Consider the following 247,040-nt stretch of genomic DNA (forward strand, 5'->3'; position numbering starts at 1 on the left):
CTCTAGAGTAGATCTGCATGGGGGAATGGGCCAAAATACCAGCAACAGTGTGTGAAAACCTTGTGAAGACTTACAGAAAATGTTTGACCTCTGTCATTGCCAACAAAGGGTATATAACAAAGTATTGAGAAACTTTTGTTATTGACCAAATACTTATTTTCCACCATAATTTGCAAATAAATTCATTAAAAAATCCTACAATGTGATTGTCTGGATTTTTTTTTCTCATTTTGTCTGTCATAGTTGAAGTGTACCTATGATGAAAATTACAGGCCTCTCTCATCTTTTTAAGTGGGAGAACTTGCACAATTGGTGGCTGACTAAATACTTTTTTGCCCCACTGTAATATGTTACCTTTCCTATTTCGGTAATTATTTAGAATTCCAGTGTGGCCTTATAGCATGTTACACACAGTCTAAACCTTGTTTCTGTGGGAAGAAAAAATATAAACACAACATGCAAAAACGTAAAAGATTTGACTGAGTTACAGTTCATATAAGGATATTAGGCCCTAATTTATGGATTTCACATGACTGGGAATATACAGTTGAAGTCGGAAGTTTACATACACCTTAGCCAAATACATTTTAAACTCAGTTTTTCACAATTCCTGACATTTAATCCTGGTAAAAATTTCCTGTCTTAGGTCAGTAAGGATCACCACAATTTTAAGAATGTGAAATGTCAGAATAATAGTAGAGAATTATTTATTTCATCATTCCCAGTGGGTCAGAAGTTTACATACTAATTGAGTGTATTTGGTAGCATTGCCTTTAAATTGTTCAACTTGGGTCAAATGTTTTGGGTAGCCTTCCACAAGCTTCCCACAATAAATTGGGTGCATTTTGGCCCATTCCTCTTAACAGAGCTGGTGTAACTGAGTCAGGTTTGTAGGCCTCCTTGCACACACACAATTTTTAATTCCTGCCCACATATTTTCTATAGGATTGAGGTCAGGGCTTGTGATGGACACTCCAATACCTTAACTTTGTTGTCCTTAAGCCATTTTGCCACAACTTTGGAAGTATACTTGGGGTCATTGTCCATTTTGGAAGACCCATTTGCGACCAAGCTGTAACTGATGTCTTGAGGTGTTGCTTCAATATATCCACGTAATTTTCCTGCCTCATTATGCCATCTATTTTGTGAAGTGCACCAGTGTCTCCTGCGGCAAAGCACCCCCACAACATGATGCTGCCACCACCATGCCTCACAGTTGGGATGGTGTTCTTCGGCTCGCAAGCCTCCCCCTTTTTGCTCCAAACATAACGATGATTATTATGGCCAAACAGTTCTATTTTTGTTTCATCAGACAAGAGGACATTTCTCCAAAAAGTATGATCTTTGTCCCCATGTGCAGTTGCAAACTGTAGTCTGGCTTTTTTATGGCAGTTTTGGAGCAGTGGCTTCTTCCTTGCTGAGCTGCCTTTCAGGTTATGTTGTTCTGGGATTGATTTGCACTTTTTGCACCAAAGCACCTTCAACTCTAGGAGACAGAACTCCTGGTATGATGGCTGCGTGGTCCCATGATGTTTATACTTGCGTACTATTGTTTGTACAGATGAACGTGGTACCTTCAGGTGTTTGGAAATTGCTCCCAAGGATGAAACAGACTTGTGGAGGTCTACAATTTTTTTTCCTGAGTTCTTGGCTGATTTCTTTTGATTTTCCTATGATGTCAAGCAAAGAGGCACTGAGTTTGAAGGTAGGCCTTGAAATTCATCCACAGGTACACCTCCAATTGACTCAAATGATGTCAGTTAGCCTATCAGAAGCTACTAAAGCCATGACATTGTTTTCTGGAATTGTCCAAGTTGTTTAAAGGCAGTCAACTTAGTGTATATAAACTTCTGACCCACTGGAATTGTGATACAGTGAAATAATATGTCTTTAAATATTTTTTGGAAAGATTACTTGTGTCATGCACAACGTAGATGTCCGAACCGACTTGCCAAAACTCTAGTTTGTTAACAAGAAATTAATGGAGTTTTAATGGCTCCAACATATGTGTATGTAAACTTCTGACAACTATGTGTATCTCTTTAAAAAAATTGGGGTGTGGATCAGAAAGCCAGTCAGTATCTGGTGTGACCATTTGCCTCATGCAGCGTGACACATCTCCTTTGCATAGAGTTGATCAGGTTGTTGATTTTGTCCTGGGAATGTTGTCCCACTCCTTCTCAATCGCTGTGCGACATTGTTGGATATTGGCGGGAACTGGAACACGCTGTCATACACGTCGATCCAGATCATCCCAAACATGAGGTGATGGCGGTGGATGAATGGCACTGTCCTCAGGACAATGGCCCTCAGGATCTCTTCACAGTATCTGTGCATTCAAATTGCAATCGATTTAAAACTTCAATTGTGTTTGATGTCCGTAGCTGATGCCTGCCCACACCATAACCCCACCGCCACCATGGGGCACTCTGCTCACAACGATGACATCAACAAATTGCTCACCCAAATTGCTCACCCACACAACGCCATACACATGGTCTGCGGGTGTGAGGCCGGTTGGACGTACTGCCAAATTCTCTAAAATTACGTTGGAGGTGGCTTATGGTAGAGAAAGGAGCATTCAATTCTCTGGCAACCGCTTATTGGACATTCCTGCAGTCAACATGCCAGTTGCACGCTCCCTCAACTTGGGACATCAGTGGCATTGTGTTGTGTGACAAAACTGCACATTTTAGAGTGGCCTGTTATTGTCCCCTGCACAAGGTGAGCCTGTGTAATGATCATGCTGTTTAATCATCTTCTTAATATGCCACACCTGTCAGGTGGATGGATTATCTTGGCAACGGAGAAATGGTCACTAACAGGGATGTAAACAAATTTGTGCACAACATTTGAGAGAAGCTTTTTGTGCATTTGGAAAAATCATTTATTTTTGATCAGTGTCGTTTGTTAACCAATTCAGTGGGAAAAGGTTATACGGACACTCCTGACCGGCAAACCAATATTTCATTTCAGAATTTGTTAAAATTAGGTTATGGTAAGGGTGAAGGATTGGTTAGGGTCAGTTTTAGATTTTGGTTAGTCGTTTTGCAGGTCCGCAGTGTCTATCCCAATTCAGTGTCTTAGAAGTGAAGAGGCCTTGATGAAAGAAGAGATGGGTAAAAAGAGTGATGTAAGCGAAATTAACACCGGGGGGAGCGTGGTATGTTCTTTAGCTCTGTCTCAATCTCCATGATCTGTCCTCTACTGTAGATTAATTTAAAGATTGCGGAGCACCGTGCATTTGCACGAAACAGGGGAGCTGCACAGCGAGAGAAATCAGGATATTCTGAGCAAGCTTTTTCAAAACAAATGGTGTCCTATACCACTCAGGGTCCATTGGTATACTGAATATTTGCTTTCTGTGATCTGTCTAATTGTAGGGACATATTCGTTTCTCAGAGAATCGTATTGACAGGTAGTAATCTACTGTGACAATGTAGCGATCATATGCGTTTTCAATAATTCCCATGGTTTTTCCATAAGTGGATCACACCTGTGAACAAGCGTAGATATCCTGATATCACCTATCTACTGAGGAAATAAAAAAAATATATATTTTCCTGCCAGCACAGATCTTTCTGCACAGATCCCTCTGTGAACATACTTTGGATGGTGTGTCAATACACACAGTCACTACAAAGATACAGGCGCCCTTCCTAACTCAGTTGCTGGAGAGGAAGGAAACCGCTCAGGAATTTCAACATGAAGCCAACAGTGATTTTAAAACAGTTAGTTTAATGGCTGTGATAACTGAGGATGGATCAACAACATTGTAGTTACTGCACAATACTAACTTACCTGTAAATTACAGTGAAAAAAGGAAGCCTGTGCAGAATAAAAAAAATATTCCAAAACATGCATCCTGTTTAATAAATCCTCTTAAGTCGACCCTCTACTTTTTCGAACATTCTGTTAAAAATCGCGCAACATTTCGGCGTCCTGCTACTCATGCCAGGAATATAGTATATGCATATGATTAGTATGTGTGGATAGAAAACACTCTCACGTTTCTAAAACTGGTTAAATCACCGCTGTGACTATAACAGAGCGTCTGTTTCATCGAAAAGCGCAAGAAAAACTGATCACTGAAAACTGAAAAAAAAATATCCATGCGCCACTTGCATGTATTGTTCAAGGGGCACGAAATTAAATAGGGCCAAGATTGCAAGTCCTACAGCTTCCACACGATGTCACCACTCTTGTCAATTGCCTTCTCGTTGTTTCTTGGTCAAACGAGGAAGAGAGACCACTTTCCATCCGGTCTCCGACAGGATGTTTTGGAAGAGAGATTTTGGAAGATGATTTGAAAGCGTGGAGCTATTGAATACACATCGCCTCGTGATCAATTTGATAGATTATTAACGTTTACTAATACCTAAAGTTGGATTACAAAAGTATTTCGAAGTGTTTTGTGAAAGTTTATCGTCGACTTTTTTAATTTTAAAAAATGACGTTTTGAAACGGTCTTTTTTTCTGAATCACACAGTTTCCATAGATGGATATTTTGGGTATATATGGACCGATTTAATCGAAAAAAAGACCCAATAGTGATGTTTACGGGACATATAGGAGTGCCAACAAAGAAGCTCGTCCAAGGTAATGAAAGTTTTATATTTTATTTCTGCTATTTGTGTAGCGCCGGCTACGCTAATTCTTTTGTTTACGTCGCCTTCAGGTATTTCGGGGTGTTGCATGCTATCAGATAATAGCTTCTCATGCTTCTCATGCTTTCGCCGAAAAGCATTTTAATAATCTGACTTGTTGGCTAGATTCACAACGAGTGTAGCTTTAATTCAGTGCCCTACATGTGTGTTTTGATGAACGTTTGAGTTTTAACGAGTGCTATTAGCATTTGGCGTAGCGCATTTGCATTTCCAGATGCCTAGATGGGACGTCTGCGTCTCAGGTCGACGCAAGAGGTTTTAAGGCACTAAAGGAATACTGCTACATATGTGGCAAAGACATAAACTTTTTGTCCTGAATACACGCAGGTAGCATCGTGGTTAGAGTGTTGGGCCAGTAACCAAAACGTTGCTGGATCGAATCCCCAAGCTGACAAGGGAAAAAGTTAACCCACTGTTCCCCAGTAGGCCATCATTGTAAATAAGAATTTCTGACTGACTTACCTTGTTAAATAAAGGCTACATTTAAAATGTAAATTTATTTTGGGGGAAAATCCAACAACACATCACTGAGTACCACTCTTCATATTTTCAAGCATGGCGGTAGCTGCATCATATTATGCGTATGCTTGTCATCGGCAATGACAAGGGAGTTTTTAGGATAAAAAGAAACAGAATAGAGCTAAGCACAAAAAAAATCCTAGAGGAAAACTTGGTTCAGTCTGCTTTCCAACAGACTCTGGGAGACACTCACCTTTCAGCAGGACAATTATCTAAAACACAAGGCCAAATATACACTGGAGTTGCTTACCAAGACGACAGCGAATGCTCCCGAGTGGCCTAGTTACAGATTTGACTTATATCGGCTTGAAAATCTGTGGCAAGACTTGAATGTCTGTCTAGCAATGATCAACAACCAACTTGAGAGCTTAAAGATATTTTTAAAGAATGTACAAATATTGTACAATCCAGGTGTGCAAAGCTCTTAGACTTTACCCAGAAAGACCCAAGAGCTGTAATCGCTGCCAAAGGTGATTCTAACATCTATTGACTCAGCGGTGTGTATACTTATCTAATCAAAACATATTACTGTTTTCCATTAATAAAAGTTAGATTTTTTTTCTACTTTGACAGTATTTTGTGTAGATCATTGACAAGGAATGACAAAAAAAAGTCAAGAGGTGTGAAAACTTTCTGAAGACACTGTAGCCTGTATCTCAGGCCTAACACAGTGGTTCATACGTATATATGTGTGTGTGTGTGTGTGTATATATATATATACCATATCACAGAAAAGGCTGGCAAGTGACTGTCAGATGGCATGATTGAATTGTTCCATCTCACTGTCACCAGAGAGGCTATTACTTCAAATTAGCATACACATTCAAACCAGAACAGATGGATTTGTCACATTCCAGTCGCCATCTTCCTGTGAGATTGGCTGCTCTTGTGCTGCGTGATGGAGATAAGACACCTGTCTGGGTTTGTATCGGGAGGAAAGGCTAGTGGAAAATACCCCTCTCCCAGCCCCGCCCGCCGCCCACCGCCCAACGCCCGACCTGATGAGGCCTCCATCCAGCGCCCCATGGGAGGTCCAGAAAAGCAGTCGTTCCAATACAAAGTGGTGATTTGTGTGCCGATTGGCTAGTGGGGAACAAAGCCATTCCATCAGTATGTTTGTCTCAGAGTTTGTGATTTTGGGAAGTTATGTTTGAAGACAGCTCTTGAACGGTGCCTGTCCTCTGTCACATTCAAAAGGGGGCACATCAGCAAAGGCTGAGAATGACTGTGTCAGCAGGTGAGGGTTGGGTGAACAGTGATGCCCAGGCAATCTCTTTCCTCTACATAATAATGCATCCATGGCTTCTTATCACCCAAGACTCAAGGTTAAGCCTCTAAAAAATGCATTTGCTGAAATTATACAACTCCTTTTCTATTGAAACATGAGATTACTGAACTTCGATCATGCATAAATGCCTAGGCATAAATTTGTGATAAAAAAAAAAAAGATTTTTAAAAAGTGAAAATATAAGCTAGTACGTGGACCGGCCGTGTTGTCATGCAATTACAATTCAGACACAATCAAAGAAAACACCTGTGTTTACCTAAAACATATTTCACCATTGGAATGAACTGTACACACCATTGTCTTCCGATTTGATGGCGTCACTCTAGCGCAACAAACGTCTGACTGACGTAAGACAATGCTGTACACACTAGAAAAAGGAGATACGGTGGATGGGTCTAAAAAGGAAATTGGTTAAATATATACGTTTTGCTTTCACTGTGATTCATTAGCCACTCACTAATAAAATGATTTTTTCGATTTTTCTTTTGTAATTATGTATGACAGAATGGATCAATTGGAAATATTGAGAATGAAAAATGCTCTTTGCTACCCGAGGATCAATACCATATAATTTCCAGATCAGCTTAAACTAATGGGTTTTCTATTGGCTTCAGTTAAGGGTGATAATCTCCCTGGCACCATTTTTTCATGGTTACATTTACATTCCTTTGCAAAAAGCAGTCAATTTAAAAACTGAACCGCTTGCCTCCTAACAGTCTGAAAATAACAAAATAAACATGCTAATCTCCTGCCTTGCATATTGCGCAAGCCATAGCAACTCCTCCCTCAGTCGTACATAGGAAGCCATATTCCTCTCCTCCTGCTAATAAAGACAGCTCAGAGAACACTTCAATTGCTCCTCCCCACTTAGTTGATTTCGCTTTGAAATGTCAAATCGGGGCAAATGTTAAGGGCCGCTTATGAAGTTCCCATGTCGTCAGTCATGCCTCATCGTACAAGACTCATCCCTTCTCGGGCACGCATGGCCGAGATATATATTATGCCATAGGTGGTCCTCATCTACGATTAATGGATCAACACAGAGTTAAAACAAAAAGACCCCCAGGGTGCCCTGGAAAATCGTGTTCTCTTACAGTCCGCTGCATAAACATCAACTGTGACTCTGCAAACGCTTATGTTTTGGCCCAGCAACAAGACACAAAGGCAGACTTTTTTTTCTTTTTTTTAAACAAATGGACAAAGTAACTGAAATGGCAGAGGTGAGCCTGTGGAAACTAGACCACCTACGCAGACCAACTGAGAATATGCAATGAGGGACAGGAAGATAAATGTCACAAGCGAAATGTCCCGCAACGGCCAGAGTGCATAAAGCACCATATTTGGAAATAAGCACTAAGTTTCAAAGACCAAATCCACAACCATTGACATTTTTCTTAAAGCATAATCCACCATGGGGAGACAAAAACGCTAAAGTTCATATAACTGTCAGGAGGCTTTAACTCTGAATAATACTGAGATTTTATGGAAGTCAACGAGCTCAGACAGAGCCAGTCGAAGCTGCCTTGAACACACGCTGTGAAACGTCCCTAACCCAAAGCAACCATGAGGGAGCCTTCAGGGGTGAAAGGACCCAAGATGCTCTCCCAGTTGGGCTAGCCTTATTTGGGACTTGGGCTGACCTCAGCCTGTGGGACAGCCCCGGCTTCATGGCTGTCTTCTTTGAGGAGTCCTCCTGACGCCCAATTCCTTGTGGCTTTATGCTCTGCCTCACACTGCAGTGTGCTTTATTTAGGCTCCTGACCCATAGGATGACAGGGGAGCTCTCGAAGAAACTTCTCCAGGGCTCATCCAACTTCCTTGGATAGGGAAGTAAAGAAATGTTTGGTTCATTTCTGTTCAAAGTTTGATCATAAGAACTAGTTGTCCAATCCTGATGACAAATCCTGAAGAATGTTTAGGGAATGTTTATGGGTCATACTACAGCTCGCGGCTGGGTTTCCCTTTGTAGTCTGTAATAGTTTGCAAGCCCTGCCACATCTGACGAGCGTCAGAGCCGGTGTAGGATGATTCAATCTTAGCCCTGTATTGACGCTTTTCTGTTCAAAGTTTGATCATAAGAACTAGTTGTACAATCCTGATGACAAATCCTGACGAATGTTTAGGGAATGTTTATGGGTCCTGTTTTTAATGATTATGCAGCCTCGTCAGTGGCTTGCCAAAAACGTGAAAAATGTTATGCATCCTATGATCCTACCACTCCGAGAGAGAAATACATTTTCATATCAATTTTGCTTTCAAACATTTTTAATTAACCCGTCTCTGATTACTTTCAAACTAACAACGATCAAATCAAAGTTTGTCACGTGCGCCGAATACAACAGCTGTCAACCTTACAGTGAAATGCTTACTTACAGGCTCTAACCAATGGTGCCAAAAAAAAGTGTGTGTGTGTGTGTGTGTGTGTGTGTGTGTGTGTGTGTCGGTAAGTAAATGAAACAACAGTGAAAAGACATTTGAAAAAAGAGTAGCAAGGCTATATACAGACACCTGTTAGTCAGGCTTATTGAGGTAGTATGAACATGTAGGTATTGTTAAAGTGACTGTGCATATATGATGAACAGAGAGTAGCAGAAACGTAAAAAGAGGGGTTGCTGGTGGTGGGACACAATGCAGATATCCCAGTTAGCCAATGTGCGGGAGCACTGGTTGGTCGGGCCAATTTAGGTAGTATGAAAATGAATGTATAGTTAAAGTGACTAAGCATATAAGATAAACAGAGAGTAGCAGAACTGTTGAAGCCTTTTTGTCCTAGACTTGGCACTCCGGTACCGCTTGCCATGCGGTAGTAGAGAGACCAGGTCTATGGTTGGGGTCTTTGACAATTTTTAGGGCCTTCCTCTGACACCGCCTGGTGTAGAGGTCCTGGATGGCAGGCAGCTTTGCCCCCGTGATGTACTGGGCCGTACGCACTATCCTCTGAAGTGCCTTGTGGTCGGAGGCCGAGCAATTGCCATACCAGGCAGTGATGCAACCGGTCAGGATGCTCTCGATGTTGCAGCTGTAGGACCTTATGAGGATCTCAGGACCCATGCCAAATCTTTTTAGTTTCCTGAGGGGGAACAGGCTTTGTTGTGCCCTCTTCACGACTGTCTTGGTGTGTTTGGACCAATCTAGTTGATGTGGACACCAAGGAATTTGATGCTCTCAAACTGCTCCACTACAGCCCCATCGATGAGAATGGGGACGTGCTCGGTGCTCCTCAGGATCCAGTTGCAGAGGGAGGTGTTTAGTCCCAGGATCCTTAGCTTGGTGATGAGCTTTGAGGGTACTATGTTGTTGAAAGCTGAGCTGTAGTCAATGAACAGCATTCTCACATAGGTGTTCCTTTTGTCCAGTTGTCCAAAGGGCAGTGTGGAGTGCAATAGAGATTGCATCATCTGTGGATCTATTTGGGCGGTATGCAAATTAGAGTGGGTCTAGGTTTTCTGGGATAATGGTGTGGATGTGAGCCATTACCAACCTTTCAAAGCACTTCATGGCTATGGACATGAGTGCTACGGGTCTGTAGTCATTTAGGCAGGTTGCCTTTGTGGCCTTGGGCACAGGGACTATGGTGGTCTGCTTGAAGCATGTTGGTGTTACAGACTCAATCAGGGACATGTTGAAAATATCAGTGAAGACACCTGCCAGTTGGTCAGCACATGCCCGGAGCACACGTCCTGGTAATCCATCTGGCCCCGCAGCCTTGTGTATGTTGACCTGTTTAAAGGTCTTACTCACGTCGGCTACGGAGAGCATGATCACACAGTAGTCCGGAACAGCTGATGCTCTCATGCATGCCTCAGTGTTGCTTGCCTCGGAGCGAGCATAGAAGTGATTTAGCTCGTCTGGTAGGCTCGTGTCACTGGGAATCTCGCGGCTGGGCTTCCCTTTGTAGTCTGTAATAGTTTGCAAGCCCTGCCACATCCGACGAGCGTCAGAGCCGGTGTAGTATGATTTAATCTTAGCCCTGTATTGACGCTTTGCCTGTTTGATGGTTCGTCGCAGGGCATAGTGGGATTTCTTGTCAGCTTCCGGGTTAGAGTCCCGCACCTTGAAAGTGGCAGCTCTACCCTTTAGCTCAGTGCAAATGTTGCCTGTAATCCATGGCTTCTGGTTGGGGTATGTACGTTCAGTCACTGTGGGGACGATGTCCTCAATGCACTTATTGATAAAGCCAGTGACTGATGTGGTGTATTCCTCAATGTCATCGGAAGAATCCCGGAACATGTTCCAGTCTGTGATAGCAAAGCAGTCCTGTAGTTTTGCATCTGCTTCATCTGCCCATTTTTTAAATTGACTTTCACTGGTGCTTCATGCTTTAATTAGTGGTCGAAATGGAGGGCGAGGGAGAGCTTTGTACGCGTCTCTGTGTGTGGAGTACAGGTGATCTAGAATTTTTTTCTCTCTGGTTGCACATTTAACATGTTAATAGAGATTTGGTAGAACTGATTTAAGTTTCCCTGCATTAAAGTCTCCGGCCACTAGGAGCGCCACCTCTGGGTGAGTGGATTCCTGTTTGCTTATTTCCTTATACAGCTGGCTGAGTGCGGTCTTAGTGCCAGCATCTGTCTGTGGTGGTAAATAAAACAGCCACGAAAAGTATAGCTGAGAACTCTCAAGGCAAGTAGTGTGGCCTGCAGTTTATCACAATATACTCTACTTCAGGCGAGCAAAATCTAGAGACTTCATTAGATTTCGTGCACCAGCTGCTGTTTACAAATATGCACAGACCGCCCCTCCTCGTCTTACCGGAGTGTGCTGTTCTATCCTGCCCGTGCAGCGTGTATCCCGCTAGCTGAATATCCATGTTGTCATTCAGCCACGATTCCGTGAAGCATAGGATATTACATTTTTTTATGTCCCGTTGGTAGGATATTCGTGAAAAAATCTTTGTCTGATCCGAGGTGAGTGATTGCTGTCCTGATGTCCAGAAGCTCTTTTCTGCCGGAAGATACGGTTGCAGAAACATTATATACAAAATCATTTACAAGTATTGTGAAAAAAAAACACATAATAGCACAATTGGTTAGGAGACCGTAAAACGGCGGCCATCTTCTCCGGCGCCATCTTGTGTGTGATATCTGGAATTATCTGAAAAAATCTCATAATTATATTCTTGTTATTCATTAGGGATAATGTCTTAGCCAGATAATTAAATTAAAACAAAAATGTGTAATTTTGGTATATCATTCTGGAAGTTTTGTTTGTACAAATCCAGGGATATGCATGTTCTTGGAACCATTTGAAAGGAAAAACTTAAGTTTGTGGAACTGTGAAAGGAATGTAGGAGAATAACACAATAGATCTGGTAAAAAGATAATAATTACCATCTTTGAAATGTAAGAGAAAGGCCATAATGTATTATTCCAGCCCAGGTGCAATATACATTTCGGTGGCAGCAATGTATGTGGAAAGTTTTAGACTGATCCAATGGACTATTGCATTTCTGTTCAAAGTTTCGTATCAAGACTGCCCAAACAGGCCTAATTTGTTTATTAATAACTTATGTTCAAAATTGTGCACTCTCCTCAAACAATAGCATGGTATTATTTCACTGTAATAGCTACTGTAAATTAGACAGTGCAGTTAGATTAACAAGAATTTAAGCTTTATGCCAAAATCAGATACAGTTGATGTTGAAAGTTTACATACACCTTAGCCAAATACATTTAAACTCAGTTTTTCACAATTCCTGACATTTAATCCGAGTAAAAATTCCCTGTCTTAGGTCAGTTAGGATCACCACTATTTCAAGAATGTGAAATGTCAGAATAATAGTAGAGAATGATTTATTGCAGCTATAATTTCTTTCATCACAGTGGGTCAGAAGTTTACATACACACGATTAGTATTTGGTAGCATTGCCTTTTAAATTGTTTTAACTTGAGTGAAACATTTTGGGTAGCCTTCCACAAGCTTCCCACAATAAGTTGGGTGAATTTTGGCCCATTCCTCCTGACAGAGCTGGTGTAACGCTGTCAGGTTTGTAGGCCTCCTTGCTCGCACACACCTTTTCAGTTCTGCCCACAAATTTTCTATAGGATTGAGGTCAGGGCTTTGTGATGGCCACTCCAATACCTTGACTTGTTGTCCTTAAGCCATTTTGCCACAACTTTGGAAGTATGCTTGGGGTCATTGTGCATTTGGAAGACCCATTTGCAACCAAGCTTTAACCTCCTGATGTTTTGAGAGGTTGCTTCAATATATCCACATCATTTTCCATCCTCATGACGCCATCTATTTTGTGAAGTGCACCAATCCCTCCTGCAGCAAAGCACCCCCACAACATGATGCTGCCACCCCATGCTTCATGGTTGGGATGGTGTTCTTCGGCTTGCAAGCCTCCCCCTTTTTCCTCCAAACATAACGATGGTCATAACAGTTCTATTTTTGTTTCATCAGACCAGAGGACATTTTTCCAAAAAGTACAATCTTTGTCCCCATATGCAGTTGCAAACCGTAGTCTGGCAGAGGCACTGAGTTTGAAGGTAGGCCTTGAAATACATCCACAGGTACACCTCCAATTGACTCAAATGATGTCAATTAGCCTATCAGAAGCTTCTAAAGCCATGACATCATTTTCTGGAATTGTCCAAGCTGTTTAAAGGCACAGTCAACTTAGTCTATGTAAACGTCTGACCCACTGGAATTGTGATACAGTGAATAAGTGAAATGATCTGTCTATAAACAATTGTTGGAAAACTCACTTGTGTTATGCACAAAGTAGCTGTCCTAACCTGACTTGCCAAAACTCTAGTTTGTTAACAAGACATTTGTGGAGTGGTTGAAAAACGAGTTTTAATGACTCCAACCTAACTGTATGTAAACCTCCGACTTCAACTGTATCTCTATGTCCTGGGAAATTTCCCATGGAAGGGACACTGTGCAATTTTAAACTGCACTTCCTTAAATTAGTTTGATATACAATATTTGTAAGGCCTTAACCAAGCTTTTTTCCAGACAATGTCAGGAATAAGCATGTTCCCGAAAATGTTTCCTCGAGGCGTAAGCTGGTTCCGTGAATGGAGAATTTGTTTTATATATTACAACAAGATTTCTCAACTAAGCCCACGCCTTCCAAACGAAGTTCTGGTTAAGCTTTGTGATCATCACCAAAGCTAAGATGAGTTTTCATTAGTGTAGTTAGACCACTGGGAATGGCTTTGATCACAGAAATAAACTCTCTGAAAGGTATTGGAAACTCATTAAATGTTATAAATTGTTCATATGTACGAATTTCACCCCTGTTGTCAAAAACATCAAGAACAAAGTCAAAATTCCTCTCAAGATAGATTGGGTAGAACAATGACTTATTCCTTAGAGTTATGTCTGAATTATTCCACAAAAGAGCTTTCATTTTCCAGGCCATTAAAGCTTGTTGGTGAAACCTAGCCAATTTAGCAGGTAATCTTTCAGGAATATAATTACATTACAGTACAAATCTAAGACCTCCCAATTTACTAAACACGTTATTTGGAATGAAATACCATATTGATCAAACATCTTTTCAACCAGTTGATCTTGAAAGTGTTATTTATGTCAACAAAATCCAACACTTCCAGGCCGAGTCTTGTTGATCTCTTTACAAGTAGAATGATTTACACATAAAGATAATGAGGGGTACACAAAGCGAGACAGTCCCTCTGCCTTGGACAGAAGTACTCTTCCAAGTATAGAAAGATCCCGTTGTAGCCAATTATTATTAAATATATTTTTGGTTTTCTTAATTTTAGGAGAGAAATTCATATGTTGTCTAAGTGTTTTTTTGACAGAAGTATTCCTAAATATTTAACACAGTCCTTTATATGTATATATTCTATTTCATCAGGCTCAAACTCAGCAAAAAAAGAAACGTCCTCTGTCAACTGCGTTTATTTTCAGCAAACTTAACATGTGTAAATATCTGTATGAACATAAGATTCAACAACTAAGATATAAACTGAACAAGTTCCAGAGACATGTGACTAACAGAAATTGAAAAATGTGTCCCTGAACAAAGGAGGGGGGTCTAAATCAAAAGTAACAGTCAGTATCTAGTGTGGCCACCAGTTGCATTAAGTACTGCAGTGCATCTCCTCCTCATGGACTGCACCAGATTTGCCAGTTCTTGCTGTGAGACGTTACTCCACTCTTCTAGCACCTGCAAGTTCCCGGACATTTCTGGGGGGAATGGCCCTAGCCCTCACCCTCCGATCCAACAGGTCCCAGACGTGCTCAATGGGATTGAGATCTGGGCTCTTCGCTGGCCATGGCAGAACTTTGACATTCCTGTCTTGCAGGAAATCATGCACAGAACGATCAGTATGGCTGGTGGGATTGTCACACTGGAGGGTCATGTTAGGATGAGCCTGCAGGAGGATGTCTTCCCTGTAACAGACAGCATTAAGATTGCCTGCAAACAAGCTCAGTCCGATGATGCTGTGACACACCGCCCCAGACCATGATGGACCCTCCACCTCCAAATCGATCCCACTAACTCTCATTCCTTTGACGATAAACGCGAATCCAACCATCACCCCTGGTTAGACGAAACTGCGTCAGTGAAGCGCACTTTCTGTCAGTCCTGTCTGGTCCAGTGACGGTGGGTTTGTGCCCATAGGTGACGTTGTTGCCAGTGATGTCTGGTGAGGACCTGCCTTACAACAGGCCTACAAGCCCTCAGTCCAGCCTCTCTCAGCCGATTGCAGACAGTCTGAGATGGAGGGATTGTGCGTTCCTGGTGTAACTCGGGCAGTTGTTGTTGCTATCCTGTACCTGCACCGCAGGTGTGATGTTCTGATGTACCAATTCTATGCAGGTGTTGTTACACGTGGTCTGCCACTGCGAGGATGATCAGCTGTCCTTCCTGTCTCCCTGTAGCACTGTCTTAGGCGTCTCACAGTACGGACATTGAAATGTATTGCCCTGGCCACATCTGCAGTCCTCATGCCTCCTTGCAGCATGCCTAAGGCACATCCATGCAGATGAGCAGGGACCCTGGGCATCTTTCTTTTGGTGTTTTCAGAGACAGTAGAAAGGACTCTTTAGTGTCCTAAGTTTTCATAACTGTGACCTTAATTGCCTACCTTCTGTAAGCTGTTAGTGTCTTAAGGACACTAACAAGTGCATGTTCATTAATTATGGTTCTTTGAACAAGCATGGGAAATGGTGTTTAAACCCTTTACAATGAAGATCTGTGTAGTTATTTGGATTTTCAAATTATCTTTGAAAGACGGTCCTGAAAAGGGGACGTTTCTTTTTTCCCCTGAGTTTATAAACATAAGATTTCACATATAGAAGCATTCATATCATTAAGGGCATGGGCGACCTGGTCTTTGTCTATTTAAAAAAAAGAGCAGTATCAGGCAGTTGGGAAATGTTGATTTCTTTGTTAAAAATGGTTATGCCATGCAGATTTGCATTATTCAGAATATCTAGAGATTGAAGTTCCACAACCAAAATGAATAAAAATGGCGAAATTGGGCATCCCTGTCGTACACTTCTGTTGATAGTGAATCTTTTGGATGTATTAAGGTTTAGTAACACAAAACTATTTATATCTTTGTAAAACATGCAAATTACTTTGATAAACCTTTTGGTTTCGGTGAATTATAAGTGACCTAAAGAGAAATTTGTGTTCAATTGTGTCAGGCTTTACAGAAGTCCAAAAATAAGACAACCACATCTGAATCAATTGCATCTGAATAATCTAGAAGGTCCAAAACTAAATGAATGTTAAAGGTTATGTGATGGCCCTTCATAAATCCCGTTTGAGTCTAATTTATAATGGTATCTATTCCATTCTTTAATCTTTTGGCATAAACAAGAGAAGTCGATTTGTAGTCAGTATTTAATCAAGTAATTGGTCTCCAATTGTCAGAGAAGGGGCTTTATTGGGCTTTGGAATCACTGCAATAATAAGGCCCTGTTTCATAGTGGAGACCATTTCCCCATTTTTTTTAAAGCAATCTTGAAACATCTAAATTCAGTGTCTCTTTCTTCAATTGACACAGGTGAATGGCAAACTGAGTGGAAATCATCAATTACAGGGACATAATTCTGAATGTGGCAAATGTAGCTTTCACAACCATCTTCCTGAAATTGTGAGTTGTAAAGGTTTTCATAAAAGGAATTGAAAAATGTTGATTGTAATGGGGTCTTTGCATTACGCATCCTTCATTTTGAGTGCAGTTAGACTTTCTTTTGTAGCTTCTCTTTTCAAGTACAAAAAAGTAACTAGTGTTTCTTCCCTCTTCAATCCATTTTGTTCTTGATCTGACAAAGGCATCCTTTGCCTGATCTGTGTAAAGCTGTTCTAATTCTAGTTGTAAAGATTTAAATACAGACTCTTCTTCTTGAGATAGATTGTCTTGCTTTAGAAAACTGGCAAGTGTGCTCATCAACTCTGTTTCTCAAAGTTTCTTTAAGTGCATCAGCTCTTTGGCACATTTAATGGCTACAACTCAGACTTTATATTTGAAAAATTCCCAAGTCTTTTCTTGCAACAATATCTTTGGCTAACGATGTGATGTTTCCAATAAGAATAGAATCTTTAAGAAGTGTGTTGTTTAATTTCCAATATCCTCAAGTACCTTTTTAAAAATAAAAAAAAATGTAGTAGCTTATAAATTCAGGCAAATCAAGTGATGATCAGAAAAGGGAGCCAACTGGTGATCTATAACTGAAGCAGTTCATCCCCTAAAGTCTCACTGCGCGACTTACGTCATAAATTTTGGTCACCAGGTGTGTCCGTGTAGCCTCTCCCTTGCGGAAACGAGCAAGATGTTGTAGCAAACAAGTCTTTGGTTGCCTAGGCAACACCTCCCACAATGCAGCAGTAGCATACATTGAAATAGAATGGCTTGGAACCTCTAACCCTAACAATTTGACTGGTAAACTCATGGGTACACTCGCAATCATTTCCATGGTAATGTAGAAGGTTCATTTAAAATATGCTAACTGCTGCCGCTCATGCAATGGACGGTGCGGTTGTAAATTCACTCTGGCTATCTACTCCGATTTCAGAGCACTCTCGCCTGAGTGTAGAATAACTGATTAATGAATTTACGAACGCTCAACACCGGTTGAATATGGCCAGTGTCAGTAAACATTGACAAAAAAGTGTAAATAAATTGTTGCCAGCAGCAGTTAGTCACCAAGGATCTGGATAACATAAAAACAGCCTAACCAGCTCTGCTAGGGCAGGTAAAATGGTCAGTCAGCTGTTCTCTAATTTGTGTCTGGGAGTAGCTAGCCAACATTAGCCAGTTAGCGCTAGTCAAGCACTCAAGCTGAGGTCAGAACACTCGGATCAACCCTACTCCTCGCCCAGAGTGTCCAGTGTGCGTTCTGAATTTACCAACGGGCAATCTGCAAAGCTCTGAATTTAAGAACGCCCAGAGCGCACTCTCTGGCACTCCAGATTAAATTTACAAACACACCTGGAATGTATTTTTTGTAATGTCATTTGAGTTGAATCATACGATCACAGCCGATATTGATGGGTACACTTCCTTCTTTTACTTCCTGCTTTGCTGCTATTAAAATACATTTAATATTTCAACCTTCTGAGCTCACCCCCCCACCCAATACCAAAGTTTGGTAGCTGTCTGAACAAGCAAGACGGTAGGTTCTAAACCGTCAAAGCTGAGATGTATTTTTTTCCATTAAATTGAAGTCAAAGTTTGTTCAATGAATTAGCATGGACATTCTGTAAGTACATTTTGGTAAGAGTTGACACGTTCTAAAGAGGAAAGTCAACATCTACATAAATGGTTATGCTTTAACATGGTCAATGACGGTAATGGTGTTGACCGCTCACTCCCAACCCGGATCAACCACAATGCCAACCACCTGTTAATCACAATGACCACAGGTGGTAAAAAATAAACAAAATTCAAGGCTCAGATTGAGTTAGTTAGAGAGTTGGTTAGTGTTGGTGGTGATGGTATTGTTCTCGTGCACACTACAGTGTTAGTACAGAGTATTCCTTGGTTGAGAGTTTAGCGACGATGCGCTACAACTGTCTCTTGGCTTCACAGTTGGGGAAGTTATCCATCTCTTAGTACTGCGGGGCGATTTTCACCAGCCTGGGAAAGGAGACAAGTAAACATATTAGTCATGACGTGTGTGTGTGTGTGTGTGTGTGAGTGAGTGAGAGAAGGCTTTCTCTCCCGCATTCGCACACAGAGATTGCCGCAGACACTTCATCCGACACATAAATGTGCAAGCACACACAGACAGATGAACAAACACCCACGTAATCCAACAATGTGCACACGGTCTCTCTCACACGCGCGCACACACACACACACACACACACACACACACACACACACAAGGAGTAAGCTGACTGCTTGTCTAGAGGAATATCGGAGCAGGCGGGTTGACTGCAGGCAAGCACATAGACATACACCTAGCAGAATGTAGGAGAGGACTGACTATAGGCCTGCACACTCACTAGACAAGATGGATATAGGGCTAGGCAGCCAGTAAGCTGCTGACAGCTTTCCAAATCTAATTTTATTGGTCACGTACACATATTTTACAGAAAGGTGCAGTGAAATGCTTGTTTCCAACAATGCAGTATACCTAACAATGCAAACAATACACATATGTTTTCTAAATACCACTCTGGTTTGATGTCGGTGCAGGTGCAGATGTAGTTCTTGGTGGTCAGCACAAATTCATTGTATATCAGGTACTGGCCTGTGTGCTCCAAATGGGCTACCTGGTAGACACACAGACAGACAAGAAAAAGTAGGCTAGATATTAGCCAGACAGGGCACACAAGACAAACTACAGTACATGTCAAAATCAATTCCACAGACCTGTATTATCAAAATCCAACCCATACAGTATCATAAAGTCCATACGCATTTAACACGTTTCCTGACCCAGTGCTCCTCTTATGTAGGTTTGTTTTCTAGCCTGGAGTGATGCAACAATCGAACAGTTATTACCATGTAGGATACTTGATGCCAAATGGGACTAGTATGGTTGAACAACACTGACCTCATGGAATGTAGTGCCTACCTTAATGTACAATGAACACAATCAATTCCACAGAAAAGGGGTGGGGAAGCGGCAGCTCTGGGCATTGGCGATTTAAACTTCGCCAAGTTAAGAGGGCGGTGACTTTTCTTGTTTCCTTTCGTGGTACTTTAATATGCAGACGACGGCTGTTGCGATTAACCAGGGCAATCAGTCTCAATAAAGACCTCTCCGAACAAAGAGGTGCGTTCAAACGCCCCTAAACTGCAACATGAGCTACAAATTTGTCTTTGTGATAAAGGTTAATGTTGACAAATATTTAAATATTAATGTCGTAATTCAACTTGTCAGGTCGCATGTTTTCAGGTTCCCTCCGGAAATGGACTTTCAACAAAATGTCATTTATTTTCCCTGAGTGGGCAGCAAATTGACTTGATTTCTTATTATGTGTTTAACTGGTAGCGCCTGTGTGTGCACACCTAGGGGAGGCTATCCATTACAATAAGTATCTTGACTTGTTGTGTTTCAACGACTGACATGCATTTTTTTTGCAGGCTGATACCGATTTTAAAATAAAGAAATTGGGGGGGTCAAGGAGGCCGATGTCGGTCTGATATTTTATGCCGATATTCAATATCATTACATTAGAACATTTTGATAAGTTGGTCCAGAGATTAATAAATAATAAACCAAATGTAACTTTGTCTTACCTAATCTAACAACATAATGGTAATAATTAGATTAATGGTAAATCTCTATTGATAGACACTGTACATCCTGATTTACCAAGTTTAAGGAAAGTATTCAGACCCCCTTAACTTTTTCCACATTTTTTTACGTTACAAAATAGCTTTTTCCCTCAATCTACACACAATACCCCATAATGACATAGCAAAAACAGGTTTTAAAATGTTTTGCTAATTTATTAAAAATAAAACTCATGTCACATTTACATAAGCATTTAGACCCTTTATTCAGTACTTTGTTGAAGCACCTTTGGCAGCGATTACAGCCTCGAGTCTTCTTGGGAATGTGGCTACAAGCTTGGCACACCTGTGTTTGGGGAGTTTCTCCAATTCTTCTCTGCAGATCCTCTCAAGCTCTGTCAGGTTGTTTGGGGAGCGTTGCGGCACAGCTATTTTCAGGGCTCTCCAGAGATGTTTGATCGTGTTCAAGTCCGGGCTCTGGCTGGGCCACTCATTGGACATTCGGACACTTGTCCCATAGGCCACTCCTGCATAGTCTTGGCTGTGTGCTCAGGGTCATTGTGCTGTTGGAAGGTGAACCTTCGCCCCGGTCTGAGGTCCTGAGCGCTCTGGAGCTCTCTGTACTTTGCTCCGTTCATCTTCCCCTCGATCTTGACTAGTCTCCCGGTCCCTACTGCTGAAGAACATCCCCACAGCATTATGCTACCACCACCATACTTCACCATAGGTGTAACTGATGTGAAATGGCTAGCTAGTTAGCGGTGGTGCGCGCTAATAGCGTTTTAAATCGGTGACGTCACTCGCTCTGAGACCTTGAAGTAGTTGTTCCCCTTGCTCTGCAAGGGGCGTGGCTTTTGTGGCGCAATGGTTAACGATGCTTCGTGGGTGTCAGTTGTTGATGTGTGCAGAGGGTCCCTGGTTCGAGCCCAGGTAGGGGCGAGGAGAGGGACGGAAGCTATACTGTTACATAGGGATAGAGCCAGGTTTCCTCCAGACGTGATACTTGGCTTCCAGGCCAAGGAGTTCAATCTTGATTTCATCAGACCAGATAATCTACACTAAGTTTCTCATGGTTTGAGTGTCTTTAGGTGCCTTTTGGCAAACTCCAATTGGGTGGTCATGTGCCTTACTGAGGAGTGGCATCTGTCTGGCCACTACCATAAAGGCCTGATTGGTGGGATGCTGCAGAGATGGTTGTCCTTCTGGAAGGTTCTCATCTCCACATATTAACTCTAGAGCTTTGTCAGAGTGACCATCAGGCACTTGGTCACCTCCCTGACTAAGGCTCTTCTCCCCCGATTGCTCAGTTTGGCCGGGCGGCCAGCTCTAGGAAGAGTCTTGGTGGTTCCAAACTTCTTCCATTTAAGAATGATGCAGGCCACTGTTTTCTTGGACCCTCAATGCTGCAGAAATGTTTTGGCACCCTTTCCCAGATCTGTGCCTCGGCACAATCCTGTCTCGGAACTCGACGAACAATTCCTTCGACCTTATGGCTTGGTTTTTGCTCTGACATTCACTGTCAACTGTGGGACCTTTATAGACAGGTGTGTGACTTAACAAATCATGTCCAATCATTCACCATAGTCACCATAGGTGGACTCCAATCAAGGTGTAGATACAGCTTGTCTCATAGCAAAGGACCTGAATACTTATGTAAATAAGATTTCATTTTTAATAGATTTGCAGAAATTTCTAAACCTGTTTTCGATTTGTCAATATGGGATATTGTGTGTATATTGCTTTAAGACTGTGTCATGAAGTTGCCCTCTTTGGGTGTGGCGAGCCCCATCCCCCCCCCCCCTCTGCCTCCCCCTTTCCTCCTTCAACTAGACTGCTGTGGTCAGAGAGACGTCGTACATTCCTGATGATCTCCTCATGGACACACAGTATAGAGAGAGTAAATTTTCATAGAGCACAAAGGAATTTCTTCCACCTCACAGAACTTGAGGTACGAACAAATTTCATGTTCCGGAGAAAGTATAAAAGATAGGTGAAGAATCCAGCTACGAAATGGTCCGTTTGTTACAACTTGGGGAAGCTCATAGGAGACGGTGTGGCCACATTACCATAACGCTGTTTATATAATAGCCTCAGATATGAGGTTTACATCTAATTGTTGTATAAGATGAATGAGTGAGTATGATACTGTTTACACAATTTTACAATGTGATTTTGGATTGTTTAACGAAGGAAAACTCAAAAAGGGAATTGGAGTTAACTAAATCAGAGGACCGCCCTTGAGCCCAGTTAGGGTCAGGCACCCTGGGACAGCCCCTTTTCTGTAATTCCGAATAAAACCCAACTTTGAGAAATGATCACCAGACCATGTTTTTCTCCATTAGGAGAGTACAAAGGTTGTAGACCATTGCTGAATCTTTTAACCATACCACGTGGTTAAACTCTTAGACTATCGATACCGACAGAATAAGAACAAGTCTTTGATATTAATTACTAGTCTGCAGCTAGGAATTCGGTATCATTGAACACGAAGAACAACAACCGCCGACACATCTATTCCAAAACGAAAATTATGAATTGTCACTCTGACACAATTCTACAAAAGAAACAAACTTTTCACCAGCGATCAAGACAAGACACACTGAGCGTAAATATATATATTGATTGCAATTGTTCCCGAATGAGTGAGCGTTCATGTGCAAATGATTAGCATTTCAATTGTTATAATTGTCACTTTGTAGTGACTTCTTAGTCGACCCCCACTTCCCCTTTTGTCTAACAAGCCGCCATGCCGGTTTAGCCCACTAGGGCACATTCTCCTATCATTTCTTGTAACCATATTTACTGTTTGTTTATACATTTCTGTGAATTACTTAGTTAGTAATAAATAAATGATTTAAGACAATTGATGTATGGATGACTCATAGTGAAGACTGGGTTTGTGCAGATAACCAACAATTTACGAAGTTTGGAATGAGACTAACGTAAGGTAAATAATTCATTAATTCGAATACTATTTGATCAGATAAAATATCTGAATATTTTTCCTTGGTGCCCGACTTCCTAGTTAATTACAGTTACATGATTAATCAGTTGATTGCGTAATACTAATTACAGAGAATCTTTGATAACTATAAGTCTTCAATTTAATGATAGTAAAGACACGACAACTGGTTGCAGACATCACTCTCAAGACACTCCTTCACACGCAACGGTTTGTCAAGAAAGTGAGATACCAGTCATGGAACCCAGTTAACGTTTTTGCAGCCAATCAGCATACTTTGCATTATGGTTTGCATTAAACAAAAGGTTTTAGGGTGACGTGATAAGCCAGCTAGCAAAGTTAGCTTTCTGTGACTGAATGTAACCTATTTAACTTACTTCATACTAGATGCAAATACATAAAAATGGTATCCATGAGTTCATCTGACTCTGGGGAAGTAGATAAAGGGCTTTATTGCCAAAATTCCAAAGTATCCGGTATCTTGTTTTGTTAAGTGCTATAGCCTGTATATGGGCATTTTTGTTTTTCACCAAACAGTACAGTTAATAAAAACTGTCTATTTCTACATGGTGTGTTATTATTCAGCTGTTCATAAGCTTAACTAGACGCACCGGCTAGTTTATTAGATTCAGTACACCGTTCACGAAAATGGATCACTTATACAGTCAGTGAGTCATGTGGACATGGCTTGCTATATAAAGCTGGCAGACAGGCATCGAGGCATTCAGTTACAGTTCGATTGAACATTAAACTGGACAAAAAGAGTGACCTAAGTGACTTTGAGCGTGGTTTGATCGTCGGGACAATTTGAGGAGTGGAAAAATATCGCCTGACATCGAGGTCAGTTTACTTGGGTGGCCTGCGCAGTCCCCAGACCTCAACCCAATAGAGCATCTTTGGGATGAGATGGAACAGGCTGTTCACAGCATGAATGTACCGCCGTCCAATCTGCAGCAACTGCATGATGCCATCCCGTCAGCATGGACCAACATCCCTGTGGAACGTTTCCGACACCTTGTTAAATGCCCTGAAGAACTCCAGCTGTACTGGAGGCAAAGGGGGGACTGACCCGGTACCTAGACAGGTGTACCCAATAAACTGAGTGCGTATCTAACAGGATGCAGTCTCCAGCCAGAGGTTCCTCATCAGCTTGCAACAGTTTGTGACAAGAGGCAAGGGCACTCGTACTACAAGTTGTCGAAAGCATTCCACAGGGATATTGGCCCATGTTGACTCCAATGCTTCCCACAGTTGTCAAGTTGGCTGGATGTCTTTTGGGGTGTGGACCATTCTTGATACAAAGGAAACTGTTGAACGTGAAAAACCCAGCAGCTTTGCAGTTCTCGAAACACTCAAACCAGTGTGCCTAGCACCTATTATAACCATTCAAAGGAACTTCAATCTTTTGTCTTGTCCATTCACCCTCTGAATGGCACACATAAACAATCCATGTCTCAATTGTCTCAAGGCTTAAAAATGCTTATTTACAGACAGGTGTCTCCTCCCCTTCATCTACACTGATTTGAAGTGGATTTAACTAGTGACATCAACAACGGAGTAGCTTTCGTAGCTTTCACCTGGATTCACTTGGTCAGTCTGCAATGGAAATCACGTGTTTTGCACACTCATTGACTAGGGCTGTGTTCGAATACCCAGACTAACATACTACATACTTAATGAGTTTATACAGTATCTACTATATACTATTAGTTAATTTTAGTATATTGTAAACAAACTATCAATTCAGTTGAGCATACTAGCGCTATGCTTGCCTACCGGAACTTGATTATGTTGCTATGCAACCTCTTGCGAGCATAACAAATTTGTCAGATTGTCCATTCGTAAATTCTGAGCGTTTCCCCTTTCAGAGCGTTCAGTGCGCACACTGGCCGAGGAGTAGGGTTGAGCCGAGCGTTCTGACCATCACAACTGCATTGAAGTCAAGCACACAAGCTAACTGGCTAGCTACTTTCAGACACAAATCAGAAAATACCTCACTTTGACCATTTTACTCACCATAGCAGATCTGGTTAGGCTGTTTCCACATTATCCAGAGCGTTGGTCACTGTAACTGTGCTGCTGGCAACAATTTAATTACTTTTTTTTTTTGCTGACATTTACTGACACCGGCCATATTAAACGGGTGTTTGTAATAACCGACGAGCGTTTGTTCGGAGTAGATAGCCATAGCAAATTTATGTCCATTGAACGCACAACGACTATACCACTGAGCTAAGAATGACATGAATATTCAAGTCAATAAAAGTTGGATAGATAGTTAGATAATATACTGGCAAGTTCAATGTATTAGTAGCCAACTAACGAGGTAGCTAGCTAACATACCAGTAGTACCTACTGCTGTAATGATATGCTATACGGTTTGTAAGGATAGCGTAGCCAACACATTGTCAGCCAACATAACGTGAAGCGTAACTTATTTGAAAAGTAATTACTTTATTACATTTCTTAACATTTGTCATAATTAGTTAAAGCAATTAATTTATATTAATTTTTATTTTATTTTACTAGGCAAGTCAGTTAACTTCTTGCGTCGAGCCATCCCGGATCCGGGATCGTGAATACAGCCTCAAGCTCATTACCATAACGCAACGTTAACTATTCATGAAAATCGCAAATGAAATGAAATTAATATGCTAGCTCTCAAGCTTAGCCTTTTGTTAACAACACTGTCATCTTAGATTTTCAAAATATGCTTCTCAACCATAGCAAAACAAGCATTTGTGTAACAGCTAGCGCAGGTAGCGTAGCATTTAGCGTTAGCATCAGCAGGCAACATTTTCACAAAAACCAGAAAATCATTCAAATAAAATCATTTACCTTTGAAGAACTTCAGATGTTTTCAATGAGGAGACTCAGTTAGATAGCAAATGCTCAGTTTTTCCTGAAAGATTATTTGTTTAGGAGAAATCGCTCCGTTTGGTGCGTCACGTTTAGCTACGAAAAAAACCTGTATCCAGGAGTGTAATTATCCCCGCAGCTCATTAGCATAACACAACGTTAACTATTCATGAAAATCGCAAATGAAATGAAATTAATATGCTAGCTCTCAAGCTTAGCCTTTTGTTAACAACACTGTCATCTTAGATTTTCAAAATATGCTTCTCAACCATATCAAAACAAGCATTTGTGTAACAGCTAGCACAGCTAGCATAGCATTTAGCGTTAGCTTCAGCAGGCAACATTTTCACAAAAACCAGAAAATCATTCAAATAAAATCATTACCTTTGAAGAACTTCAGATGTTTTCAATTAGGAGACTCTCAGTTAGATAGCAAATGCTCAGTGTTTCCTGAAAGATTATTTGTTTAGGAGAAATTGCTCCGTTTGGTGCGTCACGTTTGGCTACCAAAAAAACCCGAAAATTCAGTCTTCAAAACGCCAAACTTTTTTCCAAATTAACTCCATAATATCGACTGAAACATGGTAAACGTTGTTTAGAATCAATCCTCAAGGTGTTTTTCACATATCTCTTCATGATATATCGTTCGTTGAAAGCCTCCTCTCTCCTCTCAATCACTGGATGACTGCATGGAGCTTGTAGATTACGCACCAATTTAGACAAAGGACACCGGGCGGACCCCTGGTAAATGGCCAATCTTCCAATGATATGCCTACAAATACGTCACAATGCTGCAGACACCTTGGAGAAACGATAGAAAGGGCAGGCTCATTCCCGGCGCATTCACAGCCATATAAGGAGACAATGGAAAACAGAGCTTCAAAAATTCTGCCCATTTCCTGGTTGAAGTTTCATCTTGGTTTCGCCTGTAGCATGAGTTCTGTGGCACTCACAGATAATATCTTTGCCGTTTTGGAAACCTTAGAGTGTTTTCTTTCCAAAGCTGCCAATTATATGCATAGTCGAGCATCTTTTCGTGACAAAATATTGCGCTTAAAACGGGCACGTTTTTTTATCCATAAATTAAAAGAGCGCCCCCTATATCCAAGAAGTTAAGAACAAATTCTTATTTTCAATGACTGCCTAGGAACAGTGGGTTAACTGCCTGTTCAGAGGCAGAACGACAGATTTGTACCTTGTCAGCTCGGGGATTCGAACTTGCAACCTTTCGGTTACTAGTCCAACGCTCTAACCACTAGGCTAGCCTGCTACACCATATCTCTTCGTCTTTGGCTGCATATTTCTTCAAATCTGGAAATATTGTGAAGCTGTGCCCATTTCTTGAAGAATTGCATTATGGGCCCTAAAAGTACAGAAATAGTGTCCACTGCGTGTATACTTCATATTTTGGTGAATTTAATACGACATCCGGGAACTTTTGGCATACAAAATCGATCCATACTATGACCAATAAGCATACTCAATTTAAGTCACAAATAGTATGGCTAGTATGGTTAGTATGAGTATTTGAACACAGCTATGGTGTAGCTGACTAATCTACATACTCCACTCTGGTCTGTGATGTTTTAGGAACAAGGGATGTCTGCCTAAAGGTCAAAACCAAGTGCTGTGTTGTTTGGGAACATAATGGCACCGTCGAGCATGATGACACATACTGAGACAGAACCCTCTGGGCACTTTCTCTGTTTGACCGGTGAGCACTGACCTGCATGAAGAATCCGGCGGGGCAGGTTGAAGAGGTCCATGATCCGGGACAGCTGCTGGTGCACGTTGTCAGCGACCGGTAGTTCAAAGTTGTCGTAGCACCACTGCGCCAACTCGTGGTCTGTGAGAGTCGAGAGATTTATGTTAGGTGACATTAAGGTTGGTTTACCGGAGACAGATTTAGTCTAGTCCTGGGTTACAAAGCATGCTTGATGGACATTTTAGTGAAGGACACATACTCTGTTTGAAGGTGTGATAGACGTTGAGGAGGGTCAGGTGATTTCCATCAATGTGGGTGAACCTTATCTTGGACTTCTCAGCCTCCTTCCTTGCCTCCGTGGGTCACACGAAACACTGTGGGACTAAAACAGGTTGGTATGTACTCCAACACAGCCACCCATAGGTATGATTTAGTCAATTCCCATAGAGAGGAACAAGGTCAGAGAGCACTTCACAGGGCATACAGGTGCATATTGGAACAGGAGGTGAAGGGAGGTGGGAGAGTGTGAAGGAGGGATGGCTTTCTCCTGCTTTGCGCAGGACTGAGGTTGGCTATTTGATGAGCTGTGTACTGCATAACCGAACCCCCAAAAAAAAAAAAGTATATTTACTCAGTTGTTGGCAAAAGGACATCTATGAAACTAGCCTGCATCTGACTCAAACTCTTTAAGCGGTGGTGCAGAAAGAGACCAAAGGCAAAGTGTCCTCCTACCACTCAATCTGCGCCTGAGCAGTTAAGAGAGGGAAAACCCTGATCTTGCACCCAAGCGGAAAAGCACTCGTACATCAAGATTGCATCAAACACCTCCCGCCTCACGTCAAAGCATGCTCCGTCATGGACTTAACCGGTGAAAGCTGAGTGTTTAACGAACCCCTGCACTTGGTTGCCTGTGCGACGCTAGGCCTAGGTTACACTGCTGACTCAGTAGTGAACTCAGCAGAAAACTGGGTTCCCTGACACACCCGTTATAAATCTGTGGTGTGTCTAAACAGCTAGCTAGTTATATTCCCTTTCCCCCCATTCAAAAGTATCGGATTAATCTCAATGAGGAGCATTCTGCTTTGGCAAGCCTAAAGTGCAATTACTGCCAGAGCACATTGGTCCTGCTGAGACTAGCCTATAAACTCATTAATTTACTGTAGACACAAATGTTTCCTGCCTGACAAATATTAACTGACTGACACCTCTAGCTCCTTTTGCTATCCCTCTTTTCAATATAGTGCCTTGCAAAAGTTTTCACCCCCCTTGGCGTTTTTCCTATTTTGTTGCATTACAGCCTGTAATTTAAATGGATTTTTATTTTGATTTAATGTATTGGACATACACAAAATAGTCCAAATTGGTGAAATTAAATGGAAAAAAATAACATGATTTCAAAAAATAAATTAAAAAACAGAAAAGTGGTGCGTGCATATGTATTCACCCCCTTTGCTATGAAGCCCCTAAATAAGATCTGGTGGAACCAATTACCTTCAGAAGTCCCATAATTAGTTAAAGTCCACCTGTGTGTAATCTAAGTGTCACATGATCTCAGTGTATATATACACATGTTCTGAAAGGTCCCAGAGTCTGCAACACCACTAAGCAAGCGGCACCACCAAGCAAGCCGCACCATGAAGACCAAGGAGCTCTCCAAACAGGTCAGGGACAAAGTTATGGAGAAGTACAGATCAGGGTGGGTTATAAAAAATATCCAAAACTTTGAACATCCCATGGAGCACCATTAAATCTGTTATTAAAAATGGAAAGAATTTGGCACCACAACAAACCTGCCAAGAGAGGGCCGCCCACCAAAACTCACAGACCAGGCAAGGGGGGCATTTAATCAGAGATGCAACAAAGAGACCAAAGATAACCCTGAAGGAGCTGCAGTGATCCAAAGGACCACTTTAAGCTTGTACACGCCACAGAGCTGGGCTTTACGGAGGAGTGGACAGAAAAAAGCCATTGCTTAAAGAAACAAATAAGCAAACACGTTTGGTGTTCGCCAAAAGGCATGTGGGAGACTCCCCAAACATATGGAAGAAGGTACTGAGATGAGAGTAAAATGTAGCTTTTTGGCCATCAAGGAAAACGCTATGTCTGGCACAAACCCAACACATCACCCCGAGAATACCATCCGTACAGTGAACCATGGTGGTGGCAGCATCATGCTGTGGGGATGTTTTTCATTGGCAGGGACTGGGAAACTGGTCAGAATTGATGGATGGTGCTAAATACAGGGAAATCCTTGAGGGAAACCTGTTTCAGTCTTCCAGAGATTTGAGACTGGGACGGAGGTTCTCCTTCCAGCAGGACAATGACCCTAAGCATGCTGCTAAAGCAACACTTGAGTGGTTTAAGGGGAAACATTTAAATGTCTTGGAATGGCCTAATCAAAGCCCAGACCTCAATCCAATTGAGAATCTGTGATATGACTTAAATATTGCAGTGCACCAGCAGGAACGCATCCAACTTGAAGGAGCTGGAGCAGTTTTGCCTTGAATGGGCAAAAATCCCAGTGGCTTGATGTGCCAAGATTATAGAGACATATCACAAGAGACTTGCAGCTGTAATTGCTGCAAAAGGTGGCTCTACAAAGTATTGTTTTGTCTAGTTTATTTCACAAATATTTAGCATCTTCAAAGTGTTAGGCATGTTATGTAAATCAAATGATACAAACCCCCAAACTATTTTAATTCCAGGTTGATAGGCAACAAAATAGGAAAAATGCCAAAGGGGGTGAATACTTTCGCAAGGCACTGTACATCACTGCGCCCAGTGGGGCCGTGGGCGAACCTTCATGCCCTCTCCCATCTACATGCAGGGAGCAAAGACTAGTCTGTCTGTAGTAGGCAGATCTAAAGCACCATGAGATTACATTTGCTATCAGCCGCAGTCAAATCACATTCATCAACATCGTTACTGAGATTACACCTCCTTTAAACCGCTCTTGTTGGAGCTCATTGTAGTCTCAGTGCTAGAGAGATGGTATTGCTACACTGACAAAGAGGCATGGTTTTCCGATCTTTCCCGGACAAATATATGTTTTTCTAACGAAACAGCTGGTGTGAAATGGACCAGCTCTAGACACCATACAAACAAATTGAGTGTCAACAAATGTTGTTTGCAAACCTAAGCACATCAAAATATTAGGTTTCAGGAGAAGTTCATTACTTGAACATATCTAATTATCTCCAAAAACTGTCTGGTCAAATAGACTAAACAAGAAAGGGGTCAAGGTTGAAAGGGAGCATCATCTGGATAACTAAGGGGAAAAGTAGCAACAGGTGCAGTTCACTGAATCTATTTTTTTGTGGGGGATGGAGGGCAAATTTGCCATGAATATACAACTTTTCACAAGACAGCGTATTGCTTACAATAGTGACGGACGGAGGCTTGTGATTGGCATAGCGCACTTTTCTCCCTGACCATTACCTGACAGCATGGCTGTGATGGACAGGATCTCGTTGGAGCAGTTGAATACATTTTGAAATTGGAGAGAAAACAAGGAAGAATAAGGGATGGCAGAGAAGGTAAAGAAGAACAGAAGGAAAGGACCCCTGTGTGTGTATATGATGGCCATTACCCTGGATGCCAATTTTGTAACCGTGGCGGGGAGGCTCATTTTTAATCCTCCGCTCCCCCGATTCAAAACAACTAATGCAATTACAGGGGAACCCTTAACTTAATGCATCAACACAAGGCTCCCAATGTTTGCTTAAAAGATTTTTCCCCAAGATGCAATTATTGACCTTTGGCTCGGGAGAATTGAAGACTAATGACCAGTTGCATGTTAACTGAAAATTAGCTTCAGCTGAGGGCTGTGTTGTTCCCTTTCATCTCTCTCAAATAAGGAAGAAAAAAGCCTCTTTCAAAATGCAAGGGGGTATATTCTTATGATGAACAAATATCGATTTGGGGCATCAACCCTACTTTTTATACTAAAGGTGAGAGCTAGCTGCATCACTGGGCACAGACGTCAATTCAACGTTGGTTCAATTTAATTGCTTTTGTCAGTTATGAACAAATTCTTATTTACAATAATGGCCTACCGGCCAGACCCGGACAACGCTGGGCCAATTGTGCGCCGCCCTATGGGACTCCCAATCACAGCCTGATGTAATGCAGCCTGGATTCGAACCAGGCCTCTTGCAGTGAGATGCAGTGTCTTAGACCACTGCGCCGCTCGGGAGCCAATGTGAGTTTAATGATGTTGATTCAACCATGTTGATGCCAGTGTGTTACTACACCAATGGCTTGTGGCTCACCCACTCCTTGTCGACGAAAATCAGATTTTACAGATTGTGTGGAAATGCAATCTATGGCTCACCTCATCAGAAAGAAACTATTGACCGCCTCAATACACAAGAATCCAATATATTAACCAAGGGCCAAATCAATGGGACTAAAGGCTAAAAGGTACATTAAACTCACATAGGCTTTGAAATGTACTACTCTGCAAATGTCACGAAGCAAATGAAACCCACCCAGGGCTGGTCCTTCCTGTAAATCGCTACTGATTTCTCTTAGATTTTCCATATGGGTTCACGCCACGGTACTTATTGAGTGTGGCGCGAGGCAGGTCAACAGAGAAATAGACAGGCCGTTCATGTGCTCCCTGGTTACAACGAAGATACTAAATTCCACCCTAAGATTCAGGCCGAACTCCAATCTAGCCTAACACAGACTAAAGGCCAATGGCCTTCATGCCTGGGTTCTTTGATAACCCTTGATAATCCTAGCCCACTCCTAGGTATCAGCCTGCCTGTTCCGTTTCATGAAATACAGCCACAATGGACAGCAGCTCCATGACAATATTCCCACTTTGTCTTAATAACAGTAGCACAAACCCAAGTCATGATTAAATCCTTTTAATGTGCCCAAATGAATGACAAATTAAAACAAAAGGCTAATGTGAAGCATCCCCCACACCATTATCGAGCAACCAAGGTTTTCAATTGTCTCAAGGAAGCATTTCTTCTCTCAAGCCCTTTGTTGAGCAGACGCTTTGTTTTGTGTGTGTGTGTGTGTGTTCCCATTCCCATCCTAATGAAGCGAACACCTGGACAATCAAACAGGCTAAGGAGAAAAACATGTTCCAATCGTGCCCCTCTACCTGGAGATCCAATTCCATGGCTCTCTTTAACCAGGTCCAGAGATTCACTTGGCTGAACCCACAACTCCGGCGTAGCCTTTCAGGGAGTGGTTCTTCTGCACCGCATGTCAAATTGACCTGTGTGCCAGCGAGATACAAAGGCTTTTCTTGGAGGAGAAGCTTTGCAGTGCGTTGGAGCGATGGCACAGCCTCCTCCGGCTCTTTATCTTTCTATTCCAATCAGCTTGTGTACCCGGGGCGCTGAGCAGCTAGTTAGACAGACCCAGCGCCTCCACTGACAGCGTGTACAACTTCCATATATTCCATAATATAAACGCAACGTGGAAAGTGTTGGTTTCATGAGCTGAAATAAAAAAATCCCAGACATTATCCATATGCACAAAAAGGCTTATTTCTGAGGACTATGTGTGTCTGTAAAAAATCACTGATTGGCTGGGCCTGGTTCCCCAGTGGGTGGGCCTAAGCCCTCCAATAGCAAGTCATGTGAAATCAATAGATTAGGGCCTATTGAATTTATTTCAATTGACTGATTTGCTTTCATGAACTGTAAAGAGTTTTATGAACTCTGTAAAAAAATAAAAATAAATTGTTGTGTTTTATATATATTTTTCAGTATAGATGAATAAGGTCATCATTCCTTCCCCTCATTTCCAATTAGACTTAATGGACAGGGCTTGAGTGGGCCGGCGGGGGGCTAAAGCTTGCGTGCTGGGAGACGTATAGCGGTGGGTGAGGGGGGTGGGTGGCGGAGGTTGGGGGAATAGGTCAGTCACATTTCATTGGCGGAATATAAAGAGAAGGCAATAGCCAAGGTGATACCGGGGCTATTGATGTAACCAATTTCATTCTCAAAATGGCGTTTGCCGCAGCGGATGGGGAGAGATGGGTTTAATCTCGGAGGGGAGATGAAAACTGTATTAAGGTGGAGAGAGAGGGGGAGTGTGTGTGGGCTTAAGGCTAGGTAGAGAGAGACAGAGGGAAGGTGGGTTCTCCTTGGGGAGAGTAAGAGAACACACGGCGCATTGGCTCTAGGGCTGCTGGGAAGGGAAGGAAGTTAGTGGCCTGGCTTAGTGTCTCTCGAGTGTGACATTGGGATGAGACAAAGTGCCTCTGTGTGTTCTGTCCAGGCTCCGGCCCAGTACGGATGAACTGGGGGAGCGCTTGGAGAAGCGGTAGCCCAAACACACTGACCGACCAGCAACAAACTACACCATGTACCCACAAAGAGGATAGAAACAGACTTCTTTTGACAGTGGAGTTTAACCACCTATTCTGACAAAAGAGCAAAGAACCACAAGGTCCAATCCCACCATTCTGCTCAACTTTCAAGACTTCTAAATTATTATTTATTTATTATTATCTTCTCCAGAATGTGATTTTTTTTTTTTTGTAAGATTTAAGCTCTCAAGTGACCTAGCTGATCCAGATTGGGTGTCATACATCAAACATCTACAGCTAAACAAAAGGTTCTGTGGACTTCAGAGCAACAGTTTCTACCGGTCTATGTCTGTTCATTGGACCTTAACAGATGGTTCTGTGATCAGTGAGACAAATTCACCATGATGTTATTTATCAAAGCCCACAATATACAACTTTGGGCCCAATTCAATCAATCTCCGTAACAGGGTTTCCAGGATGAGTCAAGAACATTCACCTTTTTTTCTGTGAAAGAAATGCATGTTTGGCTTTGTGATTTCCACTGTGAAACAAACTGTCAGCAACGTATACAATCACACTGTATACATGCAATGCACAGCAAGAATGTTAATTTAGCGTCGACTGAGATTGACTGGATAGGGCCCCTAGTATCAAAAACAAAATGGATCCCTTTAGTCTAAATGCAATATAAGACCTCTTACCTGGTGGGTCCATGAAGTCGAAATGTACCAAGTCGTCGGTACCTAGCTTCTTGAGCTGCAGCACGACCGAATCCAGGTTGGACCTCAAAATATCTGGATACGTTTTGTCCTGTCATAGAGTAAGAAGCGGGGAAACCGGAGGGGAGGGGTTCAAATCAAAACGAATTAGTCAGGGTGCCGATTATCTCGTACGTCAAAGTGAACAGAAAATGGAAGTCTGGGGCTGTTTTGAAGGGCTATTTAACTTGTTTTCAAATCCCTCTGCCAGTCGGTGTGACGTGAAAGAATTACCCTGTTAAAGTGGAGGACTGGGTCTTTCACGTGTTCATTTGTCACAGGGGGGGGGTCCGTGTCACTGGCGCAGGTTATTAAAAAAGGCTGTGGGTGATTGGTGGGGAAACCAGTTCTCAAGAGTGAAAAGGGCTGAAAAAAGAAAAAGGCGACTTTTAGTTCTGGATGGAAATACTGGATAACTGGGAATGGAGATATTTCTATGTACATAGGCTTTTTCTCTGTATAGCCTAGAGGTACAAGTGCACTACGCTTATATGAATCACGGATGTGAGTCAGCGATAAATTAAAACTCTGGAAATAATGTATGATGTAGGTATGGCTAAACCACCGGATATTAGCATTCCTATGCCCTAAGCTTTGAAGAATCAATCGGTTGTAGACATCAATTCATCTGGGAACAATGTGATTATTCTAGCCGTGCCACGACGAACCTGCATCTCAGTCTTGTAGGCCTTCTCTGTGTTGGGCCGATGCTTTGCTGATGGCCGTCACCAGGAGGACTCCACTCCGATATGAGGATTATACACCTGGCAGAAACAGCAAGGCAGACAGGTACGGCATAGACTGAATTCAAATCACTCTTTCATAAACAAACACAGGTAGGGAGGGTAGCAGAAATCTGGGAACTTTTAAAAAGTTCCCTGGTTTAACAGAAATCCTGGTTGGATAATTCCGGATTTTCTGCTTATTCCCTCCTGATTCGAGGAATTCTCCAACAGGGATTTTGGGGAAAACCAGGGATTCTTTTTGTAACCCAAAACACAGGTACACTAACATCTAGAAACGGGATGCGGGATAGGGAGCATCAAGGTTACGAGGTGGAGAAATAGACCAGCGTTTATGTGCAGGATACAGGGGGATTTGAGTTTCACACACAAACACACATTCCCAAATCACATACGCACAAACACGTGCACACACACACACACAATCCGCCGGGTGCATATATCAACTCTGATTGAGCCACATGTATGACTTGGCTCCGTGCTGGAGAAATGTCAGCGGAATTAATAACTGGCTTCTCTATCTCTGCCGCTGTCAGGTGCAGCGCTGCTCTGTTTATCTGGGGATTTTCAGGCAACAGAGGCAGACGATCGGAGGAGATTAGGCTGGGGAGGGTGGATTGAGAGGGGGGGGGCAAATCCGAGATCAATAACAAACACCACGCCGTCGATGGTCAGGGAAGTCTCTGTGATGTTTGTCGACACCACGTCCTGCGGAAATGAGCACAGCTGGGTGTAGTCAGTCGTTAGGGGAGGGGTTGTGGAAGAGAGAGTGTAACATGGGTTGAGGCCCTGCAATGAAATGGCACTATTCACTCATACAGTATCTTATGAGATGGAGAGAGCAAAAACATTTTTTAATAAAAGGAAGAAGGATCATTTGTGGCCCTATACATCCTTTAGTGGATAGGTGACTTGAAGCACTGCTCAACACTCACTAGACACTACACTTCCGTAACGAGCAAGCTGCAACATCCGAATGAATTAAGTCCTGCAGATACAGCTGTGGTCTATCGCAGGCTCACTGTTTAATAGATCCAACAGGAGAGTACCGTAACAGTTGCTGCAATCAAGTCGAATCTGCAAACTGCGGCAGGCTGCCTCGCCGCGGAGTGTCCCTTCCTCATGCATTAGCGCTGCCCGTTTTTGAGGGGGTGCCGCTGTCGACTCGCAGCATGCTACCCGTCTCCACGAGATGTCATCCTCTCTCTTCTAAAAAGCCCTTCCCACAGGTCTTCGAAATTAGAACAAATAATTTATGTAATAGTTCCTTTTCCAGCAGGTGGTCTGCATTTAAAGTGCAGTCCTTTCAGAATCACTGTGTGCATTCATCCTCCGTGATGATAGTTTGACAAGACTGGAGGAATTTGTTTTAGGTGAAAAAAATGAAAGGAAATTCAATTCTGCTTCGCTTGTGAGTAACCGTGCCTGTCGACTTCGACAAACAAAGCAAAACACGCGGATGATTCATGCGCCCCAAGGTGCAGGCATCGTGTGTCAGCGCGAGAGCGCCCACCAAATTAAAATCCCTGACAGAGGAGTGCTCCAAACCCACCTCGAAATAGGAGTTAAGTTGCATTAAAATTAATAAGCTTGGAGGATTGCTGCAATTATGTTTTGAGTCACAATAAAATGAGTCACGACAAATGAGGCTCTAAACTAGAGCGGATGATGCGAGCAGAGGGTTTGTTTTCAACTGCCTCAAAGACAAGGAGGAGACTTGTTTCCTACATCTTTTTCTATGAATCACCATTTCCGAGTATAATTTTGGAAACATTACAACTGGGTTTGCCAGTAGTTCTGAAAGTAGCACTCACAAGCCAAAAGTGGTCCCTGTACCACGTCAAATAATGTGCAGATGTGTGTACCACGTTCTCTCGGTCTGTCTCTCTCTTGGTCTCTCTCACTCGGTCTCTCTCTTTCTTGCCCTGCCCTGCAACCTCATTGGATAATACTGGGCAGGCCTCTTGCTAGCTGTCACTCAAATGCGAGGGGCTGAAGCTCATTGGCTAGAACTCTAATTGCTAAGGGGCTGGCCCACGTCGGGGGAAATGTCAGGAAAATGGCCCGGCACAGCTTCAAGAAAACAGTCGCTTTCAAACTAGGGATTTCGTGGCTAATTTAGGCACTTCTGCTCATAGATTATACATGTATGAACTACACATTGACACATTGTGGGAGGTGGGAGGTTTAAAAAAAGACTTTCTTAGTTGCCAAAGTACCAGAGCATGTCTTTAAGAGAGATTCACCAGAGGCAGCACATAGTAATACAGAGCTGAGAAGAAGAAAAAAAGCCACTCCTCAGCTGTCAGAAAGGTGCGTCGGTCGATCAAAGCATCATGGCCGGCTGCAACATTCATTCTTTCTCAAATGTAATAGGGCCTAGACAAATACTGCATATGGGATGAGAGAGGGGGAAAAAAATTAAATTAAAAGCTGTTTGGGTTGTGGGAGCGACGTGAGCCGCGAAGCTGCTGTGGAGTCGCGCGTCTCCCAGTCCCATATCTTTTTCTATTACAATTATCCCCTGTAGCAAGGCTGTCTATGAGAAATGACAGCTGAATCAGAGCACCCGAAATAATAAAATGAGTCATATCACCCTATGGGTCTCTGTCAGCGTTTACACAAACGGAGGAGAGGGAGGAAGACAGATCTGCAGCTGCTCTCAAGCGAGCCTTGACCGCCGCGGGGGGGTTCTCGTTATGTAACGGCGGAGCCTGATTGGCCCCAGAAAGCATCAGAGTATGTTGTGCACCATGACACTGTCGGACAGTCTGAATCCTACTGTAGTGGGAACTTCCACTCCAATGTCTCAGCATAATGTTAAGGGGTGTTAATAAAACTGCCTCGTCACTGTCCCTTACATATATAGAAAAGCAAGACCAATACAACTGCAAGCACAGGAAAAATGCAAATGAAGGTAGGTATTTGTATTATATCTGCAAAAGCGTTGAACAGACACACTTCCTTGCAAAGGAAGGATAGGCGTGAAAAACTTTCTCCAAAGAACAAAAAAAAAAGAGTATCCCTTTTCTCTAACAAAAGTGATCACAAAAGTGATAGTATTTTTCCTTGGGAAAAATATGCAAAATTCACACACACAAAATTCACATCTCTTGATCAAAACACTTCTCTGTGAGTCGTCATCCATCGATACATGTCCAGAACAGATTCATAGCTTGGTTTCTATTGGCTGTCTAAAGCTGTGAGCCTCAAAGGCTTTTTAAAATCCTACCTTTTTAAGTGTGGATTTCTCTCCAGCCAGAAAATACCTGACTGTTTTTTAGTTATTAATGCCTTGGGAGTTTTATTTCTGCTCAGCCCTTGGCCTTGTGTAATTCTGCCGTCAGATGTAGAACCATTCTGTTTTGTATTCACGCTGAGGAGCGAGGCAGCAGTCAAAGACGGCCCATTTCAAACCTGTCAACAGGCAGCCTGCTCAAGCCAATGGTCGCTTTGATTATAGGGCCGGGACGACACCAGTATCGCAGTATATATTTTTTTTCCATAGCAAAAATTAAAACACAAAGCAGACCAAACTCTTTGTTCCTTTGAAAACCTACTGTATGTAAAATATTGTGTGCTATAGCTTGTATCGCGGTACTGGTAACGTCCCGGACCTAATTGATTTGGTTACACCTCCCCCACAGGAGGGATGTACATCTTGATCTGAGTGAACACTAGAGGTGTCATCCAATAATATGTTTGAGTGGATCTCTTTGAACTAAGAGAATCAATCACCTATTACAAATGTACAAATGTAAACGCTGAAGACCAAAGCCAATTGCTTGGCAAAGTGTTCAAGACATTAAGAATGCTCAGCCACACTCAGTGTCCCGTAGGTGTTTCTGGAACAAAGACGGCTAGCCTAGCAGATACAGGCAGCTTGGGCCATCCCTCAGAAAATGTCTGCCAACATTTTCCCCAAGAGGAACGGTTGGCAAGGAGCAGCTCATGTCCTGTTCAAAGGGAGCTGGGAAAGGTTCAATGGGGTGAGTCTTAGTGATGGGGCAATATTATTTTTGGACCCAATATTATATCAATACTTTGACTCCAAGTAAAACATTTGTTTTTGCTAGGTAGCGTTAGCATGCGCCAGTCGGATATACCCGATGCTAAAATGCAGGTATTTGTCATCCTATAGCTTGTTTTCCATCTTTTTAAATAGCAGAGCCAACGTGTTTTCAGCACTTTTTTATTTTATTTCCATGACTGATCAAAGCAAATGTTCTCATTCTCTCTCGCCTCTCTGTAGCAGACATGGTGATCAATATGTTTGGAACATTATCACAATAAAATCACAGTATCGAATCCTAATACATATAGAATCGTGAGAATCACAATACATATCGTGAGGTCCCTGGCGATTCCCAGGCAATAACCTGTATGTCAGGATTCAGCCAGTGTCCTAGCAGCTGCCAGAGTAGCTAGCCTGCCTCCTCACACGTCATAACCATATAGGAGGGCCTCTCATTGACTGCATTGATTCAGAATGTGTCTGGAGGCTGGGACCCGTTACACAGCTGAGCGCAGGCCCGGCTCCTTCCTGTCTGTCTGCCGGCTGTATAGAGCTTTCCAGACTTTTCATCAGAGATATCATTAGAGCATCATCTCTGCACATTATTTCTGGGTTATTAACCTGCAGGGGGTGAGCACTGTGGCTAACACAGGCCATAATTCACGCCAACCCTCTGGGAGGAGCTGCCTGTTGACAAATAAAGCATTCCTCTGATTGGTAGAAATGGAGGGCACCTCGAACAATTTGGGCCCGGCCACATCAGCGGCTCACTGCTATGTTCAAGACCCTTGGCCAATCGAGCTTAGCGAGGGACCAGAATTGATGGTATTCATGAACCTGGCCATTGAGTGAAGGCAAGTCATATGGGGTTCAAGGATCGTTGTGACCAACAGGGTCATTCTAGCCTCAACTCCCTGTTTGTAATGTAGGGTTGAGACACTGACACCTCAAGCTCACCTCCTGAGACAACTGGGTTAAATGCAAAAGACACATTTCAGTTGAATGCATTCAGTTGTACAACTGACTAGGTATCCCCCTTTCCCTTCTCTCTTTTCAGGCCAGGCAGACGGACAAGAAAAACAGGCTACATGAGAGGTAGCATGGCATTCAGACACAGTCTGCAATCACCAGATAGGAGAGAGCTAGCACGTTGGGGAGAGGTCCAGTGTTAGGACTTCAGAGAATTGTTGGATGCAAATTTATAGCCGCTTACCGGTCCTCTCAACCACGCAAAACACCCTGTCACAATCTATCAAGATGTGGAGGTGACATCTGCTGGGCCAGGCGGTGTCCAAACAGCTCCCTGTGATACCCGTGCCCCTCTTTCATGTCAACATCCCTTTGAACAGCGAGAGCAAACATGGGGATCATGTTTGAACTTTGGGAAAGATCCCCGGCTCGGCTTAGGCTAATCAAACTGTTGAGAATGTTGAGCCTCCTTTAAACACTCACTCACACACCACACACAGCGTTGGAGGAGAGAGATGAAATGCTGCCAGACTGGGAGAGAGAGGGAGGGAGGGAGGGAGGCCGGAGTGAGCAGTTCACCCGCCTCGTCACGTACCACAGGAAAAGAGGGGCCTGTCAAAACGCTGTGGATCAAACCACAGTGGTAAAAAGAAGGGTGAGGCAGCAGCCTGGCTTGACTAGGCATTAAACATTGTGAAAAAATATATATATTTAAAAAAAATAACTCTCGGGCTGTGACTTCATTATTCCAAATAAGTCATCAATAATCTTTCTGGGCTCCATAGAGGCAGCACACGATGAGTCATTCATCAAATCCCTGTCAGATGTTGAGGCAAATGTTTGCAAATTTACTGGCGGTGTGACGGGGTTTTGATATTCCGTCAGATTCCTTGCCAACGCCGTGGCCATCCAGGTGGTTCCACTGCTGTGATTATAGTGCGCCTGTTTGAACGCCGAGCTATAAACAAAACGCTGGACGCGTTTGCGGTCCGCATTAATAACAGAAACAGTACATTGCTGTGTGGGACCAGTTCAGGACAAGGGAACAAGAGGAGAGGAATGTTCACACATTCTATAGACAGGTTGGTTGTTTAGCAATAAAATCCGACGCTTGTGCAACTACGGAGCAGAACCGACCAGGTTGGCTTAAATCAGTGTTTCCCAACTCCGATCCTCAAGTACCCCCAACAGTAAATATTTTTATTGTGGCACCAGGTAAGCACACCTGATTCTACTTGTCAACTAATCATCAGGCCCTTGACAAGTTGAATCATGTTTTTTTTTTCTCCGTGGCTACAACAAAAATGTGTTCTGTTGGGGATACTAGCTGACCGGAGTTGGGAAACGCTGGCTTACATTGTTGACATGTCAACTATATTTAGTCTCTAAATGTTTATTGAAAACAAATACAGTTGAAGTCAGAAGTTTACATACACTTAGGTTGCAGTCATTAAAACTCGTTTTTCAACCACTCCACAAATTTCTTGTTAACAAGCTATAGTTTTGGCAAGTCGGTTAGGACAAATCTGACTTTGTTACACCAGCTTTGTCAGGAGTTATTGTGGGAAGGTTGTGGAAGGCTACCCGAAACGTTTGACCCAAGTTAAACAATTTAAAGGCAATGCTACCAAATACTAATTGAGTGTAAGTAAACGTCTGACCCACTGGGAATGTGATGAAAGAAATAAAAGCTGGAATAAATAATTATCTCCTATTATTCTGACATTTCACATTCTTACAATAAAGTGGTGATCCTACCTGACCTAAGACAGGGAATTTTACTAGGATTAAATGTCAGGAATTGTGAAAAACTGAGTTTAAATGTATTTGGCTAAGGTGTATGTACACTTCCGACTTCAACTGTAAATTGGTAGATATTTTTGCCATATTAGCATAGACGTGACGGTCAAAACATCTCAAAACAGACATGGTATGAAGAAGATTTTGAAAAACTAGCTGAAACGAGTCACCTATGATTCCCCACATGGCAGCTTCTTGTCATTATTGCTAGCTAGCTATCTGGCCATCCAGAATCACAACAACAAGTAAAGGATACACATCGTTTTCATGACGTTGTCCGCTTCTATTGTAGCTGAGCAATGTTCCCCCTGCTCTGGTAGAGCATGCTGCCTTACCCTGGCAATGAGAAGACCAGATGACTAAGCGCGAGAGAGGCTGTGCCAACCAATAGAGGGGAAGAGGTGAAAAGACAGTGGTGCCGGTGCCTTATGCGCGAAGGGCATGAGTAATATCCACACCAGTTATAATTTAGAGCAGGGAATCTTATGCTGACAAAAGCAGCATATGGTGTGTGAGTCAGTCCTGCACCAAAGCTGGGAAAACAACAACTTTTTCTAACCCCCCCCAACCCTCTCCATATCCATCCACCCCTCCCAATCCTCTCCATATCCACCCCCAACCCTCTCCATATCCACCCCCAACCCTCTCCATATCCACCCCTCAACCCTCTCCATATCCACCCCTCAACCCTCTCCATATCCACCCCCAACCCTCTCCATATCCACCCCTCAACCCTCTCCATATCCACACCCCCAACCCTCTCCATATCCATCCACCCCTCCCAATCCTCTCCATATCCACCCCCAACCCTCTCCATATCCACCCCTCAACCCTCTCCATATCCACCCCCAACCCTCTCCATATCCATCCACCCCTCCCAATCCTCTCCATATCCACCCCCAACCCTCTCCATATCCACCCCTCAATCCTCTCCATATCCACCCCCAACCCTCTCCATATCCACCCCTCAACCCTCTCCATATCCACCCCCAACCCTCTCCATATCCACCCCCAACCCTCTCCATACCCACCCCCTCCATACCCACCCCCAACCCTCTCCATACCCACCCCCAACCCTCTCCATATCCAACCCCCAACCCTCTCCATACCCTGTCAAGTCTCTCTGCATCTCTCCATTTCTCGCTTTCTTTAGCCCTCTTGCTTTCTAACTCTCACTCTCTCCTTCTCTGAAAGGGAGCTATTGAGTTGCTGAGATGCTCTGTGCTTCTGAGGAGTGATTTGAGCAGTGGCGGCATTTACCTTCCTCCCAATAGCTCCGTTGGGCTTGTGTGGGTGGGGGCGGCTCAAAGAACCTCTGCTGATGCTGGGGCAGCAGCGTCGAGTACAGCGGGATGATTTTGATGTCCCCCACATCGGGTCCCAGGTCGTCGATTTCCTGAAAGATGAAGCGGAACCATTCAAAAGGGGCAGGCAGGTGATGGAAGGCTGCCGAGCAGCAGCGTTTGGGCGCACAGTCAGTCACCTGGGGCTTGGTCTGAATAACACCAGGAGAGAATGGGGAGAAGAACGTCTGAAGAGTAGAGTAGAGGGGAGGGGTAGAAAGGAGAAAGGGCCAGGGAGATGGTGGTTCCCGCCACAGTACATTTGTTCTGCCTATCACTCCATCTGACTGAGGAAATTAAACCTGGACTGCCGCGTGCTTGGGTGAGCTCCCCATGGCTCCGTTGTCAAATGCAGCAATCAGGAAAACACACACACACACACGGTTCATTATTCCATACTGCAATATTGTAGGAGAAATGTGAAATGAGGATGCTGCACTGATGCATAAACCAGAGGCAAATCATGGCAGATCAGTTTAGTGGAGCTGAACATTATAGAGCCAGTGGGCTCTCAGACAGAGGAGAGGAGGACCTGAGCAGCAAGGGAAATATGAAAACATGACAGTAGACAAGGCTAGGTCTCCGACTGAACTAGCCAGCCTGAACATAACGGACTACCATAATGTGACATTTGCAAATGCTACATATCAACTCGGTAAACGGCCCATGTATATTTAAGACAATTACATTGCTATCAACCATGTCCACGGGACCCCTAAGTGACTAGTCTACATTCTAGCCTGATAATAGTCTCGAATTCCTGGAATCTCTACACTAAATGACCACGCTTGACTTTTTTCCATCTCCAGACATTGGACAATGTTAGCTATGACAAGACCAGAAAAGGTACTGAAGCGATAACCGCTGCCTGATTAATTCCATGTTTATGTCCTACTTAAACAAGTAGCCTAAGCCAACCTATAAAAGGCCACAGCCTATGTTGTTGCACCACCTTCAGGCCCAAGTGAGCAATGCAGCTCCTTCGATAGATTGGCTGGGAGTGTCACGTGACACATACATGTACACTCAAACTCATTCCATGGAGGGCTGAGTGTCTGAGTTTTTGGTTTTTCCTTTCAATTTCAAGACCTAGACCAAGAGAGCACTTTACTAATGAGTGACCTTAATTCAATCAATCAAGGAAGGAGCAAAAACCCAGACACGTGACTTACAGCTTAAAATCATGTTTTATTGGAGTGCGAAGGGGGCTGGGACAGAAAGGGGTATTGGCTTGGCCTATTCTGAAATGAAGGGAACCATTTTATATATGGTCATGTCAAGGGCACAATGTGACACCGACTGCAACCTACAGCTCCCCAGCAGAACGACTGCCCTCCTTTGTCCCGGAGCGTTTCCTCTTGACGTGGTATTTACTTTACTCAGGGTAAGAATTGGCAAGGCTTTGCCTTAGTTGAATACAGCACAAAAACAATGGCAACCTCTGTGTGTGTTTGCAGACAGTAATGTATTCCCAGACCAATATTTTTCCTGCTGTGTTCACTCAGTGCACATGTCAAATCCATTCCACCGATGGCTATGTACCTCATAATCAACACGTTGACAAGTTAGAGTGGAAAATAGTAAATATGAATGGATTGATAAAATTAGCCTGGTTATTAATAGACCATCAACCCTCTGGATACAGCAGCTGTCATGAAAAATGGACGTCGTTGCCAAGGTGAGCTGGTGCGCCTGCGTCTGAAGGGAAATGGAGCACGTGCACAGGGGGGCAGGCGGCCAATGGGGGGAACCTGTCCACCAGCCGGTCCCCGCGACCCCAGGAGTGATGCGGTTGGGCGCCAGGCACCTAACCAGATGCAATGAGGCACTCGCCTCGGTCCACTTAATTAGCTGAGGCCTGGGCGTATCTTTACGTTTTGAAGTGAACCGCTGAAGGGCAGCTTAAATGGTAAGGCTTATCAGGGCGAGGCAGCGGTGATAAGCCTTGCCTCTCTTTTATGGGGAGTTTGTGTCTGTTTGTTTTTAATGGTTTGTGGCAGGAAAATATCCCCCAAATACTTGAGGGAGGGAGGGAAAGAATCCCACCCCCTTCGCTTTACATTTGTCATGAATTAAAAACGGCTTAATCTCAAAGCCATATAAAAATGGGCCGCGCTTCGCAGCAGATCTGCGTCCCCGATCATTAGTCGACATTCAAAGTTGCGGGGACACTAGAGAGGTTAAGATACGCTCCTTTGAACGCTCATCTCCTCCAGACCAACCTCACATTAACTTCTTTAAACCAATTAGGAGTGTTAATGAAGTCGCCCTGGGAGTGTTCTCTGACTGTACTGTTTTGCCTCGGCAGCTTGACATTCAGAATTATCGAACTGGGAGGTGAGAAGGGAGGGGCATGCTCATCAAAAGACGTCCACCTCCAAACAATGTTTAACACAAGCTTCTCATCTCCTCAGCACATTCAAATAAAAGAGGTGAACGTTGTTCCCTGGCCGTCAGTGACTGGAAAGAGACCACTTCAAATACAATGCTCCTCTGGGACTTCATCCCTTCCCGAACCAGCCGGGCATCAGCGAATGAAAACAGATGTAAGTGTGCAGTAGCGCCGTCCCACCCGGCCGCTGAATGACCACCGTTAATGAATAGGCTAATTGGGTGGGTGTTTGACGGATCTGATTTTGAAGATGGCTATGCTGCATGGCGACGCGAGGGAGAAGCGCGTTGACCCTGTGAAATAAAAAAATCTGGACCAAAATCCATACATTCAAAATGAAAAGCTCCAGGCACATTAACAGTCAAGCTCGGTCTTAAACTCAGTCTGGGGTTTGCGTTCATAGTTCCCATGGCACAACCGTAAACTACACAAACTGTTACATTACATAGGGAGAGAATGGTGAGAATAGTAGTGTGGCGCTGCAGCAGTGCTGAGTCAGGAGACCGGCTGCCTCTCCCACTCATGATCTGAGGCCGACAGACGTTTCTGGGGGAAGGCAGGCAGAAGTGTGCCGCCCAGCTGTGATTAACCTAAGGTTGATGTCCGTGCCCCTGCGTATTCTAATTAGCATAATACAAAAATCCCCATCTATATCATTCAGATTAAGCGAGCGAGATCTTTTGCATTGTATAGGTCTCAATACACTGCATCCATCGATGTCGCACTTCCGCGTCTGCAGTGAAAGGTGCCAGCTAGAGCGGAGCTTGTCAGATCAGTAGACATCCCAAATACCAGTCTTATCACCTGTCGTGTCTGAACGGTTTGGCCTACAAACTATTGTTTGTGGAAAGATGAGACGAAAAGAAGGTGTTCTCCGTTGTGCTCTACGACCTCCACAAGTAAAGTTGATCTGCCAAATTCTGTCTGTAGTGTCCAAACCGTTTGGACTACACACTAATACCCCTCTGTACAAAAGTGAGACTCTCACGAACATGTACAGTACCCGTCAAAAGTTTGGACACACCTACTCATTCCTCATTTATTTGTACTATTTTCTACATTGTAGAATAATAGTGAAGACATAAAAACTATGAAATAACATATGGAATCATGTAGTAACCAACCATGTGTTAAACAAATCAAAATAGATTTTATATTTGAGATTCTTTCAATTAACAAGGTACACCTTGTTAATTGAAGTGAATTCCAGGTGACTTCCTCATGAAGCTGGTTGAGAGAATGCCAAGAGTGTGCAAAGCTGTCATCAATGCAAAGGGTGGCTACTTTGAAGAATCTCAAATATATAAAATAAATTTGGATTTGTTTAACACTTTTTAGTTACTACATGATTCCTTATGTGTTATTTCATAGTTTTGATGTCTTCATTATTCTTTTACAATGTAGAAAACCCTTGAATGAGTAGGTGTGTCCAAACTTTTGACTGGTACTGTACATGTCGGATGTTTTGCTCAAGGACGCTCACAGGTCTCACAAGAATCGTCTGAAGGTCTCTCGGTACCAGTTAAAAATATTTATGGAAGTATATATGGAGACTGTTTAATGCCAAAAATATGGGGTTAAATACATGTTTTAAAATAATACAAAAATCCTGATCTTTCTTATATCTCTCAGATATAGGATGGACACTTCAGAACAAACTTCGTTTTTTTATATATTTTGGGGACTATCTGTTCCATGTAGTGAATCTGTTATTTAATGTGTTTGTATGGGTTAATTGCAGGCCCAAAATAGTTGATCAAATATTTATTTTATAAAAAAATTTATTCAAATAGGTCATACCAAGGATAATTTAGCTTTCTTAAAACAATTCCAGATAGCTTAGTAGAACCCCTCCCCTCGCTTAGACAGGGTTTAGACCCTGATGGGTTAAATTAATCATTTTGAGCATGAACCTCGCCCTTCATTACACATCAGTGGACAATATTTGCAGGATCGAAACAAATAATAAATTACTTAATTTCAGGGATTCATGAGGGCAGAATCTGGGTCACTGTCTTTTTTCCCCTCCAACCTGGTAGGTTCCAAAAAGGCAAGCCCACATGCATGAAATATCTATTAATCTAAGCATTGATCGTCTTGGTCGTGTGTGTGTGTGTGTGTGTCTCTTTGGAAATCTGGAATAGTGACAATGAGTACAATGTGTCAGTACAACACAATGGGACAAGATGGGTGAGTGTGTGTGTGAGAGACGGTGTCTGGGTGTGCACGTCATTAGCTCTACACACGTTTATGTGCATTTGTATAGTACTGCTACCCAACGGTATTCCGTATATCAGCATTCCGTACACTTGACCTAATTTTAGCACCAAAAAAAATGTAATACTTCCAGGTCAACTGTAATATTAATACCATTGTAAAGCACAAGGGGAAACATCTTTTATCACCTCAAATGTCAATAAAACACTATAAAGAGTTTATATTATGTCTCATTACATACCTATTTGAAGGTGTGTGTCAAATATGAATATGGGAGTTAGGGAGGTGCTAAAGTTACCTGCGGCTGTCACGGCTTTTGAGAGTCATGACGACTCGCAGTGACGACGAGAAAAATGAACTATTGGTTAACTCACAAGTAATTCACTTTACACTCACCATTGATAATGTCTTAATAAATAAATATTGTTCAATATATGAGTTCCACAAAGTAGGGAACTTTTTATTTTCAGAGTCGAAGGATGTGATTCTGTTCAAAGTGAGAGATGAAGGACAATGTTAATGAACAAAGCATGAGATTGATTAGGGTTAATATTATAACTTCCAAAAGCACAAGATGAATACTTAACATTACTATATAAAGCAACAATGTTAATATAAAAAAAATTATCTAACAGTTGGCACAACAACTCACCTCTTGTCCTCTCACTCTATCATATACAGTGTGTGTACAGTGCCTTGCGAAAGTATTCGGCCCCCTTGAACTTAGCGACCTTTTGCCACATTTCAGGCTTCAAACATAAAGATATAAAACTGTATTTTTTTGTGACGAATCAACAACAAGTGGGACACAATCATGAAGTGGAACGACATTTATTGGATATTTCAAACTTTTTTAACAAATCAAAAACTGAAAAATTGGGCATGCAAAATTATTCAGCCCCTTTACTTTCAGTGCAGCAAACTCTCTCCAGAAGTTCAGTGAGGATCTCTGAATGATCCAATGTTGACCTAAATGACTAATGATGATAAATACAATCCACCTGTGTGTAATCAAGTCTCCGTATAAATGCACCTGCACTGTGATAGTCTCAGAGGTCCGTTAAAAGCGCAGAGAGCATCATGAAGAACAAGGAACACACCAGGCAGGTCCGAGATACTGTTGTGAAGAAGTTTAAAGCCGGATTTGGATACAAAAAGATTTCCCAAGCTTTAAACATCCCAAGGAGCACTGTGCAAGCGATAATATTGAAATGGAAGGAGTATCAGACCACTGCAAATCTACCAAGACCTGGCCGTCCCTCTAAACTTTCAGCTCATACAAGGAGAAGACTGATCAGAGATGCAGACAAGAGGCCCATGATCACTCTGGATGAACTGCAGAGATCTACAGCTGAGGTGGGAGACTCTGTCCATAGGACAACAATCAGTCGTATATTGCACAAATCTGGCCTTTATGGAAGAGTGGCAAGAAGAAAGCCATTTCTTAAAGATATCCATAAAAAGTGTTGTTTAAAGTTTGCCACCAGCCACCTGGGAGACACACTAAACATGTGGAAGAAGGTGCTCTGGTCAGATGAAACCAAAATTGAACTTTTTGGCAACAATGCAAAACGTTATGTTTGGCGTAAAAGCAACACAGCTCATCACCCTGAACACACCATCCCCACTGTCAAACATGGTGGTGGCAGCATCATGGTTTGGGCCTGCTTTTCTTCAGCAGGGACAGGGAAGATGGTTAAAATTGATGGGAAGATGGATGGAGCCAAATACAGGACCATTCTGGAAGAAAACCTGATGGAGTCTGCAAAAGACCTGAGACTGGGACGGAGATTTGTCTTCCAACAAGACAATGATCCAAAACATAAAGCAAAATCTACAATGGAATGGTTCAAAAATAAACATATCCAGGTGTTAGAATGTTCAAGTCAAAGTCCAGACCTGAATCCAATCGAGAATCTGTGGAAAGAACTGAAAACTGCTGTTCACAAATGCTCTCCATCTAACCTCACTGAGCTCGAGCTGTTTTGCAAGGAGGAATGGGAAAGAATTTCAGTCTCTCGATGTGCAAAACTGATAGAGACATACCGCAAGCGACTTACAGCTGTAATCGCAGCAAAAGGTGGCGCTACAAAGTATTAACTTAAGGAGGCTGAATAATTTTGCACGCCCAATTTTTCAGTTTTTGATTTGTTCAAAAAGTTTGAAATATCCAATAAATGTCGTTCCACTTCATGATTGTGTCCCACTTGTTGTTGATTCTTCACAAAAAAATAGTTTTATATCTTTATGTTTGAAGACTGAAATGTGGCAAAAGGTCGCAAAGTTCAAGGGGGCCGAATACTTTCGCAAGGCACTGTACATGAACACCTGCTCTTTCCATGAAATATACAATAATGTCATGTTGAATTACACAGAAATCATATCCACATTGGTGAGTGCATTTCCTGGGAACTATCTTAAAATGTTACATACTTTAAAAAAAATGTAATATAATAATTGAATTATGACAGGAAAATGTCTGGGAAGGGAAAGACCCAACGAGAGCCCAAGAAACGGCGCCTCCACACCTGTGAACAGCTGCAGGCTGCTAACGAGGAGTTGAATGCAGGGAGGAGCCTGAGGGAGGTGGCTCGTGCATCCTGTCAGTACTTGTTTACAGGGAAACCAAAATGGTCCAAAAACATTCCACATAGTTCCTAACTATTGCAGTTTGGTTACAAGCTGTCTTTTGGGGAGTCCTGTTCATTTTCTTCACCTGGGCACAATCAAGAGCAGTAAGAGAGGCACGCAGGAATGTTGCGTCTCAGTTTGCGTTAGAGCATATATTTTGCAAACAAGTTGAATAGATATCCTACATTTCTTACGTGTGCTATACGTTATTGGCATATGTTATTGTAACACACCGATGTATTATTCACAGAGCTCTCGTGAATCGGTTGGCACGGCAAAACAAAAGCTCTGTCAGCAGGTGACGGGTTTGCTTGTTTAAATGCAGATCAGAGGATGGTGCAGTGGTTTTCTTTTTAAGATTCTGCACATCAAAGTCTTATGCAATTCATTATTGATTGATTCAGTGTTATTGATGACCACATTGCTATTAGCACCCAACTCATGAAAAATGTGTTTAATATTAGCCATAATAATACTAATACTAATGCTCGTTTAAATGAAAATCATGAATAATTAAGGTTTCTTACAAGTGTATTTGGTTAAGTATGTTTTTTTATCTGCGAGAGAAGCACTACCCCTGATGGGAAGACGCTGTACGGCCACAATGAGTTGCATAATGCTTGCCGTATGGTACGTCGTGACACGCCACGGTGTAACGTACAGTGTCGGAGGGGTGCGTTTTTTCATATTTTCTCGAATACTATTGGTCCATTAAATCCATTTTTATTTGTCACATGCGCCGAATACAACAGGTGAAATGCTTACTTACTTAAATGCTTACAGTGAAATGCTTACTTACAAGCCCTTAACCAACAATGCAGTTTTAAGAAAATGCCTAATAAAAGTAATAGATTAATAGAAGAGTAATAGAAGAGAATAACAAATAATTCAACAGCAGCAGTAAATAACAAAAGCGGGGCTATATACGGGGGGTACCGGTACAGAGTCAATGTGGAGGCTATATACAGGGGGTACCGGTACAGAGTCAATGTGGAGGCTATATACAGGGGGTACCGGTACAGAGTCAATGTACATGGGCACCGGTGTTGAGGTATTCGTGGAAATATGTACATGTAGGTAGAGTTATTAAAGTGACTATGCATAGATAATGAACAGGGAGTAGCAGCAGCGTAGAGGTGGGGGGGGCAATGCAAATAGTCTGGGTAGCCTTTTGATTAGATGCTCAGGACTTTTATGGCTTGAGGGTAGAAACTGTTTAGAAGCCTCTTGGACCTAGACTTGGCGCTCCGGTACCGCTTGCCGTGCGGTAGCAGAGAGAACAGTCTGTGACTGGGGTGACTGGAGTCTTTGACAATTTTTAGGGCCTTCCTCTAACACCGCCTGGTATAGAGGTCCTGGATGGCAGGAAGTTTGGCCCCAGTGATGTATTGGGCCGTACGCACTACCCTCTGTAGTGCCTTGCGGTCGGAGGCTGAGCAGTTGCCATACCAGGCAGTGATGCAACCTGCCAGGACGCTCTCGATGGTGCAGCTATACCATGTCAACGTTGCTAACACCCCGGATTTTGATGCCAACACAGTCGCTACATTCCCATTCGTTTTCATTGCAGCTTCGTTTAAATGCTCCAGTTACGCAAAATGTGTACGAACACCGTTAGGTAGCAGTAGAAACACACTTACTTTTCATCATGATTCCTGCTAATTACAAACTAATTGTGAAAAGTGTCAAATCGGCCTACCCCGTTTGTTGAGGAAGAGATCTGGATGACCGTGCTGATGGCTGCCTCCAGGTAGTCCCTCTCAGGTTGGTCAGCAGCAGACAGCTGTCTAAGTACACCTAGAACTTGCCGGCGCCCGTGTGACGCTCATGACGATGACCTGACCAGACGAGACGAGGGAACAAAGAGAGAAGACAGTGAGACGTGGACTGGGAAGAGAAAATGACTGCCGATGGGGTTATAGGATAAAGTCGCCCCTGAACACTGATCTGAGTTCTAGATTGTAGTTCGCTCCTATTGGTTCAGGTAAGGATTAGCTTAATCTTAGATCGGTGCCTAAGGGCCAATCAGAAACAGAAGCTCAGAGCAGGAGGGAAGAGCTGACAGACAGGCATGGGAGAGTGACGTTAGTATAGTGCAGGTAGAAGTGCAAGTAGATAAGAGGTATTTAGAAGTTGGAGAATGGTATGGTCTGGTGTACTCTCACCACAGGGTTGTTCAGAGTGACAGCCAATGCAGGTGACAGATGAAATAAATCATTATAAACTAGGTGGTTCGAGCCCTGAATGCTGATTTGGCTGACAGCCATGGTATATCATAAATATATCATGTGTTTTTACTGCTCTAATGACGTTGGTAACCAGTTTATAACAGCAATAAGGCACCTTGGGGGTTCGTGGTATATGGCCAATATACCACGGCTAAGGGCTGTATCCAGGCACTCCACGTTGCGTCGTGCGTAAGAACAGCCCTTAGCCGTGGTATATTGGTCACATACCACACCTCCTCGGGCCTTATTGCTATTATAAACTGGTTAGCAACGTAATTAGAGCAGTAAAAATACATGTTTTGTCATACCCGTGGAACAGATCATAGACCGCATGAGCCAGAAAGAGGGTGTAGATTGGACACAGGGCACAGAGCCAAGATGGTGGATATATCACAGGAGGACAGAACCCCTGACACATGAGGATCATGGCGCTCAACGTCCAAATAAGTCTGGGCACACCATGTTCTCCCCAGGGCCCATTAGATCAGAAGCACATTAGGATTCTGATGGGAGGCGGCACGCCTCTCTGCTCTTCCATTTTCGCTCAAATAGTTCGGCCCAGCGTCTCGCCACCATTTCGCTTTATGCACTGCGAGACATAATTGCTCTTAATCAAGGCAAATTAAACTTCAAATTTGGGAGGGGGGGGGCAGGGGGACGTGAGCGGGGTCGGGCCAGGAGGATGGTTGCCAGTAACCTAGACCTTATTTAACAGTCCCTTATCTCTTGTATAACCTTCGATGCCATTCCTGACAACAACTAGTCATTACCCATCTGCTTTATGAGAATTGTGTCCGGCACATTCGGCCTATAAAAAACTGCATGCCTCTGGTCTCCTCCCACTCCCAACCCCCTCCCATCCTTGGCTGATTACCTCAGAATGGGCTGACCCTGGGAGCAATCTCGGTGCTGCTGCAGAGGGGACTCGCTGTGCATTTCTGAGCTGAATGGCTGCCGTTTGTCTTTTCCTCAATAGACACTCCGCTGTCAGCCCGTGGAGAGACTGTCAGCAAAAGGTGAAAAGATGAGAGGAGGAAAAAAATGAGGAGGGAAACAAACACTGGCTGCCACCAAAGATTTTTTTAGAGGGGAGTGGGAGTGTGTGTGTGTACGCACGCAAGTAGGAATGTGCACGCAGAGAAGCAGGCTCTCATATAGGATAGAGCAGGAGTACCTAGTAGAAGGTAGTAATTGAGTCTAGGAGAGTGGACAAAGGAAAGATGCGCTGGTATGGGAACATGTAGCAAAGGCAGGAGAGAAGCCAGTAGGATCAGACAGTACAGACAGAAGCAGTAAAGAACACCGTGTGACTCTATGAGATGATGTGGAATGTAGACTGGCGAGTGGGAACTGTTGGCAAGGCCAGGGTTCCATTCAGCAAGCACGCGCGTGAAAGCCCAGATCGCTTTCAGTGGGGCACAAAGTTAATGAAACGTTCAGATAGAAATACCACATAGAACTGACATGTTCCTCTGACAATTAGAAATCAGGTCTGCTCTATTCAGGACATTTGTACCCACACCGCTCAGTACATTGCACCCGGGGGTATGGAGGTTTGACATGTACCTTGAGGTCGGACTTCTGCCGGACCCACCTCTTTGAGGACGCCCATGAGGGTGTCTGTGGCCCGTGTTCATGAGGGTGTCTGTGGCCCGTGTTCATGAGGGTGTCTGTGGCCCGTGTTCATGAGGGTGTCTGTGGCCCGTGTTCATGAGGGTGTCTGTGGCCCGTGTTCATGAGGGTGTCTGTGGCCCGTGTTCATGAGGATGTCTGTGGCCCGTGTTCATGAGGATGTCTGTGGCCCGTGTTCATGAGGATGTCTGTGGCCCGTGTTCATGAGGGTGTCTGTGGCCCGTGTTCATGAGGGTGTCTGTGGCCCGTGTTCATGAGGATGTCTGTGGCCCGTGTTCTCTCGTGGGCCTCGTTCAGGATGACGCCGTAGCGCGCCAGAAGGGGGTAGTTCACGGCCTCCCGCAGCAACATACCGTCTGTCATGTGCTTGCACCGAGGGAGAAAACACAACACAAAGTGGACATTTTAATCAAACAACTGAAATACTGTGTCCTGCTATGTTAACCAGGTCTATCTTGTTAAGGATATTTAGAATTTAACTTTTTGGCTAACAGAGAGACAAGACAGGGAGGTGCTTTCTGAACTTCTCCAATAAGAATGCTCATTTTGGTTTTCCGTTGAAAATTGTTATTGCTACGATGTGCCCCCACTGAACAATCCCAGTTTTTGGCTTCAGTAGACTAGCCCTTACTTGAGGAAGGTCTTGGCCGAGCTGCAGTCCTTAAATCTAATTGAGTAACCCACCTCCTTGCCCAGCATGACGTGCATCTCGTCTGCCACCCCCTGGGCCACGTTCATGGCTTCCTCCCTAATGGGCTGGGTACAGGTCACTGCCTTCTTAGGGCCGCCCAAGAACTTCACCTTCTGAGGAGGGGGGAGAGGGACAAAAGGAGATGGAGAGAGGAAGAGGTCATTCAAGCACCCTCATTTGTACTCTTTACCTTCCCCACCTTCCACAAATCAGGAGCCAAACCAATACCATTCAAAAGCACTTTACAAAATGATACTGACGATAACTTTGAGTAAGAAACACAGACGTTTTGATAGCACAGATGTTTTGAAGAGCAAAGCATTAATAAACTACCATTTACTGTCTGTAAACCCCATGGCAGCATCCCCGATTGCCCCCCCTCTCCTATAAAATAGACAGCGAGCTCCAGAGATGCTGCGATGATAGCATGTATTAGACAGAGTCTGACAGCTCTCTACTGATGTGCACGCCCGGTGGGGATCCCCCTACTTGCTGTTCAAAACACAAGGAGACCTAAAGTTAGAAACTGTTCCTTCCGCTGGATTAGCCTTGGGCTCGGATGAGTTCCCGTTAGTAGCAACCAACCTCTTTGCCACGGTTAGGGAAAACACACACTCTGCATTTAACATGTCAACAAATCAAGATGGGGGGGGAGATGGGTTTCAGCAGCAGGATGAGTCTGCAGTAAATAAAGAGTGGGAGAGTGAGGACACCCAGGCATCTCATTATTGAGTTATCAGTTGGCTTTTCTTAGCTGTGGACACGATTTGGAAAGGCACACACCTGTCTATATAAAAGGTCCCACAGTTGACAGTGCATGTCAGAGCAAAAGTGAAGCCATTAGGTTGAAGGAATTGTCCGTAGAGCTCCGAGACAGGATTGTGTCGAGGCACAGATCTGGGGAAGGGTACCAAAACATATCTGCAGCATTGAGGTCCCGAAGAACACAGTAGCCTCCATCATTCTCTAATGGAAAAAGTTTGGAACCACCAAGACTCTTCCTAGAGCTGGCCACCCGGCCAAACTGAGCAATCGGGGGAGAAGGGCCTTTGTCAGTGTCACACTGTATAATGATAGGAGACAGGCGCAGTAATATGTTTTTTATTTCTCCACCCAAAATAAAGTACATCATGAAAACGATGGGGACGAAGACCAAAACAAACACTTATAAACACTACCATTCAAAAGTTTGGGGTCACTTAGAAATGTCCTTGTTTTTGAAACACTACCATTCAAAAGTTTGGGGTCACTTAGAAATGTCCTTGTTTTTGAAAGAAAATCACTTTTTTTGTCCATTAAAATAACATCAAATTGATCATAAATACAGTGTAGACATTGTTAATGTTGTAAATGACTCTCGTAGCTGGAAATGGCAGATTTTTTATGGAATATCTACATAGGTGTACAGAGGCCCATTATCAGCAACCATCACTGTGTTCCAATTGCACTGTGTTAGCTAATCCAAGTTTATAATTTTAATAGACTAATTGATCATTAGAAAACCCTTTTGCAATTATGTTAGCACAGCTTAAAACTGTTGTCCTGACTAAAGAAGCAATAAAACTGGCATTCTTTAGACTAGTTGAGTATTTGGAGCATCAGCATTTGTGTGTTCGATTACAGGCTCAAAATGGCCAGAAACAAAGAACTTTCTTCTGAAACTCATCAGTCTATTCTTGTTCTGAGAAATGGTACCTGCAAAACACCAGTCTCAACATCAACAGTGAAGAGGGCGACTCGGGGGATGCTGGCCTTCTAGGCACCAAATACAAAAACTAAAGATCTAAAGATCAATGACAAGGGATTGAATTTGAAATATTTTTTTATTAATAGCAAGGCAAGATTACAGAATTGTACATTAAATTTAGCTAGCTTTAGCTAGCTAGCTGGCTAGGTTCTTCACATCCACTGGGTTTCACAAGATGACAGCCTGGTTTGCTCAGGAGTCCCTAAAACATTAAACAACACGAATTGAAATTTATACAAATGTCAAATGCCAAGATAAATGTATAGCTAGTTGGCTAATTTTAGCTAATCAGCTGGCTTGTTAAAGATGCACTGTGTAGAAATCGTTTCGCCATTTCCTGGTTGCTAAAATTCTAATAGTTTGCCTAATTTCAGTTTATGTGACAAAACAAGCAATTATAGTGTAGAGACACAGGCAACTTAATTGGGGATTACGGGCTCATAGTAATAGCTGGAGCGGAATCAGTGGAATGGTATCAAATACATGGTTTCCATGTATTTGATGCATTCTATTCGCGCCGTTCTAGCCATTATTATGAACCATCCTCCCCTCAGCAGCCTCCACTGGTAGAGAATCATTGTACCATGTAAACCACTGAAATATATTTTCCATAACCAAAGATATGGTATTTTCAGCTGTTTGAAGCTGGTGGACAAAACCGAAAGTAGAAGATGCAAAAACAAAACTTAACGGGAAACATAGAAATAGTGATCTACTGCTTCTTAAGACTTGCTTTCATTGAGAATGACAGATCTATAACTCACATTTCTATGTGAATTTGGTCAGGTCGCCCAAAAAGTTACATATTGCAGCTTTTAAATTGCAACTTTCGTAAATTAACATTTTGACCCAAAAATATGCAGAATATTTTTTTTCTCTAGCTACAATAACTAACATATTCCTCTTAACTGTACTTTTTTTGCATGATTCATTATGAAGTTCTAATTACTTACAATTGCTTACATCCTAGTATTTTTGGCAGAAATCTTTCTGAAGCAATTTGGGTCGCCAAGCTTTATGGGAGTTTTGATAACCACTCGATAGGAAGTCTGCATGTCTAGGGCCAACTAGAGGGCTGAAAATGAACTACCCCACGTTCAGAGTTGAATTGGAACACCACTTCTGATGCAGGATCGTGCAAAATGGAGGGTGAGGGCTACAACTCATTTCATTTTATTTGAAGGGGGGGGTATTAGGATTGAGCCTTAGTAAGTAACTAAGTAAAAGACTGTGTGTGTACCCCCATGCACGACTCTACCCTTTCCCTGCTTACCTGTGTGGTCTTGCCAGAGCCCGTTTCTCTGATGAAAATGTAGCTCTGGTGGCATGCCAGGACTTGTTTGAATTGCTCCTTGTACTCCCACATGGGCAGCTGCAGACTCTTCTTCAGGATCTCATAGTAGCATGCCGTGTGGGCCAGGTTGGTGAACGAGTTGATCTGCTGCTGTATGGCTGTCTGCTTGATGGAGAGAAGGCCCGCACTGCTGCCGCAGACAGCTGGGTTCAGGGCCATGCCAAAGTGCTTGACGTCCCGGTCTCAGTCCCTGTCCTTCGACAGCTAGTCTCGGTCCCTGTCACGGTCTCACCTGTGGTGGAGGTTACATGTTACTAGTGTATCAGACAAGCTTTTTTACATCAGCCAGTCCCCATTCCTATCTCCCACGTCTTACATGCTAAGGGCTAGAGTAAGGGGTATGGAACAAAATAGAATGACGCCAACACAGAAATAGAACTCCGATCCGAGAGGGTAAAAGTGCACCGCGGTTCGGCTATGACGTGTCCTTTTCCTCAAATAACATGAAAAGGTTACTGCGCATTTCCCTTTCACGCTACAGAAGAACGTAATCAAGTGTAGCATTCAAAGGTCACATTAATGAAGAAATTAAGTCTAAAATATCATAAGTCAAATGGTTAACACATTCCTTTCACAAATGGGCGACATCTTTATTTCCTTTTTATCATGCTACAATGCATGTCTGGCCCCAAGAACCCAAGTCTTGAATTTCCTTCTTTGACAAAACCAATGTTGAAAACAGAGTGATGCTGACACTCAGATGTGTTCCTTTAGAATGTCTGCCAAAAAAAAAAAAAGACTGCAAACCATACAAATTTGTTCAAAAACACATTTATTGAAGAACAGTGCAAATGCAGTTTGGTAACAGAATGATGGGTTGAGCTGTTTGTTCCCATTTTGTTACCAAAATTTGCATCTGCACTGTTCTTCAAGCAAATACGTTTTTGTAAAAACACGTTCAGTGTAAATTGTTAAAAGTAGTCCTTGTTCAGAGTGAAATGGTTTGTTAACTTGGCAATCATTGGTTTTTGCTTGAAATACATTTTAAAGGGGAAACATCTGGGTCACGCTGTTAAAATGGAATTGCCCCCAATGTAGCCTATGTCATGTCTCTTGAGCAATGCACTATTTCCTATAGCTACTGAATTGTAAAGGGAAATATGATGCTCCAATACAGTTTAGCTAGTGTAAAGCCTCAGAAGAGATTTCTGAACTAACTTGTTCTTGGCTGACCTTCTTCGTTCTCGATTTGGAAGAAAAGTGTATCTTAGAAAATGTCCGTCTCCAGTTGCAGGTGGTTCTCCAAAAACCAGAGAATAAATTAAATTAAATTTGGGGGGGGGGGGTTGATAACTTTCTGAATATTCTCTGGTTTTCGGTGAACCACCTGCAACTGGACAATTATAAGATACACTTATTCCGAATCGAGAACAAAGAACGTATCACGAAGAACAGGTTAGTTGAAATATTCCTTCTAAGGCTTTACACTAACATAGCTCAACTGTAACGGATAATGGAGCATCACATATCCCGTTACTGCAGCTAACTAGTTATATTTCCTATGAACATCAGCAGACCATCGTGTTGTCTTGGGTACACCACCTCAGAACTCATGTCCTTATGGGCCTGGAATGTTGGCATGACACTCGGTACCCAATTCCATGGAAGGATTTCAAGAATGTCTGTTCTGCCAACAAAGTTGGCCATGTAGTTTTGACGTCCACTGACTGAATCATTGGGTGACATGCAAATGAGACATCTTGGTTATTGGTTTGGTTATTTTCCTTTTCAGTTGCAGAACGTTAATGACAACGCTGTGATTTAGCTAGCTATCGGGCCAATTAGTTCGCTAACTAGCTCGTAGTATCTACAGAACAGAGCCAGCTTCAGATAGTTTCAATGAACTAGTAATGATCTAGCTAGCTAGCATGCTAACGTTAGTTGCAGCTAAAAATCTCCTGCGCTGTAGTGCCGACAAAACACAAATACAAAGGATCCTCTCTCCATATTATTCCATATACATAACCATTAGAAGACATTATCGTTTAACTCGATGAATCATCATCTCCCAAATCCAACCAATATCGTTTAGACATCTTCTTTTTTTTACACGTACATAACTATCCAAAATAAGGAACAAAAGTAGGTTGATTATGATTTATGCCTTGCAAATGTCTGCACAGTGCTGCTAAGCACCACAAATATGGCAACCGGAAGCACATACCTCAATCATTGTTATCTCTGCGAAAATGACAGAAAAACAGCAATTTAACGTGAGTTTTGTCGAGCAAGATATATTCAATATTTGTGCCACCTGAAACTGTAAAGGACAGCTGCTGCCGTGGAGTCGGTGGTTGCCTGTCTTGGGGATGTTCTGGCTGACCAAATGCAGCCTCCCCCTAATAAAAAAAGAGGGTCCGTGTGTAATACCAAATTGGCCTATGGTGATAACATAGAAAAGATAAACAGAGTTGTAGAATCCATTCCAAAGCCAAAAATGTGAGAACTCACATTTGTTTATAAATAACATGTATATGATAAATATGTATTTGTAGAGGGCTGTCCTTTTTTTTGTTATGCCAAAATGTGGATGTCAGTGATTATTTCAAACCATGTCAATCTTTCAAGAACATGTGAAAAACCCCATCCACATGAGACATTTTCAGTGCTTAGATCTCTTCCAAGAGATTTCTTGAATGTTTCAACCTATAAGATTATGTAGTGATGAATCAGCTGACACTGGAAACAATAATTTTCATCGACAGAGGTAATTACACAGCCTGGGCATTGCTAACAAGCATCATAATGGCAAATGGCTCATTGCTTGTAACCAGGGATTGATGGTGATGGGGAAGGAGAGGTCAACGTTACAACAAAGCCTCGCTAATGCTCTATATCCAAGGCGAATTTAAAATACCAGGCTGTTTTCTCCCTTTCTTTCACAGGCAATTAAATAACAGTCCAATTGTGTGTGAAATAGGCCTGCCAAGCAGAGCTGCTGACAGACATAGAGAAGACCAATACCACACTGACACAGGAGAGGAATAGCCCTTTTATCTAACTGTGAAAAGGGACAATAGCCTGCTACCTGAATGGAAAATCCTCTCGATAATATCAAGATGTCAGGATTGCAGGGCTGCACTCTAAACATCAAGTAACTGTATAACAATTGACAATAAAATTGGTATTGTTCAAAATAGTTATTTCAACAGATTTGCAAGATCTAGAGTGTATTTTAATTTATTTTGCACCTCAGCTGTTCAAGTCACCAAAATGAACATTGACATCTTAGAGTAGAATCAATAGAACGTAAGTGGACGAGGTATTGAATGCATGTTTATCTGGTTCTAAATATAGATTATTATTGTTGTTGTTATTATCATTGTGTCTGTAAAAATGACAGAAGATAGCATCAAGCCAGTTACAGAAATCTATTTACAAACTATTCCTTAATCTAATGCTGGTCTCGGGAGACAACTGGTCTCCTGCTGGTCTCGTGTTTGCCTGCTGTGTCATCGGAGTGAGCAGTCCTACTCTTTGGGATAAGACAGTCGAGCCGGAATGGGAAAAGCCCATTAACTGCAATCGATCCCTAACAGAGAGTCAACTAGAGACAATGAGAAGTGTTGGATCATGATACGGCATGAACGTTTGAATGATGTAGTAGGGAATCACTTAACTCATTCTTACCTTACACAATTGATGTGATTTCATGACAAAAGTTGCTGCTTTTAAGGAAATTGATGTCTATTGATATTTTGAAATAGATTCTACAAACACTGAGATCTGTGAAAATGTAAAAGCTGCAAATAAATGATTGAAATAAACATGTATTTAATGTAAACATATAGTATTTTTTGATGTATAGTCCTGATATGTTTGTTTAGTATCTGAATGCATTCATACACTCTTAAGAAACAACAAAATATCAGCATAATACACAATTAAATAACAAGAACATTATCACAATATCACAGTACCACTGAAGGAGACAGACATCTTTGGGAAACAACTCACAGATCACAGTTTAAACTGCATGCCTTGTGAGCTACTCACTTTACAATAAATGGATGTATTGTACCTAGGGTTAGTTAAAGCACTTCTTTAGCCAATCATAAGTTATAAACATTTAATAAGGCCAATCACTGTGGAAAATAAGTCACCGTTTGCCCATACACGAAATACACCATTATTTGACAAAGTGGCAGCGATATTTAGAGCCATGGTTTAATCACAAAGTTAGACACATGTGGAATGTTAAAGGTCAGTGCTGATGACCATCTTAGATGGGGAAAGCACAGAAATATCCAAACTGTAAATTAGCATTTTTCACCCCTTATCCTTTCAGATCTAGATAGAACAGGTTTTTATATGCTGGTGTCCCGACTCCCCTCATTATAATTATAGACACACACGTTGTTGATGCTATAAGTGAGCTAAAGCTGGTTGACTCATATACATTCACTGTTTCTCTCTCGGCAACTGTGTGGTCTGGAATGATGTGGTCGCTCAATGTGTCGCCCCCTAACCTGCTTTTAAAGGCTTAATGCTCATGCAGGTGTGTCATTTCAATCAACAGAAATAGCTCAACCATTACCCACGGTTGAAAAATAATATTTTCCCGGTAACATTTAGCTTAAGCGTTAGTTATCCAAGTCTTTTTTTCCCCTATGGGATAACAAAGCGAGTGACTAACCAGGTTGTTGGATGGCTCATTTTGCCTGAGTGAGACAGCAGTGCATTGATCAAGAGGGAGTGTGTGGGAGTTTGAGATGACAAAGCTGGCAGTTTCTAAAGATGGTTGTCACACACTGGAGTAATGGGGGCCCTACAGGTAGTGATGCCCTGAGGTGATGCACTGGAGCAGCCAACTCCAACTTGAAACGCTCTTGACGACAATTTGCATGATGGGGCTTCTCCCAGCAAGGAGAGGCACACAAACAAGCACAATTCACCATTTCAATAGTTACGCCCAAGATTGAGTAGGAGTGTTGGAGGATGCTCCATCTAACAACACGTCAATTGACTATCATGTAAACACTCCAAACATTTGAGTAAATGCTTTTAACTGAAGACGACCTCATTACTATCCAGACCTGGGTCGAATGCACATTGTGTGCTTGATTTAGCTTGTCAGGCACAATGGAACCAATAGAATAGTCCCAAAACTACATACTCCAGGAGAGCATAATCACCATGCCAGGTGAGCTAAATCAAGAGCACTTTAAGTATTTGAAAGAAAATAAAATACGTATTTGACCCAAGTCTGTTACCATCCAGGAGAGGACAACTTTACCCAAGGTACAAGCCTGTCCAGAACAGTGATGTCTATCCCCTTTACTGCATATATCAGTGGCTCCTGTCTCTTCTTATCTCTCCGGCCCACCCTGTTATCTTAATAGAGATCACACTGTACACCTCGACAGTGTGCTGACCCCCGGCGTGGCCTCTCTGCTTATCGGCCCACCACAACTCTCCATCCCTCCCTCCACAACATCATCTGACGCCGGCCTCACAAGGGGGCCTCGGGAGCCATTTTGGTGCAGCGGTAGATTGTTTCCTCAAAGGAAAAGCGGAAACTGTGAGATACACTCTTAGGGAAAAAAAGGTGCTGTCTTGAACCTAAAAGGGTTCTTCAGCTGTCTCCATAGGAGAACCCTTTGAAGAACCATTTTGAGTTCCATGTAGAACCCTTTACACAGAGGGAGCCTAAAGTGTTCTACCTGTAACCAAAAAGGGTCCTCCTATGGAGACAGCCGAATAACCTTTTTGGAATCCTTTTTTCTAAGAGTGTAGGTCACAACGGACAAAGAACCATCAACAAAGTGGAATAGTGACGCGGATGTAGGTGTCTGAACTCGACTCGACGCGAGTAGCTACTCAACTTGGGTGATTTTACACAAAGTATTTGCATGACTGCCCACGGATTCTCCACCTCAATTCCCTGTGCATAAACAAATCAAATGGAATATAAATAAGGCCATAAAAAGCAACAACCCGAGTGGTTCCGCATGTTGTTTCTCCCGGGACTTTGCCCTTGTGGGGAAGCACAACACGTAATAGGACGTAGTAAATAACAGTGAAGAGATGTAACTTTACCATATATCTAGGACCTTTGTGGAGAGGAGAGGTTGTTTGATGTTTGCTGTTGGGTTCGGGTGATTGATACTAATGCTAATGCTAGCGGGCGGCAGCTTGATTTGCTTCTTTAATCAAAGATAGCATCATCAAAAACATTGCACTGACATATGGGGATCTGAACGTATAGACACAATGCAATAATCACAGCATCATTCAATAAGCAGACGCTCGCACAAGGGTGGGAACGAGTTGAATGGCTCATCCATGCGTGGGTGTCAAACAAACAGGAAACACGAAATCCGACAAGACATTTCACACTGTTTTTTTTACCCTCCCCATCAGAGATAATGACAGGCCTGTCACCCACTGAACAGAAAGTTACACTTTCAAATCACAACACCAGGCAACGACCCCGTGGGCTCGCTCTGTGCACTCTGATTGGCTCCCTCGCCCAGGGATTGCTGATAGAAGTCAGGTAACGTAAAGAAGAGAGAACTGAATGAGACGTGGGACACAGACACACTGCCATTGGCCATCGGTGGCCAGGACACCTGGCTGGTAAAGTAATTAACCCCGCCGAGTGGTTGGCATGGAAACCGCTGACTCCAAGTGTCCCCCATCCTCTGCTCTCCCCCTAGTTCCCTGGCGATGATGGAGTGTCAAATCCCACCACATCCAGCTGCCTCCTGCCTCCTCCAATCACACCTATTAGAGCTGGCAGGCTCCGTGGTGACCCGGCTGGGCCACTGTGTCTGTTTTTCCAGGGTAGTGTGTGTGACGGTGTGTGTGTGTCTGTCCAGGGTAGGAGATGAGGGGGGGCTAGGCTGAAGTGTTTGGAGCAAAGCATCTCACTGCCGCTCCCTATGTGAGAATGTGATTAGATTGTAGTGCTGCCAAAATCCCCACACTTGATCTCAAAACAAATTTACTGGCAGGTACATATAATAAGGCACAACTGTACACACACACACACGCACAATTTTTAACAAATAGTATTTTAAACAAAACTACGTAACTATTCTAAACAAATTCATACTTACTAAAGAACCCAGGCAGACTCACAAACTGACACCCACACATGAACACACACATCCATACACACTCCCTTTCACACTCTCTTGCACACACACACACACAGGGTGGGGTAGTGGAGGGTATACGCAGGTTTACGCCATATACCCACATGTTTTTCAGTGGGCATTGCCTATACTCACTTCTTAATCCCCAGGATGCGTATCAAAGTAGTGTAATGGAGGTATCCTCCGTATCAATTAATAAGGCTGATGGAACAGATCAGAATGCTTAAAATAAGCTATTGATAAGCTATTATTTCTTCACATTCTAGGCACAGCAATGTGCCCATGGCGGTAGGCCTACGTGTGAATGTTCAAAAATGCAATTAGCTGGAAAACACCTTTCTAAAATGCATATCGCACATGCAAGCGGTTTTATGGACAGAGATGGAAATATCTGTTTGAAATGTGGAAAGAAATTAGCTCTAAAGATGCAACAACTATCATGGGTTGCTAATATAATTAGTATAATGTCTTTGGCTGCTGGACCATGAAAGAAAGAAAATCAATCGAACAGGAGAACGCACATGAGGAAGTCTTTGTAAAACAACTGCCTCCACGTTTCTATGGTGAGATTTTGGCTATAGGCTACTTTGAAGCAAGGTAAGATATGGTTATAATATGAAGTAAAATGTCCAGATTTCAAACATTTAAGGAACAGGAAAAATATAGCCATGCTAATGACTGGCCTAACCATACTCTGGTAGATGGAAAGGCTTTCCCAAAAACCTTCTCAATTAAATGTTAACTAGCTACAAAGTAGACTATGCCTGCCTGGCAGAATGATATCATGATTATTTGCATCAATCCAGTGGCCATCTGTTAAGCAAACTCCATCTCATGTGCTCCAGAAACACCCTTAACCAATCAACAGTACTAGGTGCCTGTACTACAGAAACACCCCTAACCAATCAACAGTACTAGGTGTCTGTACTACAGAAACACCCCTAACCAATCAACAGTACTAGGTGTCTGTACTACAGAAACACCCTTAACCAATCAACAGTACTAGGTGTCTGTACTACAGAAACACCCTTAACCAATCAACAGTACTAGGTGTCTGTACTACAGAAACACCCCTAACCAATCAACAGTACTAGGTGTCTGTACTACAGAAACACCCCTAACCAATCAACAGTACTAGGTGTCTGTACTACAGAAACACCCCTAACCAATCAACAGTACTAGGTGTCTGTACTACAGAAACACCCCTAACCAATCAACAGTACTAGGTGTCTGTACTACAGAAACACTAACCAATCAACAGTAACCAGAAATCTAACCAAACAGTACTAGGTGTCTGTACTACAGAAACACCCCTAACCAATCAACAGTACTAGGTGTCTGTACTACAGAAACAACCCTAACCAATCAACAGTACTAGGTGCCTGTACTACAGAAACACCCCTAACCAATCAACAGTACTAGGTGCCTGTGCACTTGAATTAAAGGGTAACTACATTTCTGAGATTTTTCCCAGACCTCAAAGTTGTCTCCTGATGTGGTTCAAGAGTTGTTATGGACTTAGAACATCCAATGTTATTTTTCTATTAAAAAAGCAAAAACCTGAAAAATATTGGGAAAATTAGAAACCTGTGAATTTCTGACTCAGTTGACAGCATAATTTATCTGTTTCAATAGTAAGCCTACTATTAGACTAGTTGCACAGTACAGCTTGGGTTGGTCTGACTGAAAGACCAATATGGGATTTAAAATTTTAGGTCATTCAGAGTGTGTCACTGTTTCTCATAGACTTTTTCCCACAGGGAGCCTTTTCCTTAGCCGGGGCGGGCCGCTTGGAAAATTCTTGGCAACATTAGAGTATACCCACTTCTCCAGGCACCACTACACCACTAAAGCGCACCGCACCACTACACCGCTGCACCACTACACCACTACACCGCTGCACCACTACACCACTACACCGCTGCACCACTACACCGCACCGCACCACTACACCACTACACCACTGCACCGCACCGCATCGCACCACTACACTACACCACTAAACCACTACACCGCACCACTATACCACTGCACCACTGAACCACTACACCACTACACTGCACCGCACTGCACCACACCATTGCACCACTGCACCACTACACCACTGCGCCACTACACCCACTGCACCACTACACCACCGCACTGCACCACTACACCACTGCACCACTACACCACTGCACCACTACACTGCACCACTACACTGCACCACTACACCGCACCACTACACCACTGAACCACTACACACGCACCACTACACCGCACCACTACACTGCACCACTGAACCACTACACCTCACCACTACACCACTGAACCACTACACCGCACCACTACACCACTGCACCACTACACTGCACCACTACACCACTGAACCACTACACTGAACCACTACACCACTGAACCACTACACTGCACCACTACACCACTACACCACTGAACCACTACACTGCACCACTGCACCACTGCACCACTGCACCACCACTACACACCACTACACCACTGCACCACTACACCACACCATTGCACCACTGTACTACTACACCACTGCACCACTACACCGCACCACTACACTGCACTGCACCACACACCACTGCACCACTGCACCACTACACCACTGCACCACTACACCACTGCACCTCTACACTGCACCACTACACCACTGCACCACTACACCGCACCACTACACTGCACCACTGCACCACTACACCACACCACTGAACCACTACACTGCACCACTACACCACTACACCACTGCACCACTACACCACTACACCACTGCACCGCACCACTACACCACTGAACCACTACACCACTACACCACTGAACCACTACACCGCACCACTGCACCACTGAACCACTACACCACTACGCACCGCACTGCACCACTACACCACTGCACCACTACACCACTGCACCACTACACCGCACCACTACCACTGCACCACTACACCGCACTGCACCACTACACCACTGCACCACTGCACACCACACCACTACACCACTGCACCACTACACCACTGCACCACTACACCACTGCACCACTACACTGCACCACTACACCACTGAACCACTACACCGCACCACTACACCACTGAACCACTACACTGCACCACTACACCGCACCACTGACACCACTGACCCACTACACTGCACCACTACACCACTGAACCACTACACCGCACCACTACACTACACCACTGCACCACTACACCACTACACCGCTGCACCACTACACCACTACACCACTGAACCACTACACCGCACCACTACACCACTGCACCACTACACACTGCACCACTACACCACTGAACCACTACACTGAACCACTACACCACTGAACCACTACCACTGCACCACTGAACCACTACACTGCACCACTACACCACTACACCACTACACTACACCGCACCACTACACCACTGCACCACTACACCACTACACTGCACCGCACCACTACACCACACCATTGCACCACTGCACCACTACACCACTGCACCACTACACCACACCACTACACCGCACTGCACCACTACACCACTACACCGCACCTCTACACTGCACCACTACACCACTGAACCACTACACCGCACCACTACACTGCACCACTGAACCACTACACCGCACCACCACTGCACCACTACACCACTGAACCACTACACCGCACCACTACACCACTGCACCACTACACTGCACCACTGCACCACTACACCACTACACCACTACACCACTGAACCACTACACTGCACCACTACACCACTAACCACTACACTGCACCACTACACCATTGCACCACTACACTGCACCACTACACCACTGCACCACTACACCACTACACTACACCGCACCACTACACTGCACCACTGCACCACTACACCACTGAACCACTACACCACTACACCACTGAACCACACACCACTACACCACACCACTACACTACACCACTGCACCACTACACTGCACCACTACACCACTGCACCACTACACGCACCACTACACCACTGAACCACTACACTACACCACTGCACCACTACACTGCACCACTACACCACTGAACCACTACACCGCACCACTACACTGCACCACTGAACCACTACACCGCACCACTGCACCACTACACCACTGAACCACTACACCGCACCACTACACCACTGCACCACTACACTGCACCACTGAACCACTACACTGCACCACTACACCACTGAACCACTACACCGCACCACTACACCACTACACTGCACCACTACACCACTGCACCACTACACCACTCGCACCACTACACTACACCACTACACTGCACCACTGACACCACTACACCACTGAACCACTACACCACTGCACCACTACACCACTGAACCACTGCACACTACACCACTGCACCACTACACACTGCACCACTACACCACTGAACCACTACACCGCACCACTACACTACACCACCACCGCACTGAACCACTGAACCACTACACTGCACCACTACACTGCACCACTACACCGCACCACTACACCACTGAACCACTACACTGCACCACTACACCACTACACCACTGAACCACTACACCACACCACTACACCACTGCACCACTACACCACTGCACCACTACACCACTGCACCACTGCACACACACACATTTTTTTTTGCTGGCTGGCTGGCGATTGGGTGGATGTCTCTGTCAGAGATGTGGGGCTGAGATTAGTTTTGGCAGTGGTGACCATGGCCTCATTTTACGACATGCCCATTCACAGGGGGCAATATCAAACTAGCCTGGTAGCTCTCTGCTCTGAGACCACCACCTGGCAACCACCTGACAACTAATGGGAGTCTCCTAGGTAATTCTGTCACAGAGAGTGGAGGAAGAGGAACATGTCATTGGCCAGCAGGTTTTTGCTCTAACATACCTGATTTAGCTGCAGAACATTGATTAGCTAAATCAGGTGTGTAAAAGCAGGGCTGGAGCAAAAGCCTGCATACCGGTTAGCTTATTTACATTAACGTATCTGTCAGAAGGGGGAATGGGGGGGCAAAGAAAGTGAAATGTCACCAATCCATGTCACAACTCAAGCCGGCTGGGCACAGACACCAATTCAACATCTATTCCACGTTGGGTCAATGTCATTTCATTTAATTACGTGGAAACAACGTTTATTCAACAAGTGTGTGCCCAGATGGAGGTCTCTCTGAGCGGCAGTCAGTTTGGTTGACTACCAAAGGGCAGGATTCACATTGTAGGCTCCCATCTCACTTCTAGAACAAGACAACAATCAACTCTACGCCACTGCCCTGAATTGAACAAAAATGCTAGTTTAAACTTTTTTTCTGTCCATTTGTTCATTTCAAACATAGAAAAAGTCCAAATAGGCGAGACACCTGAGGATGTCATTAATACACCCCCTTATCGTGGTGAACTGGCACGCTGTTCGGGCGTTTTGCTAAAGCCCAAGGCGCCACGTCGCTTCACAATTTCATTAGCGACAAATCCCATCTGCTTTATAAAGTCATCAGACTCCTCGAAACACCTCGCCAATATTCCAAATCAGCTGGCTGGCAGCGGGCCTACACTCTGTGTGTGTGTGTGTGTGTGTGTGTGTGTGTGTGTGTGTGTGTGTGTGTGTGTGTGTGTGTGTGTGTACGTGTGTGTGTGTACACGCCAATGCTTCTATTTTGTGTCAAAGATTTAAAAATAGCAAGCAGCCTTCTGCAGAATAAGCACTTCATGGATTCTGGCTTTGATGGTATGCTTGCATGGAGAGGCCAGCTGCCACCTGAATGTGGAGAGAACTGAATCAGAATACCGTAGCAGGGTCTGGACTTTTGTTTTAAGACAAGCGAGTGTGTGTGTGTGTGTGTGTGTGTGTGGTTATGCAGCCAGTATACAAAGCTTGTATAAGAATAGACAACTATGATAATCAGTTAATTGTGAAAACAAGGACTTAGACATTCCTCGTGCAGGACTGATGCCCATTTTAATCACAAGTCTATGCTCCTACGCAACAAGTTGCACACGTGACATTGAAAGATAGTCATGCAGGTTCATTCCATCAACTTTCGCAAAAAGAAAATACAGCATATCACGTGTTGGTGTGTAAGGTACATGCAGTCACAGGTCATTTTCTATTTGTCGATTAGACAAAATGATACGTAAATGGCACAAAAGCTGATCTGTGACTGGAACCATCATCTATATACAGTGCCTTGCGAAAGTATTCGGCCCCCTTGAACTTTGCGACCTTTTGCCACATTTCAGGCTTCAAACATAAAGATATAAAACTGTATTTTTTTGTGAAGAATCAACAACAAGTGGGACACAATCATGAAGTGGAACGACATTTATTGGATATTTCAAACTTTTTTAACAAATCAAAAACTGAAAAATTGGGCGTGCAAAATTATTCAGCCCCTTTACTTTCAGTGCAGCAAACTCTCTCCAGAAGTTCAGTGAGGATCTCTGAATGATCCAATGTTGACCTAAATGACTAATGATGATAAATACAATCCACCTGTGTGTAATCAAGTCTCCGTATAAATGCACCTGCACTGTGATAGTCTCAGAGGTCCGTTAAAAGCGCAGAGAGCATCATGAAGAACAAGGAACACACCAGGCAGGTCCGAGATACTGTTGTGAAGAAGTTTAAAGCCGGATTTGGATACAAAAAGATTTCCCAAGCTTTAAACATCCCAAGGAGCACTGTGCAAGCGATAATATTGAAATGGAAGGAGTATCAGACCACTGCAAATCTACCAAGACCTGGCCGTCCCTCTAAACTTTCAGCTCATACAAGGAGAAGACTGATCAGAGATGCAGCCAAGAGGCCCATGATCACTCTGGATGAACTGCAGAGATCTACAGCTGAGGTGGGAGACTCTGTCCATAGGACATCAATCAGTCGTATATTGCACAAATCTGGCCTTTATGGAAGAGTGGCAAGAAGAAAGCCATTTCTTAAAGATATCCATAAAAAGTGTAGTTTAAAGTTTGCCACAAGCCACCTGGGAGACACACCAAACATGTGGAAGAAGGTGCTCTGGTCAGATGAAACCAAAATTGAACTTTTTGGCAACAATGCAAAACTTTATGTTTGGCGTAAAAGCAACACAGCTCATCACCCTGAACATACCATCCCCACTGTCAAACATGGTGGTGGCAGCATCATGGTTTGGGCCTGCTTTTCTTCAGCAGGGACAGGGAAGATGGTTAAAATTGATGGGAAGATGGATGGAGCCAAATACAGGACCATTCTGGAAGAAAACCTGATGGAGTCTGCAAAAGACCTGAGACTGGGACGGAGATTTGTCTTCCAACAAGACAATGATCCAAAACATAAAGCAAAATCTACAATGGAATGGTTCAAAAATAAACATATCCAGGTGTTAGAATGGCCAAGTCAAAGTCCAGACCTGAATCCAATCGAGAATCTGTGGAAAGAACTGAAAACTGCTGTTCACAAATGCTCTCCATCCAACCTCACTGAGCTCGAGCTGTTTTGCAAGGAGGAATGGGAAAAATGTCAGTCTCTCGATGTGCAAAACTGATAGAGACATACCCCAAGCGACTTACAGCTGTAATCGCAGCAAAAGGTGGCGCAGTTTTTGATTTGTTACAAAGAAATATTAACTTAATTGGGGGCTGAATAATTTTTCTTTATGTTTGAAGCCTGAAATGTGGCAAAAGGTCGCAAAGTTCAAGGGGGCCGAATACTTTCGCAAGGCACTGTACATAGACATATATCAGTACAGAACAAATGCATTCTTCTGTGTTTCCAAACTCTGGAACAATATCTTTCGCAGATTTCCGTACAAATCTAATATATTCATCGCATTGGGGCTCCTCTATGTGGGGAACGGTAAAAACAACCAGCTCTCATTTTACTAGCAACCCTTAGGAACAAGCAGGACGCAAACAAATGGGATTATCGTATGATGGGAGATGGTTTGGGGGCTTTGTTATCTTTATTATTTTCTGTAGGGCATTAGGCTTGCAACTGGATTGATTTCAAGATTGTCTGCTCTTTTCAGAGCAACAGCACTGTTTAGATGCTCTGACTGTGAATGGGAGGCTGAGGGAGAGTTCTCTCTATCCGTTCTATAGACTCACGCAGATAACGGTTGGGAACACAAACGGGGTGTGGTCTACGTTGCGTACATCCTACTCCACCACTTCCACCTCATGCCCCTCATCCTCCACAACCCCCCCCAGACGCAGTTAGGCCCCGCCTCTTTGTTGAACCCGGGGCGCCCTCCCCGCTGCTGCCATCTGCACCAAAGGTTGCCGCCAGCTGTGGCCCGTTCCCACGACGACGCTCCTGAACTTCCCGTTCTGTCATCTGGTCACATTGGGAGAAGAGGTCATGGTGGGAGTGCACTTATAATTAAGTTGTAACTCCCTCTAAACCTCTGGAGTGGTCAACCGTCCTTCTGAAGAGCTACTTGGTGTGCAGGTTTTTACTCAAATACATTTGTATTCATACTCCTGCTCTGCTCTAACACAGCTGATTCAGCTAATCAAGGTTCTGATGAGCAGCCGAGGAATAGTCTAATCATAAGAATAATTGAATCAGGTGTGTTCGAGCAGGGCTGTAACAAAAGTTCCCCAAAGCCCATTGGTGAACTAGGTTGAGCTGTTCCTACTGCAGTGCCTATACCTGAACAGTCTCAGGCAGCTAGTGGTTACTTTTGTACAGGGTAAATGTCCAACTGATATTTGTATGTCGCAGGCAGCAATGCTTGATAGTGGTCAAAGACTCTGGCTCTTTCTCAATTTATCTTTCTGCAATCTCCTCACCTCCTTTCAATCGTATTGGAGGAGAAAGTCCAAGGTCCCTCCCCTCAGACCTTCTCATCCAATGCCTTTTGAGAAGGAGGTGAGGGTAAAGGATGGGAGGAATCAGGGAAAAATGACTTGAGAAAGAGCCTATGAGTCATGACCCAACCAAACTCCTGTTGATCATTAAGCCACATGCTACATCCAAAACAGCCTCGGTGCATGTAGTGCTGTGTAAACAGATAACGTATCAGTGTAAGCTTTGAAAATCACTCAAGAAAAGTGAGTGAGTCAATTTGAACGTTACAGACATTCAAAACACAACTCCACATCATATCATTCTCTCTGAGCGTCTGTAACAGTTCCTTGCTTAAATCCTCACTTTCAATTGAGAGAATGAAGATGATATTACAGCTTTGTGTAACTAACTATTTCTCTTTGGAGTTGGGGGCGGTGTCAATCGACAAAGTTATTTTGATTACTTATGTGACTGAAGCACTTCCATGGCAACAGGCAAAAAATAGTGTGGCGGTGATGAGCGCCCAGACAGGGGACAGGGAAGCGTGACGCCCCACTATCCCAGCGATGGCAACAGCTTAGTTCTGCCACCTCTCCAAAATATGCTCCCATTCCGCGGATTACTGACCCATATTTGTGAATGTTCATCTAAAAAGGTTAGAGACAGCACACAGAGTACACCTGCCCCACCCAAAATAGGAAAATAAAATTCACACTGGCTGGCATCCATATTTATGGGGCCCCTCCTTCCAAAAACACGCCCCAACTTTTTGAATGTCAGCAGGCGAGAATCGTGCACGCATTTCCAAAATGCCATGGCATTTGAGGAGCATTGGGTTCTTATTTGTCAGCACCAATGAGAGGCCAGGGCTGAGGGAGAGGCGGGAAAGGGGTCAAAATAGAGGGGTGTGTGGGGGGAGGGGGAGGAGCTAATTACAGCATTTTAGCTGCTGGCCAAGGGAGCTGTTTAACAAACAGTGAAACCCAGTTACATGATTACATACTTCCCTTTGGGTGGCTGTGTTGTGGCGTGAACGTGGGGCTGAGGCGGGCACGATGTGGCAGTGGGCGAAAGGAGCTCGGGTCGCTGGCTCTCGCTCAGCATAATGGGGTCTCTTTCTTCTTAACCAACAACTCCATTGGGAAGAAGAGTTACCTTCCACTAAGTTTTCCCCACAAAGTCACAAAATACAAAATACCCAACAGACACAGAAGCTAAAAACAGAATGACACGAGGGGGTTTTCAGGTGCAAGCAGGTAAGGACGGAGTGTTCTCCTACACACAGATAAAGTCATATTTATCCAAATGCGTGCGCACACACACGGAGAACTGTGCTCACAGGAAGCGGCTGCAGTTCCCTGTCATCCGTCTTCATTAGTGATGGCTGCACGCCTCCTGGGCTGACGCCATATGCTACTCATAGGGGACCGTGCACCGTATACCAGACATCACACACGCACACACATTGATGCGCAGACAAACACACACAATCACTGGACGCAAGACAAAAACCACGTCTAGGTGCACTGAAGTGTGAAACACAAACAAAAACAGAAGAATGGAAAAAGGATGATGACACGTTTCAATATCATGTTTCAATATCATGTTTCAGTGGCACGTTTCAACATCAAGTTTCAGTGGCACGTTTCAATATCATGTTTCAATATCATGTTTCAGTGGCACGTTTCAACATCAAGTTTCAGTGGCACGTTTCAATATCATGTTTCAGTGGCACGTTTCAATATCATGTTTCAGCATCAAGTTTCAGTGGCACGTTTCAATATCATGTTTCAATATCAAGTTTCAATATTATGTTTCATGAAGGGCAACCAAACAGTTATGTTATGAATGCAGGGCACTGCTCATCTTTATCAGGGGTTGGAGTCAATTCCACTTCAAATCAATCTGCTGTATGGCAATGGTTGCAGACAGTCCCTCGAATTTCTTGTACAGTTTACCCTTTTTCTTTCCTCTAAAGATGTTTATAGACGAAGACTCACCGCAATCCCTTTTCTGTACTCATTTCTTATGTTAGCATATTGAAACACCCATTGGGATCCTTGCAATGGCAAGGCATATATCCTACATTTGACATTTAAAAAGAAAAGGAATTTAGCAGACGTGCTTATCATTAGCGACAGAGTAGAGAGTTCATACATTTTCAGACTTTTTCATACGGGTCCCCTGTGGGAATTGAACCCACAACCCTGGTGTTGCAAGCACCATGCTCTACCAACTGAACCACGTGCTAAAAGCACCTCAGCATTACTTCAAACTTTTCTTGTGACTATATTCATTATACTGGCTGAGAGATTTGCTCTCTCTGAGTTGAGAGGGCCTTTGGTGACTTGTAAGTTGTTCAGGATGCTTTTTAAATCAGTAATAAGGTGGTTATTATGTATGCAGAGCAGAGCCCGGGCTGAGCACAGCAGGTCTTCAGCACATGCCGTGCTCAGGAGGAGGTGTGGAGGATTGGCTTTATACCCTCCTGACAGCTGCCCATCCATCCGTCCATTCCTCCTCCTCACACACACACACACACACACACACACACACACACACACACACACACACACACACACACACACACACACACACACACACACACACACACACACACACACACACACACAGGCAGGCAGGCAGGCAGGCAGGCAGGCAGATACCCACACACTCTCGCATCTCATAAACACACACACAGGCACACACTCGCATACAATCATATACACAAACACACCGGGCATGCAGGGACACACTGAGACAGATATCCTACTAGTACGCACTATGCATCCAGATATGAATGTACACGCTCACAAAGTCGAGTGTCTACACTGACACCGCATCCTGCTTCTGCCCAAACATATCCTACAGCTCAAACAGGGATCTGTAAACACCCAGAGGCACCTTCTCCTGATACTGTATACAAACACATTCTAAAACAAAGACAGCAGAGAGGTAAGTACCACCTCCACAAATAGCCATGTATCCACCTTTGAACTGACAACCAAATGATAAAACCCCATACTGTACGCCTATATCCCTCTTATTTTGACAAGGTGGCAGGTCTGTCACAACCGAGACACCGTCTTCACGAGACGCCGGCCCGCACCATCTCTGACGTTGATCCGCGGAGAGGTCGGCAGCAGCGACAGGGCAGAGAGAGGGAGCTCGGTTCAAATAGACCCTGGTAATGATATGTCTATCTATCAGGGCATTGGACCCTGTATCTTCTTCTCCAGTGTGGTGGCTATGAGTCTCGCCCCGTTTTGCCGTCGAGTCTGGCTGATGCGCCCTGACAGGCTTTCAGTGTGTATTCCAGCGCTCCTTCAACAGGGGATCGCTCCCAGGGGGTTTTGGGTAGTCGAGTCAATCACGAGTCTATTTGAGTGAGTCGCAGTGTTTTTTCCTCCCTTTTTAGTTGTCGTTCGGGAACAACGCACTGCACCTCTAATGTTTTGACTCAGGGCGTGGCCCCAATCGGCACCTCTAATGTTTTGACTCAGGGCATGCCCCCAATCGGCATCTCTTTCGGTTTTTATTTTCTCCCCGTCGTCTGTCCATCTTGACACGGCCACTCTCTCTTTTCCTCTCTCTCACTCGCTCTCTTTATCTCTCTCGCCATCTCTCCCTCCCTCTGCCCCACGCCGACTGTGGTGGTGGACAGAGTCATGTGGCACTTTGGGCCTCGTCTCCAAATTCCCTAATAACAGCACATTCCCTAAATGTGTTTGTAATGTGGGCAATCATTTTCAGTAATGGATGCTTGTCAGTTTTATGGCGGGAAGAATGACAGTCTCATGACAGGCGAGCCTCATCGAGCCGCTGCTCGCCACCTAAATCTTGCCAGTGGCACTTTAAATACAGACCAACACCCCCTCTGGTGCATGCTGGACGTACTGTCTCATAATCTCAGGTCTGGCTGCCTTATCTCTTCATGGCACTATGTATTCCTGACTTGAGAACAGTTGTGTTAAACTAGTTCAGGTAGTAATCATGTTATTAAGAATTAATGTTATTAAGAATTAAGCCGTTGGTATTTGAAATATTTAATGAGCAGCGGAACGACCCCTTCGACAGCCCTGACTTGATGCTGTTATGGGACGCGTCCTACGGGGGGAAATATCTCCCCAAATTACCTTTGCAATTCATCACAGGTAGTTTTGGGAACGCATCCCAAAGTTACCCTAATGCATGAGACACGGACAAATGCAGAGTTCCACAGACCATCCATCCTTCCCATATAAGTGAATGGATCTAGAAATATCCTGTGTAAATCCTAACACACATGAAACACCTGTTGCTAGAGGCTAATCTGACATTCAATGATCATCGACACTGCTCTGGCCAGGCGGCAGGTAGCATAGCGGTTAGGAGCATTGGATCAGTAACTGAAAGGCCACTGGTTCAAATCTCAGAGTCGACTCGTTGAAACATCTGCCGATGTGCCCTTGAGCAAAGCACTTAACCCTAACTGTTCTAGGGTCGCCATCAATAATGGCTGATCCCTGGCTCTGACCCAACTCTCAGGGGGAGTGGGATATGCAAAAAATGTACAATTCCAATTAGCACGTGTGATATAGATAATTAGGTGGGTGCTTCCATTTGTCCTATCTCAGCATATGGATCTGACTCATCCCAGTATTGGAGACTGTATTTGTACTAACATTGAAATATATATAGAGGATTCCCCCTCTAATTTTGATAAAAGGGAGCAGTAAGTAGACTCTCTCGACAAACTGTTAACACAAATGTTATGTATTGAGTAGGTGGACAGTGGGCATGATGTTGTTGCTCTGGGTTCAGAAGTTAAGCAAGTGACTACATACAGCTGGTGAGAAGATCCCAACACTTGACGTGAATACACAAGGTGTGAGCTGGCATCAGGACGGTGGGTGTGAGCTGGCATCAGGACGGTGGGTGTGAGCTGGCATCAGGACGGTGGGTGTGAGCTGGCATCAGGACGGTGGGTGTGAGCTGGCATCAGGACGGTGGGTATGAGCTAGCATCAGGACGGTGGGTGTGAGCTGGCATCAGGGCGGTGGGTGTGAGCTGGCATCAGGACGGTGGGTGTGAGCAGGCATCAGGACGGTGGGTGTGAGCTGGCATCAGGGCGGTGGGTATGAGCTGGCATCAGGACGGTGGGTGTGAGCTGGCATCAGGGCGGCGGGTATGAGCTGGCATCAGGACGGTGGGTGTGAGCTGGCATCAGGACGGCGGGTGTGAGCTGGCATCAGGACGGCGGGTGTGAGCTGGCATCAGGACGGCGGGTGTCAGCTGGCATCAGGACGGTGGGTGTGAGCTGGCATCAGGACTTTGGGTGTGAGCTGGCATCAGGACGGTGGGTGTGAGCTGGCATCAGGGCGGTGGGTGTGAGCTGGCATCAGGGCGGTGGGTGTGAGCTGGCATCAGGGCGGTGGGTATGAGCTGGCATCAGGACGGTGGGTGTGAGCTGGCATCAGGGCGGTGGGTATGAGCTGGCATCAGGGCGGTGGGTATGAGCTGGTATCAGGTCGGTGGGTGTGAGCTGGCATCAGGGCGGTGGATATGAGCTGGTATCAGGACAGTGGGTGTGAGCTGGCATCAGGACGGTGGGTATGAACTGGCATCAGGACGGTGGGTATGAGCTGGCATCAGGACTGTGGGTATGAGCTGGCATCAGGACGGTGGGTGTGAGCTGGCATCAGGACGGTGGGTGTGAGCTGGCATCAGGACGGTGGGTGTGAGCTGGCATCAGGACGGTGGGTGTGAGCTGGCATCAGGACGGTGGGTATGAGCTGGCATCAGGACGGTGGGTGTGAGCTGGCATCAGGACGGTGGGTATGAGCTGGCATCAAGACGGTGGGTATTAATTAAATTAAATAAATATGTATTTGTCACATGCGCCGAATATAACAGGTGTAGACTTTGCAGAACAATGCAGAATTAAAAAGCAAGAAAAGATCAAACCAAATCAAATTTGATTTGTCACATGCTCTGAATACAACAGGTGTAGACTTTCCCGTGAAATGCTTGCTTAAAAGCCCTTAAGTAACAATGCAGTTCAAGAAAGAGAGTTAAGAGAATATTTACTAAATCAAATTAAAATAGTAAAATAAAAAGTAACATGATTAAAATAACAATAACAAGGCAGGCATGTCAATGTAAATAGTCTTGGTGGTCATTTGATTAATTGTTCAGCAGTTAATGATTTGGGGGTAGACGCTGTTAAGGAACCTTTTGGTTCTAGACTTGGCGCTCCGGTACTACTTGCCGTGCGGTAGCAGAGAGAACAGTCTATGTTAATGGGGCCTGTCGATCCGCCTTTTCCTGTAGATGAGCAAATCAGAAAGAAAAGGACATAGTAACACAATAAAATAACAATAAGACTATATACAAGGAGTACCGGTACCAAGTCAATATGCAGAGGTATGAGGTAACTGAGGTAATTTAGGTAATATGTACATGTAGGTAGGGGTAAAAGTGACCAGGCAATCAGGATAGGTAATAAACAGTAGCAGCAGCGTATGTGAAAGTGTGAGTGTGTGTGTGGCGTCAATATGCATGTGTGTGTGTTTGTGTGAGCGTATGTAGAGTGTGTGTGTGTGTGTGTTTGGATAGAGTCCAGTGAGTGTGTGTGTGGCGTCAATATGCATGTGTGTGTGTTTGTGTGAGCGTATGTAGAGTGTGTGTGTGTGTTTGGGCAGAGTCCAGTGAGTGTGTGTGTGGCGTCAATATGCATGTGTGTGTGTTTGTGGAGCAGAGTCCAGTGAGTGTGTGTGTGGCGTCAATATGCATGTGTGTGTGTTTGTGTGCGTATGTAGAGTGTGTGTGTGTGTTTGGATAGAGTCCAGTGAGTGTGTGTGTGGCGTCAATATGCATGTGTGTGTGTTTGTGTGAGCGTATGTAGAGTGTGTGTGTGTGTGTGTGTGTTTGGGTAGAGTCCAGTGAGTGTGCATAGAACCAGTGCAAGAACATCAGTGCAAAAAAACTCAAATGGGGTCAATGCAAATAGTCAGGGTGGCCATTTGATTAACTGTTCAAAAGTCTTATGGCTAGGGGGTAGAAAGAAGCTGTTCAGGAGCCTTTTGGTACCAGATCAGCTCCTTTGTCTTACTCACATTGAGGGAGAGGTTATTGTCCTGGCACCACATTTCCAGGTCTCTGACCTCCTCCCTGTAGGCTGTCTCATCATCGTTGGTTATCAAGCCTACCACCTTCGTGTCGTCAGCAAACTGAGTGATGTGTTGGAGTCGTGCGCAGCCACACAGTCGTGAGTGAACAGGGATTACAGGAGGGGACTAAGAGCACACCCCTGTGGGGCCCCCGTGTTGAGGGTCATCGAGGCGGATGTGTAGTTATACTCTCACCACCTGGGGTGGCCAGTCAGGAAGTCCAGGATCCAGTTGCAGAGGGAGGTGTTTAATCCCATGGTCCTTAGTTTATAGTGATGATTGGAGGGCACTATGGTGTTGAATGCTGAGCTGTAGTCAATGAACAGCATTCTCACGTAGGTGTTCCTTTTGTCCAAGTGGGAAAGGGCAGTGTGGAGTGCAATAGAGATTGCGTCGTCTGTGGATCTGGTGGGGAGTTATGCAAATTGGAGTTTAAAAAGGGCTTTGTAAATGAATTTGATTGATTAAGTGGGTCCAGAGTGTCTGGGATGATGGTGTTGACGTGAGCCATGCCCAGCCTTTCAAAGCATTTCATGGTTACAGATGTGAGTGCTACGGGGCAATAGTCATTTAGGCAGATTACCTTTGCATTCTTGGGCACAGGGATTATGGTGATCTGCTTGAAACATGTAGGTATTACAGACTGGGTCAGGGAGAGGATGAAAATGTCAGTGAGTCCAGCTGGTCAGCGCCAGGACAGTGGATATGAGGTGGCATCAGGATGGTGGGTATGAGGTGGCATCAGGGTGGTGGGTATGAGCTGGCAGTTTTGAGAGAATGCTCAGGTTTGTACTAGCATGACACAATGGTGGGTATGGGTTAAGGGCGCAATACACAACACATACTCCATATTCCCAGAGACCAGCGGTAGGTCAAGCATCCGCAGCCAGGGAGGGGATACACCAAGTTAATAAAACTGCATTTCATTGGTCAGTTCATTGGTTAGTTGAAGTGTAAGTAACGCTGGGTAACATTTAATCATACAGTCCTATTGTCGCTGGCATTACAGTTTTTTGACATGCACAGCAAAATTATTTAAACTGACACACAGAGAGCAAAACCTCTTCTCAAGTCTCCAAAAGTCTAAACACATTTTCTGCTTTACACACATTTTGCAATTCAAAATGGCACGTTTTAAATGCACTGCACACGGTTCTCTGCATAAGACACAACAATCTGACATAAAGTCACATGTTTGCCATTTCAAAACACTGCCATTCAAAATGACACTACATGAGCTAATTGGCCAATACATGTGCCACCTGGCCAAACACCTCAATGGTTATTTGTTACTACTTCAATCAGGAAGTAAGCACTATGAAAAGACCACAGGTGAGCACCTTTTGTTTTACAACAAGAATGGAAGCTGTTGCAGAGAGAGGAAGAGGAAGAGGGAGGGTGAGAATGAGAGGGGAGGAAGAGTGAGAGGTATGGGTAGAGCTGGTAGAAGAGTTCATGGCTAAAGAAGACAACAACTTTCAAATGAAATCAGAGCAACCTTAGTTCATCATGTCATCAACCATGGGCTGACAATGCGAGAGGCTGGACAGAGAGCGCAGCCCAACTTGAGCCGTTTTACTGTCGCCTGTGTCATCCGGACATTGAGACTGGAGTACAGGTATGTAACCAACATTTCTTTCACACTATGTAGTACACCCCATGTCATCGTGTATCAGTTGGGTGACACCTGTTTACTTAATGAATGGCTAATGTCATACACTAACTGCACACATTTCCTGTAGAATTTACTCTACTGTGGGGGAAATATCTTTAGGCTGCATTGTCCAAGCCCTATATTTGAGTTTTTCTAAAGGACTGAGAGACGCAACCATGATAGAGGAAAGGGCCAAATGTTCACCGGGGTACAGGAAGCTGCCATTGTAAACTTGGTTTTGGAAAATAATGAAATCAGATTACGAGAAATTCAAAGCCACATCATCCAAGACAACACCATATTCAACAACATTCAACGAGTCCGTCTGTCCACATTGGCTCGCATTCTCAAGCGAAACCAAATCAGAATGAAACAACTTTATAAGGTGCCGTTTGAGAGAAACTCTCAAAGAAACAAAGAGGTCAGACGAGCATATGTGGATGTAAGTACAATATTGACTGCAGTACACTACACACAACATTGTTTCCCAGTGTACTGGATAACACCATATTGACTGCTTTTGTTCTTTGTTTTCAGGGAGTACTGGAAATGGATGCTCAATCCCACATGAGTTCATCTTTAAAGATGAGGCTGGGTTCAACCTAGCAAAGACCAGAAGAAGGGGAGAAACGTCATTGGCCACAGAGCCATTATAGATGTTCCTGGCCAACGTGGTGTGAACATCACAATGTCAAATCAAATCAAATCAAATTTTATTTGTCACATACACATGGTTAGCAGATGTTAATGTGAGTGTAGCGAAATGCTTGTGCTTCTAGTTCCGACAATGCAGTAATAACGAACAAGTAATCTAACTAACAATTCCAAAAAAACTACTGTCTTATACACAGTGTAAGGGAATAAGGAATATGTACATAAGGATATATGAATGAGTGATGGTACAGAGCAGCATAGGCAAGATACAGTAGATGATATCGAGTACAGTATATACATATGAGATGAGTATGTAAACCAAGTGGCATAGTTAAAGTGGCTAGTGATACATGTGTTACATAAGGATGCAGTCGATGATATAGAGTACAGTATCTACGTATGCATATGAGATGAATAATGTAGGGTAAGTAACATTATATAAGGTAGCATTGTTTAAAGTGGCTAGTGATATATTTACATCATTTCCCATCAATTCCCATTATTAAAGTGGCTGGAGTAGAGTCAGTGTCATTGACAGTGTGTTGGCAGTAGCCACTCAATGTTAGTGGTGGCTGTTTAACAGTCTGATGGCCTTGAGATAGAAGCTGTGCACCTGTACTGACCTCGCCTTCTGGATGACAGCGGGGTGAACAGGCAGTGGCTCGGGTGGTTGATGTCCTTGATGATCTTTATGGCCTTCCTGTAGCATCGGGTGGTGTAGGTGTCCTGGAGGGCAGGTAGTTTGCCCCCGGTGATGCGTTGTGCAGACCTCACTACCCTCTGGAGAAAAGAAAAGCCTTACGGTTGAGGGCGGTGCAGTTGCCATACCAGGCGGTGATACAGCCCGCCAGGATGCTCTCGATTGTGCATCTGTAGAAGTTTGTGAGTGCTTTTGGTGACACCGTCATGCCAACCTTGGACCATACAACACAGCCCATATTCTCACATTTCTGGACAGACTCCACAACATTCTCATACCACCAGAGCGTATGAATGATGCAGACCATCAAAGAACCCGGTATGTTGTAGTATGGGACAGCGTGAGCTTTCATCGTGCAGCCCCAGTCCAAAACTGGTTTGCTGACCACCCACCATTTCTCGTGCAATACCTCCCATCATACTCACCGTTTCTGAACCCCATAGAAGAGTTATTTTCGGCACGGCGGTGGAAGGTATACGACCGGCAGCCCTTTGTGCTCAGGCCTCTTGTGCAGGCTATGGAAGAGGCATGTGATGAGATGGATGTGGGTGCGATTCAGGGATGGATAAGGCACTCAAGGCGCTTCTTCCCTCAATGTCTGGCAAGGGAAGATATTGCCTGTGATGTGGACGAGGCGTTGTGGCCAGACCCAGCTGTGATGTGGACGAGGCGTTGTGGCCAGACCCAGCTGTGATGTGGACGAGGCGTTGTGGCCAGACCCAGCTGTGATGTGGATGAGGCGTTGTGGCCAGACCCAGCTGTGATGTGGATGAGGCGTTGTGGCCAGACCCAGCTGTGATGTGGATGAGGCGTTGTGGCCAGACCCAGCTGTGATGTGGACGAGGCGTTGTGGCCAGACCCAGCTGTGATGTGGATGAGGCGTTGTGGCCAGACCCAGCTGTGATGTGGATGAGGCATTGTGGCCAGACCCAGCTGTGATGTGGACGAGGCGTTGTGGCCAGACCCAGCTGTGATGTGGACGAGGCGTTGTGGCCAGACCCAGCTGTGATGTGGATGAGGCGTTGTGGCCAGACCCAGCTGTGATGTGGATGTGGATGAGACCCAGCTGTGATGTGGATGGCCAGACCCAGCTGTGATGTGGATGATGAGACCCAGCGTTGTGGCCAGACCCAGCTGTGATGTGGACGAGGCGTTGTGGCCAGAACCAGCTGGATGATGTGGCCAGACCCAGCTGTGCGGCAAGATGCTGCCTAATTATTTTTCTTGACTCTTTTTTTCTATATATTTTTTCTGCACATTTTTTCTGCAATTTTCTTTTTCAGTTTACTGTTTTTTTGTGAGCATATTTTTGTTCAGTCTAATGTAAATATATCTGCTGTGCATATGTTGCACTGACTTGTTTGGTGAAAAATAAAATGTTTCAACAGCATGTGTGTGTGTCTGCAAATATTTCTGTGCATCTGAAGAATTTTCTACAATTTGAACTATTTTAGTATTATGGCAAAAGCATACTAAAGATGAGAGTGCTTTTCATTATTTATTTAACCTTTATTTAACCAGGCAAGTCAGTTAAGAACAAATTCTTATTTTCAATGACAGCCTAGGAACAGTGGGTTAACTGCCTGTTCAGGGGCAGAACGACAGATTTGTACCTTGTCAGCTCAGGGATTTGAACTTGCAACCTTCCGGTTACTAGTCCAACGCTCTAGGCTACCCTGTCTACCCTGCCACCCCAACAGTGTTGTAGTTGGTTAGACAAAAATCTGGTAATATGAATGAAGTTTGTGCCATTTCGTGCAAACGTTTGATTTTGATAATGCTATATGTAGTTTTGGTTGCAGTGCTTCATTTTGCAGGATATATGAGGTATTTTGCAGTTTGGGTGTGTGGTTTTGTGAATTGTGTTAAGTATTTTGATAAAACCAGCCAGAATTGTGTTTTAGCATTTGGGAAAAACTGTAACTAGGCATTTGCATATAAATGTTGGTAGACACAGTGCGTTTGCTCATGGTGTGGTGCTGTGTTCTCTGTAGAGTTAGCTAGCTGCTAGATCTAGTACTATCAAACCAGGCAGAAGCCCAATGTCATGATTTAAACTCATTGTATCCAACTAGGAGGAGGGGAGGACATTGTGTGGCGTGGTATATGAACTTGTGTGTGGACTGTGGTGGAGTGTGTGTCTAGGCCGGTGTGTACTATAGACGTGTGTGTGCCTGTCGTTGCGACTTGAGGTCAGAAATGGACTGGGGCGTGGCCAGGAGACTGCAGGCCTGATCCTCAGACAACCACTCCTGCACTGCAGACAGAGAGAATGACAGACACAGAGAAACAAAGAGAGAGAGAGAGAGAGAGAGAGAGAGAGAGAGAAGAGAGAGAGAGAGAAACAGAGCGACAGAGATAAACTAAAGAAGGGGGATAGGAACATAGAGAGAGAGACAAGGGGTAAAGAAACCAAGGTAGAGAGAGGGAGGAAAGGAGTGAATGGGAGAAAGTCGCCAGGGCAAAGATACAAGAGGAAGGAGGTCAAATAGAGGAGAGGGGTGAATAAGAGGGAGATAAAGAGACAGAAGTGTAAAAGAGTGAGGAGGAAGAGGTATAGAACGAGGGAGACCAAACAGATCGCAAGAAAGCAACAAATATTATAGGAGAAACAGTATATAGACAGGAGTGACACACAGGTCTGAAAAAGCAAAAGCGAGAGAGTGAGTGAGTGAGTGAAAGAGTGACAGAGAGATAGAAACAGCTGTCTGTACAATATACTACCTCACTGCTCCCTCTAGCTTTAACTGCTGCCCTATTCTGCTGGCTCCCCCGACACCTGTCAATCAAGACCTCTGATTTGTCTCACTGCCAGAACTCAGAATACAAATTAGGACGAGGATCAGGTGTTATTTTTTTTCGAAAGTTAGGCACCGGAGTCTTAACATAACTCTAATGAAGAATGTCTGCTTAATTAAGACAGAATAGGGATTACAGGTGCTTTCATGTATGAAACTGGAATCCTGGTCTGGTTGAAAAAATAGGATTTGCCTTCACAAGAGCTGAAAATAAATTGAGGGTGCCCTTTGAATGGTACGACATCTACACAACATCAGCATGCTATTGTAGACTGTAATGCAACCTGCACTACCACACTACAATACCTCCTATACAGGTCCTCGAATAGATCCTTCAGGTGTCAGGGAAGGTGACATCATCGCAACTCAGTAGCGGTGTTTATACTCACTGTTATATGCATCACCTAGCTGCAATGAAAGACGGACAGAGGAGATCACTTAGATAACTCCTCATTTCTGTTCTGGGATCCGTTGCTCTGACCAGCCTCCTTATCTTATTCACCGCAGAGCAAGCTGCCAGTCTGAATTGGGACCTGCCATGTGGTCGCTGGATGTATCTGTATGTGAGGGTGGTGTACCTTGTCTGGCAGAGATGACTCCTGTTAGAGCACTGCTGTTGGACTTCACAGAGACTTTGGATTTCTTCCTCGTCTCCGACACAGTCTGCAAAACAAACCCCCCTTATCAGCTGTCACCTCTATCAACTCTAACTCTTTTGGGACTGTCAAGAGACACTGGCTAGAATTCAATGTAATTGCAATGCAATGTTGACACAGCGCCATTGTTTACTGCCTACACACGCGCACACACACACACACACACACAAACAAACAAACAACGTATTGAACCATGAGGGGAGTCTACCTGATGGTTAAAAAAAAGTTACTTGTTACTGCAATGCGGGTTGGATCGAATTGAGTCCACTGTCACAGACAGGATGACAGACAGGATGACAGACAGGATGACACCTCTACCTTGTATTTCATGATATTGGACTTGGACAAACAGTTTCATACACTGCGAGGTTGGCACTACTTCAGTGTCATTCTATTCCAGCTAGGGTGTTCTGTGTGTGTTTGAAGTTGAAGAATTGTTTCTTGTTGCTGTTAGCTGAAAAGATGAAGGCTATTTTAGCCCTTTGTCAGGTATTTACATGAGAGGTTCAACCAAGTCCAAAAGGAGGTCACACACAACACCCTATGGCTAGCTGGAATAGTATGATATTGAAGCAGTGCCAACCTCGCAGTGTATGAAAATGTCTCATTTTATAATGTACAGTAGTTACATTGTTTGTCTGCTGGGGCTCATTTCATTCTGTTTAATACTGTGTTGTGACGTTGTATTAGTTAATGTGACTGTTGTTCATCGAATGATTAAAATGTCTAATTGCGTGATTAACTGAATCAAGCCATTATTAACTCATTAACCTGGGTCACCATGGGGAAACTAGTTTTTATTGAGTTTCTAATTCCCAAATTAACTCAAAAAATATCAGAATATCGATTTTACAACAGCCGCTAATTAACCAGTTACCTCTACAATCTCGTTCTGAAAGTCGTATAGTCCGTGAATCTGCACGGACCCGGGTCTCACCAATGAGTTCGTACCACACCAATCTTAGTTGAATATTTATTTACTAAAAAGCTAAAATGATGATAAAAGATACACGTAGACAAAACACATTATACGCTATTGATTAGAACTTAGTATAACGGGCCAACACACTATGGTGCGTGTTACCCAAAATGGGGATTTCAAAGAGAGAGAGAAAAAGAAAGTACACGAGAGAAATATACATTTCGGTGAGTTTGTCAGCTATGCTTATTCTAACCCTAGCCTTACCCCATACTGCCGCTCTTATGGGTCAGAATATAATGATGTAATTACGTGGGGTAGACCTCAGAGGATTCTCTGCGTGGACCGTTCAGGGGACTGTTCAGGGGACTGTTCAGGGGACTGTTCAGGGGTCCGTTCAGGGGACTGTTCAGGGGACCGTTCAGGGGACCGTTCAGGCTGCTTGATGACGCACTTCTCCGGCGCACCTTTCTGGTCGTCCTCACGATGTCAGTGTCCTTTTGGCTTAGGAGTCTGTTCCCTCACCCTTTGCTCTGGAAGGGGTCTTCTGAGGACAGACAGCTCTGTAGCTCAGAGCTCACAGCATAGGAATGAAATGTTTTAGATACCACGATTCGCTGAGATTGGATGCTATGGGGTCTGGCTTGAATTCACCCGCTTAGACACAGCTACTCATCTGTAGTTTGGGTAGAAAAAGATTTCTTTGTCTTCAAACTTGTGTTGCGTTCTGAGTTCGTTTACTTTTTAGACCTTGGCTGCAGCTCGGGTCACATCGTCTAATCTGTAAATTCTTTACTCACAGGTTTTATACCCTTGGGTCAGAAGTGGGCGTAACCGCCTTTAGGGCAATTCTCTGGGCGTACCAAGTTAAGAGCAAGGTCTAGGTTTTTCTCAAATCCAATTTTAGACAACTAACTTAAAATTTCATCTTTACCAAAACATTCCCTTTGATTTGGACATTTTCCACACAACGTACAATGTATAAACATCAAACATATACTAGGAAAACTCTTCACGTTACAATGTTTTTGTAATAACGTCCTCTATTAACCTTTAATAACAAAAAAAAAATGACATACATTTTCATATTCCATCTATCGTCATGACCACCATTGTGGCTGACGGAAACCATTGTTCCAAAGTCCCTTTATTTCATGTTTAATGTTCTGAGACTGGTTCTCCATAGTAACAGGACAAAGGAATTTGTATGTGGCCAGAGATTTACCAGGGGCGTGAAGGATCATAAAACCCCCATATTTTCAGACCCCTAGATCTCTCCTCCTCTGTTGGGGTTGAGAGATAATCTGTAGGGTTGTGGTCTCCTGTAACCTGACCTGATCATGACAGTCATGACAACTGTGTGATATGTGGCATGCTGTTGTTTTTACCTACCTTAGTTGAATGCACTGACTGTAAGTCACTCTGAACAGGAGTGTCTGCTAAATGAATCAACTGTAATGTCAAATGTAATAATAGCAGAGAAGAGTCCACCACCTTTGACCCCCTCACCTGTTCTCCATACAGAGGGCGTCCACGGCAATGATGCGTGTCTCGTGGCCACCCAGGATGTGGTTCAGCTCCAGGTTGAGCCGTTCGGCCTCTGCTGTGCTCCGCCTTAACGTCCTGCAGCTCGTCAGTCAGCGCCGTAACACTGTACTCCAGCTCCTCCATCTGAACACACAGACAGAAAGAGAGAGACAGAAAGAGAGAGAGAGAGAGACAGGAAGACAAGAGGAGAGAGAGAGACAGACGAGGTTACAGTACATGCAGCGGAGGCCTCTCCTTATCAGCCTTCTCAAAGTGCTGATGAAGGAGAGGCACTGGGTCGTGTTCATCAGGGCACGATTTAGCTTAAAGTTTTGAAAACGGAATATGAAAAAGAGCAATCTCATTGGACAAGGTCCCACCCCCTGTAACCTTGCCTTCTCCAGTTGATGGACCAGGTTCTCTCTCTCATAGGCTGGGAAGTGGTGTGCCCCCACCTCCGCATCCCCCAGCCTCTGTCTGGTGATGGTCATCCTCAGCAGCTGTGGACCAGGGAGAGACGGGTGAAACAGAGGAAGGAACAAGGGACAGATTCACTTACAAATTTGAGTTCGCCTGAGAGAGAGATGCATGTTTGTGTGAGAGTGTGTATATGTATGTATGTGTGTATATGTATGTGTGTGTATGTATGTATGTGTATGTATGTATGTATGTATGTGTGTGTATGTATGTATGTGTGTGTATGTATGTATGTGTGTGTATGTATGTATGTGTATGTATGTATGTGTGTGTATGTATGTATGTGTGTGTATGTATGTATGTGTGTATGTATGTATGTGTGTGTATGTATGTATGTGTGTGTGTGTGTGTGTGTGTGTGTGTGTATGTATGTGTGTGTGTATGTATGTGTGTGTATGTATGTGTGTGTATGTATGTATGTGTGTATGTATATGTATGTATGTGTCAAATCAAATCAAATTTTATTTGTTGCATACACATGGTTAGCAGATGTTAATGCGAGTGTAGCGAAATGCTTGTGCTTCTAGTTCCGACAATGCAGTAATAACCAACAAGTAATCTAACTAACAATTCCAAAATTACTGTCTTATACACAGTGTAAGGGGATAAAGAATATGTACATAAGGATATATGAATGAGTGATGGTACAGAGCAGCATAGGCAAGATACAGTAGCTGATATCGAGTACAGTATATACATATGAGATGAGTATGTAAACAAAGTGGCATAGTTAAAGTGGCTAGTGATACATGTATTACATAAGGATGCAGTCGATGATATAGAGTACAGTATATACAGTGCCTTGCGAAAGTATTCGGCCCCCTTGAACTTTGCAACCTTTTGCCACATTTCAGGCTTCAAACATAAAGATATAAAACTGTATTTTTTTGTGAAGAATCAACAACAAGTGGGACACAATCATGAAGTGGAACGACATTTATTGGATATTTCAAACTTTTTAACAAATCAAAAACTGAAAAATTGGGCGTGCAAAATTATTCAGCCCCTTTACTTTCAGTGCAGCAAACTCTCTCCAGAAGTTCAGTGAGGATCTCTGAATGATCCAATGTTGACCTAAATGACTAATGATGATAAATACAATCCACCTGTGTGTAATCAAGTCTCCGTATAAATGCACCTGCACTGTGATAGTCTCAGAGGTCCGTTAAAAGCGCAGAGAGCATCATGAAGAACAAGGAACACACCAGGCAGGTCCGAGATACTGTTGTGAAGAAGTTTAAAGCCGGATTTGGATACAAAAAGATTTCCCAAGCTTTAAACATCCCAAGGAGCACTGTGCAAGCGATAATATTGAAATGGAAGGAGTATCAGACCACTGCAAATCTACCAAGACCTGGCCGTCCCTCTAAACTTTCAGCTCATACAAGGAGAAGACTGATCAGAGATGCAGCCAAGAGGCCCATGATCACTCTGGATGAACTGCAGAGATCTACAGCTGAGGTGGGAGACTCTGTCCATAGGACAACAATCAGTCGTATATTGCACAAATCTGGCCTTTATGGAAGAGTGGCAAGAAGAAAGCCATTTCTTAAAGATATCCATAAAAAGTGTTGTTTAAAGTTTGCCACAAGCCACCTGGGAGACACACCAAACATGTGGAAGAAGGTGCTCTGGTCAGATGAAACCAAAATTGAACTTTTTGGCAACAATGCAAAACGTTATGTTTGGCGTAAAAGCAACACAGCTCATCACCCTGAACACACTATCCCCACTGTCAAACATGGTGGTGGCAGCATCATGGTTTGGGCCTGCTTTTCTTCAGCAGGGACAGGGAAGATGGTTAAAATTGATGGGAAGATGGATGGAGCCAAATACAGGACCATTCTGGAAGAACCTGATGGAGTCTGCAAAAGACCTGAGACTGGGACGGAGATTTGTCTTCCAACAAGACAATGATCCAAAACATAAAGCAAAATCTACAATGGAATGGTTCAAAAAGAAACATATCCAGGTGTTAGAATGGCCAAGTCAAAGTCCAGACCTGAATCCAATCGAGAATCTGTGGAAAGAACTGAAAACTGCTGTTCACAAATGCTCTACATCCAACCTCACTGAGCTCGAGCTGTTTTGCAAGGAGGAATGGGAAACAATTTCAGTCTCTCGATATGCAAAACTGATAGAGCCATACCCCAAGCGACTTACAGCTGTAATCGCAGAAAAAGGTGGCGCTTACAAAGTATTAATTTAAGGGGGCTGAATAATCTTGCACGCCCAATTTTTCAGTTTTTGATTTGTTAAAAAAGTTTGAAATATCCAATAAATGTCGTTCCACTTCATGATTGTGTCCCACTTGTTGTTGATTCTTCACAAAAAAATACAGTTTTACATCTTTATGTTTGAAGCCTGAAATGTGGCAAAAGGTCGCAAAGTTCAAGGGGGCCGAATACTTTCGCAAGGCACTGTACGTATGCATATGAGATGAATAATGTAGGGTAAGTAACATTATATAAGGTAGCATTGTTTCTATATTTACATCATTTCCCATCAATTCCCATTATTAAAGTGGCTGGAGTTGAGTCAGTGTCATTGTCAGTGTGTTGGCAGCAGCCACTCAATGTTAGTGGTGGCTGTTTAACAGTCTGATGGCCTTGAGATAGACTTTTAAAAAAGTTTGAAATATCCAATAAATGTTGTTCCACTTCATGATTGTGTCCCACTTGTTGTTGATTCTTCACAAAAAAATACAGTTTTATATCTTTATGTTTGAAGCCTGACATGTGGCAAAAGGTCGCAAAGTTCAAGGGGGCCGAATACTTTCACAAGGCACTGTAAGTATTCAGACCATTTGCTAAGAAACTTGAAATTCGGGGGAGAAGGGCCTTGGTCAGGACGATGACCAAGAACCTCTGTGGAAATGGGAGAACCTTCCAGAAGGACAACCATCTCTGCAGTACTTCACCAATCAGGCCTTTATGTTAGAGTGGCCAGACGGAAGCCACTCCTCAGTAAAAGGCACATGACAGCATGCTTGTATTTGGCCAAATGGCACCTAAAGGACTCTAAGACCATGAGAAACCAGATCCTCTGGTCTGAAGAAACCAAGATTGAACTCTTTGGCCTGAATGACAAGTGTCACATCTGGAGGAAACATGGCACTCTCCCTACGGTGAAGCATGTTGGTGGCAGCATCATGCTGTGGGGATGGTTTACAGCGGCAGGGACTGGGAGACTAGTCACGATCAAGGAAAAGATGAACGGCGCAAAGTACAGAGCGATCCTTGATGAAAACCTGCTCCAGAGCGCTCAGGACCTCAGACTGGGGTGAAGGTTCACCTTCAAACAGGACAAAGACCCTAAGTACACAGCCAAGACAACACAGGAGTGGCTTTGGGACAAGTCTCTGAATGTCCTTGAGTGGCCCAGCCAGAGTCCAGACTTGAACCCTTCTAACATCTCTGGAGAGACCTGAAAATAGCTGTGGAGCTACGCTCCCCATCCCTGACAGAGCTTGAGAGGATCTGTAAAGAAGAATGGGAGAAACTCCCCAAATACAGGTGTGCCAAGCTTGTAGCGTCATACTCAAGAAGACTCAAGGCTGTAATCGCTGCCTAGGTGCTTCAACAAAGTAGTTAGTAAAGGGCCTGAATACTTATGTAAATGTGATATTAGATTTTTATTTTGTATTATAAATTTCCTAAAATTTCTAACAATCTGTTTGTGCTTTGTCATTGTGGGGTATTGTGTGTAGATTGATGAGGGGGAAAAAAACAATTTCATCCATTTTAGAATAAGGTTTTAACGTAACAAATGTGGAAAAAGTCAAGGGGTCTGAATGCACTGTACATACAAAAGTATGTGGACACCCCTTAAAATTTGTGGATTCGGCTATTTCAACCACACCCGTTGCTGAAAGGTGTATAAAATCGAGCGCACATCCATGCAATCTCCATAGACAAACATTGGCAGTAGAATGGCTTTACTGAAGAGCTCAGTGACTTTCAACGTGGCTCCTATCATAGGATGCCACCTTTCCAACAAGTCAGTTCGTCAAATTTCTGCTCTGCTAGAGCTGCCCCGGGACACTTTAAGGGCTGTTATTGTGAAGTGGAAACGTCTAGGAGCAAAAACGGCCACACAAGTTCACAGAACTGGACCACCAGGTGCTGAGGTGCGTAACACGTAAAAATCATCTGTCCTCGGTTGCAACACTCACTACAGAATTCCTAACTACCTCTGGACGCAACGTCAGCACAAGAACTGTTTCAACATGACAATGCCCCCATGCACAAAGTGAAGTCCATACAGAAATGGTTTGTCGAGATTGGTATGGAAGAAATTGACTGGCCTGCACAGAGCCCTGACCTCAACCCTATCGAACACCTTTGGGATGAATTGGAACGCCGACTGCGAGCCAGGCCTAACCGCCCAACATCAGTGCCCGACCTCACTAATGGTCTTGTGGCTAAATGGAAGCAAGTCCCCACAGCAATGTTCCAACATCTAGTGGAAAGCCTTCCCAGAAGAGTGGAGGCTGTTGTAGCAGCAAAGGGGGGACCAATTCCATATTAATGCACATGATTTTGGAATGAGATGTTCGACAAGCCGGTGTCCACATACTTTTGGTCATGTTGTGTAGTTCACCTGGGGAGAGGAGGAAGAGAGAGGGAGAGAAATAGGGAGAGATGGAGAACAAAAAGGGATGGAAGTGAAAGAGTGGGAGAGTCACAGATGAAAAAAAAAAGCCTGGCTTTAAGGCTGAACTGGCAAAACTTCAGATGAGCCTTGTCCATCATCATTGTGATAAAGTGACAAGAGTTTTAAGAATATGAATTTAATGGCCAACAGCAGCACAATTTACCTGATTGCGTTTTCTGGTGGTAAAGACAGATCTCCATCCCAAAACAGAACACACATTTAAGAACTAATAGAAATAACAAAAATGCAAAGATTTACTGCAAGGTGATTTAGGCTTGCAATTGAAATCATGCTAACAGGGGTCCCATTGTTTTGCACTCAATAATACTAATGCTAAGCTCTAGCAAATCAAATAAAAAACATTCATGGGTCACTGACATTCTAGGTCCTTAGACCCTTTTCATATATCCATAAAACCAAGTCAAGTTCGTCATTTGGACGAACTATCACTTTAAGGCAAAACGTGGCAGAAAAGGAGTACTAAATTCAAATATAAATCCTTTAGGCAGACTCACAATGAACTCTCTGTATTTCTTCTTGAGTCCCTGGTGGTGTTCTCGCAGCTGGTTGGCCATCAGCTTGTACTGGTCTCTCTCCTCTTGACCGGTGTCCAGCTCTTTGGACAGGATCAGGAGGGCCTCCTTACTCTCCAGCTTATGCTTCAACACCAGGAACAATGGAACAACAAATAGGATGGTACAGAAAGGGACATAACACCGGTTACACTTACACACCAGGAACTACAGTGCCTATAGAAAACCTACACCCCCTTGAACTTTTTTTTCACATTTTGCTGCCTTGAAAAAAAAAATCTAAAGAGGGATTAAATTCAAATAAATCCTACAGATCTAGATCAAATAATCCACATTTTCAAAGTGAAAGAAAGATATTTTCCAAATTGAGAAAAAACAACAACCGAAATAATTGGATATGTCTCCACCCCCCAGAGTTAATACTTGATGGAAGCACCTTTGGCAGCCATTACAGCTGTAAATCATTCTCATTAAGATTCTACCTACTTTTCACAACATACTGTCTATTGTTTTGGATGGACCAGGCGGTAGACTACCAATCGCTTTGTGTTAAAATACGTTGTGTGGGGTATATGCACACAAACAACCCTAGAATCCATAGACTTGGCTTCATAATCGTAACAAAAGGTATATTGAGACTTTAATTTGTCCTTCCATATGGCAACCGTATTTCTATTCGCTAATCATCACTGATGGCTCACGCAACCGATTGTCACAGGGTTTTTTCAGCGCACTCACCTCGCTGACCAGGCCTTGCCAATCACTTTCACTCCTTTTCAAACTATTCATATTTTCTTGGCGTCTTCCCTACACGCAGATGTCACGGTTTTTCCTGCGTTAATCGGTTAAGGCTACAATTGTGTTTGCCCCATTTGCCCCAAAATAACCATACAATTTCAATAGGCGGGAATTATGCAACAATTTAACAGTCATTTTTGAAGAAAGTATTTAATGGCTCCAGCATCAAACATTTTCTTACATGAACAATCATACATGACTACATACCCTAGTAGGCAACAGTTAAAAGTGTTCCTCCATAAAATCTCCCACTCAGAATGCATGACAATCACTGGGCCTGCTTACAACTGCAGGCTAAAATAGAATAATGAGTAGCAAACCCTTTTTCTACACTGCTGGCCTATGTACCATATAATATATTTTTTGTGACAATCTAATAGAAAGTATTCCTGAAAATATTATACTGAAATCAACCATTTTCCTTCAAAACATAGTGTCAAATTTGCTCTAATCTATTTACTCTGAAGAATGGTTGATATATATAAACATAAATATATTGAATTTCAACAGCATCTTCCAAATGAAAAAAAGTCTGTGTTTACACAGCCCAATTCTGATATTTTTGGTCTTTTGACCAATCAGATCAGCTCTATTGCCAATAATTGCCAATAATTGGGCAAAAAAAAAAACAGAATTGGACTGTAAACACATACTGTGGGGCAAAAAAGTATTTAGTCAGCCACCAATTGTGCAAGTTCTCCCACTTAAAAAGATGAGAGAGGCCTATAATTTTCATCATAGGTACACTTCAACTATGACAGACAAAATGAGAAAGAAAATCCAGAAAATTACATTGTAGGATTTTTTATGAATTTATTTGCAAATTATGGTGGGAAAAAAGTATTTGGTCACCTACAAACAAGCAAGATTTCTGGCTCTCACAGACCTGTAACTTCTTCTTTAAGAGGCTCCTCTGTCTTCCACTCGTTACCTGTATTAATGGCACCTGTTTGAACTTGTTATCAGTATAAAAGTATATCAGTATAAAAGACACCTGTCCACAACCTCAAACAGTCACACTCCAAACTCCACTATAGAGCTATCAAAGGACACCAGAAACAAAATTGTAGACCTGCACCAGGCTGGGAAGACTGAATCTGCAATAGGTAAGCAGTTTGGTTTGAAGAAATCAACTGTGGGAGTAATTATTAGGAAATGGAAGACATACAAGACCACTGATAATCTCCCTCGATCTGGGGCTCCATGCAAGATCTCACCCCGTGGGGTCAAAATGATCACAAGAACGATGAGCAAAAATCCCAGAACCACACGGGGGGACCTAGTGAATGACCTGCAGAGAGCTGGGACCAAAGTAACAAAGCCTACCATCAGTAACACACTACGCCGCCAGGGACTCAAATCCTGCAGTGCCAGACGTGTCCCCCTGCTTAAGCCAGTACATGTCCAGGCCCGTCTGAAGTTTGCTAGAGAGCATTTGGATGATCCAGAAGAAGATTGGGAGAATGTCATATGGTCAGATGAAACCAAAATAAAACTTTTTGGTAAAAACTCAACTCGTCGTGTTTGGAGGACAAAGAATGCTGAGTTGCATCCAAAGAACACCATACCTACTGTGAAGCATGGGGGTGGAAACATCATGCTTTGGGGCTGTTTTTCTGCAAAGGGACCAGGACGACTAATCCGTGTAAAGGAAAGAATGAATGGGGCCATGTATCGTGAGATTTTGAGTGAAAACTTCCTTCCATCAGCAAGGGCATTGAAGATGAAACGTGGCTGGGTCTTTCAGCATGACAATGATCCCAAACACACCGCCCGGGCAATGAAGGAGTGGCTTCGTAAGAAGCATTTCAAGGTCCTGGAGTGGCCTAGCCAGTCTCCAGATCTCAACCCCATAGAAAATCTTTGGAGAGAGTTGAAAGTCCGTGTTGCCCAGCAACAGCCCCAAAACATCACTGCTCTAGAGGAGATCTGCATGGAGGAATGGGCCAAAATACCAGCAACAGTGTGTGAAAACCTTGTGAAGACTTACAGAAAACGTTTGACCTCTGTCATTGCCAACAAAGGGTATATAACAAAGTATTGAGATGAACTTTTGTTATTGACCAAATACTTGTTTTCCACCATAATTTGCAAATACATTCATTAAAAATCCTACAATGTGATTTTCTGAAAAAAAATTCTTCTCATTTTTTCTGTCATAGTTGAAGTGTACCTATGATGATAATTACAGGCCTCTCTCATCTTTTTAAGTGGGAATACTTGCACAATTAGTGGCTGACTAAATACTTTTTTGCCCCACTGTATATGTCAGCATCATGAGCTTAGTTCCTCTGCATTAAAAAAAATGCAGAGATCAGGTCGACTTGTATTCCAGTTCTGTTCCTTAGCAAACTTGTAAACGCATCCAAAGAGATCAGGAAACGTTGTCACCAGATCTTTGCAAACACAGCAGGCCGCATCTGCATCCTTATCCGCAACCTTAGTGCTACAGAAAGACAGAAAACACAAAAGCCATTTTTCTATGATGTCAGTGAAGATGCTCAGTGTTGGGCAGTTTCAACATACTGTAATGTCAATTACAGCGGCAGATTTGATTAACAGAAATCAGAGGAAATCATATTATCTAACTTGATATCTGGTATGTCATGTTAGGATTTGAAATAAGTACAGTATCTATTCAATTCCCCAATTGATTGAAATGTAAAGCAATTTGAAATTTAGATCAGTGCCACTAACACTAATTGTTGTTTTTTGACTTACTAGTGTGCATCATGGTTGCGTATGAAGCGCAGTAACCCCAATGTGTTCTCAGCGTAGGCCTTCCTTTTACCTTCCACCTTCTGGATCAACAAAGGGGGCAGCTGTGAAGACAAAGAATTGCTGTATGCGTTAACATTGCTTTACACTCTCATAAATGGCTTGTGGTGAATAAAACGTCGTCTGGCTAACCTTGGATTTCCACTGATAGAAGGATCTCGTCTCAACACCTTGGTCTAGCGCTTGAACGAGCTCTGGGTCAGCATTACGATGGTTCTCTGCCTCCTCCTGATTCCCAATTTTTATCAAGTAATCCAATCTCCTGATCAAACGGTGAACATCAATACATTTGAAACAAATTATAGGGGAAGTTATGTCCATGTTGTAATTTCCCTCTCAGTCTCATGCTAATCAGTTTAAGAATTGCACTGCCTCATATTTCGTCCCATCACTTGTTGTGATGGGAAGCCTCAAGTGATGCAAATAGGTGTAAGTCTCTGGCAAAGGTGTCCATGTAAGGTAAGAATTTCATGCCATGGATAATGCAAATCTTGCATAATGATAAAACCTAAGGCGTCTACAAACTTTATCGAAAGCTAACTACCTTTACACTTGGCTTATAATTTGTTTAACAGATTACATTTGCTTGAATGCATTAATAGAATTTGAATAATATGAATTATTCTAATTATGCACATAGAGTAATATAATTGTGTCACCGTGTCAATCATGTAATTGTAACTAGAATTGAGTTGTATCTCCATGTTTATTATTATTTTCACTATTACCTATTATACACAAAGACATACTAATAAAACAACTTTTCAAGTGACAAATAAGGATTTTCACCTCTGTGGTTTCCAGAAGAGGGGATGATTCAGGGTCTCCTCCACTGTAGGTCTCCCAGCAGGGTCTTCATTGATCATCCACTCAATGAGGTCCTTTGCCACCTCGTCTGCCACATGTTCTAGTGTGTAAGTCCCCTTGATTATGTTTCGATTCTGTTCAAGTTCATCACCAAGTGGACCTTCAAAGGGGTGGTGTCCACCAGAAAGGATGTAGTATACCAACATCCCAGCCACCTGAAATTACAACAATCATTCAGTCCATCGCTCTACAAACAGGAAATAATCTTTATTCCATCTTCACGTTGCTCAACCTGTATATCAGAGCTCCTCTTATATCCAGAGCCTTGTTTGTCTAATGTCTCCTTGGCCATCCAGCATTTTGTTCCCGCAGGGACTGTGTGTAGAGTTGTTTGTTCCACTGTCAGTCTGCGACTTATGCCAAAATCTGCCAATTTTGCATTTCCTTTGATACCTGTAAAGGATAAATAATATCACAATATCATGCTTTTCATAAGTATAGATACTAGAAAATGACTTTATGATAGTGCATATGGATTTTTAACACAATGATGAAAGCCATGTATTAGATTTAGTGGGAGTGAAAGGCTTAACTGTGCAATGCTATAGTATCTCTCACCTATCAAAACATTCTGAGGTTTGATATCCCGATGAAGGACTTTGGTAGTTGGACCATGAAGGACACTTAAACTGCGGAGCACCTCTTCAGTGATTTTAATCAGGGCAGGAGTGTCGTCCTTGGACAGGTGTGTATTAATGTACTCATCCAGAGTGTATTCACAGAGCTGAAGAGCAAGATAACCAAAGAAATTGTCTTCTGCAAAGTCCATGTATCTCACAATACCGCTACAGTCAAGCTCTGGAAGACGTAAAAATCCTTCCTCATTCTTGAGAAACTGATAGTTTGACCTGATCATTCTCTTTATGGCTACTTCAGTGCCGTCATCCCTCAGGCCCAAGAAGACCTCAGTTCCATCACTTCCCTTTGCTATGCGAAAGTAATCATCATTTATAAGAGTGAGGTTTCCTACTTTATAAACTTTACATTCATCCACGTTGGCAAGCTTCTCTAACTGTGTCTCCCACCGCTTGCTGACTTTGAGCCATTTGCTCTGTAATGGTGATGTGTCAGTGGTGGGGTGGAACGGCTTGACACTAGAAGACTCATCAAGGCCAGATTCCTCAACAGGAGTAGATGAAGTATTGAAGGCTAAACATGCATTATTTTCTTGTCTGTCTGTCTCTTCACTTGTTGACTTGGAGACAGAACGTTGTCTGTCTAAGGACATGTTTAGATCTCTCAGCTTTACTTTCAGGTTTTCATCCCTTCCACAGTTAAGTAGTCCTTCAGGTACCAGAGTCAGTCCCAGAGAGCTGATGTAACCAGGAACACAACTAAATGTGTAAAGATCTGCTAGCAAGGCATAGGCATACATCTTAAATTCAGAGGGATAACCCTTCCTCTGTGTGCATCGGACAATGTGCTTGCATATTTCCTCAAGGTCAGAGTTGCTCCAACGATCCTTGTCTTTTGTCTTCTGTGTGATGCCATAGAGTATAACAATGATCAATGGAACAAGATCACCTTCTGTTTTACAGGAAAGCAGTTTCACTAACTCAGGAATTAGGGTAAGTGACACCTCATTAGGTATTTCCTTCATGGCGCAAACAACTCTATCTAAGGATTTCAATGCACCTGCTCTAAATTTCAGAGGAACTGTGGACAGACGTTTGCTTACATCTTCAACATAGGAAACTAGTTTATTGGAGTCGTTCAACCATTTAATGGCTTTCTGGAAGTATTCGTCTTCATTTGCACCTTCAATGTTAAAGCACATGTCAATCATAGTGAGGTGGGTTTGTGGGTTCTGCTCTAGTAAGTGAAGATCATAGTGCTTGAAAACATCTGTTGGGGATGACTTCTATTGCTTGTGCAAAATTGAAAAAAAGCTTGATTTTGAAAAAGAACCCACTCTCTTCAGCAAAGTTTCCAATTATTGTGGCCAATTTCTGATCAATTGCAGGATGGACGCCATGATTTAGCCACATTAAAGCTCCAGATTTGAGAAGCTCCTTCACAATATCCTCTCTGTCATGTGCTAATTGAATTGGAAAGAATGGTTGTTCTGCTAGACCATTTGGATCTGCCTTTGCTTCCAGTAATGTTGTCACTATATTCACTGGAACTTTACTCAGTCCAGCATAATGCAGTGGTGCTAAATATCTCTTTGATGGTTTGTTGGGGTCAGCACCTTTTCCCAGAAGAAATGTACAAATCTCCTGACTTGCAAATGCAACAGCGGCAATTAAAGGGGTTACTTCATCTTGTAACTCAACACAAGGGTACAATGCATTGATGTCCTTGCCTCTAATCAATTTCTTCAGCCTCTCCAGATTATTATTAATAATGCACTTTATTATAGGATCTGTTGGCCCTGAGATTTTGGCCAGATGTTCAAAAAAGTATTCCATAATTCCTATCAATTTTTTCTACGCAGGGATATCTGAGGGAGAAAAAGTCATGAGTATATTTTTCAATTAAATCCAATTGAAATGGGATTCATAGTAACTTAACATGATATTTTCAGTATGCTCTTGTATGTTAAATAACAGTGTATAATATCCTCTTATAATGTATATGTTATTGGTGTCTAAATAGATACAGTGAATATACTGTACAGTACAATTGGTTTAGTTCATTAGGAGAATAATAACTCAAATAAATCTTGCAGTTTTACATCTCTGGTGCATACCTGTGTGGTGCCTTTACCTGACTGAAATACTATTAAAGCTGTTTTATATGATGTCAAATGCAGAGTTAGGATTTGTTATAACTTGGAAAGAGCAGCATTCATTGGACTGTGCCAATACTCTCAAAAATAGACTTTAAAAGTACGTACCCCCTTAGAGTTCTTGGAGCAGAAACGTCCTCTCTCAGCCCGAAGCTCACAGTGCCCACTCTACTGATGCGGAAGAGACACAATTTAAAGTTCTTCCTGAAACCCAACCTAGACTGGTACAACAGGTATATTTAGTGCTTTAGACAACTCTTCTTACATTTGTTTTCACAATCTTTATCATGGAAACAGCAACATTTCCGGCACTGTACCAAAAACTCATCAGTACTAAACACAAGGAAACCCAAAAAGATGCAAATCAACTTTAGGAAAAAAAGTAAACCAAGCCTATCCCCACTATCAATACATGTAGTGGATATTGAGATTATGTCAGTACTTGAGGACAACCACTGATTACAAGCTGAATTGGAACATCAAATCCATCACCAGTGTTAGGGAGTAACGGATTACATGTAGCGGATTACACAAAGAAAATCCATTACATTACCAGCAAAAATATTGTAATCAGATTACAGATCCTTAAAAAACGAAATGATTACTTCGAGGATTAATTTGAAATTCGGAAAGGATGCTTGCAAGAAAAAAATATATTTGACACTTCTCTGTTTTCTCAATGACATTCGAATCAGCATTGAAAAAAGGCTCAAGTTTAAGTTTGTTCCACCTGAGTGAGTCTGACCACAAGTCAGAGACCACTATGATGACACACAAAATGTGTTTGATGGATCGCGGGAAAAAAACAGGAATAGGCTTTTGTAGGCTACAGTCCAAGCTATGTCTTCCAATGGTACGACAGCTGTCGGCATCCAAAGATTATCCAATTTAAATAAACGCTTGGAGGTAAGGATGACAGCAGTGGTGTAGTCTACATATCTACATAGCGCATTGATGTGAATCACACTGCTGCTCTCTCATTTAGTGATTTACGTCTTACGGATTGTGGTTGTTGTGGATGGCTTTTCACAAATCTAAATTAGTATTTATACAATAATAGTTGAATTCAAGAAGTTTAAGCTGCCTATCAATCATTGTTTTTGAAACCAGTGGACAGCCAGTGAAAAATGCGCTCTTTCAACAGCTGCAGAGTGCGGATCCCAGCCTATGGAATAAAAGTGGGCCTTTTATTGCTCAATCTAATTCATGATGATAAAAAATAAATCCATAGGCCGAATGGACACATGCTTAAACTCGCACACTTTTGATAGACTTATAGGGGCAATCTGTAGTTGCTACATCCCTTGATATACTGTATATATATATATTGTGGAAGGACCACCAGAGGGCAGGCTGGGCTCACGGATAGTAGACCAACAAGGCATGGGAGACAAGGTAACCAGAGGCAATTAAGCACAGCTGACGGTACTAATGACATGTTCTCCTTCCCCTATACGAGAGAGTATGGAACCAGCAGAGAGGGAGGAAACTATCTCTGAAAGATGGCCACCAAGACAGAGGAGCTATCCATGAAGAACCACTAAGACGGTGACAATCTCGTGACTTTTGTTATAGTTTAAAGATAATCGTATTGTGTTCCTGTTTCATCTGGAGAAGATGTATGTTTTTCCTTGGGAGATTTTCATTGATTATGTTGGAGTGTTTGTGTTGACCAAATGCCCTCAATAGAAAACTGTGTTCAATCAAGAAAACCTACTCCTGACTCGTTTATTCCACCTTTCCGCTTTAGAGTGACGGCCAATTACTTGGTCAGCTCACATTGGCGGAGAATGCGGGCATTAGGTGGACGAGTGACACAAGGATAAGTGAGTACATCAAGATTCTTCCAGTAGACCCGGAGGAACCATTCAAGAACGATGGATAACGCCCTACTACAACAATTGATCACGGCACAGCAGACAACCATAGAACTCCTGCAACAACAGCTGAGCCGGCGAGAAGAACCTAGAATTAAGCCAAGAGAGGCTGCTCACGCCATCTTACCTCGTCTCTCCAAGGAGGATGATATTGAGGCCTTCCTCATGGAAGAGTGGCCGCCCACAGAATGGGCGAGTGCATTAGCCCCTCTTTTGACCGGGGTGGCTCAGGAAGCCTATTTTGACCTGGATTCCCGCGAAGCTGCGGATTATGGGCGACTAAAAACCGAGATCCTGTCCCGGTACCAGCTGACTGCCAGAGATAGGGCCGTAAAGTTCCATCAATGGATCTATACAGCTGACCAACCCGTCCGTGCCCAGATCTTCGCATTAATACGACTGACGACTGGCTAGAACCTGGAAAGGGAGTAGGACGTGATAGAGACCCTCGTAGTGGACAAGATATTGAGGGAATTACCCAGTGACTTAAAAATGGTTGTGGGGCAAGCCAACCCATTGTCAGCCGACGACATAGCCCAGGCAGTGGAAACATATCGGTCTACAGGGGAGTTGTTAAAAAGTGACAAGGAGGAACGGAAGGATTCTTCCAATCAATGACTGATGTGGTGTATTCCTCAAATGCCATTGGAAGAATCCCGGAACATTTTCCAGTCTGTGCTAGCAAAACAGTCCTGTAGCTTAGCATCTGCTTCCTCTGACCACTTCCTTATTGAGCGAGTCATTGGTACTATATGCTTTAGATTTAGCTTGTAAGCAGGAATCAGGAGGATAGAATTATGGTCAGATTTACCAAATGGAGGGTGAGGGAGAGCTTTGTACGCATCTGTGTTTATTTTTTTATTTCACCTTTATTTAACCAGGTAGGCTAGTTGAGAACAAGTTCTCATTTGCAACTGCGACCTGGCCAAGATAAAGCGTAGCAATTCGACACATACAACAAATAGGAGTTACACATGGAATAAATAAAACATACAGTCAATAATACAGTAGAACAAAAGAAAACAAAAAGTCTATATACAGTGAGTCCAAATGAGGTAAGATTAGGGAGTTAAGGCAATAAATAGGCCATGGTGGCGAAGTAATTACAATATAGCAATTAAACACTAGAATGGTAGATCGGCAGAAGATGAATGTGCAGGTAGAGATACTGGGGTGCAAAGGAGCAAAATAAATAAATAAATGCCAGTATGGGGATGAGGTAGGTAGATAGATTGGCTGTTTACAGATAGGGTAAGTACAGGTGCAGTGATCTGTAAACTGCTCTGACAGCTGGTGCTTAAAGCTAGTGAGGGAGATGTGAGTCTCCAGCTTCAGAGATTTTTTGCAATTCATTCCAGTCATGGGCAGCAGAGAACTGGAAGGAAAGACGACCAAAGGAGGAATAGGCTTTGGGGGTGACCGGTGAGATATACCTGCTGGAGCGCGTGCTGCTATGGTGACCAGTGAGCTGAGATAAGGCGGGGCTTTACCTAGCAGAGACTTGTAGATAACCTGTAGCCAGTGGGTTTGGCGACGAGTATGAAGCGAGGGCCAACCAACGAGAGTGTACAGGTCGCAATGGTGGGTAGTATATGGGGCTTTGGTGACAAAACGGATGGCACTGTGATAGACTGCATCCAGTTTGTTGAGTAGAGTGTTGGAGGCTATTTTATAGATGACATCACTGAAGTCGAGGATCGGTAGGATGGTCAGTTTTACGAGGGTATGTTTGACAGCATGAGTGAAGGATGCTTTGTTGCGATATAGGAAGCCGATTCTAGATTTAATTTCGGATTGGAGATGCTTAATGTGAGTCTGGAAGGAGAGTTTACAGTCTAACCAGACACCCAGGTATTTGTAGTTGTCCACGTATTCTAAGTCAGAGCCGTCCAGAGTAGTGATGCTGGACGGGCGAGCAGGTGCGGGCAGCGATCGATTGAAAAGCATGCATTTAGTTTTACTTGCGCTTAAGAGCAGATGGAGGCCACGGAAGGAGAGTTGTATGGCATTGAAGCTCGTCTGGAGGTTAGATAACAGTGTCCAAGGAGGGGCCAGAAGTATACAGAATGGTGTCGTCTGCGTAGAGGTGGATCAGAGAATCACCAGCAGCAAGAGCAACATCATTGATGTATACAGAAAAGAGAGTCGGCCCAAGAATTGAACCCTGTGGCACACCCATAGAGACTGTCAGAGGTCCAGACAACAGTCCCTCCGATTTGACACACTGAACTCTATCAGAGAAGTAGTTGGTAAACCAGGCGAGGCAATCATTTGAGAAACCAAGGCTGTCGAGTCTGCCAAGAAGAATGTTGTGATTGACAGAGTCGAAAGCCTTGGCCAGGTTGATGAATACGGCTGCACAGTAATGTCTCTTATCGATGGCGGTTATGATGTCGTTTAGAACCTTGAGCGTGGCTGAGGTGCATCCATGACCAGCTCTGAAACCAGATTGCATAGCGGAGAAGGTATGGTGGGATTCGAAATGGTCAGTAATCTGTTTGTTAACTTGGCTTTCGAAGACCTTAGAAAGACAGTGTAGGATAGATATAGGTCTGTAGCAGTTTGGGTCTAGAGTGTCAAGGGGATGACCGCGGCAGCTTTCCAATCTTTGCAAATCTCAGACGATACGAAAGAGAGGTTGAACATTCTAGTAATAGGGGTTGCAACAATTTCGGCAGATCATATTAGAAAGAGAGGGTCCAGATTGTCTAGCCCGGCGGAGTTTGTGGAGTAAAGGTGGCCAATATGTTTTTTTTTAACCTCTGGTTGCACATTTAACATGCTGGTAGAAATGAGTTAAAACTGATTTAATTTTCCCTGCATTAAAGTCCCCTGCCACTAGGAGCGCTCTGCCTCTGGATGAGCATTTTCATGTTTGCTTATGGCCCTATGCAGCTCGTTGAGTGCCATCTTAGTGCCAGCATCGGTTTGTGGTGGTAAATAGACAACTACAAAAAATAGATGAAAACTCTCTTGGTAAATAGTGTGGTCTTACAGCTTATCATGAGATATTCTACCTCAGGCAAGCAAAACCTTGAGACTTCCTTAATATTACATTTCGTGCACCAGCTGTTATTTACAAATAGAAACAGACCGCCACGCCTTGTCTTAATGGAGGAAGCTGTTCTATCTTGCCGATGGACCGAAAACCCCGCCAGCTGTATGTTATCCATGTCGTCGTTCAGCCACGACTCTGTGAAGTATAAGATATTACAGTTTTTTATGTCCCGATGGTAAGATATCCTTGATCAGAGCTCATCCATTTTGTTATCCATTGATTGCAAGTTGGCTAATAGGACTGATGGTAGCCTCCTTTTTCTCTGTCTTTTCTTCACACATATGACAGGGATTTGGGGCTGTTCCCGAGAAAGCAATATATATTTTGCGTCAGAGTCAATAAAGAAAAAATCTTTGTCCAGTTTGAGGGGAGTAATCGCTGTTCTGATGTCCATACGCTATTTTTGGTCATAAGTGACGGTAGCAGCAACATTATGTACAAAATTAGTAAAAACACTAGTTAAAACCAACGTGAAAAAACTAACAAAATAGCACAGTTGGTTAGGAGCACATAAAATGGCAGCCATCCCCCTCAGGCTCCATTCTACCTATGATTTTGTTATCTGATAAACTATTTTTCTTTCGCTGTATAAAAACATTGAGTTCATGAATGATGGTTTATATGCATACACCTCTACTTAGGCTATAGACTACATCCGATGAGGTAGTGGTGCCTGGAGAAGTGAGTATTACTCAGATGTTGCCAAAACATTTCCTACAGCCCACCCGGAGAAAGAAAGGCTCCCTGTGTGAAACATTCTATGAGAAACAGTAACATACACTCTGAATTGCCTAACATGCTAAATCTCATCCTGGTCTTTCACAGTCAGGTCAACCCAAGCTGTACTGTGCAAGTCAGCTAATAGTAGGCTTACTATTGAAACAGATAACCGAGGCTGTCAACTGAGTCAGAAATTCACAGGTTTCAAATTTTTTTCAGGTTTTAGTTGGTTGTTGCATCTTTGAATTCCCTCCCTTTCTAACACATTGACAGAGATGGAACAATGAAACCGCTTGCATGTTTTCCTGCATGCTTTGACCTACCGCCATGTGTTTTCTGCGCAGCATGGATCACCACTGGTGTTGAATGTATCATTGCTGTATGGTGAACTCAAAATGTAGCCCTTATAGTTGGGTAGCCAATCTAGACTACTGCTCAAATGTTGCTGTAATGGGCCTACATGTTTCTGTTTTACATGCTGTTTTGTTTTTTGGTTATTAATTGTCAGGCTTTAAAAACCGAAGCCGGATTGCAACATTTTAGTAGCCTAGCTCAGACTGTGGCATGTGTCTGTACACTTTCTCTCCACTGTAAAGGGGACACGTGAAAGCTGTATTTTCATAAAGCAGATGACTTAACTGTTGACTCATTTATACTCACTTGTGTGTCCTATTCAGCCCATGGGCCTTGTGTTTGACATGTGCGCCAGCCTATTAGCCACGTTATGACTGACTTGTGATCATTGCCGTTGCTAGTTTGATTGTATTGACATTCCCAGCCTTAGTTTCAGTCGTTCGTTTTTGTTCAAAATATTGAGTCATTGAAACTGAAACAGTGCCTCCCGAATGGGTGGAGACAGAAAACAACATACCAGGCCAGCTATGGTTTACAACCTGATAGCAATATTTTTTTGGGACTACCAAGAAATGTATTGGTGAATTATATTAATCATGCATTGAACTGCATCCATCTATTCTGCCAACGATGCCTTATTGTATGTTATGAAATAAAAAATGTAACTATTTTTAAAACATCTTATAAAGTCGGTATTGAAGCATAAGCTGGGAATTTGATCTTTTTGACTGATATGATTGTCTGTTTCATATCGGCAAAGTAGTTGAAACGCTGTCAGTTCTGCTTGAACTCTGACACAACTGAAGTAATTATCACAACAGAACTACTAGTAGGTGTCACACCCTGATCTGTTTCACCTGTCCTTGTGATTGTCTCCTCTCCCTCCAGGTGTCGCTTATTTTCCCTGCTGTATTTATCCCTGTGTTTGATGTCTCTCTGTGCCAGTTTGTCTTGTATGTTCAAGTCAACCAGTGTGGTTTTCACCGTGCGCCTGATTTTTCTATTCTCGTCTACTTGTCCTACCGGTTTGCCTGTTTTTTTGGACTCTATTCCCGCCTGCCTGACCATTCTGCCTGCCCTGACTTCGAGCCTGCTGTTCTGTACCTCTGGAACGCTGAACTGGTTTTGACTTTTTGCCTGTCCATGACCATTCTCTTGTCTACCCCTTTAGGATTGTTAATAAACATCTTGTACTCTTAATCATCTGCCTCCTGTGTCTGCATCTGGGTCTCGCCTTGTGCCCTTATAGTAGGTCTAGCTAACGTTAGCAAACTTTAAAGAAATGCATAAAATTACTTAAATTGACTTCAAATAATTTACTCTAGCAAGTTTCACACTGGCGCGCTGCAATAAGTAAATTGAAAGTTGAATCCAACACTTCCGTTGTTTGGCTGTGCATATAGCAAAGTCTGAACATTTGGTGGATTCTTAATGAGAACTGAGACCCTACAATGTTGGCAACACTGTCTTTACTATGTCCTATCAAAGTATCCTAACCTTCTGCATTATGGGGAGGATCACTGTCAGTTCAAAATAATCGACTTATCAAACAATATTACCTCTGCTTAATTTCCCTAGCATCACCATGCTTAGTGACAGATGCCCACAACATATTGCTGATGACCCTACCCATATTCTAAACAGAACAGTCTTAAATACAAACCTTATTCTTAAAATGTACTTACCTCATTAGAGGAGAAACCTCCTCTCACCTCGACGCTTACAGTGCCCACTGTACTGAGGAAGAGAAGGCAATAAAAGTACTTCCCGAAAGCCAACCTAGAATGATATCTGGTACATGTAGTGCTTTAGCCATATGCAAATTGGATGGGGTGGACTGAGTCCCAGGAACAATAGACATCCCAATGATGAGGTCATGATGGGGAAACAATTGCGCCAGCACTTTTCTATGGGATACCAGTAATTTGCCATAATCTTTCTGTACAGCCTAAAGAAAATCAACCTTATTCCTCAAAGTAAGTACCTCTTGGAGTTCTAGAGGAGAAATCTCTTTAAGCCTTTAGCTCACAGTACCTGCTCTACTAACGAGGAAGAGACCATATAAGATCTTCCTGTATATCTTTATCTGGGCGGACATCCGTTACACAAGTGGGGTTATTCAGGGCAGGCATACATACTGGGTGATGGAACCCACATCCTCCATCACTCATTTACCTCCTGCTGTCAGGAAGGTATGAATTTGAATTGATTTGACTAAAATCAAGTCCTATACTTTCAGAGTACTCCCTGTTTAGACCTAATGCTTAAGGACACTTTCCTTCATTTGAAACTTCTCAAACAAAACAAAACTAGAACTCCCATTCAAAGTACTTCAAGATTTAAAGTTGTATCAGACTTGAATCTGAAGAACGGTCAGTCTTTTATGTGAAACTGCTGTGATAGAAGTCATGTTGTGCTGCAAAGAGCTGAGACCTGAGAAACCATCAGAGGCAAATGAGGTCAAAACCTAGTTTTCACTGCAGCACTGTGGGTAAGTGCTGAAAGCAGAAGTAGTTGTCAACACAGAATTACTGCAGCAGGGACTTCAGTGCAGTGCCGAGCCACGTCCGTCCCATTGTCTCAGACTGGTGCCAAAGGAAAGTCTTCCTTTTCATAGAACCCAGCAGCAGGTCTGGTGGAAAGCAGAGATTAGATGTGCACCTCAGCAGCCAGGAGATGACACTAAAGAACAGGGCTGCGATCTCACTTTCTATGATGGCTTGAATATGTCTAAATAGAATCTTAGGGATGACGCAAGCAATAAACAGTAATATCTCTCAATATAGTTCCTGTGGTGTTGGGCCCCTCCACTGCAGTCGGGGCCATTGAAGCAATCTGCCAAGAAGTTCATGATGCGGTCCAGGATCTTTAGAACTTATTTGTAAAATATTGTACAATTTGGAATTCGTAACATATCCTCCTAATTGCACAAACAACATTGCAGGACCATCCATTTCGTATGGTGTAGTACACAATTGTTGAATTGAACACAACTTTCAAAACAAATGGCTGAAATTGAATATTTAGAAAAAAAACATTTATAAAGTGCTAGAACAAAGGGGGATTAGAATGGAAGGGTGTGTATTCTTAAAACAGACTAGACCTCTTGGTTCCAAAGAGGAACAGAAGACAAATGTTGTCTGTGCTTCCGTACTGAAGAGCTATAGCAAGCACAAAGGTGTGGCATTTAGGTTTACAGACAACCCAGTGTCACCTAACCTGTGTCAGAATTCCTGACGACTCTCTGAGTTCTGTTTTCTTATGGTTGATCTGGTACTGGATATGTGGCTGATTGTGGCTTTATACCAGGAAGGAGGTCTGTTTATGTGGGGCTGCTGGTGTTTCTGCTGCTGAGATTTGTTATATATGCCAGCTGTTGCAGGTGGGTGGGGTTGTACGGGAGGGTTGAAAAAAAGTACAGTTCTATTTAGCTATTTTATACCTTTTATTATATTGAGACTTGCTGGATTCTTTTGGTGTTCAATTCATAGAAAACGGATGATTCTCAGTTCTATCCACAAAAGGACGTCAGAGCTCCTTGATTGAATCACTGAATAGAGAACAATACAGTTGTTTCAATGCACACTTGGTAGGCTTCATGTTCATACCAAGCAATACACAGATATAAAGAAACGATAGTATGTAAACATTTTGATCCAGACATCTCTAGAAAATCTCATCCAGATAATTCATATTATTACAAATCCCGTAAACCTCCAAATAAAAACAACCATGAATGTTTGAGTTGTTAGAGTAGAAGTGTCACTGAGGCATATTTTATGTTGTCTACCAGCTGTGTTACAATGAAAAAAAAAACAAGTGGACAACACTGGACAAAACCTACTAGATTCCTTTAAAAAAAACGACTGTATGAACAATAAGGTTGACAAGTCATTGCTATCATATCAATGCTTTGTGTAAATGTAAACTGAAACAAGCAAACACATAGCCTTATTAAGATTTCACAAGGTTATAATTTACATTCAAATCCCCCATGATAAGTATGCTACAACCATGTAATCTTGGTTTGTATAAATCATATGTATATTAGGTCTATCAGTGAAAATGTAGAATATAAAATGTCCTTAACACAGATCACTGGCTCTACTTACAAAGAGTCTATGACATTAGTTCATATTTCATCAGTTTAAAATGACATACAGTTTACATTTCAGAATCATGAGCTTAAATTTCTCGGACACATTTTTTTCAGACCAGGCCTTGAATTCCAGTCCTGTTTCTTGGCCAACATGTAGACGCATCCAAAGAGATCAGGGAACATTTTCATCGGGTCAACAGACTCAAAATCCTCAGCACTGCAGAAGGAGAAACAAAACACTCAGCCACCTTCAATTTATTTGACCTTTAACTAGGCAAGTCCGTTATGATGAACAAATTCTTATTTTCAATGACGGCCTAGGAACAGTGGGTTAACTGCCTTGTTCAAGGGCAGAACGACAGATTTGGTAAGAGAGTGAAAACAGCTAGTACTGGGAAAAACATTAGTCTTACTTACTAGTGCTCATGGAGGTTGCGTATGAAGCGTAGTAACCCCAATATGTTCTCAGGGTAGGGCTTTCTGCCATCCATCTTCTCGATCAAATCAGGCGGCAGCTGTGAACACAAAACAACAAGATGAGGAAAGGGAAATATTGACTCCAAAGCTTCCCACAAAGTCAAGTTTGGTTGGATGTCCTTTGAGTGGTAGACCATTCTTGATACACATAGGAAACTGTTGAGTGTGAAAAACCCAGCAGCGTTGCAGTTCTTGACACAAACCGGTGCGCCTGGCACCTACTAAAATACTCTGTTTAAAGGCACTTATGTACTACCGTTCTAAAGTTTGCAGTCACTTAGAAATGTCTTTGTTTTTGAAAGAAAAGCACATTTTTTTTGTCCATTAAAATAACGTCAAATTGATCAGAAACACAGTGTAGACATTGTTAATGTTGTAAATGACTATTGTAGCTGGAAACGGCTGATTTTTTATGGAATATCTACATAGGCGTACAGAGGCCCATTATCAGCAACCATCACTCCTGTTTTCCAATGGCATGTTGTGCTAGCTAATCCAAGTGTATCATTTTAAAAGGCTAATTGATCATTAGAAAACCCTTTGGCAATTATGTTAGCACAGCTGAAAACTGTTGTCCTGATTAAAGAAGCAATAAAACTGTCCTTCTTTAGACTAGTTGAGTATCTGGAGCATCAGCATTTGTTGATTTGATTACAGTCTCAAAATGACCAGAAACAAAGACCTTTCTTCTGAAACTCATCAGTCTATTCTTGTTCTGAGAAATGAAGGCTATTCCATGAGAGAAATTGCCAAGAAACTGAAGATCAACGATGTGTACTACTCCCCTCACAGAACAGCGCAAACTGACTAACTGAACAGAAAGAGGATTGGGAGGCCCCGGTGCACAACTGAGCAAGAGGACAAGTACATCAGTGTTTAGTTTGAGAAACAGATGCCTCAAAAGTCCTCAACTTGCAGCTTCATTAAATAGTACCCGCAAAACACCAGTCTCAACGTCAATGGTGAAGAGGCGACTCCGGGATGCTGGCCTTCTAGGCAGAGTTCCTCTGTCCAGTGTCTGTGTTCTTTTGTCCATCTTCATCTTTTATTTTTATTGGCCAGTCTGAGATATGGCTTTTTCTTTGCAACTCTGCTTAGAAGGCCAGCATCCCGGGTCTCCTGTTCCCTGTTCAAATCAAATCAAATGTATTTATATAGCCCTTCGTACATCAGCTGATATCTCAAAGTGCTGTACAGAAACCCAGCCTAAAACCCCAAACAGCAAGCAATGCAGGTGTAGAAGCACGGTGGCTAGGAAAAACTCCCTAGAAAGGCCAAAACCTAGGAAGAAACCTAGAGAGGAACCAGGCTATGTAGGGTGGCCAGTCCTCTTCTGGCTGTGCCGGGTGGAGATTATAACAGAACATGGCCAAGATGTTCAAATGTTCATAAATGACCAGCATGGTCCAATAATAATAAGGAAGAACAGTTGAAACTGGAGCAGCAGCACGGCCAGGTGGACTGGGGACAGCAAGGACTGGTGTTTTGCAGATACTTTCAAAAACAAGGACACTTCAGAGTGACCCCAAACTTTTGAAAGGTAGTGTATATTTTGTCACACATACACAATCCATGTCTCAATTATCTCAAGGCATAAAAATCCTTCTTTAACCTGTCTCCTCCCCTTCATCTACACTGATTGAAGTGGATTTAACAAGATACATCAGTAAGGGATCATAGACTGACCAGGTGAAAGCTATGTCATGGAAAGAGCAGGTGTTCATAATGTTTTGTACACTCAGTGTACAGGTAAGTACACTGAACAGAAATATAAACACAGCATGTAAAGCTTTGGTCCCATGTTTCATGAGCTGAAATAAAAGATCCCAGAAATGTTCGATACGCACAAAAACCTTATTTCTCTCAGATTTTGGGCGCAAATGTATTTATATGCCTGTTAGTGAGCATTTCTCCTTTGCCAAGATAATCCATCCACCTGACATGTGTGGCATATCAAGAAACTGATTAAAACAGCATGGTCATTACACAGGTGCACCTTGTGCTGGGGAAAATAAGAGGTCACTAAAATCTGCAGTTTTGTCACACAACACAATGCCACAGATGTCTCAAGATTTCAGGAAGAGTGCAATTGATATTCTGACTGCAGGAATGTCCACCAGAGCCGTTACCGGAGAATTGAATGTTAATTTCTCTACCATAAGCCGCCTCCAACACAATTTAAGAAAATGACACATGGCCCACCTTGGATTTCCACTGGCAGAAGGTTCTCTCCATGGCACTTTGTTTCAGAGCTTCTAGAAGTTCTGGGTCAGCATCACTATACTTCCCGACCTCCTTCTCATTCCCAATTCTTCTCAAGTACTCAACTTTCCTGAAAGACAACAGGGTGCAGTACAAAATGTCTAGTCAATACATACATATTGCATATTTTATATACTTGGGCATTGGCTCTTCTTGTGCTCAAGCATCCTAGCATCATCTTTAACAAGTTATCCATTTTTATCTGTGTGATAAGTTATCATGGATGGTCAGTATTTGCAGACATACAATAGTTCCATCTAGAAATTTAAGAGTGTTTACATTTCTCCAGCTGCATCCCTCAGCAGTTTACAAAAAACAGCCAGATGAACTCTTCATTTTTGTTTTAATCCCAGATTGCCCATTTTTAACCAAACCTTTTGATTGACTAGTATTAGCAGTTCTTCTTACCTCTTCTCATCCCAGAAGTAGGGGTGATCCAAGGTCTCCTCCACAGTAGGTCTCTTTTTTGGGTCTTCGTTGATCATCCACTCAATGAGGTCATTTGTAACCTCATCTACAACGTGATCCAGATTGTACTTCCCATCCAGAATGTTGCTCTCACATCGAGGACCTCTGCCAAAGGCGCGGTGTCCACCAGACAGGATGTAATATATCAACATTCCAACCACCTGGAAATGACAGTAAGCATTTGAACAATTAGAAAAACATTATGGAAACCAAGATAACGTTACCTATTTTCATTACACAAACCTAAATATCAGTGCTCCGCTTATATCTGATATCGTCGTCTTCATCGAAAGTTTCCCTGGCCATCCAGCATTTTGTTCCAGCACTTCTTGTTTTTACAGTTGTTTGTCCCGTGGTCAATTGTCGACTTATACCAAAATCAGCTAATCTTGCCCTGCCGGTAACATCTGATGAGAAAACCATGCTAACAGTTTAATAATGACATGTGTGGTTTAACAATATCATAATTATCATTATTGTTAAATTATAGAATGACATTGTTGTATCATATTATATTTTATTCCAATGATCAGTGCTGTTTAAAACAGACATTGAATGTCTGGTCAAAATAAAGTACATATGACAACATATTCTTCTCAATGCTTTTCACATTACTCCCTGACTGATGCTCATTGGTTTGTGTCTTCTGCGGTCTCTGCAAACAGGAGGTTAAGTCAAGACATAATAAAATGTGGTCTTACCTATCAAAACATTCTGGGGTTTGATATCCCTGTGGAGTATGTTGGTGTCTTTACTGTGAAGCACTCCTAGTCTAGAGAGAACATCATGTACAATTTCCTTCAGAACATGAGGGTTGTCCTTTGGTAAGTGGTCTTTGATGTATTCATCCAAGGTGTATTCGCACAGCTGAAGAACAAGGTAGCCAAAGATTGTATCCTCGGCAAAGTCAACATATCTTACAATGTAGGGATTATCAAGTTTAGGAAGATGTAGGAATTCCTCCTCATTCTTGAGAACTTGATAGTTTAATCTGGTCATTCTCTTTATGGCTACTTCAGTGCCATCATCCCTGAGGCCCAAGAAGACCTCAGTTCCATCACTTCCCTTTGCTATGTAGAATTCTGCATCATCTACAATAGTGAGGTTTCCTACCCTATAAACTTTACATTCATCCATGTTGGCAAGCTTCTCTAACTGTGTCTCCCACCGCTTGCTGACTTTGAGCCATTTGCGCTGTAATGGTGATGTGTCAGTGGTGGGGTGGAACGGATTGACACTAGAAGACTCATCAAGGCCAGATTCCTCAACAGGAGTAGATGAAGTATTGAAGGCTAAACATGCATTATTTTCTTGTGTGTCTGTCTCTTCTTTTGGTATGTCTTGTTTTTCTGCCGTTCTCCTCTTCTTCTTCTTCTTCTTGTTGGTTTCTGATAAATAACTATCTTTTGAATCTTCACTTGCTGACTTGGAGACAGAAAGTTGTCCGTTTAAGGATTTGTTTAAATCTCTCATCTTTACTTTCAGGTTTTCATCCCTTCCCCAGATAAGTAGTTCTTCAGGTACCAGAGTCAGTCCCAGAGAGCTGATGTAACCAGGAACACAACTAAATGTGTAAAGATCTGCTAGCAAGGCATAGGCATACATCTTCAATTCAGAGGGATAACCCTCCCTCTGTGTGCATGGGACAATGTGCTTGCATATTTTCTCAAGGTCAGAGTTGCTCCAACGATCCTTGTCTTTTGTCTTCTGTGTGATGCCATAAAGTATAACAATGATCAATGGAACAAGAAAATCATCTGTTTTACAGGAAAACAGTTTCACTAACTCAGGAATTAGGGTAAGTGACACCTCATTAGGTATTTCCTTCATGGAGCAAACAACTCTATCTAAGGATTTCAATGCACCTGCCCTAAAAAGCTGAGGAATTGTAGACAGACGTTTGCTTACATCTTTAACATAGTAATCTAGTTTATTGGAGTCGTTCAACCATGTAATGGCTGTCTGGGGGTATTTTTCTGCATATGCACCTTCAATGTTAAAGCACATGTCAACCATAGTAAGGTGGGTTTGGGGGTTCACCTGTAGAAGGTTCTGGGCAAAGCTGCTGAACACTTCTGTTGGGGATGTTTGTTTTACTGCTTTCACAAAATTTTTAAAAATCTTGATTTTGGAAAAGAACTCACTCTCTTTCGCAAAGTTTTCAATTATTGTGGCCAATTTCAGATCAATTGCAGGATGGATGCCATGATTTAGCCACATTAAAGCTCCAGATTCGAGCAACTTCTTCACAACATCCTCTCTGTCATGTGCTAATTGAATTGGAGAGAACTTTGGTTTTACAGGTAGGCCTGTTTCTACTAGACCATTTGGATCTGCCTTTGCTTCCAGTAATGTTGTTACTATATTCACTGGAACTTTACGCAGTCCAGCATAATGCAATGGTGCTAAAAATCTCTTTGATGGTTTGTTGGGGTCAGCACCTTTTCCCAGAAGAAATGTACAAATCTCCTGATTTGCAAATGCAACAGCAGCAATTAAAGGGGTTACTTCATCTTGTAACTCAACACAAGGGTACAATGCATTGATGTCCTTGCCTCTAATCAATTTCTTCAGCCTCTTCAGATTATTATTAATAATGCACTTGATAATAGGATCTGTTGGCTCTGAGATAACCAGTCTGGCCAGAAGTTCTTGAAAATCAATCTTGTGTTCCATAATTCCTGACGATGTCATCTACACAGGGACATCTGAGGAAGAAAAGCAAGGAGGTGAGTATAGTTGAACTTTTTAATTAAATAAAACAAATAATTATGGGACTTATAGTAGGCCTAACTTTATATCTAATCTACACTTATACTGAACAAAAATATAAACACAACGATTTTAAATGGGCCTCAGGATCTTGTCACAGTATCTCTGTGCATTCAAATTGGCATCAATAAAATGCAATTGTGTTTGTTGTCCGTAGCTTATGCCTGCCGATACCATAACCCCACCGCCACCATGGGGCACTCTGTTCAAAGTTGACATCAGTAAACCACTCGGCCACAAGACGGCATACACGTGGTCTGCGGTTGTGAGACCTTATGGTAGAGAAATTAACATTAAATTCTCTGGCAACAGCTGTGGTGGACATTCCTGCAGTCACCATATCAATTGCACGCACCCTCAAAACTTGAGACATCTGTGGCATTGTGTTGTTTGACAAAACTGCACATTTTATTGTCCCCAGCACAAAATGCACGTGTAATGATCATGCTGTTTAATCAGCTCCTTGATATACCCCACCATACCCCTGTCTGCGCATTATGCCCTGAATATATTCTACCATGCCCAGAAATCTGCTCCTTTTAATCTCTGTCCCCAACGCTCTAGGCGACCAGTTTTGATAGCCTTTAGCCGCACCCTCATTCTACTCCTCCTCTGTTCTGCGGGTGATGTGGAGGTAAACCCAGGCCCTGCATGTCCCCAGGCACCCTCATTTGTTGACTTCTGTGATTGAAAAAGCCTTGGTTTCATGCATGTCAACATCAGAAGCCTCCTCCCTAAGTTTGTTTTACTCACTGCTTTAGCACACTCTGCTAACCCTGATGTCCTTGCCGTGTCTGAATCCTGGCTCAGGAAGGCCACCAAAAATTCTGAGATTTCCATACCCAACTATAACATTTTCCGTCAAGATAGAACTGCCAAAGGGGGAGGAGTTGCAGTTTACTGCAGAGAGAGCCTGCAAAGTAATGTCATACTTTCCAGGTCCATACCCAAACAGTTTGAACTACTAATTTTGAAAATTACTCTCTCCAGAAATAAGTCTCTCACTGTTGCCGCCTGCTACCGACCCCCCCTCAGCTCCCAGCTGTGCCCTGGACACCATTTGTGAATTAATCGCCCCCCCATCTAGCTTCAGAGTTTGTTCTGTTAGGTGACCTAAACTGGGATATGCTTAACACCTCGGCAGTCCTACAATCTAAGCTAGATGCCCTCAATCTCACACAAATCATCAAGGAACCCACCAGGTACAACCTTAAATCTGTAAACAAGGGCACCCTCATAGACGTCATCCTGACCAACTGGCCCTCCAAATACACCTCTGCTGTCTTCAACCAGGATCTCAGCGATCACTGCCTCATTGCCTGTATCCGCTACGGAGCCGCTGTCAAACGACCACCCCTCATCACTGTCAAACGCTCCCTAAAACACTTCTGTGAGCAGGCCTTTCTAATCGACCTGGCCCGGGTATCCTGGAAGGACATTGACCTCATCCCGTCAATTGAGGATGCCTAGTCATTCTTTAAAAGTAACTTCCTCACCATTTTAGATAAGCATGCTCCGTTCAAAAAATGCAGAACTAAGAACAGATACAGCCCTTGGTTCACTCCAGACCTGACTGCCCTTGACCAGCACAAAAATATCCTGTGGCGGACTGCAATAGCATTGAATAGTCCCCACGATATGCAACTGTTCAGGGAAGTCAGGAACCAATACACGCAGTCAGTAAGGAAAGCTAAGGCCAGCTTCTTCAGGCAGATGTTTGCATCCTGTAGCTCCAACTCCAAAAAGTTCTGGGACACTGTGAAGTCCATGGAGAACAAGAGCACCTCCTCCCAGCTGCCCACTGCACTGAGGCTAGGTAACACGGTCACCACCGATAAATCCATAATTATCGAAAACTTCAACAAGCATTTCTCAACAGCTGGCCATGCCTTCCGCCTGGCTACTCCAACCTCAGCCAACAGCTCCGCCCCCCCCGCAGCTACTCGCCCAAGCCTCTCCAGGTTCTCCTTTACCCAAATCCAGATAGCAGATGTTCTGAAAGAGCTGCAAAACCTGGACCCGTACAAATCAGCTGGGCTTGACAATCTGGACCCTCTATTTCTGAAACTATCCGCCGCCATTGTCGCAACCCCTATTACCAGCCTGTTCAACCTCTCTTTCATATCGTCTGAGATCCCCAAGGATTGAAAGCTGCCGCAGTCATCCCCCTCTTCAAAGGGGAGACACCCTGGACCCAAACTGTTACAGACCTATATCCATCCTGCCCTGCCTATCTAAGGTCTTCGAAAGCCAAGTCAACAAACAGGTCACTGACCATCTCGAATCCCACCGTACCTTCTCCGCTGTGCAATCGGGTTTCCGAGCCGGTCACGGGTGCACCTCAGCCACGCTCAAGGTACTAAACGATATCATAACCGCCATCGATAAAAGACAGTACTGTGCAGCCGTCTTCATCGACCTTGCCAAGGCTTTCGACTCTGTCAATCACCATATTCTTATCGGCAGACTCAGTAGCCTCGGTTTTTCGGATGACTGCCTTGCCTGGTTCACCAAATACTTTGCAGACAGAGTTCAGTGTGTCAAATCGGAGGACACGCTGTCCGGTCCTCTGGCGGTCTCTATGGGGGTGCCACAGGGTTCAATCCTCGGGCCGACTCTTTTCTCTGTATATATCAATGATGTTGCTCTTGCTGCGGGCGATTCCCTGATCCACCTCTACGCAGACGACACCATTCTATATACTTCCGGCCCGTCCACTGTGCTATCTAACCTCCAAACGAGCTTCAATGCCATACAACACTCCTTCCGTGGCCTCCAACTGCTCTTAAACGCTAGTAAAACCAAATGCATGCTTTTCAACCGTTCGCTGCCTGCACCCGCACGCCTGACCAGCATCACCACCCTGGATGGTTCCGACCTTGAATATGTGGACATCTATAAGTACCTAGGTGTCTGGCTAGACTGTAAACTCTCCTTCCAGACTCATATCAAACATCTCTAATCGAAAATCAAATCAAGAATCGGCTTTCTATTCCGCAACAAAGCCTCCTTCACTCACGCCGCCAAACTTACCCTAGTAAAACTGACTATCCTACCGATCCTCGACTTCGGCGATGTCATCTACAAAATTGCTTCCAACACTCTACTCAGCAAACTGGATGCAGTTTATCACAGTGCCATCCGTTTTGTCACTAAAGCACCTTATACCACCCACCACTGCGACTTGTATGCTCTAGTCGGCTGGCCCTCGCTACATATTCGTCGCCAGACCCACTGGCTCCAGGTCATCTACAAGTCCATGCTAGGTAAAGCTCCGCCTTATCTCAGTTCACTGGTCACGATGGCAACACCTATCCGTAGCACGCGCTCCAGCAGGTGTATCTCACTGATCATCCCTAAAGCCAACACCTCATTTGGCCGCCTTTCGTTCCAGTTCTCTGCTGCCTGTGACTGGAAGGAATTGCAAAAATCGCTGAAGTTGGAGACTTTTATCTCCCTCACCAACTTCAAACATCTGCTGTCTGAGCAGTTAACCGATCGCTGCAGCTGTACATAGTCTATCGGTAAATAGCCCACCCATTTTTACCTACCTCATCCCCATACTGTTTTTATTTATTTACTTTTCTGCTCTTTTGCACACCAATATCTCTACCTGTACATGACCATCTGATCATTTATCACTCCAGTGTTATTAATCTGCAAAATTGTAATTATTCGCCTACCTCCTCATGCCTTTTGCACACAATGTTTATAGACTCCCCTTTTTTTCTACTGTGTTATTGACTTGTTAATTGTTTACTCCATGTGTAACTCTGTGTTGTCTGTTCACACTGCTATGCTTTATCTTGGCCAGGTCGCAGTTGCAAATGAGAACTTGTTCTCAACTAGCCTACCTGGTTAAATAAAGGTGAAATAAAATAAATAAATAAATAAAAAAACTGTCAGGTGGATGGATTGTCTTGGCAAAGGAAAAATATTCACTGACAGGGATGTAAAACATTGAGAGAAATAAGCTTTTTGTGTGTATGGAACATTTCTGGGGTATTTTATTTCAGCTCATGAAACCAACACCTTATATGTTGGTTTTCTACAACCCAAAGGGGCTTTATAGCTTGATTCATATGGCATCCTAAAAGGTTCTTAATAAATTGAGTGGTTTGAGCCATATACCAGTTTATAAATATCGACCCTGGGACTCACGAGAATACTTTTGAGGCACAGTCGATAGCGCGTTGGATTTCAGGCTAGAAGGTCGAAGGTTCGAGACCTGCTTTCTGCCTGTTTCATTTCAGTACCATTGCGAGACTTTTGGAAAAGCTCATTTTTATAGTTTCAAATGCGGAGGATTTGTAGTCCCCACTATAACATAACTCGGAAAGAGAAACATTCACTGGACTGTGCCAATAGCCTTAAATCTATTTAAAATGTGCATACCTCTAAGAGTTCTTAAGAGGAGAAAGGCTGAAGTTACAGTGCCCGCTCTACTGATGCGGAAGAAACATCGGCCGCGTTCGAGAGCATCAAAACAACTGCAGGCGACTGTCTACTGACTGATCTACAAATCACCTTGCATCATAAGTAACGACTCATTATTATTTACTAAAAAGTCAGTCAGTCACAATTTACCCATTATACATTGCGCTTTTGACTCTTGAACACATACATGGCTAGAAGGCTTATTTGACAAAAGCTGTATCCCTTCTAGCCATTAACCTCGAACACGGCCATTAACTGTTCTTCCTGAAATCAGAGAGGAAGAACCGATAGAACAATGAGACAGATATTTCACCGGATGTAAAAATGTGAAGCAACCGCTTGGCGTTTCCACTCACTACCAAATATTGTAGTAAGAAGAAGCCGGCAGTGGGAGAAGATGGATTTTGGCCAACATTCTGCACATTTTCTCATCGATTATTTATTTTTTATTTCAGTACAGTTTTCTGTAACCAAAACTATAATATGTTATGAACAAGGTGGACAACGTTTTGTAGAATTTAACCTTTGCTAAGGTTGTAAAAACATCGCTTTGTTTAGAAGGAATGCAAAGGCAAATTGAGTTATTGCACATGCGAACTCTGAGTAGGCGTTCCCTAACGGAAATATGCAGATGCATGCCAAAACGGGCTAATAGGATCCCGCTAGCTCGTGCTTGACTCTTTATTTATTTTTTATTTAACTAGGCAAGTCAGTTAAGAACACATTCTTATTTACAATGACAGCCTAGGAACGGTGGGTTAAATGCCTTGTTCAGGGGTAGAACTACAGATTTTTACCTTGTCAGCTCGGGGATTCGATCTCCTTTTTTGTTCTGGCCACTGTTACTAATTTGTTCCCATAGGAAACAGGCTGTGGTCTATCTTGGTTTAGTTATAAAAAAGTATTTGTAGGAAGAGGCGAAGCCCGAAAGAAGAGACTTTCTGGGACGCTTGTGAAGGCGGCTAGAAGGGCCCTCTTTTGATCTGTGTGCAATGTGGGGGGGAGCCGGTTTTTGGCGGGGCAGCAGACTCTTTTTGTTGCGTTCCACCCAGAGAGGAATTCCACCTTGTGTCGTGGATACCCACTAGGGGGCCATGGGGTGGGTCGAGGCACTCTTTTTGACTCTAGCTTCAAACTCTAGACGACGTTTGAACTTCCGGATCCGGTGTAAATATGTATTTTTATATGCTAGGAAAATGTCAGGTTGTCTGATCTTCTATGCTTTACGACAGTACTTCTTTTTTTTTGTAACAGAAGCAAACATGTATTTAATTGCAATTGCTAGAGCTTGAACTAATATTACTACTCGGGAGAAGAATTTAAAAAAGACTGAGACAATGCCAAATTCATCCACTGAGGACGACAAAACCATACAGTACACGTCTCGTCCAACCTATGCGAAACGCCATTGACGAGAAAATACATTTTCATTTTTTACTTTGGTGTGTCGGTTGCCAGATTTGACAACTTGCTTCAGCGACTTGCCCCTCACATGTCACACGATAGAACTCACACCATGCCCGTAAATCATGCAGAAAGGCTGTCTGTGACCCTTCGGTTTCTGGCGAGTGGAAGCACAAAGCAAAGTATCGCTGCAAATTATAAAACAGGAATCTCGCCAGTTTATGGCGACGTTAAGGAAGTACAGGGTTGTTCGATTTTGAGGTGTTAGTGGCAAGATAGGATTGGGGCGACAAATTGATTTAGTGGAGAGTGGGGGAATAAATAAGCTGCATTCAGAAGTGTTTACACTTTCATTTCACCTCATACATTTAAAAGCATTGGGTTGGTGCAAGCATAATGGGGAGACATTCCACCACAGCACACGACCGCTGGACGACCCCAGCCAGGCCGTGTTTTCTTTCCTAACCCTCCGTATTATTTGAATATTGTGAAAAAAATAATGAACAATTCACCACCTAAAACACTGGATGAGACAGAATCAGGCAACAGTGTAAAATCATGTTAAATTACAGTGCTATAACGTCATTTTATCAACACAGAAGTTAAACAGTGTTATGGTTGAATGTTTTTCGTTACATCTAATGACAATGATTTCCTTTCAAATTACAGAACTGGATTGGTAACTATGGGTGTTTTACTTAAAGCCAACTGCAACACCCGGGTGCGGGCAAAGCTGCTGGTTATAAGCGCAATGTGACTGTCTATAACTTGTTTTGTGCAGAGGTGCTGAAGGGGAAAGGTATGTATTCTCAGATGACTGTGTATAAAACAATGTAGTCCTGCATTCTGATCTGAAATGTTGAGAATTACTCTACTACTTTCTCCTCTTCATTCCATAATGCATCTTCCCACAGTAATACATTTTTAGTCTGAAAAATAGGATATAATCCTCATTTAAAATATGACTGTTTCCTGCTTTATATTTTTTTAAAGGGGTTTTAAAGTAAGAGTATTATTATTTTTTAAATTATATTAACTGGCCAACAACATCCTTTTCCCCCGATACACTAATAATGAATTTTCATTTGGCGGACGCCTTACCGGACATCTTACATTAAAAGTAGGCCTACATAAAATGAAGTGTCGTACATAAAGTCCTAAAATCAAGTGCATCAATTAAGAGTGCAGTATAAAATCTAAACCATTTCAAACTAAAGGACCAGACAAAAAGACAGATAAAATGGGGTTGGGGTAAGGGTTTGGAATAGGAGCTAAAGGCCAGGGCACCCATGGTGGAATGGGGTGGAGACAAGACCACCAGCAGAGGAGGGAGTGGGAGGGGGCATAGACTGGGAGAAGATCAGAGAGGTAGGTGGGTGCCTGGTTATGGATGGCTTTGTTGGAAGAGCTGGAGTGTTTTAAGGTGAATACAGGATTGCACATGGAGCCAGTGTAGATTGAGGAGGATTGGTTTGATGTGTTCAGTTGATCTGGTGCGGGTGGAGATTCTGGCAGCAGAGTTCAGAAACAGTTGGAGTCTATTGATGGGTTTGGTGGGGATCTGGTGAGTAGCGTGTTACAGTCCAGTCGGGACGTAACGAAGGCATGGATGAGGGTTTCGGTGCTGGAGTGTGACAGTGAGGGGCGGAGCCTGGAGATATTTTGGACGTGGAAGAATGCTGTCCGGATGTTGGTTTTTATGTGGGGTTCGAAAGAGAGGGAACTGCCCAGGGAGACACAGGCTTTTGACTTGTGTTTAGAGGGACCAGGAAGTCATCTATGGTAATGCTTGGAGAGGGTGGATTTGGAGCCAATGAGCATAACCTCAGTCTTCTTGTTGAATTTGAGGAGGTTCATGCTCATCCAGCTCTGGGTGTCGTGAAGGCAGCTGATGAGGGAGGGGAGTGGTGGGTTTGGTAGAGTGGTAGAGCTGGCTTCTCATCAGAATAGCAGTGGAAGTCAACTTTGATGTGACATTCATTGTTGAGCAAGGTCTTTGCACATGAGTGATTTACAGGAATGAGGTCCACAGTTTGAATCATAAGTGAAATATATTCAGAAATCTATTACTTAAAATTATGCGGTTCACTACAAATCCCTTATCAATCCATAATCATTCAGCAGCTGTGAGATGGATGTCTATGTAATTAGTAATGAGTGTATCTAGTCACACATCAAGCTGCCCTCAATCCTATATAACTAGTACACAGTAATACATGCAGTATCAACACTGTTCTGAAACATGTTGGCTGGAGTTGTGCTGTTATCTAACAACCAATACTTCTAGACTAAGTACATAGCAGTTATGGAAGTACGAAATGATACCGTGTTTCCTAATTAGTTTCCTAGTGAACATTTTTATCTAGCCCGGCACGATCACACCTGAATTGACTGGCAAACGAATCACAAAGCCCTTGATATTTTTTTACCTTTATTTTACTAGGAAAGTCAGTTAAGAACAAATTCTTATTTTCAATGACGGCCTAATGCAATCAGTTGTATCTGATGTGCCTGAGATATATTTCAAATACAGATTTATTCTGAAGCACCAATATCTTTCATCATCAATATTAGAGTCACATCTCTATAATCACTATTGCAGCGCTCCACAATAATCAAAAAATATTTTCAGCTCTAATGATCATACAATGATCCTATCACCAATATATACTTATTAGCTTTCACTTTAAAAAAATATAAGGTCATAGGTTTAGGGAGATGTGCCCAGGGAGAAGGAGAGCTGGTCCTGGCTTGGGGTCATACTTAAGATTCAACTACCAGGCTGCCATTACTGGAAATGTAGTTTAAGGCACCTTCACATCTTGTCCTCTCAAGGCACACTGACTTCTACAAATAATCAGAATCTTCTGGCCACTGGGAAAAACTGGGAATTCATAAGGAAAATCCCACCCAACCAATAACGAGATGGACCTGGGCGCAATCACAGGTGACGCGTGTCACCCCCCCCCCCAAAAAAAAACTGTCAACTTGGGTATTCTGTAATGTTAGAGAACAATTTAAAAGTGAATTGTTTCATTACGCATGTACTCTTCATTGCGTAAAACAATTAGTATTCCAACATATTTAGAAAGTATCACATTTTAGGGAAAACCCAGATGCAGACAGTGTCGAAGCAACAAAAGTCTATTACTAGAACAGCGGGCAGGCAAAACGACAGGTCAAGCCCAGGCAGTAGTCAGTAATCCAGATCAGAGTCCAGAAGGTAGCGAATGGCAGGCAGACTCAGGTGGAGGTCAGTAATCCAGATCAGAGCCCAGAAGGTAGCGAATGGCAGGCAGACTCAGGTGGAGGTCAGTAATCCAGATCAGAGTCCAGAAGGTAGCGAATGGCAGGCAGACTCAGGTGGAGGTCAGTAATCCAGATCAGAGCCCAGAAGGTAGCGAATGGCAGGCAGACTCAGGCAGAGGTCAATAATCCAGATCAGAGTCCAGAAGGTAGCGAATGGCAGGCAGAGGTCAGTAATCCAATGTGGTGGGGCAAGGTACAGAACGGCAGGCAGGCTTGGAGTCAGGGCAGGCAGGCTTGGAGTCAGGGCAGGCAGGCTTGGAGTCAGGGCAGGCAGGCAGGCTTGGAGTCAGGGCAGGCAGGCAGGCTTGGAGTCAGGGCAGGCAGAATGGTCGGAACCAGGAACTATAGAAAATACAGGCGCAAGGGGGAAACCACTGGTTGCCTTGACAAACAACACAAACTGACACAGAGAACACAGGTATAAATACATGGGATAATGAGGGGAGATGGGACACACCTGGTGGGGGGTGGAGACAAGCACAAAGACAGGTGAAACAGATCAGGGTGTGACAGAAAGAGGTTAAGCTACGCATGACTAAGTCACTGAAAAGTGTCTGCTTAATGGCGTATATTATCATACAGTATATTATTAGAGAATATTATATGTGGACTATGTCTTTATAATATTGATACAGTCATGGGTCACGTGCATGATTGTGTTTATAACTGACTTTATCTGGCTTGTTGGTCAGTTGAATATCTGGTTAAATAGTGAAACAACATGGTGTGCTCGCCTTGGCTCTGTCACGGTAGAACTGTATCCCGCAGCGCTGGAGCAACAGTGCCCACTGCGTTGTGCCATCACATCTGTACAATAAACTGGAGATTCGTGCCAGTTTTGATCTGTTTTTGTGTGCTTCTTTGGGGTACTGCACTGCTAAAAGCATCGTCCCTTATGGAGCGGAGCCTGGTGCAAGGGAGGATGAGGAGGCCATTGTTAGAGGAGTGCAGTGAGCAGGTCGGGAATCTAGGGGTGCAGATGGTCAGTAAGGTATGTTTAGCGCCGGCGCATTCAGTGCTTCGTAGGTGAGCATGAACAGTTTGAAGGTGATCCTGTATGGTTCAAATACGCCAATAGCTCACGATACTTTCACCACGACAATATCTTCTGTTATAGTTGACATCAGTATACAATATTGTCATCTCAGGTGACCTGACAACCCTCAGTGGCAGGTTGGGGAGTTTAGAGGAGGAAATTCCAGACGATGACTGAGGAGTTCAGGGAGTCAAGGGATAAAGGACAGGTGGCTGAAGACATTAGGGCTAGGAGAGTGGATGACCATATAAAGCAATTTATAGCGCAGCTCAGAGAAACAGACGTTAGGATGGCAGCCTAACACTATATTTTAGCCCACACTTTTTAGCCTCTAATTTGTAGTTTCAAAGTGTTTCATATGTTGTTTATTGGATCCTTATTAGGTATCACTTAAATTAGATTTCAGCAACCCTCCAGTCGTTTGAACCAGCAACCCTCCAGTCGTTTGAACCAGCAACCCTGCAGCTATTGGCTCTTACTTAAAAGCTGCAAATAAGTGCCTGATAAGTGTGGGTTAAATGTGTTTCTGTTTTAGAACCTCACATAGGGTAAGATAAGAAGTTTGAAGAAGAGAAGAGGTTAATATGGGTTCAGAGATGACTTAAACAGAACGATTGTGTTACAGAAAATATAATCAGTCATTTGTTTTCAGTAGAAAAAGTGTCAAATTGACTTTCTTATAAATGTAATGTTTGGTTCCTCGTGTAGTTTAATAAATGTTCTTATTATTAAGTTGTCTGATTTGGAGGATGTGCTGGTGGAGGCTGTTGTCCTCATCTTGAATAAACATTGAGGACAAAAGGAGGTGCAGCACTTGGCCTAAAGTATTATTGTAAAAGCCAGACATTGTGGTTGCTGCATTTCTTGTTTTCCTCAGCATATTTTTCATAAATAATAATAATCATAATAATTAGGTGGGTGCTTGTACTTGTCCTAAATTATGTAAAGTGTCATTCTGCATCATGTTATTTTAATTGTTCATAGGTGTAAACACAACTGGACCACAGGAGGGTGGGAGGAGCCCAGCAGATCTAGTTCAGGACGTTAAAGACCTCTTCAATTCTAAATGTAGTATGTTTAAAGTGTTTCCGTTTTAATAAAAGCAAACAGCAGATACATTTAGTCACATCAATAGATTACAGATGAAATGTACATTTTTTGTTAAATGTTACCTGTAATGTAGTATGTAACATTTTGTTTATTTATACAGTATGTACTGTATGTACAGGGCCTTCGGAAAGAATTCAGACGCCTTGACGTTTTCTACATTTTGTTACTTTACAGCCTTATTCTAAAATTGATTCAATTGTCCCCCCCCTCCCTCATCAATCTACACACAGTACCCCATAATTACAAAGCAAAAACAGGTTTTTTGAAAAAGTTGCTCATTTATAAAAATAATAAAAACATTTACATAAGTATTCAGACCTTTTATTAGTACTTTGTGGAAGCACCTTCAGCAGCAATTATACATGAAGAAGAGTATGATGTTTTCGCCTCTCATCCCCTCCACCTCTCAGCAGGCACACTACATTTGACAAATCAATCAAATGAAATCAAATTTTATTTGTCACATACACATGGTTAGCAGATATTAATGCGAGTGTAGCGAAATGCTTGTGCTTCTAGTTCCGACCATGCAGTGATATCTAACAATTTCACAACAACTACATTTTCACACAAGTGTAAAGGAATGAAGAAGAATATGTACATATAAATATATAGATGATCGATGGCCGAACGGCATAGACAAGATGCAGTAGATGGTATAGAGTACAGTATATACATATGAGATGAGTAATGTAGGGTATGTAAACATTATATAAAGTGGCATTGTTTAAAGTGACTAGTGATACATTTATTACATCCAATTTTTAATTATTAAAGTGGCTAGAGATTTGAGTCAGTGTGTTGGCAGCAGCCACTCAATGTTAGTGATTAGTCAAACTACTAATCAAACACTGAAAAAAATACTAAAAAAGAAAATGAGGCAGAATAATGCGTAGAGCCTATTCAAATAATGATAGATTTCGTTCACGTTGTGCATAAGGTAACAATGGAAGTTATACTTAAAATGCAGTGCATATTACATGCAGGCATAATGTTATCACTTCACCCTTGTGATTGTGGACAACAGGAAAAAGAGGACCGAGCACACCTCCATTCTCATCGACGGGCCTGCAGTGGAGCAGGTTGAGAGCTTCAAGTTCCTTGGTGTCCACATTACCAACAAACTAACATGGTCCAAGCACACCATGACCATCGTGAAGCGGGCACAACAAAACATATTCCCCCTCAGGAGACTGAAAAGATTTGGCATGGGTCCTCAGATCCTCAAAAGGTTCTACAGCTGCACCATCGAGAGCATCCTGACTGGTTGCATCACTGCCTGGTATGGCAACTGCTCGGCCTCCGACCGCAAGGCACTACAGAGGGTAGTGTCAGGACCTCTATACTAGGCGGTGTCAGAGGAAGGCCCTAAAAATTGTCAAAGACTCCAGCCACAATAATCATAGACTGTTCTCTCTGCTACCACACGGCAAGCGGTACCGGAGCGCCAAGTCTTGGTACAAGAGGCTTCTAAGCAGCTTCTACCCCCAAGCCATAAGACTCCTGAATATCTGGTCAAATGGCTACCCAGACTATTCACATTGCCCCCCCCTCCCCACCACTGTTTTCATCTATGCATAGTCACTTTAATTAACTCTACATAAATGTACATACTACCTCAACTAACCGGCACCCCCCTGTATATAGCCTCCACATTGACTCTGTACTGGCACCCCCTGTATATAGCCTCCACATTGACTCTGTACTGGTACCCCCCTGTATATATTGTTATTTTTTTTACTGCTCCTCTTTAATTACTTGTTACTTTTATCTCTTATCCATATTTTTTTAAACTGCACTGTCGGTTAGGGGCTCATAAGCATTTCACTGTAAGGTAATACCTGTTGTATTCGGCGCATGTGACTAATACAATTTGATTTGATTCTATCACCTGAATTGATCCACATTAGCTTGGTTTGCAAAGTACTTTTCCTCATGTTTTGGTGGATCATAACTTGATCCAGACGAACCTAAAAGCCCTACTGCTACCACCACTGTTTCATTGTTCTGTAAAGAGATCTCAAATATACTTGCATACATAATAGTTTAGACCCCAGATCATGGGGATCCCAATAAACAAATAAAATTAAAGTCTGTTAGTCTGTACAATTGTTTGATAAAAATAACATGTTTCGAATATATAATTTGTGTTTATTAAAGAGGGACACATCACAATTGATATCTTATGCTTTGATGCGTTTCTTGGGGGTGATAAATCATTTAATAGGTCAAAACAATATCGTCTGTGTCTGGGGCCAGACAGCGCAACACATTAAGTTCCGACATAGCATGTCGACCACATTCACCTGAATGGTGCGATTTCCACCTTTTACTGAGGTGATTGTCATCTAATCGGGTGGAATAAGGGACCACCTGGCGTCACAGGTGACAGGTCTACTACCCTCTGTCAGAATTCCTGATGACTCGGAGGTCCGTTTTTCTTTGTGGTTGATCTGGTGCTGGATGTGTGGCTTTATACCAAAAAGAGGACAATGTTTTGTTCCTACTGCATACTAGTTTGTTTACTCTACACCAGCAGCTGTTGCAGGTGGGTGGGAATGTCTGGGTGTGTCAAAAAAATGGCAGTTTTATATTGCTCTTTGATAGCCTTTATTATAGAGAGAGGTGCATTAACATTTTACTGTGGTGTTCCATTAATATTTAAAAAAAGAAAAAAAAGTGACCACTACATTTGTAACCGTCACAGTTCTATCCACAAGAGGGCGTCACAGCTCCTCCATTGATAGATCACGGATTTAAGAAATACAATCATGTTTCAATGCACTCTTGGGCAGACTTCATTTTCATATCAAGCAAAACACAGATAGAAAAAAAAACATGTCAATACTTTGATCCAGGCATCCCTGAAATCTCATACAGATCATTTATATTAATACAAATCCCGTATACCTTAAGTGAAGACAGTTAAAAAAAAAGTAATCAGTACATTTCACCAAAGCTTTGTGACTACTGTATTTTTGTATGAACTCCCATAATATGTAGGCTATAACCATGTAAGATCATTATTTGTAAAAATCATGGATATTAGATCTATCAGTGAAAATATAAAATGTCCTTGACAGTTAAAATCATTGCCTCTACCAACAAAAAGTATTACAATAGTTTATATTTCATCAGTTCTAATGACAGTTTACATTTCAGAATCATGAGCTTAGATCTCTCTGAAATACATTTTTCAGACCAGGCCTTGAATTCCAGCTCTGTTTCTTGGCCAACATGTAGACACATCCAAAGAGATCAGGGAACATATTCATCAGGTCAATAGATTCTAAATCCTCAGCACTGCAGAAGGAGAAACAAAGTCAGCCACCTTCAAATGGTAAGAGAGTGAAACGTTTTAGTACGGGGGAAAACAGTCTTACTTACTTGTGCTCATGGAGGTTACGTATGAAGCGTAGTAACCCCAACATGTTCTCAGGGTAGGGCTGTTTGCCATCCATCTTATTCATCAATTCAGAGGGCAGCTGTGATCACAAAACAATCTGTAAATTGTGTAGCCTCTGAGCTTTCAAAACGCTCTGCCAGGGGAGAGGGCACTCCCACACTTTTGCATTAGTGTATACATGTTTTAATATACATGTATATACAGTGGGGCAAAAAAAGTATTTAGTCAGCCACCAATTGTGCAAGTTCTCCCACTTAAAAAGAGGAGACCTGTAATTCTCATCATAGGTACACTTCAACTATGACAGACAAAATGAGAATCTGACTGAATCTGCAATAGGTAAGCAGCTTGGTTTGAAGAAATCAACTGTGGGACTAATTATTAGGAAATAGAAGACATACAAGACCACTGATAATCTCCCTCGATCTGGGGCTCCACGCAAGATCTCACCCAGTGGGGTCAAAATGACCACAAGAACAGTGAGCAAAAATCCCAGAACCACATGGGGGGACCTAGTGAATGACCTGCAGAGAGCTGGGACCAAAGTAACAAAGCCTACCATCAGTAACACACTGTGCCGCCAGGGACTCAAATCCTGCAGTGCCTGCTTAAGCCAGTACATGTCCAGGCCCGTCTGAAGTTTGCTAGAGAGCGTTTGGATGATCCAGAAGAAGATTAGGAGAATGTCATATGGTCAGATGAAACCAAAATATAACTTTTTGGTAAAAACTCAACTCGTCGTGTTTGGAGGACAAAGAATGCTGAGTTGCATCCAAAGAACACCATACCCACTGTGAAGCATGAAAGTGTAAACATCATGTTTTGGGGCTGTTTTTCTGCAAAGGGACCAGGACGACTAATCCGTGTAAAGGAAAGAATGGGGCCATGTATCGTGAGATTTTGAGTGAAAACTTCCTTTCATCAGCAAGGGCATTGGAAGATGAAACGTGGCTGGGTCTTTCAGCATGACAATGATCCCAAACACACCGCCCGGGCAACGAAGGAGTGGCTTCGTAAGAAGCATTTCAAGGTCCTGGAGTGGCCTAGCCAGTCTCCAGATCTCAACCCCATAGAAAATCTTTGGAGGTAGTTGAAAGTCCGTGTTGCCCAGCAACAGCCCCAAAACATCACTGCTCTAGAGGAGATCTGCATGGAGGAATGGGCCAAAATACCAGCAACAGTGTGTGAAAACCTTGTGAAGACTTACAGAAAACGTTTGACCTCTGTCATTGCCAACAAAGGGTATATAACAAAGTATTGAGATGAACTTTTGTTATTGACCAAATACTTGTTTTCCACCATAATTTGCAAATAAATGCATTAAAAATCCTACAATGTGATTTTCTAAAAAAACTTTTAAAAAACTAATTTTGTCTGTCATAGTTGAAGTGTATCTATCATGAAAATTACAGGCCTCTCATCTTTTTAAGTGGGAGAACTTGCACAATTGGTGGCTGACTAAATATTTTTTTTGCCCCACTGTACATTTTATAAAATGACATCTGGTTCACCTTGGATCTCCACTGACAGAAGGTTCTCTCCGTAGCACTTTGTTTCAGAGCTTCTAGAAGTTTTTGGTCAGCGTCGATATACTTCCCGACCTCCTTCTCATTCCCAATTCTTCTCAGGTACTCAACTCTCCTGAAAGACAACAATATACAATAAAAAATGTCTAGTCATACATTAATGTACTCATAGTTTAATGCATATACTTTAGCATCGTCTCTTACTTTGCCCAAGCTAAAGCATCCTATGCGTCGGAATAATATTAACTCATTATTTTCATTATGCACGTACAGTATTATCATTGTGTCAATCATTCTGTCACTATTACTGGAATCCTGATCCATAAATGTTTTGTCCTTATCTCCTTATGTTTAGCTTTAGTTTGTGTTTTAAATGCAAGGTATGAAATGTGGTGTGATATCCCTACTAAATAGCTCGAGCTAATGTTCCTATCGACCCAGTAAGGCCAGCAGGCTACTCTCTTCATTGGTTGTAACTTATGAAAGTTGTATGGTCAATTTGCTTTGTTATTTAAACATGTACATGACACTGCAACAAAATTTTCCCATGGAGACAATAAAGTCGGTAAAGTTCATCATTATTATTATTCTTCATTATACAGGGTGCCATACTGACAAATAAGGATTTTCACCTCTGTGGTTTCCAGAAGAGGGGATGATTCAGGGTCTCCTCCACTGTAGGTCTCCCAGCAGGGTCTTCATTGATCATCCACTCAATGAGGTCCTTTGCAACCTCGTCTGCCACATGTTCTAGTGTGTAAGTCCCCTTGATTATGTTTTGATTCTGTTCAAGTTCATCACCAAGTGGACCTTCAAAGGGGTGGTGTCCACCAGAAAGGATGTAGTATACCAACATCCCAGCCACCTGAAATTTCAACAATCATTCAGTCCATCGCTCTACAAACAGGAAATCATCTTTATTCTATCTTCACGTTGCTCAACCTGTATATCAGAGCTCCTCTTATATCCAGAGCCTTGTTTGTCTAATGTCTCCTTGGCCATCCAGCATTTTGTTCCTGCAGGGACTGTGTGTAGAGTTGTTTGTTCCACTGTCAGTCTGCGACTTATGCCAAAATCTGCCAATTTTGCATTTCCATTGATATCTGTTAAGGATAAATAATATCACAATATCATGCTTTTCATAAGTATAGATACTAGAAAATGACTTTATGATAGTGCATATGGATTTTAAATCCATAATGATGAAAGCCATGTTTTATATTTAGTGGGAGTGAAAGGCTTAACTGTGCAATGCTATAGTATACCTCACCTATCAAAACATTCTGAGGTTTGATATCCCGATGAAGGACTTTGGTAGTTGGACCATGAAGGACACTTAAACTGCAGAGCACCTCTTCAATGATTTTAATCAGGGCATGAGTGTCGTCCTTGGACAGGTGTGTATTAATGTACTCATCCAGAGTGTATTCACAGAGCTGAAGAGCAAGATAACCAAAGAAACTGTCTTCTGCAAAGTCCATGTATCTTACAATACCGCTACTGTCAAGCTCTGGAAGACGTAAAAATCCTTCCTCCCTCTTGAGAAACTGATAGTTTGACCTGATCATTCTCTTTATGGCTACTTCAGTGCCATCATCCCTCAGGCCCAAGAAGACCTCAGATCCATCACTTCCCTTTGCTATGCGAAAGTAATCATCATTTATAAGAGTGAGGTTTCCTACCCTATAAACTTTACATTCATCCACGTTGGCAAGCTTCTCTAACTGTGTCTCCCACCGCTTGCTGACTTTGAGCCATTTGCGCTGTAATGGTGATGTGTCAGTGGTGGGGTGGAACGGCTTGACACTAGAAGACTCATCAAGGCCAGATTCCTCAACAGGAGTAGATGAAGTATTGAAGGCTAAACATGCATTATTTTCTTGTGTGTCTGTCTCTTCTTTTGGTATGTCTTGTTTTTCTGCCGTTCTCTTCATCTTCTTAATCTTCTTCTTCCTCTTCCTCTTGGTTTCTGACAAATGACTGTCTTTTGAATCTTCACTTGTTGACTTGGAGACAGAACGTTGTCTGTCTAAGGACATGTTTAGATCTCTCAGCTTTGCTTTCAGGTTTTCATCGCTTCCCCAGATAAGTAGTCCTTCAGGTACCAGAGTCAGTCCCAGAGAGCTGATGTAACCAGGAACACAACTAAATGTGTAAAGATCTGCTAGCAAGGCATAGGCATACATCTTCAATTCATAGGGATAACCCTTCCTCTGTGTGCATGGGACAATGTGCTTGCATATTTCCTCAAGGTCAGAGTTGCTCCAACGATCCTTGTCTTTTGTCTTCTGTGTGATGCCATAGAGCGTAACAATGATCAATGGCACAAGATAATCTTCTGTTTTAGAGGAAAGCAGTTTCACTAACTCAGGAATTAGGGTAAGTGACACCTCATTAGGTATTTCCTTCATTGCGCAAACAACTCTATATAAGGATTTCAATGCACCTGCCCTAAATTTCAGAGGAACTGTGGACAGACGTTTGCTTACATCTTCAACATAGGAAACTAGTTTCTTGGAGTCGTTCAACCATTTAATGGCTTTCTGGAAGTATTCATCTTCATTTGCACCTTCAATGTTAAAGCACATGTCAATCATTGTGAGGTGGGTTTGTGGGTTCTCCTCTAGTAAGTGAAGATCATAGTGCTTGAAAACATCTGTTGGGGATGTTTGTCTTATTGCTTGTGCAAAATGTAAAAAAAGCTTGATTTTGGAAAAGAACTCACTCTCTTTCGCAAAGTTTCCAATTATTCTTGCCAATTTCTGATCAATTGCAGGATGGACGCCATGATTTAGCCACATTAAAGCTCCAGATTTGAGAAGCTCCTTCACAATATCGTCTCTGTCATGTGCCAATTGAATTGGAAAGAATGGTTGTTCTGCTAGACCATTTGGATCTGCCTTTGCTTCCAGTAATGTTGTCACTATATTCACTGGAACTTTACGCAGTCCAGCATAATGCAATGGTGCTAAAAATCTCTTTGATGGTTTGTTGGGGTCAGCACCTTTTCCCAGAAGAAATGTACAAATCTCCTGATTTGAAAATGCAACAGCAGCCATTAATGGGGTTACTTCATCTTGTAACTCAACACAAGGGTACAATGCATTGATGTCCTTGCCTCTGATCAATTTCTTCAGCCTCTCCAGATTATTATTAATAATGCACTTGATAATAGGATCTGTTGGCTCCGAGATAACCAGTCTGGCCAGAAGTTCTTGAAAATCAATCTTGTGTTCCATAACTCCTGACGATTTTATCTACGCAGGGATCTCTGAGGAAGAAAAGCAATGTGGTGAGTACAGTGAACTGTTCAATTAAATAATACAAATAATTCTGGGACATAAAGTAGGCCTGACCTTTTATTATTTTATATATATTCTACACTTATACTGAACAAAAATATAAAAGCAACCATTTTAAATGTGCATCAGGATCTCGTCACAGTATCTCTGTGCATTCAAATTGCCATCGATAAAATGCAATTGTTTGTTGTCCATAGCTTATGCTTGCCCATTCCATATCCACACCGCCAACATGGGGGACTCTGTTCAAAGTGACATCAGCAAACCGTGATATATGGGTCTGATATAGCACGGCTGTCAGCCAATCAGCATTCAGGTTAACCACACAGTTTATAAGAATCTTCATAAACTGGGTGATTCGAGCCCTGAATGCTAACTGGCTGACAGCCGTGGTATATCAGACAGTATACCACGGGTATGACAAAACATTTATTTTTACTGCTCTAATTATGCGGGTAACCAGTTTATAATAACAATAAGGGACCTCGTGGGTTTGTGATATATGGCCAATATACCACAGACAAGGGCTGTGTCCAGGCACTAGAACAGCCCTTAGCCGTGTTATATTGGTCATATACCACACCTCCTCAAGCCGTATTGCTTAAATATAGAACTCTTTTTTTAGGCTATATAAGAACCCTTTTCTAGGCTCTTTTTTTCTTCTTCTAAGTGTACTTACTGTACATTACAATTGGGTGGAGTTCATTAGAAGAATACATAAATAATACAATTCCTGTACGGTTTTCTCAAATAGTCTGCCACAGTGGAAGCGTCATAATACCCTTAAAATCCCACAAATGGTTCCAACAGTTTTTCGGCCATTCATTTTCACATTGCTTGCGCTCCAAACACTTAAAAGACACACCCTATCCCCTCAGCCCACAAATGAAGTGGACACTTCTGATGACGTGTCATGACGTCTTACGAGTATACACTTGCAGGGCAAGAGAGGAAGGAATTTATTTTCTTTTCTATCGTAGGTAAAAACACCACATTTTCTAACCGTACAAAAAATAATTTGAACTGTATTTTAAGACAATTAAATGCTCTACTAACAAAAAAGCTGTAAGAATAATAAGTGTATGCATGTCCCTTAAGGTCCTTGTGTAATGTGAAATTCTACCCCCTAGCCCAATTATCCTTTGTATATTATTTATATATACACACACTTGTGTTCCCACATTTACTTTCTGTATTGATTTGTTGTTAATAGAAACATTTTTTTAAAGATGGAATCATTTTGGACTGCACTTGCCCAGAAATTCATCACTTGTTCATCCCGCGATGATTGTTTTCAGCCACAGGTAGCTTGTGGGTGCTTCATATGCGCTACAGTCAGTAATGATTGCATGTCTACTTATATTAACTATATAACGTAAACTTGTACATCGCCTTGGTCCGTACAATTGCCCTTATTTTAGCGTCCCAAAAACGTAATACTTCCAGATCAACTGTAATGTCAATACCATTGTAAAGCACAATTTCTCCCCTTTCCAACAAAATCAATTACATTACTTAAAACACTGCCCGTTTCTGCATAATTGAAGCAGGCAATGAGCCTCGTTGGTTCTTTTTAAAAATGGCGAGTGGGGAAGCGAAACTAATGCGTGATAGTGAGAAGGAGAGATGTCGTGTGGGAAAATAGCTTTTTTTCCACTCGATCTGTCCAACTTATCACCTCTAAAATGTAAATAAAACACTTTAAAGAGTTTATATAATTTCTAAATTACATACCTATGTGAAGGTTTGTGTCGAATTTGAATCGGGATTTTAGGGCGGTGCTAAAGTGATCTTAGAAGTAAACAGCGGCTTTGAGTATGATGAGCGCATGCAATGATGACGAAAAAAATGACTAGGTATCCCCCTTACCCCCATCACTGTCCATTTCTAGTTTTTAAAGGATGAGAGAAGTGCTACACCTGGTGGAGGGAGATTGTAAGACAGAAATAGTTGCTTCATGCATGCTGTAACGGAGGGTCCGTTTTTTTCCAACATTTCTCCAATACTATAGAGCCATTACCATGTCGATCAACGTTTGAAAAGAAACTTAGTTCACACCCCCGATTTTGAAGTCAACACAGTCCCATTAGTTATCTTTGTAGCCTCGTTTGAATGTTGCGGTTGCGCACATCTGTACGGAATGGGGTGAGTTTACGTTCATTCTGAATATACGCCTACTGTATGATAGCTAGCAAATTAATGACCTAATTAACGTTAGCCTGCCCATCTACTTCTGAAGGAAATGTTTATTTCCACAATTTCCAAAAGATAACCAAACAAACAATGCATTACTTTTATGAGACGTGTTTGTGCATTAGTAGCACCATTTCTAACTTATTTACATTCGTTTTTACTTACACTTGAATGTTGACTTCATATCGACGTAGAGTTTTAAGTTTTGGCGATACTTTTCTTCGCGGATATACAATCATCGCGAATTGAATTACTGGGCGTTTCAAGCCCGGATATGAACATAATTGGACACTCGCAAACAAAACAAAAAAATAGGGCATACGTTGCAAACGTCCTTGCTTTGGCTAATCATTTGAACCGACGACAAATATGGCCGAGGGACTTTCTCCTCCCCTCCAAGGACTGAAGGTTTAGGGCTGTCTACTTTGAGTTTGAAACACAACCATTTGAATTTTACAAAAAAAATCGAATTAATTGTGTGTTTGTTGTAGGCTTACCTTGGCGTGACGTTCTGATAAGCCGTGTATTCCCTTCAATTTACTCCAAAAAAAAGTGCTATGCTAAATATTTATAAAAGTTAATACGTCCGAGAGAGATTTGCACGGTTATCAATGTGCCACCCCAGGGTAAGCCTACACGAAACACAGATCTTATATGAAATAGTTTTAAACACCCAGATGGAAAAATGGCGAAATAACAAATGGAACGATTTCCGGGTTTTACGATTCATACTGTGGCACTAATAAAACATGCAGTTTGACAGCTCTGGTGCATACCAACTAAATGTGTGGTGGTTTACCTGACTAAAGTACGGTTGACAGACTTTTGGAAAAAACAAACATTTTAATAGTTTCAAATACGGAGGATGTGTTGTTTCCACTAACATAACTTGGAAAGAGCAACATTCACTGGACTGTGCCAATAGCTTCAAAAATCTATTAAAGTAAAAGTACATACCCCTTAGTTCTTTAGATGAAAAAGGCTGAAGTTACAGTGCCCGCACTACTGATGCGGAAATAACATCGGCCGCGTTCGAGAGCACCAAAGCGACTGTTGACTGACTGATCGACAAATCACCCAAACATTAACGGTGCTTCCTTAAATCAGAGCGGAAGAGGCGTAGCCCAAAAGCAGAGTTTGTAAACCCTGTTGCGCAACATCGCGAGACTTTCGGGAACCCTTGACGCACAATCGGCCCAGCGTCGTCCGGGTTAGGGGTTTAGCCGGACTTAATGTACTTTTAATTATTTAAATTTTATATATATGTTTTTATTAACAACAAATCAATACAGGAAGTACATGTGGGAACACAAGTATATATAAATAATATACAAAGGACATTTTTTTCATTTATATTTTTTTATGTTTTATTAACAACAAATCAATACAGGAAGTACCTGTGGGAACAAAAGTACATATAAATAATATACAAAGGACAATTGGGCTACGGGGTACAATATCACATTACACAAGGACCTTAAGGGACATACATACACTTATTATTCTAAGAGCTTTTTTGTTAGTAGAGTATTTAATTGTCTTAAAATACAGTTCTATTTATTTTTGTAAGGTAAGAAAATGTGGTGTTTTGTTTGTAAATTTACATTTGTGAATATGACATTTTGTCAAAAGAATTATGACATTAATTACATAAATGTTTCAGCTTATTTCTATCGTAGGTAAAGAATCCAAGCACTACAACTCTCCACAATAGTGTAAAATCTTCATAAATATGTTCAATTATAAATCTACTGATGTCTTTCCACAGTTTTCTTACATGAATACAATGCCAAAAAATATGCAACACTGTTTCTGGGTGGTCATTACAAAAGGAACAATTTAAGTTGATGTTTTCCTTAAACTTCTTCATATAGTGGTTGGCAGGATAATATTTATGAATAATTTTAAAGGAAACTTCCTTAATTTTGTTAACAAGTAGGTATGTGTGTGGCAACATCCAAACTTTTTCCCAACAGACATTATCAATAAATCCATTCCAATAAGTCATGACATAAGGTATAGATACAACATCCTGCTGAAACAAGGTTTGTATTGCTCTGTTGTTGAATGGACCAAAATAAATGAGTCAACAGGGTCAATAGAAGGTAGGCTCTGAGGGTCAGGTCTTGACACGTTCCTGAATAATAAAGCAACACACGAGGGAATGGCATCTAAAACAATTGCAAAATCTTTAGATGTTACCTTGTAAAGTGATAAGAATTCCTTATAACTAAGTAAAGGACCCTCTGTATTTACCAGTTGGCTCTCCAATAGGATATTATTTCGGGAACCAATATTCTAAAAACAAAGAAGTATTTTTATACAATATATCCCGATTATTCCATATATAATACCTGTGTGGAGGAAAATTATGCTTATAAATTAAGGATCATGACAAGAAAACCTGCCGATGAAAAGCAGAAAGCTTCACTGGGACTTTGTCAATATTACATTTGCAAACCAACATGAAGTTAAGGCCACCAAAAGTAGAGAAGACATGATAAGGAATACAATTATTAAAGGAGGAATTATGAGGAATAAAATGATCACATAGAAGTGGGTTTTCTTTGGAATTGTTTTATCCAATTAATCTTAAAAGTATTATTTAAGGTAGTAAAGTCCAGAAAAGTCAGCCCACCATTCTCATAAGTGTTCAGTTTTCCTAATGTAATGGGTACGGTTTTTCCACAGAAAGTTGAAAAGCATCTGGTCTATCTCCATGCTTATTTTACTGTCAAGATATAAAGATAGAGCGCCTTATGTTAGTCTAGAGATATCTTCAGCCTTGGTTATTAGCACTCTTCCTTTTAAAGATAAGTCCCTCTGTAGCCATTGATTTAGCTTCTTCATCGTTTTTTTAACAAGAGGGTTAAAATTTAGTAAGCCTCTTGACTTCTGATCCTTTGTAATGGTTATGCCTAAATATGGAAATTCTTCTTTTACTGGAATACCATAATATGAAGGTGTCACACAATCTTTGACAGCCATGAGTTCACATTTATTAATGTTAAGATATAGACCAGACGCTTTGGAAAAGGATTGTATCACATTAATCGATATGGGAATTTGGTTAGCGTCTTTCAGAAAATGTGTCGTATCGTCAACCAGCTGGCTTATAATAATTTCTTTACCAGCTATGGAAATACCTTGTACAGGACTATTATTTAAAGAATTTGTAAGAAGTTGGCTGGTTAATAAAAACATGTATGGAGAGATAGGACAACCTTGCCTAAATCCTCGCTTTAACTGAAATCGAGGTGAGGTGCCATATTTCAATTTGATAGAGCTGTTACCATGTGTATAGAGAGTCTTAATAGCCTAACAGAAAAAATCCCCAAAGCCAAGTCTCTGTGTCAAATGCTTGATAAAAATATAAAAATAATATGAAGCTATCCTCGGTTTTTAGGTCTGAGTAGTGAAGTATGTCTAATACTAGTCTGACATTGTTAGAAATATGTCTGTTCCTCATAAAGCCAGACTGTGTTTCATCAATGATTGCATCCAGGACTTCTTTCATTCTTTTTGCAAGTAGTAAGGCTAATATCTTATAGTCATTATTAAGAAGACAAATTGGACACCAGTTATCGATGAGCAGCACTTCTTTTTTAGACTTAGGTATCAGTGTTATTAATCCCTGACTCATTGTAGGTTGGAGAACATTGTATTTAATACTCTCTAAAAAGACTTCAAATAGGGAGGGAGCTACTTGTTCAGAAAATAATTTGCAAAATTCTGATGTAATTCCATCAACACCTGGTGATTTATTGTTCTTTAGATGTTTGATAGACTCTATAATCTCTTCAACTTGATGGGTTCGTCACACTGTTTAGATTCTATATCACTGATAGAGTGAACATTATTCAGTGAGTCAAAAAACATATCTATGGATTCATGACAGTATACAATTTTCTGTAAAAATTGATAGAGTATTTAGTGATTAATTTTTGGTCATCTGTAATAACACCATCAATGTTTAACTTATGGATAGTGTTATTTGTAGAGTGAAATTTCTCAAGTCTAAAGAAATAGGATGAATTCTGTTCTCCCTCCTCGATCCATTTTTTCCTAGATCTAATAAAGGCTCCTCTGCTTTTAATCTATATATATTATCCAGTTTATTATTTTGTAACTCAATCAGTTCCATCTTCTCCTCCGCCGAGAGGCTGGCCGGGGACCTCTGAGAAAGGGAAGTTATCTTAATGATCACCTTTTCCTCCTCAGCTCTTCTGGTCTTAGCAAGATTACTACCATATTTTCTAAGGTATTTGGACACCTCAAATTTAAAGAGCTCCCAGTTATTGCAATAAGATTTTTCTTCACAAGCCCTTTCCCAAAAGTGTGAAAGCAGATCTTTAACCTCAAACTTAACTATATCATTATTTAATAACGAGCTATTTAGCTTCCAGTAGGATGCTCTACCAAGGTTAGTATCAGGGGTAAATATTTTGATATCAATGTAAATGGCCCTATGGTCTGTGAGTGGAGGAGTACAAATATTTGTAGTAGCACACTCACTGTCAATACATTTGGATATAAGCCAAAAATCTGTTAGAAATTGATAAGCAAATAAAAATAAGGCCTTGCGCTTCACATTGTTTTTCGCAACCCCCTAGCATTAAGAGAAACTATCGACAAAGACAAAACAACAAAGATGATATAAAAGTATAAACTGTAGTAGGATGAGTCAAAAGCGTAGGAACAGTAAACGTAAGCGATAAGGAACCGAGATCTGCACCATTTAAGTCAATTTAAAGTGAAAATAGCTTATTCCATAATCTCTGAGCTAGATGTTATTCGGGTTTTGAAATTCAACTCAACAGAAAATTATGTTCAAGACCAAACCAAGGGTTCTTTGTAGTAAGAGAGACTAAAAACCCTCTTTAGTGTAATCAGGAACTATTCTGAGAAATACAATACAAAATAATAATTTAAATTAAAGGGTACCTACTATTTTAAGTGCATATGAAAACTGATCATAAAAAAATGGAATAAAAAATGTTTTACATACACATGTTCCTACGACCTTTTTCACTTGGTATTAATAACTAAATAGAACAATAACCGTGTAAAGTCAGAGCAGACCTGTATGCCCTTTAAAACAGTATCTTGGTTACTGTATACATAAAAAATAAATACAACGTTCAGTCTTCTTCGTAAGTTTGTAAAGAAAATAGGCCTTCTGGTCATACAAGAACAAACTAATAAATTGAGGTACCTGAGTATTCCAAAAAATAGTCACCTGATGCTTGTTAGGTAACGTTAATCAATACAAGGAAAATTAGAATAAAATGGCCGAAACCATAAATCTGTTCCTTCTGGTGAGATTTTGGGGAGGAATATGGATTTCTGAACCATTGATGAAGCCTCGTCCTCTGACGAAGTAAGCAGCCTTTCCCTCATTTCGTGCTATCTTGATCGTTGGCCACAACTTGTTCCTTCTTTCTATGTCCTCTGGGCTGAGATGCTCAGCGAAACGCATACCATGGCTCTGAAGGAAGGCGTTCTTCCTAGCAGCTTTCCAGACAGCATCCCTGTAGAATCTGGCAGTGAAGAGGATGATGATACCGCTAGGTCTTGAATCGTTTTGCTGTTGCTTCTTGCCGAGGCGATGCACAACGTCGATGGTATCACCAACTTTGTTCTACTCTGCAGGCATAACCTCTTGGCAGATGTGGATAGCATCTCCTCGCACATCCTCATTCTCCACCTCTGGCACACCGTAGAGTCTCAGGTTCCATCTTCTTGTGTATTGCTCCAGGTCAGTGAGATGTCTATGGTAGACATTGTTATTCTTTTCCACACTTTTTTCAACTTTTGCCACTCTCATTTTCACATTCTTGATTTCACCACATGCAAACTCCAGTCTTTATCAAGTCTTTGATAACCATGGTGTTTCCGCCTACCATTTACTAGTAGGCAAGTCAGTTTTACAGTTCTTATTTACAATGATGGCCTACCAAAAGGCAAAATACCTCCTGCGGGGACGGGGGCTAGGATTAAACATTTTAAATGAATAACATAAATATAGGACAAAGCACATCACGAGACAACACAACACTTGTTGTGAGAGACCTAAGACCACATAGCAAGGCAGCAACACATAACACAGCATGGTAGCAACAGAACATAACATGGTTGCAAAACATGGTGCAAACATTGTTGGGCACAGACAACAGCACAAAGGGCAAGAAGGTAGAGACAATACATTTAAGGGGTGCTTCATGATTGTGATTCCAGAACAAAAACGTTTAAATGTCAGTGCTTAGGAACTACAATGGTTCAAATTAAACTAGGCTTTCTGTGAAGAACTACAACTCCCTGTTTCACATTGCATCGGGTCCAGCGGCAGTGACCGGAAATAACTCCGAAATTGTAACCCCTTCTTTGGTTTGTTTTAGACAATGTACACTAATGGATACAATTATTTTTAGCCACAGCTTTTTAAACCAAACTGTAGATGGAAATGCATGCTATTCATTTTGTACTATGCCCTTCCATCTAAGATGTAAGCCTAACTTAGCGCTTCTTGCATGTTGAATGTAGGCCCTAAATCCTTTGTTGCTAAATCTATTTTTGGACGGTTAAATGTTGCAGGAGGCAGGCAGGATCACGTGCAGAAGTTGTTTATTTTTAAAAATGACAATTTAGATGTTCAAATGACAATATTTACAAAATAATCTAAATTTATATTTACAAACACCCTAACAGGTCAATGATAATACAATACTTGAAGCAAACCTGTCGATTCCATTACTCAGGTTGGGGTATACCAGGCTCACGTCAGGTTCTCCTCACAGTCACATAAATGGTAAATGACATGCAAGAATGGCCTATATATTACATCTAACAATTCAACAGAAATGTACAGAGTGCTTCCTTTAACCCAAAGATGACAATAAAACATGCAGTTACGTTTTCAACACAGCATGTCAACCACAGTCCCCTGAATGGTGTGATTTCCATCTAACCGGGTGGGCTAAGCGACCACCTGGCGTCAGAGGTGACAGTAGTTCTACTACCCTCTGTCAGAATTCCTGATGACTCGGAGGTCTGTTTTTCATTGTGGTTGATCTGGTGCTGGATGTGTGGCTTTATACCAGAAAGAGGACAATGTTTTGTTCCTACTGCATACTAGTTTGTTTACTCTACACCAGCAGCTGTTGCAGGTGGGTGGGAATGTCTGGGTGTGTCAAAAAAAAGTTCCTCTTTGATACCATTTATTATGTTGAGAGGTGCATTAACATTTTAGGGTGGTTAATAGAAAACTGTTGCTGATCAACACTACATTTGTAACCGTCACAGTTCTATCCACGAGAGCATCACAGCTCCTCCATTGATAGATCACAGATTTAAGAAATACAATCATGTTTCAATGCACTCTTGGGCAGACTTCATATCAAGGAAAACAGATTTTTTTTTAAAAGGATGTCAATACTTTGATCGAGACATCCCTGAAATCTCATACAGAATTTATATTAATACAAATCCTGTATGCCTTACCTGACGTAAAAAAGTAACTACTTTTATCAAAGCTTTGTGTGTACTGTATTTTCATATGAACTCCCATAATATGTAGGCTATAACTATGTAAGATTAGTAAAAATCATATGGTTTAGATCTGTGAAGATAAGAACATTTTATATTCTAAGTTAAGATCAGTGCCTCTACCTACAAAAGTCAAAAGTACTACAATAGGTCATATTTCATCACTTCACATGACAATTTACATTTCACAACCATGAGCTTATATCTTTCTGAAATAAGTTTCAGACCAGGCCTTAAATTCCAGCCCTTTTTCTTGGCCAACATGTAGACACATCCAAAGAGATCAGGGAGCATCTTCATTAGGTCAACCAATTCTAAATCCTCAGCACTGCAGAAGGAGAAACAAAACACTTAGCCACCTGCAATGGTAAGACAGTTAAATGTTTTAGTACGGGGGGGAAAAAAAAACCCACAGTCTTAGGTACTAGTGCTCATGGAGCGTAGTAACCAACATGTTCAGGGTAGGGCTTTCTGCCATCCATCTTTATCATCAAGTCAGACGGCAGCTGTAACAAAGGGGAGAGGGTATTCACGCTTTTAATATACATGTACAGGTACACACATTTAATAAAATGACAACTGGTTCACCTTGGATCTCCACTGACAGGTTGTCTCCATAGCACTTCTAGAAGCTCTTGGGCAGCATTACGACACTTCCCATCCTCTCATTCCCAACTTTCCTGGAAGACAACAATGTACAGTAGAAGTGTCTAGTCATACATTCATGTACTCAGTTTAATGCATACACTTCAGCATTGTCTCTCATTTTGCCCAAGCATCCTATGCATCTGAATATTATAAACAAATTATTTTCATTATGCACGTTACAGTATTATCATTGTGTTATAATTGTCACTGTTAATCATTGTGTCAACCTTACTGGAATCCTGATCCATAAATGTTTTGTCCTTATCTCCTTATGTTTAGCTTTAGTTTGTGTGTTGAATGCAATGTGGTTAATTGTTATTTTCATTACACAGTGCCATACTAATAAAACAACTTTTCAATTGACAAGGATTTTCACCTGTGGTTTCCAGAAGGAGGGATGATTCAGGGTCTCCACTGTAGTCTTAATTTTTCATCCACGCAAAGTGATCCTCCAGTGACCAGATATTGTGCTAAAAGCTGTCTTCCAGTCATCCTCCTCCCTGATGCAGATGAGATTGTATGCACTCCGCAGGGCCAATTTGGTTAAAAAAATAAAAAAGTTAAACTGAGCCCCGCAGAGCTCTTTAATGGCTGCCGGCAACAATGGGAGAGGGTAACGGTACTTGGTGATGTCATCGAGTCCTCTAATCAATACATAAGCGTAAACCTCCATCCTTGGCCACGAAGAATTAACCTGCGGACACGGGAGAAGTGGACGTGCGGATGAAACCTTGTTGGAGCGCCTCATGAATGTACTCTTCGGTGGCCTGGGTTTCAGCCACCGACAGAGGGTAGATGCATCTGCATGGGGGCGCAGTGAGTAGTTTGATGTGTCTGATGGTCCCGGAACCTAAATACTGATTATCGAGGGCTTGAACCAGGAAAGGCGAGGAGAGCGGGTATTAGTTGAAGTTGAGGCAAGGGTCTGGTCAATAAAGTTCCCCGCAGCACAGGAATCCACTATTGCTGTAGAAACAGTACATGAGGGACAGTCAAATAGTACAATCACCACCAAAAAGAGTTTTGCAGAAAGGGATGAGGGGATACTCACATTCACAGGAAGTAAAAGATGTAGTGACCATCCCTCTACACTTGTGGATCCCGAGTTGGGCCGTATTGGACACTGCTGGAGCAGGTGCCCACAATAGAGACAGAGCCTCAGCTATCGCCGCCTGCATTGCTCCACTGCGGGGAGGCAAGTGACCCCTACCCCCATGGTTTCAGGCTCTGATCCAAAGTGTTCACTGAGGGAGGGAGAGAAGTGATGAGTGCCGATGCTCCCGAAAAAAGGTTATCCAACTGGATGGCCATCACAATGAGTGATATCAAGCAGAGGTTGTCCTCGATAGGCCAGTCCCGTCTGAACCTCTTCGCACAGTCAGGCCACTGGATGTTGCTACTGTCCAGATGGTGAGTACGTACTCAGCAGCTGTCTGGTCCTCCGTAGTTGGAGTAGGCACTCACCCGTCTCTGCCCTCCAGTGGATGATCGAAGATGCCATGAACCCTGCATACAAATCCAGCTCCTCTCCCAGACATCTATGGCCCGTTCCAATGCCCACCCAGTCAAAGAAATAACCGTGGCAACCTTGGACCTCTCGGCAGTAGGAGTTCCCATCTGGTGCGAAAAGTAGAATACTGTAGTCAGAAGCTACAGCATTTACATGGGGTGCTGTCATATTTATCCAGGAGGGACATCGCTGACCTGCGCAGTTAGCTGAATGGGCTGGTGGTAGAGTATCCTCCACTAGTTGAAGGCAACTCCTCTCGGGTATGTTCAAGACGTTGAACACTGCGAAGAGCCTCTTCCATAGCCGTCCCCAGTTGTGCCCGCTGGTCATGGTGATTACAAAGTAGGTATCCCTGCTTGTCGACCATCTGCTACTTCCATTTTGTGAAGCAGTATTCTGTAACCTAGATGCTGGGAGTCAAGACATAGGGGGTAAGTTGAATAGCGCAAGTACCATAGACCAATACGGCATAGCGTCTACACATGAACAAAATAATACAATACTGCCCAGGGAAAGAACCTAAGGGAGTGCCAGATAAAGGGGAGGTAATACGTGAGGTAATGGAGTACAGGTGTGCTTAATGAAGCACAGGTGAGCGTAGTGATGAATGCCAGGTGCGTGTAATGATGGTTCCCAGGACCGGTGGTTAGTAAACCAGCGACGTCGAACACAGGAGGGGAGGAGCAGGAGTAGACGTGAGAAAGGTAAAGGAGATGAGACAGAATCAAATGCTCTTTGTGGTAAACAGTAGCAGTGGTTTATGAAGCCAAAGTGGCTATAAGTTCTAAGTAAAAGACGCAAAAACAAACCTTAAGAACGGGAAGCATATAACAGTACACATAGAACAAATCTACTGCTTTTAGACTGGCGTTCAACAAGAATGACAGATCTATAACTCACAGTTGTATGTGAAATTGGTGAGGTTGCCCAAAACATTACATATTGCAACCAGTGGCGATTTTAGCATGTAAATCTTGGTGGGGCAAACAAAACCCCCAAAAACGTGGGATGCATGCCAGCAACGCCAGTACAGAGCACAACAGTAAACAAAACATGAATTGCACTATAACAGTGACAAACTGTGCCCAGAAACGGTACATAAAGCTGTCCCAACAACAGAGTCCCAACAGCAGTCCCAACACTTTACCACTGATACACCAGGGTATCAGTGGAGCCTTGTCTGGCAGTGAAACAGTTCATTCAGCCTCATTTACTTATTTAAAAAACAAACATAGCTGATATGACTGACTCGTTTAAACAAATGTGGTTTCTACTGACAATTGAGATGTACAAACTATGGCATAAGGGGACAACAAGCAGATGAGGCAATCCGTGATTTCAATTAAGACATTAATGAGCGAGCTAAGATGGGCATAGCCAGTATAACTATTTGTTCAGCGCTTTTAAAATGTATGTCGTGGAAATATTTGGTCAATCATATTTCACAAATACCGGACGGAGCATGTGAGTTCAAATATACATTTATTACGTCATAATAAAAGCCGAGCTGGATCATGAATACAACTGCCTTCCAGTCTTGGCACAGACTTCTTATGCATTTGTCTCTCATCAGGGTCTTCATTGATCATCCACTCAATGAGGTCTTTTGTCACCTCATCTGCCACATGTTCTAGTGTGTAAGTCCCCTTGATTATGTTTCGATTCTGTTCAAGTTCCTCACCAAGTGGACCTTCAAAGGGGTGGTGTCCACCAGAAAGGATGTAGTATACCAACATCCCAGCCACCTGAAATTTCAACAATCATTCAGTCCATCGCTCTACAAACAGGAAATAATCTTTATTCTATCTCCACGTTGCTCAACCTGTATGTCAGAGCTCCTCTTATATCCAGAGCCTTGTTTGTCTAACGTCTCCTTGGCCATCCAGCATTTTGTTCCTGCAGGGACTGTGTGTAGAGTTGTTTGTTCCACTGTCAGTCTGCGACTTATGCCAAAATCTGCCAATTTTGCATTTCCATTGATATCTGTTAAGGATAAATAATATCACAATATCATGCTTTTCATAATTATATGTACTAGAAAACGAGTTTAAAATACTGCATATGCAATTTTTTAACACATAATGGTGAAAAACATGTATTAGATTTAGAGTGAAAGGCTTAACTGTGCAATGCTATAGTATCTCTCACCTATCAAAACAGAGGTTTGATATCCCGATGAAGGACTTGGTAGTTGGACAATGAAGGACACTTAAACTGCGGAGCACCTCTTGAGTGATTTTAATCAGGGCATGAGTGTCGTCCTTGGACAGGTGTGTATTAATGTACTCATCCAGAGTGTATTCACAGAGCTGAAGAGCAAGATAACCAAAGAAACTGTCTTCTGCAAAGTCCATGTATCTCACAATACAGCTACTGTCAAGCTCTGGAAGACGTAAAAATCCTTCCGCCCACTTGAGAAACTGATAGTTTGACCTGATCATTCTCTTTATGGCTACTTCAGTGCCATCATCCCTCAGACCCAAGAAGACCTCAGATCCATCACTTCCCTTTGCTATGCAAAAGTAATCATCATCATTTATAAGAGTGAGGTTTCCTACTTTATAAACTTTACTTTCATCCATGTTGGCAAGCTTCTCTAACTGTGTCTCCCACCGCTTGCTGACTTTGTGCCATTTGCGCTGTAATGGTGATGTGTCAGTGGTGGGGTGGAACGGCTTGACACTAGAAGACTCATCAAGGCCAGATTCCTCAACAGCAGTAGATGAAGTATTACAGGTTCCAGTACTTTCTTTGTCTTTTGACATGTCTTGCTTCTCTTTCTTCTTCTTCTTCTTGACTTCTGAGAAAATGCCATCTTTGTAATCTTCACTTGCTGAGTTGGAAACAATAAATTGTCTCTTTAAAGACATGTTTAGATTACTCAGTTTTTGTTTCAGGTTTTTGTCCATCCCCATTCTTACTGAATTAAGCAATTCCTCAGACGCCCAGTGATGTAATGATATTAGGGACACAATGAAATGAAAGCAGATCTGCAAGCAGCCCATAGGTGTAGACCTTGATGTTTAAGGTGTGCTCTTTCTACAAAAAAGGGACAATACCTTTGCATAATGTTGTAAGGAAGGACTTGCTCCAGCCATCTTTGTCTTTTGTCTTCTGTATGATTACATACAGTGTTGTAACAATTAACAGCAACTGTTGTACATCAGCATTTAGTTTCTCACTAGAAAGCAGCTCCACTAGTTTAGGAATTATGGTAAGTGATACCTTGTTGGGTATTTCTGTCATTGTGCACACTACTGAATGCAAGTTTCTTGACTTCAGGATTCCCTGAGAAATTCTAGACAGACGTGTGCTTGCATCTTTGTCAAGAGAATTATGTTCTCAGTGTTCATAAACCCAATTGAATGGATTACTCAGCCTGATACCCAGAATTTGTAGGAAACTTGTTGGAATGAATCTGACGGAGGCCCAGCTACAATGGTCAGGAATGTTTATTTAGAGAGCTCTCCCTATCATTTCCGGTACATTGGTTTATATACCTCACATTTCGTCATAAATGTCCCTCCTCCTCTCAGATACAATGTCAACATAGTTAACAAGTCTTCTCCTACTCATATGTTGTCTGCCACCTGTTAAACAATCTACTACAAGCCCAAGGTCTCTCCCCTCCCTGGGTGGGGACAGAATGTCCTGTAAGCAACACAGTGTTCCAGCTTGTCTGATGATAGCTTCATTTGTTTCTCCCTTACACCCTGCTTACATACTAAAAAAGAAACAGAAAGTCCTTGTTCTAATTCTTGACTAAAACTACACACATCAGATTTAGTTTTATGATTCTAATACGTTTCATACAATCATACAGTGACAGGGTAGTATTCTGTTAGTTATAGTTCTACGTTAAATGTATACATCATTTAGTCATTATTCATAAAATTCATAACAATCTTCAAGACAGATATCTAGTTTATTAGAGTCCCTCAGCCATTTAATGCTTCTCTGGCGTTATTCCTCATTGTCAAAACACAAATCAATCATAGTAAATGCTTTTTGAGGATTCTCCTCTAGTAGGTGTTTGTCAAAGCAGACAAACATCTCAGTTGGGGATTTCTGCTGTACTATACTGAGTTGAAAATCTACAAAAGGTAGAATTATGGAAAACAACGTATCTTTTGGTGCCACGTGATGAATTATTTTGATTAGATTTGTTTTAATATGCTCATCATTAGGCTGTATAACAGGTCTTATTTGCGCAAGAGCACCAGCATGAATAAGTATCCTCACAATATCCTCTCTATCATCCTCCACTGCAATGTCAAGTGGTGTAAGCCCAAGTGGGCCTATGGCATTTAGTTCAGCTTTTGCTACGATCAGTCTCCTCACTGTATTGACAGGTGCTTTGGACATTAAGGCATAATGCAGAGGAGTCCAAAGATTGGATGATGGTTGGTTGGGGTTAACACCCTCTTGTTGAAGGTACGTACATATTTCTTCATTTGCAGACGCAACAGCAGCATGTACTGTATTGAGGGATTTGTCGGCTGTGGTGGTAGTGAGGGTGGAGCTGGGTTCAGCAGTGTTGCCTGCAGGAAGTCTTTTAAATCAAATGTGTGTGCCATAACTACTCATAGGCCATGAATTATTTCAATGTAGAGATATCTGCGGGAAGAAAATCTGAACTGTAAAGCTTACAGGGAAACAATGATATTTCTGAATACATTGTTAGAACATAATACGTATGTGAATAATAAAATGTAAATCCAAGGCAGAGTTTATCAGACAAATGCTGATTATTTTACCTTATGCTAGCTATTACTGCCATCACAGTTTGACAGCTTAGGTCAGGTGCATACCAAATAAGTTTATTCTCTTCCAAGGGTGGCATGGTTTAATAATTAAACCGGCTTTTACTGCAGGTTGTGGCATTACAGTTGACACCAGAACATCAGTGCCCATAACATGTACTTATCTGATACACAAAAAAATACAATGTTTTTAGTAATGATTATGATGTGATTGTGTAAAATGTAGGATTTGTATTTATTCACTTAATAACTCGCCTAATAATCAAGAAGTTGGAAAACAAGTTACAGTCACAACAATGTCATCTCCTGAAATATAAACACGTGTTAATGTAAGTATTGCATGTCAGTCTTCTTTCCAATAAAGACGTACAATTGCATTAATAAGGCTATTCTAGTCACTTACCTCGCTCTCTCACTGTTACGGCTATAATCTATAACTTGGAAAGAGCAACATTCACTGCAATTTACCCAAAAAATCTACCATACAACCTTACATTTCTCTTAAAGCACCTCTAAAAGTACTTTGTGGTTAAAAAAACAACTCCTCTTTCAAGCTATAGCTCCACTATAGTGTCCACTCTACTGATGAGGAACAGACATCAACTATCACTTCTTCCTGATACCCAACTCTTGGTATGGCAGGTAACTTGAGCGCTCTAGCCAACACCTCTGGTCATTCCAGGAAATTAGTGCCCATTGCATCCCTTTGGTGTTTTAAGTAGAAATAGTGCACCAATATTGAATTTGAAAAGCCTGTTATATTAAATGACGTGCCTTTTACTGTAGACAACATGGAGAATTCAATCAATCAGATGTTTAATTTCAGTAGACTTGCTAAAGTGCCAAAATTAAGCATTTTTACATGTCACAAGCCGATACACAATTCCCCAAAAATTAGACGTGCCGCTATGGCGTTCTGGACAGCTCTGGCCCATGTAGCCTATATTTTAGACAACCACACTGAATCACAAACGTAGTAAGTACATTTTTCCAGTGCTAGTAGGAAATACAAGTGCAAGTTTTTTAAATGTTTTATTTTAGTTCAATTTTTTTTTTTTTTATGTTTTATTTTAGTTTAAAAAAATGTCTCTGGGTCAGGAGGTCACAGCCGCGGAAGACAATAAATAAGAGGGTTCTGCCAGAGACTCAAACACAGCAGACTTTCACTCAAAACACCAAAAGTGGTACCGATCTACTTTCCCAGTGTATCGAGAGGGCTTTTATTTTGAAGGTGAAAAACCGGAAGTTCAATTTGTGTGACGTACACGTACAGCTGTACACACTGTTGTTGACATATACGAATATATCTCCGTTAGCTCTAATAGTCCAAATAGTGAACTTTCAAAACATTATAGGTAGTTAGTTTAACTACTTTAAAATAGTTATTTGTAAGTCAACCTCGTGCATTATCAGGTACGAACATGACAATTCGGTAAAAGTTATTCTTTTTTTATCAGCTACAAATTTGTATCCAACTTATTATCCTACTCAAATGAGTTGGGCTGGCTAGTTCGCGAGGTCATTTTGCAGTTTTGGCTAACGTTATCTATAAACATGAGCAATCTTGTATTCTGGAGTCAAGGTAGCTCCGAAGTGGATTGGTGTGAAGGAAATTATCTTATTTACCCTGGAATTGCAGAGTTCTACAATACGGTAAAGATGTTCCTGGTTGAAAACATTTTAACTTTTTGGGGGGCTTCAGGCCTAATGTCATGTCTAATGTGACATTAGATCTGTTCAATCTGCTCATAATCAATTTCCTCCCCTATATTTTGTTCTTCATTGCAGATCAGCAACATACTGTTTTTTATTTTGCCACCTATTTTGATGTGTCTGTTTCGACAATATGCTACACATTTCAACAGTGGGATATATCTGATCTGGGCTTTGCTGGTTGTGGTTGGTAAGTACTGCTCTAACTTTTAAATGACACTGCCAGAACTTAGCAGGGATGTGAACCAGAATTTGGCTTTACAGGAGACTTTGAATCTCCTTTTAAGCACAGGAAGCAGCCATTCAACATGCCATTCACTAGCTGACTCAACTCCACGATTTATGGAGTTGAGTGGCAACTAGTGTGGGCGGACTGGAGGCCCGATGTCACATAAAATTATGTTTTTCTTTAAAAACCTACTGATTTCAGCGCCTGAAGAGTAGCCCGCAATTACACATAACAATGTAATGTGTGTAATTGCTGGCTATTCCTTGGGTGCTGAAATCAGTAGTTTTTATAAAAACCCAATGCTATTTGATGTCGGATCTCCAGTCTGGCCACACTAGTCGCCGCTCAACTCCATTGTGGAGTTGTTTAATCGTCATGCCATTCACCAACTTTTTAATCGTTTTATTGTTAAAATACCTGCGTTACTCACCAAAGTTTCGATGAGCAACTATCGTCATTTACTGCCTTCACGGCCTGTATGTACTTCCAAAAAAAGTCTAAATAATACATTTACAAGCAACAGAAACATTGACTCCAGGCACCTCCATATTTGGTGAGTAACAAACTTATTTAGGCATTTTAATGCTTGAAAAGCTGGTGAATGGCAAGTTGAATGGCTGCTTCCTGGGCTTAAAGGAGTATTGCCATATCAACGGCTCCTGTAAAGCCAGATTCTGGTTCAGCAGATATGCATCTTTTGGTGTCACTCCCAAATCCTACACATGAGTTGCCTCTCCTCAGTAGTCTCGAAAAACCCAACCCTAAGCTGGAACATTGTGGGAGGCAACTAGGATGTCTAGATAGACGATCTCCTCAGCATCTAGCCTAAGCCTATAGATGGCAGATTGTGTATTCTACTCACATCATACTCTCTGTAAACATTGTCTCTTCTCCCAGGCATTGGATCCACTTACTTCCATGCCACCCTTAGCTTCCTGGGCCAGATGCTGGACGAGCTAGCCATCCTGTGGGTGCTTATGTGTGCCATCGGCATGTGGTTCCCAAAGAGATACCTGCCCAAGAGCTTCCGCAGAAACAGGCAAGTGACATACACACCGGTGGAGGCTCCTCAGAGGAGGAAGGGGAGGACCATCTTACTCAGTGAATTTAATAAAAATATAAACAGTGAAACATTAAAAAAGTGATCCTTTTTAGATAAAACTATAGTAAATAGTTGCTAATAGTAAATGTCACTAAATAACTGGGGGTTAGCGATGACGGTAGTAGCCTTCTAGGGTAGCACAGGACAGCTGTTTTCTGTCCTCCTCTGGGTGCATTGACTTCAATACAAAACCTAGAAGGTCCCCTTCCATAGACTCCACAGTAATTATGATAACTTCCGGAGGATGTCCTCCAACATTATTTAATTTTTAAAATTGTACCTTTATTTAACTAGGCAAGTCAGTTAAGAACAAATTCTTATTTTCAATGACGGCCTAGGAACAGTGGGTTAACTGCCTGTTCAGGGGCAGATTTGTACCTTGTCAGCTCGGCGGTTTGAACTTGCTGCCGGCCCATTAACTGACATGTTAGCCAACCAATCAAGGTATCAGAGAAGGAATCTAGTACTGAAAGCATAAGCTACAGCTAGCACTGCAGTGCATAATGTGTGGTGAGTAGTGGACTTAAAGCGAAACACAGTAGTGGAACAGTTTTGAACATTTAATTTCTGCAAAACAATAAGGAGAAGCAGGAGAGAGAAAGAGAGAGCTATCTATATTTTGATGAATTTATTTTTAGTTTACCTTTCACTTATTAAGCTAGCTGGGGCGGCAGGGTAGCCTAGTGGTTAGAGCATTGGACTAGTAACTGAAAGGTTGTAAGTTCAAATCCCCGAGCTGACAAGGTACAAATCTGTCGTTCTGCCCCTGAACAGGCAGTTAACCCACTGTTCCTAGGCCGTCATTGAAAATAAGAATTTGTTCTTAACTGACTAGCCTAGTAAAATAAAGGTAAAATTAAATAGCTAATGCAGCTAATTTAGCCTACTCAAAAAGAGAGGAACGCTATTTGTGTTAGCTAGCTGGCTAAGGCTATCCAACACTGCAACTCTTCCAAGTCAAGGTAAGCTTTCGGTTTTATTCATTTATTGCCAATGGGGCCCGCCGGTGTAACTGCTAAAATACTTGCTGTACACTGTACTGTGTGTTTTTACACATTGGATTGTGGGTTTACTAACGTGTTAGTTCTAGTAGCTATGTTGACTATGACGTTAGCTAATATTGTGACAACGATGTAGGCTGTGTAGAGGTTAGCGGTCATGGTAGGAAGGTTTGGCTTGGAGAGTTGTTTTTTCTTCACAACAGACAGCTGTTGTGTTGTGCACTAAAGTTCACAAATGAAGGAAAAAGGTGAGGGGAGGAAGTACCTTATTTACATAAGTATTCAGACCCTTCGCTATGAGACTTGAAATTGAGCTCAGGTGCATCCTGTTTCCATTGATCATCCTTGAGATATTTCTACAAATTGTTTTGAGTCCACCTCTGGTAAATTCAATTGATCAATCAATAAAATGTATTTATAAAGCCCGTTTTGCATCAGCCAATGTAACAAAGTGCTGTACAGAAACCCAGCCTAAAACCCCAAACAGCAAGCAATGCAGATGTAGAAGCACGGGGGCTAGGAAAAACTCCCTAGAAAGGGCAGAACCTAGGAAGAAACCTAGAGAGGAACCAGGCTCTGAGGGGTGGCCAGTCCTCTTCTGGCTGTGTTGGGTGGAGATTATAACAAGAACATGACCAAGATGTTCAAACGTTCATAGATTACCAGCAGGGTCAGATAATAATAATCACCGTGATTGTAGAGGGTGCAAAAGGACAGCACGTCCAGTGAACCAGTCAGGGTTCCATAGCCACAGGCAGAACAGTTGAAACTGGAGCAGCAGCATGACCAGATGGACTGGGGACAGCAAGGAGTCATCAGGCCAGGTAGTCCTGAGGCAAGGGCTCAGGTCCTCCGAGAGGAAGAGAGAGAGAGAATTAGAGGGAGCATACTTAAATTCACACAGGATACCATATTAGACAGGAGAAATACTCCAGATATAACAGACTGACCCTAGCCCCCTGACACAAACTATTGCAGTATAAATACTGGTGGCTGAGACGAGCGGTCGGGAGACACTGTGGCCCTGTTCGACGATAGCCCCGGACAGGGCCAAACAGGCAGGATATAACCCCACCCACTTTGCCAAAGTACAGCCCCCACACCACTAGAGGGATATCTTCAACCACCAACCTACTACCCTGAGACAAGGCCGAGTATAGCCCGTGAAGATCTCCCCCACGGCATAAACCTGAGGGGGGCGCCAATCCCAACTACTGAAGAGATGAGCCTTCAGTAAAGACTTAAAGGTCGAGACCGAGTCTGCGTCTCTCACATGGATAGGCAGACCATTCCATAAAAATTTAGCTCTATAGGAGAAAGCCCTGCCTCCATCTGTTTGCTTAGAAATTCTAGTGACAGTAAGGAGGCCTGCGTCTTGTGACCGTAGCGTATGTGTAGGTATGTACGGCAGGACCAAATCGGAACGATAGGTGTGAACAAGCCCATGTAATGCTTTGTAGGTTAGCAGTAAAACCTTGAAATCAGCCTTAGCCTTAACAGGAAGCCAGTGTAAAGAGGCTAGCACTGGAGTAGTATGATCAAATCTTTTGGTTCTAGTCAAGATTCTAGCAGCCGTAAATAAACTGAAGTTTATTTAGTGCTTTTTTCCGGGTAGCCGGAAACTAGAGTATTACAGTAGTCTAATCTAGAAGTGACAAAAGCATGGATGAATTTTTCTGCATAATTTTTGGACAGAAAGTTTCTGATTTTTGCAATGTTACAAAGATGGAAAAAAGCTGTCCTTTTGTCCGAGGTTAAAAGTAAAACATTTGCCGCCATCCACTTCCTTATGTCTGAAACACAGGCTTCCAGGGAGGGCAATTTTGGGGCTTCACCATGTTTCATCGAAATGTACAGCTGTGTATCATCCGCATAGCAGTGAAAGTTAACATTATGTTTCCGAGTGACATCACCAGGAGGTAAAATATATTGTGAAAACAGTAGAGGAACTCAAATGGAACCTTGAGGAACACTGACATTTATAGTTGATTTGTCAGAAGACAAACTATCCACAGAGACAAACTGATATCTTTCTGACAGATAAGATCTAAACCACGCCATAACTTGTCCATATAGACTAATTTGGGTTTCCAATCTCCAAAAGAATGTGGTGATCGATGATATCAAAAGCAGCACTTACGGTCTAGGAGCACAAGGACAGATGCAGAGCCTTGGTCTGACACCATTAAAAGGTAATTTACCACCTTCACGAGTGCAGTCTCAGTGGAGTCTAAAACCAGACTGAAGCATTTCATATACATTGTCTTCAGTAAAGGCAGGTAGTTACTGCGCAACAGCTTTTTCCATTTTTTTGAGAGGAATGGGAGATTCGATATAGGCCGATAGTTAAAAAAATATATTTTCTGGGTCAAGGTTTGGCTTTATTACTGCCACTTTCAGTGAGTTTGGTACACATCCGGTGGATAGGGAGCCGTTTATTATATTCAACATAGGAGGGCCAAGCAGAAGAAGCAGCTCTTTAGTTGGAATAGGGTCCAGTATGCAGCTTGAAGATTTAGAGGCTAAGAGTATTTTCATCAATGTGTCAATAGATATAGGTTTAAGCAACTTGAGTGTTTCCCTTGATCATAGGCCCTGGCAGTGTTGTGCAGACTCAGGACAACTGAGCTTTGGAGAAATACACAGATTTAAAGAGGAGTCCGTAATTTGCTTTCTAATGATCATCGTCTTTTGTCAAAGACATTCATGAATTGATCACTGCTGAAGTGAAAGCCAACCTCTCTTGGGGAGTGCTGCTTTTGAGTTAGCTTTGCGACAGTATCAAAAATACATTTGGGATTGTTCTTATTCTCCTCAATTAAGTTAGAAAAATAGGATGATCGAGCAGCAGTGCGGGCTCTTCAATACTGCAAGGTACTGTCTTTCCAAGCTAGTTGGAAGACTTCCAGTTTGGTGGAGCGCCATTTCCGTTCCGATTTTCTGGAATCTTGCTTCAGGGCTCGGGTATTTTCTGTATACCAGGGAGCTAGTTTCTTATGACAAATTATTTTTGTTTTTAGGGTTGCGACTGCATCTCGGGTATTACGCAAGGTTAAAATTAGTTCCTCAGTTAGGTGGTTAACCGATTATTGTACTCCGACATCCTTGGGTAGGTGGAGTCTGTAATGCCATCTAGGAATCTTTGGGTTGTTCGAGAATTTATAGCACGGTTTTTGATGATCCTAGGTTGGGGTCTGAGCAGATTATTTGTTGCGCTTGCAAACGTAATAAAATGGTGGTCCGATAGTTCAGGATTATGAGGAAAAACATTAAGATCCACAATATTTATTTCACGGGACAAAACTAGGTCCAGAGTATGACTGTGGCAGTGAGTAGGTCCGGAGACATGTTGGCCAAAAGTCGATGATGGCTCTAAAAGCCTTTTGGAGTGGGTCTGTGGACTTTTCCATGTGAATATTAAAGTCACCGAAAATTTGAATATTATCTGCCATGACTAATAGTCATATAGGTCCAATAGGAATTCAGGGAACTCCGTGAGGAATGTTGTATACGGCCCAGGAGACCTATAAACAGTAGCTATAAAAGTGAGTAGGCTGCATAGATTTCATGACTAGAAGCTCAAAAGACGAAGACACAGTAAAAAAAAAAGTGTAAATCGAAATTTGTTATCGTAAATGTTAGCAATACTTCCGCCTTTGCGGGAATGCGTGGGGGATATGGACCCAGATTCACAAAACACTTCTTACCCAAAAACCTAAGACTCTTAAGAAAAAAGAAAAGAAGTTGATAAGATAGTTTGTAAGTGCAATTCCTCCACAGTATCTCAAGATTTCATGATTTTCCTACAAACTTGTCAAATATCTAATTATAATGTCTTAAAATGTTTGTAGCTCCAACTCCAAAACGTTCTGGGACACTGTGAAGTCCACTGTGAAGCACCTCCTCCCAGCTGCCCACTGCACTGAGGCTAGGTAACACGGTCACCACCGATAAATCCATGATTATCGAAAACTTCAATAAGCATTTCTCAACGGCTGGCCATGCCTTCCGCCTGGCTACTCCAACCTCGGCCAACAGCTCTGCCCCCCCGGCAGCTCCTCGCCCAAGCCTCTCCAGGTTCTCCTTTACCCAAATCCAGATAGCAGATGTTCTGAAAGAGCTGCAAAACCTGGACCCGTACAAATCAGCTGGGCTTGACAATCTGGACCCCCTATTTCTGAAACTTTCCGCCGCCATTGTCGCAACCCCTATTACCAGCCTGTTCAACCTCTCTTTCATATCGTCTGAGATCCCCAAGGATTGGAAAGCTGCCGCAGTCATCCCCCTCTTCAAAGGGGGAGACACCCTGGACCCAAACTGTTACAGACCTATATCCATCCTGCCCTGCCTATCTAAGGTCTTCGAAAGCCAAGTCAACAAACAGGTCACTGACCATCTCGAATCCCACCGTACCTTCTCCGCTGTGCAATCTGGTTTCCGAGCCGGTCACGGGTGCACCTCAGCAACACTCAAGGTACTAAACGATATCATAACCGCCATCGATAAAAGACAGTACTGTGCAGCCGTCTTCATTGACCTTGCCAAGGCTTTCGACTCTGTCAATCACCATATTCTTATCGGCAGACTCAGTAGCCTCGGTTTTTCGGATGACTGCCTTGCCTGGTTCACCAATTACTTTGCAGACAGAGTTCAGTGTGTCAAATCGGAGGGCATGCTGTCCGGTCCTCTGGCAGTCTCTATGGGGGTGCCACAGGGTTCAATTCTCGGGCCGACTCTTTTCTCTGTATATATCAATGATGTTGCTCTTGCTGCGGGCGATTCCCTGATCCACCTCTACGCAGACGACACCATTCTATATACTTTCGGCCCGTCATTGGACACTGTGCTATCTAACCTCCAAACAAGCTTCAATGCCATACAACACTCCTTCCGTGGCCTCCAACTGCTCTTAAACGCTAGTAAAACCAAATGCATGCTTTTCAACCGATCGCTGCCTGCACCCGCATGCCCGACTAGCATCACCACCCTGGATGGTTCCGACCTTGAATATGTGGACATCTATAAGTACCTAGGTGTCTGGCTAGACTGCAAACTCTCCTTCCAGACTCATATCAAACATCTCCAATCGAAAATCAAATCAAAGTCGGCTTTCTATTCCGCAACCAAGCCTCCTTCACTCACGCCGCCAAGCTTACCCTAGTAAAACTGACTATCCTTCCGATCCTCGACTTCGGCGATGTCATCTACAAAATGGCTTCCAACACTCTACTCAGCAAACTGGATGCAGTCTATCACAGTGCCATCCGTTTTCTCACTAAAGCACCTTATACCACCCACCACTGCAACCTGTATGCTCTAGTCGGCTGGCCCTTGTTACATATTCGTCGCCAGACCCACTGGCTCCAGGTCATCTACAAGTCCATGCTAGGTAAAACTCCGCCTTATCTCAGTTCACTGGTCACGATGGCAACACCCATCCGTAGCACGCGCTCCAGCAGGTGTATCTCACTGATCATCCCTAAAGCCAACACCTCATTTGGCCGCCTTTCGTTCCAGTACTCTGCTGCCTGTGACTGGAACGAATTGCAAAAATCGCTGAAGTTGGAGACTTTTATCTCCCTCACCAACTTCAAACATCAGCTATCTGAGCAGCTAACCGATCGCTGCTGCTGTACATAGTCTATTGGTAAATAGCCCACCCATTTTCACCTACCTCATCCCCATACTGTTTTTATTTATTTACTTGCTCTTTTGCACACCTATATCTCTACCTGTACATGACCATCTGATCATTTATCACTCCAGTGTTAATCTGCAAAATTGTAATTATTCGCCTACCTCCTCATGCCTTTTGCACACATTGTGTATAGACTCCCCCCTTTGTTTTCTACTGTGTTATTGACTTGTTAATTGTTTATTCCATGTGTAACTCTGTGTTGTCTGCTCACACTGCTATGCTTTATCTTGGCCAGGTCGCAGTTGCAAATGAGAACTTGTTCTTAACTGGCCTACCTGGTTAAATAAAGGTGAAATAAAAAAAATAAAAAAATAAAAAAATAAAAAGTTGCTAGGCAACCGACAATCATGTTAGCTATTTCCTACTTAGATTACTGTTCTAAAACATGTTCTTAGGTTTAAAATAATCAATACTGAAACTTTCAGATGAACTTTGTGAGTGAATTAAACATGTTCAATTGCATTCATGCGTTTATTCTCTCACTGCCTGAGTTTAAGATGAGGATTTAGCTATCTTGGAATTAAGAACAAATCTAAAAAATGTTTTTTTTTCAAGAATCTAATTTCTTCTTAACTTTTGCTAAAGGAGAAACAAACTAAATAGCTTAACAACATTTCCAAGATTAACTTTCTTCATAAATCTATAGTTAAGGAAAAAATTGCAGTTAAGAAGAAATGTATTTTGAAGAAGGTTTTGTGAATCTGGGCCATGGTCACTAGTGTAACCAGGAGGAGAGGTCTCATTTAACACAGTAAACTCATCAGGCTTAAGCCATGTTTCAGTCAGGCCAATCACATCAAGATTATGATCAGTGATTAGTTAATTGACTATAACTGCCTTGGAAGTGAGGGATCTAACATTAAGTAGCCCTATTTTGAGATGTGAGAGATCACAATCTCTTTCAATAATGACAGGAATGGAGGAGATCTTTATTCCAGTGAGATTGCTAAAGTGAACACCGCCATGTTTAGTTTTGCCCAACCTAGATCGAAGCACAGACACGGTCTCAATGGGGATAGCTGAGCTGACTACACTGACTATGCTAGTGGCAGACTCCACTAAGCTGGCTGCCTGGCCTGCACCCTTCTCATTTTGTAGCTAGACAGGGCTCTAACTCCTATGTTCATAGATAAGATGAGAGCACCCCTCCAGCTAAGATGGAGTCCGTCACTCTTCAGCAGGCCAGGCTTGGTCCTGCTTGTGGGTGATTCCCAGAAAGAGGGCCAATTATCTACATATTCTATCTTTTGGGAGGGGCCCGGAAACAGTTTTCAACCAGCGATTGAGTTGTGAGACTCTGCCGTAGAGCTCATCACTCCCCCTAACTGGGAGGGGGCCAGAGACAATTACTCGATGCGACACATCTTTCTAGCTGATTTACACGCTGAAGCTATGTTGCGAGGGGACTTTTACTACTATCTGTACTTATTGGTGGTGTCGTGTCTTTGCTATGCCAGATTAAGTGATATGCTATTCTATAAAATAATTTCTACTGTAATTAATATTACCTGATTAAACTAATCATGTAAATGTAATTAATTAGAAAGTCAGGGCACCACGAAATAATGTTTATAGAGATGTTATCTTCCGAATAAACTCTTAAAGACCTGGTAGTCTTTTATATCAATATCAGTCAATATTTAATCCTCACTTTATTCAGTCTCATCTGAAAGTTGTCAATTCTTGGTTATCTTCACCAACCCTGGCTAAGAAGTTGAATCAGCAATATAAAATGTGGTTTAATTATTTATTTACTAAATATCTAAATTATCATACAGAATGTATCATACATTGAATACTAATTGTCACACAAGAAAACGTCCCTGGTGGACAGAACCGTTATGGCATGGCGGCTGGTTACACAAAGAGAGAGGGTTGCGCTTGAATGAAAGCGCGGGAAGACTGAGTAACAAAGGGAGAAGCTATGCTATCGTAAATACAGAATCTTATGCATTCTAAATAACCGCCCATTTGGAAAAGGAAAATGCAAGGAATATTTACTCTGAGCTGCGCTTCAATTGGTTGTTTGTAGATGGAAGGCCGGGTTGCCCAGCGGGCATCTCTTGTCATCTGAAGAATGTCTCTGGTGGTAAACTGGAAACATTGTAGTATCGTCGTTGTGTGTTAGACTGGATACGTCGTCCGTCCTCTCCTAGCCCACGTTTACGGCTGCTGCTAACTCAACGGCTAGGAGGTATCACTTCTGGAGTGAATAAGAGTTCAAAGTTCATACCAAGTTGCCATACTTAAGCTCATGCTATATTCTGGCTGGTATAGTCGAAATTCATCTTTTTGGCATGTCGATTGTCACCTTCATATTGAACACGATGCTAATTTCTTTAGGTTATTATCTTAGCCCATTTAACGTAAGGACCGTCGTCCTCCTGTCCTCAGAACACAAAGTTACATTTTTGTACAGGGGCTTATATAGTGGTAGGAGAGAGGGGCATGTTTCATAGTTTACAACCAATGTCTGATCACATGGGTGGGCCACTGAGTTGAGCCTAGTTCACTTATGAAAACCAATTCTCTCATTTAGAAGCTAAAATTAAATTTAATCTTTTCACAAATAGTTTCATATTTAAACATTTTAAATTGCACAACAATTCCATGTGCATCTGATAACTAGAATGTGTAGACTTTCCAAGATACAGTTTGTCATCCTATCATCAGTAATAATGTCTCAGACGCCAACTGATCTGACATCATATTCATTAAGTACCAGCGCATATTTTCAAGTGGTTGAATTACTGAAATATGATTCCGTTCCCCACCTTTTGATGTCACCAGACTCTCTCTCTCTATGTTAACAAAGGGCTTTCCAATAGCCACTCTGTAGAGTAGAGAGAGAAAAGGGGGAAAGGTATTTATGGGGGGTCATAAACCTCACCAACGGCCAACGTCATGACAGTGGCACAGACGCTGTTTCATCCTTTCCTACACTTAAATTACCCTTGCCTAACGATTGCGTCTGAAGCTGGGCTTCCAGCACGGCTATCCTTGCCATAAGGCGATCATTCTCCTGTATATTATGAGTACAGCGACTGCAATTAGAAGGCATAATGTTAATGTTACTACTTAGCTTTGGCTCGTGGAGGTCGGGTAGAACCATGTCCAGATAAAGCGTCCAGGGTGAAAAAGTTGAATGAAAAAAGTAGAGCAATGGAAAAAATAAAACAGTAATCAAAATGTAAAAAACGTAACGTTGGCAGGTAGCAAAGAAACGTTAGCAACAAACCGCACAGCAGCACGTAAACAAGTCTACAAGTTGGGACCGGAAATTACGACACAACAATCATGTGTGTCTGTGAGTCGGAGATGTACGTAGTCAGACATACGTTGGACATGATTTGGAAAGGCACACTCCTGTCTATATAAGGTCCCACAGTTAACAGTGTATGTCAGAGCAAAAACCAAGCCATGAGGTCGAAGGAATTGTCCGTTGAGCTCCGAGACAGGATTGTGTAGGATTGATCCAGAAGGACAAGCATCTTTATTTTTAGTTTATTTAATCTTTATTTAACTCGGACGACGCTGGGCCAATTGTGCACCGCCCTATGGGACTCCGAATCACGGCCAGTTGTGATACAACCTGGATACAAACCAGGGTGTCTGTAGTGACGCCTCTTGCACTGAGATGCAGTGCCTAAGACTGCTGCACCACTCGGGAGCCCATCTCTGTAGCACTCCACCAATCAGGCTTTTGGTAGAGTGGCCAGACAGAAGCCACTTCAGTAAAAGGCACATGACAGCCTGCTTGGAGTTTGCCAAAATGCACCTAAAGGACTCTCAGACCATGAGAAACAAGATTCTCTGGTCTGCTGAAACTAAGATTGAACTCTTTGGCCTGAATCTGGAGGAAACCTGGCACCATCCCTACTGTGAAGCATGGTGGTGGCAGCATCATGCTGTGGGGATATTTTTTAGTGGCAGGGACTGGGAGACTAGTCCGGATTGGGGGAAAGATGAACGGAGCAAAGTACAGCGAGATCCTTGAAAACCTGATTGAGAGCGCTCAGGATCTCAGCCTGGGGCAAAGGTTCACCTTCCAACTGGACAACGACCTTAAGCACACAGCCAAGACATCGCAGGAGTGACTTCGGGACAAGTCTCTGAATGTCATTGAGTGACCCAGCCAGAGCCCGGGCTTAAACCCGATCGAACATCTCTGGAGAGGCATAAAAATAGCTGCGCAAACCTGATCGAACATCTCTGGAGAGACATGAAAATAGCTGTACAGCGATGCTCCCCATCCAACCTGACAGAGCTTGAGAGGATCTGTAGAGAAGAATGGGAGAAACTCTCCAAATAATGCCAAGCTTGTAGAGTCATACCCAAGAAGACTCAAGGCTGTAATCTCTGCCAAAGGTGCTTCAACAAAGTACTGAGTAAAGGGTCTGAATACTTATGTAAATTAGATATTTCCAGTTTAAATGTTCATACATTTTCCAAAATGTATAGAAAACAGTTTTTGCTTGGTCATTATGGGGTATTGTTTGTAGATTTATGATGGAGAAAAACAATTTAATCAAATTTAGAATAAGGCTTAACATAACAAAATGTTGAAAAAGTCAAGGGGTCTGAATACTTTCCAAATGCACTGTATATTCCTTCTTTATAATTTTCCCCCAACCCTACCACCCCTCACCTAATTGGAGTAAACTAATGGACAACAATACTTAGGCTTCTACTTCCAGTTTATACCTACTGCATATATTTTACGGACAGTAGATTTTACATTAGTTATCTTTTGTTTATTTTTTAGGCCCAGCCTTCAGCTACCCTCAACCCCTCTCATCGATCTCTGAAGACCATCCAGTTTTGATTTCTAGCTGCCATATAGTTTTCCATTGGAATGTTTGAGAAAAGTTCAATAGTTTCTACAGATTGTAAATGAAAGATAAACACCTTTGCTAAGAGTATTATTGATCGATTGACTATGACTATTTGCAGAGTTATCTCCAAGTAAATGTTGCATTTTTTTCAGCTATTCCTGAACCTGTGACCAAAATGGGCAGTACAAAAACAAGTGATCTAATGATTCAGTCTCTTAGCAGCAAAATCTGCAGAGCTGGTATAGTTGTATATATATTACATTCAATTGGTTGCAAGAATTTTGTGTAATTTTAAATTGAAAAACTCTTACGTTTTGAATCCGGAGTCATTTTATGTATCAGTTCATAAACCATGTGCCATGGAATTGGTACATCAAAATTCTCCCAATTATTTTGAAACCTGTATGGTGCAGCTGTCAATTTTTTTAAAATCCTTTTTTGGTCAGAACTACTGTTACCGCAATATTAGCAAGCTAGCTAAATGCATGATGTCCTCAATAACAAAGCAGGTAGCTAGCTTCGAATTAGCCCGTATAGTCCAGTCAACAACCCACTTGCCAACTTGATCAAGGTCTAACTTAGCTGTGTTAAACATTACAGTAGTATTGACATGGGCATCGTATCGTACTGTGTTGGCCAAACAAGGTTAATAAGCTAACTGCATGCCCACAATAATAAAGTCACTATTGCAGGCAGATTGTATGCACTATGCATTAAACGGTCTTCAATATGGTTTGCAGTGAGGGGCTTCAGATGTGCCAAACCTAGGAGACGCTGGGTTATAAAAACGAGTATTCAGTCAATGCAAGCTAGCTAGGTGTCTGTTCTGAAAGCATTAGCTACAGACATCTAGGCTTGTTAAGTGTCCACTCCTATTAAATAAATTGCAGCTAGTTGTGAGACTTGCCATGATGCTGCCAATGCCCATAGTAAAATCATGCTCTGTAGCTAGCTGTTCAGCTAGCTAGCAAAATATTCATCAATGATAGTCCAAAACCACAGCAAGCTCAACTATCTGGATAGCTAGCTCACCTAGCACAGTACATATTTTTTGTACATTTATTGTTCATGCCATGTTACCTGGCTAGTCTCGACCAGGATAGCCTTCTAAAAAGGCTCATCTTTTCATATATTTTTTATAATTGTTAAAATGAAAACAATCTCAATGAGGCTACTAACATGCATTGTAATCTGGGCTGCCTGTCAGACGAACCATTCAAGTGATGTCATTGATGACACGTTATCAAGATGGCGGCACACAGTAGTCAGATGAGGCAATTTTTATTTTTTTACATAAATATGACTTTTCAGCAGTTTTAAGGGTAGGAACATGCTGCTTTATCACATTTGGTTATCAAAATCACCTTAACTTCAGTTAAGGTAATCTTTAAACGGTGCAGACCGCCACTGATACACACAGTTATGCTTGCAAAACGGCATACATTCAAGTGAAGTGAGTAAACAAATAAAGGGTGTTTGATTATTCCCATTCTGATCTATTTATGTATATTGAGTGACAGCACAACTTCTTCTCTCCCCCAGGATAAGGTTCAAAGTGGTCATTGGGATCCTCTCAGGAATAACCACAGGACTGGCATTCGTCAAACCTGCCATCAACGCCATCTCTCTAATGAGCCTGGGCATCCCCTGCACCGCCTTGCTCATAACCGAGATCAAGAGGTCAGGGCAAATTTAACATTCAATTTTATGTCATAAATTGTGCAGTGGGTCAGTTAAAAAAAACAAATATCTGGCCATAGTTTGGACAAGCCTGCAATCAACATTTCAATTCTGAAACGCTCTGTAAATGTGCGTCTGTTGTCTGTAGGTGTGAGAACCTGCGTGTGTTTAAGCTGGGTCTGCTCACTGGGATGTGGTGGACACTGGCATTGCTCTGCTGGATCAGTGACAGGATCTTCTGTGATATGTGGTCCTCTGTCAACTTCCCCTATTTGCACTGTGCATGGTATGTCCAATTTTAGTACTATTACATGGAAAGTGTCATGCCAGGGGTCTTAAACATTTTCTGCCTGCCACTTGATTTAATCTGCCCCCACTTGTGTGATTGACCCCTGATGAACCCCTCTCTGTTTCTGTAGGCACATACTCATCTGCCTTGCTTCCTACCTTGGGTGCGTGTGCTTTGCCTACTTCGACGCAGCCTCTGAGGCCCCAGAGCAGGGCCCCGTGGTCAAGTTCTGGCCCAGTGAAAAGTGGGCCTTCATTGGGGTGCCCTACGTCACTCTTCTGTGTGTCCAGAAGAAGCACTCTGTCAAAGTGACATAACCAGTGCACTGTAAGTCTTACCAATGAACTAGCATACTTAGAATCATATTTTTTTTTTAAACAAGGTCTGCAAAACTCACAGGGTTGTGGAAAGCTTTCACTGCCACATTTCTTTAAAATAAGCTTTCTAATAATTCTGATAATGGATCTTTAGAGATCGCTATTTTTTCATTATTTAACAGTGTTCAACGATAGGAATATCTTGATCAAGTTTCCTGATAATTTCCTAGCTATATAAAACTCAATGATAATCTAGAGGGAAGAACTACATAGATAATGGTAACCTTATCCTAATAGTTGCAGTCTCTCTCTCCCTCCGTATCCAGTTTTGTCACAAGTCAGCTAGCATTAGTATCAGTGCTGCTAGCTCCAGATAATCCATTTTCATGCATACCACAGTTTGTCAAAAAAAATGAAGACAGGATCGTATTGATCCCTATTGACTGAATTGTTCAATGTCTCTGGAGTCAGTGATTTTATAGTTGTATCCATGGCATTGTTATACTTACTCATTTGACTTATACCCTGAGTGTACAGAACATTAAGAACACCTGCTCTTTCCATGACAGACTGACCAGATGAAAGCTATGATCCCTTATTGATGTCACTATATGATCCCTTATTGATCCACTTCAATCAGTGTAGATGAAGGGGTGGAGAGAGGTTAAAGAAGGATTTTTAAGCCTTGAGACAATTGAGGCATGGATTGTATATGTGTGCAATTCAGAGGGTGAATTAGCAAGTCAAAAGATTTAAGTGCCTTTGAACAGGGTATGGTAGTAGGTGCCAGGTGCACTTGTTTGTTTCAAGAACTGCAACGATGCTGTGTTTTTCACCCTCAACAGTTTTCCATGTGTATCAACAATGGTCCACCGCCCAAAGGACATCCAGTCAACTTGACACAACTGTGGGAATCATTGGAGTCAACATGGACCAGCATCCCTGTGGAACGCTTTCAACACCGTGTAGAGTCCATGTCCCGGCGAATAGAGGCTGTTCTCAGGGCGAAAGGGAGGGTGCAACTCAATATTAGAAAGGTGTTCCTAATGTTTGTATAGTCAGTGTATAGTAAATGTATAGCCTATATCAGGGTTTCACAAACTCGGTCCTGAGCCACCCCCACCCTTGTTGCATGTTTAGTTTTTTTGCCCTCTGATTCAAACAACCAACTCATCATCAAGCTCTGAATATTTGAATCAGCTGTGTAGAACTAAAGCAAAAACCAAAACTAGCACCCAGTGTGGGCCCCAGCACCAAGTTTGGGAGACTCTGGCCTATCTTATTAACGTGTGTATGTGTGCGCGTGCATATATAGGTAACATAATCATGACATTTTCAGTGTTATTTTAGCCATAATTATTACTGTTAAATGTTACATTTCTTATTTCAAGGGAAGTGTGCAGTATCTATAGTGTTCTAAAGTATTTCATCTCAGTGTTGTCTGGTTATTGTGATAAATTGCAGAAGATTATATGCAAGAATTTGTGCTGCAAAAGTATTTTGCAAGGTAGGCCATTCTGAAAAGAGACTAAAAGCAGTATTATCATGTTTAGTATGGGATATGAAGTACTCTCCCTGACAACAGCCATCATAGGTGTTATGGCAGTGGCCAAACACATGCCAGTGCCAATGTGGTGAAAATATGTTACTTTTCAGAAAGTGCCTTTTATTTTCCTATTATAACAGATAGGTTAATATAATGTGTGTTTGGAAACAAAGATGGAAGAATTTCTCATTACTTTTTACATTTTATTTTGTGTAATTAAACTGTTCAACATTTACTAAACCCTTTGTCAATGGAGTGCTTTGTCCCTTGAGGAATAGCTATATGAAGGATTTTTACTTTGTTTGGGAATAACTGTACATTGTGGAAATATCAGAGAAATAAATTATGTAGAACAAAAATGCCTCTGACAGGTGGAACAAGGAATCATGTCAGCTCTATTCATTACTATTTCTATCAGCAACGTGGCCTGGGTCTTAGCCTTTGGGAGAACCTGTGGAGAGGAGGGGGTTAATGGCCAATGTGATTATCTCGATCTTGTGATCCAGAGCTGTCCCATGAATGAGTGCCTTTTATGTGCAGTGAGCAGACTGCATCTCAGCTGGTAGACCTGCCTGAAAACCACCTCACTACACATATTGGTGAGTTGGGTCAAATGAATGATTATTTGTATATAGATATGTTTATAATGTGCTGTATGTTTGTTTTTAAATGCTGTTTTAAGTTGTTTGTCTGTTTAAGTTGGCCTGTTTAATATTAATGGTCCTAGGTATCTGACCAGTTTAAGAGACTGCTCTGCTGTGTTCGTATTATCCTTGAGCGATGTAGATTGTTTTTTTAAGAGTTGCTGACCATACAAGCATAGTTTTTTTTTATATGATGTTTTCGATGGCAAGATTTATAGATGTTTGTAGAACCAGGCGGATCTGTCTTGATTACCTTCAGTTGACATTAAATGCACAAAAAATGACCAGACACTCTTATCCAGAGCGATTTACAGGAGAAATTAGGGTTAAGTGCCTTGCTCAAGGGCACATTGACAGATTTTTTTCACCTAGTTGGCTTGGGTATTCAAACCAGCAACTTGTTGGTTACTGGCACAAGGCTCTTAATCACTAGGCTACCTGCCGCTGAGTAAATTACATGCACAGGCATTTGGTCTGGTTTTCTAACTAACACAGTGGATCATTCATAGTGTTTTTTGACCTCCAATACCTCAGCCTGGATTTAAGGATGAAATGACTATAATAACACATGAGAACAGGCACTGCTGTTGACCTACTGTATGCTACAAATAAAGGTCATTAGGTGAACTGAATGAAAACTGAATCACCTCGGTGATGGTAAAGTACTGTATTTTATTCCTCTAGCCAGAACATGTTTGGATTCTGTTAGTGTAGTTTTTTGACCGATGGTGTTCTTCACTCATGTCAACATTCCAAAGTTCACGATGTACCAACACGTCTCAAAGGTGACAAATTAGGGGAAATTGTTGAGCTATTCATTGATGGTCCTGAAGAGCTGCTGCTTTACATTCAATCCCGCTGATCAGGGACTAAATACTAATTGAAATCATTTCAAATACTTTAGCTGTACTTGATTGAGCTTGCCTGTTGCAATGGAACCAATAGAAATCTCCCAAAAGTGCAAACCCCAAACAGATGGCACTCCTGCCAGGCTGAAGCAAAGCTAAAACTATTTGAAAGATTTCAAATAGTATATTAACCCAGGTTTGCCTGAGTAATAACTATTTTGTCAGTCAGTTATATGACCTGTACTATTCAGAAAACATTTGGGTCCGGAATGAGCATTTTGGCTTCTTGCTTATGTTTAACTCCTAGAAAATGGTTTTTGGTAGTAAGTACTCTCAATAACTAAACCATTATGCCCTTGTTTTGATTTGAGGGTGGATTTCAGGGATTACGGTGCCATGTATCTGAATACCCTGGTAATCTGGCTAGTTGGCACCGAGGAGTGAGGTGTTCGGAGGCTGTAGCTTGGCTTCTTAGCCATGGAGACAGAGGGGCTGCCTGCTGCACCAGGCCAGTATAGCCAGCCCGGTCAGCCAGGCCCAGTGCTGGGGCTTCGGAGTCTCTCCTTTGCCTACCAGGGCTTGCTAGAGATCCCCTACGAAGTCATACTAGCCCAGCAACACACCCTGGAAGTGTTGGACCTCAGCTACAACCTGCTGGAGGAGTATCCTTCTGTTATGGGCCCTGTACACAGACAGTATATGCACACATACACACATATTACACGCAGTCGTCACACACACACAAACACACTTGTAGTCATGTACATACACTCACCAGAGATGGAAAACCACACTGTTGAAGACACATACATACAAGCAACACAAACACATTTCTCTCTGACACAAAGAAATACGAGACATGCAACAGGGTTGGGGTCAGTTCCATGTAAATTCCAGTCAATTTAGGAAGTATACTGAAATTCCAATTCCAGTTCTCGTCAAATGCTTTTCAATAAGGAGAATTTTAATTTGTTTAATTTTCTGAATTGACTGGAATTTAAATGGAATTGAACCCAATCCTGACATGATATGTACACGCTGCACATTCACACAAACAATCTCTCCTTCACTCCGCTGCCAACGGAGCCCAGCTCTCCTGGGTGAACTGGAGCAGCTCAGCACTCTGATCCTGGACTGCAACATCTATTCGTCCCACGTCAAGTTCCCCTACATGCCAAGCGTCACCACCGTGTGGATCAACAAGAACAAGATCAGCAACCTGCCCATCTTCGTGGAGGAGATCCGCCGCAAGTTTCCCAACATCAAGTAAGAATGGCTTTTTTACTGTGTGTGTGTGTGGGTGTGTGTGTGTGTGTGTGTGTGTGTGTGTGTGTGTGTGTGTGTGTGTGTGTGTGTGTGTGTGTGTGTTTTTGCTTGGGTCATTTTGTTTCTGTTAAAGCCAACTTCTTTGGGGTTCAGTATGGTGCAACATTGTGGAGCATGGTAATGGTATGGTAATACAATGTACAAAAAACATGACACCATACCACAAAGACCATTTTCAGTGTTGTCTGACCTCTGGATATTTCTACTTCATTTAGGATCCTCAGCATGATGAACAACGAGGCAGCACCCAGTTACTTCAATGGAGGGAGTCTGCCCCAGTACATAGACTACAGGTGAGCTTGAGTGAACACAGCTGATACACTAAAGCTGCACCTGTGTATTTAAAAAAAAAAAAAAGAGATGACAATGATGTATTGTGACACGGTAATTGGAGCAGGATATGATTCTATAACTCTAAATAAGTTACAGTTGGTGCCTGAAGGAATCAGATGTTGTATGATAGACATCTGGCTGTGATATATTTTGTCCCCGATCCATGACAGCTTCATTTAAACATTTTTTTACCTTTATCTAACTAGGCAAGTAACTTAAGAACAAATTCTTATTTAGAATGACTGCCTATCCCAGCAAACCCTCCCCTAACCCGGACAACACTGGGCCAATTGTGCAGAGCCCGATCACGGCCGGTTACGATACCGCCCGGGATCAAACCAGGGTCTGTAGTGACGCCTCTAGTACTGAGATGCAGTGCCTTAGACCGCTGCGCCACTCGGGAGGCCCCAAAAAACCTGAATCAGTCGTAAGCTAATGTACAGCGTGACACACTGTCAAATAATTTTCAGTGCTGTCAAATATTAGCCTATATGCCATATTTGTCTTCCCACACAGGCAGTACGTGATCAGTCAGATCCCAAGCCTGACGATCCTGGATGACACTGAGGTTCTGGGGAAAGAGAGAGCGCAGGCTAAGAAGACCTATAGGATGCAGAGGACCAGGGAAGGCAGCAAAAGGAGGAAGGAGCTCCATCGTTGAACCCTCCTTAATACTGCTACCCATATAACTGATCTGAAGACGTATCAAGATGAGCAAATCATTCATTCTCGCGATAGATGATTAGTTCAAGCAAGCTAGCACCAGTTGTAAATATATTGTCAACATGTTATTTGTTCAAATGAAAATGGGATACTTTTTGTTATGATTTTCTATGGACATGGGGAATTTCCCTTATCATGAAAGAAATGAAGGGAAGATATTCCATTTAAATGGTGAATGAAGATGTTTTGCAAAAGTAAATAATTCCATGTCATACTCAAACGTCATTTTGTCATTACTTGTCTGTTACATATGTCCCTTTGGCAAGAAAAGAGCTTATTTAGGCCTATGAGATATCAAATTACCAGTGTACTGACCGATCTTTCAAAATGACCATTGAAAAGTCCTAACTCAGAGAGTGAGAGTGACAACATGGAATTAACATGACAAGCATGGCTGAGAAATGGATTGTTTCCTCATACAGAGTGTCCAATTATCTATTTGAAAAAGTTAGTTTAAATCTTTATCTTGTGTTATTCAAGATGAAGTGATACACAGCACTGTTCTGTTGTGTTTTTAAATGGTTGTTAGACCTACCATGTGATATGATACAATCTATTGTGTATTGTGTAGGTAACAAATTATGTCAGACAATAGCTATCAAGCTATAAAGGTGACCTATAATCTTTTAATGCACATTATAAAAATGGTTGGCCCTCACCCGTCTGAGTGGTTGGCTGTGAATGCCCTCACCCACTAATACAATTATGCTGACTGATTTGGGTTCTGACCCTCCACAGGATGTCTAGTCAGAACAATGCTGATGCTTTCAGGTATTCTTGTTACTGTCCACAATACAAATAGTCCTCAGAAATGTGTGTCTTCTTTCTTCGGACAACGATAACACTGACCTGAGTGGGTGGGTGCAGTGTCCTGATGTGCCTTTCCATGTGCTCTGATTGGTTGGGAATGGCAGGGCTATGATGGGTGGTGGATAACTAAGGTAGGCTAAACAGCCAAACTAACGGCACTCAAGGGAAACTGACGGGACTGTGAGGGAAATGTAGGTAGAGAGGAGGGGAGCAGGACAGCCTTTTTTTTTACACACATTAATGAAGAATCAGTAGGGTTTAGGCTTGTTGACACATTCACATGTATTGGATTCTAAGCAGTGATCGGTCAGAAAAAACACCTGCCTATCAACATTATTTGAAGAAGATGTTATCAACCATATTATTAACCATTCAGAAGAAGAAAAAAAAATGTCAGTCACTCACTCCCTCACTGCTAGGACTTATCAGTGGACTTAGGTCTTGGAGCTTTGGACCAATAATTCATATATTTTACACGAGATGACTGTTGGGGGGAGCTGTGTTGAAGCCAACTCCCCCACTGTTGTAAAAAATATTTAGGAAAATATAGAAATGCATATATTCATGTCTACATTAGTTTTTGACACGTTTATTCTATTACAGACACTTTAATGCATAATTTTAAATGATATTATGCAAGCTAAACATACAAATATATAAAACATTTCCCTTAACGTATTTTTTAGAGAGTACTAATGTTTCTGTCCCCACTACAACAACAACAAAAATACTTAAATACATGTAATTTTGTCCTTGAAACATTTAATTGAAATACTGTAGAATTCCATTCATTAGTTCCTATGGCGGACTGCTCCTAATAGGGAGTGTCATATGACCGACCCTTGCCTTCAAAGCCTCTCAATGGCCAATACATAGCGTTAGCAATTCAGGGCTTATATACGTCATCGCGTCCGACAAGCTAGCGACCAGAACAAAAAATAAAAAATAAACATTAGCTTCGCTTCAACTGTAAAGAGAAGAAGTGGTATGTGTGACTGTTTTTTGCAATTATTTGTAATCTTCACCATGCTTTCAAAGTAAATGTACTGTATTTAAAGTTATTAAGGGCAAGTGCTGTGACTCAGCATAACTGGTTAGTAACCGGTGACGTTGATTGCTATTCAAAGCTAGCAAGATACGCTAGCCAGCTAGCTAAGTCAACTAGCTAGCTACAGTAACTAACTAATTTAGCCAGGCGTAGGTATAGTTCTAGTTAGCCGCTGTTAGAAATCCCTAAATGTCTCATCTCGCTCTCTATATTATCATGTTTAACACTAGAACCGCACAAAGCCTGTTGTTGTTAGCAAGTGTCTGGTGTGGGAGACTGTCAGTTCAGGACCCAATCTTGGTCCCAATGGGTTAAGCTACTATCTTGAAGTTGAGTTTAGTCGGATACTATTTCCTGATTGCCTCAAAGCTAGCTTTATCAACTTCTCAGGCTAGTATGACTGTCTTAGATATCGTGTAACAAATAACAGGCCTAACACCCCCCTGTAAAATCCAACCCATAATAGAATCTCATTCTATTTCCCATTCTAATAAAATAAAAATGACCTGCTCCAGACACTACTAGGATATATCTTGGGCTAACCATTTAGTTAACAACTCTAACATTCACACGAACATTTTAACATACGCTTACTTGAGAAAATGTATGCCCCGGGAGTTCTGCACAATGGAGAATGTAGAGTTATATTTCAAAATCTGGTTATTTGCTAATGGATACTGTAACAGGGCAGTACTTGGAAAGTTGCGAGAGTACATTGCGGCACAAGGCAATCTTAGGTCATCATGAGTTGACTGTTATTTTTTTTTAACGTTCCCTTCAATTCCATTTGTCCTCAAAGTCACAAGGGTGCTACAAAGATGCACTTTCTTATCAGAAGTATCCCCTTTGACACAGATAAATATGGGGACACGTATTAACCTTGGATACCCTTACATCACAAATACTCTGTTTGACTTCTGATTACACATTCATAGAGGCTGTTGTTTGCGGATTTCACTGTCTGTTCAACCTTGGCAGAGAATCTTCATTTTTAGGCAATAGGCTTATGCTAATACTTCTAGCCTATTCCTATCAAGCACAATTTGTAGGCTATTTGGTTGCATTTTCCTGAGTATAAAAAGGATGTTAGATAGGGATTGGTAGTGAATTAGTTCAAACCACAGTTTGAACAATGCTCAAGTTTTTTCCACTTGTTGAGTGATTAGCCTAATTTAATACGCAGCAGAGGATAGTAGTATTCCAGAAATATTGTGTTTTGGAACACTGTACTAGGCTAATTCACAGGTCTGTTATACCCAGCATTTAGCTGGAATCGTACTTCCCTGTCTGTCCGTGCTGAAACTTCCTTGACCTAACAGGTTCTCCCGTAAAAAGATAAAAAGCAGTAAGTAGTGATTTTCACCTACGCACAGGAGAGGAACCAGAAAATTCCAGAATACTGGAATTCTTTGCATTTGGTTGTTATAAGTTGTTTTTTTAAAGAGAAAATGTTTTTTTAAATTACAAAGTACCTGAGCAATGGGGCAACCACGGGAGCAGGCTCAACTTTTGTGACTGCTCAGGTCACTTGTCCTGGGCAATAGGGCAACCCTTAATGTCAATCCATAAGAAGTTGCCACTGTTTTAGTTTTTGACACTGAACCTTGAATTGTTTCCTCCAGGTAACCCCAGGTGTATGTGTGAGAGAGGGAGAAAGTCTACAGCCATGAGTAATCCTTTTGCACACATAGTTGAGGCTCTGGACCCAAACATCCCCGACCACAAGTTCTACAACCTCTCAAAGCTTGGAGACCCCAGATATGGTAGGATCTCAAAGTACCATAACCCCTTTGGCAATTGGTGGTGAGCATGGTTGGTGTACTAGGCTACATTCTGGAAATGTACTGACATTTAGTTAATTTGAGTAAATGCTCAAACTAGATTTATTCTGATTCATGAATTACATTTCAGTTAATTGCACTGTCACTATTTTTGAACTTCAAACCTGATGGTTAATATGAAATGCTTCCCTCCTCCTACAAGACCGCCTGCCATTCTCCATCCGTGTGCTGCTTGAGTCGGCTGTGAGGAACTGTGATGGGTTCCTGGTGAAGCGGTCAGACGTGGAGAGCATCCTGAACTGGAAGCAGACCCAGACTCAAAGCGTAGAGGTGCCATTCAGACCTGCCAGGGTCATCCTGCAGGATTTCACGTGAGTTAGACCACATGGTGTATCAATTCTGCAGGTGTGCTCACAAGAAATCTTTAATGGTAAAATATGCCGTGGTACTATCTGTATTGTAAACTGGGAAAAGCTGATGGGCAGGTATCCAAATTGAGGTGGCTTTTCTTTCCCTTTTTAAAGGGGTTGCTTTGAATAGTGAATGGATTTATATTATAACTTGTGGCCTGTCTCTTTCCCCTTGCAGTGGAGTGCCTGCAGTAGTGGACTTTGCTGCGATGCGCGACGCTGTGAAGAAGCTGGGTGGAGATCCAGAGAAGATCAACCCAGTATGTCCAGCGGACCTTGTCATTGATCATTCCATCCAGGTGGACTTCAACAGGAAGTAAGTGTGGGGGGTCAGATTTGTGTGTGTGTGGGGAGGGGGGGTCAATTAAAGTAGGGCTGAACATTAAGTGAATTTCCATTCAGGAGGAATTGTTGTGAATTAGAAGTTTATGAATACTGGTCATTTCAGTGAAATACTGCTACACAGGCTAATTGCTGGAGGAATTATTACACCTTTTATGACATATTTATGAAGCAAACACAGGCTGATGTGTAAGCACAGAGTGGAATGTTCTGTAGGGTGAGCTTGTTTGTTGGACTTTGCTCTTAAGAGACTTAGTGGAGCCTGTAGATTTCGACACTTCTGTTGACCACCAGTCATCATAATGTTGCATAACGCTGAAATTATGACAGCATGGTCACAATGTAGGTGAGTCTCCAAGCTGACATTGTTGCAAATATTAACTGCTATTTTGTCCCGAGAGGTGTAAACCTAATAAAGCAAAATATTCCCAACGCTGATACACTGTTTCTTACAGATTTGTAATTTTGTGCTTATTCTACTTTCAAGTAAACATATTAGGAGATGTACATTATGACATTTGTGTAATTTTCACCTGGAACTTAAAAGAAAGCTTTTGGCTAGAGTTTTATTTTGGTATTTGTTTCAGTAGTCAATTGTTGATATAGTTCCAAAATGTTTAGCATGTCAGCAATCAAGTTTTCAAGATATGTACTGTAACTTTCAAAATACAGAAATCAGGCCCCAATGATGCATTTTGCATCATATGATGCCAAAATCATCCAGCGGGACAGATTTCTCTATTCTGAAAGTTGCATATCTTGATTGCTGAAATACTCTTCAACTCCTTTCCTAGATGTTTTACTTTTATGAGAACTGATTACTGATTATGTGTTTAAGAAATTCAGATTGAGTCAATTGATATTTTTCTTTTTCCAGGTCTGACAGCCTCCAGAAAAACCAGGACTTGGAGTTTGACAGAAACAGAGAGCGATTTGAGTTCTTAAAGGTATTTTGTCCACCATGCAAAACCTGTAGTTTAACTCAAGCCTTTCATAAAGGCCACACACTTTACAACACACATGGCCCTCTTTCAATCATAGCAATAACAATATCATGTATAAAACCCACAAGCCTCCATAAACTATTGATCTTGATCCCCGCTCCCGTTCCACAGTGGGGCTCCAAAGCATTCCAGAACATGCGTATCATTCCCCCCGGTTCGGGGATAGTGCACCAGGTCAACCTGGAGTACCTGGCCAGGGTGGTGTTTGACCAGAACGGCTACTACTACCCTGACAGTCTGGTGGGCACCGACTCCCACACCACCATGATTGACGGCCTGGGCGTGCTGGGCTGGGGTAATTACTAGATTGGATTATGTACACTGTTAAAAAGATACATGGGATTGACTCAAATCTTTACTAATGGTGTTAAAATGGATAGTTCACCCAACTTACAAAATTACTGCATTTACAAATTACTGGAGTTTTTTTCGTTTTGTTCCAAGTGGACAGTACTTAGCTACCAATAAACCAAACCCCAAAATGTAGTTGAGAAAATATGAGCTATCTAGCCATGCTACTGGAATGTGCCCAGAGCTGGAATAAATCCTGTCGTACATGTTTGTTGTAGGTGTGGGCGGGATCGAGGCGGAGGCCGTCATGCTGGGCCAGCCAATCAGCATGGTGCTCCCCGAAGTCATCGGCTACAGGCTACAGGGCACCCCCAACAAGTTCATCACCTCAACCGACATCGTCCTCACCGTCACTAAGGTAACTGGTTACACGGTTCCACGACTGCCACTGTTTTATCAATGGACATCTCTTTTGGACAAATCTATCTAATCAATGTAGCTCAAGGCATGAAAGGATTCAGCAAAGTAGCCCTATCAATGCTATTGGTTTGGAGAATGGTGTTGATTTGATAAGGGGATAAATAAAGTTGTATTGAATAGATTAGTTGTAGATAAACAGTGGCAGCAATTTCATTTCACCAGTGTATGTCACATAGAAACACTGTTTGTCTGAGTGTCCCATTATCCCCCTCTGTACCCACAGCACCTGCGCCAGGTCGGCGTCGTGGGGAAGTTTGTGGAGTTCTTCGGGCCAGGTGTGGCACAGCTATCCATAGCCGATCGAGCCACCATCGCCAACATGTGCCCAGAGTACGGCGCTACTGCAGCTTTTTTCCCTGTAGACCACATCAGTCTTCAGTACCTGGAGCAGACAGGTGAGATATCCACACCAATGCACATGAGCAGCACTTGTCTATATTTACAATGTTTCTGATTCAGATGGAAAGCAATACAGATATTACATTGGCCTCTTTTTTTAAAATTGCAAACTTTCAAACAGCCTTTGAATGTTACACCACCTACTTAGCGGAGTAATTTTTCTCCTTTTGTAATGGCAAAAACCTTTCTGAATACATTTTAAATGTAAAACGGGGCTGATAATAGTAGTATTAAAAACCTGAGGGAACTGTAGATGTAACTGGCAAAGTCTAATTTACTTCATGTCTGGATTCTTCATTTTCTTTCCTCATTCCTCTTTCCCCTGCTCACTCTGCCCAGGGAGAGATTCTGAGAAGCTGGATTACATCACCAGGTATCTGAAAGCAGTAGCCATGTTCAGAGACTACAGCAACTCCTCCCAGGACCCTGACTTCACCCAGGTACTCTGTTCCACAGTGGATCCTTTTCAAACACCTTTAGTCATTTAGAAATTAGGACTTGTAGTTTCTGGATGTATTTGATTAAAGATTGTCAGGCATGCTAGACTAGCTATGGTGACTTTTGGAAGTCATTCTGTTTTGAAAATGATTTTTTAATTTTAATTTTTTTATTTCACCTTTATTTAACCAGGTAGGCAAGTTGAGAACAAGTTCTCATTTACAATTGCGACCTGGCCAAGATAAAGCAAAGCAGTTCGACAGATACAACGACACAGAGTTACACATGGAGTAAAACAAACATACAGTCAATAATACACTATAAACAAGTCTATATACAATGTGAGCAAATGAGGGAGAAGGGAGGTAAAGGCAAAAAAGGCCATGGTGGCAAAGTAAATACAATATAGCAAGTAAAACACTGGAATGGTAGTTTTGCAATGGAAGAATGTGCAAAGTAGAAATAAAAATAATGGGGTGCAAAGGAGCAAAATAAATAAATTAAATACAGTTGGGAAAGAGGTAGTTGTTTGGGCTAAATTATAGGTGGGCTATGTACAGGTGCAGTAATCTGTGAGCTGCTCTGACAGTTGGTGCTTAAAGCTAGTGAGGGAGATAAGTGTTTCCAGTTTCAGAGATTTTTGTAGTTCGTTCCAGTCATTGGCAGCAGAGAACTGGAAGGAGAGGCGGCCAAAGAAAGAATTGGTTTTGGGTGTGACTAGAGAGATATACCTGCCTGGAGCGTGTGCTACAGGTGGGAGATGCTATGGTGACCAGCGAGCTGAGATAAGGGGGGACTTTACCTACCAGGGTCTTGTAGATGACATGGAGCCAGTGGGTTTGGCGACGAGTATGAAGCGAGGGCCAGCCAACGAGAGCGTACAGGTCGCAATGGTGGGTAGTATATGGGGCTTTGGTGACAAAACGGATTGCACTGTGATAGACTGCATCCAATTTGTTGAGTAGGGTATTGGAGGCTATTTTGTAAATGACATCGCCAAAGTCGAGGATTGGTAGGATGGTCAGTTTTACAAGGGTATGTTTGGCAGCATGAGTGAAGGATGCTTTGTTGCGAAATAGGAAGCCAATTCTAGATTTAACTTTGGATTGGAGATGTTTGATATGGGTCTGGAAGGAGAGTTTACAGTCTAACCAGACACCTAAGTATTTGTAGTTGTCCATGTATTCTAAGTCAGAGCTGTCCAGAGTAGTGATGTTGGACAGGCGGGTAGGTGCAGGTAGCGATCGGTTGAAGAGCATGCATTTAGTTTGACAAGTGTATGACTGGAATGTATCTGTGAAATGATTGGCAAGTCTCCCTTTTAATCTCCTCCTTTTGCTTTCGGTCTCATTGTGATTTTCCCTCTGTGCCGCCTCCGCTCTCCATCCTATGCAGGTGCATGAGCTGGACCTGAGCACCGTGGTTCCGTGCTGCAGTGGTCCCAAGAGGCCTCAGGACAGGGTGGCTGTGTCGGACATGAAGACTGACTTTGAGGCATGTCTGGCAGCTAAGGTAATGACGACACCTGCTTAACACTGACTTTTTTGGTATCTACATGCTAATAGCATCCTGTTATCTCAAGTCCTTCCCTTTTTAATATTTGCATGTGTGTATGAGGTGTGCACAGAGTTAGAAAACCTATAGGTGAGCCCACTAGCTTTTCTAACACTGTGGACTTGTGCCATTGCAGCAAGGCTTCAAGGGTTTCCAGGTGACTCCAGAGCTTTACCACGTGAAGGTTCCATTCCAATACAATGACAAGGAGTACAGCCTCTCCCACGGCTCAGTGGTCATTGCTGCCATCACCAGCTGTACCAACACCAGCAACCCCTCTGTTATGCTGGGGGCTGGTACGTATCCCTCGCTCCATACCTCATACCCTGCGCTGTCTGGGTTGTGTTCGTTAGACACCAAGCAGACAAAATTGATGGAAACAGAGGGACTACCTGGACTCCAAAAATAAATGTTATCCTTTTGTTTTCTGCTGCAAAAACATTTCCAAAGTTTTCCGTTACTTGCCCCAATGAACACACCCCAGCTATCAGCAGCTGTAATTGGATTGATGTCTGGGAAGTTGCTTAGTCAATAAGGTTGAATTGGCTCTGCGTTGCTTTTCAGGTCTCCTGGCGAAGAAGGCCATCGAGGCTGGTCTGAGCATGAAGCCCTACATCAAGACCAGCCTGTCGCCCGGCAGCGGAGTGGTCACCTACTACCTAAAGGAGAGTGGCGTCATGGACTACCTCTTCCAGCTCGGGTAAGGCACTCCTTCCTGAAGACTAATTGTCTGGAGAATGAGGGGTTCAGCTCAAAAGTCTTTCCTAGCTTCTTTATCCTCCTTCATTTCAGGATGACAGTGTGACGTATTTAATCAATAAGGCCCGAGGAGGTGTGGTATATGGCCAGTAGACCACGGCTAAGGGCTGTTCTTATGCGCAACTCTGTGGTATATTGGCCATATACCACAAACTGCTGAGGTGCCTTATTGCTATTATAAACTGCTTACCAACATGATACTTTTTTTTCTAATATCATACCCATGATATACCATGGCTTTCAGCCAATCAGCATTCAGGGCTCGAACCACCCAGTTTATAATTTCCTTTTTGTCGGTATATGTTATTTTCCCCCCCGTCAGGTTTGAAGTGGTGGGTTATGGCTGCATGACATGTATAGGTAACAGTGGGCCCCTCCCAGAGCCTGTGGTGGAGGCCATTACTCAGGTAACTACTAACTTTTAACATTTTACACCCACACCTGGGCTGTGTTCATTAGCGCATGCAATGGAAAACACCATTTTTTTGGGGGGTGGTCCATTTAATCCCTCCATTTCAGTACGTTTTCTTTTGGGTGCCTAATGAACACAACCCTGCATGGTCAATGGCTACAGCTCCTCACACGTTCCTCTACCTTCAGGGAGATCTAGTAGCCGCTGGGATCCTATCAGGTAACAGGAACTTTGAGGGGCGTGTCCACCCCAACACACGAGCCAATTACCTGGCCTCTCCCCCGCTGGTCATTGCCTACGCTATCGCCGGAACCGTGAGGATTGACTTTGATACAGAGCCCATTGGTGAGTGTCCTCAAACCAACGCCGTGAATTGTCAATGGTTCTGTAGTTTTTCTATATAGCATTCACACCAGTGGAGGCTGTAATGGGTGGAATTAAATGAATCGAGTGGTACCGTTCCATTCATTCAATTCCACCCATTACAATGAGCCAAATCCTCCAATTTTAAGGTGACACTAGCCTTCACTGGTTCATACATGCACTGTTCCTGGAGCTCTCAAGACGTTTAAACAGATTGGGCTGTCGGTGCTGACACTGGTTTCTGTTTTTCTTTCGCCTCCTCTGGTTTCATGGTGTAGCTCTGAACAACGAAGGGAAGGAGGTTTTCCTCAGGGACATCTGGCCCACACGGGAGGAGATCCAGGCTGTGGAGAGACAGTTTGTCATTCCTGCTATGTTCAAAGAGGTTTATGAGAAGATTGAGGTAAACTCAACTCTTTGGATATTCATTGTATATGATTTTTTTCCCCCTTGTTTCATTGTGTAGACAAGTTGATTAGTGGGGGGGGGGTTAATTAATGCCTCAACATTTCAGCCTCTAGGCCATAAAGTGTAAAAATGTGTGTCAATAGGTTACTTTTTCAAGGTTTTGGTTAGTACATTAGTGTAAAGAGCTGTTGTCTTTGTAGTTTTGATATGGGACTGTTCTACCTTGTTCCGCCCTGTCAGAAAGTGAATGAACGCTGGAACGCCCTCAACGCCCCCTCAGACAAGCTGTACACCTGGGACCCCAAGTCCACCTACATCAAGTCCCCACCCTTCTTCGATGGACTGGTACAACACACTAACCTAATGCTGTCGTAATGTCGGAGTTCTTTCCCCTCGGATTTCAGATTACGTTAAAGGGATAGTTCAGAGAAAGTACATATTTATATATTTGTTTCCAGGTAGCCTATGGACAAGAAGAGACTGCAATACACACCTAGACACTTTTACCAACTGCTAATATTATGAAGTCATTGTCATTCATGCAATTCCGCAGAACTATCTCCTTAACCTTTCGGTGATTCATTCAGACCAAGGAACTACAGACCCCCAAGTCCATAACTAACGCCTACGTGCTGCTGAACTTCGGTGACTCTGTGACCACAGACCACATCTCTCCTGCTGGGAACATCGCCCGAACCAGTCCTGCAGCACGGTACCTGACCAGCAGAGGGTGAGAGATGGGAAGCAGTCACTATTTCACATTACTAATAGTATTTTTTATACTACTGAGCTGAGCTGTACTGCACTTGCCTGGTAATACACTCTTCCCCCCCATGGCTGGAACCGTGCTGGAAAGGATCATGCGGAATGAAAATATCCCAACCAGCAGAGTATACATTTTTGGTCCGCATGATGGTGTGAAATTTAACGCTGGGTTTTTTAGTATGTTTATGATAGAGTGAAGTTATATGAAGGGTCAAAGGTTTAATCTTTCTCTTATCCTTTGCCCTGGCAGTTTAAACCCACGTGACTTCAACTCGTACGGATCTCGGCGTGGCAACGATGCTGTGATGGCCCGGGGCACGTTCGCCAACATCCGTCTCTTCAACAAGTTCCTGAACAAGCAGGCTCCGCGCACCCTGCACTTACCTTCTGATGAAACGGTAAAGCCCTGTAATAATTTGCAATAATAATCTCTGTAATGTAATAATTCTCTGGATAATTTTAGTCACCAGATTATGTATAAAGTTATTACATTATCAGATGAGTTTAAAAAAATGTTGCTTATGTAATAACTTACAATACATGTATGTTTTGAGTTTGTATTTTGACCGCATATTGCAGTTTCCTTGTTGTATGGCTGTTATATGTACTCTGGTTGTCCACTTGAATCAATGTGTAAATATTCAGTGTATTCTTGGGTTGTCTGTTTCTCTACAGCTGGATGTGTTTGATGCTGCTGAGCGCTACCAGCAGGCTGGCCTCCCCCTTATGATCCTGGCTGGGAAGGAGTACGGATCGGGCAGCTCGAGAGACTGGGCCGCTAAAGGTCCCTTCCTCCTGGTCTGTCTCTCCTCTTATCATAACTGTGTTTTGATATGTTATCTTTTTTTACATTACCTTTTGATGATGTATGATGTTGTAGATTAGAAGAATGTATGGAAAAAATGGATTTGAATGCATGATACTTTCCATTAGCCAAGATAAGATTCTGGTGAGCTGTGTGGATTTGTTATTTCACATTCTTGAACAAACATACAATTCAAAGTAGGGACAATGTACACAGAAGCCATAAACACCAGGTGGCACCATGAGAAAGACACAATTAGATGATGCAAGACTCTTGAATAATAATTTATTCAACCTGTATAGCGCTTTTCAAAGAGCTTCAAAGCACAAGTCATTTAGCAAAACATGAGATGGACAGTCATTAGAAAGTTCATGGCTTGAGTGGTCATCTGAGGGAGGTGGTCAAGCTGGGAGAGAAAGTCCAGAGGCAGGCAGGAAGCGCGGTCTCATCAAGGTGTCTCACTGTTTCTGGCTTCTCCATAGTATAACTTAGTCAGATGAAGTTTTCGCTAAGCCATTGCAGTCCATGGACTCTGTAGTAAGTAGGTAGCTAGCTACTCCTTCACTACTACCAAAATGAAGCCCCCACTTGGATGATGCCATGGCAGTCATGTATAATTAAGAGTTTCTCGGAGGGCAGGCTGCAGGGATACCCCTATGATACCCCTCTTCTGTGCCCCTCTCCCAGGGAATCAAGGCGGTGCTGGCAGAGAGCTATGAGAGAATCCACCGCAGTAACCTGGTGGGCATGGGGGTGATTCCTCTGGAGTACCTGGCTGGGGACACAGCAGACAGCCTGGGGCTGACAGGACGCGAGCGCTACACCGTGGTCATCCCTGAGCCACTAACACCCAGGATGATTGTTGACATTAAGGTTGGTCTGCCTGCTGATGATAAAATGGGATGGGAAATACTGGACTGAGGAAAGGTTACCAATCATTCATATGGTCAATTTTGCAGGAGTTTCTAGATCCTTTCATGGCACAGCTAACAAATGGACCTTAGTAGTTTCTGTTCACTTTCTGTACTGTGATTCTGTGGCAATACTTTGTATATAGTAATGTGGTCATATTTTACTATTATTTTGAAGTGTTAAATAAACGTATACTTAGCTGGGTAGCTTACTCCTGGAACATGCGGCATCAACAGCAGTTAATCCTAATATCCTACCGCTGTCTTTTTCCCTTCCGTCACAGCTCGACACGGGCAAAACATTCCAGGTGAGGATGAGGTTTGACACGGACGTGGAGCTGACGTACTTCCACAACGGAGGCATCCTGAACTACATGATCCGCAAGATGTCTGAGAACTAGAGAGCACGCCGTTGGGACCAAGTCACGCTGAACACGAAAATCCTCCGTGTAGATGGCGATACAGAACGTGCTGAGTCTCCCTCTCTGTTTCTGTTTGATTTTAACATTTGGTTTACATAATCTTATGTTTTTAGTGCATTAATTGGTTCCATACTTGATCCATTGCAGGTCGGAATGATGGAATGAGTCAAAGTACCCCACAACACATTTAACACTGGTATGATGTACACCTGGGTTCAAATAGTCTTTGCTTTCTTAATCAAGCCCAGCTAAAGTGTTTGAAAGAAAACAAATACTTTTTTAACCCAGGTCTCGTATGATGTAACCACCCTACCTCTTTGTTGCCAAACCAGTGGTTCACCCACCCTCATCCCTCCCACCGTCCATGCTAACATTAGCTAGCCATGCACACAAACCTAGTCAGCGTCCATGTTAACATTAGCTAGCCATGCACACAAACCAAGTCAGCTGTCTTGTCCAGTTGTTATCATCGTTGGTTCAGAGCTGCCAGTCATGGTCATCTGTTCCGACCAGGGTTGTATTTGTTGATTTCATGTCTTATTATAAACTGCTGCTGTGGTGAAGCAGACATAGGCTGCTTCTGAAATGGAGCCCTATTCCCTTCATAGTGCACTACTTGTGACAAATGTGTGCACTGTATAGGTAATAAGGTGTTAACCCCAGACACTGTAATAGGTTGGCTTCGACTCCTGACAACGAGGGTGTTGTCTTTGTATTATGAAAAAGAGACCAGCATAGTTTATTAGAATGCAATTAGAGTACCTAAGTTGAATTGCCTTAAATGGTGAAGTTGACATTAACCCTCGCCTTTTATGAGAGGAACAGTATATTGTGCGTATGCCTCGTCTCTTAAATCCAGCCTCTGTTTTTACTAGATCACTAATTTCAGTCTTGTTTGTTTCACAAATCCACTTTTCTTTCTTAACCTGTTGATGTTGGCAATAGGACTTATATGATTTTGTCACAGTGGGTACTTACTACTGTTGGTGAGTAGGGTTGCAACGTTTCCAGAAATCTGTTAGAATCCACCAACCAGAATTGTGCAACCCTATTGGTGAATGTGGCTGGACTTAATTCCCAGTTGCCTGTGTGACAGGGAGGCTAGTAAATCAAATTAATATAATCATGAATTCCAAACTGCATGAAGTGAGAATTCATATTTTCTCTAAGCACTTGGGGTTTAATGGACCAAATAGTTTCTATCAATAAGAATGAAGTCCTACTTTGAGATTATTTTCAGAAGGTACTTGTTTGTGGTATAGATAAAATGTATATTTTTTCCAAGGTTAGCAGAAGGAGTCTGCTACAAGGCCACACCCGGGCTAGTGGTAGTCTTCGTCCTTCCTGTTTTTCTTTCCGCAAATAACTGGACATATCCACCATATTGCTGTCCCCTATCATGTTATGAAATGGCTCAGGGGCAGAGTAAGACTACATTTGTCAAATTTAATACACATTCATTTATGACTTTAGACAGGAATGTTTTTGGAAAAAAAGGAGAGCTGCACATCGGATGCAAGAATTGAATAACCACGTTTCGACAGACAAGCTGTCTTCATCAAAGTATATTCTCCGCTAGCCAGCACATCGCCTAAACAGGTGTGCGGTTCTTTTGCCTCTAATAAACTTTAACTTCTACATAACTCAAATGCAGCACTGTTGTCAATAATTGTGCATTACTAGCATACTGTAGCCTATTCTTAAAATGTATTTAAAGAAATGCAATGAAGACCACTGGATTTGGAATATAACATTAAGAATTGCACACACAATTACATTTAACTGAAATTTGAAAATACAATCTGTACAATAACTGTCTAAAATGGTGCAAATATCAATGTAATTTTAGTAACCCTAACCCACACACAGCTGTATTAAAGTTAGCACCATATATTTGAATAACAAAACAATAACTGGTCTTTTTATACAGAACTTCTGTATTCCTCAAACCCAGTTATGCCTTGCTACCATCATCATGGACGTACATTTGAATACAGCCATGCTACCACTGAGACTGAGGTCAAATAACACTTAGAATGTACAGGAGGTATCCATTACTCACAATACTATTAGTTCTACACAGATGACCAGTGCAGCGGTTACAGCTCTCAATAATAATAATTAGTGTAAACGGTACTATACATCTCTAAAGCTACTGAAGGGTAAAGAAACTCGTGTAATTTGAGAGTACTATCCCTTTAAACTACTGGAGCTGGAATAGTGCTTATGAGCAGGTTGACATTAGGTACACCACCCCGTTCACGAAAAGGTTCGCTCCTACAGACCGTGAGTCACGTGGCCTATCTTGCTAAATAAAGCAGCAGATCTGCCAACATGCACGCATTTTGTGTACCAACCACGCAGTTATCTGTCCACGTACGCAGAAATGAATAGAGCCCGATTTTTATTTTTATATATCTAAAAAAAATCCAAAGAGTGAATCTAACAACCCTATTTTCGAGCTGCAAAACACATGGAGATTAATACGTCATTATTCGACGTATTTACCCAGTGTCTGCCCCTCCTGTTTGTTGTGATGCTGAGTTTGCCGACTGTCAGCTGTACGTAAACACATTGACAAATCCCTTTTCGACTCCGTGTCTTGTGGAAAGGTAAACACTAATTGTTTCAAAGTTACGTTAACAAACATAGCCCACTGATTGTCCATCCTATAAAGTGCCAGCAGTTCACTCGCATTTGCTAGTGAAAGAAATGAAATACAAATACGAAAAATAACTGGTCGCATTTGTGCGAGTTTGATATACATTTAATTCTGCGTCCCATTATAGTTGTATTTTCCACGCAACCTGATAGATTAACTGTAATTATGATCCACGTCACAAAAAGCATTACAAAAGTATAATAAAAAATAAATAAACATCTTGGCATTAAATGGAGTCGGGAGTTTAGAAGACGTGCGATGAAGAATAAATTAGTGTCCGGTATTAGTTATAGAGGCAATGATTCTGTAGATGTTATCAATTTCGAAAATCTGAAATGATGTATGCGCTGCAAAGAAATACAATAGGCACCTTTACATAGGCTGAAACACCGGACTCCTCTAGCGAACAGAGTTCAGATTCCCTTTGCGGTAGCTTACTTAAGCTTTGTGTAGCCAGTTTGCGGCCTGTGTCGATGCGATCATTTGTTTTTGAGTCTTATGTTTTCAAAATAATTTTGCTTTTTGTGTTGATTAGCGACCAGACAAACAGCATGCGCACAATCATGCTGGGGAAGAAAATCCCAATTCGGCAGGAGTGTCTGGTACTCTAAAAAGTTGGACAGGGTTGGCAGGCCTGAAGCAGGCAAACCGGCATCGAGGCATTCAGTTACTGTTCTATTGAAAGTTAGAATGGGGGAAAAACCAGTGACCTTAGCAGCTTTGAACGTGGTATGATTGTCAGTGCTAGGTGCGCCAGTTCCAGTGTCTCACATACGACAGGGTCCAAGGTTTACCGAGAATGGTGGGATAAACAAAAAACATCCAGTCAGTCCTGTTGTTGAAAACAGCTGGTTGATGAGAGAGGTTAAAGGAGGAAGGCAAGAATCACAAACAGACAAATAACGGAGCAGAACGGCATCTCGGAACGCATAACTCGTCGGACCTTGTCATGGATGGGCTATTGCAGCAGATGTACACACCGAGTTCCACTCCTGTCAGCTAAAAACAAGAAGAAGCGGCTCTAGTGGACTATTGAGGAGTGGTTAAACATTGCCTGGTCTGACAAATCCCGGTTCCTGTTGCATCATGCTGATGGCAGAGTCAGGATTTGGCGTAAGCAGCGTGAGTCCATGGACCCATCCTGCCTGGTGGCAACAGTACAGGCTGTTGCGTACCACAGCGTATCTGAACATCGCTGCTGACCAGGTGCATCCCTTCATGTCTACGGGGGTCGAACCCAGTACTAGATGGGTGTACCTAATAAACTGGCCACAGAGTGTATATGACAGAGCTTCAGCGGTGCATCGGTGACATGTTTGCTGACTTGAGTTTGCAACGCACTACTACTTTAACTCTTTAATTGAAGCTGACCTCTTCATTAATCTATTGCTGTAGTACCATATTAACTGTTATTTTGGTACCTTTAGGTAATTGTTTGATTGGCTGTATGAATGTAGCTTGTCTTGAGGGTCAGCTCCATTCCTGTTGCAACGGCAGTGGAAAGAAACAGTTCTGTTTCATATCATGAATCCAACGTAGAGATCCCTCTTGGCTCACGTCTTGACGTAAGACACGTAGCGATGTCCCCTGCCCGTCTTACAGTCTCTGATCTGCCGATTGGCCCTCCTCAACACCAGAACACACCTGCTCTTGCCTCTGGGCGGGCTCTCCCTCCAGTTGGTGTAGGTGACGGGCTCTCCACTCACCCACCCTCAGCGTCCCCTACTCTCACTGTTGGTCAGTCCTAAGATATGCAGTGGACAGTGAGTGAGGTAATGTAGACGCACGCACACTCATGCATGTTGAGTCACTTTTCAGCCAATGGAGATAGGTCAAATAAGTATTCTGTTCTATCCAGAATGGTTTCCGTCCACTTAAGTCCAACAGCCAGTTCATATCAGCCTTGGAGAAAATGCCCACCAGATTGGCTTGGTGACCTGAACCACAGGAAAAATAAGAAACTTTAGTTTCCTACAACATAAATGCACATTCTATCAAAATAGGTTACATGTTCTCACCTCTCCCTGCATTCCCTGACGGCAGCGCTCCATGTCGCCTTGCGCTCGGTGCTACAGACTATGGAAGTGGCAGTAACCGTTGTGATAAGTCCAGCCCTTATAACAAACTCTGCGCACTGACCATCTGTGTTGGTGAGGAGGAATGGCCAACCAATGAGGTTACTGAAACATGAAACAACTGACATACAGGGTCGGTTTCCCTGACACATATCAAGCTTAGTCCAGGAAACTGGCCCAGAATGTTGAGATATGATTCCCGGGTAACCCATACTCAACCCTGAAATAGTCTACGTATGATATTCACAACACAACTGGGTAAATTATAGGGGTCAATGGAGGCTGGTGGGAGTGGCTATAGGAGGACAGGCTCATTGTAACGGCTGAAATTGAGTACAGTAAATGGAATGTAGTCAGACGTGGTTTCCATATGTTTCATATTGTTCTATTGGTTCCATTCCAGCCATTACAGTGAACCTGCTCCTCCCACCAGCCTCCACTATCCATCTCAGGTTGATTACCTCATTATTGGAAGCCCAAGGCTTCCAGGAGACCACGTTGCAGCATAGGAGCCGGCCTGACCTCTGGGCTCCCGAGTGGTGCAGCGATCTAAGGCACTGCATCGCCATGCTAGAGGCGTCACTACAGACCCTGGTTCGATCCCGGTCTGTATCACAATCAGCTGTGATTGGGAATCCCATAGGGCAGCGCCCAATTGGCCCAGCGTTGTCCGGGTTAGGGAGGGTTTGGCTGGGGTAGGCCGTCATTGTAAATAAGAATTTCTTCTTAACTGACTTGCCTAGTTAAATAAAAGGTTAAATTAAAAAAAGAAATGTCAATACTTCTGTAGGATACAGACACAACAAGCAGGCTCAAGGGAGTAGTTGGAGTGAATCTATCATGGTAGATCATGTTTCTTGTTGTAAATACATATTATCTATTAAAAGAAAATGTGATGACAAATTTAGACAAACACATTGTTACGCCAGCATGACTGCCCAAAAGGCTCACCTTTTCCTGAGTGCTATGCATTGAACAATGTTCAATGTTTGTGAGTGCTTTTGGTGACAAGCCGAATTTCTTCAGCCTCCTGAGGTTGAAGAGGTGCTGCTGCGCCTTCTTCACGATGCTGTCTGTGTGAGTGGACCAATTCAGTTTGTCTGTGATGTGTATGCCGAGGAACTTAAAACTTGCTACCCTCTCCACTACTGTTCCATCGATGTGGATAGGGGGGTGTTCCCTCTGCTGTTTCCTGAAGTCCACAATCATCTCCTTAGTTTTGTTGACGTTGAGTGTGACGTTATTTTCCTGACACCACACTCCGAGGGCCCTCATCTCCTCCCTGTAGGCCGTCTCGTCGTTGTTGGTAATCAAGCCTACCACTGTTGTCGTCCGCAAACTTGATGATTGAGTTGGAGGCGTGCGTGGCCACGCAGTCGTGGGTGAACAGGGAGTACAGGAGAGGGCTCAGAACGCACCCTTGTGGGGCCCCAGTGTTGAGGATCAGCGGGGTGGAGATGTTGTTGCCTACAGGTAGGGTGGAGGTGATATGGTCCTTGACTAGTCTCTCAAAGCACTTCATGATGACGGAAGTGAGTGCTACGGGGCGGTAGTCGTTTAGCTCAGTTACCTTAGCTTTCTTGGGAACAGGAACAATGGTGGCCCTCTTGAAGCATGTGGGAACAGCAGACTGGTATAGGGATTGATTGAATATGTCCGTAAACACACCGGCCAGCTGGTCTGCGCATGCTCTGAGGGCGCGGCTGGGGATGCCGTCTGGGCCTGCAGCCTTGCGAGGGTTAACACATTTAAATGTCTTACTCACCTCGGCTGCAGTGAAGGAGAGTCCGCATGTTTTCGTTGCAGGCCGTGTCAGTGGCACTGTATTGTCCTCAAAGCGGGCAAAAAAGTTATTTAGTCTGCCTGGGAGCAAGACATCCTGGTCCGTGACTGGGCTGGATTTCTTCTTGTAGTCCGTGATTGACTGTAGACCCTGCCACATGCCTCTTGTGTCTGAGCCGTTGAATTGAGATTCTACTTTGTCTCTGTACTGACGCTTAGCTTGTTTGATAGCCTTGCGGAGGGAATAGCTGCACTGTTTGTATTCAGTCATGTTTCCGGTCACCTTGCCCTGATTAAAAGCAGTGGTTCGCGCTTTCAGTTTCATGCGAATGCTGCCATCAATCCACGGTTTCTGGTTAGGGAATGTTTTAATCGTTGCTATGGGAACGACATCTTCAACGCACGTTCTAATGAACTCGCACACCCAATCAGCGTATTCGTCAATATTGTTATCTGACGCAATACGAAACATATCCCAGTCCACGTGATGGAAGCAGTCTTGGAGTGTGGAGTCAGCTTGGTCGGACCAGCGTTGGACAGACCTCAGCGTGGGAGCCTCTTGTTTTAGTTTCTGTCTGTAGGCAGGGATCAACAAAATGGAGTCGTGGTCGGCTTTTCCGAAAGGAGGGCGGGGCAGGGCTGATAAAATTTAGGGAGTCTTGTTTTCAGATTAGCCTTGTTAAAATCCCCAGTTACAATGAATGCAGCCTCCGGATAAATGGATTCCAGTTTGCAAAGAGTCAAATAAAGTTCGTTCAGAGCCATCGATGTGTCTGCTTGGGGGGGGATATATACGGCTGTGATTATAATCGAAGAGAATTCTCTTGGTAGATAATGCGGTCTACATTTGATTGTGAGGAATTCTAAATCAGGTGAACAGAAGGATTTGAGTTCCTGTATGTTTCTTTCATCACACCATGTCTCGTTAGCCATAAGGCATACGCCCCCGCCCCTCTTCTTACCAGAAAGATGTTTGTTTCTGTCGGCGCGATGCGTGGAGAAACCCGCTGGCTGCACCGCCTCGGATAGCGTCTCTCCAGTGAGCAATGGACGTCGTGTCTTTGTGAGACGCAGTGTAGGTGAACGGATTTTCTCTGCATGTGTTGTTCCCACCGTGAAGCATGGTGTGGGGGTGCTGTCTATGATTTATTTAGAAATCAAGTCACACTTAACCAGCATGGCTACCACAGCATTCTGCAGCGATACTCCATCCCATCTGGTTAGCGCTTAGTGGAGCTATCATTTGATTTTCAACAGGACGATGACCCAACACAACTCCAGGCTGTGTAAGGGCTATTTGACAAAGGAGAGTGCTGCACCAGATGACCTTGCCTCCACAATTCACCTGACCTCAACCCAATTGAGATGGTTTGGGATGAGTTGCACCGCAGAGTGAAGGAAAAGCAGCCAACAAAGGATCAGTATATGTGGGAACTTCAAGACTGTTGGAAAAGGATTCCAGGTGAAGCTGGTTGAGAGAATGCCAAGAGTGTGCAAAACTGTCAAAGGCAAAGAGTGGCTTCTTTGAAAAATATTAAATATATTTTGATTTGTTTAACACTTTGGTTAGTACATGATTCCATATGTGTTATTTCATAGTCTGGATGTCTTCACTATTATTCTACAATGTAGAAAATAGTAAAAATAAAGAAACCCTTGAATGAGTAAGTGTCCAAACTTTTGACTGGTACTTTATATCCATGTCCTCGTTTAGCCACAACTCTGAAAAACATAGGATATTAGGTCCCATTGATAGGATAGTCATGGTTTGTTCTCCAGTGACTGCACGTTTGCTAGTAGGACAGACGGCAATGGCAGTCTATTTACTCACCGACCGAAGTCTTGTCATGGGGCCGGCTCACCTGCCTGTTTCTCCGCCACTTCCTGTTTCGATTCCCGGGATTAGGGCATGGTCCAGAGTAAGCAGAGCGTCCAGAGCTGCCAACTCATTTTAGTACACATTTTCGTCCAAATAGAGGGTAGTGATCGCTGTTCTGATGTCCAGAAGCGGTTTCCAGTCATAGGAAATGGAGGAAACATTATGCACCAAAAAAAAGTTAAGACCAGCTCAAAAAAAACATAGCAGAATTGTTTAGGAGCCCATAAGACAGCTGCTATCCCATGCAGCAATCATAGTTGAGATTCCACTGTTTACAGTTACATTATTTAGCTGGGTAAATAGTTCACCAAGAGGGTGGCACTGGGGACAACATGCCACTTACTTCATTGTTGCAGAGTGGACATTCATTGCATGCTTTCACCTGTGTTCTGATCTGCGATTGATGCATTTCTGAGTCTCGGATCACGATGCCAGGTGAAAACTTGCTTTTGCTTGATGTTACATGACTTTCTAAACTTAAAGGGATAGTTCACCCAAATTCCATATTGCTTTCCTTTCCCAGTAAGCAGTCTACAGACAGGGTAAGAAAACCAAATGTAATTTTGTAATTTGAGTGAACTATTCCTTTAAGATCAATGACCTTTTAGTATTCATCTAATGATTCAACTGTGTCTAACTCAGGTAATGTAGCAGATGGGTGATAAACTAGCCTGATCCCAGCCCAATTCGGATGTTTTCCACTAATTGGTCTATTGACCAATCAAGTCAGATCTTTTCACATTAGATCTTTTTCAGAGCTGATCTGATTGATCAAAAGATCAGGATTGGGCTGCATGTGTAAACGCAGCCATTTCTATTTCAATCCTACTTTCTCACCAACTCCATCATTAATAAAGGCTGAATGAAATATTCAATTTGTACATCTTTTTATTGCAGCACATGCAATCCAACAGTCCACCAGTCAGAAATCAATAAAACACTTGAACAGAGACTAGTAATAATGTAAGGGGAAAGGGGATACTGGAGCGGATTAAAACACAGAAAATGAGATCAGATCACTGCAGTTCTTTTAAAACCAGCTGGCAGCACTCGCCAACCTTGGCCGGGTCGGTGACGGAGGTGTACTTGGCGATCTGTGACGTGACCCCCAGGGACTTGGCCAGATCCTGGGCCGTCTGGTCGGAGGCCACTGTGGTCCCCAGGGCCACTAGGAGCCTAAACACCGCCTCCTTGTCCTGCACCGACTCCAGCGCCGCACTGGCCACCGACAGACACTGGGCCTTGGCCTCCAGGTCAGGCTGGCCGTGGAGGGAGCCGGCGTAGTTGAGGACGAGAGTGGCCAGGGCGATGTGAATGTTTTTGTTGCACACGGAGCACAGGTCGGCAGCGTGCGACAGGACAGCCTCCCGTTGGGCCAATAGGAGGGCTCGGCCACGCCAGCCACTAAAGCAGTTGCAGAGCGTCCGCAGCGCCAGCATTTGATTGGCTGGCCGGGCCTGCGGCTTCATCAGGCTCAGCAGGTGGTTGCAGAGCGCAACGCCATTGTCCGCGTCGCCGCCGCACAGGCTCTCGTTGACCTGTGGGTGGCGCACCGCCAGCCTCAGGATGTCCAGGACGGGGAAGACGATGTCTGGAGGACAGGAGAGAGAAGATATGATTACAGGTCAATGAAGTGATAGTAGGCTCACAAGGGACATCACCATAAGTTTAAATACTGGAATGTGCAATAGTTTCACATGCCTGAAAAGGCTGATAGGGCTTTTTATTCTTGAAAACACTGAAACTGAAGTCAAACAATAAAATGCTTATCAGAACTCCAGTCTAGTGAGATAAACCTTAGTCCTGCCCAAGGCTATAGTAAAACAATTTGTGCCCTCAGGCTTGGAGAAGCAGAAGTAATTCCGCTAACCTAACAATAGTAGAGCCCCCTTTACAGGCTCAAATAGCTGATCAGTCTGTTACCAACCCTTTGGAAACGTTTGAAAAAAATGGTGTTTGACCAGATACAATGCTATTTTACTATAAACAAATTGACAACAGACTTTCAGCACGCTTATAGGGAAGGACATTCAACAAGCACGGCACTTACACAAATGACTGATGATTGGCTGAGAGAAATTGATGATAAAAAGATTGTGGGAGCTGTTTTATTAGACTTCAGTGCTGCTTTTGACCTTATCAATCAGTCTGCTGATGAAAAAAAAACATGTGTGTTACGGCTTTACACCCCCCTGCTTTATTGTGGATAAAGAGTTACCTGTCTAACAGAACACAAAGGGTGTTCTTTAATGGAAGCTTCTACACAACATAATCCAGGTAGAATCAGGAATTTCCCAGGGCAGCTGTCTAGGCCCCTTAATTTTTTCAATCTTTACTAATGACATGCCACTGAGTGTCTATGTATGCGGATGACTCAACACGATACACGTCAGCTCCTACAGAGAGTGATGTCACTGCATCAGTTAACAAAGATCTGTAGTTAGTTTCCGAATGGGTGACAAGGAATAAGTTATTCCTAAATATTACAACAACTAAAAGCATTTTATTTGGGGCACAATCATTCACTAAACCCTGAACCTCAACTAAATCTTATTATAAATTATGTGGAAATTGAGCAAGTTGAGATGACTAAACTGCTTGAAGTAACCCTGGATTGTAAACTGTCATGGTCAAAACATGTTGACACAACAGTAGCTAAGATGGGGAGAAGTCTGTCTATAATAAAGCGCTGGTCCTCCAGGCCATAGGTTTGTCACACCTGGACTACTGTTCAGTTGTGTGGTCAGGTGTCACAAAGAGGCACCTCTGAAAATTACAATTGGCTCAGAACAGGGCAGCACGGCTGGCCCTTAATTGTACACGGAGAGCTAACATTAATAACATGAATGGAACTCTCTCATGGCTCAAAGTGAAGGAGAGATTGACTTCATCACTTCTTGTTTTTTTTAAGAAGTGTTGACATGAATGCACCGAGGTGCCGGTTTAAACTACTAGCAAACAGCTCAGACACCCATGCATACCCCACAATGCCACCATCCCAAGTCCAGAACAGACTATGGGAGATGCACAGTACTACATAGAGCCATGACTACATGGAACTCTATCCCACACCAGGTAACTGATGCAAGCAGTAGAATCAGATTTAAATAAAAGATAAAAACACACCTTATGGAACAGCGGGGACTGTGAAGAGACACACACAAACGATAAAACAAATCTGTTATTTGTCACATGCGCCGTATACAGTGAAATGCTTACTTAACCAACAATGCCTTAAGAAGTTAAGAAAAATGTGTTAAGTAAAAAATTGAAAATAAAAGTAACAAATAATTAAACGGCAGCAGTAAAATAACAATAGTGAGGCTATATACAGGGGGCACCGGTACAGAGTCAATGTGTGGGGGCACCAGTTAGTCGAGGTAATTGAGGTAATATGTACATGTAGGTAGAACAGGCACTCTACACACACGTAGATTTTGTATTGTAGATATGTGATAGTAGAGTAGTGGCCTGAGAGAACAAAACGTGTTGTGAAAAGGGTTATGAAATGTAATATCATGTAATATTTTAAATTGTATATAACTGCCTTAATGTTGCTGGACCCCAGGCATTACATTACACGGCCAGGCACGACTCCAACACCATCATTACGTTTGCAGACGACACAACAGTGGTAGGCCTGATCACGACAATGACGAGACAGCCTATAGGGAGGTGGTCAGAAACATGGCCGGGTTGTGCCAGAATAACAACCTATCCCTCAACGTAACCAAGACTAAGGAGATGATTGTGGACTACAGGAAAAGGAGGACAGAACACGCCCCCATTCTCATAGACGGGGCTGTAGTGGAGCAGGTTGAGAGCTTCAAGTTCCTTGGTGTCCACATCAACAATAAACTAGAATGGTCCAAACACACCAAGACAGTTGTGAAGAGGGCACGACAAAGCCTATTACCCCTCAGGAAACAAAGAAGATGTGGCTTGGGTCCTGAGATCCTCAAAAGGTTCTACAGCTGCAACATCGAGAGCATCCTGACCGGTTGCGTCACTGCCTGGTACGGCAATTGCTCGGCCTCCGACCGCAAGGCACTACAGAGGGTAGTGCGTACGGCCCAGTACATCACTGGGGCTAAGCTGCCTGCCATCCAGGACCTCTACACCAGGCGGTGTCAGAGGAAGGCCCTAAAAATTGTCAAAGACCCCAGCCACCCCAGTCATAGACTGTTCTCTCTACTACCGCATGGCAAGTGGTACCGGAGTGCCAAGTCTAGGACAAAAAGGCTTCCCAACAGTTTTTACCCCCAAGCCATAAGACTCCTGAACAGGTAATCAAATGGCTACCTGGACTATTTACATTGTGTGCCCCCCCTAACCCCTCTTTTACACTCATGCTACTCTCTGTTTAACATATATGCATAGTCACTTTAACTATACATTCATGTACAAACTACCCCAATTGGGCCGACCAACCAGTGCTCCCGCACATTGGCTAACCGGGCTATCTGCATTGTGTCCCGCCACCCACCAACCCCTCTTTTACACTACTGCTACTCTCTGTTCATCATATATGCATAGTCACTTTAACCATAGCTACATGTACATACTACCTCAATCAGCCTGACTAACCGGTGTCTGTATGTAGACTCGCTACTGTATATAGCCGTGCTTTTTACTGTTGTTTTATTTCTTTACTTACCTATTGTTCACCTAATACCTTTTTTGCACTATTGGTTAGAGCCTGTAAGTAAGCATTTCACTGTAAGGTCTACACTTGTATTCGGCACACGTGACAAATAAACTGATTTGAAGAGTAGCTGCTGCCTTGGCAGTAACTAAATGGGGATCCTTAATAAATACAAAACCCATAATGTTTGTTAGCCTACCTTCTGGCCAGTGAGAGGTCTTCCAGAGAAGGCTGATCTGCTCAGTGGTGGGCTGCTCTGAGGCACAGGGGTCACATACAGATACCAGCAGCTTCTCCAGGCTCCCCAGCACCTCCTCAGACAGCCTGTATTCACCAGGGGCCCCACCGTTCAGCTCCCTCAGCTTGGCTGGTGGTGGAAGGGCAAAGGGAAACATTAACATAGAGAGAGGCAATTGAGTATGTTAGGACACTGTAATATCCGGGATGTATTTTCTGTAGTGAGGTTTTCATATAGCTATGCACATTGTTTCAGTTCAGCCACAGTGCTGGTTGATCAGTTTTGTACGCTGAATAAATAGAGATTATTTCTGCTGGTAGGAAAATATGGAATAAAATACGAACAGCTCATGTTTTGGTCAGTGTTTACTTACCCATTATCTGTGTGGCGTTGGCCTGCTCGAAGGTCACCCCGTCCGTTTTGGGGAAGTAGATGTTGGTGGAGGTCTGCCTCGAGGCAGCTGATGAGTAGGCACCCCCACCTGGGAAGAGAAGAAGACAGGCAAATGTTACACCTCAAACAAACAAAATACTAGAGACTAGATTTCATCTGCTTTAGCAGTGTTATTGGGTTGTCTTTTATTATGAGTGAAAAAAAAAAAAAGGATTGTGTGTCAATGCAACCTTTGATTGAACCCGAGGCATTGCTATAGTGACTTACCTGTGAAGGGGTCTGCCGCACCCACCGGCGCCCCTGTGGGAGTCCCCGATCCTGGGATGTATCGCCCAGTGCCTGGGGAGAGCGCCGTAATAATGCATTAGCATAGCCATAGAATGAAAATGCCATATAATACATTAGAACAACATGTTCTCAACAAACTGAAATCTACAAGAAAAGGACATTTGTTTTTATTTACCTGTGAAGGGGTCAGCCCCAAAACCTGCTCTATTGTCAGCAGCTACAGGGATGTATCGGCCTGAGCCTGATGGTGAACATGACAAAAGCAGGGTAGATATACAGTAAGTCTGGTATTCCAAACACATTTTGTATTTACTTGCTGTGATCCCGTCTATTCCAATTGTTTACAGTAACGTTGCACAATGTTTGTTAGAGGCAATTCCACTGTAACAGAGTGATGCTGAGATTTTTCACATTACAATGTATGTCAAACAAAAAAAAAACAATGATTGCAAATTTAAACAAACCATACAACTCTTTGCACAAGGATGACTTAACAATTTCCAAAGAACATTTTACAAAAACACATTTACTTGAAGAAGAGTGCAATTGACGGAATGACGGTTTGTGCTGCTGTCATTCTGTTACCGGACTTTGCGTCTGCACTGTTCTTCAAGTCAATGCGTTTGTGACATTTTCAGTGAACCTTTATAGAAAGTCATCCTTGTGCAAAGACTTTTGTGGTTTGTTTAACTTTGCAATCACTGGTTTTTGTTTGACATACATTTTAAAATGAAAATTCTGAGTCACTCTTACAGTGGAATTGCCCATCAAAGAGAAATATGCTGCCCCAGGCGTGGCCTATAGAGTGAAGATGGCTCAATGGCTTCACCAGTGAATGGATTGATACTACTGGGCTAGGCTGGTCTATTTTAAACATTATGTGAACTTGGTCCACTGCACGTTTTCTTTAGAAGAAAACATTGCCCTACGTGTAGCCTATGGCGCTCGTTGATCCAGTGGCTTTACCAGTGAATGGGTCGGCAGCGCTGGGTGGGGCGGCTCCCAAGGTGTGTCCTTTGGTGTTCTCGATGATGAAGTTGGCCACCTGATCCAGGAACATGGGGCTGAGCTCGTTCTTCTGCAGGAAGTTGTGAGCCGTCAGCCAGGGGTCGTCCGTCACGTTGTAGGGCAGCTTCATGGACGGGCCACCCTCGTTGATGTCGATGGTGAAGACAAAGTCGTACTCCTGGAAAATCATTCGGAAGATGGATTGAGTGATTCACTGTCTGACAGCTCGCCTCAGTGAAGATCAAATGCACTTGTGAATAATTTGCCTTGCGTCTGTACTCTGTTCACCAGAGTTGTCTTGTAGTCAGCACACAATTTTCCTCTGAGGACAAAGTCTCTGTCTATCTATTGTTATCATCATTGACCTAACGTTGGGGTGCACCTATGGCTGTTGCGGCGACCTTATTACCGCCATTATGTCGTTCACAAGTCATGAAGGAAGTCAAATTCCAAGTGACCGTTTAATCACAGTAATTAGGCTTCTCCAAGCTTTAATGCTGCTGATGGTCATTAGTAGCCTATCAAACTTGCTAACTGCCTGGTACTCAGCACTCTATTGTCCCTCTAATAACGCTGACATCAATGCAAATGTAATTGAAAAATCTAATCAAACACTTCATGAGAAGCTCATGTAATGCAACATTTCCATAGGCCACGCAATTGAGTGAGAAAACAGAGTGATGGCCTCTTAAAAAGAGGAGGATCCCATCAGCTTTCTATAGACTAGGCCTACTATATTTATTTCTCAACTTTCCTAATATTAAGTACATTGCTTCTCTTAACAACAGGAGTATAGCCTACCTGGCTGGCATGAAAATGAACCATGGGAAAAGCGTCCTCCATTCGCTATTTAAGTGCATAGGTGACGTATTTTTTCCCGCTGCCCGTTTCGAGACAGGTGCATGATCAAGGTACATTCTAAATCAAAACAATTATTTTATTTAGTATATGTAATGACAAGATTAAATCAAGAATACTCTGATGGGTGACAATATTAGCCTATCACTTGTGAATGATATATTATCACTTATGAAGCCCAGCTTAAGGCAAGAAACAATGCCTTTTTTTTGTTGTTGACTTTTTCTAATCATAGTCGCACACCTCATGTAGCGTAGCCCCTCTGACCTTTTTGTTTGGATAAGGTTAGTATCACACCTAAAGTGGCCAAATAACTTTTTAAAATTAAGCACATTCATCTGCTTTATAACGGTTGTAGAGCCTAACTGGCATACATTCGCAGCGCGTGAGTTTCAAGTTTGAGGAAGATAATTTTCACCCTAAAAATGCACCTTTATAATAAAAGCATTACATGCATAATCACATTTGTGCTAACTTTTGATAATGGTGTTCTCTCGCGAATGTAACATTCACACTTTTAGCCTACTGCCATGTGCGCATTACTGTACTTATAATGTGAACAAATAGCCTAATAGTTTATCAAAATTTAAAGCTAAACGTTCTGATCTGTTGCGTTTGACACATTGCGTAAACATTTTTTGGGATGCTGCTAGTGCTTGTATTGATTTGAGATCCATCACATCTCACAACTGTCTCAGACTATGTTCTGAATATTTATTTCTTGCACAGAATAGAATGTCAACTTATGTACAGTCGTGGCCAAAAGTTTTGAGAATGACACAAATATTAATTTCCAAAGTTTACTGCTTCAGTGTTTTTAGATATTTTTGTCAGATGTTACTATGGAATACTGAAGTATAATTACAAGCATTTCACAAGTGTCAAAGGCTTTTATTGACAATTACATGAAGTTGATGCAAAGAGTCAATATTTGCAGTGTTGACCCTTCTTTTTCAAGATTTCTGCAATCCGCCCTGGCATGCTGTCAATTAACTTCTGGGCCACATCCTGACTGCTGGCAGCCCATTCTTGCATAATCAATGCTTGAAGTTTGTCAGAATTTGTGGGTTTTTGTTTGTCCACCCGCCTCTTGAGGATTGACCACAAGTTCTCAATGGGATTAAGGTCTGGGAGTTTCCTGACCATGGACCCAAAATATAGATGTTTTGTTCCCCGAGCCACTTAGTTATCACTTTTGCCTTATGGCAAGATGCTCCATCATGCTGGAAAATGCATTGTTTGTCACCAAACTGTTCCTGGATGGTTGGGAGAAGTTGCTCTCTGCGGATGTGTTGGTACCATTCTTTATTCATGGCTGCTCACCTTATCTTCCCCAGACAAGCTTTTTTCCGGATGCCCCAAACAATCGGAAAGGGGATTCATTAGAGAAAATGACTTTACCCCAGTCCTCAGCAGTCCAATCCCTGTACCTGTTGTTTTTCCTGGAGAGAAGTGGCTTCTTTGCTGCCCTTCGTGACACCAGGCCATCCTCCAAAAGTCTTTGTCTCACTGTGCGTGGAGATGCACTCACACCTGCCTGCTGCCATTCCTGAGCAAGCTCTTTACTGGTGGTGCCCTGATCCCGCAGCTGAATCAACTTTAGGAGACGGTCCTGGTGCTTGCTGGACTTTCTTAGGCGCCCTGAAGCCTTCTTCACAACAATTGAACCACTCTTCTTGAAGTTTTTGATGATCCGATAAAATGGTTAATTTAGGTGCAATCTTACTGGCAGCAATATCCTTACCTGTGGAGCCCTTTTTGTGCAAAGCAATGATGACGGCACGTGTTTCCTTGCAGGTAACCATGGTTGATAGAGGAAGAACAATGATTCCAAGCACCACCCTCCTTTTGAAGCTTCCAGTCTGTTATTCGAACTCAATCAGCATGACAGAGTGATCTCCAGCCTTGTCCTCGTCAACACTCACACCTGTGTTAACGAGAGAATCATGATGTCAGCTGTTCCTTTTGTGTCAGGGCTGAAATGCAGTGGAAATGTTTTTTTGGGGATTCAGTTCATTTGCATGGTAAAGAAGGCAATTAATTGCAATTCATCTGATCACTCTTCATAACATTCTGGAGTATATGCAAATTGCCATCATACAAACTGAGGCAGCAAACTGTGAAAATTAATATTTATGTCATTCAAAACTTTTGGCCACGACTGTACTATGGGGGACAGTACATTTACATAGGCTAGTGCTTTTGCTGTTTGTTAGGCCTAACCCTACTCATCTTGTTGGCTGACGAAACGTAAAAGTGGACAGTTCTTTCAATATCTTCAATATGCACCTCGGAATTGGATAAGGACGTGCGCAGTTGCGTCCCCGGTGTGTCTGTCTTCACTTGTATCCTGTGAGAAAGACCTGATCATGTGATGGAGAGCCATATGAGTGCGAGGTGCTTCGGAGCGCGCAGCACTCAGGGAGAAGGGCACAACACAGCACTCCAGATTTTTTTAGGGTGCTTTACAGCCACACAAAAGGGGATGCCGCCGTGAAATTTGAGTCATTATCAAGTGCTTGTCAAATTCTGAATGAGAGACTGATGAAGTGTGTACAGCCTGCACAAAAAAAACCATACCTTTCAAACAACTTTTTTCAAATCATCAGTGTCGCATCATGCCCAACGTTTGTAGATCAACTCTAAATGAAGCATATAGGAGTACCTATTTCTTTGTTAACCACTCAACACAGAATAGCTGCATGTTTGCACTCCCTCAAATCATTTGGAGAAAATATCCTTTCTATTTCAACTTGGTTCAATTGTATTCTTCATACTATAAAATAATATAAACAAATGCCATGGAATTGAATGCAAATATCGTCTCCTAAATGAACTTGCGTAGCCCAAAGCCATTTGGCATTGTCAGATCATGACCTAACATAAGAACAACTCACAGTATGCTATTCTGTTCTTCTGAAAGACTACAATTTCTTCATATCATACTTCTTTAGACCTGTCTAAAATAAAGAATGAATTTATTGTAAAGGTGTAAGCTATATTAAATGGATTTATTACACTTTTTTAAAATGTAGATGTTCCAAAGGTCTGCATCAGTGGGGAAGCCAGGATGTGTGTTCATGTTAATTAACGGTCAATTACCGTGAGACCGACAGTTATTTGCTTGACAATCCCCGGCTGACAGAATTTTGTGACCGCACCTTCCCCTCATAGTTGACTTTCTTGGAGGTCTGCTGGTTGGACCCTCCCACCACATCTCCTATCTTCATCCAGCGGCTGTCGGCCACGCTCCACTGGTACGCCTCCACCTTCTGTCCCTCTTTGATCAGCCGCGTCTGTCCTTCCCGATTCCCTGGGAGACAGACACGCATCTTAATGAGTGTGCATACTTTACACACTCCAATACAACAAGGGGCGTTTCTGAATTACTCCACTTTTCATGTGCTTCTGTGGTTTATAGTTTTAGTTCTACTAAAGATTGGTAAAATACGTTTATCATTCATGAAAGATGTCAGTGATCAGGGGCTGTAGATGCAAAAAACAATAATAGCTAAACAGTGATGTTGGGCATGTAATGTCCTAATAGTTTTCTGTTAATTGAATATATAGATATCAATACATATATAGTGTAATGAAATGGATTAATATAATGGAATATGTACGTAATATAATTACCAGGCTCATCAAGGTGATCCCTGCCTGGAAGATCCTCCATCTTGATGTCCCCCAGGTCCCCGGTCTTGGGGTCGATGGTGGTCTTGGAGAGCTCATCCTCGAAAGCTTGGAGGTCCTGAGGGCTGGCCATGCGGTCTTCCACCTCAGTGAACACTCTGATGAGGCCGTCACTGTGAGGCGAATAACACAAATTGGTGACACAAAAGCAAGGTAACAGCAGCAACATTGCTCTCTCCTCACTCTTTCCATTTAACTGTTTCTCTTAATTTACTTTGAACTACTCACTGACTAATTAATAATAATATACAGTGAATTCAGAAAGTATTCAGACCCCTTGACGTTTTCCACATTTTGTAACGTTACAGCCATATTCTAAAATGGATTCAACAGTCCCCCCCCCATCAATCTACACACAATACCCCATAATGACAAAGCAAAAACACATTTTTAATAATTTATATATATAAAAAACAGAAATATCACATTGACATAAGTATTCAGATCCTTTACTCAGTACTTTGTTGAAACACCTTTGGCAGCGATTACAGCCTCGAGTCTTCTTGGGTATGACGCTACAAGCTTGGCACACCTGTAATTGGGGAGTTTCTACCATTCCTCTCTTCTGCAGATCCTCTCAAGCTCTGTCAGGTTGGTTGTGGTGCATTGCTGCACAGCTATTTTCAGGTCTCTTCAGAGATTTTAGATTGGGTTCAAGTCGTTGTTCTGGCTGGGCCACTCAAGGACATTGAGACTTGTCCCGAAGCCACTCATGCGTCATCTTGGCTGTGTGCTTAGGATTGTTGTCCTGCTGGGATGTGAAACTAGAGCAGGTTTTCATCAAGGATCTCTGTACTTTGCTCAGTTCATCTTTAGTTTGATTCTGACGAGTCTCTTCCAGTCCCTGCCGCTGGAAAAAGTCCACACAGCATGATGCTGCCATCACCATGCTTCACCGTAGGGATGGTGCCAGGCCAAAGAGTTCAATCTTGGTTTCATCAGACAAGAGAATCTTGTTTCTCATGGTCTGAGAGTCCTTTAGGTGCCTTTTGGCAAACTCCAAGTGGGCTGTCATGTGCCTTTCGCTGAGGAGTAGCTTCCGTCTGACCACTCTACCATAAAGGCCTGATTGGTGGAGTGCTGCAGAGATGGTTGTCCTTCTGGAAGGTTCTCCCATCTCCGCAGAGGAACTCTGGAGCTCTGTCAGAGTGAACACCGGGTTCTTTATCACCTCCCTGACCAAGGCACTTCTCCCCCGATTTCTCAGTTTGGCCGGGCGGCCAGCTCTAGGAAGAGTCTTGGTGGTTCCAAACTTCTTCCATTTAAGAAGGATGAGGCCACTGTGGTGACCTTAAATGCTGCAGAAATATTTTGGTACCCTTTCCCAGAGCTGTGCCTCTACACAATCCTGTCTCAGAGCTCTACTGACAATTCCTTCGACCTCATGGCTCTGTTTTTGCTCTGACATGCTGTGGGACCTTATATAGACAGGTGTGTGCCTTTCCAAATCATGTCGAATCAATTTAATTTACCACAGGTGGACTCCAATCAAGATATCGAAACATCTCAAGGATGATCAATGGAAACAGGATGCACCAGAGCTCAATTCTCATAGCAAAGGGTCTGAATACTTATGCAAATAAGGTATTTCTATAAACCTGTTTTTGCCATGTCATTATGGGGTATTGTGTGTAGATTGATGAGGAAAATGTTTTATTTAATCAATTTTAGAATAAGGCTGTAATGGGTTGGGGTCGGGTGATTGCGGAGGCCAGGTAATCTGATGCAGCACTCCATCACTCTCCTTCTTGGTCAAATAGCCCTTACACAGCCTGGAGGTGTGTTGGGTCATTGTCCTGTTGACAAACAAATTATAGTCCCACTAAGCGCAAACCAGATGGGATGGCGTATTGCTGCAGAATGCTGTGGTAGCCATGATGGCTAAGTGTGCCTTGAATTCTAAATAAATCAGTGTCACCAGCCAAGCACCTCCACACGTCCTCCTCCATGCTTCACAGTGGGAACTACACATGCTGTGATAATTCGTTCACCTACACTGCGTCTCACAAAGACACAAACAATTTGGACCAAAGGACAGATTTCCACTGGTCTAATGTCCATTGCTCATGTTTCTTGGTCCAAGCAATTCTCTTCTTATTATTGGTGTCCTTTAGTAGTGGTTTCTTTGCAGCAATTCTACCATGAAGGCCTGATTCACGCAGCCTCCTCTGAACAGTTGATGTTGAGATGTGTCTGTTACTTTAATTCTGTGAAGCAGTTATACCCTGCTGCAATTTCTGAAGCTGGTAACTCTAATGAATTTATCCTCTGCCGTAGAGGTAACTCTGGGTCTTCCTTTCCTGTGGCGGTCCTCATGAGCCAGTTTCATCATAGTGCTTGATGGTTTTTGCGACTGCCACTTGAATTTTCCATATTGACTGACCTTCATGTCTTAAAGTAATGATGGACTGTCATTTCTCTTTGCTTATATGAGCTGTTCTTGCCATAATATGGACTTTTAGCAAATAGGGCCATCTTCTGTATACCACCACTACCTTGTCACAACACAACTGATCGGCTCAACCGCATTAAGGAAACAAATTCCACAAATGAACTTTTAACAAGGCACACCTGTTAATTGAAATGCATTCCAGGTGACTACCTCATGAAGCTGGTTGAGAGAATGCCAAGCGTGTGCAAAGCTGTCATCAAGGCACAAGGTGGCTACTTTGAAGAAACTCAAATATAAATATTTGTTTAACACTTTTTTGGTTGCTACATGATTCCACAGGAGTTATTTCATAGTTTTGATGTCTTCACTACTGTTCTACTAAGTAGAAAATAGTAAAAATAAACAAAAACCCTGGAATGAGTAGGTGTGTCCAAACTTTTGACTGGTACTGTATATCTATCTCTAATAGAGGTGATGCAGTTGTTTTCATGTATTATACTGCTATGTCTCATGTCCTTTGACAGTGAGATCGAAATGGTTAGACAGTGGGATTAACAGTGGGGTTTACCTTGCTCCCACAGCTATATCCCCGTTGGGCAGGATACAGCAGCACCACACTGACTGGGCTGGGAGACGGATGGTCTGTTGGCACTCGCCCTGCTTCCATATCCTCAAGGTCCGGTCCTCTCCTGTGCTCACAAAATCTGAGAGGGGAGGAGAGCACCAACAGATTGTCTTGAAAAATGTCTGATGGAAACTTCAACAAAGTAAATGTGCAGAGGCAATATCGTGTGTGCAGGAGTTATCTTTTCTACTATGAAAACATAATGGTGCCGGGGGAGATGGCTGCCGTTTTACGGGCGCTCAACCAATTGTGCGTGTTTTTTCGCATCATTTGTAACTTATTTTGTACATAATGTTTCTGCCACCGTGTCTTATGACATTCCTGTCATTCACATGACAAAGAGACAGAGATATCGGGAACATAGGTTGGGGTGCCTTGTAAGGATCTGACGGCAAGTGGGTAATCTGCCTCTACCATCAGTCCTATTAGCCAACGTACAATCATTGGATAACAAAATAGTTGAACTACGGTCACGAATATCCTTCCAACGGGACATTAAAAACTGTAATGTCTTATGTCTCACTAAGTCGTGGCTGAACGATAACATGGATAAAATACAGCTAAATTATGCTAAATAGGCAAGATAGAACAGCTGCCTCTGGTAAGACAAGGGGTGGCAGTCTGTGTATATTTGTAAACAACAGCTGGTGCATGAAATCTAAAATGAAGGAAGTCTCAAGGTTTTGCTCGCCTGAGGTAGAGTATCTTATGATAAGCTGTAGACCACACCATTTACCAAAAGAGTGCGGACACTAAATCTGCACTGAATGAGCTGTATAAGGCCATAAGCAAACAGGAAAACGCTAATCCAGGTGGCGCTCCTAGTGGCCGGGGACTTTAATGCAGGGAAACTTAAATCCATTTGACCAAATTTTTACCAGCATATTAAAATGTGCAACCAGAAGGGGGAAAAAAAAACTCTAGACCACCTTCACTCCATACACAGAGATGCATACAAAGCTCACCCTAGCCCTCCATTTGGCAGATTTTACCATAATTCTATCCTCCTGATTCCTGCTTACAAGCAAAAACTAAAACAGGGCAGACCAGTGACTCGGTCAATAAAGAAGTGGTCAGATGGCACAGATGCTAAGCTACAGGACTGTTTTGCTGGCACAGACTGAATATGTTCCGGGATTCTTCCAATGGCAGTACACAACATAAGTCACTGGCTTCATCAATAGGTGCATCGATGACATCGTCCCCACAGGGACCTTAAGTACATACCCCAACCAGAAGCCATGGATTACAGGCAACATCCACACTGAGCTAACGGGTAGAGCTGTCGCTTTCAAGGAGCAGAACTCTAATCCGGACGCTTATAAGAAATCCCACTATGCCCTCAGACGAACCATCAAACAGGCAAAGCATCAATACAGGACTAAGATTGAATTATACTACACCGTCTCAGATGCTCGTCGGATGTGGCAGGGCTTGCAAACTATCAGACTACAAAGGGAAGCACAGCCGCGAGCTGCCCAGTGACACGAGCCTACCAGACGAGCTAAATTACTTCTATGCTCGCTTCAAGGCAAGCAACACTGAAGCATGCATGAGAGCATCAGCTGTTCCGGACAACTGTGTGATCACGCTCTCCGTAGCCGATGTGAGTAAGACCTTTAAAAACAGGTCAACATTCACCAGGCTGCAGGACCAGACAGATTACCAGGATGTGTACTCCGAGCATCTGCTGAACAACTGGCAAGTGTCTTCACTGACATTTTCAACCTGTCCCTGACTGAGTCTGTAATGCCAACATGTTTCAAGCAGACCACCATAGTCCCTGTGCCCAAGAACACTAAGATAACCTGCCTGAATGACTACCAACCCGTAGCACTCACGTCTACAGCCATGAAGTGCTTTGAAAAGCTGGTCATGGCTCACAACAACACCATTATCCCATTATCCCAAACAACACCATTATCCCAAACCGCCACAACAGATCCACAGATGATGCCATCTTTATTTCACTCCACACTGCCCTTTCCCACCTGGACAAAAAGAACACCTACGTGAAAATGCTGTTCATTGACTACAGCTCAGTGTTCAACACAATAGTGCCCTCAAAGCTCATCACTAAGCTAAGGACCCTGGGACTCAACACCTCCCTCTGAAACTGGATCCTGGACTTTCTGAAGGGCCGTCCCTAGGTGGTAAGGGTAGGTAACAACACACCCCTTAAGGAAAAAACAAAAAAACATCTGCCATGCTGATCCTCAATACGGGGGCCCCTCAAGGGTGCGTGCTCAGTGCCCTCCTGTACTCCCTGTTCACCCATGACCACATGGCCAGGCATGACTCCAACACCATGATCAAGTTTGCCGACGACACAACAGTGGTAGGCCTGATCACCGACAACGATGAGACAGTCTATAGGGAGGAGGTCAGAGAACTGGCCGTGTGGTGCCAGGATAACAACCTCTCCATCCACGTGATCAAGACAATGGAGATGATTGTGGACTACAAGAAAAGAAGGACCGAGCATGCCCCCATTCTCATCAACAGGCTGTAGTGGAGCAGGTTGAGAGCTTCAAGTTCCTTGTTTTCCACATCACCAACAAACTATCATGGTCCAAACACACCAAGACAGTCGTGAAGAGGGCACGACAAAGCCTATTCCCCCCCAGGAGACTGAAAAGATTTGGAATGGGTCCTCAGAACCTCAAAAAAGTTCTACAGCTGCAACATCGAGAGCATTCTGATTGGCTTCATCACTGCCTTGTACGTCAACTGCTCAGCCTCTGACAGCAAGGCACTACAGAGGGTAGTGCGTACGGCCCAGTACATCACTGGGGCCAACCTTCCTGCCATCCCAGACCTCTATACCCGGAGGTGTCAGAGGAAGGCCCTAACAATTGTCAACTTAACTTATCTATTTTTTTACTATACACTTATTTTTCTTAAAACTGCATTGTTGGGTAAGGGCTTGTAAGTAAGCATTTCACTGTAAGGTTGTATTCACCGCATGTGACAAATAAAATGTATTTGAAGCACAATGAGACTGTCACACTTTCCTTGGGCATAGTGGTTCTACAAACAGACTGTCACACTTTCCTTGGGCATAGTGGTTCTACAAACAGACTGTCACACATTCCTAGGGCATAGTGGTTCTAAAAACAGGGCACAGGTAGACTGTCTGGGATCAGTCGTCCATTCTGTACCTTGTCCATTGGGGAAGACGGCCAGGCTGTAGATGTAGTTGGTATGGCTGTAGTATACCTGCACACATTCCCCAGTCACCAGCCATCTCCTGATACTGGTGTCATTGCTGCAGGAAAAGAACTCCAGGTCGCTGACCACCGCTAGCCCTCTGACACAGTCCTCGTGACCTGGGACAGAAGAATGCATTCAGTGACGTCTGGCCTCAGTACTGCCACCATATTTATAGAGGGAACAGTGGTTTGTGGGTGCATTAATCTCTCACCTGTAAATGTCTTCTCACAATGCCCAGCCTTCCACAGCTTGATGGTCTTGTCAGCTGATCCTGACAGCATGAGGCCTTGTTCAGGTAATATGACCACTGCCCACACTGCTGCTGTGTGCCCCTGGAATACAAAAGAGCACATCTAGCCATATTCACTCACCTGGGTTGTGTTCAGGACAGAGAAAATGTTGCGAAACTTATTCATTAAGAACACAGATTTTCATTTTATGTCGCAAAATGTTTTTGCTAAATTGAGCCCTACTGAACATGTCTCATACACTTTACCTGTAAGGTCATCATGCACTTCTCATTGAGCCAGATTTTTGCTGTGGTGTCCCATGAGCCACTCAGTAGGGTTCCAAACTTTCCAGAGGACAGAGTGCACACTGTGGACATACATATCATGGATCATTTCTAGCTATTCACAACAAAAGTGTCATCAGACCGAGTTGGTATTTGAAGTAAAGTAATCACGTTCAATTAGGTGTTGCACAATAATGCATTAACTGTTTATCAACTCTACCTGTGTTTTTGTGTCCCTTGAGGGTGAATAATGGTTGTGGTTGGTCCAGTGTGAAAACACATATGTTGTGGTCATTTCCACCAGTGGCTATGAGTCCCCGAGGATATGTGTCACTTGGAGCGATGATGCATACACAGGATACAAAATTTTGATGACCTGTCATGCAATGCATTTCTGTGAACCCCCTGTCTGGGCTGAAGAGAGACAAAACATGTTATATGATATTACATTGTATTACATTTCCAACGCAGAACAGGGCGGTGTCAAATTCTGAACAGGCTCTGGCTATTTCTAATGATTAACTAGCTATAGAAAAGCGTTGCTAGCTATAAAGGAAACGTTAATAACGTTAGCTAACTAGCTAGCTAACAATAGCCATAAGGTCTAGCGATAAATCTCGTCCATCAAGTTTAAGAAACCTTGTGTCACCTACAGTTGGCGTGTTATGAATGGGGGACTATCCGATGTGGAAAAAACACTGCATAATACTTGCTAAGAGAATGACAACGCTAATTTTGCTAGCTAGCGTCGATACAATAGCAGCGACTTGTTGGTTTGCCTTTACATAATGCTTATGTTGAATTGAGAGGGGCATAGATGTGTGTGGCTAGGGTTCCTAACTGATTATCTTTACGACATTAAAATGGTGAGAACCACATTATTGTCTGTTGAGCTAAGCTAGCTCGCGGTACCTTGAGTTTGGTACCCAGACTCGTCCGGTTCGGTCTCGGGAAACAGACACAAAGGCTCCGTCAGGGAAAAAAGCAGCTGAAAGACCTCTCACATCCATTTCATGACCAGGTATAGAGCAGCTTAGTTTATATGAGTTAGGTGATGCCATTTTATCGCCAATATCACAATGTAATTTCTGAGCTGAGAAGTGACGTTTCTTGACAACAAGAAGCGGCCGGCAAGTAAGGCGGAAGTAGCAATGCAAAACGATCCTTGACCTCAGATTGCATGATGGGTCAATTACATTTAGCTTATGAAATTATATATGTTTTATGCTTTTGATGTTTGAATATAATTTTTACGAATAGAAATAGCACTGCCATAATAATGTTTTTGGGCTCGCAAAAAAATCTCCAAAAAAGTTCGAACGCAAATCCAATAGGTGGCAGCAGAACTCCTATTTTTGACGGCATGTCATTCAATCACAGTGTTGCTGCACCTCCACGGAAGTAGCCACTAAATAACTAACTGTTGTGCTCATGGAAAAAGAGCGATTGTAAGTGGGTATCCCTCTGAAGTTTAGCAATACACATCCCCAGCTTGATAGGTAGGTGGAGTAACTAAAGTAATGTGATATCTACATTTTGAGTGGTTTATGCTATGCTAACTAGTTATCACCAGGTCTGACGTTAGTTATTTACAAATCAAGTTAAATTTCTAGGAAGACCAAGCCCAGCTAGTTAGCTAGCTAACGCGTTAGCTACCTGTCAGAATAGCTAGCTAGCAAAGTACAGTAGATAGGCCAACATGTTTAATGTTTCCACATTCTAGTATCTACCTGTCTGCTTGACATGATCTACTTTTAGAAAATATGTAGCTAGTTACTAAAGTGTCAGTATGTAAGGTACAATCAGAATGTTTAACTTGTGTAGTTGTGGGTGTTTGTATCTAATGAGACGTGTTGTGTGGGGGGGGTGTACCCTATCATAATAACTCCTGTACACACCTCAGATAAAAGTCAGAAGAAGTGTATGAGAAAGTGAGATAGAATTGACTGTAAACTCAATGGTTATTGAGGACAGCCTTAACAGGTGCAACCTAACCTATTGATTAACTCTGATCATAAGCTCTAATTTAGCTATCTTTTTTTCCAGGGAGGTTATGACACATTGTCCATCTGTGTCCCAAAGTGACAGGAGCCATGAAGCTTCGGCTGCACTTTGTGATGGACCCCATGGGCTGGTTCTGCATCAGTATGGTTTTCGCCATCTGGCTCTACAACTCCTTCTTCGTCCCCAAATTGGTGCTACTGCCCCATTTCTATGAGGGGAATATCCCTTGGGCCTTGGTTGTCAGTGAGTATTAATCCCACAGACCAGGTGTTTAGTTAGGTCTGCTTCATCAATGACTTTGACTGCTGTAGTCATCCTGTACCTCTCCTCCTAGGTTACTACTTTGCATCAGCCCTCTGTATGGCTGCACTTTTTAGAGCTTCTACAGCCGATCCTGGCCGACTCCCACCCGACCCCCAAATCCCTCACTCAGGTAATTTGTCATTCCACAGCCTCTGTCACAAATACTGATATGTAATATAAACTGAGTGTACAAAACATTAAGAACACCTTCTCTGTCCATGACACAGACTGGCCAGGTGAAAGTGATGATCCCTTATTGATGTCCTCCTCAATCAGTGTAGATGAAGGGGAGGAGACAGGTTAAAGAAGGATTTTAAAGGCTTGTGGCAATTGAGACATGGATTGTATGTGTGCCATTGAAAGGGTGAATTGGCAAGGCAAATTATTGTGTCTTTGAATGGGGTATGGTAGTAGGTGCAATAACTTATGTTTAGAACTGCAAAGCTGCTGGGTTTCCTGTGTCTATCAAGAATGGCCCACCACCCAAAGGACATCTGGGGACGGGGGGTGTAACGCAATATTAGGAAGGCGTCCTTACTGTTTTGTATACTCGGGAAAAGGTCCACTGATATGAGGTTTGTTGCCTGGGTCATGGCAAAAGTATAGATTTTGACATGGTTACTTTGTTTCAGAGCGAGAACAGTGGGAAATGTGTACCAAGTGCAACACGAGGAGACCAAAAAGGTCCCACCACTGCAGTCGTTGTGGCCATTGTGTACGTAGAATGGACCACCACTGTCCATGGTAAGGCTTCAGACACTTCTATCACTCCCATAGGAGATTCAGCTAAACAAGACAGCTCGTTCTGGGGGTGACATTTAAAATTTTCTGTTGCATTTAAAGAGCTGACGGGGATATTGTCAGGGTGTCTTTCACTGAACCGGCCAAGAGAGGGGGACAACTGCAGAGTAGTTAGCGCTGCACCTCTTCTCTAGCAGCACCCCCAGGATTGCCACATATTTTTTAAATTGATAGACAGTTCATTGAATGGTTTAGGCCTACATATCTGTTTATCATCTTGGGAAAATGTGCTTGATATTTGCCTAGCTTGTAACCTAGGCATTTGAGAAGTCCTGTAAAATGTATTTTTCTCCCTCTTGTCTCCTGGCAGGATCAATAATTGTGTAGGGGAGGACAACCACTGGCTCTTCTTGCAACTCTGTTTTTACACACAGGTCCTCAGTTTGTTCACCCTGGCTCTAGACTTCTGCCAGTTCTATTACTTCCAGCCCTTGACCTCATTGGACCAGGTAAAGTCAAGAATGAAAAGTGAGCGCTTTAACGCTAAACTAGAATGAACATTACTGGACAGCTTGGTTTCATTTTTTATTTTTTTTTGTAATAGCAATCACAAGGAAGAATTTCGTCATCAACGATTTGAATTACTTTCTAATTCAATTCAAGATTTTCCATATTTCCTTGGAAAGTGTGTAATCAAGCTCATACAGATAATTGCCTGCCAGACCCCTAAAACCACTCTCCCTTCTATGCCTTGATGATGAACATTTGAATAGAGATGTACATGTACACATTTGCAGCTAAAAGCTGAATTGCAGCATACACAGGCCTACGTAGGCAAATAAATAAAGCAGATATTTTTTAAGTTACTGGTATTTCAGATTTCATAAAACCTTTTTCACAGTTAAGCAGCATTGAGCAGTCTCACAAAGTAGGGCAGGCATAGGGCTGTAGTAATTTGTCAGTGAGAGTAGGGAAGGTCCCGTTTGACTGGATCGGGTAGATATGCAACAGAAATGACCTCGTCTCAGACAACCATGTGCTGTTTTCCTGGGATTTTGCAAGCTTCTGAGCAAAGAATCTGCAGAGATGAGACTCCAAGGTTTGTAAGCCCATGTCTTTACATGCAGAGTAGGAGGTGTAGATAGGCGGTATGCTGAATTTGTCAAAGGAATACGGGAGTATGTACATGGTGCTGTGAAGTTGACTTTGGCTTCTTCTGGTTGTACTCTCAAAGGAGGCATTCATGGCACGTCATGAGCTCGCCCTGATACGAGTGTCTGCGATCATGGGTCTGGTGATGATCGGAGGCATGAGCAGCCTCTTCTATACTCAGATGGCTGGCATCCTGACAGTGAGTCAAATCTCTCCTGTTTATTTGGATCTCCATTAGCTTTTGCAGAAGCAGCAGCTACTCTTCCTATTGTCTCTTGTTAGAGATTGTGGTCAGAAAATTGTAGTCAAGTAAATATCAACGTATTTGTTATGTATCAAAGTAGCATGTTATGCACTGTTTACACTGCCCATTTCATGCAACCTAGTTCTTTTCTAATTCCGATGTATGCCAATCTGCCTCAATTCCATTCCCTGGGTATGCTACTCAATCCAGATTCTTAGCTATTGTTACTGGAGTAGTGGGAATATTAGGATGTGTTTGTGAACTTTACCGTGTCCTTGACTGTCATGACTCTTTACCAGATGAGCCCTCACCTTTAACCTCTGTGAGTGGATTGACAGGATGTAATGCACCAGCACCAAGGTGTAATAGACTTAACAGCTTACATGTGAGCCCAGCTGCGTAAAACCGTCTTATCTGGACTGCTAAGTTTTTATTTCTATTACTGTCCCTCTGGGTAAACGTGGGTCCTTCTCGTAGCCACACAGACCTTTTCTACTTGATGACATTAAGGGATTGGGGCCTGGAAGGCCTAGTTAGTTTCGTACTTGTCTTGTTGCACAGACCCATGAACAAGTTTAGTAACAGATTTGGTGATTGGCCAAATCCCTACACGTCCAGGTCTCAATGTATGGGTGCATGCCACCAGAAGCCATGGGTTATTTTCAGACAACAAATCCTATGGTAAGGAAGGGAATTGCAGGATGTTGATAAGTTGTTTGTTGATCACAGAGAAAAACAACCTTTCAGGAATATGTTAAGATGATAACAGCATGTTTAACAATTGACAATAACTATGGATAGTCATGTGCTAGTTAGGATATTTTCTTGTTGATTAAACACGTAGAAATGTCCTTTTCAGAAAACAACTTAATTTGGAAACCTGGGCCTCACAGCACGGGTGGGCGGGTGCATTAATGTCTCCTAATTAGCATGTGGTGTGTTATCTGTTTGGTGTCGCGCTTTGTGTGTAAGGAGTCCATTTGAGGAGATTTACCTGGCTAATTAGTACACATGCAAATATATATTCCAGGACAGTCTGTGATCATGCAAACTACATTTTAGTAATTTAGCGGACACTCTAATCCAGAGGGACTTACAGGAGCAATTAGTGTTAAGTTCCTTGTTCAAGGGCACATCGGCAGATTTTTCACCTAGTCGGCTCTGGGATTTGAATCAGCAACCTTTTGGTCACTGGCCCAACGCTCTTAGCCACCCTACTCAAGGATGTGAAATCTATCAATGTTTAAACTATGTTCCTCTTGTGTTACCGCCTAACAGGACACCACCACCATTGAGAAAATGTCTCACTTCTCAAAGGAAATGTAAGTAGCAAGGGTTTAGTTGACAAGTCATTGCAGTACCATTAAGTTGAATTTGGTATTCCACAAGATTCAGTGTTGGTACCTCTGTTTTTCCATTTTGGGCCCATTCAGACTTGAGATCTGTGCGCACGCTTGTGCACATTATTTTCTCTTTCACAGAGTCAGGTCTGGTGGTGGGTCAAAGAAATCCTGGCAGCGGACTCTGGCCGAGGTGTTTGGCACTACCTGGAAAATCCTGTGGTTCATCCCGTTGAGGAGCAGGCAACCACTGACCTTTCCCCACCACTTCCGCAGTCACGTGTAGATAAGTGGAGCTCTGTCCCACTTCAGTCCAGATGGCAGGCTGCCATCTCCGACAGAGAATACACTATGCACACTCAGCGCCCCCCACCTGCCTTCACCTCCCTGTTTTGTGCCATCTAAGCTGATTAGTAGTATTGGTTGGCCAGTGGATATCTTTTCGTCTTTTCCTATAGGAATCACATTGAAAGTGCTTGAACTGAGTCACAAACTCCTCGACAGTCGAGAGACATTTGACCAAGTGCAACCTAATGCCCTCCCTTATACTTACTAGGGGCTCCATTGTGCTCTGTTGTCACATTGAGGGAACCACTTTAAGGGGACATTTCTTTTTAAGGGAACTTTGACAGAAGGGAAATCAATAAGAACTACAAGTTGATTGTAGGGCCATGTAGACCTTCAAACAACACTAAATGCTAACTCTAACTCAATAGCCATTAGACAGCCAATTAAAAAATATTTATAATTTGTGTCGCCTTCTTGGCACTCATGGTCCATTCATGTGTCATAAATCAACAGTGTTTCTGCTGTTGTCTGGTGGGCTGTGGCCTGTTGTTTTCAGGATAAAAAAATGACATTTTTAGTCCGTCTCCCAAGTGGTTTGTATACTTGCCTTTTTACAGAAGGCTATACAAGTAATTATTTTGGTTAGAAGTTGATATCAAGTGGTGGACATATTGGTTTGTGGATTGCTATAAGAAAGAGTAGTTCCATGATTGAGCTGCATTCCATAATTATATTGTAAAAGAGTTCCTTTGCTTGACTTTTTACCCATATTTTTTAAAGAATGTGTTATGATGCTCCTACCAAAAAGAAATGCCACTAGTAACACCTGATTTGAACAATGTTATAATGCCTAGTACAGAAGGCAAACTTAAAGTTGCCATGAAACTCATTATGTGTCGCATCTTTGATAGTTGCTCCATAAACCTTTTTATGAAGGGTTTGAAGGAGAATTTACTCACCTGGCTAAATAAAGTTATAATATGGTTCTACTATTAATATATTATGCACTGAAACACAAGTTTTAGTGTACCACAGATCAGGGTTGCAACTTCCACTGGGGACGGGGGACGGGGGGGACGACATACCACCCCCCCGACACATTCTGAAGTCGCATTTTTGCCCCCCCCCCATTTTATAATTGGAATGTGATACAAGACGAGGGAACCGTGGATTTTAGGACCGTGCGATGCCTCCGAGCAGTCAGGTTGGTTGTTTGGAGTGTTTATCAGACTTGATTAAAAAATATATATATAATAATAATAATGTCCCCCCCACTTCTAAAACCCAACGTTGTGCCCATGCCACAGATATATGGTAGAGACCGGCAATGAAGGAGACCTTTGCTTGCAACATGACTGTCTGTCATGCATCATTTTGCCATAAACTAGCATAATGCCTAATAATATCTATAATGTCAGCCTTATGACCGTGTTACGCAGGCCTTATGACTGTTACGCAGGCCTTATGATAGTATTATGCAGGCCTTATGACAGGGTTCAAGTAAAGCGTTACCCAAATATCTTACTGTTAAAGTTGGTAGTTGACTTTCTTAGCCGTCGCAACTCAGTTGCACTGTTTGTTTCTGTAGTTTAGTTGGTAGAGCATGGCACTTGCAATGCCAGGATAGTGGGTACAATTCCCGGGACACCCGTACGTAAAATGTATGCACACATAGTCGCTTTGGATTAGGTGTCTGCTAAATGGTATATATTTTATTTATTATATAGTACAAATAAATAGAAAAGTACAAATGTGTGCACTATCCACATACTGTACCTTATAAAATCAGTTGATAGATAGCTAATTACGTATCGAGCTACAGGGCTTTAACAACCAACCATGACTTATTTTGCATCAACAGTGGTAACCGTGTCTTTATCTCCCACTTTCATTACCATCAATTAGACAAACATCACAGAGTCTTTGTTCATCCATTTTAAAAACATTTTTGCTTGTTGCTTTTTCAAACCTCCACACTGCCTAAAGCCAAATGATTTAACCTTACCAATGACCACAGACTAAGACTAAAAATGTCACAATGTCACAATGAACTGTATCAAGATTCATTTCAGGGTATAGCAAATAGTTGTATTTATGTCTATTGGCTGTTGTACACTTGGTTGTAACATTGTTCATAAATCCTCCTCCTACTTCTAAATATGCACTGATATACTGTACCTCTGTGTATTTTGTACACATTCCACTTTATTTTTCTACTCAAGTTTCATTTTGTTTTTATGTACATGTTTTAATGACTGTTAAGTCGATTACTTTTGATCATTTGAATGTATGATGCTAACTTTGACTTTTCTGTACCTAGTGTGACTTAATTAACCCTATCAGTCCCGAGAACCCAGCAACAATTTGATTTAAATGTATCTGCATGTACAGCCCTTATGTTATCAGGGCTACAAGTAGAACACAAAACAATTTGACATAAATAGTTGCATTCATGAGTTTTATTGACAATTGTCAAAAACCAACAAAAAAAGTCAGCCAAAGCAAAAAGCTGATAAAAATGAATTCATATGAACGCTGTTAAGTGCAGAAATTGTTTGCTCACTGGGAAATTAATATCCAACTCGTCAGTGACAACTCTTTGGAGTTTGATAGCAACTATGAGCTTGTTACAGTAGTATAGAGAATATGTCCTGGTATTTCCTATGATCTTCTATGTAGAAGAACCCTTTAGCTTCTAACGACTTGTGTAGCATGTGGGCAACACAGAGCAAAATATTTTACACGTGCGTGTTCGTAAGAGTTTCGGCTTTTCATAGGCAGCTTTCAATAGTTTTTATAGCTCAAACCATTTGGACTCATTTTTGCAAAAATAACCGGTCCGAGCCCCTTCGGGATCTGCCCTTGTCTCACAACACAGCTCTAGTCAGCCCCTGTTAATCACACAGACTAATGGGATCTACGGATGCAGAAGAAATATATTCATCCAATGGTGAACCCCAGAAGTCTGTAGCTCAAACACACTATGTTTAAAAGGGTCTAGAAGTCCAAAACGCCCCAGCATTACGGTGGGACTCATTAGGTTAATGGAGTCTCAGAACTGTTTATGTTAGTATCTTATTGTTTTCATGTTAATTGTGAGTACAGCTGCTGTCAATTGTCTGTCATATTTGTAGTTTCCTTGATTGTTTGTAAATGGTAGTGGACACTGAATACATTATTTTTTATAAGAATATTGTCTTTAATTTTAATTTCCTGGTTGGTATTGTGTTGATTTGTATGTTGATTTGTATGATTTATATACTTCATACTTTCTTCATCATATAGGATGCATCATATATAGTATAAGGGGAATGTTAATGTTGCATTAATGCAAAGTACATGTTTTTTGTTTACACTTGAAGTATCTGTCAATGCATCGCACATCACCAGTAGGAGTTCTACCAACAACTGTCTTGAACCATAGATGTATTTTTTTTTTAAAGATTTGTTAACACTACATCAACCGTTGCTTACAGAATCACCAACCTACTTTGGCATCTAACAAGGACCTTTTGTGAGGATCTGTAATCCTCACTATGTCCCTCAGGGCTCAGTGCTGAGTCCCCTGCTGTTCTCCATGTACAGTGCCTTCAGAAAGTATCACACCCCTCGGGTTAGGGAGGGTTTGGCCGGTAGGGAAATCCTTGACACATCGCGCACCTGCGACTCCTGTGGCAGGCCGGGCGCAGTGCGCACTAGCCAAGGTTGCCAGGTGCACGGTGTTTCCTCCGACACATTGGTGTGGCTGGCTTCTGGGTTGGATGGCAGTGGGGCTTGGTTGGGTTGTGTATCGGAGGACGCATGACTTTGACTTTCAACCTTTGTCTCTCCCGAGCCCGTACGTAGCGATGAGACAAGATAGTAGCTACTAAACAATTGGATACCACGAAATTGGGGAGAAAAAAGGGTAAAAAAAATATACGTTTTAAATGTACTGCTCGTCTAAGGGAGTTTACAGATAGGACCTTACAGATAATTATGTGTGGGCTACAGAGGTAGTCAATAAAAATAATAATAATAATTTTAACCACTTATTACACACAATGAGTCCATGCGTCTTATGTCCCTTGTTAAGCACATTTTTATTCCTGAATGTATGTAGGCGTGCCATAACAAAGGGGTTGAATACTTATTGACTGAAGACATTTCAGCTTTTTATTTTTTATTAATTTGTAAACATTTCAAGAAACAGAATTCCACTTTGACTTTATGGGGTGTAGGCCAGTGACACAAAATCTAAATGTAATCCATTTTAAAACCAGCCTGTAACAGAACAAAATGTGGGAAAAGTAGGGGTGTGAATACTTTCTGAAGTCACTGTAGGAGCCAATTCTGACCCAACCCTCTCCCTAACTTAATCACTTGTGATGTTGTGTTGTCTTCTAGCACTATGTCATGTAATGTACCAGGACTGCTGTAATCATTGGCCTTCCTACTACTGCACTCCATTATGTGCCTTGATGTTGGGATTTTGCACTTTTTATTTTAGTAAGGAAATTGGCATTAACATTTGCTATTGACATGGATCTACTTACAATGTTTTATTTTATTTTGTTGAACCTTATTAGAATCAACTTTTAATAACTTGCTCTAGATAAGAGTACCTCTTGCTTAATGACTAAAATGTAGGAAAAACTAGGAAGGAGAGTCCACGTTAAGTCTGTTGTAGTTTTAAATCTCATTTAATTGGCCTAGATGAGTCACGCATGTTCAAAGATAAACGTTCTTATGTTCTTCTTGCTCTTATATTTAAAAAGAAAGCTGTAATATCTCACGGTTAGAGATTTCAGCTTGAAGGACCAAAGTTGTGCCGACTCGTACGTTTTGCTATTTGATTCTCATTCTCATTTTCTTTCTCGGTGTAATTAGGGAGAATGCATGTGTTGTGCATATAGCATTTATATATTCCTAACTGTTGGGTAATGAATTGGACTCTAACCGGACATCAAAACATAGACTTGGGGATGGATTAGAATTGATAGAGTCTTGAAGCTTTTTAAAATTTTTATAATATGTTTATTATTTTACAATAAAAAAAATCAAATAAAAAAGACCGCAATACTAACAATGACATTCATTGTACTGTTGAATGTGATGGCCAATTTAGAGGACAAAACAAAACTTAACTCACACATACACAAAATAAAACTAAATCCTATTAGGTGGTACATGTATAAGAAGACAGCATATAGTCATTACAAGCAGTGTAATTAAGCCAAAAATAAATGTTGAGTGGAGTACAGCACAGAGTAGCAGCAGATCATCAACCCAGTTATGATGCGGGACTAGACCATTTATCCAGTATCGGCTGCCATATTTTGTAAAACATTGGACTTCTATTGGAGGTATTGTATTGAATCTTTTCCATATGTATTACATTCCCTAAATCCCGTAACCACATTTCAAAGGTAGGTACAGTCTCCAGTTTCCAAAATTGCAATATGAGCCTTTTGGCTAATAGAGTACAAAGAGAGACAGCTTTCCCTTCGTGGTTATTCCCATCAACTGTACCAAACAGAGCGGTCAATGGGTCTGGGGCTAGAACTCTATCAAAGGCTCTAGATAAATAATAAAAAATGAGAGCCCAGTAAACATGTAACTTAGGACATGTCCAGAATAAGTGGGTCAACGTCCCCTCATCATGCTTGCACCTCTCACACAGTGGTGAGGTGTCCGGGAATATTTTATGCAGTTTTACTTTTGAGTAATGTAACCTGTGTATCACCTTAAACTGTACAAGGTTGTGTCTGGCATTCACCGAACTGTGGTTTATATTCCTAAAAGCTTCTACCCAGTCCTCATCTGAGATTTCTGACCCAAGTTCTTGTTCCCAAGCCCTTTTAATGGTGTCTGTGGATACCTCTATGTGGGCCTGTAGCACATCATACAGTCTAGAGACCGACCCTTTTGAATGGGGTTTGACAAGGATCAAGCTATCTAATGTATCAATTTTTGGCTTCATGCCATACTGTGGGATATGTGTCCTTACAAAATTCCTGATTTGGAGGTATCTGAAAAAATGTGTTGTTGGCATGTTGAACTTTCCCTGTAATTGTTGAAATGAAGCTAACTGACCATCTATGTATAGATTACCAATTGTTGTGAGCCCCTTCTCCCTCCACTGTGAAAACACCACATCATCCAATGTGGGGTGGAAAGCATGATTCAGGCAAATCGGGCTGTCAATATATACAGTGGGTATGTTAAGAAAATACCTAATCTGTTTCCAGATCCTAAGCGTGTGACAAATGACTGGGTTAGAGTCATAAGTGGATTTTTTCACATATGATGGACTATTAACAAGTGCAGGGAGTGAGGAACGTTGACAGGAGGCCTGCTCAATCAAAAGCCATGCAGGCATATCCTTCTGTCTCATCGCAGGTAAACTTTCCCTCCAGAAAGACACAATGTTCAGATTAGCAGCCCAATAATACAGTTTAAAGTGAGGAAGGCCAAAGCCCCCCTCTATCTTGTACTTGCATAAATGCTTCTTTGAAATTCTGGCTGCCTTGTTATCCCATAAAAATGGAGTTACTATTGAATCCAGTTTCTTAAAATAGCTTTGTGGTATGAAATTGGGTAGACATTGGAAGAGGTAAAGAAACCTGGGTAGGACCATTTTAATAGCGTTTATACGACCAACCAAGGAGATAGGCAGAGTTTTCCAAAAATCTATATTTTGTTTAAGCTGATATATTTTCATGTCCCAATTCGCTTTCAATAGCTGATCAAGGTCTCTTGTCACTACAATGCCAAGGCTTGTGAACTTGTCCATCACTGTTCTAAACGGGGTAGATTGCAGAAATTGCATATCCACAGGCCGTGATATTGGCAACAACTCACTTTTTTTGCCAGTTTATCTTGTAGCCAGAGAATAAGCTAAATGTGTTTATCAAGTTAAGTAAGGGTGGAATAGAAGTTTTAGGTTTGGACAAAAACAAAAGAACATCGTCTGCATATAGGGAAATCTTGTGCTGTGTGTCCTTTATTTTAACAGAAGCTATATCGGCACATGCCCGAATGCGAGTAGCAAGGGGTTCCATGGCTATAGCGAAGAGAGCAGGCAAAATAGGGCACCCCTGTCGGCACCCCTTGAACAAGCGGAATGCTGCGACATTTCTTGATTGGTTACCACGGACGCCATTGGGTGTGCATAAATAATTCTTGAGTCTTGAAGCTTAATAAGCTTTTGTCCCCAGGAGGTTGCAATAAGACAGTTAAATTCAATTCCATCTCAATTACTCTACTTAATGCTGATGTCTCCATACGCAACATAATATATAGACATATATTTAAAGGAAATGTCTCTAAGATGTTGATGGGCCACCTATACGCCATTACAGTTTATTGCACTCATAATACATTTACTGAACAAAAATTTAAATGCAACAATTTCAACGATTTTACTGAGTTACAGTTCATATAAGGAAATCAGTCAATTGAAGTTAATTAATTAGGCCCTAATCTATGGATTTCACATGACTGGGCCGGGGCGCAGCCAAGGGTAAGCCTGGGAGGGTATAGGGCCACCCACTGGGGAGCCAGGCCCAACCAATCAGAATTAGTTTTCCTCACGAAAGGGCTTTATTACAGACAGAAATACTCCTCAGTTTCATCAGCTGTCCGGTTGACTGGTCTCAGATGATCCCGCAGGTGAATAAGCCGGATGTGGAGATACAGGGCTCGCGTGGTTACACATGATCTGTGGTTGTGAGGCCGGTTGGACGTACTGCCAAATTCTTTAGAGAAATTAACATTCAGTTCTTTGGCAACAGCTCTGGTGGACATTCCCGCAGTCAGCATACCAATTGCACGCTCCCTGAAAACTTGAGACATCTGTGGTTTTGTGACAAAACTGCACATTTTAGAGTGGCCTTTTATTATCACAACATTTTTTTATTTTTAATTATTGTTCAGTTCATATATCTTTTGGGAACATGTAAGGAGAGAAATAATGCGAAGTTAATGTACAAATGTTGAATATTAATTTATCTGGGTTATAATATATACATTTTATTTGACCATATGTTTTAATCATGGGGAATATAAATGCTGCCAAGAGTTATCTTGTATTAAATAAATGGTGTAACAAAGTCCTGAAATGGGTTTTATTGTTGTTTCTTACGTGATCATTTCTGTACAGCAGGGGTGGTCGACTGCTCCTCCTGAAGAGCTACTGGGTGTGCAGGCTTTCACTCCAACCCTGCTAAAACACACCTGGTTCTACTAATCACTTACCTAATCAGGTGTTGGAATAGGGTTGGAGCAAAAGCCTGCACACCCAGAAACTTTGAGGAAGGATAAACTTAACAGACCTCTTGTCTCGGTCACACAATGTGTTTCCAGTCTCTGCTGGCGATAATGCCCTCTCCTGGCCATTAACCCCTGTACGTTCAGTAAAAGAGGCTGGCCATTAACCCCTGTACATTCAGTAGAACAGGTTGGCCATTAACCCCTGTACGTTCAGTAAAACAGGCTGGCCATTAACCCCTGTACGTTCAGTAGAACAGGCTGGCCATTAACCCCTGTATGTTCAGTAGAACAGGCTGGCCATTAACCCCTGTATGTTCAGTAGAACAGGCTGGCCATTAACCCCTGTACGTTCAGTAAAACAGGCTGGCCATTAACCCCTGTATGTTCAGTAAAACAGGCTGGCCATTAACCCCTGTACGTTCAGTAAAACAGGCTGGCCATTAACCCCTGTACATTCAGTAGAACAGGCTGGCCACTAACCCCTGTATGTTCAGTAGAACAGGCTGGCCAATAACCCCTGTATGTTCAGTAGAACAGGCTGGCCATTAACCCCTGTACATTCAGTAGAACAGGCTGGCCAATAACCCCTGTTCGTTCAGGAGAACAGGCTGGCCATTAACCCCTGTATGTTCAGTAGAACATGCTGGCCAATAACCCCTGTATGTTCAGTAGAACATGCTGGCCATTAACCCCTGTATGTTCAGTAGAACAGGCTGGCCAATAACCCCTGTACATTCAGTAGAACAGGCTGGCCATTAACCCCTGTACATTCAGTAGAGCAGGCTGGCCATTAACCCCTGTATGTTCAGTAGAACAGGCTGGCCATTAACCCCTATACATTCAGTAGAACAGGCTGGCCATTAACCCCTGTACATTCAGTAGAACAGGCTGGCCATTAACCCCTGTACATTCAGTAGAACAGGCTGGCCATTAACCCCTGTACATTCAGTAGAACAGGCTGGCCATTAACCCCTGTACATTCAGAACAGGCTGGCCATTAACCCCTGTACATTCAGTAAAACAGGCTGGCCATTAACCCCTGTACATTCAGTAGAACAGGCTGGCCAATAACCCCTGTACATTCAGTAGAACAGGCTGGCCAATAACCCCTGTACATTCAGTAGAACAGGCTGGCCATTAACCCCTGTACATTCAGTAGAACAGGCTGGCCATTAACCCCTATACATTCAGTAGAACAGGCTGGCCATTAACCCCTGTACATTCAAGCTCTTAATAAATGTCTACATCATTATGACCTTCCTGCTTATTTAAATGAAGTATACATAAAAATAGATAATGTAATTCTCTATGGAGCTGTTATGTCACATTTATGTAGTGGTTATAGGTGTGTGATGTAGTTATGACTGACTATTCACTGTTTGAATGACTTCATATGTAAGATGACCATGGTGTAACTATGTTTTCCTGAAATTCAATCAAATAATATGTGGGTCCTCCTACATTGTCCCTATCCCCCAGGTCCAAACAACTCAATGAAGTGTTCATAATGTGTGCATGATCCGTGAATTTAATTTATTCCACCATTGTTGTCTTCCAGATGATGTAAACTGGCAACATGTATGGCACACGTTCCTGCTAACTCTGATGACTTGTGCCTTTTGGATGCCCCAAGCAAAGCTGACATTGAGGCAATTTCTGTCTTTTAAATGTACAAAGTTAAATGTTTCATACTTAGTGTATGGGTACTGTGGGGCTGTTCTCTAATCCAGTGACACTACAATTTACCTTAATGTTTGATTTCTTCTGACTAAATCTTACCTTTTTGTTTATTTCTAAATGTTTGATTTAGTTTAGGAAATAACAGGTGCAAACTTTGTACCTAGTGCAAAAATGGTTTAAAAAGTCTGGGCCCAAGATAAGACTTCACATTTACGTCATTTAGCAGACGCTCTTATCCAGAGCGATTTAGTGAGTCCATACAGAGCGATTTAGTGAGTCCATACATACTGGTCCCCCGTGGGAATCAAACCCACAACCCTGGCGTTGCAAGCGCCATGCTCTACCGACTGAGCCACACGGGACCAGACAAATCCCTTTGCGAATTAGTATTCAGATATTGACGTGGATTTTTAAAATGAACCAATTAAACTTTGGTGTAACATTGATATTGAAACATATGCTATATAACCATGCTTAGACATGTCCACATGCGTTGTGTATGTCTGAGTGAACAAACAAAGTCACTAATGAAGATGGGCCTACATCTTACCCATCACGAGTGGTCGATGCTAATGGAATATTTCTTTAAGTAATTAGATGTTATGAAAATGTTCTACCTAGAGTCCATGTTAAATGATTTCCTTAATCTCTGGTCCTGCTTCGTCAAGTGGACTAATTAAACAAGTGGGCCACCTGTTACCAGTACAGGAGAGGACATCTGGCTGAACAAAGGAAACAATTATAGGCTTGATATGAACATAACTAAAGCGTGGAGGATGCCAGCCATGTCTGTGTAGAGCTTTATTAGGAGTATGATTGGAGGCATTACTGCCACAAATGGCTCTGCTCCATTTCACCAAACCTAGACTAGGATTAAGTATGTGATAGACATGTTGTCAAACATCTTTACATTTTTTAAATTGGTAATTAATCGCAGACAGTCTTTTTTTTAAACTTCAGGTCTCCTTGTTTCCATGTGGGTCATGTTTAATCCAAGCCTATATGACAAATGCGGAGCAGCACTCTGTCTGCTTGCCACATAATTATGGCATAGAAACGGCTGGTGATACTTTGCCAATAGATTTTATGATGTGCTCTTTATTTCCATTTGTAAACAAAAAAAACTTCCAAAACATGTACTACACATAAAAATGTATTTGCCAGTTTAATTGATCTACAATATGCATCTAGTAGTGTGTTGGAATTGCCTTAAGACATTCATTATATTTCCAACAATGTTTTATTAATTCTTACACAGTTATCTTCAAACAGAGATAATCATAGCCAAAACAACCAACATGTCTCATCTCTATAAAAATGAAATATTTTGTGCCTTCTCACATAAGAGCAACCACATAGAACTTTCTATGGCCAGCATGAATGTCAGAGGTTCAAAAGTATATCCACAAACCTGCATACTTTAAAATGCCATGGCTACTTGACAGAAAATGTGTGATTTAATCAACTGTTTTTCATTTAGGAAACAATGTTTGCTTGATACCAGTTGCTTTGAATCACATTCATTGAGATGCAGTAAAAGGTTCTGTGGTTCTAAAAGTGGGTTTTCTACCTCAATACTGTCTCCATTAACGGGTGGTTCTAAAAGTGGGTTTTCTACCTCAATACTGTCTCCATTAACGGGTGGTTCTAAAAGTGGTGGTTCTTTTTCAATACTGTGTCTCCATTAGCAGGTGGCTCTAAAAGTGGGTTTTCTTCTACTTCGATACTGTCTCTCCATTAGCAGGTGGCTCTAAAAGTAGGTTTTCTTCTACTTCGATACTGTGTCTCCATTAGCAGGTGGCTCTAAAAGTGGGTTTTCTTCTACTTCGATACCGTCTCTCCATTAGCAGGTGGCTCTAAAAGTGGGTTTTCTTCTACTTCGATACCGTCTCTCCATTAGCAGGTGGTTGGAATGTCCCCCCTCCCAACTCTAGCAGCTGTAGCAGAACCACTTTCTGGACTGGTCAGTGAAGGGATTGATTTGGCCTATTGATTTTCACATTAGATGTCATTGTAGTTGAAAAAAAGAGTGTACTAATCCAATTAAAGCTGGATCTCCAAACAGTTAAGCCTAATCCAGTCAAGACTACGAAATCTATCGATTTTTCATTCCAAATCAATAAAGGGCGTGGTGCGTGCCGACTGTCGACCCTTCAGTGTGTGTGAGCGTGGTCCTTGACTTTCCTTTCTGCCGGCCTGAACCACATGAACAAGTCTAAGCAACTAGGCTATGCTCTTTCAATAAATCCACTTTTATAACTTGTATTTCCATGTTTCATGGTGTATGTCCTATGTTATTGCTGCCTGCACAAGTGCCCTTGTGCGATAAAGTATTTTCATAGGGTAGGTACCATTTATTTGGTCAGTGTTTCCCAGTGGACCCTAATTAGGAAGGGACGTGATAAATAGTATAATAGCAGCCATAGACCTCTTCAGGGGTCATCACTAGGTACCACAGCCACAAAGTCATAATTATGGCTATTATCTGATTTTAAACCAAACCCTAACCTTAACCGCACTGCTAACTTTATGCCTAATCCTAACCTTAAATTACGTTTTTATGAATTTTTATAATATAGACAATTTTTATGTTGTGGCTGTGGTAACTAGTCATAACCCTGTTCAGGTGAAAGCTTCATTCTGAATGCACAGTGTGCTGTGCCGTTGCTGCATTAGTCAATTTGTTTGAAGGCAACCATTTTGTGACCATTCCGTTTGAGAGTAAATAATAACAACTGCCATTTAGCAGTTGCTTTTATCCAAAGCGACTTAACGGTCATGAGTCCATACATTTAAGTATGGGTCGTCCCAGGAATCAAACACTATCAAGGAGGAAAAAGCACCATGCTCTTACCAACTGAGCTGCAGTGGACCATTTTGGGGTGTGGTCCATACTACTGTACATGCAATTTTCTTTGATATACTGTCTATACACACCACATATTTGTATTCTGGATTCCGACACTCTTGATTGTTAATTTGATCTCTTCTGTCTTATGTGGTTTCTAGTTTAGATTTTAGATTATTTGTGTATTTGTATTGTATTTGTGAGACATTCTACTGCCCTGTTGGAGCTGATAACATAAGACATTCTACTGCCCTGTTGGATCTAGTAACACAAGACATTCTACTGCCCTGTTGGAGCTGATAACATAAGACATTCTACTGCCCTGTTGGAGTAACACAAACATCTAGTAACACAAGACATTCTACTGCCCTGTTGGAGCTGATGACATAAGACATTCTACTGCCCTGTTGGAGCTGATAACATAAGACATTCTACTGCCCTGTTGATCTAGTAACACAAGACATTCTACTGCCCTGTTGGAGCTGATAACATAAGACATTCTACTGCCCTGTTGTAACACAAGACTGCCCTGAGCTAACATAAGACATTCTACTGCCCTGTTGGACATTCTACTGCCCTAGTAACACAAGACATTCTACTGCCCTGTTGGAGCTGATAACATAAGACATTCTACTGCCCTGTTGGAGCTGGTAACATAAGACATTCTACTGCCATGTTGGAGCTGGTAACATAAGACATTCTACTGCCCTTTTGGAGCTGGTGACATAAGACATTCTACTGCCATGTTGGAGCTGGTAACATAAGACATTCTACTGCCCTGTTGGAGCTGGTAACATAAGACATTCTACTGCCCTGTTGGAGCTGGTAACATAAGACATTCTACTGCCCTGTTGGAGCTGGTAACATAAGACATTCTACTGCCATGTTGGAGCTGGGAAGATAAGACATTCTACTGCCATGTTGGAGCTGGTAACATAAGACATTCTACTGCCCTGTTGGAGCTGATAACATAAGACATTCTACTGCCATGTTGGAGCTGGTAACATAAGACATTCTACTGCCCTGTTGAAGCTGGTAACATAAGACATTCTACTGCCCTGTTGGAGCTGGTAACATAAGACATTCTACTGCCCTGTTGGAGCTGGTAACATAAGACATTCTACTGCCCTGTTGGATCTAGTAACACAAGACATTCTACTGCCCTGTTGGAGCTGGTAACATAAGACATTCTACTGCCCTGTTGGAGCTGGTAACATAAGACATTCTACTGCCATGTTGGAGCTGGTAACATAAGACATTCTACTGCCCTTTTGGAGCTGGTGACATAAGACATTCTACTGCCATGTTGGAGCTGGAGCTGTAACATAACATTCTAACTGCCCCGTTGGAGCTGGTAACATAAGACATTCTACTGCCCTGTTGGATCTAGTAACACAAGACATTCTACTGCCCTGTTGGAGCTGGTAACATAAGACATTCTACTGCCCTGTTGGAGCTGGTAACATAAGACATTCTACTGCCATGTTGGAGCTGGTAACATAAGACATTCTACTGCCCTGTTGGAGCTGGTAACATAAGACATTCTACTGCCCTGTTGTTATTTCGCTGCACCTGCTATAACACCTGCAAATCTGTATACGCAACCAATCAACTTTGATTCGATTTTTCATGGAAGGTGCATGTTGACTTTGGTTATCAGTGTTTGTTTGTTTATCCTTGACAATATTCAGAATTGTATTGTGTAAATTATGCCAAGGCAATAATGTATTTTGTTTTCAGTTCGTTGCAGATTATTCCATGTGTTTTGAAAGGCTTTCGGGGTCCAAGCAGTATAGTGAATCAGACCCTTAAAGTAAGTATATTATCTTAAAGTAAATGATCTTCAAGTAAGTATAAATGGGCGTAGAACCTTCGATTTTAATTTGATGTCGCAGTGCTATTTAGAACAATAACAGTAATAAAATTATGCCATTTGTTGGCTGGTGTCTAAATTTCCCGGACACGCATTTAGCCTAGTGTTAGACTAAAAAGCATGGTGAATGGAGAATCTCAGTTGAAATCGCTTTTTATCTAGCACTAAGCTTAATCTGTGTCCAGGAAACAGGCACTTATTGTGTTGGTATTAACTAATCAGGTAGCTAACTTTAGCAGCATGCAGTAAGTGCTTCACAAAAAGAAGAGTTCAGATCTCACAATCCCCTTCTACGAGCATGGGGGCAAATGCATGCAAGAGGTTATTTGCACAACACTCAAGGTATTATTTCCAATGGCCTTCTGTCTAAATGCCATGGACTCTGAATGCCAACAGTTCAGAACCACTGCCATTCATGTTTTACTGCTCAGTCCACCCACGGTTCACGTGGGGTAACCCAGCTGCCTGGAAGAGGACAATGTGACCAGTTGGTGGCTTGGAATGTGGCAGGAGAGAGAAGGTCTTTTCTACTGCCCTTTTAAATAATATGTTGGTACTTGTTTTCTTGTGTGGCCTAACCAAGTAACAAAGCAGGTATTCTCTTGGTTGTTTGGGGATGTAGTATGTAACATGAATCTGCAGAAGTTGACCATATGACTTTTGTTGTTTTCTAAAATGTTTATATGGAACTTAGGTAAGACAAGTTGAAATAGTCAAGAATACAAGTAAACTTCAGCCAGCACTGCGTCACAACAAAGCAGCTTAACAACCACTGGCTGACTCTGAGACGTTACAAAAGAATGATGGTCCTGTTCTCAAGATTAATCCAGGCTGAAGGGGTGTGTGGGTGTGTGTGTGTTTGTGTGTGTGTGTGCATGTGTGAGAAAGAGAAATAGACAGACATACACACACACACACACAGACAGAGAGAAAGCTGGTTGGGTATATGAAGGAGTCTGGACACAGTCAGTGGTCGTGTTGTAGCCTCCTTCCCATAATGCAGTCTGTCAGGTAGGATTGGCTTACATGTAGCACAGCATGCCACTTGTGACTGATCTCTCCTTGATGAGGTGTCTCATCCTCCACTGAGCTGCGTCCGATGAAGGTAGCTAACACAACAATGGCTGGACAGAAAGCTTCAGACAGTGCCATCAAATGGCAGCTATGTTACGATATGTCAGCCAGAACTTGGTGGATGGTAAGTTCTGGTTTCTTTCTCTCTCACTGTCTCTGTATGTTGCTGTCGTTCTACCTTTACATTTTTGTTATGTAGCCGACGCTCTTATCCAGAGCGACCTGCGGTTAGCAACTTACAGTTACTCCCTCTCTTTTACATCCTGTTTTGACCAGGCTAAACGTTGCTGTGGGTTGTTCTTTTCAGCTGCAAGTATGATCGAATTTAAAGGGCATTTATGTCAGGTATTAGTCAGCCCAAATTGATATTTGTTGGCCCAAGTTGCCCAAATAGCTTTTTTTGAGAGGCAATACATTTTGAAGTATATCTGACCGCTGGCTCCGCTTCTGTATTACACTGTGCTACAATACCTGTCAATATGTTAGACCTCATTCTCTTTCATTCTCTTTTGAGCTGTGACACTGTGTCTACAGGTCAAGCCTGAGTAGCTATTAGAAGGGCTACGTTTGAAACGGTTTTGGCAATGGTTCTTTACTGTAACAGAAAGGTTACAGCTACAGTGCTTCGTAATCAGCTTGTTGACCACCCAGCGATCACACTTCTCCAAACGCTGTACTTGTTTGGATGACTAAGTCAAGCAATCACTGATGAGCTTATTGGAACTTGACATGCCGAGTGGCTGCTATAATGAGAACATGGGTGTCCTCAATGGTGGTGGTCTTTGTGTAAGTGTGAAACAGCCCTCTCTAGCACTTTAATGTCTTCTAGTGAGCACCCCTGGGTTGGCTACAGAATACCACTACCTCCCTGTCCCAAGTCCTATCGCTCCTCCTAAACTTTGCTTAGCAACTGCTCAGGTTTTCATTGTTATCCTTTTTATGTCATGTTTACGGTTTCCTAGAGATCCTGGTGGGAGGATTCCAGATGTTCTGTTTATTCCCGTCGGATTTGGTGTCAAGCCTATTTATGATACTGTACATCTGCAGGCTAGCTTTGTTTTCCTATTCATGTGTTTCTCCAGATGGATATTATCATTGGAACTGATCAGTGTGCTGGATGTAATATACCAAATGAATGAAAGGTTTACTTCCTACCTGAAGAAGGGGTGGAAAGAATTGACTGTGTAGATAAATTAGGAGACGTTGGACGAGAGACATTTTTTGACAATTTTCTATGGCTATGATGAGATACCGAGGAGTTTGTGTTTCTGCCATGAGAGCTTTCCTCCAGTTCACCTCTACTATGTTCATTTAGCGATCTGAGACAAAAGGCGGTTGTACCCGTGCATTTCCCAGGGTGAAGGCAGTCGTGTAGGGAGAAGTTACCCCTAGACACTGATCTTAGGTCAGTTTTGCATTTCCCCGGCTCATAGTTAAGGGGAGGGGAAGCTGACCCTAGATCTATATCTAGGAGAAACTTCTCTCCAGAGCAAAGGAATTTACATCTGTGGTTTGACAAACTTTTATTCAACTAAAGCTCGTTTGTCCAGCTTGTTTTGTGTCTTGGTCTAGAACAATAGGAGATCAATTCTGAGGTCCAGTTTATTTAGAAATCTATTCCTAACAGTGTCAAACCTCACAATGGGATGCAGAACATAGCCTGCTTTAGCCTGAATTGTGTCATTGCACATAGTGGGTTTCTGCACTGTGCTTTCATGTCTGTTTGATGTTGACACTTGAAATAGGATTTGTCAGTCCCAAGCCACTGTTGTGCCAAACTCACGGTATAGTTATCACAATCAAGAACACTGGTGCCTCCTACTGGAATAGAAAATGAAATACAATCTCAATTCTATGAACCCCCTTCACTCTACAATGCATGTACATCCACTGTCATTACACTGTACTTACATAGGCAGTAGCATGTTATTACTATGGTATAAAGTTTATGTATTGTAAAAGTGAGAACTTATCCATATACCAATAATACATCTTTTTTTTGTCAGTTTAGTAATGTCTTGCTCGGGTTAGGGAAGGCTTTTGTTGATGTAATATCCACATCAATATAAAGTTAAAATTAGAAACTATGAGAGAGACCTTTTCTTACTTTTTTCTTCGCCACTGCAATAGACTATTTCAGAAAGAATGTGTGATGTAAGCCCACAAAACACCACTGGGGGGCGATAGTCACAAAGATAAGACAGATTTAAAATCGGTCAATACAATAATACAGTACAACAAAAGAAAACAAAAAGTCTATATACAGTGATTGCAAATGAGGTAAGTTAAGGAAATAAATAGGCCATGGTGGCGAAGTAATTACAATATAGCAATTAAACACTGGAATGGTAGATCGGCAGAAGATGAATGTGCAGGTAGAGATACTGAGGATGGGGTGCAAAGGAGCAAAATAAATAAATAAATACTAGTATGGGGATGAGGTAGGTAGATAGATGGGCTGTTTACAGATGGGCTATGTACACGTGCAGTGATCTGACAGCTGGTGCTTAAAGCTAGTGAGGGAGATGTGAGTCTCCAGCTTCAGAGATTTTTGCAATTTGTTCCAGTCATGGGCAGCAGAGAACTGGAAGGAAAGACGACCAAATGAGGAATTGGCTTTGGGGGTGACCAGGGAGATATACCTGCTGGAGCGCGTGCTACGAGTGGGTGCTGCTATGGTGACCAGTGAGCTGAGATAAGGCGGGGCTTTACCTAGCAGAGACTAGTAGATAACCTGTAGCCAGTGGGTTTGGCGACTAGTATGAAGCGAGGGCCAACCAACGAGAGCGTACAGGTCACAATGGTGGGTAGTGTATGGGGCTTTGGTGACAATACGGATGGCACTGTGATAGACTGCATCCAGTTTGTTGAGTAGAGTGTTGGAGGCTATTTTATAGATGACATCACCGAAGTCGAGGATCAGTAGGATGGTCAGTTTTACGAGGGTATGTTTGGCAGCGTGAGTGAAGGATGCTTTTGTTGTGATATAGGAAGCCCATTCTAGATTTAATTTTGGACTGGAGATGCTTAATGTGAGTCTGGAAGGAGAGTTTACAGTCTATAGCTTTTAACCATCGTCAGTCAACGATCAGAAAAATCTCTGCTGAAAATGGTGGTCAATTAATCAATTGAATTATGAATTGAATTTTCACATAACTATAAAAAACGGGTAACATTATTAATAATCTTGTCTGATACACTTGTGACTCTTTCGCAATCTTCCTTGTCCGTTCTCCAAGTCAATGTTGTTGTCTGGTCCACTATTTGGCTCCTTGTACAGTCTACAGGCCAAGACATCAGCAGGGCTCTCTTTCCCCTCTCCTTTCTCTCCTCCAATCCATGAATCTGGTCCAAATCTCCCCAGCAACTGCAACTGATGACCTCATTTACATGGTTTCTATCTCTGTGCTAGGCCTACTTGCTATACACGTCTGTTGATTCATCAATGTATTTATCAATATTACTCCACCTCTCTTTTTAGCATTATATCAATATACACCAGTCCTTCTGGTAACTTTAAGGGAACGGGACCTTTTTCCTCTGTCTTTCATGCATTCAAATTCACACACGCACGCACACACAGAGAGGAAAGGTCTAAAGATGGACACCAATGCGTAGATGTATCTATTGTAACATTGACGGCGCAAAATATAACACGGGAGAATTACAAGCAACATGTTCGGCAAAAATAACACTTTGTGAAGTGTTGTCTTTTTGCGTGGACCTTTATTTTGTTTTGTACTGGCAAATGAGTGCCACATTAAGTATGAGTGTTGTTAGAGTACAGTGAGTGTACAGTGTTTGAAAACAATATAATTTGCAGAAAATGTGCAATACAAAGGCCCTGATAATAGCTGTCGAATGCGACTTGGAGTTCATGGTTTCAAATGAACAATGGACATTCGAATTTATGATTATTTTATTATCTTAGTGAATAATCCTTATCAAAATATGATGCAATGACATTACCTGGTTAGACTCAGCATGCACTTTGATCAAAAGGCAACATATTAATCACATCCATATTGCCAACATATGTCCAACGGGCAATAGAACAAGGTTCAGTGACTTTGAGCGCACTGATATCTTCTTCTCGCCGTCCACGTGAGCGTTTTGTAAGGCGTGACCAAATACATATGGGTCGACCTAAGCACAATGTATATTATCATTGAAAACTATTTTTTCCCCATTTGCCTTCAGTAAGCTATAGCAAAGAAGACCATATACAACGCATTTAATGCAACAACAAAAAAATACATGTAGGGCACGTTGTGCGTAATGCGTGCGTAAAATGGGTAAAAAAACAAAAACAATGTGAAGTTCTGAAAATGTTATTTCGGCCACGTTTTAAGATTTTGTCGCACCTTATTCATGCATTTCTCGAGAAATAATTGCGTGCCAAAAATACTCCAAATCAAAAGTTATCTAGAGAGTGTCAAAAACACAACAGCATTTCTAATAGAGGAGCCTAATGTGGAAGATTTTCCACATTTTCTCTCATGAAATAACCTATGTTCTCAAGTTCACTCTCAGAGGACTCAGTGCACCAAAGGGATCATGCAGTCTTCGACGTTTCGGTTGACCAACTTTTGCACCCTCTCTCCGTGCTTGGTGTCGATTTATACACCAGTTCCCTCTTCGTAAGAAGGGAAGGACGGCTTTAAAAATAGAAGCTTAGGCGTTGAAATCAGATAAGGACAATGGTAAAAGTTATCAATTACCGATAACCTATTTATCGTAAAACATGTGTTTGACAGATAGGCATACATTTTGGGAGCACGTGTTATAACATATAGCGCTAGTTTAGTTAATTTGCCTCTGAGTTTTTGCAGAGTGCATTCTTCCCCTGCATGCATGTCAGGGACTATATCAAGGACAATATCATGAAGTGAATGAATAAAGCAGCCTAATTTGCTCTTATAACGGTATTTCTGAACAATCAATGTTAATTGGAAAATGGAATATTGTTGCATTGATTGTCTGTGCAAAACACTTAAATTATATAGCATATACATATTTGTTTTCATTTCGGAGATATACAAGTTATATAGAACAAATAAATAACTTTCTAATCAGCTTTATTATATTAGACGGTTAGATTCAGTGACCTCTCTAGGCCATATCCACGTTCTGTTGGGCATTTGTATTTATGTCGCGTCCTCTGGGGCTAGATTCACTTAGCCAATCATTCATTAAGCATTTTTAATTATAAAATATTGAACTACAATGGCAATGTATAAAACAAAATGCAGAGTCTGTGGACTGTATAAATCCTGTCACAGTCCATTATCCATTATCATTTGGATTCACCCAAGCCTGACCTTCCCTACTGTGTTGGTCCAGAGAATTGATGCAATTGCCTCATATAGAATATGAAGGATTTGCATATTAAGGAAATACTTCATCAAGAGTAGTTCTTTAAGCCTAGTTCAAATCAATTAACGACAGTAGCCACACTGTTGGTAGCCTTTAGTACAATTTGAAAACTATTATAAATGATGGGCTGTAAAAACAAAAAAAGTACCTGGTATAATAATCATGGTAATATGCTAATAATAGTATGCCTATTAAAATCAATTTCATAAAGAGTATTATTATTAGTGACCAGTAGGCTATAGCCTATAATATAATAACATTGTGTTATGATTATATGTCTAATTGACATAATAACTAAAAATATATATTTGGTTTCCTTGTAACCACAGATAACATAAATTAACTCACATCTATAACCACTGAATAACCACAACTTCTGCCAGTCTAGCAGTTTGCAGCTTGTGATGTATTGCCACAAACACTGAGTAGCGAGCGGAAGTGAGGGGTCTACAAGCGGAGTCGAGAGGCCGCCGCGGCACTGACCAATGAGAGGCGAGAATCCAAGTTCTAGTGCGGAGCTCTCTTTGGCTGCGTAGAGCGGCACAGAGAAGGCAGTCAGATAGGGGAAAGTGAGGCGTAGACCTGCCCAGTCCCGAAAACTCAGCCTCTTCTGGATCGCATTCAACAACAACTGAACAACCCAAAAGCTATCCAAAAGTAAGACGTGAAGAGGAAGGAAGATTTTTTTGGGGGGGGGCGAATTGATTTTATGCGCATTTCTGCCAAGAATTCTCTTCCGTTTTTTTGTTGTTGCAAGCACTATCAAGAAAAAAAGCCTGAAAAGCACAAAGTTGAACGTGAGAAATGTGAAGGCACCGGCTTGTGTTTCACCCAGGTTCCAGGATCCCCCTTTAAATCCATGCAATACAGTGCAATGGTACGTGAACGTAGATTATTATTGCAATAACGTGTAATTTTACAACTGTTACAACATCGCCTTTTCCTACTGTTGACTTGCTCTTCACTGCAACCCGGTCTGGTTGAGCAGGAATAGAATTGTGTCAATGACAACTGGACAAGTCCCGTTAACAGATATGCAAATGCTTTTCATTGGTCGGAGGAGCGCCCAAAGAAAATGTATTGGCACACATACTGCGTTAACCTCCCCTGCCCCCTTTGTTGGCAATGAACTTGATTCGTAATGTATGGAGCAATTCTATAGGAGATTACAGAGGCAAGGCGTTAACAACAATGTCTGGTTTTCTGCGAACGAAAAAGTGCACATTTGTAGGGATAATTGTTCTAATTTACACCATATTTATATCATTGCTATACAGTCCAATAATGAGCCGTAACTTCCGTGAAAAGGAAAAGGTTAACAACACGATGTTCCTCCGCGTGCAATGAAAAACAGGTTACGGGCCATTGGCGAAGTAGTCGAGAATACTTTTACACATAATCGCATTTTACTCTCTCAGGATTAAAAATGAAACATTATTTACTATTTTTGACACCAAATTGTAGTTTAGGCCAGTACATGTATATTACTGTGGAGTTGAAGCGAAGAGTCGTTGACAGGCTGCTCCTGTCCTCTACACGCTGTTCCAGTAGTTCCTAAATGGTGGATCTGTCCGGACCTCATAGGTCGTAGCTATGAGTTGTGGTGTTGGAAAATGTTGTTGTGGTGTTGGAAAATGTTGTTGTCTCGTTTATGTGGTGGGTCATGCGGAAATTGTAATGACCTCAGGTGTGTCAGAGTTTTGGAACCACTCCACTGTTTATCCAAATTACATCAGAACCATGCGCCACCGTGACATACCACGGTTTGAACAGTTTCCTGTAACTGGCATAGTTTAGAAAGGCCATATGCTATATATTTGCCGACATTTAAAGTGGCAATATACAGTTGCTATATCCATTTTGTTGGACATATAAATTAATTATATGTACCCATTGATTCTTGAAGAATATACTTTATAAATGCCTCACGAGCTTAGTTCAACTGTCGTGCCTCATCAGAAACCAGAACCCTAAATATGTTTTTACTCCAATGTTTGTAAATAATGTCCATGTAAACAAGCATTATATAGCCTCAAAACATGGTTTAAACTATCATGTTGATATCATGGATGGCCAGTCCTTGTATCCATAGCTCAGTCTATGAATTTGAGAGTGGTTACATTTCTTCAGGTCTTTCACTGAGCTTTTTGTAGAAACGGGTGGGGAGCCAGAGGTATCAGGCAATAAGAATTAGGTTACTTGAAATTCTAAACTATTTTCAGTTGTATTAAAGGTGTGCGTGCCATCAAGGCAAATCAAGCTACTTTTGTTGCAATTTCAACATGTATTGTAAGTAGAGGGGGCCATTGTATATATTGTGGATTGAGTGAGAAATGCATTTTAGAAGTTTATTACACGCTATATTGGGCATTTCTATTGGATTTTCT

The 247,040-nt window shown here is 42.4% G+C and overlaps 8 protein-coding genes, 1 long non-coding RNA gene and 1 pseudogene across 21 annotated transcripts; 4 read left to right on the forward strand and 6 right to left on the reverse strand.

The window, feature by feature from the left end:
• Nucleotides 1-19,103: 19,103 nt before the first annotated feature.
• Nucleotides 19,104-58,738, reverse strand: LOC112214886 (annotated as a pseudogene).
• Nucleotides 58,739-99,040: 40,302 nt separating this feature from the next.
• On the reverse strand, nt 99,041-111,041 carry LOC112214707 (serine/threonine-protein kinase/endoribonuclease IRE1a). Its single transcript, XM_024373658.2, has 8 exons — nt 110,945-111,041; nt 103,359-103,418; nt 101,078-101,243; nt 100,752-100,912; nt 100,442-100,674; nt 99,785-99,914; nt 99,596-99,696; nt 99,041-99,320 (listed from the first exon to the last, which is right to left on the reverse strand). Exons 4-8 carry the CDS (start codon nt 100,809-100,811, stop codon nt 99,149-99,151), a joined length of 696 nt encoding a protein of 231 aa, XP_024229426.1. The 5' UTR covers nt 100,812-100,912; nt 101,078-101,243; nt 103,359-103,418; nt 110,945-111,041; the 3' UTR covers nt 99,041-99,148.
• On the reverse strand, nt 100,919-123,905 carry LOC112214705 (sensor for unfolded proteins in the ER ire1). Of its 3 annotated transcripts, none has more exons than XR_006078941.1 (7): nt 123,733-123,905; nt 117,267-119,273; nt 116,809-116,972; nt 116,506-116,726; nt 116,038-116,167; nt 113,776-113,873; nt 112,713-113,575 (listed from the first exon to the last, which is right to left on the reverse strand). XR_006078941.1 is itself a non-coding variant. In XM_024373657.2 (7 exons), the coding sequence occupies exons 4-7, from the start codon at nt 116,715-116,717 to the stop codon at nt 113,437-113,439; spliced, it is 579 nt and encodes a 192-aa protein (XP_024229425.2). In that variant the 5' UTR covers nt 116,718-116,726; nt 116,809-116,972; nt 117,267-119,273; nt 123,733-123,900; the 3' UTR covers nt 112,713-113,436. The 3 variants fall into 3 exon arrangements, 2 of the variants coding, with proteins under 2 accessions (XP_042154301.1, XP_024229425.2); XM_024373657.2 differs by having other exon boundaries at nt 123,733-123,900; XM_042298367.1 differs by lacking the exons at nt 112,713-113,575; nt 113,776-113,873; nt 116,038-116,167; nt 116,506-116,726; nt 116,809-116,972 and adding an exon at nt 100,919-101,683 and having other exon boundaries at nt 117,873-119,273; nt 123,733-123,820.
• Nucleotides 123,906-133,224: 9,319 nt separating this feature from the next.
• Nucleotides 133,225-142,162, reverse strand: LOC112214708 (serine/threonine-protein kinase/endoribonuclease IRE1a). 5 transcript variants are annotated; one of them, XM_024373659.2, is made up of 7 exons: nt 142,018-142,162; nt 136,836-138,836; nt 136,508-136,668; nt 136,198-136,430; nt 135,551-135,680; nt 134,021-134,118; nt 133,225-133,936 (listed from the first exon to the last, which is right to left on the reverse strand). In XM_024373659.2, the coding sequence occupies exons 2-7, from the start codon at nt 138,802-138,804 to the stop codon at nt 133,798-133,800; spliced, it is 2,730 nt and encodes a 909-aa protein (XP_024229427.1). In that variant the 5' UTR covers nt 138,805-138,836; nt 142,018-142,162; the 3' UTR covers nt 133,225-133,797. The 5 variants fall into 5 exon arrangements, with proteins under 5 accessions (XP_024229427.1, XP_024229428.1, XP_024229429.1 ...); XM_024373660.2 differs by lacking the exon at nt 142,018-142,162 and adding an exon at nt 141,558-141,789; XM_024373661.2 differs by lacking the exon at nt 142,018-142,162 and adding an exon at nt 141,226-141,500.
• Nucleotides 142,163-148,270: 6,108 nt separating this feature from the next.
• On the reverse strand, nt 148,271-151,258 carry LOC112214709. Of its 4 annotated transcripts, none has more exons than XR_002948145.1 (6): nt 150,958-151,258; nt 150,305-150,870; nt 149,630-150,219; nt 149,194-149,285; nt 149,019-149,111; nt 148,271-148,933 (listed from the first exon to the last, which is right to left on the reverse strand). It is a non-coding gene; the product is annotated as an uncharacterized LOC112214709 (long non-coding RNA). The 4 variants fall into 4 exon arrangements; XR_006078942.1 differs by having other exon boundaries at nt 150,305-150,497; nt 150,718-151,258; XR_002948146.1 differs by having other exon boundaries at nt 149,211-149,285; nt 150,305-151,258.
• A 5,427-nt stretch (nt 151,259-156,685) lies between these two features.
• LOC112214710 (alkaline ceramidase 2) lies at nt 156,686-174,176 on the forward strand. Its single transcript, XM_024373665.2, has 7 exons — nt 156,686-157,179; nt 157,315-157,429; nt 158,366-158,507; nt 171,647-171,784; nt 171,933-172,070; nt 172,204-172,400; nt 173,236-174,176. Exons 1-6 carry the CDS (start codon nt 157,081-157,083, stop codon nt 172,388-172,390), a joined length of 819 nt encoding a protein of 272 aa, XP_024229433.1. The 5' UTR covers nt 156,686-157,080; the 3' UTR covers nt 172,391-172,400; nt 173,236-174,176.
• A 203-nt stretch (nt 174,177-174,379) lies between these two features.
• Nucleotides 174,380-178,024, forward strand: LOC112214711 (U2 small nuclear ribonucleoprotein A'-like). 2 transcript variants are annotated; one of them, XM_042298369.1, is made up of 5 exons: nt 174,380-174,535; nt 175,800-176,090; nt 176,512-176,694; nt 176,970-177,047; nt 177,604-178,024. In XM_042298369.1, exons 2-5 carry the CDS (start codon nt 175,906-175,908, stop codon nt 177,746-177,748), a joined length of 591 nt encoding a protein of 196 aa, XP_042154303.1. In that variant the 5' UTR covers nt 174,380-174,535; nt 175,800-175,905; the 3' UTR covers nt 177,749-178,024. The 2 variants fall into 2 exon arrangements, with proteins under 2 accessions (XP_042154303.1, XP_042154304.1); XM_042298370.1 differs by having other exon boundaries at nt 176,515-176,694.
• Nucleotides 178,025-179,459: 1,435 nt separating this feature from the next.
• Nucleotides 179,460-192,855, forward strand: aco1 (aconitase 1, soluble). The gene is made up of 21 exons (XM_024373666.2): nt 179,460-179,605; nt 181,291-181,431; nt 181,652-181,820; nt 182,038-182,175; nt 183,079-183,148; nt 183,317-183,500; nt 183,775-183,914; nt 184,200-184,371; nt 184,715-184,815; nt 186,209-186,325; nt 186,504-186,663; nt 186,932-187,067; nt 187,449-187,533; nt 187,727-187,883; nt 188,180-188,304; nt 188,550-188,654; nt 188,897-189,039; nt 189,325-189,472; nt 189,750-189,872; nt 190,567-190,752; nt 191,075-192,855. Exons 2-21 carry the CDS (start codon nt 181,305-181,307, stop codon nt 191,189-191,191), a joined length of 2,703 nt encoding a protein of 900 aa, XP_024229434.1. The 5' UTR covers nt 179,460-179,605; nt 181,291-181,304; the 3' UTR covers nt 191,192-192,855.
• Nucleotides 192,856-200,480: 7,625 nt separating this feature from the next.
• On the reverse strand, nt 200,481-218,617 carry LOC112214713 (phospholipase A-2-activating protein). The gene is made up of 14 exons (XM_024373667.2): nt 218,390-218,617; nt 217,698-217,891; nt 217,460-217,560; nt 217,175-217,295; nt 216,912-217,079; nt 213,694-213,829; nt 210,677-210,846; nt 210,202-210,353; nt 206,141-206,360; nt 205,350-205,415; nt 205,154-205,225; nt 204,867-204,974; nt 204,455-204,622; nt 200,481-201,201 (listed from the first exon to the last, which is right to left on the reverse strand). The coding sequence occupies exons 1-14, from the start codon at nt 218,536-218,538 to the stop codon at nt 200,627-200,629; spliced, it is 2,400 nt and encodes a 799-aa protein (XP_024229435.1). The 5' UTR covers nt 218,539-218,617; the 3' UTR covers nt 200,481-200,626.
• A 245-nt stretch (nt 218,618-218,862) lies between these two features.
• On the forward strand, nt 218,863-226,740 carry LOC112214715 (palmitoyltransferase ZDHHC21). 3 transcript variants are annotated; one of them, XM_024373668.2, is made up of 8 exons: nt 218,863-218,976; nt 219,524-219,724; nt 219,816-219,914; nt 220,417-220,528; nt 220,896-221,034; nt 221,760-221,876; nt 223,200-223,243; nt 223,403-226,740. In XM_024373668.2, exons 2-8 carry the CDS (start codon nt 219,571-219,573, stop codon nt 223,545-223,547), a joined length of 810 nt encoding a protein of 269 aa, XP_024229436.1. In that variant the 5' UTR covers nt 218,863-218,976; nt 219,524-219,570; the 3' UTR covers nt 223,548-226,740. The 3 variants fall into 3 exon arrangements, with proteins under 3 accessions (XP_024229436.1, XP_024229437.1, XP_024229438.1); XM_024373669.2 differs by having other exon boundaries at nt 219,560-219,724; XM_024373670.2 differs by lacking the exon at nt 221,760-221,876.
• The last annotated feature ends 20,300 nt before the right edge of the window (nt 226,741-247,040 follow it).

This window comes from Oncorhynchus tshawytscha, linkage group LG15 (assembly GCF_018296145.1).
Source record: "Oncorhynchus tshawytscha isolate Ot180627B linkage group LG15, Otsh_v2.0, whole genome shotgun sequence".
Lineage (NCBI taxonomy): Eukaryota > Metazoa > Chordata > Actinopteri > Salmoniformes > Salmonidae > Oncorhynchus > Oncorhynchus tshawytscha.

What these genes read in the sequence shown, in the direction of transcription:
- LOC112214713 (XM_024373667.2), bottom strand. Translation starts at nt 218,538, where the DNA reads ATGGCATCACCTAACTCATATAAACTAAGCTGCTCTATACCTGGTCAT. An exon ending in TTGTGAGAAGACATTTACAG is followed by an intron (nt 217,080 to 217,174) that starts GTGAGAGATTAA and finishes CTTCTGTCCCAG; the next exon opens with GTCACGAGGACTGTGTCAGA. An exon ending in TGCGGCAGACCCCTTCACAG is followed by an intron (nt 204,975 to 205,153) that starts GTAAGTCACTAT and finishes TTCTCTTCCCAG; the next exon opens with GTGGGGGTGCCTACTCATCA.
- LOC112214711 (XM_042298369.1), top strand. Translation starts at nt 175,906, where the DNA reads ATGGAGACAGAGGGGCTGCCTGCTGCACCAGGCCAGTATAGCCAGCCC. An exon ending in AGCTACAACCTGCTGGAGGA is followed by an intron (nt 176,091 to 176,511) that starts GTATCCTTCTGT and finishes CCGCTGCCAACG; the next exon opens with GAGCCCAGCTCTCCTGGGTG. An exon ending in CCCCAGTACATAGACTACAG is followed by an intron (nt 177,048 to 177,603) that starts GTGAGCTTGAGT and finishes CTTCCCACACAG; the next exon opens with GCAGTACGTGATCAGTCAGA.
- LOC112214705 (XM_042298367.1), bottom strand. Translation starts at nt 119,259, where the DNA reads ATGACATCGTCAGGAATTATGGAACACAAGATTGATTTTCAAGAACTT. An exon ending in AGAGACAGACACACAAGAAA is followed by an intron (nt 101,684 to 117,872) that starts ATAATGCATGTT and finishes ACAGACAAGAAA; the next exon opens with ATAATGCATGTTTAGCCTTC.
- LOC112214710 (XM_024373665.2), top strand. Translation starts at nt 157,081, where the DNA reads ATGAGCAATCTTGTATTCTGGAGTCAAGGTAGCTCCGAAGTGGATTGG. An exon ending in GGCTTTGCTGGTTGTGGTTG is followed by an intron (nt 157,430 to 158,365) that starts GTAAGTACTGCT and finishes CTCTTCTCCCAG; the next exon opens with GCATTGGATCCACTTACTTC. An exon ending in AAGAGCTTCCGCAGAAACAG is followed by an intron (nt 158,508 to 171,646) that starts GCAAGTGACATA and finishes TCTCTCCCCCAG; the next exon opens with GATAAGGTTCAAAGTGGTCA.
- LOC112214708 (XM_024373659.2), bottom strand. Translation starts at nt 138,804, where the DNA reads ATGGAACACAAGATTGATTTTCAAGAACTTCTGGCCAGACTGGTTATC. An exon ending in AGAGGAGCTCTGATATACAG is followed by an intron (nt 136,431 to 136,507) that starts GTTGAGCAACGT and finishes TTGAAATTTCAG; the next exon opens with GTGGCTGGGATGTTGGTATA. An exon ending in TCTGTCAGTGGAGATCCAAG is followed by an intron (nt 134,119 to 135,550) that starts GTGAACCAGATG and finishes TTGTGATCACAG; the next exon opens with CTGCCCTCTGAATTGATGAA.
- aco1 (XM_024373666.2), top strand. Translation starts at nt 181,305, where the DNA reads ATGTGTGAGAGAGGGAGAAAGTCTACAGCCATGAGTAATCCTTTTGCA. An exon ending in TCAGTACCTGGAGCAGACAG is followed by an intron (nt 184,372 to 184,714) that starts GTGAGATATCCA and finishes CACTCTGCCCAG; the next exon opens with GGAGAGATTCTGAGAAGCTG. An exon ending in GACTACCTCTTCCAGCTCGG is followed by an intron (nt 187,068 to 187,448) that starts GTAAGGCACTCC and finishes CCCCCCCGTCAG; the next exon opens with GTTTGAAGTGGTGGGTTATG.
- LOC112214715 (XM_024373668.2), top strand. Translation starts at nt 219,571, where the DNA reads ATGAAGCTTCGGCTGCACTTTGTGATGGACCCCATGGGCTGGTTCTGC. An exon ending in CCCCCAAATCCCTCACTCAG is followed by an intron (nt 219,915 to 220,416) that starts GTAATTTGTCAT and finishes ACTTTGTTTCAG; the next exon opens with AGCGAGAACAGTGGGAAATG. An exon ending in CCTTGACCTCATTGGACCAG is followed by an intron (nt 221,035 to 221,759) that starts GTAAAGTCAAGA and finishes GTACTCTCAAAG; the next exon opens with GAGGCATTCATGGCACGTCA.
- LOC112214707 (XM_024373658.2), bottom strand. Translation starts at nt 100,811, where the DNA reads ATGGCCAAGGAGACATTAGACAAACAAGGCTCTGGATATAAGAGGAGC. An exon ending in AGAGGAGCTCTGATATACAG is followed by an intron (nt 100,675 to 100,751) that starts GTTGAGCAACGT and finishes TTGTAATTTCAG; the next exon opens with GTGGCTGGGATGTTGGTATA. An exon ending in TCTATCAGTGGAAATCCAAG is followed by an intron (nt 99,697 to 99,784) that starts GTTAGCCAGACG and finishes TTGTCTTCACAG; the next exon opens with CTGCCCCCTTTGTTGATCCA.